General features: G+C 39.5%; 14 protein-coding genes and 1 long non-coding RNA gene across 31 annotated transcripts; 6 read left to right on the top strand and 9 right to left on the bottom strand.

Annotated features, from left to right (window-relative positions):
* Positions 1-49,584: 49,584 nt before the first annotated feature.
* On the bottom strand, positions 49,585-50,143 carry LOC149941315 (uncharacterized). The gene is made up of 2 exons (XM_090179457.1): positions 49,991-50,143; positions 49,585-49,914 (listed from the first exon to the last, which is right to left on the bottom strand). Exons 1-2 carry the CDS (start codon positions 50,141-50,143, stop codon positions 49,585-49,587), a joined length of 483 nt encoding a protein of 160 aa, XP_090035583.1.
* Positions 50,144-52,453: 2,310 nt separating this feature from the next.
* LOC149941314 (uncharacterized) lies at positions 52,454-53,467 on the bottom strand. Its single transcript, XM_090179456.1, has one exon. It carries the CDS (start codon positions 53,465-53,467, stop codon positions 52,454-52,456), a length of 1,014 nt encoding a protein of 337 aa, XP_090035582.1.
* Positions 53,468-54,325: 858 nt separating this feature from the next.
* On the bottom strand, positions 54,326-69,553 carry LOC149941313 (gamma-aminobutyric acid receptor subunit rho-1-like). The gene is made up of 8 exons (XM_090179454.1): positions 69,509-69,553; positions 60,942-61,015; positions 56,192-56,259; positions 55,855-56,099; positions 55,704-55,786; positions 55,163-55,327; positions 54,637-54,977; positions 54,326-54,571 (listed from the first exon to the last, which is right to left on the bottom strand). The coding sequence occupies exons 3-8, from the start codon at positions 56,192-56,194 to the stop codon at positions 54,326-54,328; spliced, it is 1,083 nt and encodes a 360-aa protein (XP_090035580.1). The 5' UTR covers positions 56,195-56,259; positions 60,942-61,015; positions 69,509-69,553.
* Positions 69,554-70,652: 1,099 nt separating this feature from the next.
* LOC149941312 (uncharacterized) lies at positions 70,653-74,989 on the bottom strand. 2 transcript variants are annotated; one of them, XM_090177613.1, is made up of 4 exons: positions 74,516-74,989; positions 72,985-74,452; positions 72,224-72,922; positions 70,653-72,153 (listed from the first exon to the last, which is right to left on the bottom strand). In XM_090177613.1, the coding sequence occupies exons 2-4, from the start codon at positions 74,399-74,401 to the stop codon at positions 71,279-71,281; spliced, it is 2,991 nt and encodes a 996-aa protein (XP_090033739.1). In that variant the 5' UTR covers positions 74,402-74,452; positions 74,516-74,989; the 3' UTR covers positions 70,653-71,278. The 2 variants fall into 2 exon arrangements, with proteins under 2 accessions (XP_090033739.1, XP_090033737.1); XM_090177611.1 differs by having other exon boundaries at positions 70,654-72,153; positions 72,224-72,925; positions 74,516-74,986.
* A 13,056-nt stretch (positions 74,990-88,045) lies between these two features.
* LOC149941311 (uncharacterized) lies at positions 88,046-89,360 on the bottom strand. 2 transcript variants are annotated; one of them, XR_016481337.1, is made up of 7 exons: positions 89,252-89,360; positions 89,106-89,168; positions 89,000-89,040; positions 88,760-88,942; positions 88,594-88,678; positions 88,431-88,534; positions 88,046-88,361 (listed from the first exon to the last, which is right to left on the bottom strand). It is a non-coding gene; the product is annotated as an uncharacterized LOC149941311 (long non-coding RNA). The 2 variants fall into 2 exon arrangements; XR_016481336.1 differs by having other exon boundaries at positions 88,431-88,678.
* Positions 89,361-90,905: 1,545 nt separating this feature from the next.
* Positions 90,906-91,992, top strand: LOC149941310 (uncharacterized). 2 transcript variants are annotated; one of them, XM_090179696.1, is made up of 8 exons: positions 90,906-90,943; positions 91,035-91,192; positions 91,253-91,327; positions 91,386-91,469; positions 91,531-91,621; positions 91,683-91,716; positions 91,774-91,854; positions 91,917-91,992. In XM_090179696.1, exons 2-8 carry the CDS (start codon positions 91,149-91,151, stop codon positions 91,937-91,939), a joined length of 432 nt encoding a protein of 143 aa, XP_090035822.1. In that variant the 5' UTR covers positions 90,906-90,943; positions 91,035-91,148; the 3' UTR covers positions 91,940-91,992. The 2 variants fall into 2 exon arrangements, with proteins under 2 accessions (XP_090035822.1, XP_090035821.1); XM_090179695.1 differs by having other exon boundaries at positions 91,774-91,973.
* Positions 91,993-125,236: 33,244 nt separating this feature from the next.
* On the bottom strand, positions 125,237-156,427 carry iav (transient receptor potential cation channel subfamily V iav). Its single transcript, XM_090178508.1, has 15 exons — positions 156,350-156,427; positions 155,781-156,252; positions 148,359-148,614; positions 145,253-145,566; positions 145,038-145,181; positions 129,269-129,350; positions 129,082-129,197; positions 128,875-129,003; positions 128,697-128,807; positions 128,403-128,554; positions 128,228-128,337; positions 128,034-128,140; positions 127,810-127,971; positions 126,847-127,047; positions 125,237-126,769 (listed from the first exon to the last, which is right to left on the bottom strand). The coding sequence occupies exons 2-15, from the start codon at positions 156,081-156,083 to the stop codon at positions 125,456-125,458; spliced, it is 3,501 nt and encodes a 1,166-aa protein (XP_090034634.1). The 5' UTR covers positions 156,084-156,252; positions 156,350-156,427; the 3' UTR covers positions 125,237-125,455.
* A 6,126-nt stretch (positions 156,428-162,553) lies between these two features.
* Dbct (Dihydrolipoamide branched chain transacylase E2) lies at positions 162,554-165,157 on the bottom strand. 2 transcript variants are annotated; one of them, XM_090178879.1, is made up of 10 exons: positions 164,912-165,153; positions 164,676-164,784; positions 164,521-164,596; positions 164,277-164,461; positions 164,074-164,213; positions 163,921-164,014; positions 163,585-163,862; positions 163,275-163,352; positions 163,021-163,212; positions 162,554-162,942 (listed from the first exon to the last, which is right to left on the bottom strand). In XM_090178879.1, exons 1-10 carry the CDS (start codon positions 164,978-164,980, stop codon positions 162,703-162,705), a joined length of 1,461 nt encoding a protein of 486 aa, XP_090035005.1. In that variant the 5' UTR covers positions 164,981-165,153; the 3' UTR covers positions 162,554-162,702. The 2 variants fall into 2 exon arrangements, with proteins under 2 accessions (XP_090035005.1, XP_090035004.1); XM_090178878.1 differs by having other exon boundaries at positions 164,074-164,461; positions 164,912-165,157.
* On the top strand, positions 164,143-175,424 carry Vinc (vinculin). 13 transcript variants are annotated; one of them, XM_090178870.1, is made up of 20 exons: positions 164,143-164,230; positions 166,974-167,399; positions 167,472-167,640; positions 167,718-168,082; positions 168,145-168,795; positions 168,864-169,041; positions 169,108-169,206; positions 169,283-169,381; positions 169,473-169,564; positions 169,725-169,827; positions 169,974-170,075; positions 170,717-170,818; positions 171,050-171,172; positions 171,412-171,519; positions 172,226-172,353; positions 172,413-172,652; positions 172,716-172,806; positions 172,954-172,992; positions 173,971-173,988; positions 174,161-175,424. In XM_090178870.1, the coding sequence occupies exons 2-20, from the start codon at positions 167,022-167,024 to the stop codon at positions 174,328-174,330; spliced, it is 3,255 nt and encodes a 1,084-aa protein (XP_090034996.1). In that variant the 5' UTR covers positions 164,143-164,230; positions 166,974-167,021; the 3' UTR covers positions 174,331-175,424. The 13 variants fall into 13 exon arrangements, with proteins under 13 accessions (XP_090034996.1, XP_090034999.1, XP_090035000.1 ...); XM_090178873.1 differs by lacking the exons at positions 164,143-164,230; positions 174,161-175,424 and adding exons at positions 165,822-166,359; positions 174,077-174,105; XM_090178863.1 differs by lacking the exon at positions 164,143-164,230 and adding an exon at positions 165,835-166,359.
* A 1,499-nt stretch (positions 175,425-176,923) lies between these two features.
* On the top strand, positions 176,924-179,748 carry LOC149941306 (uncharacterized). The gene is made up of 3 exons (XM_090179453.1): positions 176,924-176,997; positions 177,062-178,402; positions 178,470-179,748. The coding sequence occupies exons 1-3, from the start codon at positions 176,924-176,926 to the stop codon at positions 179,746-179,748; spliced, it is 2,694 nt and encodes an 897-aa protein (XP_090035579.1).
* Positions 179,749-196,830: 17,082 nt separating this feature from the next.
* On the bottom strand, positions 196,831-197,924 carry LOC149941305 (cerebellin-2-like). Its single transcript, XM_090178233.1, has 3 exons — positions 197,598-197,924; positions 197,330-197,543; positions 196,831-197,257 (listed from the first exon to the last, which is right to left on the bottom strand). Exons 1-3 carry the CDS (start codon positions 197,748-197,750, stop codon positions 196,890-196,892), a joined length of 735 nt encoding a protein of 244 aa, XP_090034359.1. The 5' UTR covers positions 197,751-197,924; the 3' UTR covers positions 196,831-196,889.
* Positions 197,925-198,355: 431 nt separating this feature from the next.
* Positions 198,356-199,897, bottom strand: LOC149941304 (uncharacterized). The gene is made up of 2 exons (XM_090178234.1): positions 199,577-199,897; positions 198,356-198,862 (listed from the first exon to the last, which is right to left on the bottom strand). The coding sequence occupies exons 1-2, from the start codon at positions 199,880-199,882 to the stop codon at positions 198,467-198,469; spliced, it is 702 nt and encodes a 233-aa protein (XP_090034360.1). The 5' UTR covers positions 199,883-199,897; the 3' UTR covers positions 198,356-198,466.
* Positions 199,898-203,314: 3,417 nt separating this feature from the next.
* Positions 203,315-211,004, top strand: LOC149941303 (uncharacterized). Its single transcript, XM_090179452.1, has 3 exons — positions 203,315-203,340; positions 209,990-210,378; positions 210,457-211,004. The coding sequence occupies exons 1-3, from the start codon at positions 203,315-203,317 to the stop codon at positions 210,825-210,827; spliced, it is 786 nt and encodes a 261-aa protein (XP_090035578.1). The 3' UTR covers positions 210,828-211,004.
* Positions 211,005-217,220: 6,216 nt separating this feature from the next.
* LOC149941302 (uncharacterized) lies at positions 217,221-243,721 on the top strand. The gene is made up of 7 exons (XM_090177818.1): positions 217,221-217,399; positions 232,108-232,222; positions 232,323-232,349; positions 238,395-238,554; positions 240,408-240,553; positions 240,616-240,751; positions 242,378-243,721. The coding sequence occupies exons 2-7, from the start codon at positions 232,219-232,221 to the stop codon at positions 242,637-242,639; spliced, it is 735 nt and encodes a 244-aa protein (XP_090033944.1). The 5' UTR covers positions 217,221-217,399; positions 232,108-232,218; the 3' UTR covers positions 242,640-243,721.
* Positions 243,722-273,148: 29,427 nt separating this feature from the next.
* LOC149941301 (uncharacterized) lies at positions 273,149-283,992 on the top strand. Its single transcript, XM_090178221.1, has 5 exons — positions 273,149-273,514; positions 282,327-282,468; positions 282,542-282,687; positions 283,159-283,294; positions 283,353-283,992. The coding sequence occupies exons 1-5, from the start codon at positions 273,472-273,474 to the stop codon at positions 283,591-283,593; spliced, it is 708 nt and encodes a 235-aa protein (XP_090034347.1). The 5' UTR covers positions 273,149-273,471; the 3' UTR covers positions 283,594-283,992.
* The last annotated feature ends 4,366 nt before the right edge of the window (positions 283,993-288,358 follow it).

Here is a 288,358-nt window from a genome sequence, read left to right as displayed (position 1 = left end):
TTGTGGTACCTTGAATTGTACGCATTCGTGTCATCTTACAGCAATTGTAACCAGGATCGGAGAGCTCGATTTCGATCTCGCCGGTCGATGAGGGGAGCAACCGCTCGCTTTAGAAGTGGTGCAGGCTGACAATGGTCTGGTCTGCAGCTGCACGGCCCAGGAATGTCAGTGGACATGCATCAGATTCAGTGTTGGGCATTAATCAATTAAATTTTCAATCTATTAATTATTTGACTAAAATATTATTGCAATTAAATTAATTGTAACTATGTGATTATTTGCACATTGCAATTAATTTAATTTCAATTAAAATATTTACAATTAAACCATTAATTGCACGTTGCAATTAATATAATCAAAATTTCAATTAAATTAATTGCCCAATGCAATTTATTTAATTGAAATGAAACCATTAATCGTCCATGGAAATTTAATTAATTGGAATTAAATTTAATTGGAATTAAATTATTAATTCCACATTGCAATTAGTTTATTTGGATTAATACCTGTTAATTTACGTTTTGATTGTTAAAAGTATCAATTATACTAACAATTAAGTACCCTATTTAACTTAACGGATATCAGATGAACACGATTAATATACATTTATGCCTATGAAATTGCTCTTAGATATATTGCTTCATTCATAAAATTTAGCACTACTCCTTGGTAGGAATCATTACTTTCATAATATCAAAAGTGACATAATTACCTGTATTTTAATATGCTAAAGGTTTAATGAATGCTCGACTCGAGATCGACCACATAAAAGACTATTTATTGTGTCCTTCTGGATCTTTTTTTAGTCTATGGTATTATATCGTAGGTAGATGGCGAAAGCATCTCCACAGAACGACAAAATATACAAAAATACACTAGGTTTGACAAGTGCTACTTAGTTCCTCCGTTCGTCACTACGAGGCGTTATTTGTTGGTTTTAACTTCCTTCCCTCCCCAAGGCATACTTTACCTTCTCCCCCCCCAACTTGTATTTCGCTCGTAACATTCATTAAGAAATAGATCCAATGGACACACTTTTGGTAATTATGTCAATTTTGATAATATTCATTTTTTATTATTTTCTTTGTGTGTCGTTCATATTTCTTTAGTTTGTCGAATGTAACTATAAACTAGCAAAAGTTACAAGTCGCGACGTGTTTGTTTGTTTTGTAGGCGGTTGGCACGGCACGCAGTGCAAAGGGTACTTGCCTTTCGCTCCAGATTGGCCAGATTAATTTTTAGGATACCGCACACTCCAATTGGACAACTAGAGCAAAATTGCACTCAATCAAACATCATTCTCTCCTCAATACAGCCAAATAAGATCGCGCCAAGCGGCCTTCTTAAACAAATTAAGAAGTGTTGGTGATTTATCGCAATTTATTGAACGCTAATTGGGCAAAAATAAAGCAAAATACTTCTTCATAAAGCATATAGTTTACATAATTATAATAGAAGCAAACATTAAAATACTATATTGACAGCACCTCTCTACTACGTAGTTTTTTTTGCTTCAGTTAAATAATTCTGCGTCATTTGGTCTTTAAATATCATTATAAAATCACCCTAAAAACTGAACCGGATTAACACTAAGGGGAACCCTGTGCCAAGTATAATTTGGGGCCCTTATTTTTCGACTTTTATAATGTCTGAACGCAAAACACCAAAAGAATAGGTACATTAGCTCTGAAAGCGTTGTAGGGTCACGTCCCTAGGTAACTTTCCATCGATCTTACAAAGTCCGTAGCACGCGCATTTTTTTTATTAACGTGGCTTGCGCAAAATCGCAACAGTTTCTTTCATCTAAGAAATTAGGAATTAGTCCACGCAACACCTCCGAGGCTCTGAAAAAGCCCCAACCTCAGAGACCTCTAACGACGTAAGTTAGCCCCAACCTCGGAGGTCTCTCCAAAGATAGCCCCAACTTCGGGGGCCCTGTACCATAGCAACCTTAACACATACCTTAATAAGGCCGTGCCTCCGCCCGATTTTTTTTCCGCAACAAAGTTCCTAAAGTAGCCCAATTTGGCGGGAAATCGCCCATCTGGCAACTCTGTTTCGCTCCCACTTACTACGCTACGCAGTTTCCATCGCACTACACATTGTTTCGGACGCCACTCTCCAGTCCGCGCCCTTTACAATAATCTGTTTTAATTGTTAGTGTTTAATCAAATGTACTAAAATATTGAAAATTGATTAGTTGTTACTTATGAAAAGTCACGATTATTAATTGGTTGGTTTTTAATTGTGAATACAGAATATAACAATTAATCAATTGTTAATCGTGAGTTTTCACAATCACAATTAATTAATTGTTAATTTTTATAGTCGTGATTAACAATTTATTAAATGTTAATTGTTAATTGTGAAAAGTCAAGATTAACAATTGGTTAGTTTTTAATTGCGACTACAGTATATAACAATTAATAAATTTTTAATCGTGAGTTTTCACAATTACAATTAATTAATTGTTAATTTTTATAGCCGTGATTAACAATTAATTAATTGTATAGTTTTAGTTGCCCCAGCAATTAAAATTTGCCCAACACTGATCAGATTTATAGCCCGGTGTACCGGTAACAGTGAAACCACACCACCGGAGGTCCATCATCAAATGCCCTACGCCAGCGTCCACACGCCCGGACAGGTGACAAAACCAGCATGGGTAGCAGAACCCTACTACTGATGGTCGCACCTTCGACGCAAGCCGCTCAACCCAGCAGAAGGTGCAGCAATGGTCCGACCAACGCGCCACTTCGCACACAGCAGTGGGATTGAGAGCGGATGCTCTGGAAACGCCAGCCGACACCCTACCTAGAAAGGTAGAGAGCCAAGCCCTTTGGAAAGAGCGCCTAAAGGGGAACGGCGGGCACACAGCAGACCGCATAACCCGGCACAGCTGGCACCGGATATCCCGGCGGAACTCCAAAAGGCCGGGAGATGGGCGCCGTGCCCTCATACGGAGGCCCGCAGCCCCACAGCAGGCAACGCAATCCGCCCAGACGGCCAGTTCACCCGGCCCCTCTCCGTTAGCCTGTGCCGAAGCCCAGTTACCAGCCCACACCGGACCGAAGTCGGAGGTGGAGATAGGACCATTTGGACGGAGCTAACATCTCCCAGCGCGCCACCGCCCGTGACGGGTTACAAGAGCCGGACCCGGTAAAGCCACCAGTTATTGCACACTCCGACCCCTCGTGGGCCGGAATGTCAGTGGAAAGCCACCCCAGTGACGAAGGCAAGAAGTGGGCAGACGGCCCACGGCTCGCATCGTCCAGCGAGCCACTGAATTAAGGGGCATCATCACCATTGGCATGTGGTTCAGCCAAAGGCGCGGCCGAGGAGAGGCATACGTTCTCTTAACGGGGTAGTGGCACAAACTAGTGTCGGCGTACTGATGTATTTTAGCGCTGCCAGGTGGCCCAAGTAGCAGGTACTTGGAGTTGTGGGACGCACCACTCTCCTTGTGTTCATGGGTTGTACCGTGGGGACAGTGGTTCCGAGGGAGTCACTTTTGGTAGTGGTCAATATGATGCAAGGGATTCCGATGCCAAGTCAGTCGAGCTGATTTCGGTTACTGAGCTTGTTGCGGCCTCCGCCCCAGTCTTCCCCGCAGGAGTATCAGGATCGGTTGTGACGATTGATCTGGACACTCTGTTATTGGGGGATAACGACGTTTCTCCCCTCGATAGCGGCGACGAGCACTTTCTCGACGCTATGAACCACCTTGACCTTGCACCCGACGCCTAATTTTTGGGTGAGGGTGTATAAAACCCGCATTTGCAGTCGCCAATGTAGGCTTAGTCCCTAAAAGCCTTTCCCTTTACTTCAGAGTTCTATCGTGGTTTTGTGCCAACGCTGCTGGGGAAGGCAAAGATGACTCCTTCTCGCTCACGTTGTCTACCTTCGGAATTCTCCGAAAGTGCCAATTTCTGACCCGAAGAGTTAAGAGCGGGTTAAAGTCACCGGTGACGCTTACTATTGCACCACAGTGAGTCCGCTAAAGGTTTCTCGGCCTGCTTGATGGCCGCCCAAGAAAACATAACGCAAATAACAATCCAGTAAACCAAAGCGAAAAGAAACTTTTTATGATAATAGCCACAGCCGTGAGTCCCCTCAGATCCAACCAAAGATTCACAACCCTTCCGTGCCCCCTATCAACTCGTGTTTCTTTTTAGAATGTTTCGCGATAAAGAATAAATTGAAAAGACGTCGTAGGGAACTCGTATTTATTACGCCATCTCGGACAACTTGATGGCAGCCCAAGATGACATGGCGCAAATAACAATCCAGTAAACCAAAGTGAACAAAATCATCAAAAACGGGAATAAATATTTAGATACATTATCGAAAATGTTACTGTTGGTCACGCCACCAAATTTGGAGGTCATCGGTGGTACCGTTGTTCCGGACTGTCCTTTATTGGATTTGCTGTCTGAATCCGTAGGACTTTGGAAATTTGGAGTCCAGGCGAGTTTCTGCAAAGAAGGGTCTTTGATGGAGTTAATCTAATTTTGAGGGCACATTTTGCGGGAAGTCTTACGTCGTTTGGATGAACTCGGCCTTTGCAGGGCATGTAACTGTACGCCACCCCGTACTCGATTAGCGATCCGAAGATTAGGATAAGGCAAGCGAAAAGCCAAACATCCAACCCCGTTATGTACTGAACTGGGGGTTGTAAATTCCGTGACTGAACAATTTGAGTGACGATGGTGAGCAGCGCCGTGACTCCTAAAGTCACTCTTGCCGGGGCCGCGCTGACGTCGATCCAAAACGAAAGCCACGACAAGGTCACCACGTAATTCGCCGGTAAAAAGTAAAGTTCCCCCAAAGTTCCGTGTAGCTACCTAAATTAAATGGAAAACAGATTTAAATATGTTTACCGATCCAAAATAAATGGCTTTCAATGCTGCTTTCGATCGAAACTCGCGTGTTTGAAGTTCCTTCTTTTGGTGGTTACGCTTTATGGGCATGATCCCAGCCTTGTAAAATAGTCAGAACGCACCCCCTCTTCTACCCCCTTAGTATATAAATTCGAGGTTAATATTATGTGCGTGTTTAAATTTATTGTATAACGTAAGTGGTTTTATGTAGTAAAATTGATTTGTGATGTAAAATATAAAAATTTCCTTTTCCTGTAAATAATTAGCCTTTTCAGTTTACATAGAGCCACGTAGTGGCAAATTCGAGAAGCTCATAAACTGCTGGATTTTCGTCTGCTAAGCAGATGATTTTTCAATAAAGTGTCTGCTTAGCAGACGAAAATCCAGCAGTTTATGAGCTTCTTGCATTTGCCACTACGTGGCTCTATGTAAACTGAAAATTCTAATTGGTGTATAATTTGTTATTCTATTCATTTCATTTATTTAGTTTCAATTTGGCGTATTTTTAATATGTATTTGTATTTGTATTGTATTGTATCAAGAGATTTTGCTGTTTAATTTGAATTTATTTGTGGGAAAATTGGTTTCTTTTATGGTAATTGGGAAATCAAGGTTACTGTATAAATTGGGCAGAGGGTTAAGCCCGCCCGCTCTTTTTACCACTCCGAGGGGACAATCACCGTGTCTGTCTGTCTGTCTGTCTGCCCTGCGAACGCGTTCGCATTTTCCGTGCAAAGGTTAATCAATGTACGCAATGTCTCGAAATCTCTGCGTTCGCAGTTTTTCGTAGTGTTGGCAAAACCACCGTGTGACGGTGAGCTTTAACGGATTATTTTGCGGATGGGTTTGGTTTGGATGGTGTTTTTTCGTTAGCGCTCATCGTCGTGATGGTTTTAACTCAGTTTGAATGGGTATTTAGTTATTGTAATGTTTATGCGTAGGTTGTGAATGTTGAGTTCGTGTTATGACGGTTGTGGGTGTTGAGTTTGCGGTGGTTTTGCCAACACTACGAAAAACTGCGAACGCAGAGATTTCGAGACATTGCGTACATTGATTAACCTTTGCACGGAAAATGCGAACGCGTTCGCAGGGCAGACAGACAGACAGACAGACACGGTGATTGTCCCCTCGGAGTGGTAAAAAGAGCGGGCGGGCTTAACCCTCTGCCCAATTTATACAGTAACCTTGATTTCCCAATTACCATAAAAGAAACCAATTTTCCCACAAATAAATTCAAATTAAACAGCAAAATCTCTCGATACAATACAATAGAAATTACAAATGGTAATTGGGAAATCAAGGTTACTGTATAAATTGGGCAGAGGGTTAAGCCCGCCCGCTCTTTTTACTACTCCGAGGGGACAATCACCGTGTCTGTCTGTCTGCCCTGCGAACGCGTTCGCATTTTCCGTGCAAAGGTTAATCAATGTACGCAATGTCTCGAAATCTCTGCGTTCGCAGTTTTTCGTAGTGTTGGCAAAACCACCGTGTGACGGTGAGCTTTAACGGATTATTTTGCGGATGGGTTTGGTTTGGATGGTGTTTTTTCGTTAGCGCTCATCGTCGTGATGGTTTTAACTCAGTTTGAATGGGTATTTAGTTATTGTAATGTTTATGCGTAGGTTGTGAATGTTGAGTTCGTGTTATGACGGTTGTGGGTGTTGAGTTTGCGGTGGTTTTGCCAACACTACGAAAAACTGCGAACGCAGAGATTTCGAGACATTGCGTACATTGATTAACCTTTGCACGGAAAATGCGAACGCGTTCGCAGGGCAGACAGACAGACAGACAGACACGGTGATTGTCCCCTCGGAGTGGTAAAAAGAGCGGGCGGGCTTAACCCTCTGCCCAATTTATACAGTAACCTTGATTTCCCAATTACCATAAAAGAAACCAATTTTCCCACAAATAAATTCAAATTAAACAGCAAAATCTCTTGATACAATACAATAGAAATTACAAATGGTAATTGGGAAATCAAGGTTACTGTATAAATTGGGCAGAGGGTTAAGCCCGCCCGCTCTTTTTACCACTCCGAGGGGACAATCACCGTGTCTGTCTGTCTGCCCTGCGAACGCGTTCGCATTTTCCGTGCAAAGGTTAATCAATGTACGCAATGTCTCGAAATCTCTGCGTTCGCAGTTTTTCGTAGTGTTGGCAAAACCACCGTGTGACGGTGAGCTTTAACGGATTATTTTGGTTTGGATGGTGTTTTTTCGTTAGCGCTCACCGTCGTGATGGTTTTAACTCAGTTTGATTGGGTATTTAGTTATTGTAATGTTTATGCGTAGGTTGTGAATGTTGAGTTCGTGTTATGACGGTTGTGGGTGTTGAGTTTGTGGTGTTTGTATTATTATGATGGTTGTGGATGTTGAGTCTGTTGTGTTTGTACGGGCGTTTTATCTCCAACTTCTTCTTAATGACTTAGGGACGGACCGAGTGCTGAGTTTTATGCAACCTCTCAACGTCCAATGACAGGGTTTCCACCAATTGTACACGGTATTCGTCTTAGTATCAATTTGCAATTTATTGGCGCCGGCCGGGATTCGAACCCGGGTCTGCCTCGTGCAATAGATGTACTCTAACCACTCAGCCACCAACGCTTGTTAATTTACGGTGTTTTTCTAAAAAACAGCTTTGGCGAATGTCATTTACAAAGTTATAACGTTAGGTACTATAATTTATAATACATCATTTTAAATATTTATAAATTATATTAATCTGATATTTAATGAAATATTTATAAATTATATTAATCTTATATTTAATAAAATATTTATAAATTATATTAATCTTATATTTTATTAAATATTATTAAATTATATTAATCTCATATTTTATTAAATATTATTAAATTATATTAATCTTATATTTAATTAAATATTTATAAATTATATTAATCTTATGTTTAATTAAATATTTATAAATTATATTAATCTTATATTTGATTAAATAATTAAGTATTTTAATGTAAAAGTTGATCGTGATCAAGAATTGAACTCGGGTCGCATTGTTTACCACGCGGATAGTCCACCGCCGAGCCATTGACTTCCTTAGGAAAAATGTTAAAGTAAAGGAACCATTATGATAAGGCGGGTTTTTTTTACTAAACGGGTGAATTCAATATCTGTGGATATTTTTTATTGAACTTTGTTTTTTTATTTTTTTAAACTTGTTTTTATTTAATATTAATATTATTTTTTTTTATTTCGTCGGGAATTGAACCGGGACTTTGATTCGTTGCCGCTGTGTTTTTGATTCGTTGGCGCTGTGTTATTATGCCAAAATTATTCGCTCGCTTTGGGACGAAAAGAGTACACCTTTTACCCCAAACTACCAACTTCTTCCATAGTATAACAGCCAAACTGTATTTTGAAGTTGCTCGCTATTTCCTAAAAAATTACTTTAAATCCAGCGAATAGTTTTCACCTATTGTTTGCTTTTACGTTGTGTTATAAATCTGTAATATATTATTCAATGAGGCTCTTTCCATGAGCGCACCCAGAGCGACTTTTCGGTGTCGACGCATCTGAACGGTCATGGAAACGGGTTAGTGCGATAAAAGTGGTCGACCTTCTTGGCACGACAAAAGAGGTGTTCCGGGGAGAAAATATCGCTCCTTTTTGTTTCTTGGAAACGGTCATCGCATCGTTCTCACTACATTTTGGGTGTTTCTCTCCTTATTCCTTCTATACTCGGTGTGCCTCTTAGCCAATTTCCGAATTGAAAAACAACTGGTAAATCTAGTGCTTCTAATTTCTATCTGAACATATCAATCCGTTATCTTTTTCTCACATGATCAGGTACAATCTGAATTATATATCCAAACTGCTTCACTAATTTCACCGTCAAATTTACATTTATATGAACGTATAAATTTGTGGCGTAAGCGTAAGTCAAATTAGTTTGGGTGAAAGTCGAGTTTGACTTAATCCACCGCATTGGGCTAGAAAGAAGATATTAGGATAAATGCTTCAAAGTGCCAGTTAGTAGCACTACAAATGGAGCGATCTACTCATCAGTGGGGGTTCGATTCGACAATGGAAACAGGCGGCGATATCGCGTCGCGTAATTTTCATGACCGTTCAGATGCGTCGACACCGAAAGGTCGCTCTGGGTGCGCTCATGGAAAGAGCCTAATTGACATTGTTAAACTCTTTAATTGTCAGTAGGTTTATTTTTTCGGATACGCTTTTTGTTGTGTTTTTTAACTGATCGAGATTACGTTCTTTTTTGTCTAATCTTTGGTATTGTTGGTTTTTTCTGTCTTATATTTGTATCTACTATTTTTTAAGTTTATTTCCTTTTTCCCGCAAAATCGTCTAGTCTTAGAGGAACCTTTAAGAGCGTAAGTCATGCCCAAAAGCTTATCCGGTTTCATTATAATAACGTGAAAAATCGTATTTGTGAATGGTAAGGTGTTGCGCTTCTTGATATTATATTTTCTATTGCTTGATTTCTAAGTACTTGAACTAATTTATTGCTTGACTGCGTTATAATATATTTCTATGAGTTTTGTTTCTGAAGTCTGATGGATTGGGTTTTTATTGTGTATTTTTCTATTCGTTATTTTTATTTTTTGATACTCTAATATTTTAAACTGTATATAGTATAACGTTACTTATGCGTATTTCGAATGTGCGTGACGTGGAGGGTATTTTCACGTTTTATTAGGATCAGTTTTTTTTTAAATTTTAAATCTTTCGTCTTATTTGTATTTTATTTCGTTTTTTCAGTCGTATATTTTTATCGAGTTGTATACATCGTGCGCTTACACTTATGTTGGTCTGGTTTTTAACTGGGTCGTCATTACTTCGTAATTTATTTTAAACGTTTTCTCGACTGATTAAGATGTTTAATTTGAAATAAAATGAGCGTTAAAGATGCGGCAAGTATTTCGTAAGCGAGAAAAATACAAATACCCTCTGTAGATATTTCTTTCATTAAAATTGGCTTCGTATTATATTTAACTGATAAACTTGTACCGTAAATAGGGTTCAATTCATTTGTGCATCGTATTAGTACGTCTAACTCACTGTTGTAACTACTTAATTTTTAATATTCTGAATAAATTAGACTCGGTTGTTTCATCTCAATTATTTTAATTATAATTAAAATGTATACCGTGCGGGATTGAACCGGGATTATGTTTTTAGTAAATAACAATTCTTCCGAGGAGAGGTATATTTTGGCTTGCCAACTTGTTTTTTATCTTCTCGCCATTGTATTGGAGAGTACGGGGAAACCGAGAAATGGAAATTTTCGAAAATATTGAAACGAGAAAGCCCGTGACGTACGAGGTTTTTCCGAACAGAAGACTAATTTTAGCCATATAAACTATGTTTTAGCGGTCAAGGAAGAGGCCAAGTTTATAATTTTTCTACAGGTAGTTAGGCAGAACTATCAACGAAAATCGGTCGCCGTAGAAACCACCTCTCCAGTTTTGCGAAACATTTACTTTCATTTACGCGAAGTGTAGCGTCTTGGAGTTGTAGTAAAGTTGTTTTGTTTAATCATCGCCTCGTCATTAAATAAGTTTAGTCACGCATAGTACCAAGCATTTTCAGGTGTTTTTCAGTCGGAATAGTAGCTCTCCCAACTTAGAAACCCCCTATACCACCCGATAATGTCGATAACCTTTTCTTTAAGCCTCCTAATCGGTATTTATAATGGTCAAATTATTTACGCGAGTAGGGAAAATTGAGTTTTGTTGGTCTATTAAATTTCAATTTTTGTGATTTGTTTTCTTACCCGTCAATTCTCGGGTTTTGAAATTTAAACCGTAATGGCTCGAGTGGATAAACCGGTTTAAATGGTACGTGTCCTTTGATGCTATTGGGCGCTCCTTCGTCTTGGCTCCAATGCAAAGTGACTTGCTCATCGGGATTGTGCACTGTTTGGTCGTGTTAAAAGATTTTATTATTATTTTATGGTTTCAGATTAAGAGGCAAATCGATTGATTAAACGAGCTGAAGGGTTCTAAGGGAAAATGACATAGCCTGGTTCTCCTTTTTTACATTTTATGCAAATATTTTACGTTTATTTAAAATTAGACTTTTTAATATGTGGAGGGGTGCTGTTAAAGCCAGTGGCGTAACTATACCATCTGAGGCCCGTGGCAAATTCTTTGGATGGGGCCATCCCAGTAAAAATCGTCACAGGTACAATATTTTGTTAAAAAAGTTAGGCTATTTCTGAACTCGCGGCCGCTTGGGCAGGGGCCCTCTCGGGTCGGGGGCCCGTGGCATTTTGCCAGCTCTGCCGCCCTATAGTTACGCCACTGGTTAAAGCTCAAGACAATGAGCCCCTGAAAGGCACGCTGGACGGCCCTGGTGGCAAATACGTGATCGATTTAAATTTTTTGAGACTGAATATACTTAGGCCAATCTTGAAGGTGCAATGTTGAGAATCCATAGGATAAAGATTGAATTGCATAGCGCAGGTAACTTTAAACAAATACCTGCGAAACATTTGAACTTTGTAAACTGCTTCAAAGTTGGTTTAAAAGTGGTGGGGGTAAAAGGACACCTTTCGACCCTGTATATGGTTCCATCCGGCATTAGCTTGACGCTTCTATTGGGCACCGTGTCGTGGAAAATGGTGACTTCTTTGCTGTTGGGGAAAATGATGTCCGGTTTCCACATGCATTGCGCTACTTTGCGGTTGATCAAAATGGGGGTGGCATTCTTCTCTGGGACGTAATCGTTCACCACGCTGAGTTTCAGCATCGGGTTTTGCCATTGGTCCACGATATAAGCGTGCAGTCGGAATTCCTGCGTTTTAGTTATTATAGTTTAGTAAATTTGTTAATGAATTTTTCCGTGCTTTGAATAATAAATATATTTGATTTCGGACATACGCGTACCATAAAATCTTCGCTGATTTGATCAATATCGATAATGGAAACGTAGACATAGTCGTGAACCGTAATACCTGTAATGTTAGGGCTAAAGTTTCATTAGAAAATATATACAGGTTGTTTAATTTATTCCGTTTCAGAGAGATAGACCTCAATTGAAACTGATCATCAATTAGAAAACATGATGTTAAAAAGTGAAATACGTGATTAATATCTATACCTATGGTAATCTTTGGGAGTCCTTATCGTGAAAGGTTAAATAGAACAATCTTACGCTTGTAAGTTGGCTCTAGCATTTTACCTTCATATTTTCGTACGTCAAATAGTTCGGAAGGAAGCTCGAGAAATATCAAAGAAAATAAATGTTATTTGAAAATTTCAAGTCATACCGTAGAGCCAAATTGTCAGACGTTTTGTACTCAATATTACTTATTTTTAGCAGAAATTCACCTTTTTGAGTAGGATCTGTCTTGATCTCGCAGTCGTCGAGGTCTTTAGCCGTGTAGATCACGTTTGGACCCACTCTATAAACGGAAAGTAACAACTCTTGAGTTCAAAGTTAAAACAAAACCACGTATCTTTTCGGTGGCCTTTTTGAGAAAAATGGATTTTTAATTTTGCAGCGTCTTGTGAAATCGCGAGTTAATTTTATAGTTAAAAAATTTCGTTTCAATATTGAATTTATGAGGATTTTAATTTAAAAATATTTTGCTAAAGGCGAATTTTTAGAGATACGTGGTTTTGCTTCATGTAGCTGAAAATAAGCAAGATACGTGCTTTTGCGTAGAGGTCGGGGATGGTTAACTTTTATTCAATAGATAAAGCTCTCAAAATTATTCGTAAAACGTTTTGATCAAGTAATTTATATTTATGTATTATCCGATTAATTGTTTGATAAATTTGTGAAATTAATCGGAAAAACGACGTTTTTTTCGATAAAAAGCTCAAATTTTACGAATAATACATGTTTTTTAATAATTTTCCGAAATATTAACCGGTAAATTTCTTTGTTTACATTTAAACATGGATAATGATTAACCGTTACCGACCTCTACTTTTGCGCGAAATGCGTTGTGAATATCAAAGATACGTTTAAATGTTTTCTCGATTTAAAAAAAGAAATTCACTTGCAACCTATTAATGTTTTTAATGTTATATACGTAAATTGGGGTGTAGAATCTAAATATGTCAATTTTTACAAAAACCACGTATCTCAAGTAACGTGGTTTTGTTTTAACGGCGACGAATTTCAAAATTGGTTGCACACATAAAATACATTTACGCATTGGGGTTTAAAACCCAACAGACGCGGGTAGTGTCGCATGCGAAAGTGTAATTTTACGTTTGGGAAGTCGATGTGGAATAAAAAAATTTAAATCACGGGATTAATTGACGTCATTAACTCGTGAATAGGTCTTTTTTTTAATACAGTGATTATATTAGCTACAACGCGTACACATTTTTTCTTTCAGGTGAGTGCGAAAATGGCCGAGCTTCATTATGAAGTAGAGTGGTTTTTTAAAAGCTTGGACAATACCAAAAGAACTTTATTATAGTTTCACCAATTGGTTTGTTTTCTTTTCCAGAGAGACAGTCACGGAGTGACGTGATATCTGGGAGGAGCTAAAATGAACTACAATATACTTTCAAATGCTGTTAATGCAATTAATATGCAAATTAATGAAATGTTCGGAGACTCGGGTTCTAAAATAAATTTTCATTGTCAAATAAAAGAAGCGGGTTTATTGGAAAAAATAGTTGAAATTCAGGTTGAGCTTTTCTGGGGCATCTACAAGATTCTTTTGAGCCTAGGCTTAACTCTTCTTGGCTTGGTATGGGTCTTAATAACGCTGGTGGAACCTTGGATTAATAACATATTATTAATCCAAGGTGGAACCGTGGAATATCTCACTTCGACGACTTGTTCCATTTTCGTCATTTCCCCCCACCTTTTATTTTTCTAAACTACTCACTATTTAACTTCATCCGCCCAAAACGAGCGAGTTTATTTCAATAAAGCTACATTGGGCTGATTAAAATTGCGACCACAAAAATGCATTCTTATTTTAGAGGTTTTCCATTGGCTTAAATACAAATGTTAGTATTAATAAAAATCTAACGTAGTCAACCTTTTTACTGGTTCGTGTCGAAACAAACCGTTAGTGAAGATTTCTTAATGTAATAAAGATACAGTGGCATACTTATGAATAATTATGAAAACATATGATATTATTAAATGAATAATAGACCTGTGAAAATTATTAGCTAACCCTACACAAACTAAATTTCCTGCTTTGATCGATATTCCAAGGACATCCTTATTGACGCGTGCCGTTATTATCCTACTACAAACAACACGTTTAAATATTATTTGCTAAAAGTACACTTTAATCGCGGTAAATCCGATATTAGTCGACTGGAAACTGTAAAAAGAATGGACTTGGGAGAATTATTCGCTAAGTCTACACACACTATTTTCCTATGCCTTGATAAGTTTCGCAAGTTTAATTTAAATAATGTTTTGAAACTTGGTTCGATATTTCACGAATATCCTAACTGACGCGTGCCGTGACGGTCCTAGTACAAACAAATGTTTTAATATGGTTATTTAAAGATACACTTTAAGCTCGCTGAATCCGATATTAGTCGACTGGAAACTGGACAAATTGGAAACCGATCCCTAAACTAAAGGTCAAATGTCAAAATTTCCATTTTCTGACTTTGCCATATTATTACTAAATTGGTATAATTAGAAGTATAATTATAATATACTGCACGTTTCAAGATAAATATTGATATTCCTATACAGCTAATTATTATTCGCGCGACAAAAATAATGTGTGGAAAAAATCGTTTATAAAGTAATATCGTAAGAAAAATACGGTTCGTGTGTGGTTTGCAGTATGGAGTGAAATTTTTACATATTAAGGTGGAGTAATAGACTTCGTAAATTTCGAGTCAAGATGCGGGAATGCCACTGCGTTTCAAAGTGGTATTTAAAATTAAATAAAGATCAGCTTCCCAGTGTTCTTCAGCTAGGCTCTAATACCCAAGGAACCACATTAAGCCCAAGTCATCGAGCGACTTTTAATGCCATTTATTCAGGTGGCCGGATTACAATGCCCTCTACACTTACAAGGAGACGATCCGAGGTGTAACGCACCGATTTTGTTCAAAGTCGGGGGTTTGATAGACCTTCGTGTTACTTGTCTACATAGACAACCGTTTTGCCAAGGCAACCAAAAATATTTTTGACAACGCAAAAGGGAAGTTTTCCCATTGAATTAAACATGGGAATCTGACCAATTTTAAGGGTACCCCCTGTAAAAATTTTTAATCAATTTCGAACTTTTTCATTATATTTTATTTATATTTTCTATTTGTAGCATTTTCAAAATTTTAAATTTTTTCCAGGGGGTACCCTTAAAATTGGTCAGATTCCCATGTTTAATTTATTGGGAAAATTTCCATTTTGTGTTGTCAAAACATTTTTGGTTCCCATGGCAAAACGGTTGCCTATGGAGACATCGCTTTAGGGTTTTACAAGGTACATGAAGGTCTGTCAAACCCGCGAGTTTGAATAAAATCGGTGTGTTACACATCGGGTCGTCTCCTTGTTAGTATTATAATAATCAGCTAGGCTAATACCCAAGGCACCACCTTAGGCCTAAGTCATCAAGCGACTTTTGAAGCCTTTTAATTCAGGTGGCCGGGTTACAATGCGTAGGAGGGTTAACCTCAACAAGATTTTATAGAAAGGGGGAACCATTCTAGGTAAGACCCCTTAAGGAAATGGGAGAAAGCTTGCAAACGTAACGCGGAAGGAGTTTTTATACGAATTGTCAACCAGTGCCACAAGGCTGGGATCGAAGCCAGCTCCTCTTGCCGTGAGACGAAAGTTAAACCTCAGCTAAATACACCTTTGAGCTTAATTCTTAAAGATTAAATATAGTTAATTTTTTCTACATCTACACTAGACCCATTTGCGGGTTTAACCTACCCTAAATTATTAATGATTAAATGTAGTTTATTTGTGTATTTTTTTGTACATCTAATAACGCCCGTAGAAGTGTTCAAGCAGCGAAACTACGGTGTAGTAGGTAAGGTTAACGTCCAGGGGTTTCAAAAAAATATCTAACGTGATCACTTACTTTAAAGATAGTTGAGTTGTAGCTGTGTTTGGAAATGCCACCTGAAATAAAGAGATGAATAGGAGGTACTCTGAGATTCGAAAATGCATCCCGCCCAGCCCCGTTCCGTGATAGTTTCCAGCAAGACTCAATTGAAATGACCCGCGAACTCATTCGTGGGAAGGTCCAACGAATATTAAGAGGTCAAGTGCGCAGACTACTGGCCTGTAGGTTGTGGTTTCGAGGTTATGATCGAATTCGCTTACACTCAACTTGATTGGTAGGAAAAGAATAATGACTTGGGTTTTCTATTGGCTCAGGTTTATTGAGTAAGAAGGGGGGGGGGGGCACTGGGTGAAAACTCGGAACAACTCCTTCCGTTTTGAGTTTGAAAGTTCTCTCCAAGAGGTCGGGGATGGTTAACTTTTCAATAGATAAAGCTCTCAAAATTATTCGAAAAATGTTTTGATCAAGTAATTTATATTTCTGTATTATCCGATTAATTTTTTGATAAATTTGTGAAATTAATCAGAAAAACGACGTTTTTTTCGATAAAAATCTCAAATTTTACGAATAACACATGTTTTTTAATCATTTTCCGAAATATTAACCGGTAAATTTCTTTGTTTACATTTTTCCCCCGAAAAAAATCAATTTAAACCTGGATAATGATTAACCGTCCCCGACCTCTATTCTCTCCCCACTGTTTAAAGGCGGTTTCCGCCGAGTTCTTCGGTTTCCCCTTCCCATAAAAACTTGTCGAGGTTAACGGTAATGGTTCGTGTAGGGAGCTGTTGGCTCGCGTGGAATGAAGGGCTGACCACCACCCTCCTACGCATTGTAACCCGGCCATCTGTTTAAAGGCATGAAAAGTCGCTCGATACCTTGGGACTAAGGTGGTGCCTTGGGTATTAGCCTAGCTGATTATTATTATATTCGGCTCCGAGCACTCAGCACATAATTAGCAAACAAACAATTTAGATTAAATTGACGATTGCTAATTAATAATTGGGGAGGCCTGTTCGTTAATATTCCCTCTCGCGAAGTGGCTCCTAGCGTCAAGGCGTTTAAATGGTTACCTCTTCAGATCTCGGTCTGTTGTTTTTGCGCATATCTACCAGAGATACTGGAAATATAGAGATATGAAACTCTCTATACATCCAAGGATCCTAAATTACGCTGCGACCCCGGAAGAAAGCTTTTTCTTCACGTTTTTATTTGTCGGCTAGTTTGTTTACGTTTTGAATGAAATCCGATGAATCAGATGTGCAGCTTTAATAAAGAAATACGATTGCTTCGAGGATTTTAAATATAAATTATTGAGATAAGATAAAAAGTCAGTTTTTATTTTAGTAAAGTTCATATATTAACTATATTTTTGTTATTTTAGGCCTTTGTTACTTGAATGAGGGGCTGAGGGACAGAGGTTAAATTAATAATCATTAACCCAAGGATATAAATAATTGGTATAGTATTAATCCAAGTATATGTTAACCAAATGGTTAACGACTAAAATGTTTGGTAAGTATTTGTTAATGTTGAACCTTAAGTAATTTGCGATCTAGACGTTTCTGGGCTTGGTTATACTTGTGGTTTAAATTATGTTTTTCCTATGTTCTACTAATGGAAAGTTGTACAAAAAAATTTATTATTTCTTTCAAGTAATCAACACATGAAACATACTGATGCATATCATCTATTGAAATAAACCAAGATTGATCAATTGTTCTTGAAATAATTATGGTTATCCTCTTACCTTAATCTGTGTGCGTTACTGGCCAACTTTTCATTTAGTTTTTTAATTTTCAATTGCCACCTTTTTATTTTAGATTTCTGTTTGCTTATAGTTCTAAATATGATGTTTCCTTTTTGGTCTTACATCCAGCGGCTTGAACCTTTTTGTTTTTGTATGTTTTGCTATCTTCTGCTTGAATATTTTAGTTTGCATATGATGTTTTCAAATCCGCTACTTGAACCATTTTGTTCGACTTGATATTAGCTTTAGTAGCCTGCTGAATTTCAATTGTAGGAATTTCCAGAGATAAAGAAAATCATGTTAAAATTTAATAGAGTTGTTTCAAATTAAACTGTTTACAATCAATTTCTGCAGATATATTTTTGCTGGAACTTGCTCCTTTTTGTAGGTCTATTGTTGCGCTCTTCCACCATTTCTACAGACCGTTCACTCGATTCTATTTCAAATTTGAGTTTTAACTTATGACCCCTTTACCAGCTCCTGCCGTTACTAATATATAAATTTCATCGTACCAGTTGTTTTATCATGACAGTCCTTGATATCATTTCCTACTAAGTTTTACGGAACCTTTACGTTTGAGCAACTAGCTAAATTATCTTTCCCTTTGGAAATATGTGTCATTTAAATTAACTTATAAATAAACAATACTTAAAATTCAATTTTTACTTGTTGGCCTAAATTAATTTGAAAATAATGTTGGAATAGCGTTTGGCGTCAATCTGTTTTTGTTTTACTATTCATAAAACAAGGATCCTCAAAATGTAGGGTGCATATTTTATTATGATGTAATTGTATAGCATCTTTCAAAAAAAGATCGCTTCTTCCGACATTTATCAGCCATTTCTCAGAGCTAAGTTTATTGAAAAACCACATATTAAAGATAGGCCTAACAAAACCTATTAATTAATTTTCCCACCGTTCTTTCTCTTTTGGAAACTTAAACAAGGAGATCCTTGACTTTTCTTTAGAACTATTACATAATTTTGCAGAACAATTACTTCCAGGCTTATTTCTTTATTGCTACAAACACTCGAGATAATAATTTCTGAGACGAAATGCGTAGATATATTTTTGCGTCTGAAATCCGCTGTTTGGGATTTCGAAAAATGCGCTTTCTCCCGGCCGTTAGGCGTCGCTCCGTTCAGGATTTTTTTTTAAATTCCGGGGGTCGCTTTTCAGGCGGAGTTTCATATCTCTATATTGCCAGTATCTCTGTATCTACGGAGTTTCTTCTTGTTCCTCCCAGCTCTTCAGTTGTTGACGTTTTTTTGGCTAAGCGAGATATGAGAAACGAAAACTATGGCACGCCATCCTGGTCAAAATTAAGTTGAAATATAGGGTGATGTTTTGGAAATATAGGGTGATGTTTTGGGAATATAGGGTGATGTTTTGGAAATATAAGGTGATGTTTTGGAAATATAAGGTGATGTTTTGGAAATATAAGGTGCTCTTTTTCAAATATAAGGTGATGTTTTGGAAATATAAGGTGATCTTTTGAAAATATAGGGTGATCTTTTGAAAATATAAGGTGATGGTTTGGAAATATCACCATCTCTCGCTTTTGCTTTAAAACTATTATTTGCAGTGCTACCGCTCACTTATCATGGTGTTTCGAGAAAAGATAGGTCTATAATGGACGAGGGTCTATATTTCCAAAAAATCACCCTATATTTCTAAACCATCACCCTATATTTCCAAACCATCACCCTATATTTCCAAACCATCACCCTATATTTCCAAACCATCACCCTATATTTCCAAACCATCACCCTATATTTCCAAACCATCACCCTATATTTCCAAACCATCACCCTATATTTCCAAACCATCACCCTATATTTCCAAACCATCACCCTATATTTCAATTTAATTTTGACCAGGATGGCGTGCCATAGTAAACGGTCACTTCGTTCGATATTTTTATTTAATTTATAATTACATTTATGATTATGGTAGATTAAGCTTAAGAGTAAATTAGTTCAAATAATGACTAAGGCCTGTTGTTATCGTGGATGTCGAAATGACTCGCGCTATTTGGATACCCCTGTTGTGAAAGGTGCGAATTTTTTCCCATTCCCAAAAGAAAAAACTAAATTAGAAAAATGTAAAAGATAGCTTAGAGCTATCGGAAACGGAAAGGATAATTTAACTCATGTTGATCAAGTTAAACAGCATCATTAAGTATGCAATTACCATTTTGTTGGTGGTATGGGGCCCCGATCCGATTCCTTATGAACCAAGAGTTAAGTTAGTTTTACATTTTGGAAAGGGAATATATTTGATTTCTTGGCTCGAGTTTCTTTTGTAACAATTTTTTGTGGTAAACCATTTTACAAAAAACCCTAATCCCCTTTTATTGCTATGCCCAACCCAAAGACTATATAAATTATCGCTCTCTGAACTCTTTTCGATGTGACGTCACTTGGAAAGACCGACGCAAATAGCGATGCGCATTGAAGGCTAGACTCTCTGACACACTCTTTTTTACCTCGCCTCCTTTCTCAGTAAGTCAGTAGGCCTCCCCTATTATACGCTCTCTGTTAGTATGAAGACGTCATTTTGTTTCAATTGCTTTCTACCATAGTAGTTTTTGTTTGTTAGGTAAAAAACGATACAGAGCTAATAACTCAATAAGTGTTTTGAAATTTAAAAATGTAGATGGTTATTCTACAATGAAAATTTATCTCGAGAACCATTAAGGATAGAAACTTGGTTCTAATAGATGTCTCTATAAAATAAAATGAATAAAAAGTAAAAAATAGAGTGTTGCTCTTACGTCACGCGCCATTTGCACACGCGCTAGAATAACCTATATTCCTAGCGACTGGAGCACGCGCAGTAACTGTGACACTGATACGCTCCCTTTAAGGATCAAACGTACCAAAAGGAACGATTGGGCAGTGCCGAATAAGGTTGTCACGCACTCTAGACTCATATGGGCTGTAAGCCCTATAAATCACCAGGACCTGATGTGATCTTTCCCATTCTGTTGCAAGAGGGCATTGATTATCTCTGCCCTTTTTGCTAAGGATCTATAGGGCTTGTATTGCTGTAGGGGATATACCAAGCACTTGGAAACTGTCTCGGGCCATATTCATACTAAGCCTGGTAAGTCAAATTACCTTGAGGCGAAGGCGCTTAGACCAATTAGTTTAACCTCTTTTCTCTTAAACATTTTGGAAAAGTTGGTGGACAGTTATTTTAGAGAGGAGGTTATCTCTCAAACTCCTCTCTAATCTGCACAGATTGCTTATCAGAAAGGCAGGTCTACTGAGACCGCCCATCATGGCACAAGAAACTGCCTCAACAAGGCAATTGATTTCAATGAAATAGGGCAGTCATTATGAAGGCTGCTAAGAGGTTTTGTATCAATGACACATTGTACCTTTGATCCAATCCGTGTTAACAGACCGGAAAGTGATGTCCTCCCTGCTCGGGGAATTCCTTGTGGTCTCCACCAGCCGTGATTGAGCTCAGGGGGGGGGGGGGTTCTCTTTCCCCTGTTGCGGTGCCTGGTGGTAGACGATCTAACGCGGAGGCTGAATAGGGGGATTTCGCTGTTATGCCGATGATATTGCCATCATTGTCACTGGGAAATTCTCAACGACAGTTAAGGATGTAATGAGGAGGTCTCTGGAATCAGTCGGGTGCTGGTGCAAGGAGGTCAACCTCCCAGTTAATCCTAGCAAGACGGTCCTGGTCCCATTTACTCGTAAAAGGATCCAGGGATCGTTCAATGGTATTTCCTTATTTGGAACAAACCTAGTGGAAAGCACCGAGGTGAAGTCAATCAGTGTCATCCTTGACAGCAAATGAACATGGAAACCACATCTTGATTATGTTATCAAGAAGGGCAAAATGTTATTTTGGAGGATTAGGAGCACAGTTAGTAAATCAGCTACTGCACCTTAGGCCTAAGTCATCAAGCGACTTTTAAAGCCATTAATTCAGGTGGCCGGGTTACAATGCGTAGGAGGGTGGTGGCAAGCCCTGGGGCCTTCGTCCTAGAGTTGTATACTGGCTGTATACTATGATCATCAGATCCATTCTGCCCTACGCAGCTGTGGTCTGGTGGCCAAGGGTTACTTTAAAAACCGTGCACCCTGCAAATTTTAGCTTGTATTGGCATTACTGGAGCTATGAGAACAGCCCCCAGTGCTTTTCTAGAAGTTCTCCCAAGCATTCTTCCTCTTCATCTTTTTATAGAGGGAGCTGCTGCTTTTGGTGCCTATAGGATTAACCAAAATAGTTGGTGGGAGGCTAATAACATTTCTAGTCATTTACCCGAACTTAAGATGGGTTCTGACATCTCGACTGCTAAATTACACTTTAGTAAGCCTTTTGGGGTTAACTTCCCAAGCCGTACGGATTAGTCTAATATTACCCTCGGTACCAGAGGTGAAGGGTCTGGTTTACCGACTGTTCTAAGACCAATTCTGGTACAGGCACGGGGTTGTACTGCCTTAATAATAACTATGGTTTTTACGAGAGCCTGGGGGAATACGGTACCGTTTTCCAAGCAGAAATTTCTGCTATCTGCTTATGTTGCGACTATTGTCTGCGCTCTAAGAAATAGGGGTGTTTAAAAGGTGTTAAGAAAGTGTTACACCTCGTTCACACCGTTTTAACACTTCCAAAACGGAGCAACGTTTTAAAGGTGTAAAAATAGTGTGACAACACTATACAAATGTTTAAATAAGATAAACATTCTAACACCATTTACACTCAATTCGATAAGTCCAACCCAGATTCAACACCTTTACCAAACCATTAAACCAGTTTTAAGCACTCTCCACAGACAAAATGAGCTGATAATCAAAGTTTAATCTAATTTTCAATCTTTTCATTGCTCTGCTTTAAAAAAAGCGGCTTCTTCATTCAAGCAATGAACAGCCCGGTTAATTCTGAATATAGTAAATATTTCTTTTACTGCCAATTGGGTTACAAAGAAAAAAATAGGAAATAAGAAAAAGTTCTTCATCTGTGAAAGACAAAGCATAAACAACATTTAATGCCCTAATATCCAATACATTTCACAGTTAAAACCCCACTATAGGTGCAAACGAGTAACGAACCAGCCTTTTTCAATGATAGCGCAATGATTTTTAAATTCCAAACATAAAAACCGAGGCCTAGCACAAATACAGGTCCCAAAGGCGGGGAATTCATTTCCTCGCCTTAAAATTTTCGTCGATTTGAAAATTAGATTACGAGTGAAATAATTAAGGGAAAATTATGAAAGTAGTCTTAAATCAAACCTGGAAAATTACTAACAATCATATGAAAAATTCATAGTTGAGTACAAACACTAAAATTATTAAAAATTAAGTACTTGGGCCGTCTGAAATTCCTACACCCAGATAGGATCGCCAAAAAGTTATTCCTCTTTATCCAAGCCAATGGATACAATACGTCATGGACAGATTGAGTCACTCAGCTTGACAGAAAGCACAGTGTCGGTACACAAAGGGGCGCAGCTACCACTTACAAGGCCTGGGAAAGCACTGTTTCGCGAGAGATAAATGAATCTGAAAAACTATCTTGGGATACCGATGTGCGAAAAAAGAAGAGCCTAATTACATACCAAGAAAAGAAATGCCCAGCTAAAGAATGGTGCTATGATGGTACTGTAGGAGCTGGCCTATTATTTCAAGCCCGGACGGGATCTATCATGACTGGGGAGCGACAGTCGGCAATCTTTGACTATTCGCCGCAATGTAAGCTGTGTGGCTGGCCCGAGGGGCTGATCACACCGCGTAATCGGTGAACCGAGCCGTACCTTTGACTGTACTAATGGGATTACGCGTAATCTTTGAAGCCCCTGCATTCGGCAGTGCTAATCTAAGCGTAATCCGGTGTACAGACTTTCTAAGAGTGGTTAGCCCCTCGGGCTGGCCTAATGAAACATTAGAACACGTTCTACTAGAATGCCCGACACTAGCCCATGATGACATTGCAATTAATGACTGCAGAGGGGAACATTGGGGTGAGCCCATCGCAGTGCTGCTGGACCTGGTTTATGGCAGCCGCTGGGAACCTGGCATGATCAAACATATCCTCTTTACGTGGAATAGAAAATTATCCCTCTGGCGGATAGCCAATTTGGAAACTAACTCAAGTTAAAATCGCTTATCTCATATTCGAATTTATTCTGAGACCCCGATCTCTTGTTCTGTTCTCTTTTATTTTTGCATTCCTGCAATCATATTGTATTTTTGTATTTTTGTTCTCTCAATTTTTATATTTAGTCCCACATTGATATATATATAATTAACTTCTACTGGTTTTTTGCGCCGCGGGGGGATTTGGCTAGTTAAGTTGTCGCAATTGTCGTTCCTTTTTACGCATTATTTTACGTATATTTACGGCGTTTAAGGTCAAGTGAACCTCAAACTTCGCCTCCCCCCCAACCCAGTGAATACTCCTTTTTGGCGAGATAATGGGGCGGGAAAGGGGATGGGACGTGAGCATGCGCCAAACACATTCTTGTTTCTTTTAGACGCCATATTTGAAATCGCACAGAGAGAAGGATTATGACCTGGAGGACGAGATAATCAGACTGATATCTTATCGTGTCCTCCAGGTCATAATCCCTATCTCTCTCTGCTTTCCCTCCCGTTCTCCAGAATTAGTTTTCCTCGTGCAGATTTCTAGAGGATGGACTTTACCCCTCCGCTTTCTCCCGTTCTCCAGAATTTGTTTTAATCGCGCAGATTTCTGGAGGATGGAATTTACCCCTCTCTACTCTTACACCCTCCCCTCCCTCGTTAACCATAATTTTCACTATCGCTTCCGAACCCCTTAATTTCTAATCTCTAGGCAATAAGCAATAATAACAAGTTATTTAAATTTAATTATTTTATTTTAGAACTTTGTTTACATGTTAGTAGGTACTATCAGATATTCCATTAGATGGTTATCTTGTACATTACACAATGAAAACAAATTAAAGTAACTAAGTTTACAGGTTAATTGATTATCTACGAGTAAATTGGTAAAATCTTGTAGTACTTCCGAGGGCGATTTAAAACAGCCAAAATAAGATTTTACTATATGGTACGAATTAAATTGATCGGGGTACAAAAATAAACCCTCGAATTTTTTTAAGGTTTTTAACAATAGCTAAGTACATGCATTCGATAACATTTTTATGCTCGTTTAAAAGATCTATTTAAAACCGAATAAAATCAATTTTTTTTGGAACTCACCGATTTCGCGAGCTCCCAGATCCAGAAGATGGCCGTAAGCTGAGTTCAATTTGATGGTGTTCGACGTGGCGACGATGGATACGTTGTTGCCGTGATAGTCGATGATGTTGTGGGTTAGCGACGATGCTCCGGTTTGCGTAGCGGCGAAAAGTTCTTCCCAAAGAGAGAGTAGATTGGTGAAAGCTTCGGAGGTCAGGAACAGAATATTTTCGTTCGATTTTTTGAAGAAAAGAACTTGTAACTTTGATCCGTCGAAACCAAAAGAAATGTATACTGATCCTCCTAACGTGATTTTTATGTTGATACGTCTTTCTTGGGCCCTGCGTTTGAATACGGTATGGGTCTCGGCTATAGAAAATGAAAATGTTAAGCCTTGGTCTATTGAAATAGAGTTAATTTAGTGTTAAAAATAATGCTTACCAATAGAACGTTTTCCATGTTTACGGTAGACGAAGGGAGCAAAGCGGATGCACTTCTTTTCAGTTCAGCGTCTCGGAGAGAAATGACGCGTGGGAGATTAATCAGTTCCTATCTTGTAGAGATTAATTAATCACGTGATCTAAACTTCAAATAACCCTCAAATTCTACTGGCTGTCTCTCTCTCTGAGATAATAATAAAAAAAAAACCCATTGTTGACGTCACATAATAAACCCAGTTTAATATCTAAAGTGGAACCCATTGTTGACGTCACATAATTAACCCACTTGAAAAAAACCCATTGTAGATTCCTCTCGAGAGCTTTCGATGTAATCATATCCTGGAAAACAATGTAATTAATAGAAATTAAATTAGTATACTTTTAATACCATTTTGCGAACTACAGTGAAAAAAAAGTTACAATTTTGCGTTAGAAACGTTTTCAAAATACCATAAAATGAACTCAAATAAGAAAATTGTAATTAAAATAATCACTACGGCTATAATTTTAGATGGTTGTTTCAGGACGGCGATTATGGCCGATGTTTGTACTTCCGAGTCCATATCGGAAATGAAGTTAAATGGAATATTTTCGTAAATAAGTATAAATTTTAGCCTAACCCTAATATATTATCGATGACTGAACAAGTTCTTTGGGAATAAGAGATAAGCTTACTATCTTTCCCTCGGCCATATATAAGGGGGTGCTTGAACCGGGGAACGTCACTCTATTGTTGTCCTTTGTGCGTCTAGTACCAGGATTTTTGAAGCGCTCTCTCTACGTAAGTTTATTTTTATATATTTTTCATAATTTTTGGAATTAGGTTTCATTTTCAAAGTAAATTGGAATTAAAATGAAAAGTTTACAATACCCAGAAATTATTTCAGTAGACACCCCGGAAATGATTATAATCGACTCCCCTGAATTGATTGATATAACTGATAACGAGCCCACGGAAGTACCCATAGTAACTTTACCTGATTCTCCAGAAATGGAAATAATAGATTTAACAGATAGCCTTGAGTCAGTACCCCCATCACCAGAGTCTGTAGTAACAGATTCACAGGTTGAACGTTTAATATATATGGAATTGGCAATGGACTATTTATCTGATTATCAACTAACCTGTCAAATGAGCACGCCCCCTATCGTTAATTTACCTTCACCCCTTTTAAGACCTAGTTCAATTCCACCCGACGAAGTACGTAATTCACCCTCGTATACGCCTACGGATGCTCCATCACCCTTTCTAGAATCCCCTAATTCTTTCGTAGACGATTGGGGCATCATGTCTTCGCCCAGTACGGACAGCCTTCAGCGCTCAGCTGAGAACGTACAAGTTGCCCGACGGGACGCGGAGGAACTTGCCGCCGCAGCCGCTAGGGCTGCCGAAATGTTCGAGGAAGCTAAAGCGTTGTTAGCTGCCCGTACGGCTAGTAGTAGTAGGCCCCCTCGTAATATTTCCCCTCCATGTAATAACGACCCCATAGCTGTCGCAGGCCCCTCACGAGCTCCGCAGTATTCGCCTCCACTGTCTCAGGCTACGGAAATTAGTAACGCGGAGAAAAACGCGGATCCTGAGAACGCGAATTTGGCAGTCCCTGTGGCGTCGCCTCTTCCTCAAGTTGGAGGTGGTTTAGTTGACGTTGCAATAGCGCCTCCGTCCTTTCCTAACTTACCAGGTTCTGTTAAAATATTAAATAATAATGTCCAAAATTTCCTAAATTTTGGACTAATGGGACGGACTTTAAATGTCAGACTAGAAAATAATATTGAAAATGGTATTTATGCATTGATGGAAACAATATTGGAAGACTGTCTGCCGTCCGATATGGTGTCTGTTTCGTTCGTGAACGTCAATAAACCCGGCTTCCAAATTCACGTCAGTTTTCGGCGAAGGGACCAACTAGATTTGCAATGGTTGATGACGTATATCGATGAAAAAAGCTATAGATCCGAGAACGACGGTAGTTTTTTTGAAGGAATCGTTACGGTCACTTTTAATCGAGTCATACTACCCCAGGGTGGTGGAAGAAGAGTAGATTTTGGAATTTCCCATGAAAAAGAGTTTTCTTTTTATAAAAAATGTACTATTACAATCAATAACCAAGATTAAATCTGTTTAGCACGCGCTCTTGTAGTAGCTATAGCGCATCGAGAATATAATGAAAACAAAACAGATTCTGCACTTAAAGCTACTTATAATTCGATTCGACAATGTAAAGGAAAAAATTTAGAAAATCAGTTACAGACCAAGCAGGCGAGGGAACTTTTAGCTTACGCCGCGTTATCAGATAACGATTGCTCAGGGCCGGACGCGTTAACTCGGTTCCAAGAAATCTTGCCAGAATACACTGTAATAGTTTTTCGATTACGCCATCCGGCTCCTGTAATTGTTTTCGGTGACGTAGACAGGGAATGCCATGGACCTCTCCGCAAACGGCTTTACCTTTTAAATATTGACAATCATTTCAACGTAATTACTAACCCCAAGCCCCTTTTCACGTTTAATAGATTTTGTGAAAAATGTTTGGTAGGATATAATAATCTCACTGACCATAAATGCTCTCTTTTCCGTAACGCTTGTTGTAGAAAACAAGATTGCAGGAAGGACGTAGATAAGATAACTTGCCAAACATGTTTAAGAGTTTTCCCTAATCAAAATTGTTACGATTACCATTTATCAGGACCCGAACCCTTATGTAATAAAATTTACGTTTGTAATCTTTGCGAGAAATATGTCAGTATGTTTAAGCGTAAGGCAGTACACGTTTGCAAAGAGACGTATTGTCTTTCGTGTATTGTGTTTAATCCCGCAGGTCATCTATGTTACATGCAACCTTTAAAGACCGACCGTAAAGATTCTGCCGAAAAAACTACTCGTTCTCGAATAAATAGCAATAATAAACGGGTCCACGACTCCGACAATGAACAATCACCACCGACCAAGAGAAGTACTCCAAAAACGGAAGTCTTTGTTTGTTATGACTTTGAATGTATACAAACAAAGCGTACTGATGCCGATGCTTTGATTCACGAACTAATTTTATGCGTCTCGCAAAAAGCGTGTAAATTCTGTTTCGAAGAAAAAGGTAGTCAGTACTCGTGCGCTAAATGCGGAGGTGGTCCTCGGGAGAAAATATTTCTCTCAAAAGACCCCGTCGGTGACTTTCTGGAGTATCTTCGTACGCTTAACAGAGTGGCTGATAAGATAATATGTATCGTCCATAACGCTAAAGGTTACGATGCGCAATTTATAGTACGTATAATGGTCGATTTAAAGTGGACTCCTAAAGTCCTGAATGACGGCATCAAATTCATGAATGTACAGTATAAAAAATTAAAATTCTTAGATTCCCTAAATTTTATGCCTTTCGCGCTTTCTCAATTCGTTTCCACATTTGGTTTAGATAATAATTTGAATAAGGGACATTTCCCTCATTTATTGTTTAATACAGTACACAATGAATTTGATCCCACCCGTTCGAACGAAACCAATTACGTACTACATAATGACATGCCTCCGAACGAAGCGTACGACCCTAATCGTTTAAGCGGTAAGGCCTACGATGAATTTATCCAGTGGTATAACGATTCGCTGTCAGAAGCTTGCGGTAATTCGGACCCTAACTTTAATTATTTTCATTATAAAAGAGATTTAATCCGGTACTGTCGCCAGGACGTAAACATTCTTTTGCAAGGCTGTTTATCTTATCGTTCTATTTTCATGGATAAATTCGAAATAGACCCGTTCTTAACCACGATAACGATTGCGGGAGTATGCAGTTTTATCTTTAAGAAACACTTTTTACAGCCCAATACGATTGGTGTAGTGCCCCCTTTCGGCTATCGTATGAACTGTAACCAGAGTTTTGGCGCGATTGAATGGCTTGAATGGATGTCTCACTTACGAGGGAAGGAAATACAGTCCGCTTTTAATGGATTTTAACCTAAAATTCTTAACATTAACGTGGACGGACTTCTCGATAACGAAGTGTTTCAATATCACGGTTGTTATTATCACGGCTGTAAAAAGTGTTTTCCTATCATTAGAAACTTAGCGTTATACGGCGACCACACACAGACCCATAATTCACGATATACGTCAACCGTTGCTACCACTAACTGCTTGAAGCAATTGGGATACACTGTCCATGAGAAATTTGAATGTACCTTCAAAGCCGAGAGGCGTACTAGCCACGCCATCGACGCCTATCTTTCTACTCAAAATAAAAAATTAAAAATTAAAGAGCCAATCCGCCCCCGCGAAGCCTTTTTCGGAATACGTACGTCAGCCTTGAAATTACATCACAAGTGTAAAGAGGGGGAGGAAATTAAATAGATTAATATTTCTTCACTCTATCCGTGGTGTAACAAGTATTGCAAGTTACCCGTGGGACACCCTAAAATACACGTAAAAGCTCCTTTCCCTGACATTTCTACCGTAAACGGTTTAATAAAAGCGACAATGTTACCGCCTCAATCTCTCTATCATCCCGTTTTACCCCAAAGAATAGGATCAAAACTAGTGTTTGCCAACTGTCAAAAATGTAGCGAGTCTCGAAACCAGCAGGATTGCCCCCACGAAGACTCTGAACGAGAAATAACTGGTACTTGGGTCGCCGACGAGGTACAGTTGGCAATCGAAATTGGTTACAAGGTCATTTCTATTCACGAAATTTGGGAATACGAGGTAGTAAAATACGATCCGTTATCGAAAGAGGGCGGTCTATTCTCCGAATACGTCAACGCTTTTCTTAAACTACAAACAGGAATCCAGCGGCTTACCTTCGGGAATAGAGACCGATGAAGAGATTAAGAAATACGTTGACGAATATTACGATAAGGAAGGAGTAAAACTTGATCCTACCAATATCAAAAAGAACCCCGGACTTCGTACACTCTGTTAAATAAGTCTTCGGCCGTTGGGATTTTGGCACTTATTTGCGATTATCTCAAAAACTATGAAAGATAGCAAGTTGAAACCAATTTTATTTTTAATATTTTACTAATATCTTTCATACCTATGTCTTGATTCACGTTTAGCATTTCCATATCCGCCGGAAACGCCAAATATCGTTTTTGACAACTTTTTTAATAATGATGTTACGCCCCTGAAACCTGCATTTTTGGATTCACAAGGGTCGATTCATATTTAGAAAGTGTCATTGTTATCCGGCTACGTCGAACGGCTGCTAAGATATGGCCTATTGAACATTCGGGTCTCATTCGGAAAATTCTAAAATGCTCGAGACGACCGAGAAATAATATCTTATTGTTGAGGAAAAAACAACTTTCGTCGTTTCATTGCGGGTAACACAATAAGTATATATATTGATTTAACGAGTTGTTGGAACGGTGTGGTTATATGCCGGATTAATAATATTGATTAATTAGGCATTTTAGAATTTTCCGAATGAGACCCGAATGTTCGATAGGCCATATCTTAGCAGCCGTTTGACGTAGACGGATAACAATGACACTTTCTAAATATGAATCGACCCTTGTGAATCCAAAAATGCAGGTTTCAGGGGCGTAACATCATTATTAAAAAAGTTGTCAAAAATGATATTTGGCGTTTCCGGCGGATATGGAAATGCTACACGTGAATCAAGACATAGGTATGAAAGATATTAGTAAAATATTAAAAATAAAATTGGTTTCAACTTGCTATCTTTCATAGTTTTTGAGATAATCGCAAATAAGTGCCAAAATCCCAACGGCCGAAGACTTATTTAACAGAGTGTACCATCGCGAAGCTTTGACTTAACTCTTTTTGGGGACGGTTCGGTCTTAACCCGCGCAAAGACCAATCGGCTATTATTAGCGAACCCAAAAAGTTTTTCGATTTATTCTTAGACCCCGACATAGAAGTTAAATCGGTTATTCCCTTAAGTCAAACGCATTGCGTGGTCAAGTGGGCGTTTTTGAAAGATATCGATCTTGTTTACCCAAACACGAACGTAGTAATTGCCGCCTATACGACCGCAATGGCTAGGATCAAGTTATACTCTTATTTAAGGAGATTAGGCCCGCTTTCGTATTATTATGATACGGACAGCTGCATTTATCTAAAAGAACGTAATGGGTAAGAGATTGAGACTGGAAACTATATCGGAGAAATGACAGATGAGTTGGAAAAGTACGGAAAAGGCTCGTGCATACAAGAATTGGCTACAGGTGGCGCAAAAAATTACGCCTTTAAAGTACTGAACCCTACGACCGGTAAAGTCTCCTACGAGATGAAGGTCAAAGGGTTCCGTATAAATCAAGGCATTAAAGATTTGGTTAATATGGACACGCTTAAAAGATTGATAGGCGTCGACGGAGAAACGAACGAGCCAGTAATCGTGCAGATTTTACGGCTTCCCGACCATACGGTCGTTTCCGTCGACCGTACTAAAATCTATAGACCCGTCGTAGACAAGGTACGATTACTGGACGACTTCACTACGGTACCCTACGGCTATAAAAAGCGAATCTAATTGGTCCTGAGCAAGGGGAAGTAGCGGTTGCCAATCGCTAATTCTCGCTAAAAATTAAGTTTCTAGTCTCACCACTCTAAAGTGAATATAGGTTTCAGTCTTGAGACATTAAAGTGAATATAGTCTTGCGACTTTAAAGTGAATATAAAACCTATACGGGGTAAGGGACGAAATAGGTTATTCGATTATATTTTTCCTCCGCTGAAGAGTCCCATAAATTTAACCGAATTTTAATTTACATTTTCATTTGTACGTTAGTACTCGAAGGGAGATAACCATGCAATTTATTCATCCGTTTAATTGCGTATACTTTAATTGGTAACGTTAAACTCTCAAATACCCAAAAAGCCAGGTTATCTCGTCATAAAAATACCCTTAGGAAATTAGCCAGTAAACGTGTAGCTTGGAGAAGTAAAAAGAAATTGTTAGTTCAGTCTGGGGGCGTTTTTTTCTCGTTTCTTCTACCCGGCGTTCCAACCCTTCTTGGTTCTATATTCGGAAGTAAACAATGGAACACGCCAGAAAAATGATTCTCGTCCCTAGCGACGTTTTAAAGCCCGACCCGTTCCATCACCCCCTCGCTCTGACCGTTTCTGAATTAGACGCTAAGATGGACCAAATATTAAATATGAAAGATTTAGACGACGCCTCGAAATGGATTTTATACGAACAAGCTTTAATGAGACACGGAAATCTACGTAAACAGGCCTTGGCTCCTAAAGAAATCGAAATTGCCCCCGCGCTTGACTCGCTAAGTAGGGACTGGATAGACGATTTGCCTTTGATATATTATCATAAAGCGCAAAGCATGGTGGATCAGTTGGAAACTGTTCCCGATAGAATACGGTGGGATGAAAACGGGGAGCTCGTAATAAACGGTCGACCTGTTAATGGTTCCAATATTAGCGAAATTGCCAAAGCGTATTTAAATCCTAAAACCTACCCAAAACCTATCGGATATTTCGCGTTTATTTCCAATTTAACTCAATTTAAATCTTCACCAGCGATCCCCGGCTTTCCCGTCCCGCTAGCTCCGAACGCACCACAACAAACTAGACGTTTTCCCGTTAAGCCAAATGTGAAGCGCGAGTATCCGGTTGACCCCTCAAGGGTGACGCGCGCGTAGGACAGATAACCCCCGCTCCACTCGTAGCCTCGACCGAGATCACTCCACGTCTGACGGGGACTCTTCTACTTCTCACTCGTATAAACAAACAAGGAGTCGCGCGCGAAAGTCGAAAGTATGGGAGAAGCTATTTTAGAAAAAATATATTTTGACCCAAAGCATCCGGCGTCTTTCGGAGGCGCTGAAAGGTTATTCTAGTCCGTAAAGTCTCACGGCCTAAGTAGGGAAACTGTTGAAAAATGGTTAAGAGGAATCGACGCTTTTACGATGCATAGGCCGAAATATAAAAAGTTTAAACGAAATAAAATAGTAATTAGTAACATAAGGGAACAATACCAGGCGGATATTAACGATATGCGTTCGTTAGAGGCTGATAATGACGGATACAAATATATTTTAACAATTATAGACTGTTTTAGTAGAAAAGCGTGTGGGTTACCTCTTAAAACTAAATCGGGGAAAGAGGTTTTGGAAAATATAAAAATGGTTTTTAAAGACGGAATTCCGGATAAATTTCAATCGGACAAGGGCACGGAATTTAGGAATAAAGAAGTACAAGGATATTTCAAAAAGAATAAAGTTAAATTTTTTAGTACCGAAAATGACGAGATAAAAGCCTCTATCGTAGAAAGGTTTAATAGAACGTTAAAAACAAAGATGTTTAGATATTTTACCCATCACTCCACAAATAGATATTTGGAAGTCTTACCGGATTTGATCGAAGCGTACAATTCCTCTTAAATTGGCCCCTAATGACGTTTCGGAAACTAACGTATTACGCGTGTACAATATTATTTACTCTAAATATTATGCCGAGAAACTGAAAATGAAACCTCAATTTCAAGTAGGGGATTTCGTTAGAATAAATACAACTAAAATGATATTTCAAAAGGGTTTCGAAGCTAATTATACCGAAGAAATATTTACAGTCGTAGCTATAGTTAACAGACATCCTCCCGTTTATAAAATAAAAGATCTCACGGGAACCGGTATAAAAGGGACGTTCTATTTTCGAGAACTTCAAAAGGTCAGCGCGCCTCGTTCGTACAAGTTAAACAAGGTTTTACGGTAGAGGACGAAAAACGGAGTAAAACAATTGTACGTTAGTTGGCTAGGATATTCTCCATCGTTTAATAGTTGTGTTAATCAAGATGACGTCTGGGATTTACATAACTCTTCCTAGTAATACTAGAGATAATTATTAATACAACCCTGAAAATACTCTAGCCTCGTATTCTACAACGTTGGCCAAACCCATTAGTTTACGCGGTGATTGGGAAATTGCCCTGGTAGAAATTATTTATCCTTATCTTTTTATAACGCAAGCGAACCAATGGGATGCGGAATAGAAATTAAGGAATTACTATATATCGAACCCTCTAGCCCACATAGTAGATTACAAATATTCGTACGACTTCCGCGAGATACCTCGGGGCTACTACAAAAATCCTCATGAACTTTTGGCTGTACTTAATGAAAGTATTAAAAGTTTAAACCTTGGTTTAAAGGAAAGTGCTAATTCAGAGTTCGATAATGATTCATTAGGAAAATTTGAATATAGTTTAGAAAGTGGACACGTACAATACACTTCCTATTGTAAACATTATTGCAAACTCGAGTTAACGTCGGAGTTGAGGAAAATTTTAGGATTTAGAGATAATTTTACTAATATTTCACCTACTCTAGCAATCAGATCAGATACCCCTATGCAATTACACTTCTTCGTCCCCGATCTTATGTTCGTGTATTCCGATTTGGTAGGAAATGAAATGGTGGGTGATACAATAGCGCCACTTTTACGGACAATTGTTGTAGACCAAAACGCGCCCCATGGATCAACCGTTTTAAAAACTTTCGATTCTCCGCATTACCTTAAACTGAGTAGAAATTATTTTGACAGTATCGACATTAATATATGAACTAGTTTAGGTGAATTCGTGCCATTTCAGTTTGGTACAGTCACGTGTAAAGTACATTTACGACGAGCTCCGTAAAAAATGGCTTATCAGTACGTTGATAAATTCCTGATCACGATCAAACTTTACATTAAAATACTAAAATAATTAATTTAATATAAGTTTAATATAATCTATAAATATTTAATTAAATATAAGATTAATATAATTTATAAATATTTAATTTAATATAAGATTAATTTAATTTATAAATATTTAATTAAATATAAGATTAATTAATCTATAAATATTAAATTAAATATAAGATTAATTTAGCTTATAAATATTTAAAATGATGTAGAATAAATTATAGTACCTAACGTTATAACTTTGTAAAGGACATTCGCCAAAGCTGTTTTTTAGAAAAACACCGCAAATTAACAAGCGTTGGTGGCTGAGTGGTTAGAGTACATCTCTTGCACGAGGCAGACCTGGGTTCGATTCCCGGCCGGCGCTAAAAAATCGCAAATTGAATACCGTGTACAACTGGTGGAAACACTGCCATTGGACGTTGAGAGATTGCATAACACTCAGTACTCGGTCCGTCCCAGACAGACCCTGTCGTGAACAGCGAAATAAAAGACGCGAACTTTTCCGACATAAAAACCGGTGAACCTTTTTCCTCTTATTTCAAAACAGAACTGGCCGTTAATTTATTTTTACACGCGCAAAAAATAACACCTTTTTTAACAGCAACCAAAAACTCACTTTCACGCGCGCGTGCGCTATATAAACATTTGAAAACGAATATAGGTACATGTACTATACAAAATTACGATGTGTACAACCGAACATTCCGCCCGCCTTGAAATAACGAATTTCAAATGAGATAGTAAAAGTCCGAAAAGTTACATTTGCATACATAAATAACCCTTAGTAAACAGTTTAAATACAATTAAAATCAGTCTAGTGGTAACTGGCATAATTTAACTACGGGTCTTTTCAGTGATTTGTCAGAGGTTCTGACAGTTACGACGCGAACTTGATTGTCTTGTCCTGGATGAAGTTCAGTGATTCTTGCCATTCTCCACTTGGTTGGAGGTAAATCTTCATCTTTGAGCAAGACCAAGTCGCCGACTCGTAGATTCGGTTTTGGTGTAGTCCACTTTGGACGTTGTAGAAGGCGAGAGAGGAATTCATTTCGCCAACGGTTCCAAAAGTGCTGCAGTACTTGTTGGCCCAATTGCCAACGTGACAGGCGGTTGACGTTTTCAGAAGTGAGATCGGGTTCGGGTATTGCGGTGAGTGCATCTCCGATTAGGAAATGTCCAGGTGTCAACGCATTGAAGTCGTTTGGATCCGAGCTTAACGCCGTTAAAGGACGTGAATTTAAGCAAGCTTCGATTTGGCAAAGAAGCGTTTGCATTTCTTCAAAGTTTAGAACCATGGTGCCAAGAACTCGTTTCAGATGATACTTGACGGACTTCACCCCGGCTTCCCAGAGGCCTCCAAAATGTGGCGCTGCAGGCGGGTTGAAGTGCCAATTAATTCCTTCGTCTGCGAGCCATCGTGATACTTGATCGTTGTTGTTTGTAGAGACTATGAATTTGATGAATGTTTTCATCTCTCGATCGGCTCCTGTAAAGTTGGTTCCACAGTCGCTGTAAATGTCGGCGCATTTTCCTCGTCGAGCAACAAAGCGTTTCAATGCTGCCAGAAATGCTTCGGTGGTCATGTCACTGACAAGTTCAACATGAATTGATCTTGTGGTAAAGCAAGCGAAGACGGCAATGTATCCCTTAAACCTGAGGTGACTTCGTCCCTTCATTAGTTTAAGGGTAAATGGTCCTGCGTAGTCGACTCCACACTTCAAAAATGGCCGAGCAGGATTTACTCTCGCTGGTGGTAAATCGCCCATAAGTTGCTTTACAGTGACTGCCTGCTGTCGTACACATGAAACACATCTTCTGATATGGAAACGTATGGCATCACGAAGACCGACGATCCAATAACGTTTCTGTAAGACAGAAGTTAGTAGTTGAGCACCTCCGTGAAAATGTTTTTCGTGCTCGTGTTGTATTAGAAGTTCTGTTAATTTGCTCTGTCTCGGTAACAGTGCCGGATGCCTTTGTTCGTATGGTAAGTTGGAGTGGCAAAGTCTGCCACCAACTCTTAGAATCCCATCTTGATCGATGTACGGACGCATCGAAAGGATTTTACTTTTCCGTGGTAATTCCTTGTTTTGTTTAAGGCAAGCTATCTCTTCGTTAAAACTGTTGCTTTGGACGACCCGAATCCAATGGGATAGCGCCTTTTCGTTCTCTTCCTTCGATAAAGGTCCAGTAATCCTCAATTCTGTCGCATTTCGCGAATTGAAGACAAAACGTAGAATGTAGGCGGTGATATGAATGAGTTTTTTACGCGCTGAAAATTTGGAAAGGAGCGTGAAATCCATTTGATAATGTGTTACTAACGAAATAATTCGTCTTTCCTCGGATAAACATTCATTTGGCTCTGAGAGTTCATGTAGTTCTTGCGTTGTTGCGGCGAAAATAAGGCACTGCGGTCCATGCCACCAGAGACCATGATTTCCCAGTTCGCTAGCGGATATTCCTCGAGAAGCGCAATCTGCAGGGTTGCTGTCTCCTGAAATGTGATGCCATTGCGCTCTCGGTAGTTTCTCGTGGATTTCTGACACTCGATTGGCTACGAACGTTTTCCAACGTTGCGGTGGAGCTTTCAACCAAGCTAGGACGATTGTTGAGTCCGACCAGCAATGAACATCAGCTATATCCAATCTCAATGACTCCCTGATCAGTTGAATCAGAGAAGCCAAAAGTAATGCACCAGATAATTCCAGTCTCGGAAGTGTGATTTGTTTGAGCGGAGCGACTCTTGTTTTCGCAGCGATCAGTTGTATTTTGATTTGTCCGTTGTTATTCACCGTCTTCAGGTATACGGCAGCTGCGTACGCTTTCTCCGATGCGTCACAAAATCCATGCAGGCTAATATCTGTAGCATTAGCTTGCGAAATGTGCCGTTGAACCGTAATGTTTTCAATTTCTGGTAAATCGGTTCGAAACGACCTCCATTTAGCTTCAAGTGGTTGGGGAAGTTGCTCATCCCAATTCAATTTTAGCTGCCACATTTCCTGTAACATCAGTTTCGCTCGAACGGTTACTGGTGCCAACAGTCCCAGAGGATCGAATATCCTTGCTGTATCCGAAAGAATCGTACGTTTAGTGATTGAACTTCTTGACGCTGGAGAAGTAACCATAAACGAGAAATTATCAGCCGAAGGAGTCCAATATAGGCCAAGAGTCTTGACTGATTCGTCGTTCTCGATGCATAGTGGCTTTTGTAAATCCTTCATGTTGGCTGGTAGTGTATCCAATAATGCAGCTTCATTCGACGCCCATTTCCTTATTTCAAATCCTGCTTGAGATGTAGCTTGAATGATTTCTGACTGAAGTCTTAAAACGTTCTCAATCGTTTCGTCGCCTGTCATTAGATCGTCCACGTAGAAGTCATTTTGTAAAGCCGAAGATGCCAACGGAAGTGTCTCTTTCACGTCATGGCCGAGTTGCTTCAAGACTTTAGTTGCTAGGTATGGCGCTGATGCGGTTCCATATGTAACCGTTAGCAAACGGTATTCGAGCAAGGGTTCGTGTGAGTTGTTTCGCCAAACAATTCTTTGAAGATCGGAGTCGTCTGGATGTACTCTAATTTGACGAAACATTTTGGCAAGGTCTGCTTTCATTACAATGCGATGTTGACGAAAGCGAATAAGGAGATTGACCAAATCATCTTGAAGTTTTGGCCCCACTAGCAGATGATCGATTAGGGAAACTCCAGTGGTAGATTTGGCAGAGGCGTCGAACACCACACGAACTCTCGTGGTGGTACTGTCTTCTTGGATAAAGTCGCACACTGGGTGTGTAGGGAATGAAAGGGCTGACTTTCTTGCAAAATCAGCAACCGATCTTCCCGAGGAGAAGGAGATGAAGCCAACTAAGTTGGTGATTATAAGGTGGCTCAATGAGGTGACGACTCAAAGGTGGCAGGAGTCATGGGATGAGAGTGAGAAGGGAAAGGTAACTAAGAGGTACTTTCCTAAGGTCAATGGTAGCTTCAACACGAATTACTATTTGACGCAAATCCTAAGTGGACATGGTAAGTTCCCACTCTACCTGTTCAACTTGGGTCATATTGCATCGCCCAAATGCATATGCGGTGCTCTGGAAGCAGACTCAGAGCACTATGTTCGTAATTGTCCTAGAACGAACCATTTGTTAAGGAGACCAATCCGCGAGAATGGTCTCCACAATCTGGATAACGAAACGATCAACGATCTTGAACGCGTAATGCGTTATATCGTTGTGAATTTTGACGAACTCACGAGTGAGTCGTGAGTAGGAGATGCAGGTATACGGGTGTATACCGTTGTGTGTATGTGATTTAGGAAGCATTTCCTATCTTTGTATACAGGTCGACGGCTCGGCCGGGACAGATGATGAGTAACCCCTGTAATGCTTTGGCGGTGCACGGGGTATATAAATACAACAATCTGATGCCTTCTTTGAATACCGCATGATGAGGCACGTAGTAAGATGGATTGGTTTCGATTTTTATTTCATTCGAGGGAATGAGTTCCATATGTCCAAGGGCAATGTATTCCCCCATGAACTTGCGGTACTCCTCATAGAGATTCGGGTTAACACGTAGACGTCGTTCTAAGTGAGAGAATCGACGGATTGCCATTTGTTTAGAATCTCCAAGTTTTGGTGCATCGTTTATCTTTGGTAATCGTACAGTGAATCTTCCTGTAGAGTCACGTGTATGTGATTCTTCAAAGTTCTTTTCACATTGAATTTCTGTTGGAGATAGTATTCTTCGAGGCTGGATGTCTTCTAGCTCCCAAAGATGTTTCAAATCTGCTTCTAATGTACAATGGTGGACCTTTATTTTCGAACTTCTTCCGGCCATCAGCAATGGACCGGAAACTGCCCATCCGAAAAGAGTATTAAAGGCACCTGGAAGACCTTCTTTCCCCTTGCAAATGCCATCTTGTAAGAGCTCTAGATACACGTCAGCACCTAGTAAAATATCCACTTGTCCAGGGCTATGAAAAGTTGGATCAGCAAGTGTTAAGCCTTTCAAGTGTAGACAATTTCCAGGATCGAACGGACTGTTAGGTAAATAATCCGTGACCTTTTTCAGGACGATTGCCTCGACGATGACCTCCGACGTGTTAATGATATTTGACTGAATATTCACCATGACACTGCCTTGAGAGGTGTTCATTCCGGTTGCTCCAATTCCGTCAACTGAGACGTTGAAACGTGTTCGCTTCAATCTTAGTTTCCTCGTGAATTGTTCCGTGATGAAACTGGCTTGAGAACCCGAGTCCAGAAGCGCTCGGGCTGGATAAAGTTGCTCGTCAAGTCCCTTGACTTGGACCATTGCGGTTGCCAAGATAACTTGAGTTGATCCAATTATTTCACGAGATGGGCATGAAACTACACCGGAGGTTGCCTTCGTCTTCGTTAATTCCTTCTCTTGATGTAGAAGTGTGTTATGTCGTGCGTTGCATTTCCTACAATGACCAGATTTGCAGTCATTGCTTTGATGACCGGTTCGTAAGCAATTGAAACACATGGCACTCCTCTTGACCATGTTCCAACGCTCGTCCGAAGATGCATTCAGAAAATTGGTACATTTGTATACCGAGTGTGTTTCGTTGCAAAAGTGACACGTCTCGCTCAGAGCACCATGATGAGCCTTTGTACTCGGTCTCTGATGTAATGGAGGCTTCGACTTGATTGCAGTAGTTGTAGGCGGAGCTGCTGCTAAGGCTCTGGCCCGTTGTTCAAGAAATGTAACGAGATCCTCGAAAGTTGGTCTTTCGGTCCCCCTCAGGGAAAGTTCCCATTGTCGGCGAGATTCTGAATCCAGTTTTTCCTTTACAAGATGAAGTAGTATGGAGTCCCAATGTTGTACTGGTTCTTTGAGAACCTTGAGCGCCCTTATGCATTCGGCGGTGGTATCGATGAGCGTTCGTAAAGCGGATGAAGATTCTTGGATGACGTTAGTTTGACTGAAGAGACGTTTTACGTGTGCATCGATGATTTCCCGGGTATTGTTGAACCGATTGTTTAAGATATCCCAAGCCTCCAGATAGTTAGCGTCAGTTACCGGAATAGATTGAACTAGGAGCGCTGCTTCGTTTCGTAATGATGACTTCAAATACTGAAACTTCTGAGCTCCGGTGAGCGATTCGTTGTTGTGTACGGTGGCCGTGAAGAGATCATGAAATGGAAGCCAATCGACGTAACCCCCGCTGAATGATGGAAGTTCCAGCTTAGGTAAACGTACATCACTAGCTGGTCTGACTTGTCTCACTGGAATGTTTGCTGCTCTTTCATTTGATTCAGTGACGAGTAGGATTGTCAGATCTTCGAGTCGAGTGACTAGAGGGTTGTATTCATCTTCGTGATCCGCGAAGTCGTCGTCGTCGGGATCGATATTTGCAACTACGGCATCGTGAACCTCATCCAAGTCTTTCGATAGTTTTTCCACCTTGTCTACGTACAGCTTCAAGGCGACGTCAGATAGATTCGTTGCTGTTTGACCCACCGCATTTTCAATCCTGGTGATCTGTCCCTTGATAGCTGCTCTTCTTCTCACCAGAACATCCATGATGACTTATGTTGATTCGTTTACGATCGGGATATGATCGATGGTTTAAACGGTTTCCAACGGAGAATCCACGCTAATTTTCACTGTCTCTCACGGAAAGATAGCCGATTCGATGATTAGTTGAGAAACATAATCAAGTTGACGAATGTATCCGGCTCGACGGACCAAAAAATGTCGTGAACAGCGAAATAAAAGACGCGAACTTTTCCGACATAAAAACCGGTAAACCTTTTTCCTCTTATTTCAAAACAGAACTGGCCGTTAATTTATTTTTACACGCGCAAAAAATAACACCTTTTTTAACAGCAACCAAAAACTCACTTTCACGCGCGCGTGCGCTATATAAACATTTGAAAACGAATATAGGTACATGTACTATACAAAATTACGATGTGTACAACCGAACAGACCCACAGACAGACACGGGGATTGAGAGGTAAAAATTTCATTCCGTCACCTGAGAATATAACATACTACGAACTTCATGAATTAAGTGTTGTTGATAGCGAGGTTTATATACACATTAATAATTAATTAAGGTTAAAAAGGTTTCCGCCACCAGTTGATTTTTAAAGCTTAGATAAATCACTCTTCAAATATACAAAATGGTTAATTTCATTCCGTAACCTGAGAATATAACATACTACGCACTTCGCGAATTAAGTGTTGTTGATAGCGAGTTTTATATACACCCTAGTAATATCTAATTAAGTAATATTAATTAATTAAGGTTAAAAAAGGTTTTCGCTAGCACTTTCTTATCGAAATGGGCAGAAGTAATAAATAAGTGTGGCACGAAGAAATAAATAAGTGTGGCACTTTCTTTTCGAAACAGTGTATGGTCAGAAGTAATAAATAAGTGTGGCACGAAGAAATAAATAAGTGTGGCACTTTCTTTTCGAAACAGTGTATGGTCAGAAGTAATAAATAAGTGTGGCGCTTTTTTATCGAAACCGTGTATGGTCAGAAGTAAAAAATAGTGTGGCACTTTCTTATCGAAACCGTGTATGGTCAGAAGTAATAAATAAGTGTGGCACTTTCTTATCGAAACCGTGTATGGTCAGAAGAAATAAATAAGTGTGGCACTTTCTTATCGAAACCGTGTATGGTACCGTGTATGGTCAGAAGTAAAAAATAAGTGTGGCACTTTCTTATCGAAACCGTGTATGGCCAGAATAATAAATAAGTGTGGTACTTTCTTATCGAAACCGTGTATGGTCAGAAGTAATAAATAAGTGTGGCACTTTCTTATCGAAACCGTGTATGGTCAGAGGTAATAAATAAGTGTGGCACTTTCTTATCGAAACCGTATATGGTCAGAAGTAAAAAAAAGTGTGGCACTTTCTTATCGAAACCGTGTATGGTCAGAAGTAATAAATAAGTGTGGCACTTTCTTATCGAAACCGTGTATGGTCAGAAGAAATAAATTAGTGTGGCACTTTCTTATCGAAACCGTGTAGGGCCAGAATAATAAACAAGTGTGGCACTTTCTTATCGAAACCGTGTATGGTACCGTGTATGGTCAGAAGCAAAAAATAAGTGTGGCACTTTCTTATCGAAACCGTGTATGGTACCGTGTATGGTCAGAAGTAAAAAATAAGTGTGGCACTTTCTTATCGAAACCGTGTATGGCCAGAATAATAAATAAGTGTGGTACTTTCTTATCGAAACCGTGTATGGTCAGAAGTAATAAATAAGTGTGGCACTTTCTTATCGAAACCGTGTATGGTCAGAGGTAATAAATAAGTGTGGCACTTTCTTATCGAAACCGTATATGGTCAGAAGTAAAAAAAAGTGTGGCACTTTCTTATCGAAACCGTGTATGGTCAGAAGTAATAAATAAGTGTGGCACTTTCTTATCGAAACCGTGTATGGTCAGAAGAAATAAATTAGTGTGGCACTTTCTTATCGAAACCGTGTATGGTACCGTGTATGGTCAGAAGTAAAAAATAAGTGTGGCACTTTCTTATCGAAACCGTGTAGGGCCAGAATAATAAACAAGTGTGGCACTTTCTTATCGAAACCGTGTTTGGTACCGTGTATGGTCAGAAGCAAAAAATAAGTGTGGCACTTTCTTATCGAAACCGTGTATGGTACCGTGTATGGTCAGAAGCAAAAAATAAGTGTGGCACTTTCTTATCGAAACCGTGTAGGGCCAGAATAATAAATAAGTGTGGTACTTTCTTATCGAAACCGTGTATGGTCAGAAGTAATAAATAAGTGTGGCACTTTCTTATCGAAACCGTGTATGGTACCGTGTATGGTCAGAAGTAAAAAATAAGTGTGGCACTTTCTTATCGAAACCGTGTAGGGCCAGAATAATAAATAAGTGTGGCACTTTCTTATCGAAACCGTGTATGGTACCGTGTATGGTCAGAAGCAAAAAATAAGTGTGGCACTTTCTTATCGAAACCGTGTATGGTCAGAGGTAATAAATAAGTGTGGCACTTTCTTATCGAAACCGTATATGGTCAGAAGTAAAAAAAAGTGTGGCACTTTCTTATCGAAACCGTGTATGGTCAGAAGTAATAAATAAGTGTGGCACTTTCTTATCGAAACCGTGTATGGTCAGAAGAAATAAATTAGTGTGGCACTTTCTTATCGAAACCGTGTAGGGCCAGAATAATAAACAAGTGTGGCACTTTCTTATCGAAACCGTGTATGGTACCGTGTATGGTCAGAAGCAAAAAATAAGTGTGGCACTTTCTTATCGAAACCGTGTATGGTACCGTGTATGGTCAGAAGTAAAAAATAAGTGTGGCACTTTCTTATCGAAACCGTGTATGGCCAGAATAATAAATAAGTGTGGTACTTTCTTATCGAAACCGTGTATGGTCAGAAGTAATAAATAAGTGTGGCACTTTCTTATCGAAACCGTGTATGGTCAGAGGTAATAAATAAGTGTGGCACTTTCTTATCGAAACCGTATATGGTCAGAAGTAAAAAAAAGTGTGGCACTTTCTTATCGAAACCGTGTATGGTCAGAAGTAATAAATAAGTGTGGCACTTTCTTATCGAAACCGTGTATGGTCAGAAGAAATAAATTAGTGTGGCACTTTCTTATCGAAACCGTGTATGGTACCGTGTATGGTCAGAAGTAAAAAATAAGTGTGGCACTTTCTTATCGAAACCGTGTAGGGCCAGAATAATAAACAAGTGTGGCACTTTCTTATCGAAACCGTGTTTGGTACCGTGTATGGTCAGAAGCAAAAAATAAGTGTGGCACTTTCTTATCGAAACCGTGTATGGTACCGTGTATGGTCAGAAGCAAAAAATAAGTGTGGCACTTTCTTATCGAAACCGTGTAGGGCCAGAATAATAAATAAGTGTGGTACTTTCTTATCGAAACCGTGTATGGTCAGAAGTAATAAATAAGTGTGGCACTTTCTTATCGAAACCGTGTATGGTACCGTGTATGGTCAGAAGTAAAAAATAAGTGTGGCACTTTCTTATCGAAACCGTGTAGGGCCAGAATAATAAATAAGTGTGGCACTTTCTTATCGAAACCGTGTATGGTACCGTGTATGGTCAGAAGCAAAAAATAAGTGTGGCACTTTCTTATCGAAACCGTGTAGGGACAGAATAATAAATAAGTGTGGTACTTTCTTATCGAAACTGTGTATGGTCAGAAGTAATAAATAAGTGTGGCACTTTCTTATCGAAACCGTGTATGGTCAGAGGTAATAAATAAGTGTGGCACTTTCTTATCGAAACCGTGTATGGTCAGAAGTAAAAAATAGTGTGGCAATTTCTTATCGAAACCGTGTATGGTCAGAAGTAATAAATAAGTGTGGCACTTTCTTATCGAAACCGTGTATGGTCAGAAGAAATAAATAAGTGTGGAACTTTCTTATCGAAACCGTGTATGGTACCGTGTATGGTCAGAAGTAAAAAATAAGTGTGGCACTTTCTTATCGAAACCGTGTATGGCCAAAATAATAAATAAGTGTGGTACTTTCTTATCGAAACCGTGTATGGTCAGAAGTAAAAAATAGTGTGGCACTTTCTTATCGAAACCATGTAAGGTCAGAAGTAATAAATAAATGTGGCACGAAGAAATAAATAAGTGTGGCACTTTCTTATCGAAACCGTGTATGGTACCGTGTATGGTCAGAAGTAAAAAATAAGTATGGCACTTTTTTATCGAAACCATGTATGGTACCGTGTATGGTCAGAAGTAAAAAATAAGTGTGGCACTTTCTTATCGAAACCGTGTATGGCCAGAATAATAAATAAGTGTGGTACTTTCTTATCGAGGGTGGGCGGTGGCCACTCTTTAACATAGGATGGTAAATTATATACCAAACGATGGGAAATCACATTTTGCCCACCCGCGTATCCTAAGGGTGGGCGGTGTCCACTCTTTAACATATGATGATAAATTATATATCAAACAATAGGAAATCATATGGGCTCAACAGCTTTTACATCAGTTTTCCCACCCGGGTCTCCTGATGGTGGGCGCCATCCACTCTTTAACTTAGGATGGCTATTTATATATCAAACGATAAGAAATCACGTAGCCTCAACAGTTTTTGTATTTGTTTGCCTACCTGTGTCTACTAAGGGTGTATGGGTTTGCCCACTCGAATACACCGATGTGGAACTAATATTACGGCCTGGGCCGACTTGTTGTATACTGTGCTGCGCTCCTTCTAGGAGCCGCCCTGTTTCAAAAGGGTGTACCTCTGTACATGGCCTATCTCACATAATCCATTAGCTTGTGTCACCCACAGAGCGTGCAGAGCCCTTCCTAATAACGTAGCCGCCGCTTTAAAAAATAAAGCTGGCACGAAGCGACGTGAAATTAAAAAAAAATTATAACCGCGGAAAATATAAAATGCTTTTTTTGGCACTGTAAGAACCGCTTTCGCAAATAAATAAAATGCTTATTTCATGTGTTATATTATAGGATGCACTTAATGGGTCAGAGTGTGCAATAACTGATGGCCTTACCGGGGAGTCGGGGTCCGGCTCTTGTAACCCATAAGGGCGGTGGCGCACTGGGAGATGTTATCTCTGATAAAATCTCCACCTCCGACTTCGGTCAGGTATGGGCTGGATACTGAGTTTCGGCTCAGGCTAACGGAGAGGGTCCGGTCACACTGGCCACCTCGGAGGATTGGGTAGCCTGCGGTGGGGCGGCGGGTCTCCGTATGAGGCGCGGTGGTCCTGTTTCCCGGCCTTTTGGAGCACATTGTTATCTCCGGTGCCGGCTGTACCGGGTTATGTGGACCGCTATGTACCCGTCGTTCCCCTTTAGGAGCTCTTTCTGAAGGCTGTGGTTCTCTACCTACGTAGGTAGGGTGTTGGCTGGAGTTGCTATAGCATCCACTCTCTATCCCACAGCTGTGGGCGAAGTGGAAGCTGGTCGACCCATTGCTGCGCCTTTGGTCGGGATGAGTGGCTCGCGTCGAGGTTGAGAACATCAGGGCCGGCGTTAGGGGGGGGTAAATGGGGCAAAATACCCCGGGCCCGGGCCTCTGAAAGGGGCCCGCCGGAACAGATGCCTAACTAAAATTTTCTGATATTTCCAAAAAACCGAATTTTGGAGAAAAATTACCTGGGGCCCGAAAATCCTAGCGCCAGCCCTGGAGAACATCAGTAGTAGGGTCCTACTACCCACGCTGGATTTATCACCTGTCCGGGCTTGTGGACGCTGACGTAGGGCATTCTGATGAGACCACCGGTGTAGTAAGCTTTTTGATTCACTTGGAGCACCGGTATATAAATTCTGACCACATGTTATATTATAGGAATTATTTTATACTAAAATCGGGATGTAAGTATATTTATTCATTATGATTTCCTTTGAGCAATGCTGAATTATTTATAATTTCTTTATTAAAAGAAACATTTCTATTCCTAAACATCTTCTAGAGTTTGCCAGTTTCTTTTTTTAGAATTGTACTCCATGGCCCCCTCATCAACTGACAATGTAAGTCATTCCCAATACTTACAGCAGCTGCTGATACGCCAACAACGAATATACATCAGAGCACGAAGCACCTAATTAAATAATATTCATTGAAGAAATTGCAGAATTTTTACTTTGTAATTTCATTAGTAAATAAATGGTTCAAGGTCATTCAAAATGTATCTTGATAAGCATTAAAAATATAATCTTGTTGATATCATAGAAATAAACATGAGATGAAAACTACGATCGGATTGGGTGAGATGTATCAGATAGAAAGCTGCCATTCGAGTGGAATCGCCATATCCGGGACATCTTAAAAAAATTAAAACTAAATATGATTACGCGGCATAACGTCGAATGGCCGAAACTAATGGCGTGGTCCTGAAATCACAAGCGTCTGGGAGGAGGAGAATGTTAATGGCGGTATGAGGATGACCACCCATCCCCCAATGGGTGGTTTTATATTTCCGCCTTTGGTGTCCCATCCCCATCTCCAAGTATCAGCCCGTTGGAATGGCCGTTATATATATATCACCCTTGCTTAAACAGGTGCTTTGTGAGTTTGTGGTACTGTCCTTTGGGTTAACTATGCCAACTATCATTTTTTGGGCATCGATTAATAAATAGGCAGCTATGTCGCAACTATGCCTTTTGGTACTGTCCTTTGTGTTAACCATGCCAACTATGATGTTTTGGGCATCGATTAATAAATAGGCAGCTATATCGGTACTATGCTTTTTGGTACTATCTTTTGTGTTAACTATGCCAACTATGATTTGCCCTTATGTATTGATAAAAAATATGAGGATATACGACAGAAAATATACAGAAAATTGAAAATTAATATAACCCTGAACTGTGCCAGTTCCATCTTTCCGCCAAACACCATTTTCGAAACTCTTTATACAGCCTTTAAAAAATCTTTTACTTCGAGTATGCGAGGTGGATAGAACACCATGAACTTATTTATTTCTACCATTTATTTCGAAATGGACCGGAACATCCTTTCTTCATAATGAAGAATGACATACCGATATAGCGCTAATCGACTGTAACTAAAAGCTAAAGGTTATTTTAGCAAATCAATGTTTAATTTCTGAATTTAAATCAAATTTGGTATTAAAAGTACTTTATTTTCTAAAGAAGTAATAAACTGTATAACGTTGCGTCTGTCGAAATTGTCGGATGTTTTCAACATCAACCTGTATTTTCTGATTACTATCGATTTCCTGAATTTGAATAAGGTTGACCAATAGGAAATTAGAAACTAGTAATAATTACTAAATTTCCGGATTATACATTTGCCTTATCCTTCTACTAATTGGTCGGTGGCGAAAAAAGGTTTAGTTAGCTAAATACGCTTAAGTATCTAGGATGGACGTTGCACCCGCTTTCTGGTTTGTTCTTTCGAGTTTCATATTAAAACGTAGATAGATGACGGTATCGCTCCCGTTCAGTAGTAAATCAAAATCAATAAACCTAGCTTCTATAGTCTATTTCTACTTTTGAGTATTACTGTATCCGCAATGTATACCCTCCCAAATTTTACATGGCTTCGCTTGGCGTGTAATATTAATTTCATAATCCCTCCAATTGACACACTTAATTATGTCCCTTTTGTTAGTATCACATTTGTCTCAGAGTTGTAAAGGGTTTACTAATTCAATTAGTTAAGGTATGGAATCCCGCAAGATTGTATTTAATTATGAAAATAAACTTATTGGAGTTTTTAAACACCAAAGCCTACACTACACTAAACTGACGAAACTAATAAGAAGTCATAATATATTAATTAAAATAACAAACGTTTATTAATTAAAACATATTAAGAGTGAATACTGTACAAGATGGTATGACCGAATACAATGCTACTATAAACGCAGTTGAGCGGATATATATATATATATTAGGTTAAAAAATAATAAACAAGATTAGCAATAATTTAAAAGAATATCTTATTTACAATTAATATTTTAACCTGTTAAAAAACGAAACGGGAAAAAGCCGATAACGTTTCTTATCTTCAACACTCGCCCTCGATGAACACTTTTTCATGGTAACGTAGGTTGAGTTTTTGACGAAGACGAATGAAGACTTCTGCGGACAGAGACTTGGTGAATATGTCCGCTAGTTGTTCTTCACTTGGGACATACATGACGTTGATAATGCCCTCTTCAACCAGTTCACGAACGTAGTATTGACGAATACTAATGTGTTTCGTTCGGCGATGAAACTCTGGATTTTTTTATGAGTTTGATGGCTCCTGCGTTGTCGACTCGTAGTGTCGGGACATGATCGTCTACGACACCCAGGAATGATTTAACCCGTTCAATCCAGACGACATCCTTCACTGCTTCGGTGGCAGCTACCAGCTCGGCCTCTGTGGTTGATAGGGCAACGGATTGTTGCTTTCTGCTCGCCCAAATGACTGGAGTTGTACCAATTAGCCATAGTACTCCAGACGTTGAACGTCTCGTCTTTTCGCAGCCAGCATAGTCAGCGTCGCTGTAAGGGTTGGTCATCATGGAGTCGCCTGCCTTGAAAAGGAGACCAAGTGTTGTGGTCCCTCTGAGATATCGAAAGATTCTTTTAACCCAGTTCCAGTCGATTTACAGCGTATTCTATGTCAGGTCGTGTTCCTGTGGCTGCGTATCTGAGACTTCCAATGGCTGAGGCATACATGGTTGTTGACTCGAAACTCTCTTGACTCTGATCGGTCGTGTCTGAACTGCCGGTGGGAGTTTTTACGGGTTTGCAGTCTTGCATGTTGAACCTCTTAGACTTTTTCCACATAGGCACTCTGGTGTAGAAATATGGATCCATCTTTCGACGTATCGATTTTCAGGCCAAGGTAGGTTGACGCTCTTCCTGTGAGGATTTCGAATTCTTCACTGAAATTTAGGAGGAACTCGTCTACCGCTTTGATTGTGCTTCCAGCGATCAGACCATCATCAACGTACAGGATAAGGACCAAGAAAACGTCGTTGGTTGACAGGATATATAAGCATCGATCTCCATCAGCACTTTTGAAACCATGGTTACGTAGGAACTTGTCGATTCGCTCGTTCCAGCATCGTGGAGATTGCTTGAGACCGTACAGACTTTTCCGAAACTTCCAGACTCGTCCGCTACCGTCGTCGAAACCTTCGGGTTGACGCAGGTAGATTTCTTCGAATAGTTTTCCATGAAGAAATGCGGTCTTCACGTCAAATTGTCGGATAGAAAGATTTTTCTTGGCGACCAGACTGAGAAAAATTCGTAGCGTCTCGAAGCGAGCAACTGGTGCGAAAGTCTCATCGTAGTCGATACCTTCTCGTTGCGTGTAGCCTTTTGCTACGAGCTGGGCTTTATATTTGATGACAGTACCATCTTCATCATTCTTCGTACGAAAAATCCAACGATTTCCGACGATTTTCCGACCAGGCGGAAGATCGACCATCTCGTAGACATCGTGTTTCTTCATTGCTGAGAGCTCATCTGACATTGCCTTCTGCCATTCTATGGATTCGCTGCATGAACGTGCTTCTCTTGCAGTCTGTGGTAAAGTATCACAGATCAGGAAAGCTTTATTTCCTGGATGACAGGTATGGCATAGCTGAACTCTCTTGAGCGTTGAACGATCTATGAGTACCGGTCCACTCTTCTCAGAGCGGTTGTCTGACATTTCGGCAGAGACTGTTGCCTCATTGTGTCCGGTAGCCACGTCTTCCGACGCTTCGATTGATTTGGTTGTCTCGTCGTTTGAGTAGTCGGCAGCTCTGGTTGGCATGCCTGATGGTTCATTAGCGGCTCTGGTTGGTCCGTCTTTTGATGAGTTGGTGGCTCTGGTAGGCCGGTTTTCGCAAACTAAATCATCGGTCAATTGCTCGCCCTGGCTGGAGGACTCCGCAGAGACAGGAATCCAGGAATCAGGAACGCACGTCTCGGGATTGAATTTGACATCTCGAGATCTTAGTACGTCGTCCAGCTCTGGAACATAAACTCGATATCCGTCTGCATTGTCTTCATAGCCAACCAGAAAACCTTTATACGCCTTCCGAGACAGCTTCTTTCGCTTCTCTTTTGGTATGTGGACAAAGCACTCAGTGCCAAAGACACGCAGATGCTGGATCGATGGGTTTGTCTTCCCTGTCCACAATTCACACGGCGTCTTCCCAGCAATGCATGTAGGTGCTGTTCGGTTCAGGACATAGACGGCCGTGTTCACCGCTTCAGCCCAGAGATTCGGTGGTAAGTCCGATCTGGAATGCAACATGGCCCTTACAGACTCCATAATCGTACGATTTTCTCGTTCAGCGACCCCGTTCTGTTCGGGCGTGTATGGCATGGACTTGCGGTGATGTAACCCTTCTTGAGACGTCCATTGACGGAACTCTTCGTTGACATATTCAGTTCCATTATCGGTGACCAGCTCTTGTACTGTGTGATTGCGGGTTCGGCAAAAGGCAAGGAAATCTTTGAAACAATTGACGACTTCGAATTTCTTCGTTAGGAAATATACGGCTCGAACACTGGAATACTCGTCTTTGAATAGGAGGTAGTATTTCTTCCCTTTCATGGACGGTGTTGGTGATGGTCCCCAGAGATCTGAATGGATCCTTTCACCTGGTTTCGTAGCTTTCTCCAAACGAGTGCCGAAACTGTGCCTAGTCATCTAGCCGTAGATGCACCCTTCACAGAGCTTGTCAGACGTCTGGTTTAGAACTTCGTATCCGAGTCTCCGTAACGTCGCTGCTACATGCCGTTTATCCTGATGACCCATGCGTTCATGCCAGACTTGGAGATCTGCTTTCCGGTCATTTCTCGGATCTGCTGCGATGTGAGCGGAGCATGATGGCTGCATGACTTTGATATCCAGACGATACAGACTCTCGACCTTGCCAGGTACACAAAGGTTCCTTTTGCCTCCGACAATTTAATAGAGACCGCAAGAATTTGCTGTGACCTTGAACTCCAGATTCTTGTTTCTCTTCATTGCGCTTTTTAGCGAGAAAACATTGCAGGCCAAGTCATGGATGTGCCAGACATTGTGGACTACCTCTTGATAGAGTTTCTTTCCGATCCGGAACTGAATCCTTATGTCTCCTTCACCATACGCGTCTTGTTTCCAATCTGAAGAGTCGCTGGAGTAGCGAACTTGCGGAAGTTTAGGAACTTTGTGGCGTCGTTCGTGATATGCTGTGTAGCACCCGAGTCAAAGTACCATGCTGCTTCAGACGATGAGCAAGCAACGAGACCGTTTGCTGTGATCAGACCCCCAATGCTGGTGCGATTACTTTCGTCAACGCTCGTCCTTATAGGAGTTTTCCTTTGTCCTCGACAGTCTTCTGCTATGTGACCAAACTTTCGGCAATTGGTGCATTTTGGCTTACGTCTCATGACTTTCGTCTCGTTTGATGAGTGACCGCGATGACCTCCGGCATTGCGTTTCGCCATCAGACCAGATGAATCTCTGAAAGAGTCACCTTCTCGAGTTGCACGGCCAATCAATAAACGTTCCAACTCTGCGACCGTCTGTTTTTCGGTTGGATGCGTGTCCCAGAGCATACCGAATTCTCGATACTCATCCTGAGGTAGAGACTCGAAGATGCAGGCAATCAGGATGCAGTCGTCGAATGTTACGTTCTTCTCTGTCTGTGCCGTTGACAAGATGTCTGTCCAGAGATAACACATCTGGGCAATGTGGGTGGCCATGTCGACGTCTGGGGACTTCGTAGTTCGCATAATTTGCGCCAGAAGCTTACGCAGACGGTTGGACGACTTCTGCTCGAAAATTTCAAGTAGCTTGTCCCACATCTCCTTTGGTGTCTCGCAATTGGTAATCATGTTTTGGACCTTCTTGGACAAGGCTGACCAGATGATACCCCGGACTGTACTGAATGGCACTCGGTATTTTTTCTGGTTTAAGGTGTATTCCGACTTCTCTTCTGCTGTTGCTGATAATAACGGCCCCGCGGGTTCAACCCATTCACCAGTCAATATCTCGTTAACGTCTCGTACGGTGAGGATGTCGACTATTTGTCGTTTCCAACTCCTCCAGTTCTCCGGACCAGACAGCTTTTCAACGTCTTGGCGAAGTAGGCTATCCATGGTGGCTTTCGGGAACTGTTGACCAGGATACGGATTACTGTGATGGTAACTGGGACCAGGATACCGGATTCAGCAAGCAGTAGACTTGTTCATCATGGTTGCTGTGGCGCAGTGGGAGCGTGCTGGGCCCATAACCTATTGGAGTTTTTAAACACCAATGTTAACAGCAAAGCCTACACTACACTACACTAAACTGACAAAACTAATAAGAAGTCATAATATATTAATTAAAATAACAAACGTTTATTAATTAAAACATATTAAGAGTGAATACTGTACAAAATGGTATGACAGAATATAATGCTACTATAAACGCAGTTGAGCGGATATATATATATTAGGTTAAAAAATAATAAACAAGATTAGCAATAATTTAAAAGAATATCTTATTTACAATTAACATTTTAACCTGTTAAAAAACGAAACGGGAAAAAGCCGATAACGTTTCTTAACAAAACTTTTTATGGTAATCAATAAACCTAGCTTCTATAGTCAGTCCAGTGCTTCCTAAGTTCTCGAAGCTCTCACCAGGCGACACTATTTTTACTTTTGAATTTCATTGTCTCCGCAATATGTATACCCTCTCAACTTTTACATGGCGTGTAACATTAATTTCAAAATCCCTTTTGTTAGTATCACATCAGTCTCAGAGTTGTATAGGGTTTACCAATTCAATAAGTTAAGGTATGGATTCCCGCAAGATCGTATTTACATATGGTAATAGCCAGAGCAGTGAGTCCCCTCAGATCCAACCAAAGATTCACAACCCTTCCCTGCCCCTATCAACTCATGTTTCTTTTTCGAATGTTTCGGGATAAAAAAATAAATCGAAAAAACGTCGTAAGAAACTCGTATTTATTACGCCATCTCGGACAACTTGATGGTAGCCCAAGATGACATGACGCAAATAACAATCCAGTAAACCAAAGTGAACAAAATCATCAAAAACGGGAATAAATATTTAGATACATTATCGAAATTGTTACTGTTGGTCACGACACCAAATTTGGAGGTCATCGGCGGTACCGTTGTTCCGGACTGTCCTTTATAGGATTTGCTGTCGGAATTCGCAGGACTTTGGCAATTTGGAGTCCAGGCGAGTTTCTGCAAAGAAGGGTCTTTGATGGAGTGAATCTAATTTTGAGGGCACATTTTGCGGGAAGTCTTACGTCGTTTGGATGAACTCGGCCTTTGCAGGGCATGTAACTGTACGCCACCCCGTACTCGATTAGCGATCCGAAGATTAGGATAAGGCAAGCGAAAAGCCAAACATCCAACCCCGTTATGTACTGAACTGGGGGTTGTAAATTCCGTGACTGAACAATTTGAGTGGCGATGGTGAGCAGCGCCGTGACTCCTAAAGTCACTCTTGCCGGGGCTGCGCTGACGTCGATCCAAAACGAAAGCCACGACAAGGTCACCACGATGGTGCTCGGGAAGTAGAAGTTGATGACGCTTCCCGTAATTCGCCGGTAAAGAGTAAAGTTCCCCCAAAGTTCCGTGTAGCTACCTAAATTAAATGGAAAAGAGATTTAAATATGTTTACCGACCCAAAATAAATAGCTTTCAATGCTGCTTTCGATCGAAACTCGCGTGTTTGAAGTTCCTTCTTTTGGTGGTTACGCATCATGGGCCTGATCGCAGCCTCCTAATCTGTATTTATAATGGTCAAATTTTTATGATTTGTTTTCTTACCCGTGTGCCAAGGTTCGACCTTCTTGTCAATCCGCGGGTTTTGAAATTTAAACCGTAACGGCTCGAGTGGATAAATCGGTTTAAATGGTACGTGTTCTTTGATGCTTTTGGGCGCTCCTTCGTCTTGGCTCCAATGCAAAGTGACTTGTTCATCGGGATTGTGCACTGTTTGGTCGCGTTAAAAGATTTTATTATTATTTTATCGTTTCATATTAAGAGGCAAATCGATTGAGTAAGCTAGCGTGAGGATTATATGGCAAAATAACATAGCGTGGTTCTACCATTTTACATTTTTATTGAAAATTAGACTTTTTTAATGTGGGAAGCAGGGCCTTGCAAATACATTTCGGGACCCAGAGGCAAATTAGGTTATGGCGGGCCCCTCTAACCGAAATTTTCCAGAGGGGTGCTGGTAAAGTTCGAGGCAATGGATCCCTAAAAAGCACGCTCGTGGGACCTTTTCTGTAGATTTATCCACCCCTTCTGCAGGCCCCTGCCGGAAAGTATGTGGTCGATTTAAATGTTTTGAGACTGAATATACTTAGGCCAATCTTGAAGGTGCAATGTTGAGAATCCATAGGATAAAGATTGAATTGCATGGCGCAGGTAACTTTAAACAAATACCTGCGAAAGATTTGAACTTTGTAAACTGCTTCAAAGTTGGTTAAAAAGTGGTGGGGGCAATAGGACACCTTTCGACCCTGTATATAGTTCCATCCGGCATTAGCTTGACGCTTCTATTGGGCACCGTGTCGTGGAAAATGGTGACTTCTTTGCTGTTGGGGAAAATGATGTCCGGTTTCCACATGCATTGCGCTACTTTGCGGTTGATCAAAATGGGCGTGGCATTCTTCTCTGGGACGTAATCGTTCACCACGCTGAGTTTCAGCATCGGGTTTTCCCATTGGTCCACGATATAAGCGTGCAGTCGGAATTCCTGCGTTTTAGTTATTATAGTTTAGTAAATTTGTTAACGAATTTTTCCGTGCTTTGAATAATAAATATATTTTATTTCGGACATACGCGTACCATAAAATCTTCGCTGATTTGATCAATATCGATAATGGAAACGTAGACATAGTCGTGAACCGTAATACCTGTAATGTTAGGGCTAAAGTTACATTAGAAAATATATACAGGTTGTTTAATTTATTCCGTTTCGGAGAGATATACCTCAATTGAAACTGATCATTAATTAGAAAACACGATGTTAAAAAGTAAAATACGTGATTAATATTTATACTAGGGTTGTTAATTTTCCGGAAAAATAAAATGCGGAAAATTTGCCAGAAAAGTTTCCGGAAAATTTTCCGCAAATCGGAAAAATTAAAAATTAAAGCATATATTACTTTTTAAGGGATTTTAATGTTTTTAACTTTTTATGGATATAAAATGTCTAATATCAGTAAACATACTACAAAACATTAATAGTGTTACATTGTTAATCAGTTTAAACTAGTCTAGAGGTTTAGTTTTACTTTCAGATTCGAAAAACTGAGGCGAAAATGACGCTTTATTTAATTTTGCAAACAATATATTTGAATAATCATGGAATGAAAACTTTTGGAAAAATACGGAAACGTTTCCGGAAAAAAGGTATCGGTCATTTTCCAGAAAATTTTCCGACTTACAAAACTAATATATATTAATTTACGTTCATAAAATACGTTTCATTTGGTCTTTTATTTTAAAAACCGAAGCCGATATGACGACTTCATAGCGTGCTCGATTATGTAAGTGACTTATTAAAACATAAAAATGTGACCTTGAGTAATTCAGAGAAACACTTAAAGGTCAATCATTATATGACAACCTCTTAATGTTATAACCAATAGCTTTCACCTAACCAAAAACTGTGAAAAACAAGGCCTAACAATCGATTTGGCATTAAGTTCCTCGGTCATACGTCATATACATGTAAAATCATATGTAAATCATTGTGTTACATATGGTAATGTCCACTAATTATCTAGTTCCTTGCCGATTTTGATCATCGTGGGAAATAACAATTGGCTAAGTTACACCTCGGTCGAAAATTCTTTTACCAGATAATTTAATTATGTCATTTCAAAATATCACATTTTTATTTTTATTGTGGAAATTAAGACCGATGTACTTCCATGTCATACTTCATATAATATATTCCTTACATTGTACACATTTTTAAGAAGTGGTCAGCGTCTAGGATAAAGCATTCGTTCGCTTTATTGCGTCATAAACCAGGCTACACGAGGAAGAGATTAAACAAACTACATCAAAGGCAAAAAGCTCATCGTCCTACATATATTTAAAGGAGAACTGTCACCAAAACCAAAATTTACGAGGTTTTTTGGGTGAAGTGAACTACATGTTGTCAGAATTTATAGCCCGGTGTACCGGTAAGAAAAGAACCACACCACCTATCAGAATGCCCTACGCCAGCGTCCACCAAGCCCGGACAGGTGACAAAACCAGCATAGGCAGCAGAACCCCACTACTGATGGTCGCACCCTCGACGCAAGCCGCTCAACCCAGCAGAAGGTGCAACAATGGGACGACCAGCCCGCCACTTCGCACACAGCAGTGGGATAGAGAACGGATGCTCTAGCAACTCCGGCCGACACCCCACCTATAGAGGCAGGGAGCCAAGCCCTTTGGAAAGAGCGCCTAAAGGGGAACGGCAGGCACACAGCAGCCCGCATAACCCGGCACAGCTGGCACCGGAGATCCCGGTGTGACCCAAAAGGCCGGGAGATGGGTCCGCCGTGCCCTCATACGGAGGCCCGCAGCCCCACAGCAGGCAACCCAATCCGCCGAGGCGGCCAGTTTGCCCGGCCCCTCTCCATTAGCCTGGGTCGAAGCCCAGTATCCAGCCCACACCTGACCGAAGTTGGAGGTTGGAGATAGGACCCTTTGGACGGAGCTAACATCTCCCAGTGCGCCACCGCCCTTGAGGGTTACAAGAGCCGGACCCCGACTCCCCGGTAAAGCCACCAGTTATTGCACACTCCGACCCCTAAAGGGCCAGGTGAAGTGAACTACAGCGGCTTCATTGAATTTTATATTAATTTTGGTTGCGCCTGATAGACCTTGTCACGTAGATGCCGAGGGTATTTTTATTTTGGCCGCAAATGATTATTTAATTTTCTAATGTAATTTTAAAAATTTCACATTTTTGGGCATTTTCGTTGTACTTATTTCCGTCGTGTGTTCGCCGACACCACAGTTTCGGCATGGACTAAATAATGTATACACAGGGACGGTCCGCATAGGAAATTTAGCGGCTAGCGATTGCTAAATGTGCCCTCGAGCGGCGATTGTGCGAACTAACGACAAACTGAGTCAAGGGGGATGGAAACGGGAGGAAAGGTTTAAGGGTACAAAAAAAGCAGTCGCCTTGCCGGCGATTTTGTAAGCTCCACGTGCGTTTGGTAAATGAATTAATTTATATTAACAATTAAATTGATTGATATTAATTTTTGGCCCATACATTCGAGACGTTATTCTCAATTAAAAAAGTGGATTTAAGTGATTCCGATAATGGTAAATCAAAGATTTTTTTGGACAAGGCTTAGAAAAAGATGAACAGGAAAGGTATAAAGAAATCTTTCGTGTGTTCTTTATGACAATACTTCGAATCACTTTTACACGAAGGGTAAACACACAGCTTTTTCCTCATAATTAATTTGTAAAACTACTTAAATAAATTAAAGCTCTTAAATCATACACCTTATTCAAATGAACGAAAAAAAAACGTTTGTTTTTCAAATCATAAGCAGACGCCAACATCGATAGACTCCAAGACTTGCAGATAGAGGGCAGCATCGTTTTTCCGTTTGATGACGTTTTGACTCGGCTAACTTTGCTTAAGGGGGGAGGAAAAGAGGGAACAGCATTAACAAGACTTAGTCGCCGATTTTATGAGAGAGTGGCGTTGTGCGGACCGTCCCTGTGTATACATTAATTAGTCCATGGTTTCGGTGTCCTAATAATTTCCATGTGATATTCCCGTACTTTATAAAATCAATTACAGTTTTTGTTCATTTTCTAGGTGTTTTGTATTTTTGGGCTACAAAGTGATATTCCCGTACTTTATAAAATCAATTACAGGTTTTGTTCATTTTCTAGGTGTTTTGTATTTTTGGGCCACAAACGCTTATTTCAGGTTGATATTAAAAGTATATACTTGATGCGTAAGGCTTGGTACTGTCCTCTAGGTCGCGTTATAGATGCCCATCGCTTTTTTTAGTATGGGGTTGGGGAGGCGCCGCGCGCCCCCAGCGCTTGAGCGAAGTGAGTGCGCGGCGCCGTCAGGCTCCAATACGCGGTATCTCAAAGTGCGTTAGGCGCCAATACGGCGAGTTACTATTTAAGTTGATACGATTTCACTAATTACGATGGAACTAGGTACGATTACAGAAGGGCCACCATCAATGCTCGGAATGGGGCATGGGAGCGTCTGAAAAGTTGTGTCGACGGATACACGACGAAACTATTTTTTTTTTAAAAGTTACTAATCCCCTAAAATGACTATTTTTTTAAAATTAAGTTAATGAAAAAATTATCATTTGCGGCCCAAAAAAACTACGTAATCTACGCGTCATGCGCTACATTCTCCGCCAAAAAAAACAGTAATCCCCTAAAATTACTACTTTTTTAAAATTAAGTTTATTAAAAAATAATCATTTGGGGGCCCAAAAAAATAGTTTCGTAATCTACGTGTCAAGTGCTACATTATCCGCCAAAAAATACAAAAAAACGGTAATTCCCTAAAACTAATACTTTTTAAAATTAAGTTAATTAAAAAAATTATCATTTGCGGCCATAAAAAAATAGTTTCGTAATCTACGCGTCATGTGCTACATTCTCCGCCAAAAAAAGCAAAATTACATGAGGCCGCGGTAGTTCAATTTTGACGGTTTTTTTACAGAACGATATAAAATATATTAATAATTATGTCCCTGAAATTTTATAATTATTGGAAAAGTATTTAAAAATTTACGCTACTTTTTCCGCAACCTACATCAAACGGCTTAAATAATTTCAGAAATCACGGTTGAACCTACGTGCAGCGCCAAAAGAATGAAGCGGCAAAAATTGGAGAAAGGGCGGCGTGTAAGGCGTATTAACTACAATCTACCAAAATTATTTTTGTCGATTGTGACGTGTGGGACAATTCAGTCCTCTCGTACATTTGAATAATCAGGGCGAGATATGTGTAAAGGCCACGCCGACGGGGGGATACGTGGGGACAGGGGTCGGGACACCCATGGCGGAAGTATTCCGACCACCCGTTGGGGGATTGGTGGTCGTCCTCACACGGCCATCCACAAACTCTGCCTCCCAGACGCTTGGGATTACAGGGGTACGCCACTACTCCCGGCAATCTACCAATATAACTAGGTTAAAAAGCCAAGGAGAATGTCGTAGCAGACGATAGTTCCGACCGAAAACCATAAAACCTGGGAAAAAATATTTCGTTCGCGAGATGGCGCTGCAGGTAGGTTCAACCAAGCGGTTCACAATGGGGTATTTTTGCGATCTGGGCGGCCAAAAGTCGATTTCAAAAACTTAACGCGGGGATAGAAACAATGGCTACTACTAACAACGACCCCCTCCCCCACACTGTATCACACTCGCGCTAGCGCTCGCGCTCGTGCCATTCCGAACTTGCTCGTCAAATGGAGAGCAGGTACAGTTTTTCACGACCTTAAGTCCTTGACATTTTGTTATTTCTTTGTATAATTGGAAGTGAAAGCTATGGGTCTACTAATATTATTTATTTTTAGCAGTAATTCACCTTTTTGAGTAGGATCTGTCTTGATCTCGCAATCGTCGAGGTCTTCGGCCGTGTAGATCACGTTTGGACCCACTCTATAAACGGAAAGTAACAACTCTCGAGTTCAAAGTTGTAGCGTAATTTCAAAATTGATTGCACGTTTGAAAATACATTTACATATTGGGGGTTTAAAAATTAAGTAAATAAATTAATAAACTTACGAGACCAAACAGACGCGGGTAGTGTCGCGTGCGAAAGTGTAATTTTACGATTGGGAAGTCGATGTGAAATGAAATAATGAAACACACGTTATTAATAGACGTCATTAAGTCGTAAATAGGTCTTTTTTAAATACGGTGATTATATTAGTTTCATCGCGTACACATTTTTTCTTTCAAGGAGAAACTGCGAAAATCATTGGCGAAAAAGCACCAGCTTCTTTCCCATTTTAACAGGTTGGGCAAGACCAAAAGAACTTTACAGTTTCGCCAATTGCCCGATTTCAAAATTACGTTTTTGCGCGTGACAGTACCTTTACATCATGAGGTATACCAGGTTTATTTACCCGCTTTTATAACCTAACATGGCGGCCTATTTTCACGCGAAAAATGATTTTTTTTATCGAAGGCTGCTTGAGACGGGTGAGCGAGGTTTTGCCAAATGGCGCCATACGTTGTGAATAGCTCTCGATAAAATATTTATTTGTTAAGAATAGGAAAACTCATTCTTATGTAAACATTTTATAGACCTTTTGAAATGGTTTTTGTGATTTCGGACCAGACTTAATAATAATTTATTTAAATCAGGTGAAAAAAGCTGTACACTTGAGCTCTGGTGACAGACCAGACCCTCGCCCAGCTCTCGTTCCTGATCCACTGGCCGTTCCTGATCCACTGACCGTTCCTGACTCGACCCCGCCGCTACCACTAGATCCAGCCACGCCGATCACTGACGCATCAAGTCCTCGGTATTCTCTCCGTCCACGCACCCATAAACCAAACTACTGTTGTAAATAGTTACTGAAATAAAGGTTTTTATCATCAAACCCAAACTTGTCGTCGCATTGGTGGAGGCGCCGCTTCGAACCCAGCGTTACCATGCCGCTCACTCTACCGCCTTTCACCGGAGCTCCTTCCGAAGACGTCGCCGTATGGCTCAGGCGTTTTTCCCGAATCGCCACGCTCTCTAAATGGCCAGCCGCCGATTGGAATACGTACCTGGCTCTCAACTTGGAAGGTACTGCATCAACGTATTGGGAGAATATCCTCGAAATCTCTCCTCCGCCCGATTGGGACGCCGCCACCGCTCTTCTTAAAGCCACGTTTGGAAAAGAAATCGACATCGCCGAGATCGAACACCGATATTCTACACCTCTGCAAGCAGTTGGGCCGCACGGTGGAAGAGGCAGAAAAGGTTCGATGTCTTTTGCGTGGCCTTCGCTCCGATCTCGTTCAAGACGCGGTTCAGTCTGAACCCACGTCTGTGGTTGACCTCGCCGCTACGATATCTTTGCTGACAACCGCAAGAGACGCCGCGACCCGTAGCCGGACCGTAGAAAGGCAGATTCAGCCGCCGCCACCTCGTCCCGACGCCGCCACCTCGTCCCGACGCCGCCCGGATGATCCAGTACCAGCCTCGCTCATTTTCGCAGACGCCTGCTCTACCAGCTATTTCTCCTCGACAACCAGTTACGCCAATTCCCGGGCAGCTTGCTCTGCCACCCCCACCCGCTCCGCAGCAGCCGCAACGTCCGCTTCGCCGTGCCGATCAGATGCGTACTCCGGAGGGTCGTCCGATCTGTTTTCTGTGCCAAGACGTGGGCCACGTCGCCAAGCATTGCGACTCCCGTTCCGTCCATTCCGTTCACTCTGCGGTCCAGGGAAACCGACAGCAGTGGTCATAAAGATAGAAGGTCCGATCGCAGCCTTGTCACAACTTCCCTCTGCCAACGACGCTTTAATCCGCCGATTATGCCGTGTTCACGGTCATCCCGCTCACGCACTCATCGACCCCGGCGCTGCTGTTTCAGCCATCAGTCAAGATTTCGTCTCCGCACATTAACTTTCAATGCAGCCCTGCGAGGTGCCGATCAAGTTCGCCAGTGGTCATATCATATTTTCCCGGGGCCGTGTTCCAGTCAAACTAAGCATTGGAGGATCGAAAACAACTTTCTCCGCGCTTGTACTGCCGAATCTACCCGCCGACGTTCTGCTGGGAATCGACTGGTGCCGTGATACGAAACTCGTCCTCAATTTCGGCTCCACAGACGTTCTACAACTGCCGAATACACCGTCCAGTCCTGACCACCCTGACGCAACGTTGCTTGAAGATCTTCCCGGAAACCAGCCGTACCCCGAGGAGGCCCCGATCATCGCCTTTCTCGATATTGAGACTCCGATGACCCTTAAACCTTGGACGGAAACACTCCTCCCAATCAAGCTCTCCCGCTCTCCAGATTTCACGGACGCTCTCCTCACACCCAGCAGAGAATTACGTCGAAAGGCGGGCCTCGCCGCGCCGTTCGCTATTCTCCCGATAAAAACCGACCTCGCCGCCGCTGTTGGCAATCTTTCCTTCGACGATAAGATTTTGCAACCTGAAATGCAGATCGGTACCATCGAAAACCGGGCAATATCCACAACTACCGTTGCCACCATCAATCACATGACAGTTCCTGACCCTCACGCGTGGCAACGCTCCACGATCGGCGCTGATTTATCCGATGCTGAACGCCGCAGAGTAGAATCCATTTTGGCCGAATTTGGCTACTGTTTCAAAAAGGCCGAAGATCCTCTCCGCCGCTCCAAGCTGCCGCCGCATACTATCAACACCCAGGGACATTTGCCCGTTCACCTACCGCCACGCCGCACGTCATTCGCCGAACGATACATTATCTGCGAAGAAGTCCGTAAGATGATGCGAGACAAGGTAATCCCTCCATCCACTAGCCCATGGGCCTCACGCGTACGACTCGTCGCCAAAAAAGACGGCACACCCCGCTTTTGCATTGATTTCCGCCGTCTCAAGGATCTGACAAAGCGAGACGTTTACCCGTTGCCAAGAGTTGACGACGCTCTGGATCGACTCCACGGTGCAAAATATTTTAGCACAATGGACTTAGCTAAAGGATACTGGCAGATTCCGCTCGCCGCCGACGATAGAGAAAAGACCGCCTTCTGTACACCGGACGGCCTCTTCGAATTTAACGTCCTACCCATGGGGCTGAGCAACGCCGCTGCCACGTTCCAGCGAACAATGGATGTCGTACTTGCTGGCCTCAAGTGGAATACCTGTCTAGTCTACCTTGACGACATAGTAGTCTTCTCCGAAACATTCGAAGCCCACATTACTCGTTTAAAGCAAGTACTGGGCAGAATCAGCGAAGCCGGTCTTTCCCTCAACGCCGAAAAATGTCATTTTGCAGACAGCTCCATGTCGTATCTAGGCCACATCATATCAGAGAAAGGGGTTTCACCAGATCCAGCTAAAACACAAGCAGTTGACGCTTTTCCGGCTCCCACCACTCGAAAAGACCTGCAGTCATTCCTTGGGCTCTGCTCATACTATCGCAGATTCGTAAAGAATTTTTCAACAATCGCCCGGCCTTTGACCGAGCTCACAAGTCCGCAAGCCATATTTCAATGGGGTCAGGCACAAGCACGAGCTTTCCGGACGCTGAAAGCCAAACTGACGCAGCCACCGATCCTGTGCCACTTCGATCCTGAGCTCCCTACGGAGACTCACCCTGACAAGGGCGTGGGAGCAGTTCTCTCGCAGCGCAAAGATGGCAACGAACACGTCATAGCATATGCCAGCCGCTCCCTGTCGGACCCAGAAGTCAATTATAGCACCACGGAAAAGGAGTGTTTGGCTCTCGTATGGGCTCTGAAGCAGTTTCGTCCCTACATCTACGGCCGTCACGTCCGCATCATTACTGACCACCACGCCCTGTGCTGGCTGCAGACCCTTAAAGATCCCCATGGTCGTCTGGCCCGATGGTCATTACAAGTGCAAGACCAGGACCTCGATATTGTACATCGCAGTGGGCGTCGCCATTCCAACGCCGATTGCTTAAGCCGCCTTATTCCCGATGCAATCACCGGAGCTCCCACAGATGCTGGCCCGATCAACGCCTTAATCGACCTACCAGATATAGCGACGTTACAACTCGCCGATCTAGTCTTTGGCCCCATCATACATCACCTCCACGATCCATCGATCCCAGTTTCTAGAGCCTTGCAACGCCGAGCCGCTAAGTACCTCCTGACGAATGACGTTCTTTACCGCAAAGCCCAGAAGCGGCCTTTATTGGCAGTTCCAAGCTCTTTACGCTCTGATGTTCTTCAAGCCGCTCACGATCCACCGTCCGCTGGCCACATGGGGTTTTTCAAAACATTTCGGCGCATTTCCAAGCGCTATTATTGGCCTAAACTGCAGAAATCAGTTGAACAATACATTCGCACCTGTTCCTTGTGCCAGACCCGCAAAACGCCGACGACCGGCCCAGTTGGATTACTTCAATCCTTGCCTTGCCCCGACCAACCATTTCAACGAGTCGGGATGGACTTTCTCGGGCCATTTCCCAAGTCGCGGCAAGGAAACACGTCCATTTTGGTATGCACCGACTACTTGACAAAGTGGGCTGAAATCAGAGCGGTACCCGAAGCTACCGCGGCCGAAGCTGCCGCCTTTTTCGTGGACCAAGTGGTATTTCGCCACGGCGCCCCGAAGGAACTATTGACGGACCGAGGATCACAGTTCATGGCCAAGCTGACGACGGAAGTCTTGATGCAGATTGGAACCCGCCATCTCCGTACCACCGCCTATCATCCGCAGACCAACGGCCTCACAGAGCGACTCAATAAAACTTTGGCCGACATGCTCTCGATGTATGTCGACGAAGACCACCGCAACTGGGACGACGCTATACCCGGCGTCACGTTCGCATATAATACCGCGGTACAAGAATCAACCCGAGCCAGTCCATTTTCTCTGGTGTATGGAAGAGACCCGTTCACGCCTCTCGATCGCACCCTACCAGTCGCCGAAAGCATAGCCGAGGACTCTCTCACAGTTGCGGAAACCCCAGACTGTGCTCGAGCGAACATCGAGACCGCGCAGGCACGACAAGCCTCCCATTATGACGAACGCCGCCATGATGACAGCTTCACCCCCGGCCAGTGGGTGTACATCCAAAAGCCAACGAGAAAGCGGGGACGAGCGGAGAAACTTCTCCATCAATTCCATGGACCATTTCAGATCATCCAACGCACCGGTCCAGTTACCTTCACCGTCAAAACGAACCCGGGCCGCCGCCGCCACACCGAGCTCGTCAACGTTACTCGGATGAAGCCCACCTATCTACGAGACCACGACCACCGACCCGACCATGACGACCACCAACCCGACCATGACGACCACCAGCCCGACCACGAAGCAGTTAGACCCGAGGTGGGTCTTCCGGAGGGAGGGGGCATTGTAACGACTGGATTGTGGAGCAACTCGTTCCCAGAGGTTCGCGTTGTCCCCCGAGACAACGCTCTCCCCCCATCCCCCCGAGGCAGCGCTCAACCCCCATCCCCCAGAGGCGGATTGTGGGACGACCGCTTCTCTGGGAGCCGCGCTCCGCCTACAAATGCCGGGGCAGCAGCCGACAAACGACAGACCAGCTGCAGCGACAGACCAGACCCTCGCCCAGCTCTCGTTCCTGATCCACTGACCGTTCCTGACTCGACCCCGCCGCTACCACTAGATCCAGCCACGCCGATCACTGACGCATCAAGTCCTCGGTATTCTCTCCGTCCACGCACCCATAAACCAAACTACTGTTGTAAATAGTTACTGAAATAAAGGTTTTTTTCATCAAACCCAAACTTGTCGTCGCAATATAAAGAGAAAAAAGCAAAAAAAAAACCAAATATTACCGTACAATAATCACAGAAAACGCAATGATAAAATATTTAACACAAAGGAAAAATAAACAAAGCTACAATAAAAATGAAATATCGGAAACCCATGTTGGTCCCGCGAGAAGAAAGATCGGTTGGTAAGGAACGTAGACAAGTTAAGCTAATGCACCTAAAAGTGTTAACCACATCAGAATTAGCAGACGTTTTGATAGCAGTAACATTAGCTCGCTTCCATAAGACTGGAAGGCAACCCGACGAAACAGAGCTACCACCCTCCTACGCATTGTAACCCGGCCACCTGCTTAAAGGCATTATAAGTCGCTAGATGATTTGGGCCTATGGTGGTGCCAAGGGTATTAGCCTAGCTGGTTATTATTATTATTATTAATAGTGGGGAAGCTAAATGGCTGAGCCCTCGGAGATTTGGAAGTTGGTAGACGTTTGAGATATTATTTGACCGTAGAATACGATAGGCCTATAAGTCTAATGCAATTATAAAGTTGTATTTGTTTGGCTACCTTTTGAATTAATTTAGAGGCATTTGAAAACGTGCAACACAGATTGCAATAATAGGTATGGAAATTTTCATAGCAGGTACTAATCAATAATCAGCTAGTCATCGAGTGACTTTTAATGCCATTAATTCAGGTTATACTGCGTCTGCGTAGGGCGATGGTGGCAAGCCCTTCATGCCACGCGCGCCAACAGCTTCCTAGACTAACTAATACCGTCAACCTCAACAATGATTTATGGAATGAAGAAACCGAAGTTATCACACCAAAATTAATATTGTGGAAATCGGGGTTTGTACTGCCGTGTAATTTGACTCCGCCACCCCAAGAGTGTTGCTTTCAACTAGAGGAGCTGGGTTCAATCCCAGCTTGCGGCACTGGGTGAAAACTCCCAATTACTTAAGACACGCAATATTCTTTAGTCCTCCATATTCACGTATCTCGTCCATTTAATCACGCAGTGGTACTTTACAGTATCTACCGTTCTACAGCGAACTGCAACTCATTATCGGCAAACCTTTTATCTCGCTAGCCAACGTTAGTCGCTCAGTCTTCGACTGAAATTTTTAACTTAACGCTGTATGTTACCATAAGTCTATAATAGTTTTTCATACGTATAACACTTCATATTCTTCACACGAAATTTGTTTAAAGAGAACTATTTTCAACACAGATTCTAAAGCATTCTTCTTTGAAAGGGTATCGCTGGGGGACGATTTTAGTTCTGTGATGACGTCAATTTGTGAATAGCTCTCCGTGTACCGGTAAGATTGATATTAGCCTAGCTGATTATTTTTTTTATTTTCTAAACGGCAACTTTTATTTCGTCGTCGTGTTTCCAGAGTTAATCAAAATTATTTATTTTCGCCTAAGACAAATAAAATTTTTGAGTGGGTACAAATTCCCCCTATTCAATTCGTGTGGTACAATGTGCCCCTGTACCCACACGCCACTCCTAGTCATATTTAAATTAAACCGCCAGTTATTCTGTTAATAAAGATAAGAGGAATTGACGACTTTCCTGTTTCAAAACTTGATATTACGTTTCTTATGTAATTAATAAAACGACTACCCGGAATGGACTTGGGAGAATTATTCGCTAAGTCTACACACTTTTTTCCTATGCCTTGATGAGTTTAGCAAGTTTAATTTAAATAATGGTTTGAAACTTGGTTCGATATTTCACGAATATCCTAACTGACGCGTGCCGTGACGGTCCTAGTACAAACAAATGTTTTAATATTATTATTTAAAGGTACACTTTAAGCACGCTGAATCCAATATTAGTCGACTGGAAACTGGAAAAATTGGAAACCGATCCCTATACTAAAGGTCAAATGTCAAAATTTAATTTTTTGGACTCTTTCATAATATTACTAAATTGGTATAATCAGAAGTATAATTATAATATACTGTTTAAAGATAAATATTGATATTCCTATATAGCTAATTATTATTCGCGCGAAAAAAATGTGTGGAAAAAATCGTGTATAAAATAATATCGCAGGAAAAATACGGTTCGTGTGTGGTTTGCAGTATGGAGTGAAATTTTTACATATTGCATAATTAAGGTGGAGCAAACTCAACGCGGAAGGAGCTGTTCCGAGTTTTCACCCAGTGCCACAAGCTGGGATCGAAGGTAGCTCCTCTTGTTGCGAGACAAAAGTGCTAACCACCCCACATTTCGAAAAAAATGTGTTTGAATATGATCATTTAATTGTTATTAAAAATGGCCTCGATCTTGCGAATGACCACGTTTCAATTTTACATCTTAGATGGATACTTTTATAATACATAAGATATTATAATTATAATGTTATATATTACATATATGCAATAATAAATCCCCTATAATCGTATAGCTTCATCAAGAGCGTATCCTTAATTTAATATCTGGTATGGTTTAAACTGTGCACCCCTTTTTTTACCTAAAAGACAGTTTAAGACACCTACGTTTTGCAACTCCCCCCCCCCCTTGATCCATTTGGGGGGTTAAACGTACCCTAAATTAGCTTTTGAGCTTAATTATTAATGATTAAATGTAGTTTATTTGAGTTTTGTGTATATCTACTAACGCCTGTAGAAGTGTTCAAGAAGCGAAACTACCGTGTACTAGGTAAAGTTCACTTCCAGAGGTTTCCAAAAAATATCGAACGTGATCACTTACTTTAAAGATAGTTGAGTTGTAGCTGTGTGGGGAAATGCCACCTGAAATAAAGAGATGAATAGGATGTTCTCTGAGATTCGAAAATGCATTTGCACTTCTTAATTTATCCCGTCGAACCCCGTTCAGTGATAAGTTCCAGCAAGACTCAATTGAAATGACCGGCGATCACATTCGTGGGAAGGTCCAACGAATATTAAGAGATCAAGTGCGCAAACTCCTGGCCTGTGGTATCGAAGTAAGTTATGATCGAATTCGCTTACGCTCAACTTGATTGGTAGAAAATAATTATGGTTTGGGATTTCTATTGGCTCAGATTTTTTGGCAGCAGGGGGGGGGGATTAGAGGGTATATTCTGCTTCAAGCACTCAGCTTAGTACAATACAATTAGTAAAATGACAATTTAGATTGAATTGACGAACGCTTTCATAAAAGTCCTATAAATTGAGTTACGCTAAATGCTACCTGATTTATGGTAGCATAGTTCTATCATAACCCATCAGGGTGACAACAGAAATGATAAAAATTGCAGGAAAAATTGGAAATTTGTTGCATTTCATGAAAACCCATGGATTTTAAAGGGAAATTAGTTAAATTAGACGTCATTTTGTTCCAATTGCTTTCTACCACAGTTGGTCTTTCAAAAAAATTAACCAAAATAGCAATATAATGGATAATATCATAATATCAAGGCCCCATAAGTTTGAATTGGGCATAAGGGCCCATTAGACAGGCGCGAGAGAAATCAAAATTAGGATTCTACCTGGCGGAGAAAAAGAGAAAATCCTCCAAATCTCCTTCACCTCTATCACCTAAGCTTGCCTTCTTCCAAGCAGTTTCCAGTAACATGCATTGGGATTAATGCATAAGTTTCGGTTTTCACCACCAGGTAGATTCAAGTTGCCAGTTTGGCCATTTGGCCAATCATTACCAAGCCTAATGTTAAAATACCATTCGTTTAAAACTTAGCCTTGATAGTCTTATGATAATACTTATAAAATATAAGTTGGGTCAATAAAGTGCGTTTATTTAACTTCTCTTTGTTATAAACGTTTGTTTATATATTTATAATCCAAATAAACCTTTTTAATAAGATATTTAATAGGAAAAATGTTACACATATATAGAACAAATTAGGTTATTTTACGGTGATATAATTCATTTATACTTAAAATTATTTCATCAAAATGAACTTCATGATGGTGATTATTATATTTACAAATTGGTTCTACAAAAAGCAACCTCTTTTGAATTATAAAAACTTAACAAGCTTGGGAAATTAATATAAAGTTAGCGTTATAAGAATTTCTTTTAAATTATGAATGAGTTCAAAATAGTTTATGAATTTTCCTTTTTTTACATCATGTAATGAGAGCTACGCTTAGATTGGTCATAAAATATTATAGCAAAATAAAACCCTTGGTTAGAGCAAGATTCCTTTGAATACCTATAAAAGGCTAAAAACATTTATTCGTAAGAATTTAAGATAAACTAATATGGCCACAATTTTTTATCTACAGTATAATTAATTTATCATCTCTCGATTGAATGTAAATATAGCTTCATTTTCGCCCAGTATCGGAGACTAAAAATATTTGCCAATAACATCTATTTTAATTTATTGTGAAAAATTACGTAATGTATATGAATATTTAAAATTACTGAAAATGTGTATGCAAAAATAACCATGATAAAATAATACACTAGAATTCCACCAGTTTGGCGTCTGATGCCGATTTATTTTAATCCCTGGGTAGCGAGATCCGTTCAAGTCTAGTACACGGCCATAAACGCCCCCACGTGCAAACCACTCAAATCAGGGTGTTGCTGCGGACATTGAGGATGGTTTTCGTGGTGGGCTAGTTGATGAGGTTGGACCAGTCTTTGATCCATAGGTGGGGGTGGACCCGCTTCCATCGAATGGTGGTGCGGATTATGGTGTTTATGATTTTGATAAACCAATGCTTCTCTGACGACGATGTTATTGTGATCATGATGATGATGATGAGACAAGTGTTCCTGACTATGGTATATCATGGGTGGCGTTTGAAATTCCGAAGAATGCGGGTGTAACAACACTGTTTCGGAAGGTGCCGACTGCTGTGGGGTTGTTTGGGTTTGTTGAGATTGAGAATGTTGCTGTTCTTGCTGCTGAATTTGTTCAACTTGCGGATGAGGAATGAACTCTATTTTATTAGGAAACTGGGCAGGTTCAGGTTTTGGTCTCCGCGGTTTTCGTGGCTTATAGGGTACTTTGGCCGTCACTTCGCTATTAGCGGTGTGATGCTTGTCCATGTGTTCTTTCAGTTTGTCTCTTCTCGAACTCGTGTATTCGCAATTATCGCATTTAAATGGCTTTTCAGTCAAATGAATTCTTTCGTGACGTACCAAATGGCTTCTTTCGACAAAGCCCCTGCCACAAATGGCGCAAATATGGGCACGTATGGCTTTATGGGTTCTCATGTGAGCTTTTAGTTGACTTCTTTTAGGAGAGAAATATTCGCAATTGGGGTATTCGCAACGGAATGCGGTACCTGCGTGAATTCTCATATGAGAGACTAAATAGGACTTGTATTTCGTTGCAAAACCGCAAGTGTCGCAAAGAAATGGTCGATCTTTACGATGGCTTTGAACATGCTGATCCAAACCTGGAAATACATAATAGAAAAATTGGTACAAAAGTTTTTTCTAATAAATTAAAAAATGATTCTTCTTTACCAGCTTTCATTGAAAATCTCCTTCCACAAAGATCACACTGATAAGGTTTTTCCCCAGTATGGCACCTCATGTGAATCCGCAGATTCCATTCCGTACGACTAGTATATTTGCATTGGTCACATTTGAAAGGTCTCTCGTCAGTGTGCCTCATTCGATGTTTCAGCAAAAGTTGAACTCTGTCACAAGTGTAAGGGCAAGATTCGCAAGTGTAGGGGGGCCCCTGAAAATGCACTTTCATGTGAATGTAAAATTCCCTGTTCCAGTTGCAACTGTAATCGCATAGACTGCATTTGTAGATTATCTCTTTGGAATGAACTCTGGCCACGTGGCGTTCCAAACGTATGGCACTGTGTTCCACGTAAGAGCAATGGGGACATTTACCCCTTCCCCGGTAAGGTTTAGTCAACTGATCCATATGATCTTTTTTCATTTTTCTAACGACTCCAATATCACTATCGCTCGATGTATTGTGGTAATCACCGTCATCATTATTCTCCGGATTACTGTTCTCTCCCATACTATTTTCTTCAAACTGAATTAAATCTGATGGGATAGCTTCTTCAGTTACTCCGAAACACTTTCTGGGTCTACCTCTTTTTCTCTTGGGTGGTTCACCATCTGCTTTGGAAACGAGGGAAGAAATTTTCCTTGGTTTTCCGGCTTTTCTCTTTGCTTTTGGAGTAACTGGTGTTTCTGTTTCTACTATAACAAAAAGTAAATTACAATTCATTATTGATATTTAAAAATTTCATATCACGTACCATTATTTTCTTTTTCATCCCCTTCTTCATCTGCATCAGCATCCGCATCCTCTTTATCAGTTTCTTCATGAACATTCTTTTTATTAGCCAGCCTTTCTTTCTTCGAAGCTGTAGAGTTTCTTCTGGACTGCAAATCCGAGGATCTACGCGTCACTCTCTTGACTGGCCTTCCTTTCCTCGTACTCTTCCTAGTTTTTGTAGTAGGTTTGGGTTCTTCGTAGGAAACGTCGCTATCCGATGGCGCAGGGTCATCGTAAAAGTCTAAATATTGATAATCTTCTTCATCCACTTCAAACTCATTTAGTTCATTTTGTAAATCAGCGGCTATAGCGGATGCCCGCCTCTTTTTTTCATTTGGTGATGTTTTTGGCAAGGTGATCTTCAAGGGTGGCAATTTTGGAGGAGGTGGTGAACTGCTTTCAGTTTCCTCAGTCAGCGAAATAGGTTGAGTGATAACCTCCTCAGTCCGAGTTTTTATACTGGCATTGTCCTCCTCCTCTAATTTATCCATGGCTACAGCTACAGCCATATCCATGAAATTAGTATTGTCAAGGGTTTCACCCTCAGCTTCTAATTCAGTTTTTAATTGTTCGTAAATTAAAATTTTTTCACCCAAATTAATGTTATTTTCCTTTGCATTTGAGAGGAGGTAGAAAGTACATCTCGGGCTCTCTTCGTACAGTTTTTCTTCGTTTAGATGCTCAATTATGAACTCTTTGCTAATTTTATCCCATTCAACGAACGTGAGAAGTCTTTTAAGGTTTGGTTCTCTGTTTGAAACATCTTGGAAAACCCACTTGGCAATTATTTTCAGTACGTTTTCTTTGGGAATCTCGAGTTCTTTATCCCCGAAAAAGGCTTCCAAACCCTGAAGCTGCAACGTAAGAAACTGCCCTAACTCAATTAGTATATCTATTTGGCTATTTATAAAATCTGTTGCAATTTTTTTCAAGGAACTAATAGCTAATTTTTCCGCCATTTCTCTAATGTCAAGACAGTTTTCCAAGGTAATGAAGTTCATTAGAAAATCTTCGCAATATTTTTGTAAAGCTTCAAGCATTAAATGGTTTGACAATCTTAAAAGTTCTTTAACATTGTCATGGGCAATGGTTATGCTGCCACTATACATATAATTTAGTAGATCATTGAAAACTTTGTGGTTGTCACAGGATACGGCCAATTGCTCGCGCATAGCTTTATTTCTTTTCAAAACTGAATTGAAATAAGGGCTGCAAGCAGCCAAAACACTTCGGTGAGCGTGAAAGAGTTTTCCCTGAACATGCAAAACTACATCGCAAAATCTGCCATCCTCTCTTTGAGCTTGCAATTTCTGTGATAATGTTGCGGGATGATTTGGTTCTGAATACGTTACATATTCAGCAGCTGTCAAAGAATCCTTAAATTGATCTTCAGCCATTGTATTTATACTAAAGTAATCATTAGTTTTTTTTTATTTTTACAAAAATATCTGTGTAAAAAAAACGTTGTCAGTTTTTCATAGTTACTTATATTAAATATTTTTATGCATTACCCTTTTGCCCTTGGTATAGTAAAAAAAACCAATTCGTAGCTCGATTCCTTTATCCTTGAAATTAGGCTTAGCGAAACGCCCAAAGAACTTTTATGGCGGCTCCCCGCCGCACGTAAGGGATTTTAGATCAAAAATAACTTCGTATACAAAGTTTTTAATGTTCATGCTCCCATTATTAACACTTTGACACTCCGGAACGACGACTAAAATATATTTACCGTTATAAAATTTTGGTAAAAAGACATTAGGTGGGTTTCTATTTTGTTCAAATCGTTGTAACTCGCACTTTTTCGGGTCGGGGTTTAAGTAAGGGGAGTGACAATAAAATTTAATGCCTCCCCTCCCGGAAACGTCACCGTAACACGAAAATTGGTTAATTACTTTGAGTTTGTTTATAGTTTGCATTTAAGAAAGGGTTTCTGAAATAATTAAAAAACGGCACTGAACTTCTTATCTGTTAAATATTTTATTTGTTGAATTTTAAAACTAATACACATTTCTTAAGGTCCAACCCCTTCAACATAACTAAGTGGAGGGGGGTCTTATAAAGCGTGTAATTAGAAAAATAAATATTGTTCATTTAGCGACAATCCCCTTTCGATATTTTTGCTTTGTCCGAAAAAAAGATTAATAATCTTCAGAAATATCGGTTCTTGGCCTCAGTTATAAAAATATAGAACTTCTAATAGAAATAAACGCGTGACAAAAATAACAGGAAAGAAAATGAATAATCCCGCCAGTGTTGCCAATGTTTGAGAGTAGAAATTCCCTCTATGTTCTTAAATTTTGACTATGTAAGTTTAGGAATAGAAACGTTTTTGTTGCCCCCAATTCTCTTGTTGCCCTGCTGATGGAGGTTTTTTAAGAGTGAACCTTACTTATCACCGACTCAAATAAGGAAGGTTCATCTTTACACTAGACATAGTTTTTCTATTTTATTTCAAGTGGATATGACTTCAGTCATATCCACTTTTGAAATAACTTTATGGGAAAAATTATATAAATATGTATATATCAATATCTAACATTCGAAATTAAAGGTCAGCATTATAGCTGTACGCAATAATCCACGTTTTAGTGGGTTATTTAACTACGACAATGAATTACGCGATTCAATGTTCGGTTATACTTATAATCTGGCATTATGTCCGTTACGTGTGTGGGTAAAATCTACCGGCAGGACGAGTAAATGAACGTTCGACACTTAAACGGTCCGGATCGCCAATGTAGTGACGGTTGTCATCCCACGTAGAGCCCGAAGGCTATGTGGCTTAGGCGTGATGACTGGGTTGCCTCGGTCTGGAAGGACGTATACTAACTCCTTTCAGCCTCGGTTAGATGTCTGGGTGGATTGCCTCGTTGTCGACGACCGGGTCACCGCCTGTCTCGTTGCCGCATACACCCGGACTTCACGTTTTTGGGAGAGCCGGCCGTTTCATAACGCGTCACTCGCGTACCCAGAGTAATTTTTTTCAACTCCCCTTCCTTTTTTTTAAAACTCGACTGTATTACTCCGGCCAACGGTCCTGACTGACGTCATTACACCCTTGACCACGGTACGCCCACGTGATAGCCATTTAGTAAGTACAATGACAACGCTCCTTTTTGTTTTATTAGAAAAAAATGCTATTACACTTATTATGAAAGGGCTAACATTTTTCGTTACACAGTGTCAAAAGAACCTACAACCACCAAATCCTAGTATTCTACATTAGCGTATATGAAAGCTGTATACGAAACAAAAACGTTACCATTACCGCCCATTCAGAATTCAAAAACATAGTTTTCTCCAATACCACCCATTCCCGATTCAACCAGATTGAAATTTCATTCCCAATTCAAAGTATTGCAACCATATTAAAATTTCATTAAAAACTCAAAATTAGTTTTATAATCTATTGATAAATTAATTATTAGTAAAATAATAAATATTAATTAATAATAATAAAAATAAGATATCAATTTGATTTCCATCATTCCATCGGTATTTCCACGAAGTTCTCTATACTAGCATAGGTTACAAAATCCCACGTCCCAAAGCTTCCCATTGAAATAAAGTATCTACGTAAGCACCCACACACTGTCAAGTATTGATATGGAAGCAGTGAACCCACCCGCGAAACACTATTCTCCATCTTATAATATTTCTTGGAAGTAATTTCCGAACCGCTTCTTTAATTTTGCTACATATCTAGACCCTTGGGCTCGTACAGTGTCTTGACAGACAGGAATTTGACTCATTATTATTAACAATCCGGCTATCAAGCAACATATCATTGGGATGGGTTTGGTAAGTTTTAACGAAATGAAAGTATGGCTCGATCTGACCTAGTCGTTGTCCTTCCTCGCAGATCCGGAAAGACGGCAGCGTAATTCCGGGGTCCGTCTATCGACGCAAACACCAAGATCGTTTGCGCAAACATATGGCCAGCCAGGCGTTGGTTTCGGCCATCTTCAAGAAAACGATCAACCTTGAAAAATTGAGAAAGTCCCAGAAGGTCGAAATAGAGTAATATACATTCAGAGTGCCCTTAGAAAAATTATACGCCCAGGCCAATAACGCCCTCTTGCTCAAAGCCGTGTCCCCTTACCTCCAGCCACCGATCTCGGCATTGACTGAGAACGTGGCCAGGAGAAGTAAAAGCTTCATCACTCGATGGCAGATGTCGCAACTCGTCACTATTTGAGATTGGTTGGAATGGAGTGACGAAAGTGATAAATTTTTCACTCGAAGGAAGAAACTAACGAGAAAGATCAAATCTACATCGTTGCAGGTTTGGAATTTGACATCGGGACCGTTCGCAAATTGCTTAACGCACTAGGGGGCTCTGTGCTGAGAACTAGATTGCGCAATAGCTTTGAAAATCAGTGCAGTGATCATTTTTCCAAATTGAAATACTTATGGTTATTATGTTACTCACCCTTACTGCGTTAAGTAAGGGGGAGTTAGTGTCAGAGCTACTCCGATACTCATTTATTAGGGCCATAATTCCGCCGGAGGTTGTTCATCTTGAGACGAGGGTTTTATTTCCGTGTGGTCTGTGAATTTCCTTCAATTTACAGATCTCTTGACATTAATAATCAGCTAGGCTAATACCCAAGGCACCACCTTACACCTAAGCTATCAAGTGACGTTTAAAGTCATTAATTCGGGTGACCTGGTTACAATGCGTACCGAAGCATCCTTTACTTTTGCAAACACCAAGAAACCGGTCAATTTCAAGGCCTCAATGTTGGTAAAGGAAACTTCGAAATCGAGGGCTAAAAGTGCCGGCTCTTTTCAGAAGACACTAACGCGTCACACCTCCGTTCAGAATATTTCTAAAGTTAATTCTGGGAGTATCGACCGCGATAACAGCAAGCAAAGTGACACTGAGATATGGGCGAGTGAGGTAGTCGATCACGTAAGCTTTATTAGGTGACTCTTGACCTATCCTTGAATTTTATTAGGGGTTCCCTGACCTTCCTCAAACCTTATCTCGTGCCCCTAAGTTTGAGCTTTATTACGGGTTTCCTGGCCTTCCTCTAACCTCGTTTCGGGCCCCTAAGTTTGAGCTTTATTACGGGTTTCCTGGCCTTCCTCTATCCTCGTTTCGGGCCCCTAAGTTTGAGCTTTATTACGGGTTTCCTGGCCTTCCTCTATCCTCGTTTCGGGCCCCTAAGTTTGAGCTTTATTACGGGTTTCCTGGCCTTCCTCTATCCTCGTTTCGGGCACCTAAGTTTGAGCTTTATTACGGGTTTCCTGGCCTTCCTCTAACCTCGTTTTGGGCCCCTAAGTTTGAGCTTTATTACGGGTTTCCTGGCCTTCCTCTAACCTCGTTTTGGGCCCCTAAGTTTGAGCTTTATTACGGGTTTCCTGGCCTTCCTCTATCCTCGTTTCGGGCCCCTAAGTTTGAGCTTTATTACGGGTTTCCTGGCCTTCCTCTAACCTCGTTTCGGGCCCCTAAGTTTGAGCTTTATTACGGGTTTCCTGGCCTTCCTCTATCCTCGTTTCGGGCCCCTAAGTTTGAGCTTTATTACGGGTTTCCTGGCCTTCCTCTATCCTCGTTTCGGGCCCCTACGTTTGAGCTTTATTACGGGTTTCCTGGCCTTCCTCTATCCTCGTTTTGGGCCCCTAAGATTGAGCTTTATTACGGGTTTTCTGGCCTTCCTCTATCCTCGTTTCGGGCCCCTAAGTTTGAGCTTTATTACGGGTTTCCTGGCCTTCCTCTATCCTCGTTTCGGGCCCCTACGTTTGAGCTTTATTACGGGTTTCCTGGCCTTCCTCTATCCTCGTTTCGGGCCCCTAAGTTTGAGCTTTATTACGGGTTTCCTGGCCTTCCTCTAACCTCGTTTCGGGCCCCTAAGTTTGAGCTTTATTACGGGTTTCCTGGCCTTCCTCTATCCTCGTTTCGGGCCCCTAAGTTTGAGCTTTATTACGGGTTTCCTGGCCTTCCTCTAACCTCGTTTCGGGCCCCTAAGTTTGAGCTTTATTACGGGTTTCCTGGCCTTCCTCTATCCTCGTTTCGGGCCCCTAAGTTTGAGCTTTATTACGGGTTTCCTGGCCTTCCTCTAACCTCGTTTCGGGCCCCTAAGTTTGAGCTTTATTACGGGTTTCCTGGCCTTCCTCTAACCTCGTTTCGGGCCCCTAAGTTTGAGCTTTATTACGGGTTTCCTGGCCTTCCTCTAACCTCGTTTCGGGCCCCTAAGTTTGAGCTTTATTACGGGTTTCCTGGCCTTCCTCTAACCTCGTTTCGGGCCCCTAAGTTTGAGTTTTATTACGGGTTTCCTGGCCTTCCTCTATCCTCGTTTCGGGCCCCTAAGTTTGAGCTTTATTACGGGTTTCCTGGCCTTCCTCTAACCTCGTTTCGGGCCCCTAAGTTTGAGCTTTATTACGGGTTTCCTGGCCTTCCTCTATCCTCGTTTTGGGCCCCTAAGATTGAGCTTTATTTCGGGTTTCCTGGCCTTCCTCTATCCTCGTTTCGGGCCCCTAAGTTTGAGCTTTATTTTGGGGTTCCCGGCCTACCTCTATCCTCGTTTTGGGCCCCCTATGTTTGAGCTTTATTAATTAATTTAAAACCGAATAAGGAGATTCAATTAGGGTGGATTCTCCCGAGGATGCCATACCGGGAGATTGCGAAACGGTCGAATTCAGCGACGAAGATGGTGAAGAGGAAGATGACGACGACGAATATGAAGAAGAAGAGGAAAATGACGACAATGTCTTGGACCATTCCCAAGACGACATCGAGGACGAGCAAACAGAAGAACCTCAGGCGGCGAAGGGAAAAACGACGATGCTTGTCATTCGACCAGATTCGGCCATGAATCGAATCACTGTCAGCCTGCCCAAGAGCCATTGGGGGCCGGGACCCCAGTCTAGAACCGCCCAGTTACTCGTCCGATGACGAGGATCTGAGAAACAAGGCAAGCACTCTAGTCGCGGTGGACGTGTACGCTAACCTCAGTCGCCCGAAAAGCCAAATGGATCGCAGTGTGGCGTCCTCGCACTCGTAAACCCTCCTTCAACAAAATCTTTGAAAGGATAAGCACCTTTATGTAATTAGGGTCGTGCTTTATTGTCCCTTTAAGAGTGACCCTGAACTTAAAAAATCGCCATCTTCTACTAAAACTACCACTACAATTATTGGAAAACTAGTGTACATTTTTCTTATTCTATGATTCTTACGTTAATACAGATTTATCGATTACCTTAGTAGAAACGCAAATGGTTTTTCTATTTTGTGATACCTTTATCTTTGTGTTGGAAATTAACAGTGTACTAGCACAAGTTGTCTGTGGATTATAGTTTTCTGGTTGTTGTTTGGCGATAATGCGGAATTGAATATTTCTAGTACTGCAGGGTTCCCACCAGGTCCCTAAAATACCTTATTTTTCTTCAAGGTCCCTAATCTACCCTAAAAATACGAGATTTGGTCTGTAAAGTAGCCTATTTTCATGTAATCCAGGGAATCCAACATAATCTTAAAATATGTTTATACATCTGCTCAAGGACAGTTTTCAAAATAATCAAAGCTGAGGATTAATGATAAAATAGTGTGAGTGCGACAAACTTGGAAACATTTTTAAATCCTAGGGCGGAATTTTGGAATTTAGTTAAAATAATTTGGTTTTAAATTGGTCCCTATTTTGAAAAATTTGGTCTAAATTTAATCTTATTTTTATCTCAAAAAGTCCCTTTTCCCCCTAATTTAATTCCAGATATTGGTGGGAGCCCAGCTAGTGGGATTTATTCATTCCTATCAGTGAAATGTAAAATCTCTTTGGGAGACGAAGTAAATTTCGATGCAATAAGGAAAACTTTCTTAGGTTAACGGTAATAGTGTATGGAGCTGTTGGTTCGCGTGGCATGAAGGGCTTGCCACCACCCTCCTACACATTGTAACCCGATCACCTGAATAAATGGCTTTAAAAGTCGCTTGATGATTTAGGCCTAAGGTGGTGCCTTGGGTAGTAGCCTACAGTAGCTGATTATTATTATTATTATTATTATTATTGTTTGGATATATCAAAAACATATCATAACTTGCATATTTTAAAGATATCTTAAAGACGTCCAAAAATTTCAAATCAATTTTCCTGGACCGAGATATTCACGACTTCACGTGATATCCAAAATGACATAGCGATATCGAATGCTACCTCGCATATATTCTGATGTGTGCTGTGCATTACATCATGGAGAAAGAAAAAGCCATTTAATATCATTCATAATAACTGTAGTATTTTGGAAAATATGAATTAATATTACAGTAGTTATTCGTACGTAATTGATTTTACTTCAATTATTTTTTGGTTAATTTTAAAATTTAGGCCCAAGTTATTTTTAAGTTTTTGGTTGTAGCATAACAGATAAGTTATTTTTAAGTTTTTGGTTGTAGCATAACATATTGAAATTCGCGCTTTTTTCTGTCAAAATTAACCAGTTGGCAAGCCAAAGTATACCTCTCCTCGTAAGAGTTTTCCGGTGATGAAAGTCAATGGCCCAGTGGTAAATAATCAGCCTACTAAAAATATGACCTGGAATAGATTCCTGGCCACGACCGTATTTTATATTAAAATTATAGGAAAAAGCTCAGTTACGCTGAGTAAAGAAGGTTATATATATAGGTAGCCCTGTGTCATTCGTTGCGGCCAATAAGGGACAGGTATTAGAGAAGATAGTACCAATTGAAAACGCACCAACTAGCATCGTACCTAATGGCATCTTACTAAGTGGCATCGTACCAAGGGACATAGCACTAACAAGGAGACGACCCGAGGTGTAACACACCGATTTTGTTCTAATCAGAGTCGGGCCGACGTCGGATTTTTTACGTAAATAACGAAGTCTGCCAGATAGGCTTTTTAAGGTCCAAATGTCCTAGGGGTAAACGAGTCGGCTGACTGTCGGCCGACCCTAAACTTTCTACAGTACACAACTGTAATCCAACTGTAACAGGATACGTAATGGACTCTGAAACAACGTTGGCCCGACTTTACATACGCCCAAATTGCCGACCCTTTAAAGGGAATATAACCTCTCGTATTTCTGTCGCCCTCCGAGGGTTCCAATATTGTCCGCTGCCTCCCATGGCTTTTCACACCTGCGGCGCTGACAATCGCTGATTGTGAAGGGAATAAAGGAAATTGATGGGGTCTTCCATAAAGAACGTGTTTGAGGTTCTATTCCCTTTAACAAGCCTACCGACTCTAAATAGATGAATGACCGACTCTGAAACAACTTCGGCTCGACTTTACATACGCCCGAATTGCCGACTAATTAAAAAGCACATCGACTGTAAATAGATGGATGACCCGACTAGGAAACGACTCTGGTCCGTTTTCACAAAAGCCTGAGTTGCCGATCCAATAGGCGCTTAAATAAAACATCTTCCCAGAAATTGCCAAGAAGTAATATTTCCGACAGCCAGGACTCATAATTTATTATTTATATAGTGCTTGGTGAAATATTAGAAAGCTGGAAACTTTCTCGAACGTAACATCAGTTTATTGCTAAGCCTTAACATGCCAAAAAGTTACCTGGTTAAAAGGAAACACTTGTTGCATACCGTAATGCGAAAGTAATACGTTTAGTTCTAAAGGAATGAGTTTTCATCTTTTTCCAAAAGATAATTTTATACGAAATGAATTAACTCTGCCTCCATGAGAAGCTTTAAAATTGCCTGGTATTATAAAAATATTACATATAATTTTAATTATTTATACCATAAGAGGATTATAATAATAATATTATTATCTACTTATACTTAGTTTTAAAAACATTATATATGTTACCTTAAAATATATTATCGAAAATAAACATTAGTATGTTCCTTATACACGTGAGCCGACGCGTTTCTTACCTGACGCAAAATTCTAATGAGGGCAAAAACGCGTTTCCAATATGACTTGGTGGCTAGCCATTCTAACCGTTTAACCGACCGACCGGAAATAGCTCCTTCCCAGAAGAATTTGGAGAGGGGAGTAGAAACCGAGTATCTTTTATTGAAGCGTCCATTACAAGCAAACCGAGGGTGAAGTGAACTACATCAGATTGTTGTATTTATATACCCCGTGCACCGCCAAAGCATTACAGGGGTTACTCATCACCTGTCCCGGCCGAGCCGTCGACCTGTATACAAAGATAGGAAATGCTTCCTAAATCACATACACACAACGGTATACACCCGTATACCTGCATCTCCTACTCACGACTCACTCGTGAGTTCGTCAAAATTCACAACGATATAACGCATTACGCGTTCAAGATCGTTGATCGTTTCGTTATCCAGATTGTGGAGTCCATTCTCGCGGATTGGTCTCCTTAACAAATGGTTCGTTCTAGGACAATTACGAACATAGTGCTCTGAGTCTGCTTCCAGAGCACCGCATATGCATTTGGGCGATGCAATATGACCCAAGTTGAACAGGTAGAGTGGGAACTTACCGTGTCCACTTAGGATTTGCGTCAAATAGTAATTCGTGTTGAAGCTACCATTGACCTTAGGAAAGTACCTCTTAGTTACCTTTCCCTTCTCACTCTCATCCCACGACTCCTGCCACCTTTTAATCACCAACTTAGTTGGCTTCATCTCCTTCTCCTCGGGAAGATCGGTTGCTGACTTTGCAAGAAAGTCAGCCCTTTCATTCCCTGCACACCCAGTGTGCGACTTTACCCAAGTAAAGTTGACTTGAGTCTCCATCCGTTTTAACACCTTACGGATATCATGGCATAAACCATGATTGTTTTTATGATTGCTTAATGCGTTAATAGCAAAAAGACAATCTGTAAAAACCGTTGCACCATCACCAGGACGTTGACCATGCGTCCTTAACCAGCAAATACCCTCATGTATTGCTAACAGCTCAAGAGAAAACGCACCCACCTTACCATTAATGCGAGTGACCTCATTGTACACTTCCACACCATCTCTGTACACAGCAAATGCCACTCCGGCACCCCGACCGGACAACGAACCGTCAGTAAACACCTCTATCCCATTGCCATTGGGTGAACTACAGCGGCATCATTGAATTTTATATTAATTTTGGTTGTGCCTGATAGACCTTGTCACGTAGATGCCGAGTGTATTTTTAATTTTGGCCGCAAATAATTATTTAATTTTTAATGTAATTTTAAAAATTTATCATATTTGGTAATTTTCACGTGTTTCGTTGTACTTATTTCCGTCGTGTGTTCGCCGACACCACAGTTTCGGTGTCCTAATAATTTCCATGTGATATTCCCGTACTTTATAAAATCAATTACAGTTTTTGTTCATTTTCTAGGTGTTTTGTATTTTTGGGCTACAAAGTGATATTCCCGTACTTTATAAAATCAATTACAGCTTTTGTTCATTTTCTAGGTGTTTTGTATTTTTCGGCCACAAACGCTTTTTTCTGGTTGATATTAAAAGTATATACTTGATGCGTAAGGCTTGGTACTGTCCTCTGGGTCGCGTTATAGATGGCCCATCGCTTTTTTTAGTATGGGGTTGGGGAGATTCGAAAAATAAAGCGCGAAAATAAAGATTTTCTTTAGTAGTTCTTTAGATAGTTATATAAAAGATGTCGCTTATATTTCATTTAACCTAATAAAACAGTGTCTAATAATTAAGATATATTTCAAACTTTCAATGAAAATCATTATGAAACAATAAAAATACTAAAAGTACGGAAAAACTTAATTCGTGAATGATCTTTAAAAGCTGAAGGGGATCGTACGAAGCACTAAATGTGGTAAGGGCCTTTCGCTAATGAAAAAAGGTTCCAAATCAAATTTCATAGGAATATTACCTCCTGTTAATTTTGAGGGAAAAATTTACAAAAATATTGCGAACAAAATAATCATATTTTTGAGTATATAAAATTATTACAAATGAAAAATACATGGTAATATTTTTAAAGGGACTACCTCACGAACATTATTATAGAAAAATAATTTTTCAGAAACTCGTTTTTAACGCTTAAAAAGTGGGTAGATGTCACTTCTTTAATACCAAAATACACAAGAACAAATTTGAATACACTAAAAGCCCACATCAAGTACAGTCTTTGAGACCAAAAAATCTTTTTTAAAAAATAAGGTATTTTGGGTATCGGCAATCAAACTTCATTTCCATGGAATACCTCGCCAAAATTTCACGATGGACATACTTTATCTCCATGTCAAAACTATCGCGTTCTGCTAAAACCCAGATTTGGTCGAAGTTTAAATCTAAATTTAATTTTAGTTTAAGAAATTTCTAATGATAGAATTTAAAACATAAAGTTGTTAACTGATTTCATCCTTTGGCCAATTACAACTGGTTGGCGTTTTAAGGCGTGAGATTCTATACCAATTAAAAGCGCCATCAATTAGACGTCAGCAACGTGTTTATATATGCGCCGTTGTAAACAAAACCCACATTTATTCAATAGATCTTTCTACAATGCAATTTTAACAAATACATTTATGAAATTTTCGGAGGATGGGCTGACGGTTTACCTAAAATTTCAATCTACACTAGCTCACGCAATTTCACTGAAAGTTAAAATCATATGCGCGCGTTCTATTTATGTGGAAAGTTCAATAAAACAGATTTGCAGAATCGATTAAAATTATATGCTTAGTTTTATTTTAAATTGATTAAACCATAAATTGTATGATTATAGATTTAAATGATTGAATCGTGATAAGAATGAACAAATCGTGATTAGAATGATTGAATTCGTTATAAGAATGAATAAATCGTGATTAGAGTTATCGAATCGTGATTAGAACATTTGATTGAATCCTGACTAGAACATTTGATTGAATAGTGATTAGAACATTTGATTGAATCCTGACTAGAACATTTGATTGAATCCTGACTAGAACATTTGATTGAATAGTGATTAGAACATTTGATTGAATCCTGACTAGAACATTTGATTGAATAGTGATTAGAACATTTGATTGAATAGTGATTAGAACATTTGATTGAATAGTGATTAGAATTATCGAATAGTGATTAGAATTATCGAATAGTGATTAGAATTATCGAATAGTGATTAGAATTATCGAATAGTGATTAGAATTATCGAATAGTGATTAGAATTATCGAATAGTGATTAGAATTATCGAATAGTGATTAGAATTATCGAATAGTGATTAGAATTATCGAATAGTGATTAGAATTATCGAATAGTGATTAGAATTATCGAATAGTGATTAGAATTATCGAATAGTGATTAGAATTATCGAATAGTGATTAGAATTATCGAATAGTGATTAGAATTATCGAATAGTGATTAGAATTATCGAATAGTGACTAGAATTATCGAATACTGATTAGAATTATCGAATAGTGATTAGAATTATCGAATAGTGACTAGAATTATCGAAGTGATTAGAATCATTAGATTGACTGAATTGTTATAAGGTTTATTGATTTGTGATTTGATTAAATCGTGATTAGGATGACTTCAATTTTTGGTTTGTAATGATTGGAATAAAACGTGGTTATAGTTAATTTGAAACGTTATTTCATTGATGAAATCGTGATTAGAGTAATTAAATCGCGATTCGAATGTATAACTCTTGATAATAATCATTTTATCGCACCCGAAACGGAAGTAAGCTGCCTTTCAACTCAAACTTTGATGGTGAACAGGCTTACTACGCAAAAGCTTTTTTAAAATTCCGCCAGGGTAGTTATAGAGTAATGTCGAGCCGTCACTAGCGAGAATCTTGTACAGGCCTTGATTCTCGTATTCCGAATCGAAGGAATCCGTGCTGGAATTTCAAAAATCTAATATGATTATTCAAAATTTACGAATCATATGGAATTATAGAATCTTACAGGAATTATAGAATCTTACAGGAATTATGGAATCTTACAGGAATCATAGAATCTTACAGGAATCATAGAATCTTACAGGAATTACGGAATCTGAACAGAATCAAGGAATTATCAAGTCGAATCATGGATTCTAAGACGAATCAAAGATTCGTATATAAGATCGTGGAATCTTATGTAGTATCAAGGAATATTTTAGTCGAATCATGAAATCGTATGAAGAATCATGGAATTTTTTATTCGGAACATGAAAATGGAAGAGAAAAGGCAGTTTTGAAGAGATCATAAACGGCGGCACTAGCAAAGAATTTTTGTACCGTGACCTTGATCGTGCCTATTCATGGTGATTTTGGCGTTTGAGTTTCTTGTACAGAGTTCCAAGTTGTTGGATTTTAGTAAGATGGTCAGGTAAAGTTTGAAATTGGTCCCAAAATCCCAGAGGTCCGGGAGCTGAGCCCGTAGGCCATTTCGTCTCAATCGCTGCCGCATTTTCTCTCGTCCAAGCAAAGGCAAAGCAATTACGCTATATCGTCGCTAGTCTCCCCGTCAACTTTCAACCCCTTTTCTTTTCTTGATATTTATTTAAAGTGCCGCTATAGCGATTCTTTATTCCGTTTTTTACTTGAGAGCATCTTTTTGTGTTTTGGAATTTAAGCTTACTGGGTATGGCGGTTTTATTCTGGTAATTCTCGGAAATCCCAATTTTAGAGCACCTTCCTAGGTTTAAAAAGACCGAACGCTACTGTTGGCCACTATTGTCAACCTCGTTGATAATTTAGTGCTTAAAACTTAAAGTAGTTTTTGGTGTGGCGATAGTTTCGCCGTTTGAGCTTTTTTGATTTAACTAATTTTAGACCAGGGGTGCCCAAATTTGTGATGTCAAAGATCACCATTATAAAGGTCGAAATCGCCATTTCCAAGGTCAAAATCTATATCAAAGAATTGATTTTATTTGAAGATGATCATATGAAATTATCAAAAGACCACTTCGATCATTTTCAAAAAAAATGTGTGAAATTTTGTTTTAATCTAGTAAACAAACGGGTAATTTTTACGTAACCAATTATTAAAAGTAAGGATATCGTCAACTCTGGGGACAAAAACTAACTTAACCGTTATTACATCACTTACCAATAATTGGTAAGTGATGTAATAATGGCTGCATCATTTTTAATTTGGATATTTTTTATTTTACTTTAGTGTAAGATTATCTCAGTAGCAAGCAAGTCTAATTGTTTATTTTAATCAAAATTTTACATTATTTTGACACTAGGATTCAATCTTAATAGTTCTTTTTATAAAATAACCTTGGCCATCTTGTTGAAATGTTAAAGGCCTAGTTTCATTTTGAATTTGGAAAAAAGGGTTCAGGCGGGTATTTGGCTACCCCTTCTGACCCCTCTGTTCAACCGGGGACAAAAATAATATAACTACGTACCCTAGATTCGAAATAAAGCTCCTTCCACGTAACGCAGGCTCTAACTGAGTTCCCGGAGGAAGTCGGAAAAAACTGCCTTTTAGTGACTGTATCTCTAAAAAAGTTTCTAAACGAAAGAAAACTAAAGGTGAGTAATATAATCTTGGGATATCTATCGAAATTCATTATTTCTCACCCTGCTATGGAGCCTGATTTTTCCATAGAAATCTCATAGGTAACTAGAATGCTTGACGCCCGTTCGCCTTGATCCTTCAGCCAATCAGAGCTCAAAGAGTGGTTCTGCCAAGAATTTAATGTCAACAGAGAGAATGACCTCAACTAGCTCCCGCTATAGTTACGCAGAACTCCCAGCTAGCATGCTAGTCAGTTGTAGTTTTCCCCCAGTGGCTGCCAGGTTGCATTCTATTCCCTTGGTGAAAATATCTAAGAAATATTAGTATCTTATTATAATAGGATAGTTATTGTATAGTTCGCTCTAAGGCCTCCGAAGGCACGTTACCCAACCTTCTAGAGTAGAGTGGCTATACAGTATCCAACTTATATGATACCAAATGCGTTGAGTACAGAGCCTGACACGCAACGAACCACTTTAAAATTGGCAAGTTTGGCTTATGTAGCTGGTTTTGTGGTACAGAAAATGGAGCAAGCTGAATTTTGTAGCTTGTGTCTCGAGTGCATTTCCGGACCCTTTTCAAATTCAACACTTTTAGACTTTATTAAAACATCCGAGGAGGTATAAGTTACCCAAATAAGGATTTTGTAATGTTTCATTGAGGCAGCACTTCCTTATTTTTCGAGAATCAGCAAGAATTAGCGAAAATATTGAATCTCCTGTGTTGCCGAAACTTACCAGGTGTCCAATTTTGCATCGCAATTTTAATGTCCCTCATGCCTCGATATCTGCCAAATTTTTCTGTGACAAAATAATACCACACGTAGTTGATAACATAACTTGGACAATTTGATTTGAGAAAGTAAAGGAACTAGTTTACAAACCTCAATCGAGAAAACTTCTGAAAATGTAAAGGTCTTTCATTTTCATTATGGATTTTCATATTTTGATCACCATACACCAGTGATGCTTCATTGTTTTCCAGGATTCTTTCATATCTACCATTCATAATTACCAGTTTTCATTCATATTTACCAGTGTTCATTAATATCTACCAATATTCATATTTACCAGTTTTCATTCATATCTACGAGTATTCATATAATCATATTTACCAGCGTTCATTCATATCTACCAGTGTTCATACTTTTTTACCAATGTTCATTCATGTTTTCGTTCATTATCACTGTTATTCCAACTATATATGTCTCTAAAATTTAATGAAAAAAATGCAATTATTAACTTTTACGTCAAACAAATTATTTCATAAAAATATTAAAAGTATTTTTTATGCTCATTACACTAAAATTTTAGTTGCATCACTTTACATATCAGTTTAATTGTTTATCTACTTGCCATCAAATAGTTTAAAATCCAAACCAAAACGTTTGATGAAAAATTCCACATGTCGGTTTGTTTACATTCCATTCTAAACACGTGATTTTCACTGGCGCCTGAGCGGTGGCACTTTTGGAAATAGTCGATCTCGGCGGGAAAAATGAATTAGAAAATTTTGAAAAGGGTTGTAAATCATGGAAAAAGGTTTATTCTACCTCTGACATCGACGAATATATTGAATAGTTTTCAATAAATTCCTTAAAGTAACGAAAAACCATAATCGTTCCATTCGATTCTATGCTAATAGTTAGGTCCGGAGGTGGCTCCAGCGCCTCCGTAGCGGCAAAGAACGAATTTCGCTATTTTTGTTCTTTTGGGTAGGCCGCCTGGTGCGAGCGTAGTGAGCACGCGAAGTTGGCCATGGCCAAGGGGACCCATTGGAGCCGCCCTGTTACAAAAGGGTGTACTTTGTACGAGCACGGCCCCCTGCACGCGCTCACGCTGCTCGCGAGCAGCGTGAGCGCGTGCAGGGGGCCGTGGTACGAGCGAATAAAACCTTTGGACCTACTGAGCGAAATAAATTATCATTGACTAGCTGCATAAGCAGCCGATGCCGGGATGGTGACGTCAGTGGGAAGCCAGAAGCTGATTTCCGCATTGAAATCAATGCTCAGTGGATTCCAAACTCTGAGAAAAAGTAACCAGCAAATGTCTTAATCGCAGTCACCGCCATCTAGCAGGGTTTTAAAAAAACGGACCGGACGTTTCTCCAAAGTGAGCCGGAAGTTAGGCAGGAAATGTCGTCTGCTCGCTAAACCGCGTGTATGATTTCCAAAGCTCTAACTATATTAACGCGAATTATTATAAATTTCTTTGATTCTATTCCTAATTTTATTACACTGGTGAAACTTAAGGTAAGTTTATCAGACTTTAGTTAAACAGGGAAATTTAAAGAAACATTTAACAAAGAATTTATTTTCAGGACTTAAAATGAGTAACAATAAAGTACCATCTACAACTCCTATCCTGATATCTAGATCTGGTCGCATTATTAAGCCCAAAAAAAGTTTTAGCCCAACCCGGATTAGTGGAACTGGTGTTAGTCGCGTTAATCCAACTTCAAACACTACCCTAGTCAATACGAGCCCATCTATTACAACATTCAAACCAAGCTCAAGCTCCACTCCAGTTGTCAAATCGAGTTACTCCCAGATTTCGGAATTGAAATCAAATTCCCAGTAAGCTTATTTTGTCATCTATTTTCACCATTTTACTCCTTTCTATGGAAAAAAGTCGAGTATTGTCCCCCCGCCGTTTGGCTTGCGGCAGTTTCTACTTGCAGGTGTGGGTGATTCAACCCCTGCGGACACCCCCCTTCTCTCGACTTGCTCATTGTCATCTTTTTTGACCGTGAGTGCTAGAATTCTCTGGCTTCATTCCAAAATGTCATCTCAAAACGACCGGCGCGAGATTCCGCTAGAGTCAATGTAAGCTAAAATTTGGTCAATTTTTTATTTTAAATTTCTTAAAAAAATGATTTTCGTTAGTCCCGAGGAACGCCTGTCACCTTGTCGGGAAGGGGAAAATGTCATCGCCCCTGTCCCAATTCCGGCAGTAGCAGTGTAAGTTTAAATTGGTCTAATTTTTTTTACAATTCTTTTAAAAAATGAAATACCATAGCCCCGCTGGAGGTCGATTACGGGGGGGAATAGTGAGGTACTGGTTGGAGCGTGGGCAATCTAATGCCCCTATCGCAATTCCGGCGTGAGTCGCATTTGGTCTAATTTTTTTTACAATTCTTTTTAAAAAATATGAAATTTCATAGTCCCGCGGGGGGTCCATTACTTCGCGGGCTAGCGAGGTACGGGCGCGCGTGGGTGTCCTGTCGCCCCCCGAGACATAGACATCGCCGGGCCGTAAGTTTTTTGTTTTCCTAAACGATATCGCGATATTTTTTTAAATATCTTTTATCACTAGCGCCTGTCAACCCTCCATTGGGCATCATATATGTGTAAGAAGAAATTTGGTTAATCTATAATAATAATAATGAAAAAAAATATTTCTTTAGCCTACCGCCGAGTTACCGGACGTGGTCCATGCCATACTAGCCACGGCGGCGGCCGAGAGGGCCCATTAATTAATGTCTTAAGTATGTCTTACTTTTTAATCGCTGCTCCGGAAATTTTATTAAAACCTATTTCTTTTTTCCAGGTAAATATTTAAAAATCAAATAGTCGTTCTTATTGCACATATAATTTTTTTGATACAATCAGTGATGGAAAGGGTAAAAAAAGTAGCCCCCTAGTATAGTTAGAAACCTTTAGTAGTTTTACTAGATTCTTTTTTTTTAAATTTCGGTTCTATATTTCAGCAGTATATTTCGGAACTTTTTAAGGATAATAAAAAATCTTGTCCGGGTGCGATATATTTTTTCCCCGGGGTGCATGAGTCATCCGAGGGATATTAATACCGGGGGGGGGGAGCTCCCGGGTTTGCGTCATTTCGTATTCAGGCTTCGAAGCGTTAAGATGTCTTACGATTTGGGTAACAGAAAACAAGATGCAAACTTTCAGCGGAAAATCAATTTTCGCTGGCGTTTAGGAAAAAATTCGTGTCTATCAATTGGTTTAAACGGTGAGGACAGATATTGTAACAAAAAATACCTGGAGGAGATTTTGATTTACAGTACTAATATTTTATTTACCTAAGTTCAATGTCTCTCTTGATCGAGGTACAACAAAGTCTTCTAGCGATGATGAATCGTCTCCAATAGCCACAGGGGGAGTTTGAGATTGTGGTACTGTAAATTAAACCATAAAATGAATTTTAGTTATTTCTGAACCTTTTTAGGTTATATAATACAAAAGCGCTTTAAAATTTTGCTATTGAAAATCTTTAACGGAGTGTCGAACTCTGATGGTATATCTTGTAATAACGAAATACCATCACTACTTTTTAACTGAAATCCCACGTTTCCCAAAGAAGGAAAAAGAGATCGGATTACACTTTTAAAATTTTCAGGAGTCGTTTCAATTGGAAAATACACTTTATTTTTTCCATCTAAAGGACGATTATATTGTCCTAGAAAAAAGCAAATACTAAAATAAAAAATACAATTTATTTAAAGTGTTGTTTGCAAGAAATGTGAGTTAATAGATACACATTTATTCGGTAAAGGGGGGGGGATATGAAAATTTGAGAATTAAAGGTTTTATGGTCATATAACACCTCCCAAGAATTTCCGAGCCTCCGTTCGCCGCCATCTTGGAAAGCTCGCCCAACGCCGGAAGTTGCTTTAACCAAATCAAATTCAAAATAATTGCCTCTTATGTTCCGAAATTCCCAAAAAACGGACAAAATTCCCCAGGAAATATTTTTAGAAAATTGTTGCATTTTATTATTCAATCAGCCATCAGATTTTAACCGTAGAAAAAGGTTATTCTTTGGCGACCCATAGCGGCGGAGTAGCTCCCCTGCCGAAATATCGCAACGAAACTAATCACAATCTGTAGATTACCATCGAATTAGTCAATTTAAAATTTTGGAAAATAGCTTAAAAATCTCCGAAATTTTGGGCGGTTTTTAGGTAGAGTTAATTTATCTGCTTTGCCGATCTCTGTTTTTAGGCTATTTCAGAAAATTGTTTTTAAATTTAAAAGTCATTTTCTGCAGAAATGCGTGAAGATCTACGTAAAAAAGTATCTGGAACACTATTTCGTGGTATTGTACTCCCGAAATACGTATCAAATGAGGAGAAACCGCCTTGCAAAAATTGACTAAAATGGGATTTTGTCAATTTTTCTCTTTTCAATCGTTGGCGGCAAAATTGAACCATGGAAAAACTCTGAAATTTTTCAAATTGGCGGTGGGCGGAGCGTAGTGTAGAGAGAGAAGGTAGTCGGCCCACGCAAAGTAGGCGGAGTTAGGCTTGAAAAGGGGTAGATCGAGGCACCACTACTCAATACTAAGGGCTATTCGTTCTCACTACCTCAATCCGTTCTTGTCCAAACAATGTGGGCCATAAAATTATAATTGAATGATGATTATAAAGTGGTTTCATTTTCGTCCAAACAAGAATTTAAATTAATGATACTTACCGAAACCTCTGGCTTTTAACGCTGACCATTTAATACCACGTAAACTGGCTATTCCAACTTTATCCAGACACGTAATTGGTAAAGTAACTTCTGTTTTACCGTTTTTTTTCGGCCGTCGACTATTTCTTAAAACATAATTCCGACCTCTCACTCTGTCCTCTTAATTTCTTCTCGAGAAATTTGTCGCCAATGATCGCGCTAAAGAATTCAAATTATCACTCGCGGTAGTTGCTGTTTCTTCATTTGTGTTACCCCCAGCTCTAGCGATAGCTAATGCATTAAGTAAATTATTACTCGTTAACGTGAAAGCCTCCGCCATTTAAAACTGTTGAAACTACGAAAGAAGTAACAAAAATTACCGACTTTTGAAACTCCCAACAGCGTGAAAATAATTTGGGAACTTCGAATACCGATTGCTTCTCTACATATAAGACTACTGTTTGAAGCAATGTTATTCCTACGAAACGTGCGCAAGGCCAGACGACTAAAAGTATAACAGCAAATTCGCAAGAGAAAGTGAAAACCAGGTATTTCTCTGAACAGAAGGTTAGTTCTCCGATAAGACGGGGGGAGGGGGTAGTTGAAACACCCTTAAGGAAGCGAAAGATAGGGGACATTTGACATAGAGATGAATTGGGCATATCTTTCAAGTTTAAGGTCGGGGGGGGGGGGGGATGGGTTTCGAAGAAATGGGTAGATGAAAGGAGTCCGAAAAAGGTTATTTTTAGCAGGGAGTAGAAATGTGGGGGAACTCGACGTTCTGGCCCATGGTCAGAGAAAGGTGCGCTCTAGGCTTGGAAAAATACGGGCCAGTATGACTATTTTATCGCCATCTATTGGGGAAAAAAAAATTTTGAAACAGAGCGGTTCTATACAACGCTCAATATACCACCGTTTACCACGTGGTCTGTTCACGTGCAAAGGCCTAATGCCAAGATGAAACATAATATAATAACTAACCTACAGTAATATAAGGAATTATTAGTATTTACCACTATTTGCTTCTACCTACAACGCTTTAACTTCATTACAATTTTTATAATGAAAAAATATAATTTTGGCCGGAGGACTTTGTTATTTCAACGCGCACTTGAGTTGACCCGGGGTCAATTTAACAAAATACTCCTGATTTGCGATAGATGGCGCTGAAAACGGTATTCTGTCCCATATTATTCCAAGAGGGGGTAGAAATTCCACTCTACTTTCGGGGTCTCTCTGCCCACGCTGGGGAACAAAAAAATTCGTTCTAAACCACTCCCCTACTACTCCCTGATTTTTAGACCCCTTGTAAATTATATGCAAAGAGTAGAAACTCTAGAGTAGTATCAGTGCGACGTCACGCTACGTCATCTCATCTATGCTTTTTTCTATAGAGAAAAAGACCCATCAAAACGGCGACCATGGTCAAAGCTACGGAGTGACATTAACGCATACCAGGGATCAGTCACTTCGATTCTACTGCGATTCTGTAAAAACGATTTTCGAACTTAGAATTCGCGATTCCTATATGCTCCTGGTTGATTCTCTATATTTCATTAGATTCCATTTGTAAGCCGGAAAATTTTCCGTATTTTTCCGAAAAATATTAAAAACGTTTTCATTCCATGATTTGTCTAATATATTGTTTGCAAATTTAAATAAAGCGACATTTTCACCTCATTTTTTCTAATCTAAAAGTAAAACTAAACCTATAGACTAGTTTAAACTGGTTGAAATGTAACACTATTAATGTTTTGTAGTATGTTTACTGATATTAGTCATTTTAAATCGATAAAAAGTTTAAAACATTAAAAACCCTTGAAAAGTAATTTATGTTTAAATTTTTTATTTTTCCGATTTGCGGAAAATTTTCTGGAAATTTTTCCGCATTTTATTTTTCCGGAAAATTAACAACCCTAGATTCCACCATGAATATATCTAGCTATGAATATCCAACTCTACGATATAGCCCTTCTATCATGTCGATTTGATTTGGGTGGCAACCAGTGGCGTAAATAGAGCCTCCGCAGACCCCGCGGCGCGGGGGGGCCCCCGAACGTTTATGATTAAAATCGGTGCTATTCAAAAGGGCCCCGATTTGGTTTTCGCGGGGTGGGCCCCGGGGTTCCTAGTTACGCCACTGGTGGCAACTTTCGAGACCAGTGGCGCGTTTTCAGCCTCACTCGGTCGGAGCAGAATGATGTGATTGATAGATAGATATATTCATGATTCCACTTCCTATTCCGTTATTCCACTATAGATTCCACGATTCTTTAACTGACTCTTTGATTCTTAGATTCTACAACGTTCCAGTAGTAAAATATATTATTTGAAATCGATTTTTAAACTATTAAATTAAAAGCAAACCGGCTTCATATTTTGGTATTTTGTAGTCGGCTTATCGTTTTAGGTGCTGGGAAAATTTGTTATATTTTTGCTAATAATGTGAGCTTTTCAAAATTTAATCTAGAAAAACTCTTTCTAAATTTGCAGTGTTAATCAGTTAATCAAAGTTAAATTTTCGTAAAACAATTTATGGTTTTTAAACCACTTTTTATAATTTTTATTTAAATTTACTAAATAAAGGAAATGTTAGGCTTTAGCTAGCTTTATACACATCTGGGTACTTTAGTTTAAAAACCTCGTAACTTCAAAAATTAGGATCCGAGAAAATCAACTTTGAAACTGATTTCTATATGATATATATTATAGCTCTAGTTCACAATACAGATGTATTATAAGTTTAATATTTATTATACGTTTATTGTTAAAATGCGCAATTAAATAGTTTAAAGATTTCATTTGTTTTGTTTTTTTGTCCCAAAAAAACACATTCGTGTCCATGGAATGTAAAAAGTAGACACTCGACGGAAATATGTTCTATATATGTCCTAGTAATTTTTTTAGAAGTTTACATTTTAAGGGGGGCGTAAGAACGAAAATGTAATTTGAACTAATTTCAACATTTTCCCCTCCCCTGTTACCCGCATTGTTTTCCCGTTTTACCCGCATTGTTCCACCCCGATTATACGAGATTGTTCGTTAAACAACTACCTATAAAAATATACATTAAATTTCATCATGTGATGTTCCTTTTAAGAGATATGGGAACATTTTGGTTCAAAAGGGGTGAAAATTCGAGAAAAAGCTGAGATTTTTTAAATTGTTGCCCCCTTTCCGCCCCTTTTGCCCAACTCTGAACATCAATGGTTGTTCATTAGTCAAATACCTATAAAACGATATATTTGAAATTATTGTACATTGCTCCTATCAAACGCTACGGAGACGTTTAGGTTAGAAGGGGTAAAAATTCAAATTTCAACACCTCTTGAGAACGCCACTGGTTTAAAAAAATGGAAACCTCGGAAAAATAATACTAGGACACAGAATATATTTCCGTGCGTGGAGTTTTTACTTTTTGCATTAAATGGACACGAAAGTTCCCATCATACCCGACTATTTGGTTTTCTTCGTGTGGTCACAGTTACCCCAAAATTAGGGTGAAGTTGTGACCACACGAAGATATTATTTTAGAGCTACAAAAAATATAGCTTATTGGGACACCATATTTCACCTCTGTATGTAATTTCCTTGTGATTGGTCAAGGATTTCACATGATCACACTTCCCCCACATTTTGGGGGTAAGAGTGATCAGTAACAGAGTTAATTTTAAATAACTAATATTTAAATAACTATTTACTCGATATTATTTTTTTGCGTAGTTGACATATTAATGGTACCAATTCTTAAGAGGATGCTATTTTTAGTTTAGGAGTATCTTCAAGTAAACTCCCAAAAAAATATTTAAATGGGGGTAAAACCACAATTACTTTCTAATTATATCTGGAGCCATTTTAAATATGTTTTAGTATAGATAAAGGTTGATGTATTCTTTCAAAAACTTTCAAAATTAAGCAAATTCGCATAATTTGCGTAGCAAATTATGATTGAATCGTAGTGTCAAAATAATGTAAGATTTTGAATAAAATAAACAAGTAGACTTCCTACTCAGATAAGCTTACACTAAAGTAAAATAAAAAACTAGGCATACCATTTTTATCGATTCTGTAAATCTGTTTTATTGAACTTTCCACATAAATAGAACGCGCGCATATGATGCAAAATACTGCCTAAAGTAGCTTAAGCCTTGGTGACCGTAGTTAATTGTTGATTTTATAAAATGTCTTTACGCTTGCCGAGCTTGTTGAAATGTTGCCCTGGAAAAGTTCAGCCAATGCCAAAGAATGAGTTCATAAACTCTTTAGTGGGAGAGAAAAAGGATCCACAGCTGAAGCGGGGAGGCAACATTTCAACAAGATGGCCAAGGTTAATTTATAAAAAGAACTATTATGATTGAATCGTAGTGTCAAAATAATGTAAAATTTTGAATAAAATAAACAATTAGACTTGCTACTGAGATAAACTTACACTAAAGTAAAATAAAAAATATCAAAAATTAAAAAAAAGGATGCAGCCGTTATTACATCACTTACCAATTATTGGTAAGTGATGTAATAACGGCTAAGATAGTTTTTGTCCCCTGAGTTGACGATATCCTTACTTTTAATAATTGCTTACGTAAAAATTCCCCGTTTGTTTATTATATTAAAACAAAATTTCACACATTTTTTTGTAAATGATCGAAGAGGTCTTTTGATAATTTCATATGATCATCTTCAAATGAAATCAATTCTTTGATATAGATTTTGACCTTGAAATGGCGATCTCCACCTTTATAATTGTGATCTTTGACATCACAAATTTGGGCACCCCTGGTCTAAAATGAGTTAAATCAAAAAAAGTTCAACTGGCGCAACTATCACCACACCAAAAACTACTTTAAGTTTTAAGCACTAAATTATCAACGAGGTTGACAATAATGGCCAACAGTAGCGTTCGGTCTTTTTAAACCTAGAAAGGTGCTCTAAAATTGGGATTTCCGAGAATTACCAGAATAAAACCGCCATACCCAGTAAGCTTAAATTCCAAAACACAAAAAGATGCTCTCAAGTAAAAAACGGAATAAAGAATCGCTATAGCGGCACTTTAAATAAATATCAAGAAAAGAAAAGGGGTTGAAAGTTGACGGGGAGACTAGCGACGATATAGCGTAATTGCTTTGCCTTTGCTTGGACGAGAGAAAATGCGGCAGCGATTGAGACGAAATGGCCTACGGGCTCAGCTCCCCGACCTTTGGGATTTTGGGACCAATTTCAAACTTTACCTGACCATCTTACTAAAATCCAACAACTTGGAACTCTGTACAAGAAACTCAAACGCCAAAATCACCATGAATAGGCACGATCAAGGTCACGGTACAAAAATTCTTTGCTAGTGCCGCCGTTTATGATCTCTTCAAAACTGCCTTTTCTCTCTCATATTTTCATGTTCCGACTAAAAAATTCCAAGATTCTTCATACGATTTCATGATTCGACTAAAATATTCCTTGATTCTACATAAGATTCCACGATCTTATATACGATTCTTTGATTCCTCTTAGAATCCATGATTCGACTTGATAATTCCTTGATTCTGTTCAGATTTCGTAATTCCTGTATAATTCTATAATTCCATATGATTTCATATGATTCGTAAATTTTGAATAATAATATTAGATTCTCGAAATTCCAGCACGGATTCCTTCGATTCGGAATACGAGAATCAAGGCCTATACAAGTTGAAAACAGCTTACTTCCGTTTAGGGTGCGTTAAAATTATTATTATCAAGAGTTAAGCCCCGTTTTCAATTACGATAAATTTTAGGCTTTTCGCTTTTGCTTTTTGACGCGCTTTTATTTCAAAAGAAGCCTATATCAAATCCATTTAGATATCTGCTTCTCGTGACAAAAAAGCCGATAGCAAAGATTCTCGCGGTTGGTTTTGACGCGAAAGCGTAATTTTTTTAAGAAAAATTCGTGATTGAAAACGGGGCTTAATACATTCGAATCGCGATTTTATTACTCTAATCACGATTTCATCAATGAAATTACGTTCCAAATTCACTATAACCACATTTTATTCCAATCAAAAACCTACCAACAATTGAAGTCATCCTAATCACGATTTAATCAAATCACAAATCAATAAACCTTATAACAATTCAGTCAATCTAATGATTCTAATCACTATTCGATAATTCTAATCACTATTCCATAATTCTAATCACTATTCGATAATTCTAATAACGATTCGATAATTCTAATCACGATTCAATCAAATATTCTAATCACGATTTGATAACTCTAATCACGATTTATTCATTCTTATCACGATTCAATCATTCCAATCTATAATCATACAATTTATGGTTTAATCAATTTAAAAAAAACTAAGCATACCATTTTCATCGATTCTGTAAATCTGTTTTATTGAACTTTTCACATAAAAAGAACGCGCGCATATGATTTTAACTTTCAGTAAAATTGCGTGAGCTAGTGTAGATTGAAATTTTAGGTAAACCGTCAGCCCGTCCTCCGAAAACTTAAGAATTTCATAAATTTATTTGTTAAAATTGCATTGTAGAAAGATCTATTGAATAAATGTGTGTTTTGTTTACAACGGCACATGTAATATGAAAACGTTGCTGACCTCTTGATGGCGTTTTAAATTGCTATAAAACCCGAGGGGCAGGTCACTTCCTTGATTAACGACGCACCCCTTGAAAGATTAAATCCGATTTAATCGTGATTATTTTGAATAAATTCAATTTAATCACGATTAAGTTGATTAAATCACGTTTAATCACGATTAAGTTTATTAAATCACGTTTAATCATGATTAGAATGATTAAATCTGTTTAAAATGATTAAATCTGTTTAAAATGATTAAATCTGTTTAAAATGATTAAATCTGTTTAAAATGATTAAATCTGTTTAAAATGATTAAATCTGTTTAAAATGATTAAATCTGTTTAAAATGATTAAATCTGTTTAAAATGATTAAATCTGTTTAAAATGATTAAATCTGTTTAAAATGATTAAATCTGTTTAAAATGATTAAATCTGTTTAAAATGATTAAATCTGTTTAAAATGATTAAATCTGTTTAAAATGATTAAATCTGTTTAAAATGATTAAATCTGTTTAAAATGATTAAATCTGTTTAAAATGATTAAATCTGTTTAAAATGATTAAATCTGTTTAAAATGATTAAATCTGTTTAAAATGATTAAATCTGTTTAAAATGATTAAATCTGTTTAAAATGATTAAATCTGTTTAAAATGATTAAATCTGTTTAAAATGATTAAATCTGTTTAAAATGAATTAAATCTGTTTAAAATGATTAAATCTGTTTAAAATGATTAAATCTGTTTAAAATGATTAAATCTGTTTAAAATGATTAAATCTGTTTAAAATGATTAAATCTGTTTAAAATGATTAAATCTGTTTAAAATGATTAAATCTGTTTAAAATGATTAAATCTGTTTAAAATGATTAAATCTGTTTAAAATGATTAAATCTGTTTAAAATGATTAAATCTGTTTAAAATGATTAAATCTGTTTAAAATGATTAAATCTGTTTAAAATGATTAAATCTGTTTAAAATGATTAAATCTGTTTAAAATGATTAAATCTGTTTAAAATGATTAAATCTGTTTAAAATGATTAAATCTGTTTAAAATGATTAAATCTGTTTAAAATGATTAAATCTGTTTAAAATGATTAAATCTGTTTAAAATGATTAAATCTGTTTAAAATGATTAAATCTGTTTAAAATGATTAAATCTGTTTAAAATGATTAAATCTGTTTAAAATGATTAAATCTGTTTAAAATGATTAAATCTGTTTAAAATGATTAAATCTGTTTAAAATGATTAAATCTGTTTAAAATGATTAAATCTGTTTCATAATGATTCTTATTGAAAGTTTGAAATATATCTTAATTATCAGACAGTTTTTAAAGTTATTAGGTTAAATGAAAAATAAGCGACATCTTTTATATAACTATCTAAAGAACTACTAAAGAAAATCTTTATTTTCGCGCTTTATTTTTAGAATCTCTAAAATAAATTCCACATTTTACTACGCGCCGGAAGCGATTTCCTTGCGCGCCGGAAGCGAGTTTCTTGCGCGCCGGAAGCGAGTTTCTTGCGCGCCGGAAGCGAGTTTCTTGCGCGGCGTAAGCGATTTTCCTGCGCGCCGGAAGCGAGTTTCTTGCACGCCGGAAACGAGTTTCTTGCGCGCCGGAAGCGAGTTTCTTGCACGCCGGAAGCGAATTTTGATGCGCGGCTTCTGTGAAGGTCATTGGAATTGGCGGGTCGTTTTTTTTCAGCGGGTTGAAATATTTTGATGACCGCGATTTTTTTGCGCATCGAAACGAAATATGACGCGTTAAATTTTGCTTTTGGCGCGTTATGAAATGCAAAATGTAAGATTTTTCACTCGCCAAAAACATTATTAACGGGTGAAAATTTAGCGCGTTAAAATCTTGCGCACCTGCCAAAATTTTAATTTCAAAAATTGGGCGTATCCCAAATAAGCCAATAGCGTGCTCGTTTACATATATCAACCAATGGGAAAGTGCAAATGACATTGAAAAAATTAACCCGCAAGAAACCAATTTTGCGCGCTAAAAGTTTTGGCGTGCTGAAAAGTTTTCTACTATCGCTAAACTCCGCCTTTACGTTCAATTCAAACCTAATTGGTAGAATTCAAATTTTGATGTGTAAAGTTAAAATTCATTGGCTTACAGGACTTGCGCGTTAAAAAGACGCGGTATTTTTAAGTAACCCTCCGAAATATTTTGACACGCATCGAAATATTTTTGCACGCAAAAGTTTTACGTATTTCATTGGTTAAAAACTTTTTTTCTGGGCCCGGATTGGAGAACGCGATTTTGCGCGCAGAATTTTCCAACGCGCATGATTTGGGCAAATTGTGACACATTTGGCGTTCCATACGCGGCGCCGTCAGGCGCCAATACGGGGAATCTCAAAGTGCGTCAGGTGCCAATACGGGGAATTTAGTAACGTCTTTTACGTGTTTTGGAAGCAAACCTGTTCTCATTTTTAGTTCCACATCGAGATATATATATATATCGACGTGGGACTATTGCTATGGACGGATTGTCGTTAAGTGTTGTGTGTTTGTTTGTTTGTTTTTTTTTTTCAAAAATAAGAAAGACTTCATTGGTGTATATGGCAGCGGAGGCCTTCACACCATGTGCATCATACAGAATTAGACTACAAATTTAAAGTATATACAAACAGCGATAAGAAGATAAATACACAAACCAAAAACAAAACTATTGTACCCGGAAAAGTTAACGAATGCCAACGGCGCGAAGCAGATTACACACGTCCGAAATAATCGGTAGTACACCTCGAGAAAAGGCCACACGGAGACCCGATACAGAGTGGAGAAAGTCACCTGCCGTAAGCGACGCCAAAAACGAATGGCGGGGACCTCTAGAATCCCGACAGTCAAAAAGAATGTGGTGAAGCGTCTCTATCGCCGCGCACTGACCGGAGCGACACACCGAAGACGTTCTTAAGCGAAAACGGAAAAGCACCGCAGCAGTTGGAAGCCGGTCACAGTTAACACGTGCTACTAACGAGTCTTGCCAACGTGGCAACCGAAGACCCGCAATACAGTCCCGTGACGGATCAGTCTTGTACCACCCGACGCCCCGAGCCGAAACAAAGTGGTTCCATGAAACCTGCCAAGAGTCCGTAACCAGAACCGAAACCCGTGTTTTAAGGTAGCTTTTGGTGCGAGGCAAAAAAACCATCGGCCGCGCAGGATGGTCGATAGCCGCTACTGTGGCACATTTGTCCGCCATCTCGTTCCCTGGGATACCGGAATGAGACGGACACCACAATAGTTTAACACGCCCGGGGTAACCGTGACAGAGGCTCCGGAAACGTAGCACTTGAGGGTCAGGGCCGTCCCCCAAAATCATAGCCAAGACCGATTGGGAGTCGGAGCATACGACAATGTTCCCGAGACCTTCACTGCGAGCGAAAGCCACCGCTTGATTAATGGCAAAAAGCTCCACCGTGTTAATCGGGTGGCCCGGATCCACAACGAACGGACGAGCGACATCGCGATCAGGAATGCAGAAGCTGGCGCCGGCACAGCTGGATACGTCCTGGAGGGAGCCGTCGGTATATATGACCACGGAATCGCCGGCCATGGCATGGAGTTCGTAAAAGAAGAGCTGGCGCAACTCGACATCCGAGAACTCTGACTTTGAGGAGCGCAGCCAGCGACAGTTGGCGTCCGCCTGGGCAGGGGTCCAAGAAGGAAGGGAAATAAGGCTGGGAGAAGGAACCAAATCATGAAGCCAGTCAAGATTAAGAGTGACAAGTTGACGCCAGTATTTGAGGATCGTTGGAGTATTATGTATCGTCCAGAAGTGTTCAAAGTGACTGAGAGTGGCCACCGAGCCAGTTATGTAGCGCCTGTAGTAGTCGGGAGCATCGGCGGCTGCGGCCAGGTTGACAAACTGCATACCCAGCAGATCTCTACGGTGGGAAAGCGACATGATCGCCGCTTCAGCTTCCATTAACTGAATACTCGTCGACTTGGGAACACCCAAGATGACACGAAGCGCAGCATTTTGGAGACGGTCCAAGCGCCGTAAGTGGGTGGCAGCCGCGGAGTTATAGACGATGCTAGAATAATCGATCCGGGAGCGAATAAACTGCAAATACAACACCTTGAGGGCGCGGCGAGAGGCTCCCCAACGTGTACCAGAAACCGCGCGCAACAAATTTAGCCGTTGCATGGACGATCGATATAAGGCATCAATGTGGGCGCGCCAGGTCAGTTTATGATCGAGGGTAACACCGAGGTAGACAAATTGTTCGACCCTCGCCAAAGGAGAGGTCCCGAGTGAAAAGTAGATGTCATCGTAAAAGGCCGTGCTTCGTTTGCGGGAAAAGACCATGTATTTGCACTTAGACGGTTGAAAAGTGAGGCCCCATTCGCTACAGTACTCCACCATATTGTCAAGTGCAATCTGTAAGTGCTCCTGCAGAGTGACGGCATGAATACCAGTGACCCAGAGCGCCAGATCATCGGCATGCTCACCGTGTAAAACGCCCACTGGGCAAGAGTCCGTGATGGCCCCGAGGATGACGTTGAAAAGCGTTGGGCTAAGTGAACTCCCCTGCGGCGCGCCTCGCTTGACCTCGAAAGTGTCCGATACCGTCTCCCCAATTCGGATCGCCGCCGTCCGTGCACGTAGAAAATCTGCCAGCCAATGAAAAAGGGAGCCAGACAAACCCGTCGCCCGAAGTTTCTCCAACAGGGCATCATGGTGAATGCTTCCAAAAGCGTCTTTCAGATCCAAAAAGATAGCCACACAAGAGTGTCCCCTGGCAAGGGCCAATTGAGTATCCTGCACGAGGCGAACTAAGTTATCCGTTGGCCGCCTGCCCTTACGAAAGCCGGATTGGGAATCCGGGATGACAGCGTTGTCGTCCAAGAACCAAGTCAAACGACCTAGCCCCAGTTTATCGAAGACCTTGCCAAGTGTCGGAAGTAAGGAAATTTCCCGGTACGAAGACGCCTTTTGGGGATCTTTGCCCTGCTTGCAGATCGGGTGCAAGATAGCGTATTTCCAAGCCTTTGGGTAGGAGCCCGCTTCCCACAAGGAGTTAAATAGCTTCAGGAGGGATTCACGGAAGAGCTAGGGTGTGTTCGTCAACATCAGATTGGAAATATCGTCGGCGCCTGGAGCTGTGTTCTTTAGGGACGACAAGACCGTAGCAAGTTCCGCAAACGAAAAGGGTACGTTATACTGGGCCCCCTGAGGGGGGTCAACGACCGAAGGTTCGGCAATAAAACGGCGGGTTGGTGGAAGATGACCAGAGGCCTGAGCGGAGGTGGCAAAAATTCTCGCAACATCAACCGCATTGTTGTAGGTGCGTCCACCATCAACCAACGTAATGGCTCGAGGCGAGGTGGATCCTTTCGTGAACCATTTTACTTGGTTCCAGACTTGCGTCAGGGACGAGTGACCATTCAACCTATGACAGTACTCTTGCCAGCTTTTCCGCTTAAGCGATTTCACGTGGTGCCGAAACTCGGCCGAAGCCTTACGGAATTTGATGTATACTGCTGTGTCTTTGCTACGAATAGCCCTCCTCCTCAGAGCCGTCACTAGGTTAGCCCGCGTAGCGCATGAAGCATCCCACCACTGTGGAGAACGAGGCTGTGAGGCGGGGCCAACCGCCCTCTTCGGAATATGCGCCTTGGCCGCGCTCTGGAGAAGAGACGTAGTGGAGGCCACTGTTGCTTCAAATGCCGGTTCGGCCACACCAGCCTCCAACATACGACGAAAGCCGTTCCAATTTGCTAGCGGGTAGTGCCAGCGTGTCCCACTCTTGGTGCGGGTGGCAAGCAGAGCATCGGACTCCAGTAGTATGGGGAGATGATCGCTTGAGCCTCCCTGGAGCGTCCGCCAAGACAGAGTGGGCGCCAAGTCAGAAGTGACGAACGCCAGATCCAGCGCACTATCGGCAGAGGACCGGGCATGACGAGTAATATCGCCCGTATTAAGCAGGACCATCCTATCTTCATCTTCTAGCCAGTCTACAAGGAGGGTACCCTGCGCGTTTATCTCCTGACAGCCCCAAAGCGTATGATGCGCATTGAAGTCACCCAAAAGAATACATGAGCGGCCAGCAACCCGTAAAAGGCGATCCAGAAAAGACCGATCCACCGAGCGCTTGGAATCGTAGACATTGGCGAGAGTCACACGTCGACCATCGAGAGAGAATGAGACCATGCATGCTTCGACCCCGCCACCCCTGGGTGGGGGTATCTGGGTAGGGTTGAGACGACGATCAACTAGAGTAGCGACTCCGCCGCCCCTCCCGAGCGGTTGGTGCGGACGGTCAACACGGAAGACCTCGTAAATACCAAAGTCTAAACGAAGAAGGTCATGGGGTTGAAGCCATGTCTCTTGAAGCGCGATAACGGACGGCTGATGGATGCGGATGAGATTAAACAGTTCTCCAAAGCGGGCGTTAACGCTTTTCGTGTTCCACTGAAGAAGGGCGAAGTTATGTAGCCCCATCTTGGTGTGCGGGAGGGGGAGCGGAACACCTATCGGTGGGGGCGGAGACAGCGACATAGCTCTGAGGACTAACGGTGACGCCTGAAGAGTTGCCAAAACGGCCCACAACTTGATCCACCAAGACGGAGAGAGCAGCATCCAATTGTTGAGGAATAGCTGGTGCCCCCGTGAGAAGTTGCGCCACCCCTCGGATAAGGGTCTCCAGCAAGTCGCGAAATTCCGCCACGCCTAAGTATGTGGTGTTATCCCCCTGGGGCTGGGAGGAGGGCGGCTGTTGCGAAATCTCCGTAGCAAGTTCCGCAAACGAAAAGGGTACGTTATACTGGGCCCCCTGAGGGGGGTCAACGACCGAAGGTTCGGCAATAAAACGGCGGGTTGGTGGAAGATGACCAGAGGCCTGAGCGGAGGTGGCCAAAATTCTCGCAACATCAACCGCATTGTTGTAGGTGCGTCCACCATCAACCAACGTAATGGCTCGAGGCGAGGTGGATCCTTTCGTGAACCATTTTACTTGGTTCCAGACTTGCGTCAGGGACGAGTGACCATTCAACCTATGACAGTACTCTTGCCAGCTTTTCGTACACGGGGTCGTTTTGTCATAAACATGGTCCTGGCCACATTGGGCACAGATTTCGAATTGCACCGAGGCTTTACACTCCCGGGCAAAATGGCCGAAACGGCGACACCTGTAACATTGGCTAGGGCCCGCCTCATAATCGAACAGCCGGTAAGAGGCGCTGTAGAACATAACTCGGTGGGGGGCCTGTCCAGGAAATCCCAAAACAAACGCCGAGCTACGGCCCCCCAAGCGACGGATACTGGAGATCGCCTCACCAGTGTCACGTAAAACCTCCAAAATGTCATCCCGTGTAATATCTTGCGGTACTCCGATAATCTTCTTGAACACCGTTGACGTAGCGGAGTTACCCGTCACCACCGTGTAGGTGACGTCACCGAGAGCGGGAGTCTGCAGGATATTTTGTCGTTGCTCCTCCGTGGCAGCGGAGACCATTAATTCACCGCTTTTCAGTGCTTTCGCTTCCACCCCCCTCCCGAAAGTGGACTCTACCAAACGATGCAACGCCTTCGTCCCAAGTTCGTGGAATTTTTTCGATCCCACAGCGGGGCGCAATTTGAACGGGAAGTCCTTCGTCCGAAGTGGGGGGATAGTCGCTCCCTCCTGCCGTTCGTGTGTGCGCGCCTTTTTTCTGCCTCTCTCTACCGTCGTAAAGCCCAATTCTGGGAAATCCTCCTCGCCCGAGCTCATCAACATGGCCGACCCCTCGTCCACACGCGGCCCGGCCACTTCGAAGGACTTGGCGGTAGCCAACTTAAACAAAAACGGCAATGCAAAAGGGAAGGAAAGGGGAGGGAGACAGAAAACAAAGGGGACAAGGAACAAAAAAAAAACTGGAGCTAAATAAACAAAAGAACCGAAAAACAAAACTTACAAAACGGAGAGCGAAAAACTGCGACCAACTCGCAACGAAGCAGCGCCGCTTTTTGTTGTTGTTGTTTGTTTGTTTGGTGTGGAAAGCAACGACACGGCAGATGGCGCTGCGAAAATAATTTGCAGTTTTGGCGAAACCGGGGTTCGAACCCACAGTCAAAACCTCCGACTAATGACGTCTTTACGCTCTCGGCCACTGAAAGCTTCTCAAAAATAGTTCGGAACTTCTACTGTATTCTCGTCAGTTTTAGCGGCGCGGGGGAGGGGTTGGCTAGTTAAGTTGTCGAAATTATCGTCCGTTTTTACGCCTAATTTTACGTGTATTTTCGGAATTTAAGGTCAAGTGAACCTCAAACTTCGCGTCGGGTGGTGGGTGGTGGGTGGTGGGTGGTGGGCATACTCGCTCGCTTAAGATGCCTCGCTCGAAAGTGAGTACTCGAATAAACGAGCTCGAAAATTTTAAATGTTCGGGTGGTGAGCAGTGGTAGGTGGGCACACTCGCTTAAGATGCCTCGCTCGAAAGTGAGTACTCGAATAAATGAGCTCGAAAATTTTAAATGCCCTCGTCCCCATATGTACTTATAAATGCTCTAAAAGCCCCACAATGAGATACTTATTTTCTTATTCAAATAAATCAACAAGAGACATTGAAAAACTTCATCACTCGTTACACCACACAATAGGTTCAAAGACAAACTACGAGTTCAATCCACACCTGACGAACTTCCTTTTGGGTAATAAAAGCAATAATGGAACCATAAAGAAACAATAATAAATTGAAGTCACTATCAGGAGCAGGTATTATATTATTAAGAACACCCGTACGCTTAAACAGTTAAAGCATTGAAGACTCTATTTCCCTTCACACACTTACCTACCGTCATTATTAATTATTGGACTCCCATACTCATCCAAAAACTAGGGGCATTCGGGCATATGTATTTTTATATCTATGAATGTAAATTTTTATTACGATAATCTTTGCCGTATACCATTCGCAAAACTTAGGTATATTAACTTACAAGTTCACGTAAAGACTACCCGTTTATAGCTCTACCACAAATAGATCGAAATTTAATATATAGCTTTTTGTCAAATTACCTTGCAAGTTAAGTCAAAACCAATATGCATTAATCAAGAATGAATTTATGTACTTGGGAGACCAAAAAATCCAAAGCAGTCGGACTTAAGCTTAATTACATTCAAGGGTATCTTTTTTTGAATTTGTGCAATAATAGGAAGTTTGGTGTTTGAACCATACCCAAATGTTTGATATAAAATTCCTAAAATAAACATATTTGAATCCCAGTTTAAGAATTTCTTTAAATCATTTTTCCACTAATTTCAATAATTTAAAAAAAATTATGTTTGTCGTGTTTTGCTTACCTATTTCACCTTTGATACTTTACGTCTATCTAACGATAGGAAATCAAATGACCTCAACAGCTTATGAATTGGTTTGCCCACCCGTGTATCCTGAGGGTGGGCGGTGGCCACTCTTTAACGTAGGATGGTAAATAGTATATCTAACTATAGGAAATCACATGGGCTCAGCAGTTTTTATATAGTTTGCCCACCCGGGTCTCCTGATGGTGGGCGGCATCCACCCTTTCACTTAGGGTGGCAATTTATATATCCAACGATAAGAAATCACAAAGCCTCAAAAGCTTTGTATTAGTTTGCCTACCTGTGTCTACTAAGGGTGTATGCCTTTGCCCACTCGAATACACTGATGTGGAACTAATATTACGGCCTGGGCCGACTTGTTGTTACTATTTAAGTTGATACGATTTCACTAATTACGATGCCACTAGGTACGATTACAGAAGGCCCACCGTCAATGCTCGGAATGGGGCTGGGGCGCGTCAAAAAAGTGGTGTCGACGGATACACGACGGAACTATTTTTTAGAAAAACGTGACTAATCCCCTGAAATGACTACTTTTTTTTAAAATTAAGTTACTTAAAAAATTATCATTTGCGGCCCAAAAAAAAATTACTTCGTAATCTACGCGTCAAGTGCTACATTATCCACCAAAAAAAGCAAAATTACATAAGGCCACTGTAGTTCAATTTTGCCCAAACCGACAATAAATTGATATGTTACCGACTCTAAAACCACGTTGGGCCGTTTTGCCACTAACTCTAATTCTGCTCTTTACCAATTTAAACAATGATAATTTGCTTAAGGTAAAAGATTTTTAGGAAAAAAATTGGCATTCTATCAACGTAAAATAGAAAAAAAAACACCGTTATACCTGCTAGTCCATGCAGTCCTATTTATATCAAAAAAATTGTGATAAAAATTACATTAAAGTTGAAATGAAATGAAGTAGTAAACAAAACGCAATGCATATCTTTCGACTTAGATTTTTTATTCAAATGGAAAATATAAGATTTATTAAATAATTCGTGTATTTAATGTGTATATGAGGCACAAACATGTATAATGTATATCAAAATATTTATAATTTTAATAAAGGAACTTTGAAGTCATAGTGTTAAGTGACAGTGAAAAAAATGCAATGTGATAATAAAATATGTAGTTCCTATTATTCAAATCAGAGCTATCGTCAAAAAAGTCAGTTCTCTTAAAAGTTTTACATGTAGTTCAAATCAGAGCTATCACCCCTCGTCTTCGTCGTTTTGATTTTGATCACAATTCTTGTCCAAAATCTTAACTTCCTGAAACCATTCCTGTCTAATGTCTGTTTTACCTAAGATTTCATAACTTCTTCAATGTCAAATAGCTTTAGGATATTATTTCAATGGGCGAACAGCTTCTGCATTTAATAGAAAAATCTTTAAGTTAGAGGTAAATTTAAAAATTAATTTAACCGAATTCACACATCAATTTAATTTGGCTAGTCACTACATTGTAAACAAAAGCTTGTACCTTATTGGTATATTTTATTGCTTTAAACTGGCTACACTGCTAGTCAATATGTCGTTGTAAACAAAAGAAAATCAAGGCCTAATTTATATTATATTCCAATCCTCCACTTATAAGAAGATTATCTTAAATTAAAAAGAAATAATAATAATAATTAAAATGTTTTACATAAAATTGTTAAATATTTCATATAAAATATTTCGAAACCGATACGGCACGAGTAAATCAACCGAAAGCGGGAGAAAAATTTATCTCTAATAGTTACGAAACCGGACCAAAGATGGCGCTCCGATAGTAGATTTCAAAATTTAGTCGTTTTAAAGTCGGGAAATGAACTATAATTTTAAGTCAGCTTTGCGTCAGCATACCGACTCCAAAAAGTCCTAAATGCGTTGCTACCTATTTTCGTCGCTTAAACGTTAATGACTTTTTAAGTCGGCTTTTGGTCTTCGACTTAAAACCGACTTTTCGACTACAACCCGACTTTAATACGACCGGCTGTGCTACAGGGGTTAATTTGAAAATGATAAGGTTTTGAAATTTACTCCTTACGTCATCCAGCAAGCATTGGCCCACGAATCTACGTTTTCATCTATATATATAAAATACATGTCGGTATACAGGGTCTTTTTTTTTGCTCGGAAAAGTTTTTTTTTTTCAAAAACTATTTATAGTACCGATTTCAAATTTGGAAGGTCAATTCTCTATACCGGGGGACATCAGTTTGAGAAATTTGAGCGTTTTCGGTAATGTTTTTCACCAATTTTGAAAAATTATTTTTCGACCACTAGGTGCGAGATAAAAAATTTCTATTATAAAGTTGTAGGCCGTCATCGAAAACCCTTAAAAATTGTTTCTATACCGTTCAACCGATCGCATTGAAAATTAGTATGCGTAGATAAGGAGAACATTTACGCGATATCTATTTTGTTATAACTCAACTATTTATTACAACAAATAATAACAAATAGTGATTGTGACTGCCACTATGTACGATTCTACTTAGGGCGACGTCCCTTGGTACGATGCCACTTAGTAAGATGTCATTAGGTACAGGGACCCTATTCTGTAAGCACTTCTCGATCGAGATGTCTCTCGATCTCGAATCGCTCTCACGAGATGTCGCAAAACGCTATTCTATAAAATATTTGTCGAATAATGCTACTCGAATTCGATGGACTTCTCGAAGTCGATCTCGTCGTGTCCGAAGCTTACGAGATCGCTTTCGAGTTTCGACAGAGGTTTCAACCAATCATCGAGCTAGTAGTTCTTTTTAACTACCTCCCCCCTTCTCCCGTGTTGCCAAAAATCTACCACTACCCAAACCGTCTTTCTTAGGGAAAAAATCAATGGCGCTTGCTATAGCTCGGCTTGTATTGTTAAATATAGCCTTAGAAATCGATAATAGAGTGTTGTCGTCTGATACGATTTTGAAAACTTGTAACGTCACAGCTGTAGTGTTAATAGTGGCGGCTAGGACTGTTACCGTTTTTTATCAATGGGCAAATTACAATGGTGACGTCGCAGGGTTTCAGACGACAACACTCTATAGGCGTAATTTTCAAAGATAAAGAGTTATAAGAGACCAAACAATAAATCCTTTGGACTTAGAGCTCGGCGTTTGGATAAGAAATAATAACTTTATTCATTTTTATCAACAAACGAAAATTATCCGAAAAAAACCCGATTATTTTGCATGTTAAATTGCTATATAGCCGTGGATAATATCCATGGATAAACAGTTAATCGTAATTTTTATGGTTAATCAAAACTTTAGCGGTTAATTTAGCTGTTTCGCCGAGCTCTATTTGGACTTTAAATATATACTGCAGTATTACAATGAAAATAAATATCCTTTCTCTAAACTATAAAACATGGGCGTTTTAATCAGCTGTTTTTGTGATGGTGTATTCTTATTGGTCGGAAAATAGAGAGCCTATGCGCGATTACAACCGGAAATATGTAGAACCCACGTGGTCTACTCGCTTGTCGAGAGTCGAGATGTATCACTTCGAAGTCGATTTCGATGAAGTATAGAATAGCGTTTATCGAGAAATGACTTCTCGATCGAAGTGATCGCCTTCGAGATCGACTTCGAGATCGACTTCGAGTCGACATCGAGAGTGAGATCGAGATAAATTAGAGAATAGCCTCCCAGGTACGATGCCAGTTAGCCGCTTGTAAGAACCTTGGCCTGCCCAGTTAGGGCGTTTTCAATTGGTTCTATCTTCTCTAATACCTGTCCCTTCTTGGCAGCAACCAGCGGCGGTAATCGGAAAACATTTCTGTGGGGGCACGGGACATTATTTTTTTACCCAAAAATTCATATACTTAAAACTTAAGCAAGAAAATGTAAAGTTCAAATTTTTTTTTCCTAGATATATTTGTTTAAAAAGTGTTCTTTCTAATATCTCATCCGTCAATGAATACATTGATAACAAAAGTTAAGTCGATATCTATAGAAAAAGTTCTGTGTACATGGCTAGATAATTAAGCCCTCCTTGGCCGCATACTTTACTAGGGTATTTTAGGTAAAATAGGGTACATGACGCGGCGATTTTCTGTTTGGACGAATCTATCAAATCAATTTTACGGTTATATCATATTAATGCTACTCGCATCTGCAATCTCAAATTAACTTCTGTAAAAAGACTGAACTCGGACCAAATAAAGGAAGTGAGATTATAAATTTTTCCCTTATTGTTTTTTTTCCTCTATTTTATTTCTGCCCTCGTTGGTTTTTCCCTGTGGGGGCTCGAGCCCCAGAGCCCCCACGTTATCGCCGTCACTGGCCCGCAACGAATGACACAGGGCTACCTATATATCACCTTCTTTACTCAGCGTTCCTATAATTCTGTATGTGACTCGATGATTTGATATTACACCCATAGCTCAAGATGTCTTTTAGCGCCCCCCCCCCCCCTTGAGTTTTTTCTGTATCCGACACTGCTGTAGTGTAATATATTTCAATGTGTGGTATTATTTAAAAAAAAGCGGTGAAGACGTTAAAATGAAATCGTGAATCTCCTTCCATACATGGGACATTTCTTACAAGGGACGATCCTTACAAAAGAACTTTCATAACAAGAGACGATCCTTACAAAAGAACTTTCATAATAAGGGATGTTCCTAACAACGGACGTTCTATACAAGGGACGTTCCTATCAAAAGAACTTTCATAACAAGGGATCAGTCTTGGAAATAAGGAATTTTTTAAAACTAGTCCTTAGGATTAGTGACCCGTATTGTCTACCATGATTTTTTTTCTATTGGTCCCATTGTAAATTATTTTTTATGGAATGTGAAATGTGGATAGGTCTAGACTCTAGAAACCATATAAATGTTTATAATTCAAGAAGGCGCGAATCGTGAATCGCGCCGCGTGGTGTTTTACTTCATTATTCATTGTAACTTAATACCACTACTAAAGGTTGCTGGTAACTTCGTAAGCCCTTCATCTCTAGTGGGACGTTTATTGTGTTAGAAAGAAAAAAGTCGGAGTAGAAATTGGAAGAAAGCTTGTTTTTTAAACCAGTGACCCCCAGTATATTAATTAAAAAACTGGTCCAAGAAATTAATAAACTGGTTTTGGACCAGTGGACGTGTGTTATTTCCAAGACTGCAAGGGATGTTCATAACAATGGACGTTCCTAACAAAAGAACTGTCATAACAAGGGATGTTCCTAACAAGGGACGTTCTATACAAGGGACGTTCCTAACAAAAGAACTTTCATAACAAGGGACGTTCTATACAAGGGACGTTCCTAACAAAAGAACTTTCATAACAAGGGACGTTCTATACAAGGGACGTCCCTAACAAAAGAACTCTCATAAAAAGGGACGTTCCTAACAAAAGAACTTTCATAACAAGGGATGTTCCTAACAAGGGATGTTCCTAACAAGGGATGTTCCTAACAAGGGATGTTCCTAACAAGTGACGTTCCTAATCAAAGAACTTTCATAACAAAATAACTTTCATGAAAAGGGACGTTCCTAACCAAAGAACTTTCATAGCAAGGGATGTTCGTAACAAGGGACGTTCCTAACAAAAGAACTTTCATAACAAGGGACGTTCTATACAAGGGACGTTCTATACAAGGGACGTCCCTAACAAAAGAACTCTCATAAAAAGGGACGTTCCTAACAAAAGAACTTTCATAACAAGGGACGTTCCTAACAAAAGAACTTTCATAACAAGGGATGTTCCTAACAAAAGAACTTTCATAACAAGGGATGTTCCTAACAAGGGATGTTCATAACAAGGGATGTTCCTAACAAGGGATGTTCCTAACAAGGGATGTTCCTAACAAGGGATGTTCCTAACAAGGGATGTTCCTAACAAGGGATGTTCCTAACAAGGGATGTTCCTAACAAGGGATGTTCCTAACAAGGGATGTTCCTAACAAGGGATGTTCCTAACAAGGGATGTTCCTAACAAGGGATGTTCCTAACAAGGGATGTTCCTAACAAGGGATGTTCCTAACAAGGGATGTTCCTAACAAGGGATGTTCCTAACAAGGGATGTTCCTAACAAGGGATGTTCATAACAAGGGATGTTCCTAACAAGGGATGTTCCTAACAAGGGATGTTCATAACAAGGGATGTTCATAACAAGGGATGTTCCTAACAAGGGATGTTCCTAACAAGGGATGTTCCTAACAAGGGATGTTCCTAACAAGGGATGTTCCTAACAAGGGATGTTCCTAACAAGGGATGTTCCTAACAAGGGATGTTCCTAACAAGGGATGTTCCTAACAAGGGATGTTCCTAACAAGGGATGTTCCTAACAAGGGATGTTCCTAACAAGGGATGTTCCTAACAAGGGATGTTCCTAACAAGGGATGTTCCTAACAAGGGATGTTCCTAACAAGGGATGTTCCTAACAAGGGATGTTCCTAACAAGGGATGTTCCTAACCAAAGAACTTTCATAGCAAGGGATGTTCGTAACAAGGGACGTTCCTAACAAAAGAACTTTCATAACAAGGGACGTTCCTAACAAAAGAACTTTCATAACAAGGGATGTTCCTAACAAGGGATGTTCCTAACAAGGGATGTTCCTAACAAGGGATGTTCCTAACAAGGGATGTTCCTAACAAGGGATGTTCATAACAAGGGATGTTCCTAACAAGGGATGTTCCTAACAAGGGATGTTCCTAACAAGGGATGTTCCTAACAAGGGATGTTCCTAACAAGTGACGTTCCTAATCAAAGAACTTTCATAACAAAATAACTTTCATGAAAAGGGACGTTCCTAACCAAAGAACTTTCATAACAAGGGACGTTCCTAACAAAAGAACTTTCATAACAAGGGACGTTCTATACAAGGGACGTCCCTAACAAAAGAACTCTCATAAAAAGGGACGTTCCTAACAAAAGAACTTTCATAACAAGGGACGTTCCTAACAAAAGAACTTTCATAACAAGGGATGTTCCTAACAAGGGATGTTCCTAACAAGGGACGTTCCTAACAAGGGACGTTCCTAACAAGGGACGTTCCTAACAAGGGACGTTCCTAACAAGGGATGTTCCTAACAAGGGATGTTCCTAACAAGGGATGTTCCTAACAAGGGATGTTCCTAACAAGGGATGTTCATAACAAGGGACGTTCCTAACAAGGGACGTTCCTAACAAGGGATGTTCCTAACAAGGGATGTTCCTAACAAGGGATGTTCCTAACAAGGGATGTTCCTAACAAGGGATGTTCATAACAAGGGATGTTCCTAACAAGGGATGTTCCTAACAAGGGATGTTCCTAACAAGGGATGTTCCTAACAAGGGATGTTCCTAACAAGGGATGTTCCTAACAAGGGATGTTCATAACAAGGGATGTTCCTAACAAGGGATGTTCCTAACAAGGGATGTTCCTAACAAGGGATGTTCCTAACAAGGGATGTTCCTAACAAGGGATGTTCCTAACAAGGGATGTTCCTAACAAGGGATGTTCCTAACAAGGGATGTTCATAACAAGGGATGTTCCTAACAAGGGATATTCCTAACAAGGGATGTTCCTGACAAGGGATGTTCCTAACAAGTGACGTTCCTAATAAAATAACTTTCATAACAAAATAACTTTCATGAAAAGGGACGTTCCTAAGAAAAGAACTTTCATAGCAAGGGATGTTCCTAACAAGGGACGTTCTATACAAGGGATGTTCCTAACAAGGGACGTTCCTAACAAAAGAACTTTCATAACAAGGGATGTTCCTAACAACGGACGTTCTATACAAGGGACGTTCCTAACAAAAGAACTTTCATAACAAGGGATGTTCCTAACAAAAGAACTTTCATAACAAGGGATTTTCCTAACAACGGACGTTCTATACAAGGGACGTTCCTAACAAAAGAACTTTCATAACAAGGGATGTTCCTAACAACGGACGTTCTATACAAGGGACGTTCCTAACAAAAGAACTTTCATAACAAGGGATGTTCCTAACAAAAGAACTTTCATAACAATAGATGTTCCTAACAAGGGACGTTCTATACAAGGGACGTTCCTAACAAAAGAACTTTCATAACAAGGGACGTTCCTACATGTTCCTAACAAAAGAACTTTCATAACAAGGGACGTTCCTACATGTTCCTAACAACCGACGTTCCTAACAAAGGAACTTTTATAACTTTTAATTACCAAAAGATAAATAGATACTATATTTTTGCATCATAACTATTTATAATTATTATGTTACTTATGTAATGAATTTTTCACTCCGCTTTCACAACTTCCTAGGCCTTAAGCAGCGTTCAGACTAGGTGAAAGTATAACGTTTGCGTCGATCGTGTCGGTTCTTTCGATTTCTTACACCGTTCAGACTTCTCAACAGAGACTTTAAATTTTCGCGCGTGTCAATTACATTTTTTCATTGTTATTATTAAAAATTAGCGCCTTTCTATTATCCGTCGCCATTGTAGCCTATTTCAATTTTTCCGCCGTTATTACTGAGCTCTGATTGGATGAACAATCACCTTTTATTTTAATCTCCGTGCAAGGTTGGTTCCTTTCTGAACAGTGAAATGAACGAACCGACGCGACCAATATAACCGAAACGACGCGACCGACGCTAACGTAACATTTTCACATAGTCTGAACGCTGCTTAAGACACCAAAGCTTTCACAACTTAATTAGTCTTCGTTGATTTTTTACTTCTCATGTAACCTCTAATTATGACCTTAAAATTAAGAAATTTATAAGGATTAAGACTAATCAGTAATTAGAAAACCATAAATTAAGTTACTTACCTTGAAACGTTTCTAGTATTGAACAATATTTCATTTAATTTTGTTTATCATAGATAAAAAATTATATTTCCACGCAGACGAGTAAGCAGACGATAAAACGATAGTTTCCCCCAAATAATCACCCCTCCCGTCTTAAGAATGACTCAAAAATGAAACATCTACTAAATAAATGACACTGGAAGAAACGTGAGGTCTTGCAAAGGAAGTGACCAAATTCTAAATTCCTCTGTATCAGAACGCTTCATTTTATTTTTATCAAGAATGTATTTATTTATACCTAGGGAGAACGTCTATAATTAATTTAAAATATTAATGGATTTGCAATACTTGTTTATTTAAAACTCGGGAGCTTTCAGACCGCGGTCCTTCTTCATATTTTTTTAATTAAAAAGAAGGGACTAAAGGAAGAGGAATTATTGAGAATTGTGAATAAAATACAGAAGGACATCCAGTTTACATATGAAGGGGAGCGGAATTCATGTTTACCGTTCCTAGATATATTGTTAACCTAATAGATCAAATATTTGACAATCATGAGGTAAAAAATAACAAAAAAAGGGAAAACCAATTAATGTTATGTCTCTACCGTATATACAGGGAATATCGGAAAAATCAGCTATACAATTAAAAAAATATAATGTAACGCTAATAAACAAATACTCAAATCTTTTAAAATCAAGTTTAATAAGAAATAAACCAAAAATAGAAGATGCAAATAAAGCTGGGATAGTTTATGAGATAAGTTGTGATTGTGGTGAGAAATATATAGGACAGACTAAAAGACAATTAAAGAAACGTAAGAGTGAACATAAAAACTGTGTAAAAAAAGGAAATGAAGAAAATGGTTTAGCGGTACATATAAAATCCGAGGAGAAACACAAAATTCAATGGGACGCTACTAAGGTGTTATGCCAAGAAAATAATTGGTATAGAAGATGTTTTAAGGAAGCGATATACATTAAAGATAGGGGTAGATTAAATATGAACGGTAAACATAACGGGGTGGGGAAGTTTTAGGTTTAAAAAAAAAAACACACACACACCAGGGGAAACTTTACTTTTTTTTATGTAAATGTTATTATTGTAAAAACTGTTTGGCTGAAGAAGGACCGCGGTCTGAAAGCTCCCGAGTTTTAAATAAACAAGTATTGCAAATCCATGTAGTAGCAGATCTTTTAATATTTTAAATTAATTATATTTTAAACCATGGAACGAAAATTTAATATTTATGGAGAATGTCTATGTCGAGACAGTTTTTAGCCTTTCTCTCAATCCACCCGTTGGTCCCCCCAGTACGCTCCTCCGCTTAAAATAAAACGATTAGTCCCGGTATTTCATTGGCTGCTTAAAATGTACGTCACCTAACGCGATGGAAATCAAACGCCGGCGACGTTTTGTCTTTCCCCCCGCGCGAGACGGGGGAAAGGCGTTCAACGTGCCCGGCGATTGTCGCATCATAATCATTCTTCCTAAATATAAATAAATACATTCTTGTTTTTATTTTATTTATTTTTAATGCGTAAATGTTATATATCCATAACTATATATATTCTTACTTATGTGTAATAATATTTTGTAAATTTCTGACTATTGATTGTGCAAAACGGAGCCGCCCTGAATTAAGAGGGTGCGTACTGTACGCAAATCAAATGAACTATTTATTTATTATGCTCAGTTTCGGGGTTATTGTTAATGACAGTATTATTTAATAAGAATTGTTTTTCATATCGGGGGGGGGGGGGAGCCCGTAACCCACCCGTTTTTACACACAATCCTAAGTCATATCTCTTCAACGGTTAGGGCTAGAAAAGTCAATGATATCTCGTTAGAGTGTACATACTTCACCATTGATAGCCTTTCATAAAGTTTTCAAATCGGTACTGAAGGTTATGGTAAACGTCTCAACGCCCAAATGGCAGGGTTTCCACCAATTGTTCACGGTATTCGTCTTAGGCTACGTTCAGTGAAGCTTAACGGTCTTATACCGTTTTACGTTTGCGTTGATTCCGTTGAGACTTTTTATCCTGTCTTGTTGAACGCTTTCTTACGATTGTTGTAATTTTTATAAAATATCGTCTGCTGTATCGTCCGCAGCTAGCCTTCCCGCGTGCTGTGACGTCACGATTCCGTTTAACAACGAAGAAACCAGCTGGTAGAGCAGGTTCAAATGTTTCAGCAACGGTTCAGCAACGCTACGTCACACCGGAAATGGAAAAAAGCGTACAGTATAAAACCGGTTCCGAAATACTGCAACGCTTAATTTGTTGCAAGCTACTGAACGTAGCCTTAGTATCTAATTGTATGACAGGCAAACGTTAATAAAATAAAAATAATAATAATCAGCTAGGCTAATACCCAAGGCACCACCTTAGGCCTAAGTCATCATGCGACTTTTGAAGCCCTTAATTCAGGTGGCCGGGTTACAATGCGTAGGAGGGTGGTGGCAAGCCCTGCATGCCACGAGATCGAGCCAACAGCTCCCTACACTAACTATTACCGTTAACCTAGACAAGTTTTTATGGAAGGGGAAACCGAAGAACTCGGGGGAAAACCACAGAACCACCGATGCATGTTACGCTTCATTGAAAATTATAAACTCAGCTTATATTCTACCCACGGTTTGATGCCAACTCCCACAAACGGGTGAATGGGGTGGATGGAAAATATGGGGATCGCATTGAGGTAAAATTGACACGTGACAGAAAACTAGCTTCATCGCACCATGATGCGGCCATCTAGATAACTAAAATATTTCTGGCCGTTGTGGATCGGTTGCGCGCGTTAATCTTTAGAAATGAAATCTATAACGTAAACAATTTTGAGTAAAAATTTCGAATATTTTGTTAATAATAATGCAATCAGCAGTATCACCGTAATTTTGAAAATATAATTTTTTTCCTATGGAAAGAGGGCGCCAAACAGTTCTTTTTCTATGCTACGTCACAAATATTTTACCACGATACCCCCTCTTTTCACCCCTCTAATTCTCCCACCTGGGGGTGGCGGAGTTCTCGCATGGGGTGTGAATAGCGAGGCCTCATTTCTATTCCTTAGCTTTCTTCTTCCATGCTTTTATAGTGTAATACGTTTTGAACACAGACGTATTATATTATATGGTTTTGAAATAAATATTTTTCGCTCAGTTCTTTCATATGATTACTTTTGTTAATTAGTCCATGGTGTTGGTGAGAAAAAGCATGGACTAATTAACAACAGGGACGGTCCAGATCTATAGCATTTCCCTATAAAGACCCCCAAAAAAAGTGTTAACGCGTTCAGCAGCGTTGCCAGGCAATTTTTTTATCCTGGTGATTCAAACGTCATAAACTGGAAACTGATTTTTGAAATTTCGCCATCTGTCGGGAAACATTTTTAACGGTTTAGCGGTTGCGAATCTTGCGATTTGAATTTTCAGATTGTTGATTACAAAGGAAGCTCCAAACGTGTTTCATAACCATCCATGTTATAACGTTAAATAAGTATAATTATTGCTATTATTTTAGTATAATTGGTATTGTTAAATGTTTCCACCTCCGATTCTAAGATATCTTCTAAATTATTAATCCATGGTACAATCATTTATATTTATGAATAATATTATATTATATTATGATAATAATAATTATCGTAACAAATTTGGGGATTGCTTCCAGACGATAAGCAGAATATTTTACTATAAGTATGATCGGAAAAGCTCGACATTCTAATGTTTTACGACGATTAATTTAATCTCGTGGTTCAACTTTTAAATTCCAAGCATTCCAAGGAAGCTTCTTCTTTCCCTATTTTACTCCCCCCGCCTATTTTGAATCACCAGACTATACAAGCATTTCCTGTTATACCCGCGAGTACCGCTAGAGTGCGTCGATGTTTATTCTTTTTTACTTTTTCGTCCGTGTTGTTAATTAGTCCATGCCAACACCAACATCATTATTTTTATGACGTCAAATGGGCGGCAAATTATGATTCCGCCCCGGGCGAGAAAGGCCCACGCTACGCCACTGCTAATCACCTTAATATTATCATCCTTACGCAAAAAAAACCTTCCATCGGTAACGGTAGGCGTAATAACAGTGGTGGCTGAAGAATATGAAGGCGGGATTATGCCGTGTGTGTGACGTTTTTGGAGCCGCGATTGATTTTCGCGGAACCGGTGTATTCAGCGTGATATGGCTGACCCAGATAGGTCAAAGAGCACCCCCCCCCCCCCCGTTACCCTCTCCACGACCAACTTCGAACACGCGCTGTTCGCGCTACAGCGGCCAACACATTCGTCGAAATTCCGCGAGCAAGGATTTTCCCCCTATAAACTGTACTATAATGTGTAGGGGTCAGCGCCACGCTCGGTTGTTATATTGTCTTCAATGTAAAAACTATACTAAAAATAATAATCCGCTAGGGGCGCTGACGTCATCAGGGCTGGATTAATAATATTGGGGGCCCTGTGCAAAATAGAATTTGGAGCCCCTAAAAAATTTCAAACCTTACTTTTTGACTCTATTAACACCAATGTGGTTATAAACTTAAAATGCCAATAGAGACATTTATTTCGAAGATGGGGGCCCCTAACCTTGGGGGCCCCTGTGCCATGGCACACTTGGCACATGCCTTAATACGGCCCTGGACGTCTTACACATCTTTTGCTCATAGGTTAGCACAGAAACGTCAACGAATGAGATGGCCGCTGTAGCGCGAGAGATGCGCGAGACATCAAAGTTGGCCGTGCCCTCTCTTAAGAGTTACCCTTATTCCGGATAGGCCATATAGGCCCTACCCCTCTCGTGTTTTCTTTCCCAGCGTTATTTTCTTTCTTTAACGTCCGCGAGGATAGGAAAAGGAAACCGGGGAGCCCACCCGATCCCACCACCCTGGAACTGATCCTCTAGGCCATCGCGTTTGCTCTTCCGCGCTCGTAGAGGGCGCTGCCTCCGCCCATGGATTAAATAACCTTACAGGGATAGTTCTCTCTAATACATTTTACTATACTATGAGTTGAAGTTGTTTGTTTCAAACGAGGCTGCCAGATATTTTTGCCGTCCCCTCAATTATACCCCCTTTACCGATACAAATACGGAATAACATTTCTTGACACGTCGCCATCTCGCGGCGGCTTTTGGCGAATTTAATATTTTTCCAACGGTTTGTTTTATTACATTTGAAATTGAAAATTTGAAATATTCAATCGTGGTCAGTACCTCAGTGGGAAATAAATAAGTACTGTAAGCGACCTTTTTCATATTGTTATTTAGCCATTTATGTATATCACCTAATTTTTCGTTAAATTGTTTATAGGCTTTCAAACTGTAAACACGTTTTCAATAGATAATAATTTCATCAATCGCGATTGCACCCCCTTTTCAATTTTTCCCCCGTGTATCGGTAAAATTGAGACTTCCGGTCGTTGACAATTCTGGCCACCAGGGTAAGTCTGGAGCAAATATTGTACCCCAGAGAATAATCCCTGTAAGGTTATTTAATACATGCTTCATTGTTTTCTCTTACGAAGCGGGTGATAATACGAGATCGGCGCGCGTGATGACGGTATCGGTTTTTGGGGTAGCGAACATAGATGGGCTCTTTGAACTCTCGGGCAAAAAAAGAGCGTGAGCTCCACTCTCGGGCTAAAAAAGTAAAATATATTAAATAATATAAAAAAGACAAAGAACCCTATAATGTGTCGATATTTACATTCTTCAAAGTGTATAGTAAACGCTACCGTCAGAAGAGATTTTTGCGGTAATTTTGGATCTAGTGCAATAAAAAATGAAATTTAATCGAGGAATGGAAAAAGCGAGCGCGAAGAGAATGGGAAAATAAGAAGTGCTTCCCCCCGCGGCTGCCAGATGGCGAAATCGCAGGTGAGAATGAAAGCTTGGATAAATAATAGTAGTTGCTACCTGGATATATCACTCTAGCGTTCCGCGTGCATTTGCTAAGTGTTTGTTACGGGTTCTGCCATGTAGAAGGCTACGTGTTACGGGAGTTTCGCAAATTCTCCGTTAACTTCGCCGAAGCAGCGCTGCTGTCGTAAAAGCCATTTACTTGTCAGGTTTTTCTCCAAGTGATATATCCAGGTAGGCACTACTATTATTAATCCAAGATGAAAGAGGCGAGGGAAACAGGCTTTTACGTGACTGATACCGGAGACTATTCAACAGGGCAACCGCCTATGACTCCTGGTCATCGGCTCCTGTTTCTACTCATTCGATAAGTCACGCTTTTCTTGATTTTTATAAACTGTCACTTTGTATGTATTCACTATTTAGGTACATAGCAATTATAGAATAATAACATTTATTATCCGTTAGTTCCACTTTTTGCCACAGAAGGAGACGGAGCTTCGGAAAAATACAAAATCACGGCTAAGCCATTAATCCATGGCTAAAATTAACCAACCATGGCTAAACTTCACTGTACTCGGCTATTATCGAAAATATTTGTCAGAATGATTATCAATATGAGACCTTTTGAAAAATTGCAAACAATTTATTTTTCAAAACCATTTCAAACGTAGGCGTGTTTTACAAACATTAAAAAAATTTAAAACGTGGACGGTTTAGTTGCAGTTTTAGTGATTGTAGGGCTTCCGGGTTTTTATCGTATCATAATATTAAAAGCCAAATTGAAGTCCATTTATCATTTTATCTATTAATTTCTACGATTTCAAATGGTTCACTATTTTATTATGACGTTAATTACTTTTCAACTGGTTTAACTATAATTTTAATCCAACAGCAATCTTAACTGGGGACTCGTATTCGAGTAAAACACAAAATAAGATTCAAAATTCGTTAATTATTAATTCTAGAAAAATATAAAACTAACTACGATGGTTGCTCCGGAATTTTATCAATCGAAAATATTTCAATTGAGAGTAAACGAATAATTCAAAACGAAAACCCAACTTTTATTGGAAACCTCTGGAAGAATGTTTTCAATTATTTTTTTTAACGGGAAACCTTTATAATATCATCCGAAACTACAACGATTTTATAAATTATCCACAAAGTTTCGAAATAACCTTTCCGCGATTTCAATTAAACAACTTGGCTAGGTCGTAGAATCATTGGTCCGGCTTTTCGTCCCACGCGACCAAAGAGGACATAGCTTGCACCTTTCTGGGACCCACTCTGGAAACGGACATGGGTTGTGATTGTTCCCGTTCCATATTGCGGAGTTCCTCTACCCCGAACTGCTGGCTGGACGTCCACCTTTCGTTGACCGGCGTTTCTACGAAAGCGCGATTGTCTACTCCCGCGCCGCCTCTACTGGCGCCATCCTCTTCGCTGCACTCGTCGATTTGATGCAGTCCCACTTCCTCCAAATTGAGGTGTTTCATTTTTTTGCGTTTCCCGGATTTTTTCCTACTTTTACTTTTGGATGGTGGACTGGCTTCCGCCTCTCCTTCTGGCAAACCGTACGACCCGCCGCTGCCTTCGCCTTCCATAGTAGCGGGATCGCGACCCTCGATGGTCAATTCAACCCCGACTTTGGACTTTTTCAGTTTCTTGCATTTCTTCTTTTTCTTTTTATTCTTCTTTTCCTCCTTGATCTCCTCTTTGGTTTTTTCCGCGGGCACGTCCGATGTCGCGTTTAACCTGGCTCTCGGAGACACCGATGCCGGATAGAGGGACTCGCCGTTCACGTCCGGTTCGTCGATGGAGTTGGAAGGGGTTTCGTAGGCGGGCGGCGGCGTTTCGTAAGCGTCCACGTACCAAACTTTAGTTCGAATCTCTTCCGTCGTACACGGCGGCCAAACCGTCGGAGGTGGATTAACCCAAGATTGTTCTTGATTAGGCAACTGTCCGTTAGGCGTGACTATGGCCACCTGACTAACTAGGGAAGTGTTGATGTCCGGGTTCGTAGTGGTCGTCTGAAGGGAGTTGCTTATGACGCCGTTTGGAATGCCGGTAACCGAGGATGGTGGAAGACTCGTGGAAGGCGTGGGTTGCGGATTTTGCTGCGAATTCGTTCCAGTTTGGACGCTGCCGCCGGAGAGAGGCGGGCTACTTACGTTTTGACGTCCTTCTTGGTTCATTACGTCCAGATCGTTAAGCCAGGTGATTTTCTCGAACACGTCGCCGAAGTTGGCTTTGGGCGTTTTCACTTCTTCCTCTTCTTCGGGGACTTCGGCGCCCGTGTTCAAAGCGCTCAAATCCCAGTCGTGGGCGAAAGCCAGCTGGTTTAAAGCCTTGCCCAAGCCATCCGCTTTCGGCGGGCCTCCCGGACTTTCGTGACACTCGAAATCATCCGCGTTGTCGGGTCTTCTTCTCGTGGTCTTAGCAGCCACAAGTTGGTTGGAGAAGAGTTTTTGACGAAGGACGTCGGCGCTGCCTCCATTTTGTCGAAGTTCCGTGATTATTTTTTTGCCCAAACGCTTTTTCAAAAGAAAACGGTTTCAGCGTTGCTACGGTAGACAAATACTACGAAAGAACCGTTCGGGAAAAAACCTACCTTCCAGTTCATCAAGGCTCCTTTCCTCTGCCTGGCTTTCGTCTTGTTTTTACTTTTAATGACCATGACCGCTCTGATTTCCTTCTCTGGGTCGTCGGCGTCCCCCGCCGAAGATGGCAGTTTGATGGAGTAAATGTGCATGAAATCTCGAGCCAGCTTCTGACTAACGGCCCTCTCCAAAGCTACCACAATCTTCGCCCACTGAAATAAAGAGTACACTTAATCGTCTCCGTTTCTAAGCTTACTACAGGAGCCCGAGGGGCAGATCACTAAACTTTAGAATGGCCTAATAATCATGAATAAATCATTTTAATCACGATTTAATCATTTTAATCACGATATAATCATTTTAATCACGATTTAATCATTTTAATCACGATTTAATCATTTTAATCACGATTTAATCGTTTTAATCACGATTTAATCATTTTAATCACGATTTAATCATTTTAATCACGATTTAATCGTTTTAATCACGATTTAATCATTTTAATCACGATTTAATCATTTTAATCACGATTTAATCATTTTAATCACGATTTAATCATTTTAATCACGATTTAATCGATTTAATCATTTTAATCACGATTTAATCGATTTAATCATTTTAATCACGATTTAATCGATTTAATAATTTTAATCACGATGTAACAACTTCAATCACGATTTAATCCTATCAATCACGATTTAATCATTTCAATCATGATTTAATCATTTCAATCACGATTTAATCATTTCAATCATGATTTAATCATTTCAATCATGATTTAATCATTTCAAAGTTGATTTAATCATTTCAATCATGATTTAATCATTTCAATCATGATTTAATCATTTCAATCATGATTTAATCATTTCAAAGTTGATTTAATCATTTTAATCATGATAAAATTCGATTTAATCATTTGAGGGGGACCTAATAATCCTGGTAGTGATCTGCCCCTCGCGGGAACCAAGCCTTACTTGTCTCATCCATTCCCTTTCCGATTGCGTGATGACGACGCAATACGTATTGCCCATCATGGCGATCAACATGTTCAACAACAAGATTGGCGTTAAAATCATAAAAAGAGCGAAGACCACCTGAGTTAGTCCCCGATAGTAGTTGTCACCCAGTTCTTTATACTGATCGAGATATAAAAATACGTTAAGTTACGATGTCTTATATTATTTCACAGTTCAATTACCTCGTACTCTCCGAGGGTCATGTGAAACAAGTACATCCAAGTTTCGAGATAGCCCGTGAAGCTTTTGGTATTCTCATCCGTGGGAACCTTCTTCAAGAAGTAGAAAGCTAACGTCGAAAGAATAAAAAAGGCAGTTTACTTATCGACTCCAGGCCTAGATCTATGAATAGTCGAATCTCATCCGATTCGCTTACCTTGCGTAAAGGCGAGAAGAAAAATGAAATAAATGATGCTAAACCGAAACATATCTCCGACCAGCATATTGTATATCATCGTCACGAACGGCCCCGTCAAACGGACAGCCCTATAGCCGAAAGAAATATAATAGTCACTCGTGGTTCGAAAGGACGAGGGACGCGTTAACCTTACCCCGCGAAGAAGATTAGGAAGAACCACGATCCCGGAAGGGCGATGGAGAGCAGCAAGTCCTCCATGTATCTGTGTCCGGCCACGCGACACGGAATACACATCAAGACCATCACGTTCGAGACCAAGAAAATGGCTTTCGTAGGATTGCTGCTCTGTAAAGTGAAGAGAGCTCGATTAGTACCAAATTAAGGCTGGCGAGTTCAGAAATGTTTTCGCGTCAAAGCTCGCCGCGTCTTGTTTTTGCCCTAGCCAGTCTTTGGCGTAGAAGTATTTGAAGCTACTCGAACGACGTACCAAGTTTAAAAGGAAGCCCAGGAGCCCTTGGGCCATGATCTCTTCTACTTGTTGGAAGAATACGAATCCGACGCATCCTAGACACGTCCCGATTTCGGCGCAGTATCGACACTGGAATTTAAGTTGCGCTATTATCTCGTAGAAACAATTATTGCTGTAAATTTTAAAAGTAACTTACAATGTCTTTGGCTTCCGTTTCGTCCAGCATCTTAAAGAGAGTCTCTTCGTCACTGGGTCGAAGGAAAACCGCGATGCTCAGAACTAGCAAATGGAGAAACATCAAAGCCAGACGCTTCAAAAACTGACCCTGTCAAGACAATACCGAGCTTCGCTATTAGTTTTTACGACAATGGTCCCGAGCTATGAATATCGAGTTAGCACGCACCCTGGCGAACGTTTTCCACTTCTCCTCCAGTAACCTTTGTATGACCCCGCCGTCCAACATGTCTAAATGCTCGTCCGTCGTTCCATTCAAAATTATCATCAGCGCCGAATTCCAATCTGCGTTAAAATGCCAAATAAAAATGCTTTACTACCGCTAAAAAGCACCTAAACCCGTCATGTTGTCTTACTGGTTTTTCCACTTGGTAATATGGTGTCCAGGGCGTTCAAAGGGTACCCGGAGCACGTAATATTACTGTACCGCCAAAATTCCTGTCAACGTTTGAAAAAATGCTTTACTCGTACAATATTAACCAAGATGTACGAATCCTATCGTGTTTGCATGAATTGAATTTGGTATGACACTTCCTACTTTTTCGCTAAACTTTAAGACATACTCTGTATAGCGTGCTTCGGCGCAGTTAGGGCTCGGCGTTCGGATAAGAAATTTTTCGTTCATTTCTTTTACATCCATATTCGACAATTATCCGAATAAAAACATATTTATTGCTTATAAAATCGTATAATAGTCGCGAATAATATCCATAAATAAACAGTTAATCAAATTTTTTATGATTAATTGAAATTTTGGCGGTTAATTTATCCGTTTCCCCGAGCTCTAGGTGCAGTTGCCCATCCGCTGACAGTACCTCGCTAAGGGGCAATAAAAGCTTCAATAAAACCAGCTCTTTTTACATACATTCCCCAATTGATTTGTGTGTACTAGTGTTTTTAATTTTCCGGAAAAATAAAATGCGGAAAAATTTTCCGCAAATCGGAAAAATAAAAAATTTAAACTGAAATTACTTTTCAAGGATTTTTAATGTTTTTAACTTTTTATCGATATAAAATGTCTAATATCAGTAAACATACTACAAAATATTAATAGTGTTACATTGTTAATCAGTTTAAACTAGTCTAGATGTTTAATTTTACTTTCAGATTCGAAAAAATGGGGCGAAAAAGCCGCGTTATTTAAATTTGCAAAACAATATTACACTAATCATGGAATGAAACCATTTTTTTATTTTTTTTCGGAAAAATACGAAAAAATTTCCAGAAAAAAGGCCACGGTCATTTTCCGGAAAACTACAACACTAGTGTATACTAACAATTGTAAGATCAGGCCGCCGCCGCCAGCGCCGAATCTTACATAACTAATCAAAAAATTCGGTTTGTCTAAAATTTTATTTAAATTAAAGTGTTCGCGTTTCGCTACCTTATTTCAAAACCAGGTAACTCGAAAAATTTATTTTCGATCAAATTCCTCTTGGGTTTATGAAGTTAATTAAATTTAATATTTAAAATATATTTAATGCATAGGGGGGATTGTGTACACTTAAATGTCCTTTACAGCTGGTTTATTTTCCCCTTTCGTAGCCAAGTTTTACGTCTTACGTAATCGCTTAAGCCAACCATGAGACCAAGATGAGACAGACGTATGTTGCTGATTCGATCCAAAAATTATTAGAAAAATACTACTACCAAATGAGATGATAAAAGTAAATAAAAGTATGTGCCTGTTTTCCTTCAATTTAAAAGATGTATATTAAAATTTGCGCTAAGTCTTAGCAATTCAAACTAGGCCATAAAAACCGTTTTTTAGCGGGGGTTATTGACAAACGTCATAGCAGAGATTCTGCGCTTATATAGATATGAAATTCTCAATACCCCCCGCGATCCTCTATTTTTTCCCGACGGTCGCGTCCCTCGACGTCTGGGAGAAAGCTATCGCGATGCCATAAGCAAAAAATGGTTTTTCTCCCGGCCGAGCGGCGGCGCTGATGCTGAATTTTCCTTGACGCGTTTTCGTGAGAGTTTCATATCTCTATAAGCGCAGCGACTAGAAGCTAGGAGCAACAAACACAAGGAGAACGCAGCTAGCCTTTAAACACGCTAACGAAAGGTTGTGTACGAATTTCATTGGACAAGCGTCACGAGCCTTTACGCTGGACGTTTTACGGGCGGGGGGAAGACAATTTCCGAATTTTCCCTTTCCGACGGCAGCAGGCGCTAAAGCGTCTAGCCAATGAAAAATGTACGCTAGAAAATCCATGACTTTTGACATGTTGCGTTCTCCTTGTGTGGGGTGTTGTGTTTGTTGCTCCTAGCTAGCAGGATCTCTAGTCTAGATTGAGGGCAAACTACCCAATGCAGTTCGATATTCACGGTTGAAATTTATACATTTATGCTTTTATTGATGAAGCGATTTTCTGCTCAAGCTATTCGTAATAACTCTACGAAAGAGATATACTTATGATTTAATATTATAGACTCGCGGTATTAGGTAGGCCTAGATTAACTCATTGAATTCATTAAACTTTGTACGTAACCTGTAAAAGCGTTAGTCTACGGTCGGGTAGTGAAATGCGCCTTTTAACTATTTTTCGCACGCTATCTAGCCTTCCATAACCGTTTCTAGTCCATAAATGGACACGGAGTTGATTTACTTAAAGCGTTTTTTTTGCTAGGTTAATGTGTCATTGTAAAGGGTTCGGTTCGTTTTTCAGGTCACCTTTAGTTCTGACCAGAACAGCTTTGACCCAATTTCCTCTACGCTGTTGCTAATATTAGGGCGTTGGATCTTCAACCCTTTTTTACGCTAGCGCCAGACGTAATTAATATGAGAAACGAAAAAAAGAGATCCTATAGTTTGGAGTCGTGACGTGGAGCTATTATGGACTTCCCGCGTGACGTCAACCCACACGACGCGTCACGGGAAATCGTAAATAACCCCACGATGACCTTTCAAAACGTTCTCTTTCTGTTTGGTGATCTAATGGTATTGTTTTTGAGCACAGCGTAATTGTTTACCCACGCGGTTGTCTATGTAAACATAAGTCTATAACTAAGTTCCATAAGTGTGTCAGTTATTCGGTATAGTTACTGACACGTTAAAAGGAACCACCTATGGACTGCATTGCAAAGGATGAGAAAATTAGCGAATAAGTAGATTAGTCTATTATGAAAAGGGATAATAAAGCTAAACCCTAAACAAATTTTAATTTCACTTACCCGAGGTGTTACGCACCGATTTGGTTCAAACTCGGGGGATTGGTAGACCTTCATGTAACTTGAAAAATCCTAAAGGGATTTTATTCAATGGGCAACAGTTTTGCCATGGCAACGAAAAATGTTTTTGACAACATAAAATTGAAATTTTTGCCATTGAAAATAACATGGGATTTTGACCGATTTCCCCGTGAAAAAAATTGGTCCGAGTTTCGCGTCTTTATGTTTACTCGAAGACCTATCAGTACGAGCTAAATTTCGTAAGTTTTTAAATTTCTTCAAATTTGTTTAGGGTTTAGCTTTTTTATCCCTTTTCATAATGGACTAATCTACTTACTCGCTAATTTTTTCATTGTTACCGATAGCCGTGTGTGGAGTGAGGTACAATTAGCCTTTGCAGTTTAAATAGTGTCAACACTAGAAGCTCGTAAACTACTATTTTCGTCTGCTAAGACGCATGACGAAAATCCAGCAGTTTATTAACTTTAACGTTGGCCACTACTGACAAGGCTAATTAAAGCTGTTCTTAAAACGTTCGTTCTATACAAAATAGACCTGAACAGATATAGAACAGTTTTTCGTTACAATTCCTAATATGAACCTGATTGAGCGTTATAGAAGTTTCTTTAACTAAAGAATACTTTCGCGCAAGTTTCCATGTCAGAAAAATCATATCACTTCGGGCTAGAATATTTATATAAAAATATATACGTATGTACATATATAAAAATAATCTCACTGATTGAGAGTGATATTACGTTGCTGCTTTGACATTTATAAATTATGTCTATTTAAAAAGCATATATTCAGGCATTATATGCAGGAAAATAATAAAGGCGTTAATTACGGAAGATCTTAACAATTTAAGAAATTACATTAGCAACGGTGAAAATGTCAAAAGCTACAGGAGGGAGTGGCCAATTTTGAAACGCTTTGCGGGGGTAGGAGGGCGTCAGAAATACTAGAGGTTATATTCCCTTTAAAAACCAAATTTAACGCTCCATTCTTACGCCTTAGCACGGCTTCCCTGCACGCTCTCTCAGTGACGACGTGTTATGCCTAATAATTTAGATTGATAATTTTAGGAATGGCTCTCGGTGCGTAAGATAAGAGAACTGACATAGAGCCTAGCGCCGCCGATCCAACGCCGCCGTCGCCGATATTTTCTCTGGCGCCGAACCTAGGTATTATAACTTCTTTTTTTTTTAACATTTTGGAATTTTCAAAAAGGGGGGGGGGACATCCCCCCCTTCACGCGCCGCCACCACCGAAAAAAATCAATGCCGCCAGGATTTTTTAAAAATCGGTGGACCCGCCGCCGCCGCCGCCGACCGGAATTAAATCGGCGCTATGCTCTAAACTGATGTGAAATACAATTATTACCTAATGATATAACTGATCAATTTAACATTTCAACACAACGCCAAATCAGAAAACAAATATGGGGAACAGTGGCTTAGCCAGCAAATCATCAAAATAATAGATGGTTTAATTTGGATCTAAGTAGAAATTATACTTAGTGACGTAACTAGAGGTCCTCTTTGCAGATTATACCATTGGTAGTTTTGACAATAATCAGTTAAGCTAATATCCAAGGAACCACAGAGTCACCTAGCGACTTTTAAAGCCATTAATTCAGGTGGCCGGGTTATACCATTGGTGGTTTTGACAATAATCAGTTAAACTAATATCCAAGGAACCACAGAGTCACCTAGCGACTTTTAATGCCATTAACTCAGGTGGCTGGGTTATACTGCGTAGGAACTTTGTGATAAGCTCCTCGTGCCACGCGAGCCAACAGCTCCCTACACTGACTATAACCGTTCACCTCTACAAGTTTTTATCTACTAGTAGTCTTAACGACGAGTGCTTTAAAAAGGGAAAAACACGTGTCGTCTGCTTACTTTGGAAGGGGGTAAAGAGTCCACGGGACTCCTTCAAATTATATCGTTAGCTGTGTAAAAAGAGGGAAAATTTCGAGAATTAAATAAAAAGTAGAATTATTGTTCTCTTTGAGGCATCTGCTATTTCAGCTCTCCGAATATTAGTCGGACTCCCCGCGGAGCTAGAGCTCCCCTATCTACTTATCTGTGAGGTCTATAGAAATTAACAATGACCAATGAAAAATTTGGAAAACTTGGGCCTTCCAGGGAAAAACACTTAAACAGGTGTGGCCTGTGTGGGGAATAATTTCCATACTTCGAAGACTAACGAAGTATGGAAATTATTAGTCCATAATTAATAGTCTTGCTCTGTATTCCATTAGGCACAGTAATTGTAACAGTGTCATTGAAGACCAAAATTTTGCTTTATTAAAATGAATAATGATAGAAAAAAATGAAGACTTTAATGGTTAAATTAAATGGGATAATATTTACGAGCATTTTAATTTACCCGATCACGATTATATATGAAAATATGTCAACTTTGATGCTGTGGTTCGATTACTGACTGTCTCTTTTATAATTACAATAAAATTTTTATAGGCTTTGCCTGGTTAGGTGCCATTTATTTTCGAATATAATATGGAGGAATAAAGAGAGATTAAAGAACATATAAATTTAAACGAGGGGGAGGGGGCGAAGAAAGAGGGAAGAGTCCTGGACTCGTCGAAAAAATAGATCGGCGGAGGGGTCCGGGTCCAGTGGACTCTCTTAAAAATATACACTAGTCTCAGATAGCCATTGGAGCTGCAAATTTAGTACAGTTAAAGCTGCAATACTCAAGAGGGGGCTTCGACACGGATAACAGAAATCAATTTAAGGTTTTTCCGTTTGGACTTTGGACTCCGGCCATTTCCACTTTCTGTACTATCGCGAGACTACCTCAATGGTTTGGAACCCTTCCATTTCGCGAGTTCTCTCTTCGTCTGCGAAAGTGGGTTTCCCCTTTTCGTCATAATCGGCACTAGTAACCCGAGATTAACGGCACTAGTAACCGGAGATTAACGGCACTTGTAACCCTAGGGACGTCAGGGTTACCATAAGTACGTGGTCTTTCATTTAAAACCTACCAAGGATACTGTATCCTTGAACCTACTAGGTCATCGCAAAAACCGAAAACGGCATTTTCAACAAAGACTGGAGCGGAGCGAGCTGCAAATCCAGTGGTTAATTAGGCTTAGATTAATTAAACCCAATTAGATAAAGAAAAGCGAGATAAATAATTTAGTTTACCAAAGATTACTGTTTATTTGGTAACGATCGAGGGGCAGTTCACTCCCATGATTAAATCTGCACTCTTGGTTGATTAAATCTGATTAAATTTGATGTCTGTAGCTTTGGCTGTATTGAATTTAATCCGATTAAATTTAATGTCTGTAGCTTTGGCTGTATTAAATTTAATCCAATTAAATTTTTAACCTTGATTACTTCTGCACTCTACGAAGGAGTGAACTGCCCCTCGGTAACGATAAAACAAAATAAAAATCGAAAATATCTGTACACAGCTATTGCTTATCTTATTTGAAACTTGGCCTATGTGGTAATGCCGCTAAGGATCTTAAGCCTTTCAAGTTCTGTTTTTTTGGCAGATAATCCACTCTTATTATTAATTTTTAAAAGGCGAGCAATATTAAAACCCGGGTCAAAAATTATAACATCCAATGATTTAACTCGTGATACGGCAACACACGTCATTCCAAGGGCAAGCTCCCCTTTTCCCCCAACTCCTTTGGCTTCCGACGGACACCAATCTTTTCTCTAGAGTCACTTTCCGAAGCTCCCCCTTTCCCCCAACTCCTTTGGCTTCCAACGGACAGCAATCTTTTCACTAGAGTCGCTTTCCGAAGCTCCCCCTTTCCCCCAACTCCTTTGGCTTCCAACGGACAGCAATCTTTTCACTAGAGTCGCTTTCCGAAGCTCCCCCTTTCCCCCAACTCCTTTGGCTTCCGACGGACACCAATCTTTTCTCTAGAGTCGCTTTCCGAAGCTCCCCCTTTCCCCCAACTCCTTTGGCTTCCAACGGACAGCAATCTTTTCACTAGAGTCGCTTTCCGAAGCTCCCCTTTTCCCCAACTCCTTTGGCTTCCAACGGACAGCAATCTTTTCACTAGAGTCGCTTTCCGAAGCTCCCCCTTTCCCCCAACTCCTTTGGCTTCCGACGGACACCAATCTTTTCTCTAGAGTCGCTTTCCGAAGCTCCCCCTTTCCCCCAACTCCTTTGGCTTCCAACGGACAGCAATCTTTTCACTAGAGTCGCTTTCCGAAGCTCCCCCTTTTCCCCAACTCCTTTGGCTTCCGACGGACACCAATCTTTTCTCTAGAGTCACTTTCCGAAGCTCCCCCTTTCCCCCAACTCCTTTGGCTTCCGACGGACACCAATCTTTTCTCTAGAGTCGCTTTCCGAAGCTCCCCCTTTCCCCCAACTCCTTTGGCTTCCAACGGACAGCAATCTTTTCACTAGAGTCGCTTTCCGAAGCTCCCCCTTTCCCCCAACTCCTTTGGCTTCCGACGGACACCAATCTTTTCTCTAGAGTCGCTTTCCGAAGCTCCCCCTTTCCCCCAACTCCTTTGGCTTCCAACGGACAGCAATCTTTTCACTAGAGTCGCTTTCCGAAGCTCCCCCTTTTCCCCAACTCCTTTGGCTTCCGACGGACACCAATCTTTTCTCTAGAGTCACTTTCCGAAGCTCCCCCTTTCCCCCAACTCCTTTGGCTTCCGACGGACACCAATCTTTTCTCTAGAGTCGCTTTCCGAAGCTCCCCCTATTCCCCAACTCCTTTGGCTTCCGACGGACACCAATCTTTTCTCTAGAGTCACTTTCCGAAGCTCCCCCTATTCCCCAACTCCTTTGGCTTCCGACGGACACCAATCTTTTCTCTAGAGTCACTTTCCGAAGCTCCCCCTTTCCCCCAACTCCTTTGGCTTCCGACGGACACCAATCTTTTCTCTAGAGTCGCTTTCCGAAGCTCCCCCTTTCCCCCAACTCCTTTGGCTTCCAACGGACAGCAATCTTTACACTAGAGTCGCTTTCCGAAGCTCCCCCTTTCCCCCAACTCCTTTGGCTTCCGACGGACAGCAATCTTTTCACTAGAGTCGCTTTCCGAAGCTCCCCCTTTCCCCCAACTCCTTTGGCTTCCGACGGACACCAATCTTTTCTCTAGAGTCGCTTTCCGAAGCTCCCCCTTTCCCCCAACTCCTTTGGCTTCCAACGGACAGCAATCTTTTCACTAGAGTCGCTTTCCGAAGCTCCCCCTTTCCACCAAATCCTTTGGCTTCCAACGGACAGCAATCTTTTCTCTAGAGTCGCTTTCCGAAGCTCCCCCTTTCCCCCAACTCCTTTGGCTTCCGACGGACACCAATCTTTTCTCTAGAGTCGCTTTCCGAAGCTCCCCCTATTCCCCAACTCCTTTGGCTTCCGACGGACACCAATCTTTTCTCTAGAGTCGCTTTCCGAAGCTCCCCCTTTCCCCCAACTCCTTTGGCTTCCAACGGACAGCAATCTTTTCACTAGAGTCGCTTTCCGAAGCTCCCCCTTTCCACCAAATCCTTTGGCTTCCAACGGACAGCAATCTTTTCTCTAGAGTCGCTTTCCGAAGCTCCCCCTTTCCCCCAACTCCTTTGGCTTCCGACGGACACCAATCTTTTCTCTAGAGTCGCTTTCCGAAGCTCCCCCTATTCCCCAACTCCTTTGGCTTCCGACGGACACCAATCTTTTCTCTAGAGTCGCTTTCCGAAGCTCCCCCTTTCCCCCAACTCCTTTGGCTTCCAACGGACAGCAATCTTTTCACTAGAGTCGCTTTCCGAAGCTCCCCCTTTCCCCCAACTCCTTTGGCTTCCGACGGACACCAATCTTTTCTCTAGAGTCACTTTCCGAAGCTCCCCCTATTCCCCAACTCCTTTGGCTTCCGACGGACACCAATCTTTTCTCTAGAGTCGCTTTCCGAAGCTCCCCCTATTCCCCAACTCCTTTGGCTTCCGACGGACACCAATCTTTTCTCTAGAGTCACTTTCCGAAGCTCCCCCTATTCCCCAACTCCTTTGGCTTCCGACGGACACCAATCTTTTCTCTAGAGTCGCTTTCCGAAGCTCCCCCTTTCCCCCAACTCCTTTGGCTTCCGACGGACACCAATCTTTTCTCTAGAGTCGCTTTCCGAAGCTCCCCCTTTCCCTCAACTCCTTTGGCTTCCAACGGACAGCAATCTTTTCACTAGAGTCGCTTTCCGAAGCTCCCCCTTTCCCCCAACTCCTTTGGCTTCCGACGGACACCAATCTTTTCTCTAGAGTCGCTTTCCGAAGCTCCCCCTTTCCCCCAACTCCTTTGGCTTCCAACGGACAGCAATCTTTTCACTAGAGTCGCTTTCCGAAGCTCCCCCTTTTCCCCAACTCCTTTGGCTTCCGACGGACACCAATCTTTTCTCTAGAGTCACTTTCCGAAGCTCCCCCTTTCCCCCAACTCCTTTGGCTTCCGACGGACACCAATCTTTTCTCTAGAGTCGCTTTCCGAAGCTCCCCCTATTCCCCAACTCCTTTGGCTTCCGACGGACACCAATCTTTTCTCTAGAGTCACTTTCCGAAGCTCCCCCTATTCCCCAACTCCTTTGGCTTCCGACGGACACCAATCTTTTCTCTAGAGTCACTTTCCGAAGCTCCCCCTTTCCCCCAACTCCTTTGGCTTCCGACGGACACCAATCTTTTCTCTAGAGTCGCTTTCCGAAGCTCCCCCTTTCCCCCAACTCCTTTGGCTTCCAACGGACAGCAATCTTTACACTAGAGTCGCTTTCCGAAGCTCCCCCTTTCCCCCAACTCCTTTGGCTTCCGACGGACACCAATCTTTTCTCTAGAGTCGCTTTCCGAAGCTCCCCCTTTCCCCCAACTCCTTTGGCTTCCAACGGACAGCAATCTTTTCACTAGAGTCGCTTTCCGAAGCTCCCCCTTTTCCCCAACTCCTTTGGCTTCCGACGGACACCAATCTTTTCTCTAGAGTCACTTTCCGAAGCTCCCCCTTTCCCCCAACTCCTTTGGCTTCCAACGGACAGCAATCTTTTCACTAGAGTCGCTTTCCGAAGCTCCCCCTTTCCCCCAACTCCTTTGGCTTCCGACGGACAGCAATCTTTTCACTAGAGTCGCTTTCCGAAGCTCCCCCTTTCCCCCAACTCCTTTGGCTTCCGACGGACACCAATCTTTTCTCTAGAGTCACTTTCCGAAGCTCCCCCTTTCCCCCAACTCCTTTGGCTTCCGACGGACACCAATCTTTTCTCTAGAGTCGCTTTCCGAAGCTCCCCCTTTCCCCCAACTCCTTTGGCTTCCAACGGACAGCAATCTTTTCACTAGAGTCGCTTTCCGAAGCTCCCCCTTTCTCCCAACTCCTTTGGCTTCCGACGGACACCAATCTTTTCTCTAGAGTCGCTTTCCGAAGCTCCCCCTTTCCCCCAACTCCTTTGGCTTCCAACGGACAGCAATCTTTTCACTAGAGTCGCTTTCCGAAGCTCCCCCTTTTCCCCAACTCCTTTGGCTTCCGACGGACACCAATCTTTTCTCTAGAGTCACTTTCCGAAGCTCCCCCTTTCCCCCAACTCCTTTGGCTTCCGACGGACACCAATCTTTTCACTAGAGTCGCTTTCCGAAGCTCCCCCTTTCCTTTCCCCCAATGCGCGACGGACAGCCAACTTTCCTGGCAAGTTTCCACAGTGAGAGCTACGCTCAATAATTTCCCCTATTCTATTGTTTCTCTGTAATGACTGGTTCTTGTGGCAAATTAAATTTAATAGCCTCAATCGCGGCATTAGGAAGGAAAAATTACAGTTTGTACAAAAATATCAATACTCATTTGCCGAAATTCGAATTTGTCTAGTTGAAGTTTCTGCTTATCGTGTTATCTCAAATCGGACAAATGAAATCAACTGCGTATTACCATAAGTGGATCATTCTCTCTAAGTAGACAAAACGCTATGCTACCTATGACTAGTCTTTGTCGGGGTCGGTTTGGCAGCCCTTTATAACCGCCCTATACTGTGTATCACCTCAACTACACTCTGAATTTATACTGCCGAATGTAACGTTTCTTACATCTATTATGGTACGTTTCACGTCTGAAACGTGTCTCGAGGGCCCGAGAGAGAGAAATTTTGGGGGTTGGCTCATCGAATTTCTCCCCCAAAAAACCTGTACCATATTTGTTCAAGGTCAGTTTCAGATCCAAGGGTAGAGTTTTGTTCAATAAACGCCCCTTTAGTTGCCGTCTTGACCACTCGGTGGCGCCTCCGCCGAAATATTTTCAAAATTTTTCTCTTTGGAGTTTGCTCTCTTTACAAGCTCCGACGTCACGAAACCCAGACTAAGATACCCGACCGAGACCCGGAATTTGTATACTTAGAGAGAATGATAAACTTATGGTATGACCTAAAAGCGTTTATCTCTATTTGAATTTTACCCTTTCTAAGGTAGCAACTGAATATCGCGGATAAACCTCTTAATACGATTGGTCTAGAAGGTCGTATATGGCGAGAGACAATCGATATTGTAGTTTCCGTGGAAACTTTCCTTTGTCGTTTTAATCTCGAGGATTTGCTGCTAAACGACATTTTTTCAACTAACAGGAAGTGGAGGAGCAACGGCGGAGAGAGGTGACCTTTGGCCGCGTTAGCCCTTAAGAATCGAGCACAGATTTGGTAAACTTCTACCTTCTTAATCCCCGTTACACACCGTCGTTTTCCGCGGTCATTTCGGTAATATTTCAACACACGCTACGCTTTGTAATTAGCTCTGTAAACCTTTAACCTTTCTACTTATACGCGAAGTTCATAATAATCGCCGTTTGAGTCTGTCATCACGGGATTCGTAAGGCTGGTAAATCCTGGCAAAGGGTAAGCGGTACGAGAACGATGTTTCATAAGTATGACAATTCGCAAAAATTCTTACCGAACTGATTTTCGGAGTTATAGCGCAATCAAGAGGTTTATGCCCACTAGCGCAGTTCCCATTTGCGCGGTTCCCTTTTGTGCAGTTCCCAATAGCGCGGTTTCCCAAAAGTGCGGTTTCCTGTTTGCGCACTTTCCCTATCTCAACAAATCAGTTGAAAACACCTAACCTAACCTACAGTGCCTACGCGCCTGCGGCGCGCCCGGCTAACCTAACCTAACCTAACCTAACCTAGTCATTCCATATTCAAAGTTATATACACTGAAATTTGGATAATTAAACCGCGCTTTTGGGAAACCGTGCAAATAGGAACTGCGCTAATGGGAACTGCGCTAATGGGAACTGCACTAATAGGCAGATACCAATCTAAATATGTCCAAGGCAAAATATACAACTACCAAGGACGATAATGTACTACTCAGTTCCGTTGCGAAACCAAATCAGAAACTCAGAGCCGGTCGAAAGTGTCAGTCTCGAGCAAAACGTTATTGTTATTTTGTTACGTATATCATAAGTAACATAATACCAATTACTATGGCGCTTCCAATTGATTAAATGCTAATTTCCTGACCGAATATTTTTTCGACACTGGCTTTCTTGCCAAGCTCCGACTTGAGATTTCACTAGAGCTGGGTAGCGTGTTATCGTCCTTGGTAAAAAGTAGCAAAAGTGACATAATTACCAAAAGTGTGTCAATCGAACTTTTTTTTAATGAATGTTACGAGCTAAGTAAAAAGGGGGAGTGAAGAAGGGAGGATATACATTGGGGAGGGAAAGAAATTTATAAGTAGAAATAATACCACCTGGTGAGGACTTTGAGAACTAAGGAAGCACGGGAGAAAGCTAAAAGACTTTTTGATTTTTAGCTACTCGACGGAAACGCTACCGCCATCTATTTACGTTTTAATACAAAACACGAAAGAACAAACCAGAAAAAAGGTGCATCGTCCATCCTAGACTAGCTCTCTATGTAGTCTATCTCTTAATAGTAAAAAAAAATTAGTTAGTCTATCTCGATAGCGGCATTCGGTAAATCTTTAATATTGGAAAGTATACGAACTTTCACACTTTTAGTAATTATGTCACTTTTGGTAGTAGTATATTTCGCTTTGGTAATATTTAGACACCAGGAGGCTCTGTACTGAGAACTAGACCTATATTGGGCAATAGCTCTGAAAATCAGTTCGGTGATAAATTTGCTAATTAACATACTTATTCTTATTATATTACTTATGGAAGTTTGTAATAAACTTCTGGTTATAAGTCGCACGGTGTACGTAGTCGTTCTCAAATTTAATTTACCTTACTAAATATTTAAGTAAGTTTCGGTAGCGCGCTGAGGAAATTATCTAAATTAGGGTCGGTTACGTTCTTTATCAACACGAAGGACAGGTTGGGTTGTTTTTATTGGATTTCGCGCGAGCGTGACCGCCCTGAATAAAGGCGACAGACGTTTTTCGAGTGGGCCGTTCTCCAACTCTTGATTAAAACGTGTTAAGAGCGCCAAATTAATCCTTGGACGGTGGATCGAGCTTGTTAACTCAACGTAATAATACTAAACTTGCCTACAAAATAAACACGATTCGTTTGTTCCGTACTAAAATAGGCCGAGCTTTCGTTATTATTCCTAATATCATAAGTAACATAATAACAATAAGTATGACGCTTCCTATTGCTTTAAAGCTAATTTTCTAACTAAACCTTTTTTCGGCACTGATACTCTCTTCAAGGTGTGACTTGGACTCTCGACTTACCGTTTTGGATGACTACGTTTTGATAAAAATTTAAGCCTAATATCGGAGAGCACGTTCTGGAGTCGTGAGGGGCTTTGGCTTTGTTTATAAGCCCGCGTGCGAATCACGCGTGATAAAAAAACATGAACTCGTGGCGCCGAGAAAAACTTTTTTAATTTTTATCATTTTAGCCTAATATTCCGCCTATCTATCGGAAACCAGATATTTCGCCTTAGCGGAAGTCTCGCGTATTTTAGACACTAGAGAGCTTTGTGCTGAGAAAACATCTTGATTACGCAATAGCTATGAAAATCAGTTTGGTTGTAAATCTCATTAATTGTCATACTTATTGTTATTATGTTACTTATGCTAATATGAACCGGATTGAGAGTTAGATTGAGATGGAACTTTGACATTTATCAAAGTGGTTTATTTAAATTGCTCTCGAGAGAAAATGAGCCGCTTTTGTTCGTACGTTATTTAAATATACATAAATATTGGAATATATTCCGACAATATGTACACGCAGATATTTATAATATAGGCTTTAAAAATGAAACATGTATAATCACAGGTTCGAAGCGGATCCTAATGGGCGTAACTTATTATTTTTACAAGCGATTTTTCTTCCGAAACATGCTTTTAAAAATAAATGAGGGCCTGCTCGGGTACATAAGTATATGTATTTGTACCCCGCTGCTCTGCCTTAAGCACTACAGCGGCCACCTAAAACAACCAGCCCCGGACAAAAGTGCGCTTTGCGAAACAACGTTCGGCCAGTGAGACAGCCATCTTGACTGCCTCACATACAGCAAACAAACGCCCTCATCATGGCCCAACAAAAGGCGACACCATGGGCTGCCCGAGACCCACCCTCGCACAGCTGAGGACTAGAGTGGCTTCCTCTTCCACTGCATACTACCCTCCTTAGTAGGTCACAGAATGACGAGTATGGAACACCCATGAGGTTCCAGTGACCCAGCGCCCCGATCACATGACCTTGAGAGCCGGGTATGGAGCCCCCCCCCCCGGCTCCAGTGACCCCATCACACCACTAGATAGGGACAGTGGGAAACTAGATAGGGACAGTGCTCGGGTACATGTTTCAAGCGAATAACATTAGCGCCAAAGGGAGATGAATACTCCTTTCTAAGAGATGTATTATATTCTTCTGGTACAAGCAGGGCCGGCCCTACCATAGGGCGAACGGAGCTCCAAGTCTCAGGGGGGCCTCAGTGGTAAAGAAAAATAAAGGAAAACATATTTTAATATTAGGGTCAAGCAAGGGGGGCGCCATAATTGGATCTCGCTCCATCTTAAAACTTGCCCCGGGCCGGCACTGGGTAAAAGGATCTTTCAAAAATTATGTTCCATACATTCCTAGCTTGCTCGTGGGTGTTGCTTGTGTTCGTTGCCGTGGTAACGCGTAAAGGTCAGCCATGATATTAAGACGTCCATGGAGGTCACGTGATTATTTCGCGGGATCGTGTGGCGTTTTGCCTCGTGATCTGTGACGTGAAATAAATGTCATGGCGGCCGTTTCAAGGCGGGGCTTAGTTAAGACGTATGCCTACGACGCTACGATCAAGCACCCAATAGGGCTAGGCGTTCGAATAAGAAATTTTCCGTTCATTTCTTTTATATCATAAGCTTATCACCTCTAAGTTTGAAACGCGCATAGCGCCCTTTGTACCACCACTGGACGGGCGAAAAAGAAGAAATCAGGCGATAGTATCGGCACCTGGTAGAGATAAATTGAAGCTTCTTCCTTCCCCCTTTCTCTCTCTACGCACCTCTCTCTTACCAAAACAGCTGGCATCATGCATTGCGGGACGCGTTACGTTTCTCTTTTCCGCCACCGAGTGGATTTAGCGCTGAAGTTTCGCCAGTCGTTTGCTTGAGCCAACACTGCCTTTCGATTCAAACTTAGGGTTGATAGGCTTATGTTTATATCCATATCCGACAATTATCCGAAAAAAAATTATTTGCTGTATATAAAATCGTATAGTAGTCGCGAATAATATCCATAAATAAACAGTTAATCGAATTTTTTATGATTAATTGAAATTTTGGCGTTTAATTTATCCGTTTCCCCGAGCTCTATCCATACACGCCAGTTAATCGAAAAAATTACTGACAGAGAAGTAAAAATGACGTCATAAATCACCTCTATGAAACAAAATACGCGACAAATTATTATACACCGAACGGTTCTCTGCACGCGCTCATTACGGAAACCAGGGAAGAAAAGCACGTATAGGCCTAATACCTTGGTTGGAAGTCCACCAAAAATGTGTGGTCGTTCTAAATATGGTTCTCAGTAAACATTGAACTAACGAAACGTGTCAACTTACCAACGCGCTAAGTTCCAACATTTCCCTGAAGATCTTATTTCTGCCCAGTTTGCAGGCCAATGTCAACGGGGTCAGTCCGAATCGATTGAGTATTCCGTCTCTGGCTGGGTTAGTGGGATGCCTCAACGCGTAGCCGTACATCGTCTGAAAAGACGGGGATAAGTCGCTGTTCGATACCATCCTAGTTTAAATCAAAGATCTAAAAAGAGTCTTACCAGTTTGTCCTGAATGACGACCATGTGCAGGATCATATTTCCGAAAGTGTCTTTCATGTTGGGATCGGCTCCTTTGCTCAGGAGCAAGTTGTAGGAGGTCTCATCTTCGCAGCAGGCCGCCCACGCCAGCGGGTACTCGCCCAAGTAACACAGACCTTCGAAGTCGGAGATCTTCTTGGGTATGGCTAATTGCTGGTCGAACGGAAGGAAGAATCGACCCTTGGCCCGTTGGGTCACGTTACAACCGCAGTCCACTAACTTGCTGACCAGGTCGCTGCTGTGATAGGCTATGGCCAAGTGAAGAGCGCTCGCGCCTACAGAGGAAACCTTGTTAGTATCAGCTGGTAATTATATACGTATGCTCTAGGCATCACCCAAGTCCGCTAGCGACATTTCATATAATTATTCTAGGTGGGTTAAAATGCGTAGGAGCGTGGTGGAAAGCCCTTTATTCCACGCGAGCCGATAGCTTCTTAAAAGCCCCATTTTCATGCTCGCTGGTAGCGGGTAAAAATCGACAAAATCCGCTTCCGCTACACACTTTTTCAGTTTCCGCGTGCGTCGATCTGTTTCAAACAGATATTTTAGCTTTATTTTCACGCTTGCGAGTGGCGGAAGCGAATTTTGACGATTTTTATCCGCTACCAGCGAGCATGAAAATGGGGCTTTTTTGAGAATGAAAATCTCAGCTCAAAACCTCGCGCATCATCGTCGCGCATCATCGTCGCGCATCATCGGGACCACCACAGTAGTCCTTAGACATTCCGAGTGCATAAGGGTATAATTTCCTGGTATACACCATATCATAAGTAACATAATAACAATAAGTATGACACTTCCTATTGCTTTAAGGGGGAAGAATACAGTAAAAGCCTCTTTTTCGTTCAAGCTGAACGTTTCTGTTTCAATAATTGCATAATTGAATTATATTTTTCTTATTAGGCTGAACCTGCCTCTAGTGCTTAAAATAATTTTGATAATTCTAATATTAAAAGTTAACGAGATATAAGGTCTCAACTAAAGGGTAGTTTGGGCGCTTGCCCAACTTGTTTAGTTCTGAGGGTCCGAATTAAAACGTAATAACTTAATTACTTTTAAATTTAAAATTGTCAAAATTATTTTAGTCACTAAACAAGAGGCTGTTCTACACTTAAATATTAATTTTATAAGTTAAAATAAAATATTAAAAGAGTTCAGCTTAAAATAGCGGAAAGTAGACAATGGCCAATGTAATCTACCCCCTTTACGCTAATTTTCTAACCGAACCTTTTTTAGGCACTGATACTCTCTTCATAGTACGGGTAAAAGAGGCCCAAAAAGAGCTCTCCAGCGGCAAAATTCGTCCCAACTTGCAATGTGGCCTAAAAATTCTATTTTGATGTCTACTTTGAGGATCCGATGAGTCCGCAGCGATGCGGGGTGGACAACACAGTTTTTGGGGGGGCAAGGGGGGCAGGAGGGGGAAGTTGCCGAGCCGTGTTAGGTGTTGTTCCCGATGGTACATTTGACCCTGAGTCGAATGCGACCAACCACATGCCCGTAAGATGAACCGTTTCCGAGTTATGGCCGAATTTGTACTGAATCGCGTGGTTTTTTCTCTAATATGAAAAAAAATCCCCAAATGTTAAATTTAGCAATCCGGTCAAGTTGGGTATCGTTTCTGTAGTAAGGTTTAACGTTGAGTCGAATGAGACATAACGTGGATCGCTGTGACTAATAGTTTCGGAGGTATGACCAAAAGTACACTAAGCAAAGGTTTTTTTTCGGAATTTCACTAAATGTTGAAAAGGTATATCAAACATTTGGCCAGGACCAACCATACTTTCGCATCGTACGTATTATTTTGTCCCGAATCGAATGAGACCAACTGCAATTCCGTAGGATGAATAGTTACCGAGCTATAACGAAATAAGTGCGAACGATAAATGGTGTTATTTTAAAAAAGTTCGAAAATATTCATTTAAACCACCACCCGTGTCTACAAATTTCTCTCCGGACGACCACAATGTATTCATCTTACATACTACTAAGTGCTGAATCGAATGAGACCAACCGCAGCGCCGTGGAATGAATAGATAACGAGTGATGACGGAATTTACATTAGATAATTGACATTTAATCCTCAAACAGGTTCTGAAAATAATACGTACGATCTGAAAGTATGGTTGTTCCTGGCCAAATGGTTGATATACCTTTTCAACATTTAGTGAAATTCCGAAAAAAAAACCTTTGTTTAGTGTACCTTTGGTCATACCTCCGAAACTATTAGTCCCAGCGATCCGTGGCGTGTCTCATTCGACTCAACGTTAAAACTTACTACAGAAACGATACCCAACTTGACCGGATTGCTAAATTTAACATTTGGGGATTTTTTTTTCATATTAGAGAAGAACCCACGTGATTCAGTACAAATTCGGCCATAACTCGGAAACGGTTCATCTTACGGGCATGTGGTTGGTCGCATTCGACTCAGGGTGAAATGTTCCATCGGGAACAACACCAAACACGGCTCAATTCGGTGAAAGTAAATTTAGGGGGCAACTTCCCCACCTGCCCCCCTTGCCCCCCCCAAAACTGTGTTGTCCACCCCGCATCGCTGCGGACTCATTGGATCCTCAAAGTAGACATCAAAATAGAATTTTTATGCCACATTGCAAGTTGGGACGAATTTTGCCGCTGGAGAGCTCTTTTTGGGCCTCTTTTACCCGTACTATCAAGCTGTGACTTGGACTCGCGACTTACCATTTTGGATGACTACTTTTTGACAAACATTTAAGCCTAATATCGGAGAGCACGTTCTGGAGTCGCGAGGGGCTTTGGCTTTGTTTCGAAGCCCGCGCGCGAATCACGCGTGATAAAAAACATGAACTCGTGGCGCCGAGATAAACTTTTTAATTTTTATCATTTTAGCCTAATATTCCGCCTATCTATCGGAAACCAGATATTTCGGCTTAGCGGAAGTCTCGCAAATTATAGACGCAAGAGAGCTCTGGGTTGAGAAAACCTCTTGATTACGCAAAAACTATGAAAATCAGTTTGGTTGTAAATAACGTTAATTGTCATACTTATCGTTAGTATGTTACTTATGAGCAGATCGAATTCTTACCGAAGTATTCGTCTCCTTCGATGATATCGCAGGCTAAGTTAGGATAGACTTTCAGCAAGGTCCTGGCTATCCTGGTATGGACTGGAGTGTTGCACAGGATCAGTACGTGGAGGACCGTTTCGCCCAACAGGCCTCGGTACTCCAGCTTCCAGCATATCTTCCGCTCCTTCTCCTCCGCCGATTTATTGTTGATGCCAAATTGCTCGATTTTAGACGTCTCTTTTTTCGTGTGGCTATTTTCAATTTCAATGTAAACCTGGACACGCGAGAAATCGGAATATATCCGTTATTGTTTGAAAATAATGTCAATCGAATATACACTATAGCATAAGTTAATGATACCTCTAAGTAGACAAATAAGCCCTTTCAAGGTGGAATCTTTGTCCAGAAAATGTGATGTCAAATCTTGTCTCTCCGATTCCCGCGAAAATGAAAGATTTGAAAAATATCTCGGACCCAGCGCCGCTGTGCGGTCGAGAATGAAACTATATTGGGCTGAGAGAAATAAACCAATAGCAAAAAAACGTTCTTTTGCCTCTGGGGGGGGGGGGGACGAATTTTCTAAGGGAATACCGAAATTTATCTCTTTTGGGGAAGTTCAAGCTAGCCTTGCACCAAACGGGATTAAAGAAACGTCAGCTTCGGCAGTTCCAAGTGTATGTTAAGGCTACTTTTATACGCAGTACGGAGAGACATAGGTCAATTTGGACAAGCATATCCGCCATAGGCAGCATAGCCATTTGTCTACTTAGAGGTATCATTAACTTATGACTATAGCTTAGTGCTTACGCTTAAAAATCCGCGTTAATGACGTGGGAATGGCTTTATAGAGAAACTATTAGTATTCATAGGCCCAACCCTTTTCTCTCAATATTCGAGGGGCTGCGATCACTATCCGTAATCGAAGTACAAGCTCGTAGCTTTGACTGTACTAAAGTGATTACGTAATCGATTACAGATTTAGCACTACCAAAGGCTGTATACGCTGTAGTCGATGTACAGAATTAAAAGAAGTGGTTAGCCCCTCGTCAATATTACGTTTTTTCCCCATCAGGGTGTGATTAGAATAAGATTAAAATAGTTTACAAAATCAATTGTTCAAGGATACAATACCCCGCAGACGGCCTATAAATAAGCTCAAACTATTTGAACTTATAACGTAGGACCGGAGAGTATCGATTAAACAAACAAGTCGAGGTATCAGGGAAAATGCCCAATCGAGGGGTCGGTCATTTGGCCAAATCCCGTACAAAATTTTGAAAAAATCCACAAATCCAAAATCCAAGAATTTTGCTCCCATAGACTTTGTATGACAAATCCACAATAAAAAATCCTGGATTTTTAAAAAATCCAAAATCCCGTACACAAAACAGGCAAATGTCCGACCCCTCGTGCACAATTTTCTGGGCCCCCTAGATACCCAATTATGTCGGCCCTTAGCGCGAAAACATATTTCAAACGTGGTACAATATTTCCAATTGATTGATGTAGCGTAATCATTTGTTTCCGTAGCGGTTAGTGCCCAAATATATATATCGAGAACACAATAATTCCAAATTGATATATTATAATAATTTGGAGCTTTTTTTAAACGGGTCGGGTCGGGATTTTTACATAAGGCTGACCAGGTCGGGTAGGGCTTTTTATATATTAGTGATCGGGCCTTCAAGTTACTATTTTATTCGCAACAGCAAGTCTCTAACCACAGAAAGCGAATCATTATCACGTGGTAATCAACTCCGAGCACGTTCACTAATTTTTTACCATTTCTCAAAGAGCTCCAAGCGCCATCTACTGACAAAAGTTTAATTTGGGAGGCCACTCTATCATTTGGTACAGGCGTATACTATAAACATAACAAGTGCAAGTGTTTCTTTAGCGGGCCGGGTCGGGTCAGGTCGGGTTTCAATTTTGTATTTTTTAATCAGGTATCATAATCGTTTGTGGATAATTTCCATTTGGGACTGCACTGACATTATAAATCAAACCACGCTGTATTTAAATTTCCCCATCACCGTCGAAACCCTTTCACAGTAACTAGACAATACCTGTAAAATGCGAATCAGAAAAGATCCAATCAATTGGGCAACGCTACTGTTTTGAGCTAGATAACCTGTAGTGGACCCACTTGAACCCGAAACCTTGTTTAAAAAATAATTAAATCAAATTAACTGTTATTGAGGCCAATTTCGCGGAGTCACTTTCGCACGCTGCGTATAACGTACGAAAACTGCGTCAAAATTTCGGATGGAGGTCCAATTAAAATCGCGCTAAATCGCAGCAAATTAGTTTTAACTAATCGAAATTGATTTTGCAGGTAGAGGGAAGTAATTTAGAACAAGTTGGCAAGCCAAAATGTATTCGTGGTTCTGTGGTAGAACGCTCACCTGTCCTGCAGGAGGGCTCGGGTTCGATTCCGCCCGATACTAACGCAAATTGAAAAATATTTATACTACACCCAATGACAAAAAGAGGGCTTTTTTGGAAAAAGCTTTTCCCTAATTCCAAGAAACTGCGAATGCAGTGATTACACTTTGCTCCGAAAATGCGTACGCGTTCGCGTTCGCAGCCCAGACAGACAGACCCACAGACAGACAGACACGGTGATTGTAAAACGATGTCGATGGACGGTAATGGATAAAATATTATCGCAGGTGTTGCAAATGATGACGACGACAGCAACAACAAAGAAAGCCCCTCGATGTGGAACTAAAAGTTGACCATTTTCCCAATAGTATCACGTCATACATATATAGTATGGGTCAATAGTCTAATACTTAGTTAAGAAAACTCCTCGGGTGTCCTATCTGTCATTACTGATGTTTTGTACTTTATTATGGGCTGTTAATATTAGATTCCAGTATGCTTCATTCGATTTGGGGTTTCATTGACATTATTGTTCCGCGTTGTATTATAATAATAATCAGCTAGGTGAATACCAGGGAGTACTAATACCCAAGGCACCACCCTAAGCCCAAGTTATCTAGCGACTTTTATTGCCTTTTTATTTAATTCGGGTGACCGGGTTACAATGTGAGGGTGTTGCAACATGGACTAATTAACGCAGGGACACCCCGTTCCCGAATATTTGCTTCGGGTGATTGTTAAATGTGAGCTCTGGCAGTATTGTTAAGAACTAACGGAAAACTAGGGTCAAACGGGGATGAGAAAAGTGGGGAATTAACATAAAGCTAGTCCATGTGGTTAACATGTTGTGGCGCGTAAAGTTTTGTTTTTCGGATTTAAATTAGCAAGAATTGTCCTTCTTAATTTGATGTAAATAGAAAATTAATTTTTCTTCATTAACTTATGAAACGATATTCATTTCTCAACTTAAAAAAAGGGATAAAAAGAATTGGATGTCGATTTTGTTTCTGGTAAGTATTTACCAAGGCTATCAATTTCAGAATTTTGGTTAAAGGAATGGTATAAAAAAAGTCCACTTATATGCTGTTTACTGCTGTATCTTTAATAACTTTTACACGATTTACTTAAACAGAGTTTTTAAATTTTTTCCAATAAAAATATAATCTAATGCTAAAAACTATCATAAAACGTTGTAAAAACTGAGATAGAACCGTCTGCCATATTTTTCAAAATTCAGAAGTGATATTGAAATCTACTAGATGGCGTACAAGGTTCTTTCGGAGCTCCCCATGGGTATAACATGAAAACGGAGTGTCCCTGTGTTAATTAGTCCATGCTCGTACATTCTCGGTAACCTAAATAAGATCATGGTAGAACTGTGAAAATATGCTCTTCTTGTTATATTAAAGCGCGTGTGTCCACTATGATTTGATTTGATAATTTTAGTTTTTAGGCCAAAAGTTCATCTATGAACTTTTGCATAAGCCATTTTCTGTTACTCCGGCTCGATCAATCGTGAATGTAGGTCTTTGCAAGTATACAGCGACTGTGTGTTTGTGTGTGGTCCTTATTCTATACGTAACAAACCTCGTCACATTACAATCAACATAATTGTAGCTACTGTTGATATGACTCCCTCATTAGCATGCGAGTCAGCTCTCCAACAATGACGCGCGTCGCGAGCTAGTTAAGATCTCTCGGTCTCTGTTTCCCTTTTAAAGGTACTATTACATTTTTAACAACTTCGATTTGAAAACATCGCCGGGTCTAGCTGACGCGGAATATCGAGTCATGATATGAGAAGGTCAGAATTTCAGAAAGCTAAAATTTGTTACTTTTTTGTTTTGACGTCGGGGCATTAAAGATAGACTGTGTACCGATCAAAGGTAAAACCCTTGGGGTACTCGGGCTTCACGGCGTTACCACCTCCATTAGAAGAACTAATCGAGACAAAAGGTGTACACCGGAAGTGACCTTGGGTTTAACTTCCTTCGCGTCCACCGGATCTCTTTAAATATTAGCCCCGGTCCATTTTTTGGGGGATAAACGGTTAATGGTAACAAACGATCTTGACCCGAAGTTTCCTTTAAAAGTTAGGACGGCCATTTTTTTTGGTAGTTGGTAAAAGCGAGCTCACGCGTAGTTGCATATGTAGGGGTGTCGCGACGAAGGGGCTTGTATGTAGGGCGTGTTAGTTAATTATTTACTAGTCTTTTATTTCTGATTAAATTTTGCATTTAGATTTCCCTTCACGAATGTGAGACGCCGTTTGGGGGGAGGGGGGGGGCTGGCAGAAGTGGTATGCTAATCAACAGTGTACTGACTAATCGATAAGACGTCGTTCCTAAGAATGAGAAACTTTTTAATAAGGCACGGTACCACGAATGGACGCTTTAATTTATAATCACGCGACCCAAGGCTACATAGCGTGAATTGGTCGACTTATTAGTACGGTCACTTCGATAAAAGAAAACCGGCCCTAGTTATAATCCAGAGATAAGTATTCGATATAGTTATTTTGGCCCCTGAATCTCTAGTTTATTTTTATTATTATGAAGATTATGTTTTCCCCTAAAATAGAGCGTTTGCGTTTCATGTTATTATGCGTTATACCATAAGTAACAGTTCATATGTTACTTATGGTCATACCTATTTGCAGGTTTGAAAGGCCAATCGCGCTTTTACTTTTATTTGATTTAGGGGAATTAAATCTTCTAATTTGATCTCGTCAATTTCAGGATGAGTTTTGACAGTAACGAGTATTTTAAAGGCCGACTACGTAAATCTTCGGTTTACTCTGTCTTTCACTGGAAGTAGACTTACTGCAATACACGTGTGCCATGCAGTCAGCCTACTTCCAGTGAAAGACAGAGTAAACCGAAGATTTATGTAGTCGGCCTTTAAGGGGGAAGAATACAGTAAAAGCCTCTTTTTCGTTCAAGCTAAACGTTTCTGTTTTAACAATTACATAATTGAATTATATTTTTCTTATTAGGCTGAACCTTCCTCTAGTGCTTAAAATAATTTTGATAATTCTAATATTAATAGTTAACGAGATATAAGGTCCTAACTAAAGGGTAGTTTGGGCGCTTGTCCCACTTGTTTAGCTCCGGGGTCCGAATTAAAACGTAATAACTTAATTACTTTTGAATTTAAAATTGTCAAAATTATTTTAGGCACTAAACAAGAGGCTGTTCTACACTTAAATATTAATTTTATAAGCTAAAATACAAAAATTAAAGAGTTCAGCTTGAAATAGCGCGAAAGTAGACAATGGCCACAGTAGTCTTCCCCCTTAAGCTGGACACGTGTCATAAGCAAATATTATATAAATTTGGTCTAACCGTATAAATTGAGCGGTAGAACCCGTTTTGGAGTTCGTAGACAAATTCAGGCTTATCAAACGATCAGTTTTTTAATCCGAAACCTTCCCACGGATATGGAAATTTTCAATTTATTCTTTTCGGTTCCAAGGAAAGAATTATCAATTCCGTAGACGCGTAGCGAACAATCCCTTCCACCTTTATATATTAATCTTTGAAGGCGAAGGTTTTTTTTTGGAGAATTTAATAATAGAATCAAGATCAATTCCGTTCCTAATTTCTTTCACTAGAACGGAGGAATAAATTGAATCGAGGCGCCTTTGGTTCGATTTCGAAGAAAACGTCTACGTTGTCGCCACCCTCGCGCGTTTCCCTCGTTGTCCACCTCTACCCATCCGGATCGCCAAAATGACCAAATGACCTCGGCTACCGAGAAACCGGATGCTAACCACACCCAAATACGAGGGTGCTAAAAAGAATTCGGGACGAATGCCTAAATACTTTTCATCCGAGGTCACTCAAATGGCTTTCTTGGAAACGCTGGGGAGTTTGTTTCGTACCATTCACTGACCTCATCCGAGCGGAAGTACCCCTACTGAGTGGACTCGCTTGGTTACGTTAAAAGTCGTCAATTAAAAAACTAATGGGGGCCTAGTTTCGAAGAAAATTTACGTAAAAAAATAATGGCGGATGAGCCTAATAAAAAGATCATTTCACAGGGGTAACGCCATCGGAAGTCGATTTTTAAATAACGGAAGTCATACTAGATGGCGCCAACAGTCTGAAACACAATAATTGGAAATTATTTAAAAACTGCGAAAAATATTAATTTACTTTTTATGGCAAATTGTTTCCGAGTTGAACTGTTATTTTACATAAACAATGGCTTAAATTAGATTTTTCAGTTGTTTTTGGTAGTAAATTAGTAAATATTTATTATATTTCCGTCAAAAAGTTTAAACTGGCGCCATCTAGTAAAACAAAAGCATTAGATTCGAACATCTAAGGTCTTCCTTGTAAATATTGGTCGGTTTATTCTCCTCCAAGGTTTATTCCCATCGTGATCAGCTTATAAAACTTATAAAACCTAGTAAGAATTCCCTTTCTTTTGAATTATCCCCTAACACGTCTTTTGCAACTTTGTTTAGGAACACAATTGACACAATAATAATCAGCTAAGGAATACCCAAGGCACAACCCTAGGCCCAAGTCATCTAGCGACTTTTATGGCATTCAGGTGGCCAGGTTAGATTGCGTAGGGGGATGGTGGAAAGCCCTGTCTTTAACTCGTTATCCCGGGACAGGGCCGCCTTTTGCGATTAGACTTCGACACCGTATCTCACGTACAGACCATTGAGTTGGGAATATTAATCTAGAGATCCAATCAAATCTGCTCCCCGCGAAACAAGTTTTTGAAAAATACGAATGTGCCGTCTGCTCTAAAATGACGAGCAAACGTTATCATATGACCCGTGGCGCCATCCATTATTTTGAAGAAAAAAATCTTTTTGCTTGAAAACGCGTCTTATTTGAACGAACCATTGAGAGATAGACGGCGCCACGGGTAGAATGATAACGTTTTCTCGTCATTTGGGACGCCGATGGGAGCAGACGACAGTATTCTTATTTTTAAAAACCTGTTTCGCGAAATACTGAAATCCGACGTTTTGATTGGACCTCTAGATTAATATTCCCAACTCAATGGTACAGACGGTGTTTTAAAGTACCGTACCTCGTGATTGTTGTTGTTTCTCTTTTTCCATTGGGCGTAGGCGTCGTTGGACATGACTTTTCCAAGTCCGTCGTGGTAGAGGAAGGGTTTGAGTTCTTCGAGAGCCACCCTCTCGACCTCCTTGCTTCCGCCGCGCCGATACGCTTCCACCAAAGAGCCGCCTTTCCGGTAATCAGCCAAGGCGTAGAGCGGGACTTCTCGGTCGGTCTTCTCCGACTGGCTGACGATCCGATCCAAGAGCGCTCCCGCCGCGGGAGGCGAGCTGAAGTTTCGGCACAAAGAAAAGATTGGGCAATTGCCCATAGCTCAAGGCCCCATGGCCAGGCCCCTATAGCGGGGGCCTGGCTCTCGGCGTAGGCCCCCTCGCTCCTCTCGCTTCTCCGAAAATGGCCACGGTACGTCTTCTCCGCGCTCGATGAAACGCTATGTTTGGACGCGAAACGTTTATTCCGGTTCAACAACTATTTCAATCCTGCAATGAGAAAAATGCGAAAAAAAGGTTGCTTAAACGAATGCTCATCAATGTTTCAAAGAGCGCGCTTTCTCCGCCCACCTGTCGTTAGTCACACCTTTACTTTAATGGACTTGGCCTACTCAAGAAGAAACGCCTACTTTTGTTTGTCGGTCCATTTCAGTCTTTACGAAAGGGGTTTACGTTGATGACCAAAGCAATCATTTTTTAAACCACTCCATATGTTAAGAGTCGCGCATTGCTAGTTTAGTCCCAAATTTATGTGCCAACTAGTGAAATTTCATCTTAGATAATGGAATTATTTGTAGTAGCTACTGACCAAATTGTCGGTTTCAGAAATCACGTAGAGCCGGCTACAAACCGCGAAGTTTCCAAACAAACGTGATCACGCCGCGACACGCCACGTAATTTAATTGGAATAGAATCACTATCGGAATGACAACTTATCAGTGGGTTGTTTCCGTCGTCAACTGGTCAGCGAGCGCAACTGCTCCCTAAGCTTTCAAGATAAGGTGACTGCTCCCGAAAAATTACGAGTCCGGAGAGCTTTCTTCCAATTGGGTAGCCGCTCTATTATATTTGCCTCATAAATATTTACGAGTCTTCGACCGATATTTGGCTCCTAGCTACGAGCCCCCGATGTCCCGTTCGCGCTCGAATGCACTTCCAGCCTCGCTACGAGATTAAATCCAGGCTGTGAGTTAACGCGGTAAACTTAGCGGCTCGAACTCGCCTCGGGTTTTTATGACTGACCGTATCTAGGCTAATATCAAGCCTGTTGATTTAGAAGCGGGCCTTATTTCACTGTTCGGAAATAAGGTTTTTGTCACCCTTTTACTGTTGAAGAAGTGCAACTGTTATTATATTATTCTTAATACACTTCCAGTTTTTAGGATTAAAACTTAATTTAAACGTTGATAATGAAAATTACTAATACACTTTTCAGTTTGGGCTCATAACACCTGTTTTAGAGTTTAGATCGTTATTTAAACGTTGATAATAAATATATATAATACACTTTTCAGACGAGGCTTATAGCACTTTGTTTATATCGCTATTTAAAACTTGATAATAAAAATGACTAATACACGTTTCAGACGAGGCTTAAAACACCTGTTTTAGAGTTTAGATCGCTATTTAAAACTTTATAATGAAAATGACTAATACACTTTTCAGACGAGGCTTATAACACCTGTTTTAGAGTTTAGATCGCTATTTCAACGTTGATATTGAAAATGACTAATACACTTTTCAGACGAGGCTTATAACACCTGTTTTAGAGTTTAAATCGCTATTTCAACGTTGATATTGAAAATGACTAATACACTTTTCAGACGAGGCTTATAACACCTGTTTTAGAGTTTAGATCGCTATTTCAACGTTGATATTGAAAATGACTAATACACTTTTCAGACGAGGCTTATAACACCTGTTTTAGAGTTTAGATCGCTATTTCAACGTTGATATTGAAAATGACTAATACACTTTTCAGACGAGGCTTATAACACCTGTTTTAGAGTTTAGATCGCTATTTCAACGTTGATATTGAAAATGACTAATACACTTTTCAGACGAGGCTTATAACACCTGTTTTAGAGTTTAAATCGCTATTTCAACGTTGATATTGAAAATGACTAATACACTTTTCAGACGAGGCTTATAACACCTGTTTTAGAGTTTAGATCGCTATTTCAACGTTGATATTGAAAATGACTAATACACTTTTCAGACGAGGCTTATAACACCTGTTTTAGAGTTTAGATCGCTATTTCAACGTTGATATTGAAAATGACTAATACACTTTTCAGACCAGGCTTATAACACCTGTTTTAGAGTTTAGATCGCTATTTCAACGTTGATATTGAAAATGACTAATACACTTTTCAGACGAGGCTTATAACACCTGTTTTAGAGTTTAGATCGCTATTTCAACGTTGATATTGAAAATGACTAATACACTTTTCAGACGAGGCTTATAACACCTGTTTTAGAGTTTAAATCGCTATTTCAACGTTGATATTGAAAATGACTAATACACTTTTCAGACGAGGCTTATAACACCTGTTTTAGAGTTTAGATCGCTATTTCAACGTTGATATTGAAAATGACTAATACACTTTTCAGACGAGGCTTATAACACCTGTTTTAGAGTTTAGATCGCTATTTCAACGTTGATATTGAAAATGACTAATACACTTTTCAGACGAGGCTTATAACACCTGTTTTAGAGTTTAGATCGCTATTTCAACGTTGATATTGAAAATGACTAATACACTTTTCAGACGAGGCTTATAACACCTGTTTTAGAGTTTAAATCGCTATTTCAACGTTGATATTGAAAATGACTAATACACTTTTCAGACGAGGCTTATAACACCTGTTTTAGAGTTTAGATCGCTATTTCAACGTTGATATTGAAAATGACTAATACACTTTTCAGACGAGGCTTATAACACCTGTTTTAGAGTTTAGATCGCTATTTCAACGTTGATATTGAAAATGACTAATACACTTTTCAGACGAGGCTTATAACACCTGTTTTAGAGTTTAGATCGCTATTTCAACGTTGATATTGAAAATGACTAATACACTTTTCAGACGAGGCTTATAACACCTGTTTTAGAGTTTAGATCGCTATTTCAACGTTGATATTGAAAATGACTAATACACTTTTCAGACGAGGCTTATAACACCTGTTTTAGAGTTTAAATCGCTATTTCAACGTTGATATTGAAAATGACTAATACACTTTTCAGACGAGGCTTATAACACCTGTTTTAGAGTTTAAATCGCTATTTCAACGTTGATATTGAAAATGACTAATACACTTTTCAGACGAGGCTTATAACACCTGTTTTAGAGTTTAGATCGCTATTTCAACGTTGATATTGAAAATGACTAATACACTTTTCAGACGAGGCTTATAACACCTGTTTTAGAGTTTAGATCGCTATTTCAACGTTGATATTGAAAATGACTAATACACTTTTCAGACGAGGCTTATAACACCTGTTTTAGAGTTTAGATCGCTATTTCAACGTTGATATTGAAAATGACTAATACACTTTTCAGACGAGGCTTATAACACCTGTTTTAGAGTTTAGATCGCTATTTCAACGTTGATATTGAAAATGACTAATACACTTTTCAGACGAGGCTTATAACACCTGTTTTAGAGTTTAGATCGCTATTTCAACGTTGATATTGAAAATGACTAATACACTTTTCAGACGAGGCTTATAACACCTGTTTTAGAGTTTAAATCGCTATTTCAACGTTGATATTGAAAATGACTAATACACTTTTCAGACGAGGCTTATAACACCTGTTTTAGAGTTTAGATCGCTATTTCAACGTTGATATTGAAAATGACTAATACACTTTTCAGACGAGGCTTATAACACCTGTTTTAGAGTTTAGATCGCTATTTCAACGTTGATATTGAAAATGACTAATACACTTTTCAGACGAGGCTTATAACACCTGTTTTAGAGTTTAGATCGCTATTTCAACGTTGATATTGAAAATGACTAATACACTTTTCAGACGAGGCTTATAACACCTGTTTTAGAGTTTAAATCGCTATTTCAACGTTGATATTGAAAATGACTAATACACTTTTCAGACGAGGCTTATAACACCTGTTTTAGAGTTTAGATCGCTATTTCAACGTTGATATTGAAAATGACTAATACACTTTTCAGACGAGGCTTATAACACCTGTTTTAGAGTTTAGATCGCTATTTCAACGTTGATATTGAAAATGACTAATACACTTTTCAGACGAGGCTTATAACACCTGTTTTAGAGTTTAGATCGCTATTTCAACGTTGATATTGAAAATGACTAATACACTTTTCAGACGAGGCTTGTAACACCTGTTTTAGAGTTTAGATCGCTATTTCAACGTTGATATTGAAAATGACTAATACACTTTTCAGACGAGGCTTGTAACACCTGTTTTAGAGTTTAGATCGAGTTTTAGCAAATTAAAGTGTTTTCCGTAATACATTTTAGCTTACTTAACCCGCTTTTTTAAGCCCTCATTATACAATTTTCAGACGAACCCATCAAAACGGGTTTAGTAAACCAAAGTGTATTTTTCATACACGGTTCAATAAAAAAAGTTAAAATGTAAACATTATCTGAAAACGGTACCAGATGATCATAAAATAATTTAATTTCGCTTTATTTTAAGCCAAGAAGTTATAATCATAACAATAATAATAATCAGCTAGGCTAATACCCAAGGCACCACCTTAGGCCCAAGTCATCTAGCGACTTGAATGCGTTTAAACAGATGGCCGGGTTACAATGCGTAGGAGGGTGGTAGCAAGCCCTACATTCCACGCGAGCCAACCGCTCCCTACACTTACTATTACCGTTAACCTCTAAACGTTTTTATGGAAAGAGGAAACCGAGTAACTCGGTGAAAACCCACTTTAACCCATAGAGTGTTGTCGTCTGAAACCCTGCGACGTCACCATTGTAATTTGCCTATTGATAAAAAACGGTAACTGTCATGGCGGCCACTATTAACACTACAGCTGTGACGTTACAAGTTTTCAAAATCGTATCAGACGACAACACTCTATAGGGGAGAGAACTTGCAAACTCAACGCAAAAGGAGTGGTTCCGAGTAATCACCCAAATGACCCAGGGCCACAAATTGGGATCGAACCCGGCTCCTCTTGCTGCGAAGCGAAAGTCCGATTTAAGTATGACATTTTCTAAAAATACCTAGTCAGTAGAGGATCACCTATCCTACAAATTTGGAGTGTTATTACCGGTACCACGTGTAATATGGGCTTGCAATAACGTTCTTTTATCTTGGTGAAAATCGCCTTTTCCGGACGATCTTCACATCACGCGAATGTATGGAAATGAGGTCTAGGTCTTAGAAAGATTGACGAGGGGATAGTTAGCGTACGTGTCAAATTTGTATTATCTACGGTCGCGACTGTTTCCTTCGCGCGAAAGCCAATACTTCTAACCTTGGTCTACTGCTGGCGCGTTCTACTTAAATAGAGACGCTTCTGTCCTTTTAACGCCGATAATGAAAGATAGAATCAACGCCACTAACTCCTTTATAGCCTTAGCGCGCAACTTCGGCTGAACACTTTGACATTTTCCACCTACGATACCATTCTTTACTACGCTTTCCTATCGGCAAACGAACACGCGTATTTATGGTACTTACCGTTTTTAACTGTCGTTGATATTTCCGACCTTGCCTTTGGATACTGTTAATCTTTTCACTACGGATTAAAAATTTTAATTTGCAAGAATATCATAATTTGGAAGCCCAGTAAATTGGACGGTTGAACGCTGTTGTTTCTCCCGAAGAGAGAACGCAAAGTACTCTTTCTTCTGGGAACGCCAACGCTGCTCTTTCTCTTCGCGTTTCGTGACCCGCTGATGGTCATTTTGACCAATCAGTGCGTCGCGCGTCGTGAGCGGTCAGCAATGACAAGAAAATTACCAAGCCGTAAGCCACGTGACGTTCGTGTCGTAAAACTATAGCCTTTTCCCCTCTCTCCCGCTAGACTTTCGGTATTTCTCCTATTTCCTCCCTACCAGCACTACATGTACTCTCCATGCTGAAGTTTACCCGCTCTCTCTCTGCGTTTTTTCTACCAAGAAGTTTTTAATGAGAAATCTATGATCGTATTGTTAGTAACGCCCCAGTTTAACCCTACTGACCCAGATTTATATTTTGTTTTCATTGGTTCTTTGTTTTTCTTTACAATTTCTACTAATTTATTACGAAATGTCGTATGAAATCTCTCCTATTTGTTAGTGTACCCGCAATGCACTCCTCTGCCGCGGTGGGAACACTTCTACAGGAGTAGTCCATCAATTTGATTTATTATATTTTAGAAAAACTCCCCATAATTAACATAAAATTATAGCATTGAAAATTTGATTTAACCTTTTATGCAAAAAGTATTTAATTTTTATTCCGAATTATTATCTTGATCTGAAATTCCCGCTAGATGGTGTTTGAATTTTCGTTTGAACCTGTTAGTCGTGGTCTCTTAGCAACAAACTTTCTGCTCTTTATCGATGACGTAATGTTGTCAAACTCAGCTGGGGGTGGATTGCCATTTGAAGATTAATGAAATGTTCCATTATGTAAAATATGTTATTGTAAGTTCTGAACGAATGTTTCACATTTTGTTTCAACTTAACCTGTAAAATGCTTATGAAGGATGAATTTAGCTTTAGGTAAATATAATTATTATTCATAAATTACAATAAAAAATTTACATCATAAAGAATGTATTAACAATAACCAATGCTTTATTTGTACTAAAGTATGAGAAGAAGTAAAATTTGATATACAAAAATACAGTTTTTTATAAAAAAAAAATTTTTTACTCTTGGAGTCCTGTTAAACAATTTGAGATTATACAAATAAAGATATTTAACAATGACAATCTATAAATTTTATTTCATGTCCACAATCATCAGGTTTGGATTGGCCAAGTACGAAATCCAAAGATTAGAGAATCTGCTGATGGTGGCTCCATCGACAACACGATGATCAGCTGACCAACTTATTTGAAGTATATGTACTTTAACAACTTCGTCACGTTCGTTGAACCTAGGAACTGTCTGTATTTTCCCTATGGCACCAATGGCAACTTCAGGATGAAGAATAACTGGCTTGGCATACATACCACCAATCTGTCAAATGTAACAGAGACGGTAAGTATTTTATTTTTGTTAAAACTATATTACTTCAACCTTTTGTACAAAACTCACCGATCCAATATTTGATAAGGTAAAAGTTCCTCCAGTAAGGTCGTTAGTAGAGAGCTGACCCTTTACCCCCAGCGTCTGTAATCTGTTTAATTCTTGAGCTACTTCCAGTAGGGTTAGGGATTGGACATTTTTTATTACTGGCACGATAAGACCTTTGGCGGTGTCCATGGCTACCCCAATGTTATGAGATGTCTTTTAAAATAATAAAAAAAAAACTCAAGTGCGTTCTTTAAAAAGTTATAACCTATTATTACTTTGTACATGATATTTTCACATTTTTCATCCACGGATGAATTTAGAATGGGATATTGAGTTAGAGCGAGTGAAGCTGCCTGGAAAATTAATTAACATTTCAAGAAAATGTCTCGCTATCAGTGCTTGAAATGGACTGGAACGCTGTTCTGTTTAAGTGTTTCCTCATATCATTCTGGTTCGTAAAGATTTTTTTTATTGCACAGCTCCCGTTATTCAGAATAATATGAAGCTTTGAAAAGAAACACGTTTCATTTTGTGAATAAGTCCATTTCGAGCACTGCTCGCTATCAGAGCAGGATTTACGCATACCTTTATAAAAAATGGCATAAAAGATAATTTTACTCCATTAGAGTCTGATAATCTCTTTAAAGCAGGCTTCATTTTGACTAATTCCGTCATGTTAACCTCGTCGCAATAGCCCAAATGAGGAATAGCTAAGGATTTGGTCATGGTTCGTACCATTGCCTTTGTGAAACCTTTGATAGGTTCTTTTCTGTCTTGCTCTACGGATACTTTTTCTTTTGCTTTAGTTTCTACGGTAGGTTTTTGGGGAGTTTTACTTTCTGGTGGTTTAGAAGCTTCTAAAGCTATTTATAAGAAATAGGTTAGAATTAGAGTTAAATTGATGGTAGATTGCGTGAACACCTTTCTTTTGGGTTTGAATTTCCATGTATTTGATAATATCGTCTTTTAATATTCTTCCATCTTTACCAGTACCTTCAACGTTCCTTAAATTGATCTGAAATGTATTTTTACGCTAATTAACAACACCAATATTGTAACTTAGTATATTTTTACATTGTTTTCCATAGCCATACGCCTGACGGCTGGAGCTGTTAAAACTTTATCCGATTTTCCCGCTGTGAAGGATTGAAACCCTTCTTCAAGGACTATGGCATCCTGATCTTGAACTTGATCTACTTGTTCATCACTGCTAACTGTGACAAAGAATGGAGTAAGTATTAATTTTTTTTTTTGAGGTGAAAGAAATGGTTTCATACCATCAGATTCTTCATTCGATTCTATGTCCACTAAAGGGAGGCCAACTTTGGCAGTATCCTCCTCTTCATAGTAAATTTTTTTAATAATCCCATCGTATCTACTCGTAATTGTGACTGATGCTTTGTCACTTTGTACTTCACAAATGCGATCAAATTGGTTCACTTTATCCCCTACTTTAACAAACCTGAAAAATTTTGAAATTAATCTAAAAAATGATAAAGATAAATTACATTTATTACAGACCATTCTTTCAAAACAACTTCATTAATTCCCTCTCCAATATCAGACAATTTGAAAGACTCAATTTGACCATAATTAACTTAAATAAATAAAATATTAAGTTGGGCAATTTCTATTTAAGAAAAATGTGTTAAGAATAAAATAAATAGATAATTTACTGGAGAACAAGTGAATGTTTTTGCGTAATACTAAATGGCAAGGAAAAGTATTTTGAGATTGTGATATAAATCTGGCACATATTTTATTAGCTGAAGAATTGAATTCAACCTGCAATATTGGAAAAGCATGTGATACTGTATACGCATACCTCTAAAATGTTTACTAATACGGTTTGTATTGTATAAGATTTCTATGATAATGCATTATTTACAACCTCAATGAATTGTTAACGAACCTTTTTAATCAGAGTGTAACGAAGTTTATTACAACTACGTTTCGTAAAATTTACTATGCTAGCCGCCATTTATTGGGGTCAAGTCTTGGGGGAGGGGGAGAAAAGAGAAAAATAAGCCCTTTGAAAAGACGTGCGAAATTCAAAGATTATATGTACATGCATAACGCTAAACGCGATCATTTTTCAGTCAGTCCTTTTTACTGCGCTTTGCAACTACATTTTACACAATGAGAATTTATTGTTCAGTCTGTTATTTTCTGTATATGAACAAATTAATTTTTCTTTCCATGAAATGTTGATACTTATTTTCCTAATTCATACTACACGTGTGTATTAACAAAAATTATTTAGTTATAGCCATGGAGGAAGATACTTCTGTCCCACTTAGAAATTATCTAACGCGGTTGTGTAGGTCAAAATAGATCCAAAGTGCATTACTGAACCAAACGTTTTTTTAGTTCCCAAATTCCTCATCGTTGCCTTCTAAATTTATAATATAGTTTTATTCTTTTTGAAAACCGGATTTTTAATTGGAATAATGTTAATTATAATTCAAAGTTCAATCTACATTTTTTAAATGTAATTGTACCGTATAATTTAAAACGCGTCGCTTATCATTTTTCTCTCGGAGAGAAAGAAAAAAATGCAATTTACGGTTTTCCTTGTAAGGTAAAGTCGGAAAGAACCGTAGCTTTCCTTTCGTAAAAGCTATCGAATAAGGGGAGGGATTTAAACGTACGAATAGAACAGTTACGTCCGTGGGTGTTGGAATTACGAAACTTTTACTTGACACAATGAATTCCTTTTTCGCGTTTAGCGTGTTTGGTGTTAAAAGATAAACGTCATAGGAAGACGATCTTTTCGTTTTCATAATCCCCTTGATTACGCATTTATTTTTGTTACTTCCAAGAAAGTATCGCGGAAGTTTGGCCTACTCTCTTTCTCTCCTCCTTTTTCGATGACGTAAAAAGACCGAAACTTCATAATTCTGTGATATATTTCTCCCCCCCTAACCGGAACTCCCCTTCCCCTCCGTACTTCTCCCCTTCTCAATCCTCCTCCTCCCGATTCCGCCGGGCTCGGAGACGCGGGGCTCCTTCCTTCCGTGCATTCTTGTTGGGCGTAGGCTTACTCCGCAATGTTGTAAGATAATCTCATTTTATTTTATATTCTTTCCAAGCCCGGCCGATATTTGACACTTGAGTTATGTAAAGTTTGTTTCTCGCGTTTTTTGCAAAATTTCGTAAATATAAATTAACGCGCGAGTGACGAGGTAAATGTGTGCTACCTCGTCTATCATCAGGAAGCCCTGTTTTTAATTGTTTGGTTAATTAAAGAGCAAATTGCTTTTTTGCATACGTTTGCGCCGGGAACGTTTATAATCTACGAAAATGCCTGTTTTTCATACGAAAACTATTGAGAGTATATTGGAGCCTGTAGCCCAACAGGTATGTTCCCTTTCGCCTTGCTGGTTTAGTTAGTTTTTTTTATTTTTATTAAAAGAAATTTTGAAAATTTGCTTTATTTATTCTTTTGCACTCTCAAGTGAGAAATTGGGCTTTTTTATCAGTCATTTTTATGCGTCAAGTGATAACTCTTTAAGTGATGTAACTGATAAGAGCTTACATTACTAAATGTAGAAGGATTGAGCAAATATTAAATAAGCTTAGGTTAAACATTAATTTAACTAATCATCAAGTGCAAATTACACATAACCTAGATATCGCTCTTAACACCTGAAAAGACTAATATTATTTTAGGTAGTGTGTAAGCTTCACTGCCATATACATCTACAGACATTTTGGCACCACCCAAAATCTAATTTTAGCAAGTCTAGTAAAGGAATCAGTTTTTACTCACCCTCATCCGTTGTATCTTATGTGGCCCATTGGGCGCTTGAAATGAAACACTTGTTTCTTTAATTTTTTTTTAAGAAGAGACACATCTATGTCACATTTTTGATCTTATAAAATTACCAAACTAAAAAGAATATTTCCCTGTTTATTCCTTTACAGATTTTTTTTTGTCATTTTAAAATAATATAAATATTAATTTTAACCAGGTCTCACGCCTTGTCATCTTGCATGAGGAAGCAGAAGATGGCAATGCTATGCCTGATCTTTCGAGACCAGTGCAAGCTGTTAGCACTGCGGTCACGAACCTTATTAAAGTTGGAAGGGAGACTATTAACAGCAGTGAAGACCCTATTTTGCGACAAGATATGCCTGCTGCTTTGCAGAGGGTTGAAAAGGCCTCCAAACTTTTGGAAGAGGCATCTAACCTCTTAAGGAGTGACCCTTACTCGCAACCAGCCCGTAAAAAGCTCATCGAAGGAGCCAGAGGAATTTTGCAAGGAACATCGGCTCTCCTGCTCTGTTTCGATGAGTCTGAAGTACGCAAAATCATTAGAGAATGCAAAAAGGTCTTGGATTACTTAGCTGTAGCTGAAGTTGTTGAGTCTATGGAAGATTTGGTACAATTTGTGAAGGTACGTGAATACCGTATTCTTACTCCGCTTTTTGAATTTGATTAAATAATAACCCGATTTTTAATTTACTAGGATTTAAGTCCTTGCCTTACGAAAGTATCTCGTGATGTTGATGCTAGAGAAAAGGAATTAACTCATCAAGTACACAGAGAAATTTTAGTTAGGTGTTTAGAATCTGTCAAGGCTCTAGCTCCAGTCTTAATTTGTAGCATGAAAATATTTGTTCAACTTATTGGTCATGGTTAGTATTTGTTTTAGCAAATTTTACTATTTAGTCTTCGTTTTGGCTTTGTGCTTATTTTCATTTGCGGTTTCAAGGTGGTAAGGAGGCGGCTGAGAACAGGAACTATTTAGCGCAAAGAATGACTGACGAAATTCACGAGATTATTCGGGTTTTGCAATTGACTACTTACGACGAGGATGAGTGGGACGCTGACAATTTAACAGTGATGAAAAGAGCTCAAAATGCCATAAGAAGCAAACAACAAGCGGCGCATGACTGGCTGGAGGATCCAACCGCCGTTGTTGGTGGAATAGGGGAAAAATCTATAAGACAAATTTTGGACTACGCCAACAGGGTGGCTGAAAGAGCTTTACCTAGAGATAGGGATCTTATTCGTAAATCAAGTGGTGAAGTTACAGCCTTAACTAACGCTTTGTGCGAACTGCGCCAAGAAGGAAAGGTAAATAAATATTAAATTATTATTTTTTGACTATATGGTAAATTAATTTTGCAAATTTTTAGGGTGGAACTAGCCAGGAATGGTCCCTATCTAGGGGAATTGACGCCAAGCTCCGGGATCTCTTAAAATTGATTGATGAAGCCATTATAAATATTGAACGTAGTGGCATTCAGCAATTGGCTCATACTCTAGGAGGAAGACTGGAACAAGCTCAACATTGGCTGGCTAACCCAAACATTGACGATAAAGGATTAGGTCAGCAAGCCATACAACAAATTGTCGAGGAAAGTCGTCGCTTAGCCGAAGGAAGCCCTCCCCAACAAAAGTCTGAAATACAAATTTTGTGCAATGAGATTGAAGGTCACTCTAGACAGTTAGTGGATTTGAGCCGAAGAGGTCTCGGAAGCAGCCCCCAAGCCGTTGAAATTGCCAGGAAAATTTCTGGAAAGCTCTATCAGTTAAAAACAAAAATACAACGAGCCCTCGTGAATAGAGTCGTTGAAGACTTCATTGATATTTCAACTCCATTGAAACAATTCACGGATGCCGTATACGCCCCTGAAGGAGTGCCAAACAGAGAAAGCAGTTTTCAAGAAAAAGCTCAAAATCTTATGCGTTTTTCCCAAAGAGTCGCTTCTACAGCCAGAAACGTGGCCAAGGGGGGTACAGCGAATAAGAAATTGGCGGAAGCCCTCTTAGCATCTGCGAATCAAGTAAGATATTTATCTCTTGAATATTATAAATTATATTTGTGTTTGAACTTTGAATCCTATTTTTCCAGGTTGAAAGCCTAACTCCTCAGCTGAGAAATGCTGGGAGAATAAGATTAGACTATCCTGAGAATAAAGCTGCGGATGAACATTTTGAAAATCTGATGAAGCAGTATAACGAGAGCCTTCAGAAAATGAGATTCCTCGTTGATGAAGCCATAGACACGCCAAATTTTATTAAATCCTCTGGTACAAAAACCTTGATTCATTTTATGTTTATAACTCGCAACTCAACTTTTACTGTATAATTAATAGAGGACAATATTGTCAAGCACACGAGTGCCTGCGAAAATGCCATCACCTTGAAAAACCCTCAGCATATGGTTGATAACACATCAACCATTGCCAGACTTGGTATTAAAATTATCCTTTTTTTATTGGAACTTAAAACTTTGTTTAGCTCACTTTAATAAATCATATTAAATTTCAGCCAATAGAGTGTTAATGGTAGCCAAACAAGAGAGTGAGAACTCTGAAGATCCTCATTTCATCGAGAGAGTGAACATGGCATCTGATCAATTATTATCCTGTAAATATCAACCCTTTTTTTATTTAACGTGGAATTTGTTTATATTTCCACTGTATGTAAGTTAACTTTGATCCTTTATCTCTAATTTCAGCTGTGACCCCAATGGTGCAAGATGCTCGCTTAGTGGCCATGAACATTTCGGATCAAGTTGCAGTGTCTCGTTGGAGAGAATCTAATAAAGCGGTGAGTACCTGTGTTTTTCAAAGCTAGGGGTGGCAATATTTATCCGTTATTTTATAAGTCAATAATTAAAAAATAACGGTGTTATTAGTGATAAGTATTTTAAAAAAGCACAACTAAAAATGTTTTTGGCTTCTTCTAAATTTGAGAATTATGTTTTCAGCTGATCACTGCAGTTGGACAAGTACGTTACGCTGTAACTGTAGCGCCAGAGGAACCCCCAGAAATTCCACCACCCCCAGACATGAGTAGTTTGAATCTCAATGGTAAGTCATTGCAATTTCTTTCTTTTGGTTTTTAAATTTATTTTGTTCTACAAACAGTTTTGAGGGGGTATTTTTTAAGTGATGCGAGTTAATATGGGTTTGGGTGCCGTTGGAAAATATCATGGAAAGGTGTTGTTTTCATTTAGCAAAACCACCTCCTGTTCAGGAAATTCCTGATTTCAGTGAAATATTTAACGTGGATTTTAATTCTATCTTTGAACAACTTGAACGCCCACCACCTCCCCGAGGTAGTCTCTTTTATTTTATTGCTCAACTACTTTGTGTGTGGGCCTCCCTGGCCATGTTGCCTCAGCATTTTTAAACACACCTTTTTTTACATTAATTAAGTCTAGTTAACAGCATGATGAGTAATTTTGTTTCGGTACCCTTGCAATTTATATATATATATATATATATATATTTCAAACCCCCTCCTATCTGTACATCATTATTACACGATTTACACGCCTGGTTTAAGGATTGTACCCGTTACGTTAAAAAAGTTGTGAATTTATCTTAAATTTAATCGTTATGAATAACAACAATAATAATAATTGTTGCCTCCTAATTTTGCCCTCCCATTGATGTTATTCCTGGCACTGGTTCAACTGTCTTTACAGCGATGTAATAGAGGTTTACCACCCCTTTTAAGCATCAGTTATACTTATGGTGAAAAAAATTCCCAATGTTTGAAAACTCCAAATAAAATTGAGAATTCTCTTCCATTTTTAAAACAACCACAGACCTTTTGAAAGTCACAAAGGATTTTTTGTATTTCATAAAGCAAGCATGTTTGCTAGTATTGAGAGCTTTTGTAGCTAACTGCTCTGGGAAAAGCTCTCTATTTCTTAAATATTATGCTCTCACTTTTGGTTTTTACTGTATGTAGTGTCAGAAAAGCTGGATACTGTTAGTGATCATAATGGCAAAGCTGATACGTTTTCCGATACCGAGCACCCTTCTGTTCAGTATCACTTTTTTACTGACAAAGGTATCTTCTTCCCCTGTTCTAATCACCCTTACTGCAAACATAAGCGCCTAAAAAAAGTACCAAAAGCTAAAAATACAGTCCAACATATGGCCGTTATACTTAATTTTTATTACATTTAGTACAATAAAAAAACACTGGCCTGATTTGTTCTGTAATTTAATATTTTGGTTAACTGAAAAATCTTCTAGCAATTTCTAGCTATTAACTGGTCTATTTTCTCTCCGCCACTAGTGGGACCTACTGTACGCCAACAGCCTTATCCTAACTCTCGATCCCCAGTTCCTCCCTTATTGCTTTCCACTTCACCTCGTTCGCCAGACCGCTCAGTCTCGCCTCTCCCCGAATGGGCCAGAGGTACTACCGCTTTTCTTTAAATTTTAACAACGAATGACTTGGATTCATCTTTTCCTCTTTGGAATAGTCCCATTTTGAAGAATTTCTTACATTCGACACTTAACATTTAAATGAATCCAAGTTATAACAGACTTTAAGCTTTTTGCTTGTTCATAACGATAGATAATTATTTCACGATTCGACTAAAAGTAAAGCAGACTGAAGTTTTGGTTTCCTATAATGGTGTATTTGCAACGTAGGTGATACAGCCGACCTCCTGATTCAGGAGGTTGGAGCTCAAAATGGTCAGTACGAGTCGAGAGAAGAATACCCCTCTGTAAAGTCATATCACGTAACCACTAATCAAGGTAACCTATCAAAACTGGTATTATGTCCCGTGTAATTTTCGGATCAAGCATGGATTATTATTATATTTGGGTTATATCACTTTATTCGTTCCTTCCCATCTCTACAAACCCCATTTCTTGTTATTGGGCTCCAGCTGGCACTTGGTGGTAAAATACTTTATAGTTTACACTTTGCTTCTAGCAAGCTACCAGTATGTGATCTAGCATGAATTATTATTTGTAAAACATTACAAAAGTTATCACGTTCACGTATGTACCACTTTGGAATGTTAATGGATTTGAAAAACGCGTTCACTATCGTTTGAAATGACACATTATTAGGGTGATTTCATACAGACTTGGAAAGTATTATTTTGAAATATTTATCGGTACCTCAGTTAATATTCCAAGTCTGCCTTTAAGTTTCCATGACTTAGGTATGTTAATGTGATCATTTCTATATACTTTTGAGAAGTATAGGAAAAAAACATTCGTCAATCTGAACCCTTGCCTATTGTAATTTTACCTTGCATGATAAAGTGCACTCAACCATCCCGAAATTTGATGTACTAGGTACAGTGTTATGGTTTTGCATTTGTATTTCTGTTTTTAAGTGTAAAGTGACGTTTTTTGGTTGAAAGTTTTTTAACATTTTAAAAAAAAATTCAGGATTGCAGAGATGAAATTCATGAAAATAACTTCTCATATTTTTCTATTATAACTTCAGATGTTCCTCCACCTCGGCCTCCGCTTCCTGGTTTGGAAGTGGCTCCACCGAGACCACCTCCACCAGTAGAGACTGATGATGAATTTGAAGCCTCCTTCCCGGCACCGCAACCTAATCAGCCTATTATGGTAAAGTGTTACAGATAAAATATTTTTTGTTCCGTGTGCTGAATGCGTTTATTACCTAGATGGCTGCTCATGGTTTGCATCAAGAAGTTAGACAATGGTCCAGCAAAGACAACGAAATTATTGCAGCAGCCAAGAAAATGGCACTTTTAATGGCCCGGTTAAGTCAACTTGTCAGGGGTGAAGGTGGATCCAAGAGGGATTTAATTGCCTGTGCAAAAGCAATTGCGGAAGCTAGTGAAGAAGTGACGCGTTTGGCAAAGGAGTTGGCTAGAATGTGCACTGATAAGCGAATGAGAACGGTAAGTTTCATTTGACATTCAAGTCATCCGTGGTATTATTGATCTTCTACCTCTTTATTACAGAATATTTTACAAGTCTGTGAGAGAATTCCAACAATTGGTACCCAATTGCGTATTTTGTCTACTGTAAAGGCCACCATGCTTGGAGCGCAAGGTAATAATATTTCTTAATCAAATGGGGTTAAGGATTTCAGTAGCGGCAAAAGTGGTCCAGTTTAAATGTTTTGGATGGTAGAGTTAATTAATTATGCCCACTCTAAATTTGTATGTATTATATACATGGGAGGGAATTTTATTACAGCTCCTATTACCATGCCTGATGGCGGTGAAATCATATGTGGTAAATATGCCATTTTTGGCTGTTGTTGTTGTGGTGCATGGTTGTCATTTGCAGTATAATTAGGGTCCTCCATGCTCCATGAATAGTTTATTATATAGTTGATGTTTGGTACTTATTGACTTTTTTGTTTGTAGTATTTATTTACATTTTTAGTATATCTATAAAGAGAAAGGTTTTAAGATTAGTTATACAGGGTGTCTACTAAAAAACAAAATGAGAATGACTGAAAAACTTTTTTTTTTTAATTTCTCTGGAACATTAATCATGCAGGGGGACATTTACTAGTGTAAAATTGAATAACCTTGAACCATGTCCTCAAGGTCTTCCAAAAACTATCTCGAGAACTGTTGGATTTACAGATTTGGTTCCAAGTAGAAAATTGTTGCTCGCCATATTATTAGTTCAAATAACTTGGATTTGACCAAATTTGAGCAATCAGAAACTGAGAAATTGAAGTTTTCTGAGAAAAAATAATTAATGCCTTCCGTGATATTTCAATTGAAATGTTGAACAACACTGAACTCCATCGTTAAACGAGCTCAAGCATGTATCGTAGCCGATGGTGGCATAACTGAACCATTGTAAACTATTCAGTATTTTTTTGATTTAGTCACATTAAAACTTATCAGATTATTTATTATCAAACACTGAATTCATTAACCTTCAATTTCTCGTATTCTGATTGTTCTTAAGTTGATGGAGATAGTTTTTGAATGACCTTGAACCATTTCTTCAAGAAATTAAAAAAAAAAATTTTCAGTTATTTATCATTTTGTTAATTAATTATTCAATTTATTTTTTTGTGGCTTTGATAGGTTATTATATCCTAGTTATAAAAATTGTCATTCCAATAATATTAACAAAGGTTTTAATATAACTACGCATGATTGCATGTGGTGAGCGATGTAACTCTTTAAGCTGATTTTAAAATAATCCTTTTTGCCTCTGCTTAACTTTTGTTTTATCTTTGCTTCGCAGCAGTGAGAAATCCTAAACGTAAGTATTTAACAATGCTCTTCCTCAAAAATTTTCGCTTTGAGCTTCTCTAACAATTAGAATAATGTTCCTAATTAGTTTACTGTAGTGTATGAAATTTGAAATATTGCACGCAAATAATTTTTCCAAACTATGTATTTGAAACTCTTCTTCAATGCGCTTCATTTCATAGGAACGGAAGAAGATCAAGAAGCGACTGACATGTTGGTTGGAAATGCCCAAAACTTAATGCAGTCTGTTAAGGAAACTGTTAGGGCTTGCGAAGCAGCATCTATCAAGATTCGCACTGATTCGGGAATTCATCTTCGGTGGATCAGAAAACAGCCATGGTATCAATATTAATCTTGAAATTATAAATTTATGTCAAAAAGTAACTGAATTTTACACAACGCAAAAAAATTATATAGCAAAAACTGCCACTTCTCCCGAGCGTTTTTTTAAAATATATGCAATAAAAAGGCAGCTAAACCTTAAATTACTGTGAATTGTGGCTTGATATATAAATTTACAGGGGTTGGCAATATAATTGTATTTATTAACAGCCCAAAGTGCCTTTATATAATCGTGTTTTAACATTGTCGTTCCTAGTTAAAAGGCTAACAGTGACTTTTTTGGGTTTTTTATTTTTAAACTGTTGTGTAAGGGAATATTTTGGGGATTTTTTTAGCAATATTGACAGTGATGTCGTCTAAACGGGAATTATTACAAAATAATTATAGGTGTAATTGACCCCTTTAATACCCATATTGTGTTCAGTATTAACTTTATCAAATCATTAGGAATCCCAAAAAAAAAAAAATAATGGAATTTATATTTGTTGTTTGAAGTTTAAAATATTAAATATATAAGTAGATTTCCCAACTTCTTTTCTGCCTTAATTATTAATAATATTATAATATTGACTCTATTCGTTGTTTTACGGAGTCATTGTTTCTCTTTAAGTATGGAGTCTTCCAGTTTTTGGCCTATCCTCTTGTGCCCCACAATATAAGTATAGGCATATAGGCTGTCAAAATTTAAAGACCTCTTGTGTACCATATCACAATCAATCTTTTAAAAAACGTTCTCATCATTTTACGAATAACTATTTTTTATAATGTGCTTTGCATTTCTCAAACGTAAAATTATTACAAAGTAACAAGGTCTGATGTGTCATAATGAAATACAGTGGCGGATCCAGCATTTCGAAAAGGATTAGAATTAAGGGGGAGTGATTACGAGCCCCTGTAGCTTCCATTGTACAAAGGGGAAACTGCCCCCCTAAATCCGCCACTGATGAAGTCATATTAGGTTAATTTGTCTTGTGAAAAATTAATCATTTTGTTGAAATAATTCTTAGCGAGTTGACTTGCTTTAGTTTATAGAATTTAAAACTTAAAAATATTGTATTAAGTTATGTTTGTAAAAGCTAGCAATAAAATGTTTGAATAACACAACTTTCTTCAGGTGTTACGGAAAGTGACTTTTATTTATATCTATACTCACGAGGAGACTACCCGACTTGGTAATCACCGATTTTGTTGAAACTAGGTGAGTATGTAGACCTTATGGTAACATTAAATTTCACCAAGGGAAAAGTTGCAATTAGCATTCAGTTTTGCCATGGCAACCGAAAATGTTTTTGACAACACAGTATGTAAATTTTCCCATTGAAAATAACATTGGAATCTGAGCACTTCTAAAAAAAATTTAAAATTTCAAAACCAAAAAAATATATCAAAATTGACAAATAAATTAATTTTATGATATTTTGATGAAATTTGGTCAAAATATTTAAAAATTGATCAGAATCGGTAAAAATGTAGAAAAGCGAAATATAAAGATAAAAAAGTTGTATTTGCCAACTAATCGCCAAATCGACGATAATAAATGAAGTTTATCAAAATTAATAAAATGGAATTAAGTTGTTTGAATTTGATCAAAATTAATAATTTTAATTAAAACTCATCAAAATTGGTAAAATTTGATTAAACTTGATTAATTGCCTAAAATCGGGTATAACTTCATAAAACCGATATATTTTATAACATTTTTGATAAATTTTATCAATTTGATCAATGTGATTAAAAATTGATCATAATCGATAAAATGGAGAAAGGTAGGGGTGTGCAAAATATTTGGTAAGACCAAATAATTCGATCGAATAGCGCTTGGAAAAGTTCGCGAATATTCGTTTTTCCTGATCAAATAGTCGAATATTCGAAAAGGGAAGGAAAAAGTATTTGATATTTTCAAATAGTTTTCTAACTGGTTGAATAACCGCGGATCTTTTTCTAATTTGTTGAGTTTCAAGGCCATCAACGGAGAAGGTAATGGAAATTTCGAACTACTCCTTATTTCTGACACCTCTTTAGGCCACAGCGGCAACGACCATATATAAAGAGTACCTTGCAAGTCCATAGTCTGTGTATTAATACTTCTTGGCGAAAGGCAGAAGCTATTTATTTTAGCACCTATAATTGGCTAGATTATTGACGTGTTTTCTGTTTTCGAATTTTCTAGAATAACAAAGTAAAACTAAAACGAAACTGGGCGAAAGGTTAAAGGCCTTGTTTCAGATAATTTCATCCCCCAGTGTCGAAAAAGGGTTCAAACCAAGGTTCTTACAAGCGGCACGGGTTCAAACATCTTTTTGCTTTTCCCTTCGCTATCCCCGTATTGGTAGCGACGGTCACCTCGTAATTCGGACTTCGCGGTTCTGAAGGGCATTGTAACTGCTGACAATTTTGACAGCGCTAACAATTCCGGACTGTTATCCTTCCACATGGAGAGGTCGGGAGAGCGAGCTGACCCGTCGCTATCAATGGTGAGGTTTCGGGGGGGAAGTAAAAAAGATGTTTGAACCCTTTTTTGGCAAAGAGGGGTGAACCTAGGCCTTTAAAGCAACTTTGTGATTAAAAAAGTGCATTTTGTTTAACATTTTGAACTTATTTGAATGGTAAAGTCAAGAATTTACAGTAGCGTTGCTTCCACGGGGCTAGGCGGATACGTTTTCCTGGGCCCCTCAAGGTAAAGACCCCGAAAATCTATGAACGATAATAAATTTACTGTATAAATTTCATCTAAATAAAAGTAACATAATTCTACAAATTCGGGCGCGTCAACAACCTAGTATACGTAATCAATTTAGTACAGACGAAGCTCTACTTGTCAACGCCTTTATTGACCAGCTCTCCAAGGGCTCCTCAGAAGTCCTTGTGGTAGGTGATTTCAACTACAAATCTATCGACTGCAACTCGCTTCACTCCCCCAACGCAGTCGCCTCCACATTTCTCCGCACAATTCTCTCGTGTAACCTCACGCAACACGTCTTCAGTGCCACCCGTTCTACGGTCAAGTGCCAAAGTGTCCTGGACCTAGTTCTTTCCTCCCACGCAGGTTTGGTCGGAGCCGTGACGCACCGCCCAGGCCTTGGGGATCACGACTTCCTGCAATTTTCCATCCCGAGTCTCCCCTCGCCTCCGCGACCTTCTCCTCGTACATGTCTTGCTATAGAGAAGGCAGACATAGACGCTATAACTGTTGACATAAGTTCGCTGACCCTATCGGCTCACTCCAGTATGGCCGACATGTGGGACGCGTTTCGGACCAGACTATCTTCGGCTATCTCTCGCCACACGCCAACCCGAACCATCTCATCTCGTTTCGGCGTCCCTTGGGTCACCCCCGCTATAAAACGGCTGATCCGAAAAACACAGCGCCGCTATCGGCGCAATAAACTTTACCCAAACGCGGCTAATGCCGCTGAGTTCCGGTGCCATCGAGCTGCCGTTAAATTTTCCCTCCGCTCCGGCCGCACGAGCTACCTCGAATCCGCTGCTGCCAATTTCGAGGACAACAAGCGCTCGTTTTACCGAGCGATCAGCAGCAAGTCCAAACAATCTCAAGTTCCCGACCTCCGTCTGGGGACGCGCGTATTCTCCTGCCCTGGGGACAAGGCTCAGCTGTTAGCGGATACTTTCCGTCGTGCGTACACAGACCCAGTCCTCTGTGACGTACCTCTACTCCCACTGGTCTGCCCTCCTATGGCTGACATTGTCGTCAACGCCCAAGGAATACATACTCTTCTAAAGCACATCAACCCACATAAAGCACCTGGGCCAGACGGTATTCACCCGGCTATCCTCAAGCGATGCGCTTCTGTATTGGCTGTACCTGTCGCGGTGCTTATTGAGTGCTCCCTGACTACGGCTACTCTTCCGCAAGGGAAGCGCGCTAATGTGACACCAGTCCCAAAAGGTGGCCGGCCTGACGACCCGGAGGAATATCGCCAAATCTCGCTGCTGGCGCAGCTACTAAAGGTGACCGAGCACGTAGTTGCCTCCAATGTCACGGCGCACCTCGAGAGGCACCATGCTCTCACTCCCGCGCAGCACGGTTTCCGTTGCGGCTATAGCACGGAAACTCCTCGCAAGTGTCGACTCATGGTCCGCTGGCTTGGACTCCGCTCCCCAAGTAGACGTAATATTTCTCGACTTCAGGAAAGCTTTCGATACCGTTCCTCACCAGCTCCTCCTCGCCAAACTCCGCAGCTACAGAGTTCGCGGAGCAACTCTGTCGTGGGTTGCTGCCTATTTGGAGGATCGTGAATTTCGCGTGGTCTTGCCTGGAGCTGAATCCGATTTGTATCCTGTTACCTCTGGTGTCCCGCAGGGTTCGGTCCTCGGCCCGCTGCTGTTTACGGTCTACGTCAACGACATCGGGCACGGAGTTGTCTCACGGCTCTCAATCTATGCCGACGACGTCGCGCTATCCCGGGTCATCCTCTCCCCAAATGACCACATCACTCTCCAGGCGGACCTAACTCAAATCACTAGCTGGGGCTCCCGGTGGAAACTCCAGCTAAACGCCAAAAAATGCAAGGTTCTTAGCCTGCACCGGCCAGGCATTACGCCAATTTGTCACGCCTACCAGGTCGACGGTGTTGGTCTCGACCACGTCTCAAACTTCAAATACCTGGGCGTCACTATCTCTTCCACGCTCTCCTGGGACGCCCATGTCTCGAACATCGTCTCCCAGGCCCATCGCGCGCTCGGCTTCCTTCGACGCCACCTCTATGGGTGCTCTTTCCCCACCAAGTCCTCTGCCGTCAAATCCTATGTACTGCCAATACTAGAATACTGCTCCTCAGTGTGGTCTCCGTCCACGGCCGCCGGTTCGCACAAACTGGAAATGGTCCAAAGAAAGGCCGTTCGGTTCGCGACCTCTGTGGGCTACTCCTGGGACGTTAGTATAACCCGGGTTCTCCAGAATGTCCGCTGGCCAACTCTAACGTCGCGTCGGATGGTCAAGCGTCTCACGGCAATAAACTCGGTGATCCATAAGTCGGGTGGGGCGTACTCCGAGCTCAGCTCAGGTCTCGCCTTGGAAGCGTCCCCCGCGAGGATCTCGTTCTGGTGGCTCTTATGTCCTCCCTTTCATGAGGACGTCAGTCCGGAGAAACTCATTTGTGCCATCTTCAGTAAAGGACTGGAACTCGCTACCAGATCACTTAAAGTGTATCCCGCTTCGGCCAAAATTCTCCAAAGAACTAAAACTGTATTTAGGCTTAGATTACTAACCTATTGCTGTTACTATTATCCTGTATTTTCTTTCTGTAAATACTCTGGCGTGATGGGCTTCGCCTTTTGCCAGCCCAATAAACTTTTAGAACTTATTACGGAGAATACTCAGCCCTCGGATTTTAGGTTTAAAAATGTTTGGATGAGGGCTCCTTCAACACCTCAAAATCCAATGTGTCTTGAAAAAGACTGTTTGTAATAGCTTACTAGTCTTGAAAAAGACTGTTTGTAATAGCTTACTAGTCTTGAAAAAGACTGTTTGTAATAGCTTACTAGTCTTGAAAAAGACTGCTTGTAATAGCTTAGTAGTCTTGAAAAAGGAAATCCGCGACTTTTGACGGGTTGCGTTATCCTTTTGTGGGGTGCTGTGTTTGTTGCTCCTCGGTGTAACACAGTAGTGTGTTGTAGCTTCTCACTGACACCACGGCAAACAGGTGTCAGGTGCACCTTTCTGCCTAGCATGTAGTATTTCAGTGGATTCAAAAGATCAAGTTTTTAGGGGAAAATCTGGAATCGCGGTCAGTAGCGGCGCTAAGGGTGGGCTGAAGTGGGCTTTAGCCCCCCTGCATTTCTGAGAGGGGCCACATATTTATATTAAAAGGGCCATATATTCATAATTAAGAGGCCACATATTTTAATTTATGAATTTTCATTATCTCTAGAAATTTGTTTTATTGCCAAGAAACCTTTTTTCTGGAAAAAATCTTTCCAAATCAATTTGTTTACTCAAAAAGGTAGTAGACCATAAACATATGGATTCGGGAGGAAGGCAGCGGAAATTGAGATAAAGTTGAAAAGAAAGGGCTTATGGGAATTTAGGGAAATATCCCAGGCATGCACGTGTCCCCTCCAGGTCAGATACAAGGACAGTAGGGGGTCCACAAAACGCGACGAGAGCCGCAACAATAAAACAACCTTGCTCTTCTCGCTTCCTGGAAAATTTTGGGTTTTTTCGATTTCACCACTTTTCCGAAATATGGTCAATCCAAGGTTCACGCTAAGGGCCACAAAATTCTTAGGGGCCACAAAATAATTAGCCCACCTGTGAAAAAACCTTAGCGCCGCTACTGATCGCGGTCATTCTTTCTAACACTCTTGAAATTGGCAAAGAAACCTGCTTTCTAAATAAGCATTTTTAGAAAGCCCAAATGTAAAAATCTTACGAACTGAAAGTTTATTTCGATTTTGGAGGCCCAATCATAGCCACCTTTTTAAAAATTTGGAGGCCCCCAAGTAGGCCTACACTTTTTCAACGTAGGCACGTGCCTACTTGTGCCTATTGCTGGCGGGGATCCTGGTTGAGGCCCCTTTATCAAATTCCACCCTGGTCCTCAATTAATATAGTAACGCTACTGAACATTTAATAAATAAAATAAAAATTATACTTTTGGTTTAGTATTTTGCTATTTGCTAGTAAAACGTCCTGTGATTTCAATAACTTTTTTAATTTATTTTTGACAAATATGCAAACTATTTTGGTATTTGAAAAACAAATACGTGAATTATTTGATATTCGAATACTATTTGGTATTTGATCAGTTAACTGGCTTGGATTTTTGACCTAAAAATATTATTTGACGTTTTAAATATTCGATTTGGTATTTGACTGGCCTCGAAAAAAATATTTGATATTCGATTCGATCCCCAAAAAATGGTGTTTGCACACCTCTAGAGAAAGGTGAAAGATAACGTTTAAAAAAATGTAATATTGACCATTTTATCACCAAATTGATTTTAGTAAATTAGTTTTATCAAATTTGATAAAATGGAAATATTTTGATCAAAATTGATAAAATGGAAATAATTTGATCAAAATTGATAAAATATAAATAATTTTATCAAAATTGATAAAATGGAAATAATTTGATCAAAATTGATAAAATGGAAATAATTTGATCAAAATTAATAAAATTAGTTAATTAACGTCTTAAGTAAAGGTGAAAATTTTAATGATATTCTGTAATCATGATAATTAGTACGGTGGATCTAACCCTATTCATTAAAACTATATATTAAAAACAAACCGACACTTGGTATTACATACCTGATGATGATACCGAGCAGCGAAACTAGTCGTGTAAAATATTTTGAATAAAATATTTAAAAATATTTATTACTTTTATTAAATGTTGTTAGATCTATTCACGTTTTCTCTTTTCATAGAATTTAATTACATTTCGCAAACATTGTAAGTATTATTAACAAATTTACCCAATTTTCGTTGAATTTAATCAAGATTAACCAATTACAGTTTAATTTAAAAACAGTTACCCAATTTAATCTAAATATTATTACATTTACCCAGTGTAATCTAAATATATTGTACAAGTTTTGATCGAATTGACCAAATTTAATTTAAAATGATCTACGGGTCCCAATCAATCCGTCAAGGCCCTTAACCGCATTTTGTCGCCCTCCTTTGCCGGTTTACATTTACGTCACTATTCGAACACAGCCCTCAACTGCCTTGATAGTATAACTCATAAAAACCCGTACATGTACACCTATTTAAACCCATTGTATCTCTTTGAAAAAAAACCAGTGTACCCTATAGAAAACCCAGTAACAATCAAAACGACTCTATCCTGATTTGGCGCAGAGCGAGATATAGGTAAAATCCCGTGTTTCGGTCTTGCGGTCACGAGTTATTGGTCCTGTGGTCAAAAACTTCGAAGGTAAGCAAACTCAAGACACCTTTAAAACCTGACGGCCTAAAACTACGAAGGTTGGCATACTCAAGACACCTTAAAAACCTGACGGCCAAAACTACGAAGGTTGGATAACTCAAGCACCTTTAAAACCTGACGGGAGGCGCCACATGGCCGCGTGTTAAATTTCGGGCGAATCGGACAACTATCTTAGAAAGAACAACAAACCAATATACAAACATCAGATTTTATAGTTTTGTTAAATTATATCGGTTAGGCAATTAATCAAGTTTGAATGAATTTTAGTAATTTTGATCAATTTTGATCAAATTAACTCCTTTTTATCAATTTTGATCAAATTAATTCCTTTTTATCAATTTTGATCAAATTAATTCCTTTTTATCAATTTTTATCAAATTAATTCCTTTTTTTATCAATTTTGATAAAACTAATTTATTTTATTTATTATTTAAATTTTTTTAAACGTTATCTTTCGCCTTTCTCCATTTTTATTCATTAACTCTATTCGAATTTGATACATTTTGATCGAATTGACCAAATTATATTTAATATTTGTTAAATTATATCAGTTTTATAAATGTATGCCCGATTTTTGGCTATTAATCAATTTCAATAAATTTGGTAAATTTTAATCAAATTATTACAATTTTATCAATTTTGATAAAACTAATTTATTAGAATCAATTTGGTGATAAAATGGTCAATATTACATTTTTTAAAGGCCTAGTTTCAGATAATTTCATCCCCCAGTGTCGAAAAAGGGTTCAAACATCTTTTTGCTTTTCCCTTCGCTATCCCCGTATATAGCGACGGTCACCTCGTAATTCGGACTTCGCGGTTCTCAAGGGCATTGTCACTGCTGACAATTTTGACAGCGCTAACAATTCCGGACTTAATCCTTCCACATGGAGCGGTCGGGAGAGCGAGCTGACCCGTCGCTATCAATGGTGGGGTTTCGAGGGGGAAGTAAAAAGGATGTTTGAACCCTTTTTTGGCAAAGAGAGGGGAACCTTGGCCTTTAAACGTTATCTTTCGCCTTTCTCCAGTTTATCGATTCTGATCAATTTTTAATCACATTGATCAAATTGATAAATTTGTATCCAAAATTTGATAAAATATATCGGTTTTATCAAGTTATACCCGATTTTAGGCAATTAATCAAGTTTAATAAAATTTTACGAATTTTGATCAATTTTAATTAACATTATTAATTTTGATAAACTATAATTAAAATTTTTTAATTTAGATCAAATTCAAACAACTTAATTCCATTTTATTAATTTTGATAAAATGCATTTATTATCGTCGATTTGTCGATTAGTTGGCAAATACAACTTTTTTTATCTTTATATTTCGCTTTTCTCCATTTTTACCGATTCTGATAAATTTTTACATATTTTGACCAAATTGACCAAAATTCATCAAAATATCATGATATTAATTTAATTTGTCAATTTTGATCTATTTTTTTTTTGGTTTTGAAATTTTCAATTTTTTTTAAATTTTTTTAGAAGTGCTCAGATTCCCATACTGTGTTGTCAAAAACATTTTCGGTTGCCATGGCAAAACTAATGCCCATTGCAACTTTTCCCTTGGTGAAATTTCATGTTACCATAAGTTCTATATACCCACCTAGTTTTAACAAAATCGGTGATTATCACATCGGGTAGTCTCCTCGTAAAATCTAGTAAATTTATGCAAGAAAAACAAGAAACTGAAATAACCGAAGTACGCACGTATCGGTTTTAAATAAATATATTTTAGTTTCCCCAAACGTTGGTCTTTTTTACTTTTTCGGCGTTGTTAAAAAATATCTAGTACATTTGGGGGATAGATACTAACACAAATTTCCGATTTGTCCTTTTTTCGGTTGAATTTCTAACCTCCGCCTTTACATACATTTGGAAAATACAATCTTTTGCGTTATATTTCAAAGTGATAATTAATTAACATAGATTAGATTTAAAATCAGTTGTAATAATTTATTTTACCTATTATACTTAACAAAATTAAGTTTGGCGAGTCCCGGGTAAGTATAGGTAAAATACGCGAAAATTTTTACTGCATCCATAGGTGGTTTTTACTAACTTCAACTATCATTATTTGGCCCATGCTTCAACCTAGGTGCAACAAACACAGCACCCCACAGAAGGAGAACGCAACCCGTCAAAAGTCGTACATTATATTGTGTACATTATTCATTGGTTAGACGCTTTAGCGCCTGCTGCCATTGGAAAGGGAATATTCGGAAATTGTATTCCCCCCTTTCCGTAAAACGCTCAGCGTAAAGGCTCGTCCAATGAAATTTGTACACAACACTGCGTTAGCGTGTTTAAAGGCTAGCTGCATTATCCTTGTGTCTGTTGCTCCTAGCTTTAACACTGTAAGAATAGAACAGGTAATGCCAATATTACCACGTTGGCGTACATAAACGCGCGATTTGGTGATATTTTATGTGCATAATACTAAAAATACCCTATAATGAAGCTTTAAATATATATTGATCACTTTGAAATTTACGCAATAGACATTTCTAAAATAGATTAATATAATAGGGCGTATAGGAACCTTCAGTAATTCAACATAAAAAAGGCGAAATTCGAGATTCCCGCCGTCGATTTACCGGAAATTGGTGCTAATATCCTTACGCTATATGTATACTACACTGTAAAAAATAAAGGCATTGTTAAGGTACCTAAAAAGACCCCATGGTATTTAATAGTACCTTGAAAGGTACTCCTTCGTTTTATTATCCGCGCAGGTATTAAGTGATACCGGAAAGGTATTTACAACTATATTGTGGTATTGAATAGTACCTTGAAAGGTACTCTTGCGTTGTTTAATCGGCACAGGTATTAAGAGATACGGGAAAGGTATTTCTTACCATTAAAGGTATTTACGGAAAACGTTTTGGGTTTGAACTCTTGATGTTGTACATTTATGGCATTTAACGAATCATTTTTGAGTTTTATCGCCTGAGGTGGTACGAAACCCTCAATTTAATAAATATATAAATTGTTTTGGTAACCAAAAGTTTCTTTCACAATAATTAGTCGTAACTCAGTGTTGCACATAATTTTTCTTATCTATCAATTTTGTATATTTACTAAGAGATGGCGACAGTGGTACTATCTTATCATTTTTTTAACATCTGTATTTCAGATGGCAGCACCATTTCGCTTTGTTTTCTAGGTGAAAATATTTCGTCTTTTTTAAATTAAATGCAACAATAGGCGAAACCAAAGGCGAAACTATAAAGTCTAGGGGGGGCTGAAAAGATGGTAGTCACGTGACTTTTTGTGGAGAACTGAAGCGCTATTCATTTTATTTTGCTAATGGCGGTTTAAATTTTGAGTAATAAAATCTAAATTATCTAATTTAAAGTATTATTATTATTATTTAAACCATCTTAATAGAAAGGTTAAAATTAATTTGCTGTCTGCAGTATCTGAAAGGAATATTTTTTTATTTTCCGTCGCACGGCCAACTATGAACAGGAGTTACCGAATGCATGTTGGCTCACTTGGCTGTGATATGGTTGTCACGTGATTTCGTTTTCCCATTTTAACAAGTTGGTTATGACCAAATTTACTTTATAGTTTCGCCTATTCGGGGGTCTGAAATAAATATATAATTTTAAATTATTTACTTCATATCATACTGTTTGAAATATATCATTAGTTATATTTCAAAGCTAATTAATATAATTCATGTTGAAAATATTTTCGTATCCAAAATTCTTTGTTACCACAATGAATTCTTGGTATAATCTAACACCCATTAAAATTATAAGTACAAATGGGAACCATTCTTGGTATAAAATAACACCCGTTTAGGTACTATTAAGAACCTTCACAAAATTATAAGTACAAATGGGAACCATTCTTGGTATAATATAACACCCTTTTAGGTACTATTAAGAACGTTCACAAAATTATAAGTACAAATGGGAACCATTCTTGGCATAATCAAACACCCATTTAGGTTCTATTTAGTACCTACACAAAATTATAAGTAGCAATGGGAACCATTCTTGGTATAATCAAATACCCATTTAAGTATGGTACAGTACCTTTAGGATTAAGGAGGTTTTAATAAATACCTTCATCAAGACATACCTTATAGCACCTCCTTAAAGAGGCATTATTTGATACCTTTAAAGGTTCGTCTGGGGATGCAACATAAAATACCTTAGTCGGTACCAAAATGCACCTTATTTTTTAACAGTGTAGAGAGGTTAAGCCAGGCTGCATTTCTCTATGGAAAAAGTTAGCAGGCCATACGAACTTTGGCTCAAATTATCGTTCCAAATACCAAAACCCAGTTACATATGCTATATTAATCCAAGATTTCACGACCATATATAAAGACAAAAAACATTTGATTTATATTTTAAAAGGAAAGGTTTCATAGGAAATTAACTAACCACTCTATATTCTCCGAAATTAATTTTCGTCCACAAAAATATCATAATGTTTATTTTCTTCAGCTTCAAGTAAACTTATTAGAATATTAGCTACCATTTTTATTTGTAATTTGACCGAGTGAGAATGCTCGGAGGCATTCTCACTCTTCTCACGAGGTCTCGTGAGAAGAGATGACGTCACCTCCCGTGAGAAGGACCGTCAAAATTTTGAGAAGTGATAATTCTCACTATCAAGGGAAGAATTCTTAACATTTTGACGCAGCCCAGGGTAACCAACGCTGAGCGCTATAATGACATAGTCTGACGTAAACTTACGTCAAGTCGACTCGCGTGACGAGATGACGTCGAAGACTCAATGTGTTTGGTGTAAATTCTAACGAAGGAATTCCGAATGTGGTTACTTGCCGCATTTTTAAAAGAAGTAAACGTGAAAAAATTTTAATTGGCTTTTAGCTAAAATCAAATGATCTATTTTACAACGAATTATCGAAAAAAAGGTTATATATATATAGCACGTGCTTAAAATTCTAGTATGCCTCAAAAATTTCTTCGTAACTATCGTAAAGTCCTATAATTATAGGATGTCTGGCAACGCTGGCCAGATATTGTAGAAGCCTAGGCCTTCCCGCTACGTAAGTCACGGTTAGTGGTCGCTTTGGTTTAGTACCTAAATTGCTTGATAGATGTCGTTGTCGCTGCTGCTACGACAGGACCTGGTAGGCCGTAGGGATATTTTATGTAATCGTTTTGGTGTAGTACCGTAAAGCATCCAACGGGATTTATTTTGAGCCGTCTTACGTACTATAATAATAGTGGCGCAGTTGATAATTTCGTGTTAATAGACAGGCTAAGCCACCCTCGAAAACATGAATGGGAACTTGTAGCTGAATGTAGTTTGTACACAATTGAGCTACATTTACATTCCTGCACATTTTCGATTATTAGAATTTCAGGAATCGACGTGAGTCACGTTACATGGAGATCTGGAATTTTTTTAACGGGAGCGGAAAAAACGTCACGAGGGGGAGCTTATAAAGTCACGAGGGGGGGGGGGGTTAAAACTGGCCTTTTTCGCGCCTTAGATGCCAGCTGGGGAATTGAATTAGTGGCTTTGCCGTCATCACTATCGAAAAAAAAGAGCCAGTGTCGAACCATTCTTCGTAATACCACTGAACGGCTCCTTCCTTTTTCTCCATGCCAACTTTCAGCTTTTTCGAGATAATTTCGAGGACCGTTTTGAAAGCGTTTATTCCCATTCGACCGAAAGAATTTTAAAATGTAGCCCAATTGGCGGGGTGATTTGGTATTTTATTTATAAGGTATGTACTATCGAAGATCCATGTTTAGGTTAGGTTAGGTTAGGTTAGAGTTGGTTAAGTTTACTATTTCAGTTTTGGTTTAGTTACTTTTCTTGACTAGGTGAAGATAAAAATATAATTCATGCTCATTCCAAAAGCCAATTTATATAGCAGCGTTCGGTCGAATGGGACACATAAAAGCGTTCGGTCGAATGGGACACATAAAAACCGCACGTTTCGGCGGAATTCGGTCGAATGGGACACCTCAAAAACCGCCTTCGGTCGAATGGGATTTCGGTCGAATGGGACTAAAGCTTTTGAAAGTGTTCCAATGTGCTCAATTTTTGACGTGGTCATTTTTAAAGCTAGGGAGTAGGGATAAATTCCATTAAACTCGAAAATATTGCTCTAGAATCTTCGAAGCATTTTCCATTTCTTTCTTGATCGTGGTGAGATCTTTGACCAGCGTTGCCAGACGTACGATAATTATCGCACAGTGCGATAATTTCATCAAAATTTTTAGGGCGTACTATATTTTTCATGGCGTACGATATCGTACCATTATTTCGATAATTCTGCCTCAACGTACTATAATGTACGATAATCTTTAGATTTTTTTAAAAACCTACGAACGATTTATATTTTATTATTAATTTATATAACTTTTCTACTTAAAATGAATGATATACATTTTCTGTACGCGTAGTCCAGAGTGTGAGTTTATTACTCCTAGCTATTACCGCATTTTTTAAAACATTTTTAAACATATTAAGTTCAGTTAATAATGATAATAGACATTTTGTTTATTTCCCTGAAATAAAACTCCTGTAGTGCTTTAAAAAATCATCTAAATTCAACGCATTGATGTATGAATTAAAATTTATCGCCAAAAAGAAATGTACGATAATTTTCCAGGAAAATCGATAATTTTTTGGCCTAGATACGATAATTTCAGATTTTCGATCTGGCAACGCTGTTCGGCAGTATAGATTCAGAGTGAAGTTGAGGTTATACACAGTATAGGGCGGTTGTAAAGGGCTGCCAGACCGACCCCGACAAAGACTCTAGTCATAGGTAGCATAGCGTTTTGTCTACTTAGAGAGAATGATCCACTTATGCTATTACCGTTAACCTCTACAAGGTTTTGTGAAAAGGGTAAACCGAAGAACACGTGGGAAAACCCCTTTAACCGTTAGGGAGTGAACTTGCAAATTTCCGCGGAAGGATCGAGTGATTCTCTTTTCGGTGGGCTAGTCGCAAGTCAAAATTGTTTAAGTTTTCATGATGGACTTTTCTATCTTTTCGCGTGTTTTGACATTCTTTGCATTGCAGTCCATAGGTGGTTCCATAAGTATGCCTCTGTATAATATTTCCATTGAAAAAAATTCAATGAGACCTTGTTTCACGCGGAACATACATTGATCGGACCCAAAAATGCAAAAATTCTTATGATCCTTGCGCTATTGAAAAGGTTACCATGGAAATGAAATCATGTGATCGCGAGGCACGAGCTAAACTTGACATGGGCAAGGCCAGAAACGGGCGAGGAATTATCACTAACTTCCGTTTCCCATCACTAAAGTTGATGACGCGTATTTCGTCACGGAGTTGTAAGTGACGTAATTTACGTCATATCCCGTTAACAAGGTTTCATTATCGAAAATACTTTTATGGCATACTTATGAGTGATTTTGTTACATATGGTGGTTCTTATTACTTTAGGTCTAAAATGAGTCTTCAGGTGTTGGTCGCTTGAAGACTGTAAATTGCCCTGGTCAGGAATTTGTCGCGCGTCTGGCCAGGCGCACCGTTCCTCGTCTGGCAATGGTGCTCGTCGTGTTTCACTCGCTTTCTCAAATTTCTTTGTTTTACAATTAACCAGACTGATGATTGCCAAGTCATTTTTTTATTTTCATTTTGTATCTATGTTTAACCAAGAATGTATTTATTTATTCTCAGGGAGAATGAATATGTTGAGACGATCGACGGACACGTTGAGCCCCTACCCCCTTCACGCTAGAGGGGGGGAGAAAAAGGAGGCGGTCTTATTTTTTTGCGTCCTCGCCGCAGCGTTAATCGCGTCGAAAAACGTAATTTTTAATAACCCATGAGATTGCAGGACGAATTGGATTTATTTTAAACGGAGGAGCATACCGGGGGGCACAACGGGTGGAATTAGAGAAACGCTAAAAATAATCTCAACATATTCATTATCCCTGAGAATAAATAAATACATTCTTGGTATTTATTTTGTATATTATTGTGTATTAGTGTTACGTTTTGTGAGACGGTTGGTGCGTTGGATGTTACAAACCGCCACAGACTACGCGAACAACTATGGAATTCTGCGCGTAAATCTTCGAGACGCGCTACAATGTCTGTTATTTCGAGTGTCGTAAGAAACTAAACAGTGTTAATCCCAATATAATTGATCTCAGTCTTAAGTGTCGTTTAGATAATTTGTTGTAATTAGTTTCAAGTTATTGCTAAGTTAATATAATGTTAAGTATGTCTTTAAATGTTTGTAGTTTGTAAGTTAGTCAGGGTTGTTAAGGGGTGCACCATAGAGTAGGTTTCTTAATTGTACATTTAAATGTTAACGAATGTTAAAATTAAAAATTCATTTGGCAAAATTCAAATCCATATTAATACATCGTACCTCTAGACGTCTTTCAATATTTAGTTCAATTATTTCATTCATAGCAGGCCCCAATTATTTTAATTATCTTCAATCAAAACTTGTTTGGAATTATGTTGCTTCGTAGCTGACCTGAGAGCAAGAAACCAGCTACTCTCTCTCAGAGCCCCACCCAAAAAAAATTATAAATATTATTTAAGATACGTAGTCGATGCGCATTAACTTTCGGAGTACTTCGAGAGCAGTCTGGGCAGCACTAAAGAAACAGGCCATCATACAGCGTATTCCACTTAACTGCTCCAGATTCGATCCGACGTCAAAGACAGCGTTGCCAGATAGCCAAAATTAAATTATAGACCCAAGGACTTAAAATTATAGAATTCCAGTCCGAATTATAGGACACATTGTATTTGGCGGTAATTTCAATTTTTATGAAATTTTAAATGAAAAAAAACTGAAATATATAAAATAATAAAAACACATTTATTCATTTTTATCATAATTTTAGTATTTTTCAGTCTGATATTATATTGAATTTCTCAAACCTGACTAAGAAATTTTGTAATTATAGGATTTATAGGTCATCAATATCGAAAAATCGAAAAAAATGCCCTATATAGTATACTGTTCAAATTATATGGCACCGAAAGTTTTGTGACAAAATAATAGATTTTTCCTTATAATTATAGGGCGTCTGGCAACGCTGGACCTAATTTGTTTTTAACGTTTTTTATAGTATTGATATCTGTACATAGATGGCGCTGCTGTTTAACATACGTCACAGACTTACTTCCCCTTCCTACCCCCTTTCCGAAATCCTCTAGTAGTGAGGGAAAGAGAACAACTTAGGCGAAATATTTTTATCGGCCTATTAGACGTAAGCTTAAGATATTCGCGAACTTTGTCCATGGGGATTTTCAACCAGACACCGCTAAAGCTCAATTATTTTGGTTTTTCAAGTGCTTTTTGAAAACTAGTCTTACGCTTATTGGTACAATGCACTTAAAAGTGTGTCGATATTGCGGGAGAGGTTCAATAAATGTTTTTTTTTTCATGTTTTATTCGGGATTGTACCGTGTGGAACAAATTCAGTCCGCTCGTCCACCTGATTAATCAGGGCGAGATATGTGTAACGGCCACGCCAACGGGGGACAGGGGTGGGGACACCCGTGGCGGAAGTATTCCGACCACCCGTTGGGGGATTGGTGGTCGTCCTCACACGGCCATCCACAAACTCTGCCTCCCAGACGCTTGGGATGACAGGAGTACGCCACTACTCCCGGCGGTTCAATTAATGTTCCGCCAAATAGATCGATTCCCAAATTGCTAACTGGGAAACAATCATTTAGAGCGAAAACCAAATGGCTTCAATTTTAATGCTTTCACTTTTACGGGATAGCGGAAATTTAAAATATTCTCTTTAGTAGACATATACTCTGATTTTATAACAATAATTTAAAATGCCAACACCGTTAACACATTCAAATAGTAATACAAAATTACATTTCTTGGTAAAAATAATACCATTTATATGAAATACGGGATGCTTTATATGTATGTACTTAATTATTTATTTACAAATGAAGTCGATAAAACTATCAAAAACTAAACGATTCAGATTATGAACCGGTACCTTTTAAGAATAGTTGATTTTATAAAATAACAAGTTGGCAAGCCAAAATTACCTCTCCTCGGAAGAATTGTCCCTAGTGGTATTAATTTCTCGAGATAACCCTTAAAGATATATCTCCGCAATTTAGAGTTCTTTTTTAAAAATGATATCCCAGTTCTATCCCGCCCGGTATAAAATTTAATTATAATTAGAATAATTGAGACGAAACGACCAATTTTAATTTATTCAGAATATCATAAGTTAAGTAGTTACAACAGTGAGTTAGACGTACTAGAACAATGCACAATTGAATTACACCCTTTTTACAGTACAAGTTTATCAGTTGAATATAATACGAAGCAAATTTTAATGAAAGAAATATCTAACGACCGTTCGCTTTTTGAATTATAATTTTAACGGAATCGGGCCGATTATAATTAAACGATAGTTTATCGAAATTTTGTTAAAAGAATATTCCCTAAGGCCGCGCGATAAATTTACGAGAATAATTTCCCGTCGCCGTTATATCGCAAATTTAGTTGATTCGGGATTGCCAGAACTTTAATGTTGTGGGCGAGTGATTAGAAATAAAATGGCAACCAGAATTATGCAAAATTATAAATGTTTATTTTTATTCAGAACAGTCTATGTAACGTTCTAGATTTAACTTTCATCAATAACCCAACAATATATATCCCTCCTACGTAATTGTGCAGAACTGGTACTCAAGTGTCCAAGACTAGATTTGTCTTAGTTCATCGTGATTGAAAAATAAATCAAAACACATTTACACTTAAGTAAATATCATAAATTATACTGAGTAATTTTAACTAAATTCAAACTACCTTACTCTAAACTCTTGATAATTTCAAGGGTATAATTAGGTTATTCCAATTCAAAAAAAAACAATCAATTTTATCTTACAGCTGACTTGAGTTAGTTCACAATTACTTAACACTTTCAGTCTTAAACACGCACTGTTCATACACTTAAGTCCATTCGCTCACGTTCCAAACGCGAAACACAATTTAACTCTTTCCTTGACCGAAGACCGAACATACTAATTAAAACCGCAAAGTTACCTCATAACTTTTGACCGACACCACGACCCCGTCTTGTAGTAGTTCGTCTGACCGCCAAGAACTAAGAAAGACTAATCTTCCATATTGACGGCAACGGCTTTATATACGTTTATTTGATGTTTTTTAGTCCCGTCAAGATTTGACTAAAGTTCGAAAAATTGAAGAGATTATATTTTTTACCCGGTTTGATTGATAGTTCTCCACACGGTGGCGCTATATTATTACTTTTATAAAGTTTCCGCGGGAGTTTTGAATAATTATCCTTTTTCTAAGCGTTATTAAAAGGTAATAAACCCGCCTTATCATAATGCTTTCTTTACTTTTTATATTCCTAAAGGAAGTCAATGGCTCGGCGGTAAACTATCTGCATTGTAACGATGCAACCCGAGTTCAATTCCTGAACACGATCAAATAAAGTAAAATACTCAGATATTAAATTAAATATAATATTAATATAATTTATTAATATAATTTATAAATATAATATTAATATAATTTATAAATATAATTTATAAATATAATATTAATATAATTTATAAATATAATATTAATATAATTTATAAATATAATATTAATATAATTTATAAATATAATATTAATATAATTTATAAATATAATATTAATATAATTTATAAATATAATATTAATATAATTTATAAATATAATATTAATATAATTTATAAATATAATATTAATATAATTTATAAATATAATATTAATATAATTTATAAATATAATATTAATATAATTTATAAATATAATATTAATATAATTTATAAATATAATATTAATATAATTTATAAATATAATATTAATATAATTTATAAATATTTAATTAAATATAAGATTAATAAAATTTATAAACATTTAATTAAATATAAGATTAATATAATTTATAAATATTTCATTAAATATAAGATTAATATAATTTATAAATATTTCATTAAATATAAGATTAATATAATTTATAAATATTTAAAATGATGTAGAATAAATTATAGTACCTAACGTTATAGCTTTGTAAATGACATTCGCCAAAGCTGTTTTTTAGAAAAACACCGTAACTTAACAAGCGTTGGTGGCTGAGTGGTTAGAGTAAATCTTTTGCACAAGGCAGACCAGGGTTCGATTCCCGGCCGGCGCTAATAAATCGCAAATTGGTACTAAGACGAATACCGTGTACAATTGGTGGAAACCCTGCCATTGGACGTTGAGAGGTAGCATTACACTCAGCACTCGGTCCGTCCCAAAGTCTTTAAGAAGAAGTTGGAGATAAAACGCTCGTACAAACACAACAGACTCAACATCCACAACCATCATAACACAGACACACCACAATCTCTACACCCACAACCGACATAACACGAACTAAACATACACAACCATCAAAACACAAACGCAACAAACTCAACACTCACAACCGTCATAACACGAATTCAACATTCACAACCTACGCATAAACATTACAAAAACGTAATACACCAAACCATCACGACGGTGAGCGAAAAAACACCATCCAAACCAAACCGTTAACGCTCACCGTCAAACGGTGGTTTTGCCAAACCTTCAAGAAACTGCGAACGCAGAGATTTCGAGAAACTGCGTACGCAACGATTAACCTTTGCACGGAAAATGCGAACGCGTTCGCAGGGCAGACACACAGACAGACACGGTGATTGTATAACCCCTCCTAGGGGACTTTGTGGTGGTCTTGACCAACTTGTTAAAATGTTGCTCTTACGTCACAAGACACAGCTTTATTAGTATATTTTGCGGACGAGCGATTTGCACGCGCGCTAAAAAAACCTTTATTCCTCGCGACTGTAGCGCGCGCTAGTAGGCTTGTGAAAGTAAGAGGCTGTGACGTAAGAGCAACATTTAAACAAGAACGCCACGTTAGTTTATAAAAAGAACTATTGACGGCTTTTAAAATTCATTTTGCGCGTGAAAATACCTCTACATGTTATGGTCAAAAAAGCACGCAAAGAAGGCTGTGTGCCCAAGACATGTCACTGTAGTGTCGCGCGCTAAAACGTCATTTAAAAATCCGTCCATTCTTGCTTTGGTTCAAGGTTCTTACAAGCGGCACATAGGCTTTGGTTAGGTTAAGCGTCCTTGATGACGTCAAATAGAGAAAGCTAATAGGAAATTGTGTGACTTTGACGTCATCACGCCGCTTTACAACACGACTCCGTACCTTTTCTTTATGACTTAAAGTTGTATAGAGTGATAAAATAAGCGAATAAGTAGAAAAGTCCATAATGAAAAAGGATAAAAAAGCTAAACACTAAACACAACTCTCCCCTATCCGGCTTTCCGTTGCTACGCAACGCGTTTTGAAATTTTTAATGTTTAGGCTTAGTTTATCTCTTTTCGGAGTAATAGTCAGAAGCCAAATTTCCCGTACGGTATACTGATGAGTGCCAAATAGGACGAAACTGGTCTACCGTCTACCTTTGGAATTTCTGGCTATTTTATTTTAATTTATTTCATTTAGTTTTTAACTAGGAGCAACAAACACAAGGAGAACGCAGCTAGCCTTTAAACACGCTAACGAAGGGTTGTGTACGAATTTAATTGGACGAGCGTCACGAGCCTTTACGCTGAACGTTTTACCGGCGGGGGGAAGACAATTTCCGAATTTCCCCCTTCCGACGGCAGCAGGCGCTAAAGCGTGTAGCCAATGAAAAATGTACGCAAGAAAATCCACGACTTTTGACGGGTTGCGTTCTCCTTGTGTGGGGTGTTGTGTTTGTTGCTCCTAGGTTTTTAATTATTGTCAATTTCAGTGGCTACGCGAGCTTGAGTGCGAATTCCGTAAGCGGCGAGGTAATATTTTATCTGTGGGTGCTGTTATTGGAAAATTGCGAAATTAAAAGACGGAAGACGACTAAGGCCATCTATTGAGCAGATGATGAAGTTACTCGGATGTTTATTGATGTTAAATGCTGACCGCTTTAGTTGTCTCAGGTAGCCGGGAGTAGTGGCTCACTCCTGTAATCCCAGGCGTCCGGGAGGCAGAGTTTGTGGAAGGCCGTGTGAGGACGACTACCAATCCCCCAACGGGTGGTCGGGATACTTCCGCCACGGGTGTCCCCACCCCTGTCCCCACGTATCCCCCCGTTGGCGTGGCCGTTACACATATCTCACCCTGATTAATCAGTTATTGTGTGTGTTCTGGTGTCTAAGGCCTCGGGTCGACACCGATGTTTGTGTATCTCAAAAAAAAAAAAAAAGTTGTCTCAGGTAGCATTGATTTCGAGTGTAGATATATTGAAATTATAAACTGCCTGCACTAGAAAATGGACAGAAAACTCTAGGGGAAACTTGTAGGAGGTGCAGGCTGCGCACACAAAGGTAAGTCTCCACTTCTAAAAGTGCCCTCTACACGTTATGGGGCGCTGTCTTAACCTCTCTAATTATTTCACTTTCACAATGGAAATATCTATTGTAAATTGAATTTTCAGTGAAAATATGTTGTTTTAAATAAAACTTAGCAAGCACTATTTATTTTTTAATTTGAAGATCCTATGTCCTCTAAATAAGGATAAGCAAAGCAAATAACAGAGATTTATTTTCAATTAAAATATATTACATAACAGAAGTGGTTGTTTTTTATTGTTTCAACAGCTCAAATATTTTATCATCTTGATCCACCTGGCCGAGGTTTTCAATGACGGATTCCGGAACTTTAATGGTTGAACCAACTGAGGTTCTGGTCGCATTCCGATTGCCAGATCTTAACACGATTCCGGAGCCAACTCCACCTCCGGAGTATCCGGGTCTACGGTTAACTTCACCCTCGTAATGACCGAAAGATCCGCCGTTGTACCCGCCTCTGTGAGAGCCGCTTCCACCATCGTTCGGGTTCTCGTCAAATCCGTCGCAAGAAATCAAAAATCCGGAGAAACTGGTGTAATATAGTTGGCCTCTCGTGAACTCGTAGATGCTTCCTTCTTCAATGTACAGGTACACAATATCTCCTTTTTTTTTCACCATAAATTACGGTTAATATCTAAGCGCATACTTAAAGTAATGTTATAAAAGAGTCTTACCGGGTAAGAGGTACAAAACGGTACTCGTAGACGCCGAACTGTAACCCACTTGGTTACTAAATGCGGCGACCACCGGCGTCCTGTTTTTGCGAAGGGTCACTCTGTACGCTTGGTTATTATCCGAAATGGCCGTAAACGTGAAGAAATATAATCCGGGCCTGTTGGCCGTGAAAGTTCCGAAACGGGCTTTGAAGTCGGCTTTCACATTTGTCACCTGAGAAAGTTCTCATTAGGACGCCTTATTTTCTAGAGAAGCCATTCCACTTACCTGATTTTTAAAAGCCACGTAAGGCCCATTCCGATATCCGTTAATCGCCGTAAATGCGACGCAGGCGGAACTGCTATTTACGAAACACAACGTTAAATAAACCGCTAGAAGTAACCCCAAAATCCATCCTTGACGGTCCATAGTTTTTTGCATCTTATTTCTTAGCTAGACACAGCTAGTAAAAACTTTCTCTTTCAATCGAGGTTTATATAGACACGGCAGAAACCTCTTTCCCCACATTTCCAGTCCCAGAATTTTGCCATTGGCCCTTTTTTTCCTCCTAGTTTAAACATCTTAAGTATACATTTGGAAAAAAAATTACAATACCAAATAAGGTACTCGCGAAACCATCTATTCAAATAATGGTATGACGCAACCAATCGAGTACTTGGATTTTTTTCTCATAAAGCTTTCCTTTAACTTGCGTCTATTTTAATTAATTGCCGTTTGTTTCATTCACAAACTGTCAATTAAGATTTATCTTGTTCATTTTTAATTCTTTCGTGTCATGGTGCAGTTGCGTTATTTATCCTCATATTATTCTTCCGTAAAATAAAACTTGAAAAACGTCATTTTTAGAGAAGGCTTTTTTATATCGCTGAAGTACGCGAAATCGAATTATCCACTTGACAGGTGTAGAGATTTTTACCTATTCGCGATTCAATTAGGTAGAGGTTTTAAATAATAGGGTCAAGAGGTACTCGAAAGGGAAACTTTCTACCGCGAAATTCAAGCTCAACAAAGAACGCAAAACGTACTCGCGGGCAAAAAACCCTTTATTTCTAAACATACGCAAATATAGAAATAACGTTAAAATATAACACGAAGTTAAATATAGATCGATTTGTAAAATTGAAATGTCCCAAAAGCTATCGAGTGTCAATTTCGTTCAGTCTCTCGAAGATGCGATCTTCGTCGTCTTGGACACGGTTGAAGCGTTGAGTGAAATTAGTGTCGCCAAGCGCAGTCGCCTCCAAGGTCTCGTTATTTACCATTCCTCCATTTGTCACGTCGTCCAAGGCCCTGCCAAGTAGGCTACTGAAGAACCCCGTCGATTCGGATGGCGTGTCGAATAGTTTGTAGCCGCTGAAACTCGTGAAAGATCTGTAAGCCACCGAAGACTCGTAGATAGTCCCGTCCTCGACGAAAGCGTACACCACGTCCCCGGGCTTCAGGTCAATGATGCTGGTCAAGGTGAAGGACTTGAAACCCACGTCGTCGGCGAATCCGGTAACTATTGGTCGCCGGTTTTTCCTCAGAGATACCTGGATAAACGAAAATTCTGTCAGTAAAAAGATGTTTGTAATATGCTTGAGCTGAACGGGTATTTAGACTGGATTTCACCGGGGTAACAACGCCAAGACTGTGACCGTTAACTTTAATAATTTACGTTGGGCTTAAAGGCTCGTTTTCAATAGGGCATAGTATTAGGCCTTACCGAGATTTTAAATAGTGCAAGGACTAAGTCTCCGTTTCCACTAACGGTGCGTCACTCAACTTTCAGACATACATTTATCGTCGTGGCGTTTTATTTCCATAGCGCCCGTCATAACGTATTTCTCTTTAAGCTGGTTTCACACTCGACGGATAATATGCCGGAAAGACGATGATAATAAACGCCGAGCTGAAAATTGATTCCCATTCGATATACCGCTAACGTTCAACTTTACGCTGCTAATATTCCGTCGAGTGTGAAATCAGCTTTACGCGCGTGAAAACAATAGTTGATTTTATAAAATGTCTTTACGCTTGCCCAACTTGTTGAAATGTTGCCCTGGAATAGTTCAGCCAATGCCTAAGAATGAGTTCATAAACTCTTTAGTGGGAGAGAAAACGGATCCAGAGCTGAAGCGGGGAGGCAACATTTCAACAAGATGGCCAAGGTTATTTTATAAAAAGAACTATTGTACGTCCCAAAGTTGAATGACGGGCTAGTGGAAACCAAGCGTTAAAGAGAAAATTAATCTTAAGGGAAATACTTTAAGGCTTTTGTTCTTGTCCGAGAGGGCAGTGAAGGTGAAGTAGTAGATTCCCGAAACGGAAGTTCTGAACGTTCCCAAGTCTTGAATGATGTCGGCGCCCATGTTCGTGACAACAGTCCTGTATCCGACGTAAGGAGGGTTGATGAAACCCGACGTTAGCGTGAATGCTACGTTCTTCTTGAGCCCGGATTCGGCGCACCACACTGTCACCGCTAATATTGATGTAAATATTACGCAACTAATTACTTTGTTTTCCATTATGACCAATCGGGCTGTTTTCCTCGCGACCAAATGACCGATCATAAATTTTAACTACACCTTTTATTAGAAATAAATTCGCCACTTAATGATTATCCAAAAATAAACGATAAATGTATCAATACGTATTTTTTTTAACGTACGATATAAAAAGATATTTTTTTAAATGAAGAAATGTAATATGATTGAAAAAAATGGTTTTAATCTGAAAAAAAATAGTGTTAAATCTTAAATTGTTTTAAAAAAAATTTCTGGTTTGAAGTCCGAAGTCGAATAGATCTTAAAAGAAATTGATTTGAAAAAATTCAACGGTTATATTGTGTAAATTGGCGCGTGCTTGCTCGGAAGGGATAATCTTATTGGCTAAGACAAATGCGGATAAATATTGCTAAGCCCACGTGATTCTATTTTATTATCAGAATAAATAATTACACGTGCGACGAAAAAATGGGCGATATCATCGAGATTCACGCGTTTTTAATTTAAAAACCCTTCCTTTTGACGGTTTTTATTTTGGAGTGAATAATTTCTTTTAGCGTCTATTTTCCATTTTAAAACCTTTTTTGAAGTTGCACTGGAGCAGTGGTGTAGCTAAAATCTTCGCGGGTTTTCTAGCGTAAACTTAATCTGTCTATTATAATTCTATTAACGGAAAAGTTGGTTAACGGGCCCCGACGCTCCTATATAGGTTTTTAAAGATGATTTAAGTAGCTTTGAGACTAGCTTATAATTAGCGTCTTTCCGTCTTGAAGAAGCCTCAGTGCTGATACGCGCGGAATTCCGAAATTGCCTTAATTAAGCCTAAACCATTCCCAATGGTCTCGCGATTAAAATTATAAACTTTCTGTAAGTTTTCCTGGAAGAGGGGTGCATACTTGAAAGACGAAAACGGTCTCCCTTTGAAGTTGATTTGAGAATTTCATTTCAATCTCCTATATATAATTAAGCGCCTTTCGTTTTTGAGGAAAAGGCAAAACTCTAGCTTTCGCGGACACGCACGCTAGCCCTAATAATTCCAATTAAAATATGATGGAGGCGAATTTACCTTCGGAAGATTATTTTGAAAGCGGAGGTAAGTTAAATACCCCAATTCGTTCTTTTAAAATGGTTCTTCTTTGAAAATGGTAGATGTTTGTCTCTAAGGGAAAGATGGAAAGGTCAAGTTGTTTTCGGGTTTCGTCATAGTCAACCTCTACTTCAAAACTTCATTTGTTTTTAAGCAAATACACAAATTTATTTTTGTTTTTATCTTCCGCAACTTAGGGAGCGCCAAAATGGGCGATCGGAAAATTGAACTTTCGGAAATGCTCAATTATTCTTTCATCAAGTACTTAATCATAGCAAGTGTTCATTCATCAAGTACGTAATCGTAGCTTGTTCATTCTTCAAGTACGTAATCGTAGCTTGTTCATTCTTCAAGTACGTAATCGTAGCTTGTTCATTCTTCAAGTACGTAATCGTAGCTTGTTCGTTCATCAAGTACGTAATCGTAGCTTGTTCTTTCATCAAGTACGTAATCGTAGCTTGTTCTTTCATCAAGTACGTAATCGTAGCTTATTCTTTCATCAAGTACGTAATCGTAGCTTATTCTTTCATCAAGTACGTAATCGTAGCTTATTCTTTCATCAAGTACGTAATCGTAGCTTATTCTTTCATCAAGTACGTAATCGTAGCTTATTCTTTCATCAAGTACGTAATCGTAGCTTATTCTTTCATCAAGTACGTAATCGTAGCTTATTCTTTCATCAAGTACGTAATCGTAGCTTATTCTTTCATCAAGTACGTAATCGTAGCTTATTCTTTCATCAAGTACGTAATCGTAGCTTATTCTTTCATCAAGTACGTAATCGTAGCTTATTCTTTCATCAAGTACGTAATCGTAGCTTATTCTTTCATCAAGTACGTAATCGTAGCTTATTCTTTCATCAAGTACGTAATCGTAGCTTATTCTTTCATCAAGTACGTAATCGTAGCTTGTTCTTTCATCAAGTACGTAATCGTAGCTTATTCTTTCATCAAGTACGTAATCGTAGCTTATTCTTTCATCAAGTACGTAATCGTAGCTTATTCTTTCATCAAGTACGTAATCGTAGCTTATTCTTTCATCAAGTACGTAATCGTAGCTTATTCTTTCATCAAGTACGTAATCGTAGCTTATTCTTTCATCAAGTACGTAATCGTAGCTTGTTCTTTCATCAAGTACTTAATCGTAGCTTGTTCATTCGTCAAGTACGTAATCGTAGCTTGTTCTTTCATCAAGTACTTAATCGTAGCTTGTTCTTTCATCAAGTACGTAATCGTAGCTTGTTCATTCATCAAGTACGTAATCGTAGCTTGTTCATTCATCAAGTACGTAATCGTAGCTTGTTCATTCATCAAGTACATAATCGTAGCTTGTTCATTCATCAAGTACGTAATCGTAGCTTGTTCATTCATCAAGTACGTAATCGTAGCTTGTTCATTCATCAAGTACGTAATCGTAGCTTGTTCATTCATCAAGTACGTAATCGTAGCTTGTTCTTTCATCAAGTACGTAATCGTAGCTTGTTCATTCATCAATTAGTTAAGCGTAGCTTGTTCATTCATCAATTAGTTAAGCGTAGCTTGTTCATTCATCAAGTACGTAATCGTAGCTTGTTCATTCTACAAGTACGTAATCGTAGCTGGTTCATTCATCAAGTACGTAATCGTAGCTGGTTCATTCATCAAGTACGTAATCGTAGCTGGTTCATTCATCAAGTACGTAATCGTAGCTTGTTCTTTCATCAAGTACGTAATCGTAGCTGGTTCATTCTTCAATTACGTAAGCGTAGCTTGTTCTTTCATCAAGTACGTAATCGTAGCTGGTTCATTCATCAAGTACGTATTCGTAGCTGGTTCATTCATCAAGTACGTAATCGTAGCTTGTTCTTTCATCAAGTACTTAATAGTAGCTTGTTCATTCGTCAAGTACGTAATCGTAGCTTGTTCATTCATCAAGTACTTAATCGTAGCTTGTTCATTCATCAAGTACGTAATCGTAGCTTGTTCATTCATCAAGTACGTAATCGTAGCTTGTTCATTCATCAAGTACTTAATCGTAGCTTGTTCTTTCATCAAGTACGTAATCGTAGCTTGTTCATTCATCAAGTACGTAATCGTAGCTTGTTCATTCATCAAGTACGTAATCGTAGCTTGTTCATTCATCAAGTACGTAATCGTAGCTTGTTCATTCATCAAGTACGTAATCGTAGCTTGTTCATTCATCAAGTACGTAATCGTAGCTTGTTCTTTCAACAAGTACTTAATATTAGCTTGGTCGTTCATCAATTAGATAAGCGTAACTTTGTCGTTCATCAATTAGTTAAGCGTAGCTTGATCGTTCATCAATTACTTAAGCGTAGCTTGATCGTTCATCAATTACTTAAGCGTAGCTTGGTGGTTCATCTATTAGTTAAACGTAGCTTTGTCGTTTATTAAGTATTCAAGCATAACGTGATGTTTCTTATTGGAAATATACACAGGTAGGTTTTCTGTTTTATTTTATGCAAATGTATACATCAACTTACCGTCAAATGTTATTTAATTATAATTAATTATTATAGAAATATTAAAGCCAATTTCAAACCTTTATACGGAAATAAATGTCCGAATGAAATTTCGAGAGAATTCGTTCTCTTTCTTTGTGAATTACAAAAGCGATCCTGGATAAAAGTTGGTTAAGAATTTGGAAAATGTGGACCTACGTTTTCGCAATCCGCAATTAGGCGCAATTAATTCGCGAGAAGGCCATTCTCGGAGGCTTGAATAGAACATTAATTATCCCAATCGTTCCCCATCTTCATTTAGTCCCGGGCCAGATTCTTACGGTGCAAAGCGCCAAGAAAGACTTTATTTGCTCTTTCATGATTAACACCCGCTCACAGTACCCTTTCTGCAGTTTGACCGTTCATTTGGCGCTCACGTCAATTACGGGGTTGACGCCGAAAGCTTAATCACACTTTCCCTTCCCCGTTAATTGCCCTAATTAACTGACCATTTTCTTTATCTTTCCTCATCCCTCACGAGCGCGATATGACGGAGAAGAGCTTAATTCCGTTGCTTTATTGGCGTATCAAGATTGTTATGATAGCAACGTTTTTGCCGCTCTTATTATTTTTTTTGTAAGAGTGTTAGAAAAGCTTTGGTCCCATTCGACCGAATGCGTTATTTTGGTGTCCCATTCGACCGGAAAAAGCCCAAATGTGCGATTTTTAATTAAATATATTTTTGATCCTATTCGACCCAACCTAACCAGACCTAAAAATATTCGGTCGAATGGGAAGGCTATTTTTCGATTGAATGGGACCTTTCAATTTTCCAGCAAATTGGGCTGGAATAATTAAATTTTTCGGTTGAATGGGATTTCGGTCGAAAAGGAAGATACCATAGAAACGACACTCTTATCTTTAGATTTTAGGTCTAACGACAGATAAGCCCAAATTGTTCCTTATGGCTCGCCTATCTTGTTTCCCCTCGGAACGAAAGTCTTTAAGAAGTACGGACGGAAATTGTTTTCCGGAATCCATTCTCGTCATCCAACTTCCGGTTTGGGATAGACTTTTTCTCAACACCTTGGCGATAATAATGCATTAGCTAAAGCGACCTTTCTGTTTCTTAATGTTTCTAACAGCGGGGGTTCTTGGAACCTTTTTATTTTCGGTTGTAGCGCCCATTCAATGTTAATAATAGCACCCTCACTAAAGTAGTCTGGCTTGTCGCAATTTCCCGAAACATTTTTATGATTGATTACTGTACGAGGAATGGTTCTTTTCTCGAATCTTTTTATTTCCCTCCCAACTAATGTTTTTTTTTATAATCTTTGAATTTAATGGTTATATACTGACTGTATCCGAGTAGATATTATTAGACTATAATTATCTTATTTAAATCTTAACTGGTGATTTATTATCGGCCTAAATTCCGCGTTGGCGTATATTTCGGATGAGGGTGGGAGCAATGAAAATATAGAGATTATTGGACAAGCGCGTTGGGAATTGTTGTTGTCGCGCTTGTCGTAACAGAAATCCCCCCTCTCCCTCCCTTCCGTAGCAGGTGTCTCGTATCAACAAGACACAACGGCGCTTTCTGGGGAAAGGTCTCCGTCCTCGAACTTCGGTTTCATCTTGCACTCTTCTCCGACGTACGTAAGTCTCTCGTAAACCCGAAACGCGAAGCCGGATAATCGCCTTTTCTCGAGACGAACTTTCTTTTAAACAGCGCGTTTACGCTCTCTGAACTCTCGCCCGATATTCGAGTTTCTGGGTATCGCGACTTCCTCCGCGAAGATTGAATTTCTGCTAAGGTAGGACCGGTTTGTTTTCCACGCAAGTTGCCAAAACATCTCCCTTTTTTTCTTATATAAGATTCAGCGAACACTTTCTTTCACAAATATTTTGTAATAGTCTTCGGCGCGTGGTCGTGTTTGAGATCCATTCTCTCAACCGGAAGTACCATTTCGCTCTAATGGATTTTGTCACTTTAATCTCGCTTTTTTAATGACGTCCGCGAAAACGGCGCCGGGTGCGCCTAATAAATATTAGATGGCTAAGCAAACAATCTGACAACTAAAAAAAACTATCAATATCTCTCCGCGCTCGAAGAATGAGGGATTGGAGAGCTTCGGCTTATCGCTCCCTCTGCCGTTCGAGAAATTAGCCTAGCTCCTCCCGCAGTGCAAAATATCTCAGCCTGCGCATTCGGAAATGCCAAAAGTGGCAAAATAAAAAGGCCACTTCGAGTATACCGTCGTTCTAACATTTTTAAAGCCGGATGTTTTGCCGCAAAATTGCGTCTCGGGGAGCGAACCTTGCAGCTCCTGGTCGGTCGCGTTACGTATATAAAGTTGCGAATGACGGTTTTTTCCTTTTAAGTAAGGCTTACGCCTTGCGAGTTTCCGTCACTGATGTGTAAAGCAAACGGTAATCTTGTAGGGAAAGGTCTCGAAGGTTTTCCATAAATGTCTTCTGGTCGCGTTATCCGCTACGATAATCTTTTACGAGTACCGAGATTCTCCGAGCGCCTTTAAAAAAACGCCGAGATAGTTTTGGAAGATTTTATTCCGGGGTCAAATGACTAGACACCCTTAAGGTACAGATGGCGTAGGTGGACGAGTGAATTGCCGGTTTAAGGTCAAAGTGGGATCGCTATGTCCTCCAATGATAAGCGCTTCAGTAAAATCACCAAGAAGTAATATATCCGACAGCCAGAACCTGCAAGTTACTGTTTATTTGGTGTTTGTTGAAATAATGGAAACTTCAAGTGTTTCCTTTTAACCAGGTAGCTTTTTTTGACATATTAAAGCTTAGCAAAAACACGACGTTCTGTTTGCGGGTGAAAAGTTTCCATTATTTCAACAAGCACCAAATAAACAGTAACTTTCAGGTCTTGACTGTCGGGTATCTTACTTCTTGGCGATTTCCTTGAAGAGGTTTTATCGAAGCGCCTATTGTTGTTGCTACTTTTATTCGCTTCTCCAATGGATAAAATAGCGCTGTAGACAATAAATTCCTCGCATTTTCTAGCGGTAATCGAATAAACCTGAAAAAAAATCCCTCCGAAAATCTACCTACGCTATTTTATCTGAAAAATGTAATAATCAGCTACAAGGATTGAAATATAGCGTTTTCTGCCGAATAAGCGTATTTTGTAAACAGAGTTCTTTGGATATTCTTTCGCTCGATTGAGTTTAGACGCGGACTTTATATTTTGGAAGCGATGAAAATCGCTTTACGGTGCCTAGTAAACTATCCTTTAAAAGAGGGAGGTATATGTCGATAAAAAATACTTTTACTCGAAGTTCGCTAAAACAAAGAGAAATATCGTCCTTTTTATATACGCGGCGGGAAATGTGCCCTTTGGCCTCGAGATGGCAATCTACGGGCCACGAGTCACGCGTTTTTTGGCGTCGCCACCAGTACCGAGTGGCTTCTTTGCTTTTCAAATTGGATAAAACTCGGGGAAAGAAACGCAAACATTATCGAAAGCCCGAATATACTTTCTCTACTTATATCGTGACGAGGTTTGAAGAACGTCTCGTTTTGGTTTAATTTACGTAGAGCGGCACCCTAATCTCTAGCTTTCCTAGTAACTGACTTCCGAAACGCGTCCGCTAGCAGTTAGTGGATGCCTCGGTGGGTTGCGTCAACGGAAAGACAAGTCCGAAACGGATGCGTTGTTGCTATCGCCATTATTACAATCGTCGTCCAAATTTGCCTTTCGAAAGGCAGTTACACTGTGGCTCTCTACTGACGACTCTCTATGAAATCCCTAAAGTCATTTAGTACCAGGTCAAGCGTTTTTAATTTTAATTTTAATTTGAATTTAATTATTATTATTTTATTTTTATTTTTTATTGTTAAAATATTTCTAGTTCCCTTCTGTATTACCCTCTGTCGGATTACATATAAGCCTACTGTGGCTTTGTAGTCTTTGTATATTTAAATAAATAAATAAATAAATAAATAAATATACATTTTCCCTCGATATAAGGCTTAAGGCTGGTTCACACGGGCAGTGTTTTCCTGATTTTCTCTATTTTCTCGTTTTACCACCTTTTCCCGTTGTTCTGGCGCACGGGAAAACGACTGTACTAACGGACAAAATTTAACGGATTTTTCGGCCGTCAGCGCTGCCGGTAAACGAGAAAACGGAGAAAAAAATGTTGAAATATCTCTACTTTATTTTCCCGGTTTTTGAAGCTCTTTGAGTGCGACTAATCAGCGAACGTTTCGATGTCACGTGATATAAGGAGCGATTTTGAAAGTCTTTAAAAGTAGGCTTAAGAATTTTTGCGTCTACCACGTGACAGCATAACGCTCGCTGACTGGTCGAGCCCAACGCCCGTCAAAAAAAAGGTTATCCGTTTCCTCGTTCCCCGGCAGCGCTCGCTGTGATAAAATCCGGCAAATTTTGTCCGTGTGTACAGTCGTGTTCCTGCGCGCCAGAACCACGGTAAAAGGCGGTAAAACTAGAAAATATAGAAAACGAGGAAAACACTGCCCGTGTGAACCAGGCTTAAGTCGAATCGATCCGACGTTTTCCAGAAACTAAAAATATCTTTAGTGTTGGAATTTTTGGGAATCCTTTTTGAATTTTTTAGTCGTTGTCGCGACGGGTGTCGGGTGCGAGAAGATAAGTGGATGGTTTTGCGCGCTCGAGTGAGCCTCGGATTTAGATCAGATGCTGATAAAATAGCGGGGGTTCTTTTCTATTACCGAAATAGAAGCTCCATTATACGATTGCATCGCGCCGTGCCAAAACTCCAAACCCGTTCTGCAAATGTCCAACAAGAAAGCCATCTTATCCCGTTACCTGGTACCGCGGTTAAAAGTCGGGACGGGGGTAAAGTATATTCTCCGAATCACCCTTCGTTTCAAGTTAGCGAATGGTCCGATTAAGGCTGAGATGGTCGAGATGAACAAAGGGTTCCGAGGCCGTCTCTTACTTTCCTCCGTTCCATTGATTTTTGCCCGTTTCCGGACGTCGATCTTCCCCGATAATAGAGTGGACGCGTATCCAGCCTCTGCCGATCCGGACGGCTTCCTTCGCCCTCTTCTCGCGTTACTGGCTTCCCATTGTTCCGCCCGAAGAAAACTGGAAGAGAGATGGCTTAGCTTCGCGGTATGATCGTTTAAAATTGACTGCGCAGTTCCAAGGCTCCCGATATACGCGCCGTTTCGAGAGCAAATATTATTGCTTTTAAATCGCCCCGTCATTTTCTTTGACAGCGGAGTAGCGAAGCTAGGGGGTTATACAATTACCTACCCTGACATTTTAACGGGATACCCTAAGCCCTTTAAATGTAAAAAATTAATAAATAAGCGAAAACGTTTTTTTTGGGGGGGGGGGATTAACTTTTAAATTACTGAAAAATCTATAGAAAATAATTATGTAGAAATTTAAATTTTGAAAAAAAAAAAACATGGGTCGCCTCTTATATTTGACATACTTTACCCAAAATTACAGGCGCCGCCACGGTACCTTAAACAGTCCGTCCCCGTTGATCAACTGCTGTTGATTCAATTAAAAAATGTATACCAGTTTATAAAGATATTGTGTTTATGATTTTAAGTGTTTAAACGATTACTGAAACGTGGTAAAAATCTTTATGCTCCAAAGTATGGTAGGTCAAAAATAGACCAAAACGCTTGTAGAAGTGTTCCAATCACCGAATGAATGAAATTTTTTTTCACCGAATTCCTTTTCTAACAGGAAGGAGCAAAGTTCATAGGTTATATTTACGTATTTTTATTTTTAAATTTAATAATATTTATATAGGGTGCGAGCTCCTAATTCGGGACACTTTTTGTAAAACGCTTTTAGAAATACATATTCAACATAAACCTGGGAAATAAAAGGTTTAACGTAAAGACAAACTCTTTACTGAGAAGTAAACGAAATTTCAAACGGCTCACACGAAAATTGAATTTATTAGAAGACGAACAATAAGGAGGCGTACTTTCCTTCATTGAAAATCAACAAAAATAAATGACATGGCACTACAGATGGTTTGGGGAATAAGCTTTAGTTAAAATTTTATTCAGTTTACAAATAAACTGGTATGCGGATAAGAAAAATTAGATAATTTACTATTAAAATAACATTTAAGGCGCCTATTATTGGTACAAATCTTCATCAATCCAATGGAAGTAGAAAAAAACGGTATGCTGAGTCCAATTCGGGACGCCCTCTATCGTCGTGGCCTTTCGGTTGATGAATACCTAAAATTTTATATCACTGAAAAATTATTACAATTAAAAAACAAATTTTACTTTAATAAAAAATGTGTGCGTTAGAAATTAATTTTGAAGTTCAGTTAAAACATTTATATTTATATAACATATATAAGAAACTAGACAGAAATTACAAGAAAATAGAAAGAATTTAGAAGAAAATAGAAATATATTAAATGAACAGACAAAAAGACTAGAAAAACCAAATAGCCCAGACCGAAGTAAACTAGAAGTAGAAGACCGAAGCAGTAGCGGCCCCATCAAGTTTTTCTGGTGGTGCGAGATCTCATTGTGGCGCCGTCTTGTGGGCAAAAGTTATTGGTCCCGTCGTCCCGATCCCGTTTCGGCGCCCCACCTATGACGGCGCCCGGTGCGGTCGCACCGTTCGCACCGCCCTAAGGCCGGTGCTGGACCGAAGTAAAGTAGAAGTAGAAGACCGAAGTAAAGTAGAAGTAGAAGACCGAAGTAAAGTAGAAGTAGAAGACCGAAGTAAAGTAGAAGTAGAAGACCGAAGTAAAGTAGAAGTAGAAGACCGAAGTGAAGTAGAAGACCGAAGTAAAGTAGAAGTAGAAGACCGAAGTAAAGTAGAAGTAGAAGACCGAAGTAAAGTAGAAGTAGAAGACCGAAGTAAAGTAGAAGTAGAAGACCGAAGTAAAGTAGAAGTAGAAGACCGAAGTAAAGTAGAAGTAGAAGACCGAAGTAAAGTAGAAGTAGAAGACCGAAGTGAAGTAGAAGACCGAAGTAAAGTAGAAGTAGAAGACCGAAGTAAAGTAGAAGTAGAAGACCGAAGTAAAGTAGAAGTAGAAGACCGAAGTAAAGTAGAAGTAGAAGACCGAAGTAAAGTAGAAGTAGAAGACCGAAGTAAAGTAGAAGTAGAAGACCGAAGTAAACTAGAAGTAGAAGACCGAAGTAAAGTAGAAGTAGAAGACCGAAGTAAAGTAGAAGTAGAAGACCGAAGTAAACTAGAAGTAGAAGACCGAAGTAAAGTAGAAGTAGAAGACCGAAGTAAAGTAGAAGTAGAAGACCGAAGTAAAGTAGAAGTAGAAGACCGAAGTAAAGTAGAAGTAGAAGACCGAAGTAAACTAGAAGTAGAAGACCGAAGTAAACTAGAAGTAGAAGACCGAAGTAAACTAGAAAAGAGAAATAAAGTAGAAGACCGAAGTAAACTAAATAAAAGAGGTAAATTAGGAGAGAGAAAGAGGCTAGGAGAGAAAAAGCGGATAGAAGAAGAAAAATAAGAAACCAGATGAGGGAAAAAAATCTGAAGCAACATCGAAAATAGTTGAAGGGAAAGAACCAAATGGTTAAGGGAAAAAACGTCAAAATGACGAAACGGTGAATGAGATCATGCCAAAACTGAATAGGCCTAGGCCTACCACTAGCCTTAAAAAAAAGTACGTTGTCCCATACAAAAGGAAAGATAATATCTAATTTTCACTATATTTCTTAAAATTATAATAATATTTTAGTTGTTTTATTCAAAATAAAGTTTATGCAGTCATTTTATTATTTATTTAAATTAATATAGGGTAATAATCTTTTTTTACCATCTTGACTACTCTCAACCCAAACTGACCATTTTTGACCATGTTGATCACTACCATCGCAAACTGACCATTTTTGACCATCTTAGCCACTCACAACCCAAACTGACCATTGTGAACCTTCTTGACCACTCCTACCCAAAATTTACCATTTTTGACCACTCCTACCCCTAATTGACCATTTTTGACCATCTTGACCACTCCCGGTTCAAACTGGCCAGTTTTGTTCATTTGAACCAATTTTCACTTTGAAAGACCGTTTTTACCTATGTTTCACATATGCATGACAACGTCAAAATTTCATGATTGATGTCCATGAAATTTCCGTATAAAATTCCATAAGGAATATCTGAATTCCATCCGCTGTGTCCCGAATTAGGATCCTTTGTCCCCCTACATACGTTGTTATTTGGGCTCTCATTTTAAATTGAAATGTTTTTCTTACGAAATATAAACATTATTACACCAAGAAGCATTTATCGTCGATCCTCAAAGTATTAATTTACCAAAAACATCACGTGTTTAAAAGAAAAATGCCTTATTGTAAAAAGTGTCCCGAATTAGGAGCTCGCACCCTAATATACAGGGTGTTTCAAAAGGTTATGCAAAAATTTTAAGGAGTTGCAGGAGGTGAATTGATAAGTATGCCAGTTTTTTCCCATTTTCCTACGATGAGTGAAAAGAGCACCAGGGAGCTTCAAAGGGTGGCCTACTAGCCCCTGGAAGTAGGCTGCAATATTTTAAATTACCTTAATTCAGTATCTTGGTCAAGCTCTGCTTTTCTAAAGACCTAGGCTTAATAAGTGACGGACGGGAGCGGAAGAGATCGAGGGAACGCGTTTTCTGATTGGCTGAAGCTTTTTATCGCCAAGGTGTGGACGTCAAAAAATAGAACATTCGCTAGATACCGCGGAGACGCGATTTTAGCGGCGAATTTGAAAAAAATCGCGAATTTTCAGCGCGAAGATTGTTTTTTTTTTCGCTAACAAGGAGACTACCCGAGGTGGTTATCTCCGATTTCGTTCAAACTCTGGTGGTAAGTAGACCTTCATGTAACTTGAAAAATCCTAAAGGGAATTTATGCAATGGGCAGCGGTTTTGTCATGGCAACGAAAAATGTTTTTGACAACATAAAATAGAAATTTTCCCATTGAAAATAACATGGGATTTGGACCGATTCCAAGGGTCCCGTCCCCCCTGTGAAAAATTTTACAAAATTTAAAAAAGTTTAAAATACCAAAATTATATAAAAAAAATGTTAAAAATTGACGAAAAAAATCAAATTGATCAATTTGAACCAAATGAGTGAAAATGAACCGATATGGCTTAAATAGGAAAAATTCCATTTTATGTTGTCAAAAACATTTTTCGTTGCCATGGTGAGCTTTATGTGCGCTGCCGGCTTAACCTCGTCTAAAGTGAAAGGTCACCGGGCTCATCATCTTCGTCACTGCAGGCACCGGGCTCAACATCCATTTCTATTTCTAACAAGGAGAGTACCCGAGTTGTTTATTGCCGATTTTGTTCAAAGTCGGGCGTAATGTAGACCTATATGAGATATGAAATTTCCCAAAAGGAGACGTTGCACTACCCACTCGATTTGCCATGGCAACCGAAAATGTTTTTGACCACTTAAAACAAAAATAAGATTTTTTTCCTTATTTTACCCAAAAAATGTTCCAATTTACCAAACTTTTATGAAATTTACCTAATTGTGGTCCAAATTACCCATTTCGTTATTTCAACATTTTTTAAAACCGATAAAATACCATGTTTTTATTAAATGTAGATTTTTTTGTTATAAGTGGTCAAAAACATTTTCGGTTGCCATGACAAATCGAATGGGTAGTGCAACGTCTCTTTTTGGGAAATTTAATATCTCATATAGGTCTACATTTCGCCCGACTTTGAACAAAATCGGCAATAAACACCTCGGGTACTCTCCTTATAAGTGGCCCGGCTTAAATTGGCTTCTGTCAAGGAAGTCTGTGTAAGATTCGAAACTCTTTGAAATTCCGTTAGTAGAGATACATTCTCATCGCGCAATGCGACGGATGATGAAGTGTTAGGCCGTTCTTTCCGTACAAACTTTGTCCAAAAAGCTCGCAGCCATAGGTACAAAGGTACCGCGTCTCTCAAAGATTCTTCCATTTGCTTATTTGCGCCCTGGATTTTTCTGGAGGCCAAAAGTTTGACCACGTATTTTTCTTTCAAGAATTCTTTTTGAAATGGTTGAAGTTGGGTGGGATAACTCGTTTGGGAGTTTCTGGCTTTACGAAGGTTTCTGTTTGCGTCTTTTCTCGCCGCGCACCGCTGTTCAAGGTGAAGCGTATAGTTCCATCTCGCTCTAAGCTCGTGCTTTTATCATCTTTTCTTTCCCGGTACGCGCTTTTCAAAATAGCAAGCCGTATAATTCTCGTTAAAAGCTTACAGTTTTTTGTTTAAATTTAAAATTCTGGAAATAACACTTTAGGCGAAGAGTATAAATTATTCTTCCCGACACGTTAAAACTATTCCTTTTAATTTTCAACTTTGGAGGACAATAGTCACACTCCCCCCTAAGCGATAATCTCGTTAAAATCTTTAAAAGGGTGTCAGGGAAACTAAACCCCGCGTACATTTATTTTCTACTTTCACGGTTGTCAAATTCGAGTCGGGGGGGGGGGTAAATAGGGGGGAGGATTAAACTAAATGGAAATCTGAAAATGAAGTGTCGCCCAGTCTTTTTTCAGCGTGTAAAATAAGTGACAACCACCCGGGTTAAATAATAATAACGATACAATTTCCTCCCGCAGTTGGAAAAAATAAGTTTATTTTTTTTTCTCGGGAGAGCGTTTATTCCTACAGCGTGCACGAAATTCTCGTTCTTTTTGTCTTTAAACTTCTCTTTTCTTTATTACTGTCAATTTAAAACCGACGAAAAAATGTAGCGCTCCCAGGCCAATCTTGATGGTCCGGTTTTTAAGCCTCGCCAACTTCTCTTCCGCCAGCGCCCGACACGCCGGAAAAACGGCATCTATAGAGCGTGACAAGGGTATTTCGATACTAGAGAACCACCCACCCCAGTCCGCCACCTTCCAAACCGCCCCGCGAAGGACTGACGCGACAGAGAAAGTTTTGGCGGGGGTGGCCGATGATGTCAAATCTATACTATGGATCTCAAGGCCTCGCTTATACTTCAGGGCTTACGTCAAAAATAAGATTACGACACAGCCTTTAATGGTCTCTTGTACGTAATAGTTGATTTTATAAAATAAAAAGTGGTCTTGCCCAACTTGTTAAAATGTTGCTCTTACGTCACAAGATACAGCTTTATTAGTATATTTTGCGCACGAGCGATTTGCACGCGCGCTAAAAAAACCTTTATTCCTAACGACTGTAGCGCGTGCTAGTAGGCTTGTGAAAGTAAGAGACTGTGACGTAAGAGCAACATTTAAATAAGAAGGCCAAGTTAGTTTATAAAAAGAACTATTGGCTTCGTTACGATGTAGAGGCGCTCAAATTGCGCAATATTATATAAACCTTAGTAGGATCATAAGTAACATATAAACTTAAGTGTTACACGTTCTATTATCCTTAGGCTTTTTTATTTATAATTGTAGTCATCGTAGTAATCACAACGTGGCTAAGGACTAACACAGTGGCGTAGGAACGGGGGGTACGGGGGTACAATGTACCCCCCTCGAAATTGGAGGGCGTTAACCGTTTTGCGGGCTCTAGGCAAAGACTTCTAACGGGGTCCCAATGTTGCATTTTTTCCCTACATTAACGGGTTGTTATAAGTCTTTGGAACTGCCAGGTAACGATGCCCGAAAAATATAGCGTTCCAGACTTTTCCGCGGAGCAGCCAAGGCACGGTTGCCACATTTTTTCACAATCAAATTCCCTGACTTTTCCAGGTTTTCCCGGACCATCTCCGGAGATTTTCCCTGACTTATTTTGTGCCAACATTTTGTAATTTTTAACCTATATTTTAGTAAAAGTTTCCTATTTGCAACCGAAATTACATTCCCTTACATTTCCCTGATTTTCATACTCATATTCAAATTTCCTAACTTTTCCAGGAATTCTAGGTTTTCCACGTACCGTGGCAACCGTGCAAGGGCAACAGAAAATTGACACGTTTTCGAAAGTAAAAATAACTCTTAATTTAAGAAAATAATGATGAATTATTGATTGATTCGGCAAATAAATTTGACTCTCATAAACGCACTCTTCTTGTCCTCAAATTAGTTATTTTCGAAATTATTTAGTGTTATACTTATGTCTATTACGTTACTCGTGGTAGGGTAACAGTTTCAAATAGGGCACTTTGAATCGATCGAAGCCCCTCTTTTTGCAAAAACCTAATTAGACTCTCCCACTTTTCCAATAAGAATGAAAATCGTATTTCCATTAGGAATAAAAATTACAATATCTCTCTTATTCAATTGGTCATTTTTCTTTTCTTCTCAAATCAATATCCAATTTAGCGGGTGTTTCTGATTCAATAGGTGGAGATTTCTGGTCTTAATTTCCAGGTCTTGTTAAAACAATTACTTTCAGCTAGGAGCAACAAACACAAGGAGAACGCGGCTAGCCTTTAAACACGCTAACGCGGTGTTGTGTACAAATTTCATTGGACGAACCTTTACACTGAATGTTTTACGGGCGGGGGGAATATAATTTCCGAATTTTCCCCTTCCGACGGCCACAGGCGCTAAAGCGTCTAACCAATGAAAAATGTACGCGAGAAAATGCACGACTTTTGACGGGTTGCGTTATCCTTGTGTGGGGTGCTGTGTTTGTTGCTCCTAGCTTTCAGTGTCTTTTTTGTCATGCCATGGTATATCAAAATTAAATACAATTCAGGACATTAATTCTTCAGTTATTTAAACACCAAAAACCACAGTCTTAATCCTTACGCTTTAATGAGTTTTAACTAGGGCGTATCCAGGATTTTATATCGATTGAGGTTCAACATTACCGTTTTGTACGTTCCATGACACTTAAAAATGATGTTAAGTTTTTCACCCGTTCGGTTAATTTCGGGGGAAGGTTGAACCTCCAAACTCCCTCCCCTTAATTACGCCCTTGGGTCTTGAAATATCCAGATAAACGAGACTTTCGTAAGAGTAACAGAATCGAATATTAGATGTCGTCACGCGTGTCTAAGTTGGCTGTAGCAACAGCGAATCAATCATCTTTGTTTGACCAAGTTATTCCTCTTTCTGTATAAACGAGAGTGGCTTATCGTGAGGTAATGCCCTGTACGCGTAGGTGAAAAAGTCAGACCCATTTATATTAGAAGCCCATTTAGAATGGAACTCGCGTTTATAAGAGGATCCTGTATCGCGGGATAAGCGGCGGAGATAAAAAATACAGTCCACGCGCGGCAGATCAGTTTTCATTGCCGTCAAGGTCAAATGCCCTCGCTTAGATGTACCGTCCTTGGGAGATTCTAAGCGAGACGTCCCGCCTTTTTCCTAACCACCAGGCCTACGTTTTGGTAATACAGATTTTACCACGCGCTGCTCATCCTCTTCTAAGGGATCCTTGGTTCATATCGCGGTTATTAATCTCTTTCTCCGTTCGATTCTTCTAGCTCTCTCTCTCTCTCTCTCTCTCTCTCTCTCTCTCTCTCTCTCTCTCTCTCTCTCTCTCTCTCTCTCTCTCTCTCTCTCTCTCTCTCTCTCTCTCTCTCTCTCTCTCTCTCTCTCTCTCTCTCTCTCTCTCTCTCTCTCTCTCTCGCTCACTAGTGGAGGGGTTGAATATAAGCTAGGATTGGATTTGGGAAGTTTGCCCATACTTTTGGGGCTCCATTCCCCCAAAAAGAAAACTGGAGTCTCTCTCAAAGATGGGTGAAAGTGGAGAAGAGGTTAGCTTCTGGAAAAGATAAAACAGAAACGGGGCTGCCTAAAAACTCGGCCAGGAATCGATGGGTTGATCTGCGCAACCGCTATAACTTTGGTTCCGGAGAGTAACGGACGGGGGGGGGGGGCGGTGGAACGAAGCTAACCTGGCGAAATCGGGGGGGGGGGGGGTGTCGCGCTCAGCCTTGATCGAGGGAGGCTGCGGTATTCCGTTCTCTCCTTCAACCTTGTGCGGATGAGAAGTGCGCTCCGCCGTAATTCGCCCGGACCAAAACGCAGCGTGCACCGACTGCCGAGACGCTCAATTGAGAGATAAAAGTCAGCGAGATTCCCTCTCCGGTCGCTCCGTTCCGTTGTCCCGCATTCCTTTTCTCTAGCTTGGCTTTCATCCCGTTCGAAATCGGATTTATTGAGGTATAGTTTGCTTTTTATAAATTATAAATGTTCCGTTTTCCTCTACGGATACTTTTAACCCTGCGGTCATATATATATATATATATATATATATATATATATATATATATATATATATATATATATATATATATATATATATATATATATATATATATATATATATAAGAAAATACAGTTATATATATATTTATCTCTCTCTCTCACTCTCGTTTGTAACTTTGACCCGCTTGTATATAAATTGTTTACGTACGAGAATTGAATTACGGTTTTTGTAATAGACTGCGTTTCATTTTTTATAGATTTAATTAGGTGGGTAATGTATTAGAATTTTTAGTTTTATTTTCCATTTTCCATGATGGATTAATGAGAAAATACTTTTTTTTATTTCGGTAATAATATACTTATACCTTTTTATTCTATAGTTAAATAATTTATGCCAAATCTAAGCTATCGACTATCAAACGCAAACTAATGCATGTATGACGAATTCCACGCTAAGTCGTTTTAAATTAGTCATTTAAGAATATACTACGCCAAAACAGCCCGTGAAACCTTATTGCGCGAAAGAGCTAATTTTATTGAAAGGTTTTCTAGCGTATCTCTTCCACTTCGTTATCCTCTGTTTTTCTAGAAAGTGTACCCCCCCCCCCCCCCCCTTCAGCCTGCTCTTCCGTGAATTGTATAAAAGTCGCGGATCGATCTCCCAGTTTCTCTATCCTTTTTCATCCAGTTTTCTTTCGTTGTTTTTTTCACATTTAAAATCGTATTGCGTCCCCCCCCCTTGTCCCCCATTTGACGGCCCTGTCTCGCGCAGCCGTTTAAACCCGAAAGAAACGATTCTTCTTCTCCTCGAAGCTCTTTCGTATTTATCACCCTCCGCGTGACATCGCCACTACTTCCGTTGCTATGATTTATTCGCTTTTGTTGTCACATTTCTCAGGCTAAAGTCAATATCTTCAAATATATATTTTCTTATCTGAACTGATTTTTTTTTCCTTTTCAAGAGTAGAATATATATTATATTTGTAGAGTTAACTCGCTCTTTGTTGGAAAAGGTCAAACAAGCCTGAAAATTTTATACAGAATATTTTCCATTCATTAATTTACCTCGGCTCCTATTTCTATATTCTGAAGTAATAAGGCTTCGTTAAAATAACCCTTCTATAAAAATATTTTGAAGGATTTCTCGGGGCTAATCTGAAAAAGTTTCGGTTTTAAAATATAACGTATTATTACTTTTTAATTTTCGGAAAGAGCTGCGGAAATGTTTGACCTAATATTGATCTACTGACGCCTGTAGAAGTGTTCCAACCGCCGCTCCCCGGAGTACTGCGGGTAAACATCCCTTTCCCCCTTTTGAAATATTTTTCGCGCGTAAAAGAAGTTAATTTGTTTGGCTATAACGAATATTATTCCAAACGAAAGAGTCTCTGTTATGAAATTACATTACTAGGCCTGAGCAAACGCGAAAAAAAACACAGTCGTCTGTATCAAAGAATGATAATTTATCAAAGGAATAATATATAACCTTTTCATTACGCGAAATTAAAGAAGCTATAGCGAATTAGAGCCTGAATCAGAAGTATAGCGTCGAAGGCGGGGGAAGAGTATGGTCTGCGCTGTACAAAGATTGACGGCGCATTCTTCGGTTGTTTCTTTTTCGGGGGCTGACTCTCTTTTTAGTCGCCTTTCGCCCGGACGAGCTGGGAATATACTAATAATAGCTTCAGTTTCGCTGAATATAAGCGAAGAGGAGCCAATGGATAAAAATCTAATTTGTCTCGCTTTTCCTCGGAATAAGCGCTAGAGCTCCCAAACCATACCGTAGGTTATGAGGCTTAAATGCCGGCCGACAAAATAGCTACTATCCTTTCTTATTTGGCGGTTGCCTGGCAACTGTCTCGCCTCGTTTATCCGTTACCTTTCTAAATATATATACATCGCGCGAATCTTCCATACTAGAATGGGTTTCGCCGTTAATTAGTTTGATTATTAATTCGCTATTCCACTTAAACGTCTCTTTAAAGCGTTTACGAAAGAGTAGAAGTACATAGAAAATAATCTTAGGCGCATAAATAACTTACAAGGAGACTACCCGAGGTGTTTATCTCCAATTTTGTTCAAACTCGCTGAAAATCCCTAAAAGGGTGGACAAGAATGGGCTTTCGTTTTGCCATGGCAACCAAAAATGTTTTTCACAACTTAAAAACTGATTACTTGTATTTACCCAATATATGTATATTTACTCATATTTACCAAAATTGACGTATATTGGTTAAAATGTACCAGATTTAGCCATGATCGGAATTATGTATCTAATTGATGAACCTTTTTTAATTTTTTGATATTCGATTTTCACATGTTAATTTTCATAGAGAAAATCAGTTTTCAAGTTGTGAAAAACATTTTTGGTTGCCATGGCAAAATGAAAGCCCATTCTTGTCCACCCTTTTAGGGATTTTAAAGTTACATGAACGTCTACTTACCACCCGAGTTTGAACCAAATTAATTTTCCGGAAAAATAAAATGCGGAAAAATATCCAGAAAACTTTCCGCAAATCGGAAAAATAAAAAATTGAAACATAAATTACATTTTAAGGGTTTTTAGAGTTTTAAACTTTTTATTGAAGTAAAATGTCTAATATCAGTAAACATACTACAAAACATTAATAGCGTTACATTGTTAATCAGTTTAAACTAGTCTAGAGGTTTCGTTTTACTTTCAGATTCGAAAAAAATGATGCGAAAATGCCGCTTTGTTTAAATTTGCAAACAATATATTAGAATAATTAGACTAATCGTGGAATGAAAACATTTATCGGAAAAATACGGAAATTTTTCCGGGAAAAAGGCGTCGGTCATTTTCCGGAAAATTTTCTGACTTACAACAATAAAATAACTAAATACGAAAGAGCCTTACGTAAATTTGGGTAAATTTCGGAGAGTGGCGGGCGGAATGCGTCCCGTATCGAATGGAAACGCGCTCGAGCGGAGGCTGATCCCGCCGACGCCATATCGAGTGACGGGAGAGATAGCATCCAACGAATTCCGTAAATCAAAGGGCGACGATATTGTCCCCTTATTAAGAGGCGCCCCATTGGGTTCGGGCGGCTTCGCGTTGAATTACCGCCTTCGATCAGTCTCTCTTCGTGCCGTCGCGACATCCCGCGCCTACGGACAAAATCGAAAACAATTTAGGCGATAGGACAGCGCCTTCCTCTTTAAGCGAAACCGAGTCAATAACTGTAGCCTAAAAGAGAAGCGGAGAGAAAAGGGAACGATAAGTCGCCCCGTCCTCATTTCTCGACGGAGATTCAATCTTGAATTTGCTCCCAGGCCATTCCTCGACTTAATTTCTCCGTTTCTAAGGAAACCGAGTCATTTTTCTCCGATGCATTTATTTCCGCGCAAACGGCGACTAAATTGAAACCCGGATTTTAATTTAATATACGATACTAATTAAATTACTCGCTTTATCGTTGTCTGCGGTAATCGTACCCTTACCAGGCGGCAATTCCGTGTTGCATTGTATAACAGACGGTGGCTTCAAAACCACGAATAAAACTTAACTTACCCGAAGATTGCGTTTCTCTTCCTTCAACCTTTACGAAAAATTAAGAGTGACTTAGTACAAAATTTTCATATAAAACCTCTCTCGCGAATAACTCATTTCATAAATTATAATGACAAGAAGAAAAGTTGAATTTAGATGAAGCAACATTCTCGAATTTTTAATCAGATTCCCCGGGTCTTTCGTGTATGCATTTTCTATTTAGTTCCCGGAGCATTTTTATATTTTAAGCCCATCAGCTCCATCCTTTCGCGTTCCCGGAAAATATGAGTGGGAAATTATGGCTCTTCAATCTGGACGTAAGAAGACGCGGAGGGGGCAGGCGGGGGACACCGTCCTCTTAACAGCCCCCTAAAAATAACAGCGGGTCGGAATTAATGTTGGAGATGAGCTTTTTGTTTGACGAAGATTCTGACGGTGTTACCTTTCGTCGTTACTTTGTTCGTCCCCTGATAATTACCGTGTTTGTCCTGCCAACACGTTTCCAGAGATTTCCCGCCTTAGGACACGACTACGTTTTTCATTTCGTTGTCTTGGGGGATATGGCGGTACTCGCTTTCCAGCGTCCGCCGCTCCTTGCAAATCAAAAACCCGGCGTTGAGAGCGCCACTATAAATGCTGAATTGTCGTATTGGAATCGGATTTTTCACGCCGAGAAAAGAATTAAAGGAAGCGATTAAAAGAAGCGATAGTTTGAAGAAATAAAACTTACGGCAGAAGCGAACGGCTGGGAAGTTTGGTTACGTAGTCCCACCCTGCAAGTCGAGTTGATTTTTGCATGGCGCCATCTGTATTTGAAAAAGAGAGCTATGTTCCTATTTAGTCATCTTTTTCGTAAACAGATAGCGCCTGGCGAAAATGATTCCGACTTTAATGGTGGAGCTACATCCACCTTGCAGCCACTTATGAAACCGAACTGCGGAGGTCTTTCCGTTTTGAGCAACTGGTGGAAACTGTTCACTGGGTTGCTTGAGATGGGTAGGAGGCGTGATAGGCTCGAATAACAAATTCAAACGATAAGAGGTTGGTTTCCGTGGATGTAACTTTAAAAGTACTATCAGAAATTTGACTTCGACTATTGGAAAATCGCCGTTTCATCATACGCTGCTCGTTAAAAAGTGCCGACCAACGAAATGATATTTTCACCTGGTCGAACTTGTTCGCTCTTCATCCGAGGATGATAAGGTCTTCTATCATCCGTCATCTTTAGCCAAACCGCCCGTCGGTATCTCTGGAGTAGTTCTTAACAAAATGCCGATGGAACTATTTACAGTTATAGCGGATAACTACGAGCCCGGGATGATACAATGGTGGTGGATTGAAGAGCGTTTAGTCGGAGGTCATTGAACGCTGAATGAGAACGCTTGGGAGTGATACCCTGAGCTTTCGTTCTAATCCCTCGCTTTCGTCTTTTTAGATATTTTCTCTAGGTTTTTCACCCGTAACAGACTAAGCTCCTAAATGTTTTCTTCGCTTAGAACTCGGCGTGAGGGCCAAAAATAATATTGTATAATATTATAGCTTTTTTTAACCGTAATTTATCGCGTACGCTGGAACGGTAGAGTCGCTCTACTATAATGTATATTAATAGGTTCAATAGGACCTTCGCGTGGTCTTATCCGCGTTCAATTCGGATTAACGTGAAGCAATCATTCTCTCTTCTAAGCTAGAGCGTAAGGCTCCAACCACGCCTAAACTTTAATATCGCGCTAAGCCTTGACTATTTTAAACCCTTTCGCCTGATATTGAACGGCGGGGTACGTTTAGTCCCTGAAAGGAATGCGAGGTTCCCATTTCCTTTAATTCGAAATAGCGACGCGCTACCCACGTGACGTTTTTCAAATACAGCGACAACTAGTCAGAGAGCCGCTAGTTTACGACCACATTTGGCGCTAAAAATACGGCTAGTTCGCTGTAATAAAATGTGCTGAACAACGAACGAAAGGCGACAGACACGTGATCTCGTAAAACTATCGCGTCCTATTTTACGCGGCGTTCCTTCTTATCAAGTTTGTTAACAAATAACTCGTCTTAAGGTCTATTCACACGAGCCAACTTTTTGACCCAACTAGATGAGTCAACTTTGAGTTGAGTAAACTAGTTGGTTCGTGTGAATAAAAGTTCGATGAGTTGATCCACCAAAAAAGTACGCGAGAAAAAAATGGATCACTGATCCATTTTTGCTGACTCAGCATTTTGATTTGAAAAGTTGGCTCGTGTGAAAAGGTCTTTAGACTTCTAGCTTTATGGTACTAGTTTTTCCGATCAAAGTCGCGAGTTTCACTCTTTATTTTTGCGCCGTCGTTGGATATAAACGTATAAGGTACAATTTCGCGAGACCAACGCTTTTTTGGTTCGTTTTCAGAACGTTGACATAAATGGTTTCTCATATCGCTCAAATATTTCATCTAAATGAAACGCGATTTTTCATCCTTGGTAAAAAGTATATATTTGTAGCGTATATTTATGATTTTTCGGCCAAGGCCCGAAGGAAGGTGTTTCAGAAATGGAAAGAGATACACCGTAAGCCCATTACATCTCCCTCGGGGTACTTTCGAGAAGCGTTCGTTATTGTCGGCCGTTACTTCTTACGGGCCTTTGCCATGTATTTCTTACCACATTCAAGCATACGGGATGAATATCTCATTTCACACGTGCACGCGGATTTCTAGCTACAGACCATTCGTCTTTCGGCCATTTCGGGCGTCGTAAGTTTTCCAATTCCGCGCCTCTTTTCGAAATGGCTTCTTCGGATGTTTTTGGCAGTTTTGAAATTACGAACCCAATCTGTCGTGAAAATCGGACACGTTTTTGGCCTCATTCCTTCTACAAGTAGATGCTGTTATTTTCGACGCTGTCGTTGGCGGTGAAGATGGAAGTGGTGAACCATGCCTTATTAATTCATTGGCAACATCAATTCGGGCTATCGAGAGTTCGTAATATGGGCCATTTGATTTTTATGAAACCGACGGGACGAGATATATTTATCGTGGAGCCCTAAACTAGGGCATTTCATTTCTCTAGAATCGTTTAGGGAGAAAGTGTAAATGATATATGGGTTGATAGGTTATATCAAGTTTTCGTGATTGGTTTCTCGTGGTGGATAGACGTCAATATATTATGGCCTAGCTTATTTGGTTTATACGTGATTGTGTGGTCCATTTTGGGATATTATATAAGATATGGATTAAACAACTTGTTGTTTCTCTACGGTGATCAACATTTTTACAAAACATAGTCTCAAATAACGCGTTGACCAACTAATATCTTTTGTTCATCAAGTTTTGAAGAAAGGTCGTTTTTTTAGCTCAAAATATTTAAATCGAGTACTTTTCGTACACATACCAAGCACGTAGATATAGAAAGTCTAAGAGGGGGGGGTTATAACACAACCAGATGAAATGGCGAGCGCAGCGAGCGCCAAATTTTTCGTTAGCAATAACGCATTTTTAAAGTACTGGCTAGACTCGGGACAAGTGACAATGACATTTCCACACGTGTATCAAACGAAGTTTTTTAATACATTTGCGAGAAAGTGATAATAAAACAAAGAACAAAATTGATATTGTTTTGCAAAATTTAATATTTTTATTGGAAAAGGATAATGTTAAAGTAGTAATTATTAAAATATGCAATTCTAGTATTTAAGCACATTTTGTGTATAGCTAAAGTTTAATGACTTGGTAAAAAAATATCTAACGTATAAACTCTTCGGCGAGTAGATAATATGAATTGGAAAAACAGTAAATTTATAAAAAATGGAAAAGTAAAAAGCACTAGTTCGCGAAAACGAACTTTGCGATTGCCGAACGGCTACGAAAAGTACTACGTTTTCAGCAACTGTATTAAAACGTTTATTTAAATAATAATATTTCGTCGTTTTCTTCTTGAAATTAATTGACTAACTATTTCTTGGGCGTTTATTGATGAGGCTAACTCTCTATGTATTGACATGAGTGCTAGACCAGTGAGCCGCTCTTGTCCGGTTCGGTTACGCAGGTAGCTCTTCAATCTCTTCAAAGTTGAAAAACTCCTTTTAGTCCAGTCAATATAGCAACTATTTTGGCAAAGTTCGGAAAAAAATAGGGTAGATTTGAAAATTGCAGGGTATGTAGATTTGACCTTCCTGATGAACGTACGGTGGTGTGCCCTAGTGTTCGAAGTGAGCGTTCGCCGCCATCTTGGAAAATGGCTGTCAAAATCACACTTTTCCCTCCATTTATCGTTATATCTCCTAAACCGTGCACCCCCCAAAAGTGTACTATTTTTTTCAGATAAAGGAGTTTATTTGGCATAAAATGATGTACCCATATGTGTAAGTACGACAAACCGCTTGACCGCTACGATTCTGTAAAGATTGACCACTCATTTAAAAAAAAATTGATTTTTGTGGTTTTCGGAACTTTCATGCTTTTAATTTATATAAAAGTCATAAAAAATAGCATCTACAGAGTTTTACTAGAGTACCATTATAAAATCTCCGTTTAACTATAGTTATTAGCATGAGTTCATAAGCAATAAGTATGCCACGTTATAGAGTTCATACTACGGCCTTTTAGAAATTAAATTTGTTGACGCTCTTGAAAATCAGAATTTTGAGCTGTTAAAGTGGATATCAATTTGTATAGGAAGCCTTGTTTTTTATTATTGAGATATAAATTCTAAATGAGAAATAAACTGGCTAGCTTGTGCATAGTACCAATTAAAATAATTACGCCATTGTTACTCAATAAAACGTTTATTTAAAACAAGAAACGATTTATACGCTCTCTGAAGGAGCACGTGGAAAACGAACGTATACGGGTTGAACAAGCTGTTTCAGACGCGGATACGTTAGTCGTAAAAACCGCACAAGTTTCATTGAATTTCGAAAATGTAGTTGTTATCGGAACCGATGCAGATCTGTTAATTTTACTTATTCAACTTGGTTTGCCGTACAAAAATATTTTTTATTTCAAACCAGGTTTTGGAAAAGTAAAGAGCAAATGTTACGATATAAGCGCAATTCAAATGAAATTTAGTACTCACTGCAACAAACTACTTTTCCTACACGCAATCACGGGCTGTGACACGACCTCCACTTTATACCGTCAAGGGAAGAAAATCGGTTTTAACCTTATGATGAAAAAGGACATAGTCGCGCCAGTTGACGCTTTCAACAACCCAACTTCAAGTAAAGACGAAATTGTTGCAGCTGGAGAAACATTTTACTCGCTTTGTATGGTGCTCCAAAAACTACAACTTCTTTGAAAGAACACCGTTTTCACTCTTACATGAGAGCTGTTGCGAAATGTTCCATTCAAATAGCCCGCAACTAGCTTCTCTGCTGCTGAACATTCGTTACGCGCGTACCACCAAGTTCAACACTGGCTCGGGTATGAGTTGAAAGCTACCGATTGGGGATGGGAATCCGTTAATGGTGAACTTTATCCAGTACTTACACGACAACCACCTGCACCAGAAATAATATTAAACCTAATATCATGCAAGTGCAAACGGACTGTTATGTTCAGTCCCATGTGGACAGTGCCGTGGTAATGGTTGTAATAATTCGAAAGCTGTAGAGGTGATCGACTCGGACAACGAAGGTCTAGAATCAGGCGAAACTGAAGTTAGGCTAGAGAACAATTCTGAAGAAGAAGACATTGTCACTGATACTTAAAACTCAAATTGTTGTCATACATGATCCTTTAAAAAACCTAATACTATAATATGCTTTTTTTGTGTTAAAGGGGAACGGTCAAGCTTTAACCAGTTATATAACCACATAGCCCGTAAATAAAATAAATGTTGTAACGAAAACTAAATAAAAAAATATTAAACGGTTAGTTTTTAATAAAATAAGGAAGTTTCCGAAAATCGAAAAGGGCTCATACGGTTATCCTACGACACCTGGTGAGAGACCTACGTGTCAGACACTCTCGCTTATACTTATTGCTTATCCACTCATGCGGATAATACTTAACGGGTAATAATAATAATAATAATACATATATTTAAACAATACTAACTTTACTCCTTTAATTCGCCCTGCTTGGAGGCGACAAATACTTTCACAAATTTCTACCTCAATAATCAAAAACAAGGCTTCCTATACAAATCTGTAACGTGGCATACTTATTCCTTATGCACTCATGCTAATAACTATAGTTAAACGGAGATTTTAGAATGGTACTCAAGTAAAACTCTGTAAATGCTATTTTTTAAGACTTTCATAAAAATAAAAACGCATGAAAAACACAAAAATCCATTTTTTCAAATGAGTGGTCAATCTTTAAAAATTCGTAGCGGTCAAGCGGTTAGTCGTACTTACACATATGGATACATCATTTTATGCCTCATCAAATCCTTTATCTGAAAAAAATAGTACACTTTTGGGAGGTGCACGGTTTAGGAGATATAACGATAAATTCAGGGAAGAGTGATTTGGCGGCCATTTTCCAAGATGGCGGCGAGCGCTCACTTCGGACACTAGGGCACACCACCGTACGTTCACCAGGAAGGTCAAATCTAAATACCCTGCAATTTTCAAATCTTCCCTATTTTTTCCCGAGGAATTTCCTATAATGACTGGACTATTTCGGCAGTTGTTGTTGATACTGGCAACGTGGCCAGTTTCAACAACAACTTTCTTGTTAGGGGCAAAAATTCGGGATCGCACTGATCAATCGCCTCAATTGCGGGCTCTAGGAATGACCAGTGGTTGTGCCATAATTCATATTCTGAATTGAATTTTTTCTCTTCTATTTTGCCGAGAAATGTCTTTGCGACTTTTGATAATTCTGTTTTTGTGGCATTGTCAATATTTGTCTTTGTAGGCAGAATCATCTGTAATGTTCCAATAGTATTCTCATGAGGCTTAAATCTAGCGTCTAATTCATTTACTAAGTGTTCCAAGAAAGGATAGTACACATAGTCAAAACTATATGATAATATTAAAATGAAATACCTTTATTAATATTAATGGTCATATTTTGTAATAGAAAAGGTATTTTGTTATAAGAATTACGAGTAATTAAAGCAAGGAATCTGAACATGATTTGGTCGAGCCTGTGAGAGAAAACGTGTTTTGCAAACAAAAGTGGAAAACTACTAAGGCTGTGCGATTAGTGGTTTTAAGAAATCGAGTCGGTTATCGAGTATAAAATTTTTTTCATCGAGTATTCGAGTCAAGTAATATTGAAAGTCGAGTCGAGTAATCGAGTACTTGATTAAGGAGAAACGTTCTCTTATTCGAGTCGAGTAACTGAAAAAAAAACTCGAGTAATATTTTTAACGAGTCGGGTTATCGAGTACTTGATTAGGAGCTGGATTTATTAGTAATTATGAAATTAAATTTAAAAGGAGTATAAAGTAGCTTCCAATACTGAAAAATATTCTTTTAATTTAAAAGAACCACAGTTTCCACAACTTTGTAGGTACAATTTATTGCCCCTAAAAAGTTGTAAAAATCCCCTTTGGAACTTTAAAGCTACGAGGATAAAAAAAAAAACAAATACTCGACGAGTTTAAAGAGCAGCTTATTCGAGTAATCGGGTCCCCAAATATGCAATTTTTTTGGAACTTAATTAATAACTTTTTTTACTGTATAATTAACGGATATGTTACTTTTATGAGTTAGCTAATCTTGAATTAAATGAAATCTTTATTGAATTTAATTACTATTTAATATTTTAGTTTGCTCAGATTTTCTATGTATTTTAATTTTTTATTCCTACATTAAAATACATTGTATCAATGATTTTTTCATAAAATTTACTTGATTTGAATCTTTATTTAAAACATGATTTAAATCAGCCGACCCTGCTGTCACCAAGCCTTGGTATTTACTGCCGAAGTGTTTCCTCTACAAGGGATTTTATTTTGCCCATAGGCTCTAAGGCAATGAAGTTCCAAAGGACGTAATTCATTGTACATCTATCTTCCTGAACACAGGGTTCGTACACGACCTGGAATACCTGGAAAACCTGGAAAAGTCAGGGAATTTGAAAATGTTTCCAAAAGGTCATGGAAAAGTCAGGGAATTTGAAAATTATTCCCAATGGTCAGGGAATAGTCAGGGAAATTTATAATGGTCCGAAATAGTAAGGGAATTTTAAAATGACCAGAAAAACAAAAATCCGGCAAATAAATTTCTGAAAAATGTATTAAAAATACACAATTAACATTTTCCAAGATTTTACCTCAAAACATAAATTTATTCAACAAAAACGGTCAGGGAAATTTGGCAATTTTGTCAGGGAAAACCTGGAAATGTCAGGGAATTTAATTCCGGAAATTTTGTACGAACCCTGGAACATAACTCTATTGTTAGTGATCCAATACAAGATTAATATACAACTGAGTTCGGATAAGTGGATCAAAGTCAAATTGTAGCCAGAGATTCCAGAATTCCTACACAGTAGGAATTCGACAGATGCCCGAGCGTATAAAGGTTGTTACATATTTGAAAATATTTAGGAAAACTATACACTTACCCTTAAATTAATTAATAATTCTACAAAGGTTTCTCTGTTATAGAAATTCCATATGGTGGCTGTTTAACTAGTTCAGGCCCGTGCGGATGAATTTCGGACTCCGAGTCCAATTATGTAGCCGCGGGCTCTTTGGTCTGAAATTCCCAAATGTCTGTTGGTGAAGGACGCGGCGATGGGCCCCTAAGAAGCATGCTTGCGGGCTCATTTCCTCTGGGCCCTGAACCAGCTACTGTTTCAGTATATTACACGCGTTAGTAGCAGCTCTGTTGGCACTTTCGCGTTTAGCTTTTATCCGTGAAAGAAATCAACAACATTTATGTATTAAACTTAAACGTAAAATTAATTTTTTTGATGAGAACTTATACGTTGTTTTTCTGTGTAATTGACTTTTTACAACTGGGCCAAGGCTTAGTTGGTTTAAAACTCGTATTTCGTTTGTCCTTTGAAATATATAAATGTATAGAAAACATGCTTCTGAAGCATCTCGTGACCAGAGTGGTTTCTATAAAAGCCTGTCAAAGTTAACTATTGGCGACCCAAACGAGTCTAGGTGGCGTAACGGCGCTAGCTTCTCCGTGGTAGCGCCTATGATCTAGCGTCTGCTAAAGACAAATTAAGAAGTCATAAGAACGTTTTTTCTTGAATGAACTTATCAAAATATAAGTAAACGATGCAAAACTAATAGCAAAAACTAATAGCGTCTGCTTTAGCCGCTACCTATCTAGGTTTCAATGGCGAACGAAAGGTGGCGTTGTGATAGTTTTCGGTCCCGAATAGAATTTAAATTTAGCGGGTTTCATCATCCAAGAGGACAGGGACTGAGATGAGATTTTTATTATGGACGGTGCCATCTTGTTCTACTTGTTTATGAACCATTATGATTTCCTCCTTTTCCTCCCGGTGCAATTTTTTCGATGGTACGAGCTGCAGATAGTGATGGATAATTTTTAATAATCGATACTCAGCTCACAAAGTGTAAGCCTAACATATTAATAATAATAATAATAATAATCAGCTAGGCTAATACCCAAGGCACCACCTTAGGCCTAAGTCATCAAGCGACTTTTGAAGCCTTTAATTCAGCTCTTATCAGGTGTAATTCAAATAATGTCTCTCAAATCCACTCATATGAAACGTGTTTACTTATGGTTCACCTCTTTCGCTCAATTTTCTACGGCTTTCTCACGCTCAGTTCAATAAAAACATCAAACAATTACAATTCTTTAAAAATACGGAAAACTGCAACTTATTTTCAGCCAAAAAAAATTGAAGAACTAGCAAAATTACACAAAATTCTGAAAAATCTACGTAAAAAAGGAAATTTTATAGCCCATAAAAGACGGTATTTAGGCTAATTTTCATTCGCTTCTCTCAATTTGAAGGGAGATTAAGAGTAACAATGAGAGCTCCTTTTCTCGCTCAATCTATCAGCTCTAAAATGAGCGAAGCTCGCCCATCACTGGTAGCAGAGCCCAGATTTTCATAATTTGAGGGAGCACTATGATAAACCGAACTTCAGTAAACATTTGCGTTTCTTTAACAAATACAGGGTGTTCAAAAGGATATGCAAACATTTGAAGGAGTTTTAGTGGGTGAGTTGAGAAGTATGCCTGTTTTTTTTTGTTTTTTTTTTCAATTTTCCTGGGATTAGTGAAAAGAGCGCCAGAGAGCTTCAAAGTGTGGCCTACTAGCCCCTGGAAGTAGGTTGCAACAAGCGCAAAACCAAGCAGCAGGGAGATGCGAACATTAAGGTTTGCGTAAACAAATCGAGGTAACCAGCGTAAAAAAGTAAACTTAAACAGTATTTAAAGTCCCTGCCGCTATGTTAGCGCTTGTTGCAGCCTACTTCCAGGGGCTAGTAGGCCACACTTCGAAGTTCTCTGGCGCTCTTTTAACTCATCGTAGGAAAATGGGAAAAAACAGGCATACTTCTTAACTCACCCCCTACAACTCCTTCAAATATTTGCATTATACCATTTGAAACAACCTGTATAACGGCCTCTAAAATATTCTTGAACATTGGTAAGATTTCATTTTATTTACGGGTTTCACGGGTACAAATTTAATGCTCTTAAACCATTTATTGACGACGCAAGCGAACATTGTAGGCTCTTTAACGATTCTAATTTCCGTATTTTTGGAACACTCGTAGTCAAGAAAATCCGAAAAAAAATTTTGATCCGAAAATATTTTTTGATGAAAGAATAGGAATCAATGGATTGATTTCTTTTCGTACGAAGAATTTTCCTCTGATTGTTATTCGGAAGATTAGTTCAGGAACCTAATCAGGTTACTTTCCAGTACCTTAATCAAATGAAATATATCTCGATGAGAAGCTTGAAATCGCGAGTATAACGGGCTGCCCTGTCGCTGGTCGCATTTCATTCGAAGTTGAAAGGCCCCGGAATTCTAGGAAATCCCGGGTAGTGGCGACTTTTGAGGACGCGTTCCTAATTAAATCGCGGTATTCCGGGGGGGGGGGGTGACTGCCTAAATTGGGTTAACTTTGTCTCAGAAATTGAAATGAGAAGATTTAGACTCGGGAAATTCCTCTAGATTAATCGTAATTAAAGATTCCTCGCGACCGACTGTTATTGTTTCCTTCTGGTTTGATCTTTATCTCTCCCTTTAATGTATTTTCCCCATTTCTTTTTTAGGTGTCTCGTTTTTTCTATTGTCTGGCAAATTAGCGGCTATCGTCTGCGGTGTACGCTGGCTCGAAGATCATCTTAACAAAAAGTTCATTTTAGGAATATCATGGCATACTAATGGGTGAGAATGCGTTACCAAAACAAAGCGCGTTCTCGTTTTGAATAATCTTTTCTCATTGTTATTCCCTTTCTTTTTTTTTCGCTGTCGTTTTTCGTTTCAGACTGTTTTCTTCTCGTCGTCTTTTTGCGTAAGTAGCGCCATCTTTTTTCGCGTAGTTGAGACGATACGTGACTTGTGGCCGTGAATTTGAAAGATACCAATTGCTTTGCCACGCGGATAACGAGACGTGGGCCATTTGGTGGTAGCAGGGCTGGGGAACTTTTTAATGTTAGCTAACCAGCCTCACGATCTTAGACTGTTTGAGAAAAACATCCCCGATAGCTGCTTTGTTTTTTTTTTTTTTTTTTTTTTACTTTTTGAGATACATAAACATCGGTGTCGACCCGAGGCCTTAGACACCAGCACACACACAATAACTGATTAATCAGGGTGAGATATGTGTAACGGCCACGCCAACGAGGGGATACGTGGGGACAGGGGTGGGGACACCCGTGGCGGAAGTATCCCGACCACCCGTTGGGGAATTGGTAGTCGTCCTCACACGGCCTTCCACAAACTCTGCCTCCCGGACGCCTGGGATTACAGGAGTGAGCCACTACTCCCGGCCTGCTTTGTTTATAAATGGGCGGTTTTAAGCGTGGTCTTTAGGGGCTGCAATCAAAGGGGGAGGTACATTTGTTCGAATTTCAATCGTCCGAACGGTGGAACAAATGTTCGAATTTCATTCGTCCGAACAGCCGAAATAACAAATTGATCGAATTGGACAACTTATTTGTTTCATTCGTCCGAATCGGTAGTATCACTTGTCCGAATTCCGTCGCTAAATTAGTATTTCTTATTGCTGTTTTTTTTTTGTCCGGATTTTTTTTGGCCGATATAGTAAGTGGGAATTGCGTTGAATGTTGTGGATATTTTAGGTTAGGTTAGGTAAGGGTAGGTTAGGTTAGGTTAGGTTAGGTTAGGTTCACGTTAATGTTACTATTTTCTTATATTAAAAATAAACAACCAATTCCTAATTTTCGAAAAAACGGACAAAAGATTATTAGAACAAATGAAATTCGCCAGTAAAGTTAACATAAATTGAACGACTAAATCACCAACAAAAGTTGTGATAAATTTTTCGGGCAAACGAAATACGTTTTCGGACATACGATCCTGTTTTCCGGCATTCGGACAAATGATCATTCGGACATTTGTAAAATTGTACCACCGTTCGGACGAAAGAACAAATGTACCCAAATCCAATCAAAGGGCCCTCTTCGCGGTCAAAAAATAAAAATAATTTAAATTTAATTTAATTAACCCTGCAAAGTGCATCTGATACACCCAAACTTGATTAACAGTGTTAGTCCAGGGTCCCCAAATTTAACGGTCCGCCCCTGTGTTTATCAAGTTTGGGCTGGTACTAAAGAAAGGATTCAAATACTGAAGAATAAGGCCTAAATGCTCGCTTACTTTGAAGCCTCCGGAGTAATTCTGGCGTAGATCACCTTTCGTTTAGTAGATAGATTCTTTTCGCCTGTTCTGGGATTTCGGATTGGAGTAAATAGGTTAGAACTATGACCTCACTTTACTCCAAATCTGTTCGAGTTTTAGTTAAAAAGAGTAAAATGTTTTTATTTTGGTTTTTATAAAGGTTTGTCTCTGACCTGTTTTATTCAGTCTTTTTCTTTTGATGAAGAAGCTATTTAGCCAACAGCGAAAAAATTCCAAATGAGCCTTCCAGATTATGAAACCACTGTTGTTAAAACATTAGTGACGTGGAATATGGATTTAGAACAATTTTAGAATTAAGCCTTGCAGTTTCCATATTTCCCAAAACGACATTTTAGCGGATAAATTTGTAAAAGCGGACAAACAAATAAGTGTACTCCCTTTACTCGCACTTTTGGAGAAAAAAGTGTAATTTTCCGGAAAAATAAAATGCGGAAAAATTTCCAGAAAAGTTTCCGCAAATCTGAAAAATAAAATTTGAAACATAAAATACTTTTTAAGGGTTTTTAACTTTTTATCGATATAAAATGTCTAATAACAGTAAACATTCTAGAAAACATTAATAGTGTTACATTGTTAATCAGTTTAAACTAGTCTAGAGGTTTAGTTTTACTTTTAGATTCGAAAAAATGAGGCGAAAATGCCGCTTTATTCAAATTAGCAAACAATAAACTATACTAGACTAATCATGGAATTAAAACCTTTTTCGGAAAAATACGGAAATTTTCTTGAAAAAAGGTCTCGGTCATTTTCCGAGGAAAAATTTCAGACTTACAACTATAGTTGTATAGAACAGGCGAATAGTTCGTTTTAGGGTATAAAGTGTACACTTTTCGTCCGAGACAAGGCAAAAAGAATCCACGAAAAGCAGTAAACGAACGAACTCTCGTTACAAAATATCACGAAGGGTTTCAAAACCAAATATCAGGATAGGCTTAAAGGGGAACGGTCAAGCTTTAACCAGTTAGATAGCCCTATAGCCCATTAAAAACTAAAATTTATGACGAAAACCGCATCAAAAAATATTGAGTGGTTAATTTTTAATAAAATAAAGAAATTTCGGGATATCGAAAAGCGCGCGTCCGCCGCGACACCTGGTGAGAAGTCGGTGAGACAAAAATAACGTAAAAGCGCGCGCTGCTGAAGACGCAAAAAATTTGTTTTGCACGCGCGGAGCGTTCCAGTTATAAGAGACCTAAGCCTAAATTGCGCGACTTTAAAAGTTAGGATAGTTCGCAAATCGCTCATACGGGGCTAGGGGCGCTTGCGGCAGCCCCTAAGATGGCGAAAATTCAAACCTGGCGTTATTTTTCGTTTCAGCTTTTTGGGCCAAAAGCTATTTTTTAAGACAAAAAAGGTACGTGTTAGTATATTGAACGTCTTGTTAATCTTTTGATACGGAAATAAGGACATATTTGGAAAAGCTTGGCCGTTCCCCTTTAATCTGTACCTTCCCTGAATACAATTTTCGTTTGGGTAGGTAGTTCCAAGATTGAATTCAGGGTAATAGAGACTATGAAGCCGCAACCATTGAATTGGGAATAATACTGCTAGAATTACAATTACGATTTCAGTTGCCATGGTTACGTGGGACCTGTTCTGAAAAGACTGTACGAAATTCATCTTTATTATTAGGCGGTAGCGCCATCTATATTTTGCAAAGTTATATGATTCGCGCAAAAATTCAATTGCAATATAGTTGCCACCACTAGAGACAGATGCCGCCACGGTTGAACGATATAGTTGAAAAAGTCTCCATATTGAACGAAATTGGTCCCGCGCCAGCCAGATTTAGTTGTACCTCTATTTATTCCCAACTCAATGGCCGCAACAATAGCATCTGTTTTCATGATCCTCATTCTCCGGCTTACATGGTGTGATAATCTATCTATCTAATACCATAAGCCTATCATAAAGTCCTCATAAGTAAAGGTCTATCATAGAGCCCCATGCTTACGGCATTGCCCACGCGAGTAGAAAATTAACGTACGACGATACGGCAGTAGCGACATCTTATTGACGGATTTTGAAATGACGTTTTAGCGCGCGACACACAACCTTCTTTGCGTGCTTTTTTGACCATAACATGTAGAGGTATTTTCACACGCAAAATGAATTTTAAAAGCCGTAAATTTTTCAAAATTTCTACATCTAAAATATTGTTTTACTTGGTAGAGCAGGCACGCTCGGGTTGATAAATGCCACACAAAGTGACACAAAACGCGTCTAAATCTCACATAAATTTGAAGAAAAAAAACCTTCAGTTTTAGGTTCTGATGAATAATTTTGCAAAGATAAGTGTTAATTTTAAATATTAAAGCGATAAAATTGTGAATAAGCCTTGGCTACGGTGCTAAGGGCTCGCGGTGGAGATTTATCCCGCGTCGTTCTAAGTTTAAAAACGTTCGCGCACGGCTTGCGCGCATTCATACTGCATTTCGCGAAATTTATTCCAGAAATGCATAATTGAGTACGTAGCCACTAGGAGGTGCAAATTTTGAATACCTACCTTTTAATAACGGGTATGTGATCGTCAAAAATTTGGCCTAGACCTTTGCTTATGGGGACCTTATGATAGGCTTTTGCTAATGCCTATTTAGAAGGTCTATTTGACCAAAGATAATATAACTACGTACCCTAGATTGGAAATCAAGCTCCTTGCACGTAATGCAGGCTCTTACTGAGTTCCCGGCGGAAGTCGGAAAAAACTGCCTCCATAGAGCCGCTGCTGGCAGGGCTACCGACATCTAGTTAAAAAGTTTTAGTGAAAATTGCGCCGTGGTTTTTGACTTGCGGTTTTCAAGATAGCAGATATTTTTGCGTTACATTGTTTTAAAACAATAATGGATCATGCTTGTAGCTCTAAAAATGTTTCTAAACGAAAGAAAACTGAAGGTGAGTAATATAATCTTCGGTTATCTATTGAAATTCCTTATTTCTCACCCTGCTATGGAGCCCGATTTTTCCGACTTCCGGCGCGAACTCAGTAAAAGCCTCACGAGAAAACGCGCTATCGAGAAACGCCGAGATTTCGAATCTAGGGTACGTAGTTATATTATCTTTGATTTGACCTAGAGATAATTCAAAGCTATCCCGCTGCACTGACTTCTAGCGGAGGGATATTTAAAATATGTGGCCGCGGCTTAAAGGGGAACGGCCAAGCTTTTCCAAATATGGCCTTATTTCCGTATCAAAAGATTAACAAGACGTTCAATATACTAACACGTACCTTTTTTTGTCTTGAAAAAATAGCTTTTGGCCCAAAAAGTTGAAACGAAAAATAACGCCAGGTGTTTGGGTTTGAATTTTCGCCGCCATCTTAGGGGCTGCCGCCAGCGCCCCTAACCCCGTATGAGCGATTTGCGAACTATACTAACTTTTAAAGTCGCGCAATTTAGGCTTAGGTCTCTTATAACTGGAACGCTCCGCGCGTGCAAAATTTTTTTTTTGCGTCTTCAGCAGCGCGCGCTTTTACGTTATTTTTGTCTCACCGACTTCTCACCAGGTGTCGCGGCGGACGCGCGCTTTTCGATTTCCCGAAATTTATTTATTTTATTAAAAACTAACCACTCAATATTTTTTATGTGATTTTCGCCATAAATTTTAGTTTTTAATGGGCTATAGGGCTATCTAACTGGTTAAAGTTTGACCGTTCCCCTTTAAGAGTCGAAGCGACCAGGCAATTTCCTTTCCAAACTTTCCGTAAAATATTTGGCCATATCTATCGAAGCGAGTCGGCAATGTTATTTTTCATATTCAAAAACCACTCGGAAAGAACGATAGCTGCCCCATATTTTTCATCCCATTGTTGTTAAAAAATTTCCAACAACTTATTATACGAAGTTACTAAAACTCGGCGCGATAATGACTCTAAGTTTTAAAAGCGGTAAAATAATTCGAGTTTCTTTTTGAGTATGTAGGGTTCGGACTCTTTGGCTACTCCGCGTGGAGAGATCGGATGGTAACTTTGCCGTGAAAGAATTTTTGAATTAAAGGTTTTTCGGGGGTAGTTGGTGGGTTAAACGACTCGGAAAGAATAAGGGAAAAGGCGCTCTCCTGGAAACGATTGTCGGCGCTCCAGGGACATCGTAGGACGGGCAACACCGCGTTGCCTAGGTGACCGACCATCAACCCGCCTTCATCCGCCGGCTTTTTCCATCGGGGCTAGAGTCTCCCTGACAACTCATCCGAGATGAAGAATAAAATAGCTTCTTTTCAATTTCCCACCCCCCCCCCCTTCCTCCCTTCTCTTTTTAATTTTTTACAGCTTATTTCCTTTTCCGCCTTCCGGTTTTAAAATTTTTTATAGTTCTACTCGTGACACCTAGATGGCGATAGATTCTCCGTCGTAAAACGAAACTCCCTGAAGTATCACTTCCGCGTTAACAATCGGAGGGTTATCGCGGGCGGCTGTACGAACGGTAGGCCGGTGTACCGCTGATTAAGTCCAGAGCTGAAGAGAACGTGGCCCGGGCCCCGATAAAACCATAATTCCGGGCCCCCCAGGCGGTACGGGCCCCAGTTTATTGTTCCACGTTTCTCCTCTCTCGTCTGGCCTAGATATAGACAATGGCGTAATTTAAATTCGTTTTTAATTAACGCTCGAATAATTAACGAACATTTTGGGTCGAGTCCAACTTTGAAATGAATTGTTCCTAAAGATTCTGATGAATTTCAGAGTTGATATGGTCACTCGTTGCCACTGAGACGGAATACGCCATTCAACAAGAATGTAATTCCGAGAACGTCGAGAAGTGCGCCGCTGGGGTACAGACAATGTACGAAATGCAGGAGATCATGATTCATAACAATCCCGAAGAAATACGCTTACTTTGCTCGTAAGTCGTACTTATGGTCGTACCAGTAGTATATCATTTTTTTTTCAGATCGATTTACAATTTTTAACGGGCAAATTTAAAGGGGTAAAATTCATCCGAGGTAACGTGGTGATGGCGTTATTTGTTAGTAGATGGCGCTCTGATAGCAACATGACGTCATAATTTTGATTTTCAACGAATGGTTGAAAGTTTTCAGTTTTTAGTGGAGAACGGTTTTGTCGAGATTTAAAATACAAAATTCCCTTCCCTGATTGGATAGTTTAAAATTGTATTATAGCGCCATCTATGGCGGAGTTTGAACTACTGTTAAAATTAATTGTTAATTTAAATTACAAAAAATATATATTTTTAATAAGAATTTAAAGTACTATAATTTAGTAAATAATTAGTAACTTTTTAAAACCGTTTATTTTTCATAAACTTTATAGTATCGCCATCTACCTCAAACATTATTAAATAGGAAGGTACCTCGGGTGGATTTCACCCATTTTTGCATATTTTCCTGTATGCAATATGTGAATGCGTCTCATAAAAGCCGATAAAAATATTTCGCCTAAGTTGTTCTCTTTCCGTCATTACTAGAGGATTTCGGAAAGGGGGTAGGAAGGGGAAGTAAATCTGTGACGTATGTTCAACAGCAACGCCATCTATGTACAGATATCAAAACTTTAAAAAACGTTAAAAACAAATTTCGTCTTCTGCAGTATTTTTGTGGGAAACAGAAGCCTTAGCAAGAATCGTGGCCTTACGCGAACGTTTCTTATGATTAACACGTAAATTATAAGTTTCGCGGAACATCTTTTGGGAACCACTGTCATATAGATAGGAGTATCCATCACGTTATATTGATAAGCAAAGACTATAGGTGGTATTCACGAGAAGATGGCGGCCATTGCTCTAATTAGGTAGATAGTTATGGGGGAAAGGGGGATGACACTAGCCTTCCACTACAGCGATGATGACGTCACGAGAAAACACCCTATATATACGCTTCGCTTACTAGACAGTCGTCTCCATAAAAAAAACCCTGTTAACACTTTCGAAACACGGGGGAGGCGCCACTAGTAGCACTCTGAAGCGCGTGGAAAATTTTGACCAGCGTCTGCTATCGTATGCAAGTTGAGTATCTATGTTAAAACTTTAGCGGCCCTGGGCGTTCTCCCATCATGCCTCCCCTTAAGCACGACCCTGGACATATTTAGAAACTTCGAATTAAACCTTGATTTCGCAATTTGTGTTTTCATAAAATCTGGCTATGTTGTTTCCCCCCCCCCCACCCGACAAAAATTGCCCCTCAGTCTTTGATGGGAGTTCAGTTCAATACGTTCCAGTTCTAAAACCGTCAGCGTGACTTACATGAATGTACTTCAACAAGCTGGCAAACATGTTTCCCGTAAAATCAATAAAAACACATTTCGTAAACCATATTGTGACTAGCGCATTAGACAAGTATGATTTATAAACTAGTACCTATCATGATTTATAAACTAGTACATATCATGATTTATGAACTAGTACATAACATGATTTATAAACTAGTACATATCATGATTTACGAACTAGTACATATCCTGATTTATGAACTAGTACATAACATGATTTATAAACTAGTACATATCATGATTTATGAACTAGTACATATCATGATTTATAAACTAATACATATCATGTTTTATGAACTAGTACATATCATGTTTTATAAACGCAGTGAGAGTTTTATATTTTACGTGAGGTAAAGTTTGTGCCATTATGTTCCTGTAGTTTGAAATCTGCATTTAGATAAACTTCTGGTCGTACTAAAAATTAAGATAATTAGAATGGGCCGTATTAACTATATAATTATGACTTCAAAGGCATACGCAAGAAGCGATGGATTGCATCAATTTGTACGTGGTCCGATGTTTGGACGAGAGCCATCGGAGTTTGTACCGCGACTTGACCGGAGGACTTCAAGACTTCATTCAAGAGTTTTGCGACGAATCCTCCGAATTCAGCTTAGGTGGGTGTGTGTGGTGGTCTCGCGATGAGTCTTCAACTAATGCGTTTTTTGGGATTTTGCAGAGTACCGTCGCCACTTGCCATGCTACAACAACTTGACGGACGAGTTCCAGGATTGCGCCATGTACGTCACCAAAGTGGACGAACAAGTGGTCTACAACAAATTCGAGGCCAAGAAAGCTGCCAAGTTCATCTGCTGGTATGAACGTACTTTCTTTTTCTTATAGCTCTTTCCATTTGATTGCTCGAGATTCGCTCCGAATCTGTCTCTGACGTCATAGATGTTGTTTTTCATCTGCTGGTAATTTGAATTTTCGCGTCTTGGTCTGCCATTTTGTCAAAAAATCTAAAAGGAACACGCAAAAATTTGCTCCGATCTCGATTCGTTGATCTGTCGAAATCGGCAGATCGTTTTTGGGCGATCTCGGAGCACCCGAGAGCGGGAAATGGAACACGCGAAACTTGATCGGAGCAGATCCGAGCACGCTAATGGAACATAAAATGTTGATCAGAGCGATCTAGAGCGCTTGAGAGCAGTCAAATGGAAAACGCTATAAACCAGAGCCCTTTCAATTTACAACGCTTTTTAGCTTGGCGTCTCTAGTGGACCATTTAATTTTTGTACATTTTGTGAATCTTTGATACTTTTTTGTTAGAGCCTATTTTAACAATTAGCTCTTCTGTATTTCCAGTGCCGTACATAAGGCCCTTGCCGACCACCTTCCCCCCTGACTACAGAGGCCCCAAAATTCCTATCGATATAAGCGAGGGGTCGGACACTTGCCATTAGTTTGTACGGGATTTCGTAGAGATTTTGGCGATTTTATCCTTACTTTTTGAAGTGATTGTGGGATTTCAATGTTAATTTACCATAGAGAGAGATAAAAGATTTTGCGATTTTAGACAAAGTGTACGGGATTTTGGTAAATGTCCGACCCCTCGGATATAAGCGCTAGCTATCCAATCTTCCATTAAACGTCACTGATTATAAGGGTCCAAAAATTAGTTTCGCGGGGGGCAGGCTGTGATCTTAGCTACGCTATTGCTTGTTATATCATTTAGAACTAAGCAATTTCATGGACTATTTTGTGTAGGTATACAAAAAGAAAAAAATATATCTAAATTTGGTCCCGGTCACTTGTTATAGCTGGCTGGAGCTAATGAAGGATTCAATGTGGACGGAGAGGGTGGCTGGGTTTTGAGTCAGTTTAATATTTGCATACGGTCATTATTTCAATTCTCAGTACCTGTACACGTAATTACGACACGTTATTCATTAGACAGGTGGCGCTCGCGCTAGAAAACACGTAGGGGAACGTGTAGGAGTATAGACGTAGCTTCATTCTTCGCAGACTGTTTATCCTTCGCGTTCCCTCTATAAGTTTTCTAGCGCGGGCTTAACCTATCTTCGTGCCTTTTTAAGGGGCCACATAGGCGTTTGAATTTTACTATTTTCCGGCGCGAGCTCCGGGACTTATAATTAGCCGAATCTCCTTTCACGTGGTACGAAAGAGGAGGAGCTAATCGATTTTCAACCAAGATGTTTCAAACGTCCCTGTGGGCCTTTAAGTTAACGCACGTTTCTCATTTATATTTCTTACACCTTTCCCCGGCGATTATTTTCTCACGCTGCTCACCACTTTAATTTCATTAATTACGAAGGTAATTAGATTCCAAGGAAGAACAGGTGTTTTGAAAATGGTGTACTAACAACAATCCACGTTAAATTTTTCTCTTTCAATGCCTCTCCCTCTTTCCCCGTCGTTCGCAAATCTTCCGGACGATTGGATACGTGTACGGTGGCGACATCTATCTCTCTCTTCAGCATGTACGACGAGAGCATCAATTGCTACCGACGCAAAACGCTGAAGCACTGTGCCAAAGAGGCGGCCGATTTCCTCGACACCATCTTTCACAAACTGTTGGCCAACGTGACGCGTCTCTTAAAGTGCGAACAGTACACCTACGACGAGAAGACGTGCAGAGCCATGGCGGCTTCCCAAAAACACTCCGCTTCGGCAACCGCCATTGTGATTTCCAACGCTTCGCTGCTTCTCCCTCTGCTCTCGTTATTATTCGTGACGTAGCCAGTAGCCCTGCCGAATTCGCGACTATTTTTAGAGCTACTAGATGGCGGAGCGGAATTTCTACACCACCACGCTTTCCCCAGGGATGATTGTACACGCGGTGTTGTTCTACGTTTCCCGCGCGTGCACTGTAAATTATCTCCGGCCATAATTAAATTTCTAATAGGGGGCGTATCTTTTTGGCTTAATAAGGTCGATTTCGCTCTAGCTACCTTATATTAATAGCCTTATTTTTGTAATAAAAATTATTTGAAAGAAAAATGTTAATTGTTGTCTGTGAAATAATAACGGTACTCGGGGGGATAGCTAAGGTTAATAGTTAGTTCAGGTTTAATCGTTGCTGGGACTGGGGTAGAAAACTCGCGTGAACTTCAGTTACCTTAAGATTATTTTTACGTACTACACTCTTAGAAAAGATATAGTGTTTCACGACATACGTTTAAACGTACATACACAATCTTAACCAAATCGTGACACATTTGTTTCGTCGAAATCCAATTTATGTACGCGGTGGATTGTTTCCATATTTGTTTACGTTTCAAATTTTTCCCAAAAGAAGCTCAAATGTTAAAATAGAGTACGTTTAATAAGTAAGCGTGGGAAAAACAACTACAATTTTGTCTTTCATAATCGATATGTAAATATACAAATAAGCCTGTATAGGTCGATGTTAAATACGTGTATTCACATTTTATATCACTCAAAATATAACACGCACAGCGCGAGTAAACAAATCTACAATTAAGTTATTTTCAGTCGCGCTTTACAATAAGCGCGAAGCTACGGCGGAGGGTTACTCTCCGTAATCCATCTTTAAGAAAAAGTACCACTATTCAAAGCGCGACTGAAACGCGGTACAGTCGGCGCACCCCGTGAAAATGACAATACAGACAGAAAGTTTCTGAAATAGCTTGTGTCAAAGTGAGTGTCGTCAATTGAAATTGGTTTATGAATAGTTGACCTCGTTATTATATTAAGTATTATATAAGTATATATATACTTCTTTTTTGATAATTTGTTTTTGGTATAATTCTTCGTTCAAATATATTAGCCTACCTATATAACATTGTTACCAGAATCGCGACTGTAAATTTTTATTTCTGCATTAAAAGTGAAGTTAGTATTTTCACTGTTGGTAATTCTATTTATAATTATTGCAATATTGATATTATATTTGGTACATAATATGATATTTTCGTGTCCATTAAAGGGAATATACATTAAGTTGAAAATCTTCCGCTATAACTGGCTTTTAACTTAACCAGAGCCAGTTACCCCATCTTCCGGTAAACCAGGTAGGTCGAACTTTAATCGGTCATTATATTTATAAAAACAATTTCGGACAATATAATTTAATTAGGTTATCAACGCGATTCTTTTGTGGGGGAAAAACTGGCTTATTCCCAATTTACCCCCATTCTTTTCGTGCCCGGAACAACAATAATTTCCCGTCCTCAGCGCGACAAATTAACACAATGCTCTGTTAATTACGGAGATTTGGTGAATATAGAAGTACGTTATTAGGCACACGTTTCTGTGCTAATTTTTTTTAACATTCAAGGCGGCTGGGAACTTTTGACGATAACGGCCGACCCTGAATTACTAAAGCAACGAAGCGCGATAGACGGCCGTCTTAGATAGCGGCGCCCCCTGCTTTTTATTCCGAGAAATATACTATTATCATCGTCATACGCCGCAGCTCGACGGACATATTATGCACTTTTTTCAATGATAGAAACTAAACAGTGCGTGTCCTGCCGTTCATTGTAAATTACTTGAAACTACTTTTTTTATTTTTCGTGGTTTCTTATAGGTAAAGAAAGCCAAACTTCAGCGTATGATTCATAACCTTGCAAAATTAACGGTGGTTTATTTATTTATTTCTATTAGTGAAGAGGTTTTCCCAATGCTTTCGCAAATTGATAATTTTCATTTTAATTTCCCGAGGCGAAATTGTACCTTTTTTAGTTGCCGTGACGAATTCTCCTAATTTTATGGAGTGAGAAAGCAACAATTTTAAACTTTCCTTTATTTATTTTTAATTAACTACGTTTATTTTTATATTTCTTACTCATTATCGGTTTTTCCTATTTAACAACTTTAAATAAATATATTTTTCAATTTAATTTTTCGTAATCGCCATTACTAATTTCAAAATGAATTAAGCAAAATATACCCTTATTTAAATTAGTCAAAATAATACAGTCTCGTATTTGCGATAGTTTTTAAATTTAGTTTAAAGTAAAGTAAAGTAAAGCCATTTTAAAATAGTAAATTTCTAGGCCGCTAAGCGCATGTTTAAAATCTACACTTGGCCTAAATAAACTCTATTAAATTCCCCATATAAAATCACCAAAATATAGGTAGCAATAAAACCTTAATTTTCAAATTAAGTTGCTCTTAATAGTGATTTGTAAAACGGTAGTGGTTTTATCGAAAGGATGGTAAAATCTTGTTCATATTTTATATTAGAAATCAATGTACCCGTGATTAATAGCTTAAGAGCGGGGAGGGTGGCTTAGCCTTTGACCAACTGTTGGCCACGAGTAAGGTTTATTAGAAGTACAGCTACCGCTCTATATCGATTGTTGCGGTAGAGAGAGAGAGAGAGAGGAGAGTTTTAATTTTATGTTATTAGATACGCCCTAATTATTTCAATAAATGGCGGAGTCCTCTATTGTTCGTCGTTGAAAATATATTACAATTATCGGGCTTTCCTCCAAGACGCCACTAAAGCTAATGACCATATCTGTTATATTCATTATATATCAGGCTTTGCTTATTCCTTTTCATTATTGATATTTAACGTTTACACGACACAATTTTGGGTATATAGTCCGGGCGAAAATAACTTTAGAGAATTAGGGAAAGCTAGGACGTAGTGAAAACTTGCATCGAGCTATAATTCCATTCTCCTCGGGCTACCGCCACTGTTCTCAGTTTACATTAAAAAATTTGTTTATATAATTTAACGCTAAAAATAGCGCGTGTTGATTATAAGGGTGCATTAGGCTTCTTCCTCGTTCGAAAATATCGCGTCGTTTTAGTTTTAAAACGATATTTTTTTTCCTGCCCACGGGGTCCGTAAGAAGGTAATCGTCACGTTAGAAGTTCCAAAAAAAAACTGTATTTTGGCTAAATGACTGTAGAAACGACGCGCCTTTTAATATCTATTTTCAATGTGTTGTGGAATGTTAAGGATTCTTTTGGTCTTTTTTCGTACCAAAGCCGAATGTTATCTCCAAGTGTTAAATATTACAACAGCTTTTAAAATTTATTTTAAGAATGCGTTAAAAGTACCGATACAATAGGGGTCCCTAAATTCCTATCTATATATAGGATAGATATCCTGATTATAAGGGCGCCAAAATAGTTTATCAAGGACAGAGATCTTAGCTACGCCACTGATTATAAGGGCTCCAAAAGAGTTTCGCAGGGGGAAGAGATCTTAGCTACGCCACTGATTATAAGGGCTCCAAAAGAGTTTCGCAGGGGGAAGAGATCTTAGCTACGCCACTGATTATAAGGGCTCCAAAAGAGTTTCGCAGGGGGAAGAGATCTTAGCTACGCCACTGATTATAAGGGCTCCAAAAGAGTTTCGCAGGGGGAAGAGATCTTAGCTACGCCACTGATTATAAGGGCTCCAAAAGAGTTTCGCAGGGGGAAGAGATCTTAGCTACGCCACTGATTATAAGGGCTCCAAAAGAGTTTCGCAGGGGGAAGAGATCTTAGCTACGCCACTGATTATAAGGGCTCCAAAAGAGTTTCGCAGGGGGAAGAGATCTTAGCTACGCCACTGATTATAAGGGCTCCAAAAGAGTTTCGCAGGGGGAAGAGATCTTAGCTACGCCACTGATTATAAGGGCTCCAAAAGAGTTTCGCAGGGGGAAGAGATCTTAGCTACGCCACTGATTATAAGGGCTCCAAAAGAGTTTCGCAGGGGGAAGAGATCTTAGCTACGCCACTGATTATAAGGGCTCCAAAAGAGTTTCGCAGGGGGAAGAGATCTTAGCTACGCCACTGATTATAAGGGCTCCAAAAGAGTTTCGCAGGGGGAAGAGATCTTAGCTACGCCACTGATTATAAGGGCTCCAAAAGAGTTTCGCAGGGGGAAGAGATCTTAGCTACGCCACTGATTATAAGGGCTCCAAAAGAGTTTCGCAGGGGGAAGAGATCTTAGCTACGCCACTGATTATAAGGGCTCCAAAAGAGTTTCGCAGGGGGAAGAGATCTTAGCTACGCCACTGATTATAAGGGCTCCAAAAGAGTTTCGCAGGGGGAAGAGATCTTAGCTACGCCACTGATTATAAGGGCTCCAAAAGAGTTTCGCAGGGGGAAGAGATCTTAGCTACGCCACTGATTATAAGGGCTCCAAAAGAGTTTCGCAGGGGGAAGAGATCTTAGCTACGCCACTGATTATAAGGGCTCCAAAAGAGTTTCGCAGGGGGAAGAGATCTTAGCTACGCCACTGATTATAAGGGCTCCAAAAGAGTTTCGCAGGGGGAAGAGATCTTAGCTACGCCACTGATTATAAGGGCTCCAAAAGAGTTTCGCAGGGGGAAGAGATCTTAGCTACGCCACTGATTATAAGGGCTCCAAAAGAGTTTCGCAGGGGGAAGAGATCTTAGCTACGCCACTGATTATAAGGGCTCCAAAAGAGTTTCGCAGGGGGAAGAGATCTTAGCTACGCCACTGATTATAAGGGCTCCAAAAGAGTTTCGCAGGGGGAAGAGATCTTAGCTACGCCACTGATTATAAGGGCTCCAAAAGAGTTTCGCAGGGGGAAGAGATCTTAGCTACGCCACTGATTATAAGGGCTCCAAAAGAGTTTCGCAGGGGGAAGAGATCTTAGCTACGCCACTGATTATAAGGGCTCCAAAAGAGTTTCGCAGGGGGAAGAGATCTTAGCTACGCCACTGATTATAAGGGCTCCAAAAGAGTTTCGCAGGGGGAAGAGATCTTAGCTACGCCACTGATTATAAGGGCTCCAAAAGAGTTTCGCAGGGGGAAGAGATCTTAGCTACGCCACTGATTATAAGGGCTCCAAAAGAGTTTCGCAGGGGGAAGAGATCTTAGCTACGCCACTGATTATAAGGGCTCCAAAAGAGTTTCGCAGGGGGAAGAGATCTTAGCTACGCCACTGATTATAAGGGCTCCAAAAGAGTTTCGCAGGGGGAAGAGATCTTAGCTACGCCACTGATTATAAGGGCTCCAAAAGAGTTTCGCAGGGGGAAGAGATCTTAGCTACGCCACTGATTATAAGGGCTCCAAAAGAGTTTCGCAGGGGGAAGAGATCTTAGCTACGCCACTGATTATAAGGGCTCCAAAAGAGTTTCGCAGGGGGAAGAGATCTTAGCTACGCCACTGATTATAAGGGCTCCAAAAGAGTTTCGCAGGGGGAAGAGATCTTAGCTACGCCACTGATTATAAGGGCTCCAAAAGAGTTTCGCAGGGGGAAGAGATCTTAGCTACGCCACTGATTATAAGGGCTCCAAAAGAGTTTCGCAGGGGGAAGAGATCTTAGCTACGCCACTGATTATAAGGGCTCCAAAAGAGTTTCGCAGGGGGAAGAGATCTTAGCTACGCCACTGATTATAAGGGCTCCAAAAGAGTTTCGCAGGGGGAAGAGATCTTAGCTACGCCACTGATTATAAGGGCTCCAAAAGAGTTTCGCAGGGGGAAGAGATCTTAGCTACGCCACTGATTATAAGGGCTCCAAAAGAGTTTCGCAGGGGGAAGAGATCTTAGCTACGCCACTGATTATAAGGGCTCCAAAAGAGTTTCGCAGGGGGAAGAGATCTTAGCTACGCCACTGATTATAAGGGCTCCAAAAGAGTTTCGCAGGGGGAAGAGATCTTAGCTACGCCACTGATTATAAGGGCTCCAAAAGAGTTTCGCAGGGGGAAGAGATCTTAGCTACGCCACTGATTATAAGGGCTCCAAAAGAGTTTCGCAGGGGGAAGAGATCTTAGCTACGCCACTGATTATAAGGGCTCCAAAAGAGTTTCGCAGGGGGAAGAGATCTTAGCTACGCCACTGATTATAAGGGCTCCAAAAGAGTTTCGCAGGGGGAAGAGATCTTAGCTACGCCACTGATTATAAGGGCTCCAAAAGAGTTTCGCAGGGGGAAGAGATCTTAGCTACGCCACTGATTATAAGGGCTCCAAAAGAGTTTCGCAGGGGGAAGAGATCTTAGCTACGCCACTGATTATAAGGGCTCCAAAAGAGTTTCGCAGGGGGAAGAGATCTTAGCTACGCCACTGATTATAAGGGCTCCAAAAGAGTTTCGCAGGGGGAAGAGATCTTAGCTACGCCACTGATTATAAGGGCTCCAAAAGAGTTTCGCAGGGGGAAGAGATCTTAGCTACGCCACTGATTATAAGGGCTCCAAAAGAGTTTCGCAGGGGGAAGAGATCTTAGCTACGCCACTGATTATAAGGGCTCCAAAAGAGTTTCGCAGGGGGAAGAGATCTTAGCTACGCCACTGATTATAAGGGCTCCAAAAGAGTTTCGCAGGGGGAAGAGATCTTAGCTACGCCACTGATTATAAGGGCTCCAAAAGAGTTTCGCAGGGGGAAGAGATCTTAGCTACGCCACTGATTATAAGGGCTCCAAAAGAGTTTCGCAGGGGGAAGAGATCTTAGCTACGCCACTGATTATAAGGGCTCCAAAAGAGTTTCGCAGGGGGAAGAGATCTTAGCTACGCCACTGATTATAAGGGCTCCAAAAGAGTTTCGCAGGGGGAAGAGATCTTAGCTACGCCACTGATTATAAGGGCTCCAAAAGAGTTTCGCAGGGGGAAGAGATCTTAGCTACGCCACTGATTATAAGGGCTCCAAAAGAGTTTCGCAGGGGGAAGAGATCTTAGCTACGCCACTGATTATAAGGGCTCCAAAAGAGTTTCGCAGGGGGAAGAGATCTTAGCTACGCCACTGATTATAAGGGCTCCAAAAGAGTTTCGCAGGGGGAAGAGATCTTAGCTACGCCACTGATTATAAGGGCTCCAAAAGAGTTTCGCAGGGGGAAGAGATCTTAGCTACGCCACTGATTATAAGGGCTCCAAAAGAGTTTCGCAGGGGGAAGAGATCTTAGCTACGCCACTGATTATAAGGGCTCCAAAAGAGTTTCGCAGGGGGAAGAGATCTTAGCTACGCCACTGATTATAAGGGCTCCAAAAGAGTTTCGCAGGGGGAAGAGATCTTAGCTACGCCACTGATTATAAGGGCTCCAAAAGAGTTTCGCAGGGGGAAGAGATCTTAGCTACGCCACTGATTATAAGGGCTCCAAAAGAGTTTCGCAGGGGGAAGAGATCTTAGCTACGCCACTGATTATAAGGGCTCCAAAAGAGTTTCGCAGGGGGAAGAGATCTTAGCTACGCCACTGATTATAAGGGCTCCAAAAGAGTTTCGCAGGGGGAAGAGATCTTAGCTACGCCACTGATTATAAGGGCTCCAAAAGAGTTTCGCAGGGGGAAGAGATCTTAGCTACGCCACTGATTATAAGGGCTCCAAAAGAGTTTCGCAGGGGGAAGAGATCTTAGCTACGCCACTGATTATAAGGGCTCCAAAAGAGTTTCGCAGGGGGAAGAGATCTTAGCTACGCCACTGATTATAAGGGCTCCAAAAGAGTTTCGCAGGGGGAAGAGATCTTAGCTACGCCACTGATTATAAGGGCTCCAAAAGAGTTTCGCAGGGGGAAGAGATCTTAGCTACGCCACTGATTATAAGGGCTCCAAAAGAGTTTCGCAGGGGGAAGAGATCTTAGCTACGCCACTGATTATAAGGGCTCCAAAAGAGTTTCGCAGGGGGAAGAGATCTTAGCTACGCCACTGATTATAAGGGCTCCAAAAGAGTTTCGCAGGGGGAAGAGATCTTAGCTACGCCACTGATTATAAGGGCTCCAAAAGAGTTTCGCAGGGGGAAGAGATCTTAGCTACGCCACTGATTATAAGGGCTCCAAAAGAGTTTCGCAGGGGGAAGAGATCTTAGCTACGCCACTGATTATAAGGGCTCCAAAAGAGTTTCGCAGGGGGAAGAGATCTTAGCTACGCCACTGATTATAAGGGCTCCAAAAGAGTTTCGCAGGGGGAAGAGATCTTAGCTACGCCACTGATTATAAGGGCTCCAAAAGAGTTTCGCAGGGGGAAGAGATCTTAGCTACGCCACTGATTATAAGGGCTCCAAAAGAGTTTCGCAGGGGGAAGAGATCTTAGCTACGCCACTGATTATAAGGGCTCCAAAAGAGTTTCGCAGGGGGAAGAGATCTTAGCTACGCCACTGATTATAAGGGCTCCAAAAGAGTTTCGCAGGGGGAAGAGATCTTAGCTACGCCACTGATTATAAGGGCTCCAAAAGAGTTTCGCAGGGGGAAGAGATCTTAGCTACGCCACTGATTATAAGGGCTCCAAAAGAGTTTCGCAGGGGGAAGAGATCTTAGCTACGCCACTGATTATAAGGGCTCCAAAAGAGTTTCGCAGGGGGAAGAGATCTTAGCTACGCCACTGATTATAAGGGCTCCAAAAGAGTTTCGCAGGGGGAAGAGATCTTAGCTACGCCACTGATTATAAGGGCTCCAAAAGAGTTTCGCAGGGGGAAGAGATCTTAGCTACGCCACTGATTATAAGGGCTCCAAAAGAGTTTCGCAGGGGGAAGAGATCTTAGCTACGCCACTGATTATAAGGGCTCCAAAAGAGTTTCGCAGGGGGAAGAGATCTTAGCTACGCCACTGATTATAAGGGCTCCAAAAGAGTTTCGCAGGGGGAAGAGATCTTAGCTACGCCACTGATTATAAGGGCTCCAAAAGAGTTTCGCAGGGGGAAGAGATCTTAGCTACGCCACTGATTATAAGGGCTCCAAAAGAGTTTCGCAGGGGGAAGAGATCTTAGCTACGCCACTGATTATAAGGGCTCCAAAAGAGTTTCGCAGGGGGAAGAGATCTTAGCTACGCCACTGATTATAAGGGCTCCAAAAGAGTTTCGCAGGGGGAAGAGATCTTAGCTACGCCACTGATTATAAGGGCTCCAAAAGAGTTTCGCAGGGGGAAGAGATCTTAGCTACGCCACTGATTATAAGGGCTCCAAAAGAGTTTCGCAGGGGGAAGAGATCTTAGCTACGCCACTGATTATAAGGGCTCCAAAAGAGTTTCGCAGGGGGAAGAGATCTTAGCTACGCCACTGATTATAAGGGCTCCAAAAGAGTTTCGCAGGGGGAAGAGATCTTAGCTACGCCACTGATTATAAGGGCTCCAAAAGAGTTTCGCAGGGGGAAGAGATCTTAGCTACGCCACTGATTATAAGGGCTCCAAAAGAGTTTCGCAGGGGGAAGAGATCTTAGCTACGCCACTGATTATAAGGGCTCCAAAAGAGTTTCGCAGGGGGAAGAGATCTTAGCTACGCCACTGATTATAAGGGCTCCAAAAGAGTTTCGCAGGGGGAAGAGATCTTAGCTACGCCACTGATTATAAGGGCTCCAAAAGAGTTTCGCAGGGGGAAGAGATCTTAGCTACGCCACTGATTATAAGGGCTCCAAAAGAGTTTCGCAGGGGGAAGAGATCTTAGCTACGCCACTGATTATAAGGGCTCCAAAAGAGTTTCGCAGGGGGAAGAGATCTTAGCTACGCCACTGATTATAAGGGCTCCAAAAGAGTTTCGCAGGGGGAAGAGATCTTAGCTACGCCACTGATTATAAGGGCTCCAAAAGAGTTTCGCAGGGGGAAGAGATCTTAGCTACGCCACTGATTATAAGGGCTCCAAAAGAGTTTCGCAGGGGGAAGAGATCTTAGCTACGCCACTGATTATAAGGGCTCCAAAAGAGTTTCGCAGGGGGAAGAGATCTTAGCTACGCCACTGATTATAAGGGCTCCAAAAGAGTTTCGCAGGGGGAAGAGATCTTAGCTACGCCACTGATTATAAGGGCTCCAAAAGAGTTTCGCAGGGGGAAGAGATCTTAGCTACGCCACTGATTATAAGGGCTCCAAAAGAGTTTCGCAGGGGGAAGAGATCTTAGCTACGCCACTGATTATAAGGGCTCCAAAAGAGTTTCGCAGGGGGAAGAGATCTTAGCTACGCCACTGATTATAAGGGCTCCAAAAGAGTTTCGCAGGGGGAAGAGATCTTAGCTACGCCACTGATTATAAGGGCTCCAAAAGAGTTTCGCAGGGGGAAGAGATCTTAGCTACGCCACTGATTATAAGGGCTCCAAAAGAGTTTCGCAGGGGGAAGAGATCTTAGCTACGCCACTGATTATAAGGGCTCCAAAAGAGTTTCGCAGGGGGAAGAGATCTTAGCTACGCCACTGATTATAAGGGCTCCAAAAGAGTTTCGCAGGGGGAAGAGATCTTAGCTACGCCACTGATTATAAGGGCTCCAAAAGAGTTTCGCAGGGGGAAGAGATCTTAGCTACGCCACTGATTATAAGGGCTCCAAAAGAGTTTCGCAGGGGGAAGAGATCTTAGCTACGCCACTGATTATAAGGGCTCCAAAAGAGTTTCGCAGGGGGAAGAGATCTTAGCTACGCCACTGATTATAAGGGCTCCAAAAGAGTTTCGCAGGGGGAAGAGATCTTAGCTACGCCACTGATTATAAGGGCTCCAAAAGAGTTTCGCAGGGGGAAGAGATCTTAGCTACGCCACTGATTATAAGGGCTCCAAAAGAGTTTCGCAGGGGGAAGAGATCTTAGCTACGCCACTGATTATAAGGGCTCCAAAAGAGTTTCGCAGGGGGAAGAGATCTTAGCTACGCCACTGATTATAAGGGCTCCAAAAGAGTTTCGCAGGGGGAAGAGATCTTAGCTACGCCACTGATTATAAGGGCTCCAAAAGAGTTTCGCAGGGGGAAGAGATCTTAGCTACGCCACTGATTATAAGGGCTCCAAAAGAGTTTCGCAGGGGGAAGAGATCTTAGCTACGCCACTGATTATAAGGGCTCCAAAAGAGTTTCGCAGGGGGAAGAGATCTTAGCTACGCCACTGATTATAAGGGCTCCAAAAGAGTTTCGCAGGGGGAAGAGATCTTAGCTACGCCACTGATTATAAGGGCTCCAAAAGAGTTTCGCAGGGGGAAGAGATCTTAGCTACGCCACTGATTATAAGGGCTCCAAAAGAGTTTCGCAGGGGGAAGAGATCTTAGCTACGCCACTGATTATAAGGGCTCCAAAAGAGTTTCGCAGGGGGAAGAGATCTTAGCTACGCCACTGATTATAAGGGCTCCAAAAGAGTTTCGCAGGGGGAAGAGATCTTAGCTACGCCACTGATTATAAGGGCTCCAAAAGAGTTTCGCAGGGGGAAGAGATCTTAGCTACGCCACTGATTATAAGGGCTCCAAAAGAGTTTCGCAGGGGGAAGAGATCTTAGCTACGCCACTGATTATAAGGGCTCCAAAAGAGTTTCGCAGGGGGAAGAGATCTTAGCTACGCCACTGATTATAAGGGCTCCAAAAGAGTTTCGCAGGGGGAAGAGATCTTAGCTACGCCACTGATTATAAGGGCTCCAAAAGAGTTTCGCAGGGGGAAGAGATCTTAGCTACGCCACTGATTATAAGGGCTCCAAAAGAGTTTCGCAGGGGGAAGAGATCTTAGCTACGCCACTGATTATAAGGGCTCCAAAAGAGTTTCGCAGGGGGAAGAGATCTTAGCTACGCCACTGATTATAAGGGCTCCAAAAGAGTTTCGCAGGGGGAAGAGATCTTAGCTACGCCACTGATTATAAGGGCTCCAAAAGAGTTTCGCAGGGGGAAGAGATCTTAGCTACGCCACTGATTATAAGGGCTCCAAAAGAGTTTCGCAGGGGGAAGAGATCTTAGCTACGCCACTGATTATAAGGGCTCCAAAAGAGTTTCGCAGGGGGAAGAGATCTTAGCTACGCCACTGATTATAAGGGCTCCAAAAGAGTTTCGCAGGGGGAAGAGATCTTAGCTACGCCACTGATTATAAGGGCTCCAAAAGAGTTTCGCAGGGGGAAGAGATCTTAGCTACGCCACTGATTATAAGGGCTCCAAAAGAGTTTCGCAGGGGGAAGAGATCTTAGCTACGCCACTGATTATAAGGGCTCCAAAAGAGTTTCGCAGGGGGAAGAGATCTTAGCTACGCCACTGATTATAAGGGCTCCAAAAGAGTTTCGCAGGGGGAAGAGATCTTAGCTACGCCACTGATTATAAGGGCTCCAAAAGAGTTTCGCAGGGGGAAGAGATCTTAGCTACGCCACTGATTATAAGGGCTCCAAAAGAGTTTCGCAGGGGGAAGAGATCTTAGCTACGCCACTGATTATAAGGGCTCCAAAAGAGTTTCGCAGGGGGAAGAGATCTTAGCTACGCCACTGATTATAAGGGCTCCAAAAGAGTTTCGCAGGGGGAAGAGATCTTAGCTACGCCACTGATTATAAGGGCTCCAAAAGAGTTTCGCAGGGGGAAGAGATCTTAGCTACGCCACTGATTATAAGGGCTCCAAAAGAGTTTCGCAGGGGGAAGAGATCTTAGCTACGCCACTGATTATAAGGGCTCCAAAAGAGTTTCGCAGGGGGAAGAGATCTTAGCTACGCCACTGATTATAAGGGCTCCAAAAGAGTTTCGCAGGGGGAAGAGATCTTAGCTACGCCACTGATTATAAGGGCTCCAAAAGAGTTTCGCAGGGGGAAGAGATCTTAGCTACGCCACTGATTATAAGGGCTCCAAAAGAGTTTCGCAGGGGGAAGAGATCTTAGCTACGCCACTGATTATAAGGGCTCCAAAAGAGTTTCGCAGGGGGAAGAGATCTTAGCTACGCCACTGATTATAAGGGCTCCAAAAGAGTTTCGCAGGGGGAAGAGATCTTAGCTACGCCACTGATTATAAGGGCTCCAAAAGAGTTTATCGGGGACAGAGATCTTAGCTACGCCACTGATTATAAGTGAGGTGGCGGAGTGATTAGCGCTCTCACCTCACAGCCAGAGGAGCCGGGTTCGATCCCAACTTATGGCACTGGATGAAAACTCGGAACCACTCCTTCCACGAAGAGTTTGCAAGTTCTCTCCCCACTGGATAAAGAGGTTTTCCCTCGAGTTCTTCAGTTTCCCCTGTCCATAAAAATTTGTAGACGTTAACGGTAATAGTTATTGTTACCTCGCGTGGAATGAAGGGCTGGCCACCACCCTCCTACGCATTGTAACCTGGCCACCTGTTTAAGGCATTAAAAAAGTCGCTAGATGACTTGGGCCTATAAGGTGGTGCCTTGGGTATTAGCCTAGCTGATTATTATTATTATTACTATAATTATTATAATTTCCAAGAGAGTTTCGCGGGGGATGGGGCAGAGATATTAGCTACGCCACTGATTATAAGGGCCCCCAAATGAATTTCTCGGGGGGCTCCAGAGATTTAAACTACGCCACTGAAGGTGTCTGAAATCAGTGGTCAGTTAATGACGGTGGTAAGTTTAGGGTAGGCAACTACCAAAATTTTTAATTTGGGATAGCTCTTACCCAACTAAGGCAGGAATACCCATTAAAATTTCCCTTGAAAGCTTTAAAGGTTAAACACTTGTTTTGTTATAAAAAAACACCGCGTTTATTTCGCGTAAATGTAATTAGTTTTCGCGGGCAGTTCTGTTGTGGCCGCGTCACTCGTGAAAGTCGTTATTTACCATTAAAGTCGGCTTAATGTCATTGATATACGACCCGACGTAAAAATGGAACAATGGGACATAAATTATTTTAACTAGGCTATACGAAACGGATCCTCTATTTTTGTCGGGAATGAAAAAGATTTGATATAGTTGAGAATGATGAATCTCTTCTGGTCGCAGATGCCTTTGAGTTGCGCGAATTAAAGCGTTTAATAAGCGCGTCCTTTTTTCCAGAATGACGTAAATTTACGTTACTGTCTACATAAGTAAAGTAATTCCCGTAAGTATGCGCTAGTGTAGAAATTTTATCACGTACTTTTTTTCACAGTGGCACCAAAATTTTCAAACAATTTTCACTCGATAGAGACTTCGTGGTCACAGGCGCTCTCTTGAGCAGTGGTTTAAACAGGGGGTATAACCCCTTGAAACGTATGGTTAAATGTACAATTGTGTTTGATTTTATTTCATTTTTAAATTGTGTGCCCTTCTCTCTTCTAGATCTTGAGGTGAAGCCTTAGTGATATTTATAACGCATTCAAAATGAAAGCTAACGCTTAAATAAATGATTTTTGAATCGGAACGTAATATTTTATGTTACAAACACCCACTTTTTTAAATAAATTTTAGATTTTTTAGAAATGTATCAACCTTCATTTCTCAAGAATTATCTTATTAGCTGATTTTTAATTTTGGCTGACCAATAGGCTTCGCGCGTAATTTAAATTTTGGTCATAATTATCGCCGTCTACCGACCGAGTTTTAAATTGAATATATGAAAGCTGTCTGCTCGTTCAAAATTATCTCTGCGCAACCGAAAAACCTAGAAATTCAAATTCTTCTGCTATTTCTTCACATATTTAGTTGACGGTTATTAAGGCAGATGGCGCTATATTTAGTAAGCTCGAAGCCTATAGGGAAAAACCACAAAGGTTAGTAAATTTCCGGATGATGGAATTTACAAATTTATCAGTAGTGAAAATTCACGAACAAGACTACAAGTGTCATACTTATTCTCATTATATTACTTATGGCGTGTCTTGTTATTTGCCAAACCATACGCCGCCTGCAGATTTCGAGAAAAAACCTCCCATAGCAATTGATACGAATAAAAAACGCGTTGAGTCAGTTCTCAGTTGACGTTTTGATATACCATTTATAACCGAGTTTGCTGAAAATATTTGCCGACACACCTGTTAGTTCCAAATCTTGTTGATAAGGCGACCATTTTTATACCATGCTCTCGGAAAAAACCTCCCTGCTAAGCTGATAATACCATCGACTCGACCAATCCGGTAAAGTGTATCCTCCCACCCTTATTATTAAATGTCCGATAACCTTCTTTTCGCCTCCGTCCCCCCAGAAAATATCTGAAATCTCGTAAATATCTTTGTCCAAAAATAATATTTTTTCTTACGGTACCAAAGATATGACCCTATAAAAGGGGAGGGGGGAATGAAAGATATTTGGTGTCCATTGTTGAAGGGTCCTTTCTCGCTCGCGTGTACCCTCCCTGATGGCATTATTACGTTTCGGAGATGACAATGGAAGAGTGGCCTAGCTATCGGCCAGAACATACGCCGACTGCGCAACGACAATCGCCACTTTTGCCACTAGACGGCGCGCGATACATGACGGAATTTCTCCCCAACCTGGTACAAAAACATCCCGTGATGGATAAACGCTAAAACGGGTAAAGTCATCCAGTTTGCAATTTCGTAAAGAGTAGATTGTTTAGCTTCGTAAGAGGATACGGACGGGTGGCCGGGCTACGTTACTAAGTTTCAGGTGGCGGTGTCTCGGTTGGCGTTCGGCGTGTCCTATTTGTCATCTATCGCGATTTCCTATTAGAATGGAATCTTATTTTTCAACGGAGTTTTCATTATCATTTCTCGCTCTAGCGTGATTTGTTTCTTCTCATTGTTCGTACGATTTATTTCGGAGGAGCGACCGTTATTAGGATTTTCCTTTTGCGCGTTGAAATCGCGATTATAAATTATGGAAAACAGAGTCTCCTTGTTTAGGGCTGGTTCACACGGGCAGTGTTTTCCCGATTTTCTCGTTTAACCACCTTTTCCCGTTGTTCTGGCGCACGGGAAAACGACTGTACACACGGACAACGAGAAAACGGAGAAAAAAATGTTGAAATATCGCTACTTTATTTTCTCGGTTTTTGAAGCTCTTTGAGTTCGCTGTCACTTGATTTTGAAAGTCTTTAAAAGTAGGCTTAAGAATTTTTGCGTCTACCACGTGACGGCATAACGCTCGCCGACTGGTCGAGCACAACGTCCCTGTTATAAAATCCGGCAAATTTTGTCCGTGTGTACAGTCGTGTTCCTGCGCGCCAGAACCACGGGAAAAGGTGGTAAAAGTAGAAAATTAGAAAACAAGGAAAACACTGCCCGTGTAAACCAGGCTTTAGACGTATCGGTTGTTTTTACAAGGCCATTGCCAAGGCACTCGTTTCGCACTTTAGCGAATGAGGAGAGATTTCGTTTTGTTTTGCTAGAGTAATTTTCGACCATCGCGTTTTTCGGGAAATGTCGTGGGATGTTAACGCGTCCCCTTTCTAATAAGTTTCCCTAGCCGAGTTTTATACTCGGGGTGAAACGTACGCGATTGTATCTCGCGTTCAAGTTGAGGAGTCTTTTCGCGAAAGAATTAAGCGCTTAGATCGTGGTATGTGGAGGTCATATTAGCTAATGGCCAACTCGTTTGTTCACCCACATATTTTAGTGGTTCTCAGTACGTCGTAAAAACCCGGCCAATGTTTTCAAATAAATATATTTGAGACAAACGAATTGTTACGAGGTGTCGATCGAATTGTCCAGGGCCGATGACAACTTTTTGACGTTCGGGAATTGGCTCCCTTTAATACCAATAATAAACAATGTTTATAATTGGTTAAAACTCGATAACTTGGTCGTATTTCGCAACCGAGACGGAAAGAATTTAAGAAATGTTCCATGTGTCATAACGTACAGGAAGAAGGTTGATCGAGTTACCAAATCAAAATATTGTCACTGCATGGGACCGAAATCTCCGTGTCTCGTCTCCAACGAGCTTAATCTTCGGTGTTTGATTCCGCGCTAGTGTATCAATATAGTTTGTCGTATTAACGGGTCCCTCCGAAGCGTATTTGCTTTGAAAGCCTAATAACTGTCACCTTTCCTTCTTCGCCGCCTCCCTCCGGCCGCGTCTTGTACCACCCACTCCTCTGGCGACACTGCCGGGGCCCAGAACAGAGTTGCCAGATGGGCGGTTTCCCGCCCAAATTGGGCTCCTTTTCGAAGGTAGTTCCGGGGAAAAAATCGTTAAAACGGAATTCCGGTTTTTGGGCGGGTTTCAAAAGAGGAAAGCTGATATTTTTTGAAATTTGATTTTTCGTCAATGTTTTACGATTACTAATTTTTACATCAAACCCCGTGACTGATCATCGATATTTTAATTCTTAAAACCTATTAAAAATTGTTTCCTTTAAATTTTATTCATTCATATTTAATAAAAAACATTTCAATATTTTCTTTTGTTCCCTTTGATAATTTGTTTGATTGATAACTAACTTGAACTAAGTGATTTTATTTCTTTAATTTGAGAGTTGATGATCAATAGTAGGTGTTATGGTGGAGAAATGCGGGTAATTAAAAAATAAATAAAAATTGACATAGGCTTTCAAACGATTTCTGCCTATTTTTCGGCTTAGAGGGACCTAGGAAAGGGCACAGTGACTCGCCCTTTTTATTGTTATTAGAGTAAAAACTATCTTGTTGGCATGAATTTAAGAACTGAAGAGCCATAATGCTATTTTGCCTTGGGCGGGAATTGGGCGGTTTCGTAAAATCTCGGATTTTGGTTTGTACGGAAATTGGGCTGGTTTTTCACATACTTTGGGCGAGATTCTTAAAAGTTTTCTGGCAACTCTGGCAGAAAGGGAAAGGCGGTAGACGGCGGAGGTAGATGACCAATTCCGCTCCGGGGAAAATAAATCCGCCTAATGATGCGGGCCTCGGTCGCGTGGCCAGGGACGTCCGCCCTCGCCGGATTGTATACGCTCTCCAATGACTCAGCCAGCCCACAATCCACAAAGCCATCTTTACCTTAGTCTTTCCCCGCTAATATCGAGTCGTTCTATCACCCTGTAGGACCGACGTCTCTGGCTGGAGCGGATTTTACCCGACACAGCGCGTTTCGATCGAGCTTTCGGGTCAGCGCGTGCCGCGGATCCCGAAACGAAGTTTCCTACTAATTTGTATTTGTCAAGACGCATCTGCTCGGGACCGTCCACACCCACAATGTCCCGGAGGGTATTACGGAAGAAAAACACTAGACCCCGGACCAGACATGTTTATACAGTTCTTGATGGTTGAGATCGCGCTTTTCGATGGATTTCCTAACGCTTTTTGTAAAAAGGCGAAGACCAAAATTCTCTCCCAAAAATATTTTGTTATATCGAAGGAAATCTATTCCAATAAATGCTTAGACGCTCACCCGTCAAATGGCCACATTGTTTTTGGAATCTTTTTGAATCTTTAATTTTAAAACGAACAACATGACGTCTGGAATATATTTCTTATTTTAAATTAAATTTTACCAGTGTACCGCAGTGGTGTAGTCGGGCCAGGGCGTCACCCCGGTGCTTTTTTCCAAGGCTGGGCCCCGACCCGCCTTGGTTTTTCCATTTTTTCAGGGCGCACCCCTCCTCTTTTTTTTTTCAACTTGCCTTGCTTCTATTTCGTAAATCGTTTTACTCGAATAAAGAGTGAATTTATTATAAATTTTGCCCATAATAATTTCAAATCGTTACCTAGGTACGGCCAGCTTCTATCACGCTAAAAATCGAAGTAAGGCGTACACTTATCGCAGCCGGTACAGCCAACTTCAATTACGCGCGAAATCGATGTTGGTCGTACCCAGGTAGCACCCCGGTTCTTTTTTAGGACTACACCACTGGTGTACCGTTGTCCTATTTGAACCATTGCAATTAATATGGTGACGTAATTCCTAAGTAGTTTTTACCACCAGAACTTCGCAGCGAGGTTTTCAGTTTACTCTGAAAAAAGGGTCCCTGGAATTGGTTCCCAAGACAGTAACGAAACATTTTTAGACCTTTATACGTATAGGAATACGACTCCCAGACGAAACCGAATAAGAACTCGTCTTCCAGTCTGATAACAACAATGCATTATAAATACGCGGGGGATCTCGCTCCCTTTAGCGCGATTTTATAGTTTCGGGGCCGAATAACATTTTCGTGTTCTACGCTCGGAGAGTGCGGTGGGGGACGTTGATGGCATCGGGGGTTTAGCGGGGGAGGGGGGCTTTTTACCTCTCGCGACAACTCTCCCGTCATGTACCCTACCGGTAGACCCCCACCATACAGTCGCGAGGGTTAGTTGTTTTGATCTTCCACTGGATTAGTTTTTGGGGCGAATTCTCCAAAAGAGACCCCAGTCCAAGTACCGTGGCTTTCCACGCCCTTAGCAACCTATAAATCTATGAATCCGACGATAGTTTGGGCCCGCAACGCCCTCGGTTGCTGGGCGCAAGGGGGGAGGGGGCCCTTCGATTTCCCGGCGCGTGCTAGATTAGGGGCCGCTAGATGGCCATAGTCACGTTTTCTCCGCTATGACCCCGCAACCATACGTGTAGAAGAGTGGTGATTCATTCTCGAAAGGTGGGAGACATCGCCCATCGCTATTTCGCAACTTATACGCTGGGGTCCTTTATTAGCGCGTCGGGAAGCTACGGGGTATCCGTTGCGGAATTGCCACTGCCAAGAGGCCAAGTAAGCCCTCTCGTCCGTATTAACGGGTCCAGTCCACCCGTCCGCGCTAACCGGACATCGAATGTGGGAACCGAGACGGGCGCGTTTCGGGATGGATTTCCCGATAGCGACCCTGGCCCGATGCCCGGTCCTACAAACAAATCAATAGGCGTCAGGAAAGTGCCGACTCTGGCGTTTCGCGGTCGCTTTAAATTTAAATTCAACGCGAACGGTGTTGATGGTTGAGAATCGAAATCGTATTATTATCTAGAAATTTCAGTCGTGATTTCTTTCGCCCGAAAATGTTATTGAAACAAGTTGGAAAGCCAAAATATACCTCTCCTCGGAAGAGCAGCTAATTTTCAGTATCCGTGGTTCTGTGGTAGAATGCTCACCTGACGTGCAGGAGGGCTCGGGTTCGAATCCCGCCCGGTACTAACGCAAATTGAAAAATATTTATACTACACCCAATGACAACAGAAAACGGGCCCTTTTGGAAAAACCTTTTCCCTAATTCTAAGAAACTGCGTACGCAGCGATTACCCTTTGCCCCGAAAATGCGAACGCGTTCGCAGGCCTGACAGACAGACCCACAGACAGACACGGTGGTTGTATAACCCCTCCTAGGGTACATAGTCCCCTCGGAGAGGTAAAAATAGCATCGTGTTTGATTTTCGATTGATTTGAATATATTTGGGTGCACCGGTGGCGAGTACAGACTTTACCCCGACGACTTCCTTCGACGTATTGTATCTTCTCTCGGGGATAAGGATGAAGGATTATGGAGATACGTCGTAAACTTCGAACAAAACACTTCCGAGCTGTGTTTTTTTACCGCAATTTCACCGGCTGAACTGAGACTTTTGCCGAAACTTCCTATAGTCGTCGTATTTTTATCTTTTTGTTTATGTCAGCGAGTTTTATGGATTTTTTTTATCGGTCCTAATGCTTTACGCGCTTCCCGGCCTTGACTCGACGTACGTCGTTTATGTAGGGTGTTAGCTCGGTGAATTTTTTTTGGTCTCTAAGGAAAACGTACGGTTATTTCGGAAAAACGTTTCTTGTCGTCTTGGGTGAATTTTTTCGTCGTCTCTAGTGTGGGAATTAAAGTTTTAAATATCTTCAAATAAACGAGGATAGCCCCCCCCTCCCCCCCGCTAAATATCGCGATTAGAAAATCTTTAGTTTTGACTTGAGGATGTCTTTATTTTACGTTAACGAGTACATTCCTTCTAAAAATACTCATTTCGTTGTAGCGATCGTTCTATTTCGAGTCGTTTTAATTACTATATGTCGAAATGTTCCCCGGACGTGGATTCGTTGAACTCCAGATCGAAAGTAACGGATGACAGTCTAGAAGCTGATGAACAAACACTTTCGTTTGTATCCATCTTTTTGCAGAAATTCAACAAACCCAATTTACGATTAAACGTATCGGAAGTGTAATATCCTTTTAACGCTTTACCAAAGTACTAACTAGCTGAAGAATATTATGAAAATATTAGAGGATTTTGACTCTGAAAATGAGTCAAAAGTAACCTAGATTAAAAATGTCATTATATTGAGTCATACTACATTTCAGAGAATGAAATTTACACTCGTTTTTTTACGTGGTATCGACATTTCGTATAAAATATTGTGTCATTTTAACTTGTCCCTGGGCGTTGATGTCATTTAGTGAAAACATTGCGGAAACGTGAAGGAATTAAATTTACACCCAATTTTTGACGTTCTAATTTCTTCTCTCGGTAGATCAATGGTACCTCGATTTGTCCTTTCGTACGTTTATAAATGTAACTTTGTCCTTGAGTCCATTGTAACCGCCATATACGACAAAACATTTAAAAATATGAAAATAGAATCTAAACCTTAAAAAACACTATTAAAACCCGCGCGTAAATAGCAACCTTTCCTTCGCCTCCGGAGATATAATAAAAGTGAAGTCGCTAAAAATTCGCCGTATTGCAGAGGCCAAATACGTTCACTCTCGCTCCCTCGTCTCTAAAAATAAAATATAGGGTTATAACCCCGGAAGCGGGTGTAGGCATTTTCTCTAATCACTGTTATGGAGAACAACGTCAACCGACGATTTTATATTTGGTTTCCTCGTGCTCTGTGAAAATGTCTTTGTATTGTTACGTTGATATCTCGAAGTCAAAGTTTTATTTTTATATATTTTTTGGCGCTGATCTTGTGATTTTTAAATGCGGTTATTTTTAACTAATTTATTTAGATATAAGTAGTCGTTTTGAAGTTTTAATTTAAATAAATTTATTCTTAAAATGCACTATGCCAAACCCGATTTTATTTTAATTTATTAAATCTTTTTTGTTTGATATTTCTAGATATATTTCGTTACCTTAATTCCAAAACCAAATAAATCGAATTATTGGTATTTTTTTGTGGTTTTTCGAAATAGTATTTTGATCTTCATTTACGCAAAAAATATTGTAAAATGTTGCCAAATTTTACCATTTTTCACCCGTTTGAAAAAATATCGCGTAATATTATTTTTAATATTGAAATGTGTTTCTCATTTGATTTTTTGAGATACCGGGTTTTGGAACTAAGGTATGGATTTGGGCTTGAACAAAAAAGTAAAATGATATTCCTCTAATACGCGTATAAATATCGTGTTACCAGAAACTGCTCGCTAATCTGCAAATCCATTCGAAGCTATACTTTACCCAGGCCTACCTTGGTGGCCCTGTATCTCGTGAACCGTATATTTTTACTCTAGGTAAAACAGTACGAATACCTAATGTACATTCCGCCAAATAGAATCCCGGCGCTGAAATCTATTTTTCATCTCTACAAAGACCTTTTAAGGTTCCTTGCCAAAAGGTAAGCGACCTTTTCAAGAAGAAAAATAGGTCACCACCGATTTCTCTCTCGGTAACTATATTTCTTATAAGGAGGACTATATACCTTTATTTTTTTCTCCCCTTTTTCCTAAGTGAGGAAAAATAAGCGAGGAACACATTTTTCTGTTTCGGAGTCGACCCTCCTCTTCATTTTGCACCCCCACCCCTCCCCCATCCCCCCTTTCTCACTCCGATCGTCGACTCAAAAAAAAAGGTGTTTCGTTTCAGTGCTTGAGTTTAATCCGTATTCGCTCTAACATTCCAGTTTATTCTCGTTTCTGGAAGACGTATTATTTTAAAAGATCTGAATTTTGCGTTCTTCGTAAGCCCGTGAATTTGGAACGTACCCCCTTTCCACTACCCCCCCTCTCAGTTTTAAACAAAAATATATTCCCACTATTTAATAAGAATTTAAAAATGACGATAAAAAGTGCGTGGACGATCCGCAGAAGTTGGAATCTAATATCTTTTGGGGTCACGCGGGCGTCTAGGGTTTTCCCTCGTTTACTTACGGTTTTTGGTTTCAAATTCCAGTGTCAGGAGCGGAATAAATTACAATAAATTCAAATTAAACGGCTTATACTCGAGCTAAAGATTTTTTTTAAATTATAGTTGATATGTAGCGAATGTTTGAGAGACTATTTTCGCGAGCTATAAACGTTCAATCGTCTCTCCGATGCATCAACGTTTTAGAGTAAACTGTTTTCAGACGTTAATGTATTTTCTCGAAGTTAACTTTTACCAGATGTTTAGCCTTCCATTATTGGTTTATTTTTATTATATCTTAAATTTCTTCCTCCATAGAAAAAATATAAGAAATATCGAATCGTGGATTAAAATGCATTTTCCCAAGATAATTAATTTGTAAAACGCAGAATTCCCAGAATTTATTTTGGGACCAACTGATTTAGTTATTTCTCGAAAATTGAAAAACAGTCATACGATTTGTAAATACCACAGCGAAACGCCACTCACTTATTATTTTAAAACCGTAAACACTCTATTACTTATAATAATTTAAAATTAATTTCGATCAGGAAACCCAATTTTCAATTTACTAGTAGAAAGTTCGTTTTAATCGCCTTATTGAAAATTGAAGCACTGTTAATTACAATTTTAATCATTTCGTCGAAGCGGCTTATACTACGAACCTTTGCAAGGTGATTTCGTAATAAAAATATCGGTTTTCGTCGATCCCGAATTATATTAATATTAATGAGGCTTCGAAAGCCTAGCGCCTGCCTCTATTGAAATTTAAATATTTAGAGACAAATTGATTTCCTATTCAGTATTCGTCTCTTCTTGACGTGGCCACAGGCTTCTCTTCGGCTCAGATTATACCTCGTTATTCTCTCCTCCTTTCCACGGAAGGGCTTTTCCGATTTAAATTTCAAATTCCTGAGAAAATTATTATTATTATTATTTACATTTAAAGAACCGCCGTTTTATTTCTATTCTACTTCATAGCGCTACCTCAGAGCGAAAGTCAAGCAACGAGCATTTTGTTTTATAATTATAATAATCACTATAATAATACAGTGGCGTAGCCAGGGTGGGCACTTTCAACTTTCCACCTTGACAAAATATAAATCGCGTTATATTATTGTATATACAGGTGGGGTGACGGAGTGATTAGCACTTTCGCAACTGGAGTCGGGTTCGATCCCAACTTGTGGCACGGGGTGAAAACTCCTTCCGCGTTGAGTTTGCAAGTTCTCTCCCCACTGGTTTAAGGGGTTTTCCTCTAGTTATTCGGTTTCCCTTTCCATTAAAACATTTAACGTTAATAGTGAGTGTAGGGAGTTGTTGGCTCACGTGGCATGAAGGGCTTGCCTCCACCCCCTACGCACTGTAACCCGGCCACCTGAATTAATGGCTTTAAAAGTCGCTTGATGACTTAAGCCTAAGTTGGTGCCTTGGTTATTAGCCTATCTGATTATGATTATTATTATTAATATAGTTTATTTTTAATTGTATGCCTCCCAAACCAAAATCCTTTTTACGCTACTGTAATAACATAATAATGGAAATATACTAAAATGAAGGTTAAATTAACGTTACTTCTTAAGTAACGAGTTAAGACCTTTTCACACGAGCCAACTTTTCAAATCAAAATGCTGAGTCAGCAAAAATGGATTATCGCGTTCTTTTTTGGTGGATCAACTCATCGAAATTTTATTCACACGAACCAACTAGTTGACTCAACTCAAGTTGGCTCATCTAGTTGGGTCAAAAAGTTGGCTCGTGTGAAAAGGCCTTCAAGGCTAACGTGAAAGCACTCAAAGTCACGTATCTCGACTTGATGAAGCTCGCTGCGGGTATACGTCCAGTTTTTCTTCGTACGAAGTGTTCAATGGAGCGTCTTCTTGCCGATAAAACCGTTTTTATATTTTGAAGAATCAATCTTTTATTTATTTATTTAGTCGTCCGCGCCAAGATCGTTTTTTGGGGAAAGCGCCCAAAATGTCGCTCTTTGATGCTGGGGGTTTTACCCGACACGCGCTAAAAATAAGAGTATCTCTCTCCGCTGTTTCGTAAAAAGTGTTTGCTATAATGACGACTGGCTGGAAGATGTACAGGAAGACGAAATCAGCGCGACTCTTCACTTTTTCCACGCCTTCCAAACCTCGTTGCGTTTTTTCACTTCTTTCGGGGTTCACTTCAAAGTGTTTCTAATTTATGGCTTCTATATAGACGTCTTCTAGCTATTTATTTTCTCTCTAAATATTTTCAATTTAAATTTGACGATTTATTAGTTCTACGATGCTTCTACCCGTTAGTCGGGATACCCCGCGAGTGGGGAAATGATGTTGAGTCGAGGGTATTCATGGCTATTCTTAGGGCTCCGTGTGGGGATGCCCTCGTGACCTTCGATGGATACCCTCGCGACTTTCTGGTGACTCCCATCCAGGGACATCCAATTCTGTAAAGACTGCTCCGAGATAGCCGGGTTCATTTCTCAATTTAGAACTCTACCGAATTTAACGTTATTGTTTTAATGTTATCAGAAGTCTATATCTTACGAGAGAAGTATAGTCGACTAAGCCATTATGGACTTATCTACTTATTCGCCAATTTTATCATCCCATAAAACCCGTAATTTCGCAGGCTCGACGCGTATTTCCCGCTAATCCACAGAACGCCTCAAAGCTAACCTCCCGAATTACTTTTACTAATCTTGTAAAATGTTAAAATTACACTGCATTGTGATATGTTCCAATCAGGGTTCGCATTTTTTTTATTTTTTTTTAATAAAAATCAAATCAATTGATTTTTTTGATTTAAATCGGATCTTTTTTATTTTATTGATTTTGATACATGTAATGGCTCTTTTGCCTGTATAATTAACTGATATTTTTCTTTTATCAGTTAGATAATCTTGAATTAAATGAAATCTTAATTGAATTTAATTACTATTTAATATTTTAGTTTGCTCAGATTTTCTATGTATTTTAATTTTTTAAGAACCTATTTTTTATCATTTTTTATTCCGCCATTGAAATACATTGTGTGATTTAAATCAGCTAACCCTGGTTCGAATTAATTAATCAATTTCCTGATGTCTTAGAAAATCACTATATGATGAATTTCGTTTTCGACCGAAAACCATTGGCGGGATACTCATATCGTAACGCAAATGCTATACTCTTCTGATAATATTCATTGCAATTTGGATATTTAATTTTTCCATAAATTACCGCGCGTTCAATTACTCATTATCCTTTCCCTTAAGGCGTCTAATTAGTCGCTAATACACTCTGAACACCAGCGAATCAATTATTGATCTAGCTTAATTATTTCACCCAGGAATCTTTCGAAGTCGCTGAGCTCATTATGCCCGAGAAACCAGCTTTTCCCGGGGATTAATTGAAATGTCGAAGTTTACATCCCTTTTATAATAAACGCATCGTATAACGTAAGTTGCTTCCATAGAAATTTCAATAGACTCTCGTTTGAAAGCGAAAGTTTAGAAGCTTCTATAGCCGGCCACAGAGTTTTAACTTTGAAGTTTCCTCTTTAAACAAAGCTTTCGTAAATATCTCTTTGTACGTCGAAGCCTTAAAAAATAAAGTTTATTTTTCAAAGGTGTAAGCCTCGTACTTAATTTCGAGCGTATAATTTAATCATTTTAACATAGCTCTATTTTTAGTACTTATTAATACGTCTTTGTCACAGCCGTGGTAAATTGTTAATACGCTCCAAAAGTTTGTAAAAGCATTTCCCACAAGAAAACCCTGAAACTCTAGAAAGTATCTCTCGTCGCTTCATTACCATAATTTATGCAGAAATAAACGTCTCCCGTTGTATATGGCCTGGAAAAATAAACGCTTTCAGTTTTTAAATTAAGGAAGGCTTATTTCGTACTTCATAGCCGCTTCTCGGGCCTTGGCCTTTTCGGTTCAAATCGAGTGTTTACTTACGTTAAGGGCGGTGATACGGTACAGTTTGTATCCTCGCCAAGTTGAATGAAATCCAGGTTTAATTGTTTTTAAAACGACCATTGTTTTTGCAAAGAGGGGGATAGAAGGGGGAATGAAATGGGAATGCGTATTGTATGGTCGTAAAACGGAGGTCACTGTCGACTGTTTTGCCAATTAAATGCAATGCGATGGCGTCGTTTTCACGGCCCCTGGAATGGTTTTCGAACGACGTTTAAAAATATTTTTGTTCGCTCAGACGGAAACGTCAATAATTTATCAAGTGCTAATTTTAAAACAAAAACAATCCAGTGCGATTGCGCTCCCATTTTACACTTTTCTCACAAAGCATCGGAATTTCAGGGGTTTTTTTTACGGTGGTCTGTCTATAAAATGTGATAACGTATTAGAAAAAGATGATGAACTTATTCCTAGAAGAACAATTGAGTTCTATCGCGTAGAATATATAAAAATAGTTTCTTAAAACTAAAAACGATTATGTTAGATTTTTTATTATTTATAACTGAAACAGATCCGTGGATGTATAATTTTACTTCGAATATAGTCTTTGTTAGGCGCCGAAAATGTGGGCTCCGCCATTTTGAACAAACCCTGACCGGAAACGCCACTATCGTAGTTGTTTGTTTCTTGGCCAAATATATTTTCTTATCATCCAGCTAGAGCGATAAAAATACTATTGCCTCGTTTAATTAATCGCCAGTCATATTGAACTTTTGTGAATAGCTAACGGAATATTAATGTAATCGATGAGATGTTGGTATTTAACCTGACACAATGGTTTGTTTAAATCTTCAATTGACCAAATCTTCGAACCTTCATAATCAAAGGGAAAAGGCACTATAGCAGAAATATGAAGGATGCCATGTAGAAACACGAGAGGTATTTTCGAGGGGTTTCGACATTTGCAAGTTTTGAGTATGGGATTTTGAATCTCAAACTTATTTCAAAAAACAAAAACTGATATTGAGCTCAATTTTCGTGTTAATTTCTGTTTGTTTAGGCTGATTTCTGGAATTTCAGATAGATTTCCAAATAAAATTTATTATGTCGCGTTAAAGCAATACTTAAATATATTTAATTAGCTCACCCCTTACCCACTATATAATTCTAAATTGTGTTAACTTATGTTTTTTTAATATGTAATATAAATTTACAATTGTTCCATTAACTTAAATGTATTATATTCGTTGATACCAAAGGCCTACAAGTCATCCATGACTTAAGACTGTAATGGCATGTCAAAAAATACTAAATAACCCATTTTTATTATTAAAATTTTTCGCTATGAGTGTACGCGATTGGTACGAATATCAGACTCCTCAACGATTTTCCAAAATCAGCGCGATAGAAATAATAATTAGTAAGTAAATAAGTCTACCAGTTAATTTCGGAAATTGGCCACTTTGATACGATCCATCCCCAAACGGCGGAGCCTTTAATCTGACCGACTAATCGGTCAAAGGAAATCCGGACGAAGCGGCTCACTTTACTCCTTTGAATACTTAATTAGCCACTTGAGGAGGTTTAACACGTCGGCCATTCTAACTCGAAACTCTTAAACACTGATGGATCAATCGCTGATACAACTATTTCCATTCACTTTCAACTTTCCACCTTGACAAAATTTAAATCGCGTTATATTATAGGTGGGGTGGCTGAGTGGTTAGCACTTTCACCTCGCAGAGAGAGGAGCCGGGTTCGATCCCCGCTTGTGGCACTGGATGAAAACTCTGAACAACTCGTTCCGCGTTGAGTTTACTAGTTGTCTCCCCACTGGTGTATTAGGTTTTCCCCCGAGTTCTTCGGTTTCCCCTTCCATATAAACTTGTTGAGGTTAACGGTAATAGTTAGTGTATGAATGAAGGGCTTTCCACCACCCTCCTACGCGTAGTAACCCGGCCACCTAAATTAATGGTATTAAAAGTCGCTTGATGACTTAGGCCTGAGGTGGTGCCTTGGGAAGTGGCGTAGACAAGGGGGGGTTCCGGGTCCAGACCCCTTCCCCTTGGGCCTACCTTTAACTGTACTAAATTTCCACCCCCTTCTCGACCCCCATCTTAACATTCACATACTTCGACTCCCCCTTGACGAATTTCTGGCTACGCCACTAGCGTTGGGTATAACCCTAGCTGAAATGGCCTATTTACATCTATAATAAGTCGCTCTGTTTATTTAGTAAAAGTCACTCGATTATTTTTATTATTATTAACCTAAAAACCCGTTTTATTCCGCAATTAGTAAATGGAAGTGAAGTGACCATCGCCATGTGGCCTACTTGACCCGATTGTTGTTATATACCTTTTTGGGTACGGGATAAATAATTATATTTGGGGTAAAAAAAACGGCAGACTTAAAAATAATTTGAGCGTAAGATATGACGGGCCGCCGTTTAATTTCATGACCTGATTTTGGTGGTTTATTAAAAGCGTGTCTTCTTTTTCTATCATTCTCTGGTCTTTTAGTGATATACGTGGGCTACCAGTGTACGTGTGTAGGTCTGCTGCGAAGTCGAATTTCGAGGGCTGGCCAAATCATGCGAAGCGACGCGCGCGCTATTTTTTTCTACGCCACGAAGCGAAATTCAATTTATTTTTAATTTCATTGACGTATTGATGGTTCTTCTGTATTTTACTCATTTTCTCGGGAAAAAAGCGCCACTCTTCACTAATTAGTAATGCTCCGTCATCCATAGACGCTTCGTTTGTTATGTGGAGTAAGTGTTTATAGCGAACTCGCTCTGTCAACTGCACCCGACATTTTCAACATCCTTTATATATATATTGCCATGGAATATTCCTTCGATTTCCGTTCTATTTAATTAAGAATTATATAGTTTATTTAAAAATATTTATAATGGAATGACCTAACTTTCAAATTAATTTGGCTGACTTATTAAATTTTATATTATAAATTATTTGTATCATTAAAATAGAAAATTAGCTGTATTTCTAGAGCATTAAAATGATCCCTATTTCTGGAGTATTCAGATGAGTTAAAATTAGCTGTAAATTTATTTAAACAAACAATATTCAGAAACACGTTTATCCATCAAATATACCAACTTCAATGCGATATTTTGAAGGACAACGAAATATCGCGTTAAATCTTGGCTTTATTGTCATCAAAAAACATTTATTTAATCCCTATAAATTATGTTTCAATTAAGTATTCCAAACTGAACCGAACAACTACATGAGCAAGACACGCCAGCCAATAATATATTTCCATCCCATTACCTCAAGTTGAGCAACAAGTTATCCAAACGGTGATTACTAGGGCTATCCAATCAACTGATATATAATTTACAATTATTGCCCAAATGGTCTCAGAAAAATGAAACGTTAAATTTTATAGCTATTAAATATATTGATATTACGCCGGCGAGTTTCCGATAGTTATTATCGATTGATAAACATTTCTTGCCCTTGGTTCTTAACGGTTTGATACTGCTACCTAAATAAGCGGGGACAAATACCACTCTGACGATGTGTTTATTAAATTCCTATCAAGTAACAATTCGGAACAAGCACCATCGCGAATATTCAAAACAATAGCCTATTTTCACCGCGAGGGCACTAGGCGTTTAAAAAACGTACCATATAAATTTTCAAGTTCTGGTATTAAAATTGTTGTAAATTATAAATCGTGATACACGGACGTCGACATTAATAAGCGAGGGGTGTAAAAATTTCCTCAAAATGTCTTGGCACACATTTTAGTTGGTATTGGTTTCCTCTAGATGGCGCGTGAGCGTAGCCCTCCCCCCCCCCCTCTGGTCTTTCCCCCCCCCCCCCGCTCGGTTTGGATCGGCTTCACCGCCCTCACCGGGCATCTTTCACAATGGGCAAAATTGAAGTGTCAGTCGAAGAGCCAGGATCAGAAGCTGAGGGGACGCGCTGCGAATTGGTTTGCGTAACAACGGCTCTCCTCACCCGACAAAACCAAACTTGACGTTTATCCGCCAGGAACTCGCATTTTTCACGTACACCGTTATCCGTCGAATGTTGAAATTGAAATCCCTGGAAAAGGTCTCCGGCAGATGATATTTAATCGCTGACTGTCTCGTTCGTCATTTAATTCACGTTTGAGGTTTCATTCCTTCGTTCGAGTGTCGTGTTCGTGCTCTGGTGGTTAATACTTCGAATTTTCGACAAGAAATCTCCATTTTCCCGACAAGATGATTAACGCTGTTGTTTCCGGTATCGTCTGTTTATTTTTTCGTAAGTATTGCCGTCTTTAACCTTTTTAGAATATGTTTCGTTACCTACTTAATAGGATTTATATGGTTTTGTAACGGGTGGTTTTATATGTAAATGCGATGATGCGTAGCGTTTTCATTAGAAAGATACTTTTTGGACAAATTGATTTCCGAACTATTCATATACATTTTCTAGACCTAGACTGTTTACGTTGATATATAACCATATCGTTTTAGTTCCATCTTCATATTTTTCTATTTAATCGATAAATTAAATTTTCTCTATAGCGATCCGATACTGGAACGCAGTGAGCTAATTTATAACCTGGCTAATAAATAATTTAAGAGGTCATATTATAAAATTATGAATGGAGATATCCTTAATTCTGTTAGCGAACTTTTCCATTGAACATAAAGCTATCTCCATTTCATGGAACTACGCTTCTATGCTAATGAATAAATTGTCGAATTCAGGAAAATAGACGCAATTACAATGAAAGTTAATTGAGTGGGATTTCAATTCATTTGACGGCAAGCGGAATGAATCAGAAATCTATTTTTGTACGTAAATAGTTAAAGTTTGAATTTACTGAGTTTTTGCATAAAATCCACGAATATACTGATGAATGTTTACGCGGATGTAGGCTCCCATAGATTCGCGTGTTTTAAACTTTAACCTCTTATATCTCGAACTACAGGTGAAGTTTAAAAATTCGGTCTCCGTCAGGACAGGGGTCTTGAGTAAGCCTAGCTATGGCCAAAATTTCGTTAAAATCAGTTAACTTTTACTACGACTAACTAACGAACTAACGAACGAACATTTCCAAAATTATTCACTTCAATATATTGAATTTCAAGTAGCCAAAAGCACCACTTTATTTCGAGATGAATTAAAGATAAATGATCGTTTTAATTATAAGTAGGTACAAAATAATGTATAACATTGTTTCTATATCCAGTATACGTTGTTTCTAGGTATCGTAACTATACCTGAATGTAACTAATAATTGGCAATATCTCATTTAAAAACTTTAATTCAGCCAATGCGATTAAGATAAAAACTGGTCGAGGTTAACGGTAATAGTTAGTGAAGGGAGCTGTTGGCTCGCGTGGCATGAAGGGCTTTCCACCACCTACGCATTGTAACCCGGCCACCGGTTTAAAGGCATTATAAGTCGCTAGATGACTTGGGCCTAAGGTGGTGCCTTGGGTATTAGCCTAGCTGATTATTATTATTATTATTATTATTATTATTATTATTATTAATAATATTTAAAAAGGAATCCAAAGTTCCGGCTGAATACCACGATATTTATTCAAGATTTTTGAAGGGGTGACTAAAAACTAGACGTCCGGTGTGTTTTCGAAACGCCCAAACATCCGCGAACGAAGCCTTAGAAAAAGGGATTTGTTTGATAACGTTGTGGAAACGCGCTAAACCCGTACGAAACGGCGCAACCGCCGTCGAGTCCGTTTTCTTTTGTACGCTAAATAACGCGAATTTCTTGGCCATAACTCAAACAGGTTTTTTAACGTTTACCTTGGCGTTTAATTTTTAAAGGTTACGGCTTTGGGCATCCTGATGGAAGCCAAGCCACGTCGCCCGAAAACGAAATTAGGTACCTTGAGCGCCACTCTTAGCGTATCGATTGATCCGGGGCGAGCGCCCACTTCGAGCTTTTTCTCGGTGATGCACACACCCTTCAGTCTGTCTTTAGAGTGAGACACTTTAGTTTATGACTGTGTCCCGCGGTTTGAAAGATGTTAATTCCCCTCGCCGTCTCTCAATCGTGGCAGCAGGATGGGAAGAGATTACACGCTGCCCATCCAAGGCATTCGCCAACGCGTTTTTGTCACCGGAGATATTCCAAACTCTTCGAGTCCACCGACACTCCTTTACGTCTCCGTCCCGCCTTCCACGAGCCTTCACTTCGTTACGTCTACCATAGAATCGTGGAAAGCGGGAGGAACACGTTACGAAAAGGTAATGGACGCCTAGGTTAATGAAGAACTCTCAGCGTTTTCTCAGTAAATCTTTAATGCGTTTTTTTGGCTCGTGTGTTTTTTTAACTCCGATATTTGCTATAGTTGATTTGATTAGGAATATTTCTCTGAAGATTGCTTCGAAATACACTTTTTGGGTTAATTAGTATACATATTTAATCTTGTCATAAGTAACGTAATACCGATAAGTATGACAAGAAGTGTGAAAACGTGTTTATATACGACAAAAATTTCGGAAAAGCAAGAAATTTCAGTGTAAAATGTAATCGAATCCGGAGTTTGTTTACCATTTGAACCCAAGGCTTAGCGAAATTCAAAACGCTTTCGAAATGAAAAATAGCTTTTAGTGTGGGGTGAGATATTTTATCAGAACGTAAAATTTATTTTAATAGAAATATTTTTTGTCATCTCGATGTGTATTGTTTATTTAATTTGAGATCAAAAGGGCGAATTTTGTGAGAATTCAAGGTGAATTTTATCAACCCACACTTATTAAGAAACCTACAAAGAGTACTAAATTTTCGTATTACGGATTTTGTAATCGTTCTACAAATCAATCTGTGGCGAAAAAAAGATGCTAGGGAGAAGAAATGTACGGGCCAATTATTTACGAGGGTCATACTTACGGTTATTAAGTAACTTATGATATTTTTTATAAAATAAATTCCAATAAAAATCATTCATTTCATTTTACCAATTTAATACAATTTTCGAGTAATTTTATGACTTTTTCTTATAAATTTCCAAATTTTTTTTTTCAATACCGGGGTAAGAGAAAATTGCTATTTCGACGCTATAGTGGGTCAAATCGTTCACGAATCATTTTATATTTCTCCAAACGAGGACAATTTCTGAATTTTAGTTTGAAAACGTTTGACCGCCAAAATTGAGCATTATCTATTTTTTTCCTTCCGCGGACCTCGGTGGCATAGTACACTTGAAATAAATAATAAAGCAGTTCAAATATTTTTGGAGGAAATGGGTTGCCAGCCTTTTAACTCGTCGTATTCTTCTCCCCGCATTTTTGGCGTCGTGCGTGTAAAGGATGTTAAAGCTCTGAAAAGAGTTCCCATTTTTCTTTGTTAAGCAGATGATAATTTTCCCCTAGTTTTTTTCCCAAACATCCAAACTAAAGAGAAAGCTTTAATTTCTAGTTCAAAAATAATGGGTGTTGCTTATTTGAGTATTTTTAATAGGATTTATTTTTGTACGAAATTGTTTTGTTAATTTTCCTAAGGAGCGATTATTTTCAAGCTCCTTTGATTTATATACGATAAATTGTCTGCTTAAGCTTTTAATTTGATTATTAAAACTACAAACTGTACAGAAATTATTTCAATCGGAAACTTATAATAGCTATATTTATATAAATTTACTATTAAGTATGGATTTAAAATTCCAATTCATTAAATATTACAGCGCGGAAATTGGATTTATTAGCAATGTCGATATGGGAAGTGTTCTCAAAAAGAATTTAAATAGTTTCACACAACCAAACTTTAAAATAGAACTATTTAATTATTTTACACATTGGTTCAAGTTAGTCGATTTCTTAGCCGCTACGAAACCACGGGGATTTCCGTTTTGGCAAGCCCTATTTTTAGATTTATTTCGGGATTTTAAACTTCGGAACCTAGCGAAGGGTGTAATTTGTCGTGTTCGCGTTTGGACAAAATATTCCCTTTTTTCATTATTTTTAATCTGTTTGAATTTAACAGACGCCGGCTGCCTCTTCTCATTAGTTGAAAATTCCGTCGGGTCGGTGGAAAAAAACCCCAGGTTCGTAATTAATTTTGGCCCTCGTGCATCCGGGGATCGATACAGTGCCGTAACTTAAAACCGCGTTTTGGGGTCCTCCCTCCCCACCTCTAGTACCTTTTAAAAGATCCAGTTTTCGAGCTACGTATTATATCTGTTTCTTACTTTCTTTCGTTTGCATCGTGTGTAATTATCTGTAGATTGAAATGGAAAAGTACTGGTAATGAGATGAAGAAAATAAACGTTTTTCCTAATGGGAAACCTAACGAGAAAGAGGAAATTTATTTCAACCTGAAATAAAGCAATTTTACGGTGAACCTAAATGGCAGACTGCTGGCTTTTGGAAACCAACGGATTATTTTTAATTACGCGTGAACCCAAAGAACTGGGAAATTAAACTATTCGAGAGAATTAGTAGACGGGATCTTCGACATTTTGGTGGAGAAGGCGTGTTTTAAGTCTCTATTCTGTTTCTGGACTTTTTACTTGTTTCTATGGCAACCCTCGCAAATGATATAATATTTAAATATCGGTGTGAAATTGCCCGATTTCAAAATTACGTTTTTGCGCGTGCTTTTATACCCTAACATGGCGGCGTATTTTCACGCGCAAAATGAATTTTAAGATCCCCCAATAGACGCTTAAAAAGCCTTTTCAGTGATTTGCCTAGAAGTAGTAAGATACAGAGCGTTATATTTTAAAGCACGCGTTGCTTTCAATATAGAATCGCTAGTTAAATTTCACACTCTCCTATTGAAAAAAACTTAAGCCTTGCAAATAAAACTAACAAAAACACGTGACTATTTTATTCAGTGACTCGGGCGCATGCGCGTAGGTGGGGAAAGAAAAAGAGAGCGACATTTATTGAAACGCCTATTGAAAATAATATTTTTAGCGATATTTATAGAATTTGAAATTTGGCGCCATTTTTCCACACTATCCTTTAGAAGGGACTTGTGTGTACTAGTTTCACGTATGGTGTTCACCGCCGCCGGTGTACGCATGACTTCTCGCGGTACGTTAGAGGTACGAAGACACATTATACGTCGATCAATTGCGAATATCATGCCCTGGCCGGCATTGCTAACATTTGTTACATTGGGGCCCCGGAAGTGGGGCATTTGCCCATTTTAGTCATTGTTGGCGATTTAATTTCTAGCGATTTTCGACTTCAAATGCACATAACTTTTTTTAATTAAAACCAACTTTGTTGTAAATTATATTTTTAGTTAGTACTGATTATTTCTGAACTACGTTTTCGGTTGCGTTAACAAATTTCAATTTTAAGGGATAAAAAAAACATTGTTCGCGTGTCTCTACCTCATTCAGGTATCTCCGAAATTTGTTTTCGCGTTTCGCTACCTTATTCCCAAAATATTGTAATTAGAAAAATTCGATTTGTCTAAAAATTAATTTAAATTATACTGTTCGCGATCCGTTACTTTATTTCCAAAACCAGGTATCTCGGAAAATTCGGTTCGCGTTTCGCTACCTTATTTCCAAATAGAGGTAATTCGAAAAATTCGGTGTCTTTGCAAATCAGTTTAAATTAACGTATTCGCCGTTCGCAACCATATTTGCAAAACCAGCTAACACGAAAATTTTGGTTTGTCTAAAAATTAATTTAAATTAAAGTGTTCGCGTTTTGCTAATTTATTTTCAAAACCAGGTAACTCGAAAAATACTTTTTCGATATAATTCCTCTTGGGTAGTTAAGTTATTCTACAAGATGATTGTAAATTTGTTCAAATTTCAATTTTATATTTAAAATATAGTTAATACATCGGGGAGATTGTGTGTACATAAATGTCCGCGACATCATGTTTGTTTTGTGCTCTGTAGGACGAGTTAATTCTTAGGAACCGGAATCCCCGAAATATTTACTAGGATCAGCAGTATATTATAAGTATTCATCCCACTAAACGGCTACTGTTATACCCTTAAATTCAGCTCGTTTTTCTAAAACTATTTCATCGGAAAATTATTATTTATAAATGAAATTATCTCTACATGGTGAAAATTTTTACGTAGAGCTCGGGGAAACGGATAAATTAATCGTCAAAATTACAATTCATCATAAAAAATTCGATTAACTGTTTATTTATGGATATTATTCGCGACTATTATACGATTTAATATGCAACAAATAAGTTTTTATTCGGAAAATTTTCGGATATGGATATAAAAGAAATGAACGGAAAACTTTTTATCCGAACGCCTAGCCCTATTTGTACGTAGAGGTCGGGGATGGTTAACTTTTATTCAATAGATAAAGCTCTCAAAATTATTCGTAAAACGTTTTGATCAAGTAATTTATATTTCTGTATTATCCGATTAATTTTTTGATAAATTTGTAAAATTAATCGGAAAAACGACTCAAATTTTACGAATAATACATGTTTTTTAATCATTTTCCGAAATATTAACCGGTATATTTCTTTGTTAACTTTTTTTTCCCGAAAAAAATAAATTTAAACATGGATAATGATTAACCATCCCCGACCTCTATTTGTACGTCATCAGGCGGAGTAATACAGGTTGTAAATTTTCAACCGTGATGCGGTGAATGCTTCCACTGTTTTGGCGAGCAAATTAAATTTTTATATCCTAGATTGATAGTTATATAAATTTGATACGTATAAATCGGATACTTCTGTTGCTCTAGAATATTTCCTCCTTATAGTGGAGGACCTAGTACGCTATAGTAGTGGTCAAAATATAATCCTAATCTTCTCTTCAATCTTTTAAAGTGGTCTTTAATGGAAGTGGTTGTTTGATCGGTCGTTTTCTCTCTTGTCCATTTAGGATTCGATCGTGTTTCCATCGCTCCTCCGTTGAACAGGCGCGGATGCTCTTCAACGGGGTCCCACGTATTCGTTAGTTGTCCGACCTAAATCTTGGTGGCGGGGTCAAGCGACGGGCTATTATTTTTAGAACGGCACCTATTTGACCCTATTTCGCGGACTAGATGGGAGGGACCTTTCCGTAGAGTTGGAAAACTAGCGCGAAAAAGGGTGGCTTCGTTTTAGTCTACTACTTACCAGTAACTCGCTACCGACTGATGTACGCCAAATATTCCTATTTCGTTTTTGTTCCGCAATTTTGGTGGTTACGCTCAATTAAAACGCCCACCTTGGCCCTTTTCAAACTTGAAAAAAAGAAAGATTAACCACGCTTAACTGCCGCTCATAAAGTAAACTTAGTAGTGGGTGGGACGCCATCCTAAATCACGCGGTGTAATTTCTAACTCGCTTTATAAACGATAGGTGTGTAGTTAAAGAACAACGCTGATTTCGTTTATTTCGCAATTCGTGGTAATGTAGACGCTAGAGGGAGAAGCATCGCACACAACGTGTATCAGTTGGATAAAACAACAAATTTGTGAGAATACTTAGAATTGGCCAATTATTTCGCGCAAACTAACATTCAAATTGTACGTAAATTTGTTTTAATTTTAGTTTACAGTACTGATATTAGAAGGAAGAAACTAAATAAAAAAATTAAAATCAACGGATGTTATTGTACACAATATTTAAAAATTATACAACCCGACTATAGTTTCGGCTTGCTTAGGCCATCTTCAGGGGGACAATATTGTGTACAATAAATACCGTTGATTTTAAAAAATTTATTAAGTTTCTTTATACACAAGTAGCCACAAATAATTTAGTTAGAAGGAAGAAGTATTATTACAATAAAGTTCAAGGTTAATTTTTCAAAACCAAACGTCTCAGATTTAAAATAAATTATTTTTTATTTATAAAAATAAATTATTATTTGTAATAATAATATTTATAATTATTTATAAACAAAACTGCAGAATTATCAATTTGTTAATCGAAACAACACAAATATGAAGTAGAATAGTCTAGATTATAAATTGTTTATTTGGGTTTTTAACATTTTTATACATTTTTTGAAATGTTTCCGCGAAACCACTGGAGCTAGGGTTTCGCGGTACACTGGTTGAAAACCACTGTACAGACTATAGAAATAAAAAAGATAGTGCAAAAACGAGTATGCAACAGCGATGAAGTACGAACAAAGTTTCCCGAGTTTTAAAATATCTTTCACGTTGCGGTAATTGACGTCTTCGGGTTTACGCGTTCCGCGCTAGTCGTGATCGATTCCTGATACGAGGTCCTCCACTTTTCCTTCAGACTTCACCAACTGATCGCGAGCCATTTTCGGGGCTTCGGGCAAAAATTCCGCTTATGTCGGTCTATTTTATATCTAGACTTCTAATAAAAGTGTTAAGCTGCGTTCAGACTATGTTAAAATATTACGTTAGCATCGGTCGTGTCGTTTCGGTTATGTTGGTCGAGTCGGTTCGTTCATTTCACTGTTCAGAAAGGAACCAACCTTGCACATAGATTAACATAAAAAGTGATTGTTCATCCAATCAGAGCTCAGTAATAACGGCATAAAAATTGAAATAATTTTTTATCCACCTCTGATTGGTTATAGAATTTCGATGGTTCTAAAGGTCGCCACTACCTAGAGTCAGCGCTGATGAGGCATAAGGCTAATTGTCTGCTATGAACTTTTTGAGCGCAACGAAATGCAAAAATGTAAACGACACGCGCGAAAATTTAAAGTCTCTGTTGAGAAGTCTGAACGGTGTAAGAAATCGAAAGAACCGACATGATCGACGCAAACGTAATATTTTCACATAGTCTGAACGCTGCTTTAGAGGCATCTCTCGAGCCGACCTCAAACCTTTCCTTCGTGATTTAGCTTTTATTATTCCTTCGGAGTGGCGTTTCTTACGGAGACGGGCTACTCCTAATTCCGAATATATCTCATATACTGTATCTCAAAGTGTCAACTGTCGCTGACGTCTTGGCTAATCTGTTTTCGAGAGGCATTTTCCTCGGAAAGTCTAGCCATCTTTTCCCTATTATTCGACGTAATCTCCTTCCGTTTTAAGATGTTATTCCGCCGGTTGTCCAAATTATATTTCGAGCGTGGTACGAATCTCTCGTTAATCTTGGAACTTTCGAATAACAGTCAAATTATAAATTCATTAATAATAAATATATATTTGATTAATTTGGTAATTATCGTTTCAGTCGTGTCCATGTGCTCGGCGCAAGAGCCTCAATGCCAAACTCAGCACGTCGAGTCTTGCGTCGGCGAAATGAAGAGCTTGTACAGCAGCGAAGAAGGACCCATCATTGTCAAAAATGAAGACGAACTTAAAACTCTGTGCAGGTATTTCGGACTTTTATTATTTGTATAAAAAATATTTACTAATCGTAACGCGATCTCGATTTTTCCCTCGTAGACATCAGGAGCGAGCCTTAAATTGCATAAACAATTTCGTGGACCGTTGCTTGCCCGATAACCACAGGAACCTATATATTAATTTAACCAGTGGAGTCCAGGAATTCGTCCAAGAGTTTTGTACCGAAAATTCGGCTACTAGAAAAGGTTGGGTCAACTTTCCGTTTTAAGTTATTTACCCGATTTGACTAGTTTTGTTAATTTTCCGGAAAAATAAAGTACGGAAATATTTCCAGAAAATTTCCGAATTGCGGAAAATTACAAAATTTAAAGATAAATTACTTTTTAAGGGTTTTTAATGTTTTTAACTTTTTATCGTTATAAAATGTCTAATATCAGTAAACCAACTAAAAAACAATAATAGTGTTACATTGTTAACCAGTTAAAACTAGTCTAGAGGTTTCGTTTTACTTTCAGATTCGAAAGAATTAGGCGAAAATGCCGCTTTATTTAAATTTTCAAGGAATATATTAGACTAATCATGGAATGAAAACTTTTTTTTATTTTTTTTTTGCGGAAAAATACGGAAAAGATTCCGGAAAAAAGGCCTCGGTCATTTTCCGAGGAAAATTTTCCGACTTACAACACTAGATTTTACTAATTCGAGTTTATTTACAGTATACGTCAAGCATCTGAACTGCTTCAACAAAGTCGCTGACAAAGTGCATCACTGCTCGATGAGGTTTACCGATTGGCACAACCAGTTCCAACAACAAAACCCGGAACGCGATACGTATTTGGCGAAATCTTGCTGGTAAGCGATTCCATCCGCCGTTTCGCGCTTCGAGATTTAATGCCATCGATTCTTTTAGCCATTTCGGAACCGCTATGACGTGCATGAAAACCGTGGTTCAAGAAGGTTGCCCGGACGAAGCCAGCGAACTCTTCAACACGATGGTCTACAAGATCACCAAGCAGTTCTCGCAAGTGGCCCAGTGCGACGCCCACGCAACCATAGACAGCAACCAATGCCTGAATGGAGCGTCTTGGAACTCTTTGTCAATGTCCGCGTTGCTTTTGTTTATTTTAACCATCGTGTGCAAACGACACTAAATTAGTGTCGCGAACTACGCAATCACTACCGAGAGGGCACCATCTACGTCTCGATAAGGTCCGAAAAAACTATCGACTGAACCTTTCACTCGAACGCTTATAAGAACATTTGGATTTTGTACGTCGGGCGTGAATGTCACGTAGACTTTGCGGTTGTTTCCACACGGTTTTGTTGATTCGCTTTTTTAAACTATTTCTTCCTACATTTAAGATATAATTAAGGCAATTTAACCTCGAAACTACCTCGCATAGTCTACTTGACATTAAATTTCACGACATCTCCCGAACGATAAAATAATTTACTAAATCATTGTCACGTCATGGTCGTTATAGATCGACGTTGACTATTGTACAAACTCTTTTTGGCGTTCTTTTTAAAATAAATTTTTTAATGGATATATTTAAAACGATGCTGTAACTGTGGACATTTCTCGTTATTCTTTTTCAAGTTGAAATATTTCATCAAATACGTTCACGACTTATAAGCATTTTTCATATTAAAATACTTAATAATAAATTCCAATGAACGACTTGCAATCGCCATCTTTAGTCCTTGGAACTTTCCTAACAAAGTGGAAGCCTAAGCTGACGTTATCTGTGACGTAGGTATGACGTAAACGTACTACCCACATCTGTTTTTCACCTAATCAGGCTTTTCGTAGAGCCAAGTAATGGTCAACGCGAAAAGTTCATAAACTGCTGGATTTCTGTCAACTAAGAGGACAAATTTAAAATTTTCATAAATTAATGAAATGCGTATTTTAACAGGGTTGCCACAAGTCTGGGTAATCAGGAAAACGTCAGGTAAATTAAAAAGGGAATTGATAGTCAGGGAAAGGTCAGTTTTGTCTTGACACTTTTTTAAGGTAATTTTAATCTAGATCTTTGGCAAATTCTGTTATTATTAATTAGATCCTTGAAAGGTTTTCTAACATTGAAATAACTTTTGTACTGAAATGTAAGTTGAGTTCATTTATTATCTTCTGATAAATGTAAAAGTTAAAAACTGTCCAATTTTGGCTTTAAAAAGGCAGAGAAAATAACTTAAAATTATCAGGGAATTTGAATCTGATAATATTGTGGCAACCCCGTTTTAGACCCCTAGATTTAAAAGCATTGTCGTATTTGACCAATATAATTTGTCCATAAACGAGAAAATATTTATTACAAAAATCGGCGAAGTTTCATTAAACAAAACCAGTATTTTTTCGATTTTCCACCAGTGAAAATCTGCATTTAGAAAGAGTAATAATAGTTTTATGTACCAACATTTTTTAAACTTTGCAAAGAAAGTACTTTTCCTAATCATCAATGCTCAATCGAATGCGTTGGAGTTGTCATCAAGATCTGTGATCGTAAGATTTGATATGCATTTATCAAACCGATACTTTCTATAAAATGCTCCTCGATTTCACAGGCACGGGTAGGGACAGCAAGTAGACAGAATGGTACTTGTAGTCGAAAGTCTGTGAAGAATCCATCAAAATTGCAACAGACTCAGAAAGTGAAATCTTCGGAATTAGTTTAGTTAGTTCGCGCTTTGAAGGAAAGAGTCAGTTTCAATTCGAATGTCGGTACAAAGTCCTAACAAAATGCTGATGTCACTGTAATTTTGGAGATAACTATGAACTCGTAATGATATTTCATAAATTAAACATATTGTTATAATTGAAATAAATCATCCTTTAAATATTTTACAGTTTCTAGTCATTTGAAAATCTTTACAAGTAGAAAGTAGCGCTCGGATTATCCGATGTCAAAAATCATATTTAACATTAGTTATTTTAAATAATAATTAGTTTAACGTGGTGCTTAATAGAAATTTAATATAAACAGTAGCTTAGTCAGAAATTTGTCAAGGGGGAGTCAGACATAGTAAAATTTCCGAGGGGGATGAAAAATTAGGGAGTAACTCGGAACCCCCCCCCCCCATCTGTCTACGCCACTGAATATAAATAGCGCTTATGAACATTTATGTTCGAGTGACCCCTATGGAGGAGTGGTTAGCACTATCGCTTCACAGCAAGAGGAGCCGGGTTCGATCCCAGCTTGTGGCACTGACAACGTCTCTTTCTGCGTTGAGTTTGCAATCCTCTCTCCACTGGTTAAAGGAGTTTTTCGGTTTCCCCATCCATAAAAACGTGTTGAGGTTAACGTTAGTAGTAAGTGTAGGGAGCTATTGGCGTGGCTGATTATTATTAGTATTATTATTATTATTAAAAGGCTGGTCTCCCCCCTCCTGCGCATTGTAACCCGGCCACCTGAATTAAATGCTTTAAAAGTCGCTTGATGACTTAGGCCTTTTTATGTCATCCTCCATCAATTAGTGAAATACAATCTGGGTGACCTTATATGAATATTCAACAACACTTCGAATAAAAAGCGATTATTATACGTAATTTTAGTATAAGACCAAAATGAATTTCAGATCGCGTTATTATGAAAATTACGTTCGTAGATGTGCTAGGTTAGTGCTAAATCTATTTAAAATTTTAATATTTATTTTTTCGATTGGACCAAAATAGGTATAAATATAAACAACAAGTACCTTTACTAATAATTATCAACTGATTTTGTAATAGCGATAATTTATACGTAATATGATAAGTATATAATATTGTTCAATAATATAGCAATATTATATTATACACTTATGGTAATATTCCGGGTATTTTTCAAAGAATTACAAGCAATTTTCTTCGCCGTTTAAAATGCGCAATCCCGGAAACATTCTCTAAATTGAGTCAACGAGAAACGCCTGTCTGCAGATTGGCTTAAGTGATTATGCAGAACTCACAAAGACCCGCCCATCCTACATCACATTCCTATATTTCGAAATCGGTCAAATAATTTTTGACATCTATAGCGTTGACAGCAAACGACCATTTGAAATATTTTCGAGAGAGCACCCAAGAAAGCGTCGCTTTAAAAAACCACTTTCCTTTACTAGTTATAACTTTTAGAACTAACAGAAATATGAGAGAGCTACCCAATAAAATAACAGTACCTGAGTTATTCAACTTAAGCAGGTTGGATTACAACGCTATACCAGTAATAGAATGACTTGACCCACTATAAGTCAGACTTTATTCCTATGATGAGGATTTTTATGTTGATTAGTCAATAGCGCCCTCTATTGTAGATAAATAGAAGCTCTTTAAAAAAAAGAAACTAAATTTTGTAGGGTCCATTAATTATGAAAATAATAATAATAATAATAATAATAATTTAAATAAAAATTAAGTCTATCTTTAGTCAGTGTAAATAACATGGGTGGCGCTCCTGTGCACTAACGATAAAAAAGGTGGAATTTACGGAAAGGAAGTTTGAATTATGGGCTCAAATTGAATGCTTCCGTCATCTATTCTAACCTTCAAACGTTGAATACCGTGTCTGTGAGTATGATAAAACCTTTTTAAGTAATATTAGTGCATTCTCATATTTCGTTCTCTGTGTTACGCCATCTACAGTTTGTTTTGATTTAATCACCCCACGCATTTTGCTCAAAAACTATATTGCCTAGAATTATGAAATTTTTAGGATGGACACTATCGGGGAAGGTGGTTGTTATTTGTAAATGACAGCAAAATCGTGACATTTTTCAGGTTTTTGGAATTTTAATTTTTTTAACGCTAGGTGGTAGACGAAAACTGTCAATGAACCAGTTGTAGAACATACTCGAAAACCTTAAATGAAATTGGTTTGGTCGGAATAGGTCATTTTGTCACTGAGATATTAGGTCATGAAAAATAACAAGTTGGTAGTAGGTGGCCCAAGCCTTTTCACAACTCATTTAAAAAGAAACCTATCTAAATTGTAATGTTTGTATGACTGCTAAAAATGAACGTTTTTTAAAACTTTTTTTTTCGTTGGTTATTAGTTTTGAGATAAAAAAAAATTCCGAAAGTGTTACAAATTTTTTAAAAAGGAAGTTGTAAGAAGTCTACAAAAATGCCTAATTTATGCTAACTCAATTTCCCAAAGCTTTTTTTTTTTACATTTGCACTTCGTTTAAATTTAGGTTAATATGGAAGACACAGACGTCGCCTACCCTCGAGCAAGTATAAGAATGGCATGCAGCGATTGGGACTTGTCAATGTATTATGTCTGGAGTGTTCGGCACCACCAAAACTTTCATCCACCCCGTGCCACCTCGGTGCAACAAACACAAGGGGAATGCAACTAACCTTTAAACACGCTAACGCAGTGTTGTGTACAAATTTCATTGGACGAGCCTTCTCGCTGACAAGACAGTTTCTGAATTTTCCCCTTCCGACGGCAGCAGGCGCTAAAGATTCTAACCAATGAAAAATGTACGCAAGAAAATGCACGACTTTTGACGGGTTGCGTTCTATTTGTGTGGGGTGCTGTTTTTGTTGCTCCTAGGTGCCACGCTCCACCAAGCACTTCAAGATGGTGATAGGCGACTTAGATCGGACTTTTGCAAGTGGTTTAGTACCATGGCCGAGGCAAATGAAAATTTCCTCCGTTTGCTCCTCGTGTCCGATGGGTGCTCATTCTCGAGAGGCGGCCCGTTTAACAGACAGAACAACCACATGTGGAGCGATGAAAATCCACACTGGAGATTTCCTCACCACAATCAGGTCCAATTTTGCTTCAACGTCTGGGCTGGTGTACTAGGAGATCGCGTTATTGGACCATTTTTTCTACCAAATCGCCTTAATGGGGAGAACTACTTGGCTTTCCTACAGAATGAAGTTGCAGAAGCGTTGGAACATGTACCTTTCATCGACATCCCACACCT

This window comes from Leiobunum rupestre, chromosome 6, assembly GCF_980474605.1.
Source record: "Leiobunum rupestre chromosome 6, qqLeiRupe1.1.hap1, whole genome shotgun sequence".
In the NCBI taxonomy this organism is placed as follows: domain Eukaryota; kingdom Metazoa; phylum Arthropoda; class Arachnida; order Opiliones; family Sclerosomatidae; genus Leiobunum; species Leiobunum rupestre.
This window is presented reverse-complemented; position numbering and strand designations above follow the sequence as displayed.

Excerpts from the sequence above, each read along its gene's own strand:
- LOC149941312 (XM_090177611.1), bottom strand. The coding sequence starts at position 74,401 with ATGGCTGAAGATCAATTTAAGGATTCTTTGACAGCTGCTGAATATGTA. Across the intron at positions 72,926-72,984 it reads GGATGAAAAAGAAAATAATG|TAGAAACAGAAACACCAGTT; the intron begins GTACGTGATATG and ends TTTTTGTTATAG. Across the intron at positions 72,154-72,223 it reads GAGATTTTCAATGAAAGCTG|GTTTGGATCAGCATGTTCAA; the intron begins GTAAAGAAGAAT and ends ATGTATTTCCAG.
- LOC149941301 (XM_090178221.1), top strand. The coding sequence starts at position 273,472 with ATGATTAACGCTGTTGTTTCCGGTATCGTCTGTTTATTTTTTC. Across the intron at positions 282,469-282,541 it reads GAACTTAAAACTCTGTGCAG|ACATCAGGAGCGAGCCTTAA; the intron begins GTATTTCGGACT and ends TTTCCCTCGTAG. Across the intron at positions 282,688-283,158 it reads AAATTCGGCTACTAGAAAAG|TATACGTCAAGCATCTGAAC; the intron begins GTTGGGTCAACT and ends GTTTATTTACAG.
- LOC149941302 (XM_090177818.1), top strand. Across the intron at positions 238,555-240,407 it reads GAAATACGCTTACTTTGCTC|GCATACGCAAGAAGCGATGG; the intron begins GTAAGTCGTACT and ends ATGACTTCAAAG. Across the intron at positions 240,752-242,377 it reads GCTGCCAAGTTCATCTGCTG|CATGTACGACGAGAGCATCA; the intron begins GTATGAACGTAC and ends CTCTCTCTTCAG.
- LOC149941306 (XM_090179453.1), top strand. The coding sequence starts at position 176,924 with ATGGTAAAGTCAAGAATTTACAGTAGCGTTGCTTCCACGGGGCTAGGC. Across the intron at positions 176,998-177,061 it reads GTTTTCCTGGGCCCCTCAAG|TAACATAATTCTACAAATTC; the intron begins GTAAAGACCCCG and ends TCTAAATAAAAG. Across the intron at positions 178,403-178,469 it reads AGCACGGAAACTCCTCGCAA|GAAAGCTTTCGATACCGTTC; the intron begins GTGTCGACTCAT and ends TCTCGACTTCAG.
- LOC149941315 (XM_090179457.1), bottom strand. The coding sequence starts at position 50,143 with ATGCAAGACTGCAAACCCGTAAAAACTCCCACCGGCAGTTCAGACACG. Across the intron at positions 49,915-49,990 it reads GACCTGACATAGAATACGCT|GCAGGCGACTCCATGATGAC; the intron begins GTAAATCGACTG and ends CTCCTTTTCAAG.
- LOC149941304 (XM_090178234.1), bottom strand. The coding sequence starts at position 199,882 with ATGATCGGTCATTTGGTCGCGAGGAAAACAGCCCGATTGGTCATAATG. Across the intron at positions 198,863-199,576 it reads ACAAGAACAAAAGCCTTAAA|GTATCTCTGAGGAAAAACCG; the intron begins GTATTTCCCTTA and ends TCGTTTATCCAG.
- LOC149941314 (XM_090179456.1), bottom strand. The coding sequence starts at position 53,467 with ATGGATAGCCTACTTCGCCAAGACGTTGAAAAGCTGTCTGGTCCGGAG.
- iav (XM_090178508.1), bottom strand. The coding sequence starts at position 156,083 with ATGGGCAATTGCCCAATCTTTTCTTTGTGCCGAAACTTCAGCTCGCCT. Across the intron at positions 129,198-129,268 it reads ATTACCAAGTGGAAAAACCA|ATTGGAATTCGGCGCTGATG; the intron begins GTAAGACAACAT and ends ATTTTAACGCAG. Across the intron at positions 126,770-126,846 it reads GAGCCTTGATGAACTGGAAG|CGTTTGGGCAAAAAAATAAT; the intron begins GTAGGTTTTTTC and ends CTTTTGAAAAAG.
- LOC149941313 (XM_090179454.1), bottom strand. Across the intron at positions 55,328-55,703 it reads CACCTTCAAGATTGGCCTAA|TGCACAATCCCGATGAACAA; the intron begins GTATATTCAGTC and ends GCGACCAAACAG. Across the intron at positions 54,572-54,636 it reads GCCGAGTTCATCCAAACGAC|AAACTCGCCTGGACTCCAAA; the intron begins GTAAGACTTCCC and ends CCTTCTTTGCAG.
- Dbct (XM_090178878.1), bottom strand. The coding sequence starts at position 164,980 with ATGGCGGCTAGCATAGTAAATTTTACGAAACGTAGTTGTAATAAACTT. Across the intron at positions 164,597-164,675 it reads AAACATTCACTTGTTCTCCA|TTAATTATGGTCAAATTGAG; the intron begins GTAAATTATCTA and ends TATTTATTTAAG. Across the intron at positions 162,943-163,020 it reads CCTTATCAAATATTGGATCG|ATTGGTGGTATGTATGCCAA; the intron begins GTGAGTTTTGTA and ends TACATTTGACAG.
- LOC149941305 (XM_090178233.1), bottom strand. The coding sequence starts at position 197,750 with ATGCAAAAAACTATGGACCGTCAAGGATGGATTTTGGGGTTACTTCTA. Across the intron at positions 197,544-197,597 it reads ACGTGGCTTTTAAAAATCAG|GTGACAAATGTGAAAGCCGA; the intron begins GTAAGTGGAATG and ends GAACTTTCTCAG. Across the intron at positions 197,258-197,329 it reads CGTTTTGTACCTCTTACCCG|GAGATATTGTGTACCTGTAC; the intron begins GTAAGACTCTTT and ends TGAAAAAAAAAG.
- Vinc (XM_090178863.1), top strand. The coding sequence starts at position 166,303 with ATGCCTGTTTTTCATACGAAAACTATTGAGAGTATATTGGAGCCTGTA. Across the intron at positions 166,360-166,973 it reads TGGAGCCTGTAGCCCAACAG|GTCTCACGCCTTGTCATCTT; the intron begins GTATGTTCCCTT and ends AATTTTAACCAG. Across the intron at positions 171,173-171,411 it reads TCTCCCCGAATGGGCCAGAG|GTGATACAGCCGACCTCCTG; the intron begins GTACTACCGCTT and ends TTTGCAACGTAG.
- LOC149941310 (XM_090179695.1), top strand. The coding sequence starts at position 91,149 with ATGTCATCTCAAAACGACCGGCGCGAGATTCCGCTAGAGTCAAT. Across the intron at positions 91,328-91,385 it reads CCAATTCCGGCAGTAGCAGT|CCCCGCTGGAGGTCGATTAC; the intron begins GTAAGTTTAAAT and ends GAAATACCATAG. Across the intron at positions 91,470-91,530 it reads GCCCCTATCGCAATTCCGGC|TCCCGCGGGGGGTCCATTAC; the intron begins GTGAGTCGCATT and ends GAAATTTCATAG.
- LOC149941303 (XM_090179452.1), top strand. The coding sequence starts at position 203,315 with ATGTTTCTTATTGGAAATATACACAG. Across the intron at positions 203,341-209,989 it reads CTTATTGGAAATATACACAG|GCCGGTGCTGGACCGAAGTA; the intron begins GTAGGTTTTCTG and ends CACCGCCCTAAG. Across the intron at positions 210,379-210,456 it reads AGTAGAAGTAGAAGACCGAA|TAGAAGTAGAAGACCGAAGT; the intron begins GTAAAGTAGAAG and ends ACCGAAGTAAAG.